Source organism: Enhydra lutris, unplaced genomic scaffold, assembly GCF_002288905.1.
Source record: "Enhydra lutris kenyoni isolate GAN:26980312 unplaced genomic scaffold, ASM228890v2 scaffoldscaffold9, whole genome shotgun sequence".
Classification (NCBI taxonomy): domain Eukaryota; kingdom Metazoa; phylum Chordata; class Mammalia; order Carnivora; family Mustelidae; genus Enhydra; species Enhydra lutris.
Window position 1 is genome coordinate 11,206,437 of NW_019154093.1, and position 283,921 is coordinate 11,490,357.

The window sequence follows — 283,921 nt, forward strand, 5'->3', positions numbered from 1 at the left end:
CATGCCCGTCCCCTTTCCCGATGTAGTCATTTAATGAAAAGAGCACAGAACCAGGTGCCTGGTTTCTGGATCTGGATTGTCCAAGGCTGTATGGCTCTGGGCAACTGTCTGCCCCTATCTGGACATATAGTTTCTTCTTCCTTAAAATGGAGCTAAACCCCTGGCCTGTGAATTTCTAATGGGACAGAGTGAGACAGGTGTGGGAACATATAAAGCAACCACCAGAGGGAAGTTCTAAACTCTCCTCCACTGCCACTCCAGGGCCTTCCTCCCCCGGCCTCCTCCACCCCTGTACCCAGGCCTGGGGGTGAGCTCAGCTGTTGCCCAATGAGTCAAAACCAAAAGCCGGAGGGCTAACCGACTGTGCCACCTGGGCGCCCCTGGGACCGTTTTTAGGAGCTCTGGATTGGTTTCTGTCCAAACCGTGTACCTCACGGACTGTTGGGTGGTTTTGAACAACCCTCTGGGCCCTTGTCTCTTCATTTATAAGATGGAGAAAGCTGTACTCGAGGCTCTCAGAAGTATCCTCTGAGTCAAAATGTTGTAGAACCTTGGACTCTCTCTTAATGGAATCTGAGTCATAATGGAATCAAGCACAGAGAGAATGCAGAACAGGGAACCCATCACACAGACCTTCATTTCTCAACTGAGCCATGCAGAAGCGGCTGCCTGGCCTCGCTCCCCCTCAACGTCCTCTTCACCACATTTCTCCAGCCCCAGCTGGGCTTTCGGCCCCCTCCCTGCCTCCCGTCCTGCCTCTGGTCCCCATGACTTCCCCATCTCTCCGCCCTGGGCCTGCCTCGGTTACCAGTTACTCAAACCTACCTGGTGTTCTTCCCACCTCATGCCCACACCACCTGCCTCCTCTTACTGGTTTCAACTCTTCCCACCTCCCTGCCTGGGGCCCCTCCACCCTTGCCTGCCCCCCGCTCCTCCCACCACCTGCCTTCCTCATCTCCCTCTCCCTCATATCCGCCACCCCTTCTGACTTGCCCTGCTCTTCTCCCACACCTCTCCCTTTACTATCCCAGCCCATCCTCCTCATCCTGCTTCTTCTCCCACCTGCACCGGCCTTGGGGCCAGATAGCCCCCCGCCGCTCCTGCTAGAACATCTACCCCAACCAGCCCTCACTGGGCCTGAAAATTCCCACACGCCATTGTGGAGGCCTCGTGCCCCTCCCAGTGGGGCCCCTGGCGTAGCCTAGAACTCCTGGGAAAGCGGTACCCAACATCCTGGTGACCCAGTAGACATGGGGGACTCTGGGTGGTGACCAGCAAGCCTACAACCAGGACGGCCACCTCCCTCGGGTAAGGGTCTCTTTTCCAAGATGGGGGGGCTCAGCTACCCCCATGTCCTGGTTATCTTGCTGCCTGAGAATAGCACATGCCACCATTTCCACTCCCTACATCATAGATAAATGGGGATCTAATTATTGTACATAATAACACTCCACAGGGAGTAAAGCTTGGGGCAGATTCCTGAATCCTAATGATCCTTGTCCATCTCAACATGTAAGTCAGGGACACCGACACACACACACGGACACACGCTGTGTACACCGGCAAGCCCAGGGCACCATAACCCTGCGCAGAGATCAGGAGGGAGTACAAGGTGGCTTTGGCCTGATGTAGTATCAATGGAACATTCTGAGACATTCTGCTTTCCAGCCCTTATAAAAGCCTTCTGAAAAACTTGGTCCTGACCTCTCAGTTCGTTTCTGTATCACGTTGATCAGCTGAGGTCTACGGGGTCATAGAACGCATCTCCCCTGGAATGAGGAGCCTTTTTTTTTTTTTTTAACATCAGGATCAGAGGACTGAGTTAATCATGCTTTTATCATTGGCCTGAGCGAGGTCTCTCTTTTGTTCTATTTATCCACTTTCATTTTTCACTTCTCCTCTCCTGAGGAAAACACTACTCAAAATATTTTGACATGTATGTGTATGCATTCTCACAAAATCTGTGGTGTTATTTTGTGAGCCGTATTTTTAATTTTCCTACGTGCTTATGTGCTAGACTCCATTCTGTGGACTTTCACCCAGCTCTCTCTTTTCAAGATGTGCCTCCGTGTGTGTCACCTCTAACTGCCACACTGTGTCCTTCCGAGCGTTTCTTCCATTTCCCCAGGGACATCCGCACACCTAGGAGCTCTGACTCGCCACCACAAGGGACACTTCCAAACCAAACATCTGGCTCCCTCCCACATGTGACACTATGGGAGAGTTCTTGGGGACAGGTGCCCAGCACTGGGGGCACTGAGTTAAAGTGTCTAATCTTCCATCATTCACACGCAAGTGTTCTTGTTGGGAAGAGAAATTGTTCATTAAATATGTCCTTAAGGTGAGTTCAGCAGCTCCCTCTAGGCCATTCTATGCCCAAGACCTAGGAAGTAAAATAGTTTTATCAAACCTGCAAGATAGAGGTGCCTGAGTGGCTCAGATGGTTAAGCATCTGCTTTTGGCTCAGGTCATGATCTCCAAGTCCTGGGATCGAGCCCTACATCAGGATCCCTGCTCAGCGGGGAGTCTGCCTCTCCCTCTCCCCCTGCTTGTGCTCTCTCTGCCTCTCTCTGTCTCTCTCTCTCTCTCGCAAATGAATTTTTTTAAAAACCTACAAGATAATTTTGGCCTTTTATAACCAGCCTATATTTTACAAATTTTCCTGGATCTCAGTGGTGGTTCTTTATCGGTTTCTGGAGTTTTGAGGCGAGTATACATACCTGTTACCCAAGGCTGTAGACTCTCTTCTTGATCACCAGCACCAGCCAACACTAGCGAAGGGGTCAGCATCTACTGCCAGGCTTTATTTATAAAGGGGCTGCACATTGAACATCTTCTGCAACCTCTTTATAATCTGTTCTTCTAATTATTAGTATTACCAATTTCAGTAGTTACTGTTCTAGACCATAAGGCTCACACTTTCAGAAGCTACTGGGATCTTTAGAAAGTTCCTTTTTCCTTGGGCAGGTTGCTTTTCCTGTGTCCCTTATCCCTGTCTCATTGGTTGGCCAGTCTTGAAGGGCAACCCCCCCTTTGTAATTATCCTCTTATGCTACCTGAATCTATGGCCAAACTGTGAAGATGCGGGACTGGTGATGGCCGAGCTGGAGAAGAATATGAGCGCCTACCCTCAGAGAGACCATGGCTGGAGTTTCCTCGGTAACTTCCTTCCAGGTGCACCTTCTCATCTGTATCCCAGCAACACCTATAATAATCCTCTCTGACCACAAAGGCCTTCCCACCCTGAGAATGCACCTCTTGCCAGAGGAGGAAAGCTGTGGTCTTCTCAGATAACTCTTACCCTGGAATATGCCGAGGTAGCCACGACCACATCCAGATGTGGTCTCTCTGATCTTTTGCAGTCAATACCACCCACCCCAAATCCTCAGGAAACACTGATTGCCTTTTTGTCCTTATAGGCTATTCTCGTGTGGGCTAGAATTTCATATAACAGCATTTACCCTTCCATGTCTGGTTTCTTCCTTTCAGGATGTTTCCGCCACCCGTCCATGTTGTTTTGTATCAGTAGTTCGTTCTATTTAGTGCTGAGTGGGATCCCATTATATTTAAATACCAAATTGTTTTTCCATTGCATTCGTTGCTAGGTATGACTGTTTTCAGTCTGCTGCCTCACAACTCCAAACCAGCCCATCATTACCTGCTCTGGAATAGCGGGCTAGCCCCTTAAAGCAATTCTCCTTGGCAGCGAGAGCGATACCGAACTGTGTCAGTAGATGGCGCTAGAGGGACACCGCAGGAGGAAGACGCCTTCCCTGGCCCCCGTCGCTTCTGTTCGCTTCTCCTCTGAGACTGCTGCAGAGAGGAATGCATGGGGACATCCACTGCACTGCCCCAGCTCTGCATCCAGAACACACAATGCCTGTAAACCCACAGCCTCCGGTCTAGCCCAGTGCTCACCTTGCTACACCCTCCCATCATTGACCCTGCAATCCTCCAGCCTCACACGCCCTGCTGACGAGCAGGACACTGAGTCCCGTGTGTTGCTGGTGGTTCTTCAGACACGGGTTCATGCACCCCAGGCCTTCACCCTCTGTCTGCCAGTAGGTTCCCAACTCGGACTCCCCCAGGGTACAGTCGCTGCTAGTTTCTGCCGCCAGTGCCCCAGAGAGATGTTTGCTACTGACCTGGAGACCAAGGGCCACGCATGACACATTTTTCAACAAGGTTGGAATACCAGCTTGAGGGAGAGGGCCCCTTTCAATTTGTTTCCTCTTGGATACTCTCCTTCTGCCTTAGAATATACTCTGTAGAGCTCTCTAGGGTTACTCCAACTGCTAATTTTTAAAATTTAATTTTCCTTGTTCACTTGACTGTACGGTTTCCATATTTGGATGGGCCCCTGAGAGATATGTTAGACATTTGTATTGTTTCAAAGTTTTGGGTATTATGAATAAAGCTGTCATGAACATTTTTGTCTTTCGATGGCCATATGTTGTCATTTTTCCTGATAAACACCTAGAAGTGTAATTGCTGGATCACATGGTGAACATATAAGAAATTTAGAAGAAATTGCCAAACCATTTTCCAGACTGGTTGTACCATTTTGCATTTCCAGCCAAGATGCTGCTCCCAACCCTGCCGGCACTTGACACTGTCAGTTTTTAATCTGAGCTGTTCTACTGGGTGTTCAGCTCCCTGATGAATTATGGTGATGAGTGAATGTCTTTTCATACGCCAGTTGGCAATCTGTGTATCTTCTTTTGTGATGCATCTGTTCCAACCTTTTGCTCATTTTTCCTCTGGTTCTCTTACCAAGTTGTCATCTTATTAGGAGTCTTAATGGTATCTTTTTTTAATTTTATTTATTTATTTGACAGAGAGAGAGATCACTAGTAGGCAGAGAGGCAGATGGGAGGTGGGGGGGGGGGAGCAGGCTCCCTGCAGAGAGCCTGAAGCGGGGCTCCATCCCAGGACCCTGAGATCATGACCTGAGCCGAAGGCAGAGGCCCAACCCACTAAGCCACCCACTGGCCCCTTAATGGTATTTTTCCAAGAGGTTTCAGTTTAGATGAGGTCCAATTTATCTTTTTATTTCAAGGTTAGTGCTTTTTATGTTCTAAGAAACCACTGCTTACCATAAAGTTGTGAAGACTTTTTTCCTACATTTTCTTCTAGGAGTTTTATAATTTTAACTTTTATATTTAGGTCTATGACCCACTTTGGGTTAGTTTTGTGTATAATGTGTATAATGAGAAGTAAGGGTCAAGGTTTGTATTTTTCCATTCAAATATCCAGTTGTCGAAGCACCATTTGTTGAAAAGATTTTTTTTAAAGATTTTATTTATTTATTTGACAGACTGAGATCACAAGTAGGCAGAGAGGCAGGCGGAGAGAGAGGAGGAAGCAGGCTCCCCGCCGAGCAGAGAGGCCGATGTGGGGCTCGATCCCGGGACCCTGAGATCATGAACTGAGCCGAAGGCAGAGGCTTTAACCCACTGAGCTACCCAGGTGCCCCGAAAAGATTTTTTAATCACTTGGGCACCTTTGTCAAAAGTCAGTTGGCCGTGCATAAGTCTGTTTTTGTACACTGTTCTGTTCCACTGGTCTGTGGGTCCGTCCTTATGCCAATACCGTTGTTACTTCATAGTAAGTCTTACAGTCAGGTAACATAACTCTTCCAACTTGGCTCTTCTTTTTTAGAATTGCTTTAGCTATGCAAGGTCTTTCGCATTTCCAATAAATTTTAGCATCAGCATGTCAATTTCTCCAGAAAGCCTGCTGGGATTTTTACCGAATGTGCAATGAGTCTAGCGATAAATGTGGGGAGAATTGACATCTTCACAATATTGTGTCTTTCAGTCCATGAGGGTATGATTTACCCTCCATATATTTAGTCTTTAACTTCTCTCACTCTGCATCTCTCTGGCCATTCTTCTGCAATAATATCTCGCTTTGACAAGAGCCAAGAAAACTTTTCCACTTTTAAAGACCCAAGTGATTCGACTGGCCCCACCCAGATAATCCAGAGAGCAGAAGTGGAAAAGTAAAAGACAGAAACCTGAGCTCACAGAGCGAGCCTGGTATCATAAGCCTCTCTCAAAAGAGAGGTAGCCCCTGACACTGAAAGGCCAAGAGCTAGAGCCCAAGCACTGGGAGACCCTTGGGGAAGAGGATGCCAGCCTTCCCCTGGCAAGCATGTGACATTGGGACACTTCCTTTATCTTCTGTCCCTGCAGACCCAGACCTAGGATAAGGGCACTGCCCAGAAGTGATTAAATGTTAACACACCTCTCTGTCCCTCCCTGAGACAGGGAGAGGAAGGGGTGCCCCAGGGGTCCAGGACTGCTGGAGTTCACAGCACCGGAGGTCAACTGCATGTTTACTGCTTGTGTCAGGTGTGGCTGATGTAAACAAGACTGTCCAAGAGCTCCTGGACCTGAGCTCTCGGGAAGAAACGCATGAGGGATCAAAAGCGGTGGCCTTAGCTCCATCTTACCTTCCCTTCTGTTTGACACTGGGCATCCCTTGTGGAGTCTGTGGGAATAGAAGGCTTTGAGGGCCTGTAAGCAGGAACTGTGGGACAGCTGGGAAGCCACCTGGCCCCATCAGATTCCACGGCCCATGCACATCAGTGTGGCAACAGAGTCCCCACGCAGGACCCGGAGGCCCTGGTCAGACCTTTCTGAGGCCTTTTCCTGAGATGTCCTGCCCTTTCCTGCCTTTGTGCCTTGGTGTCCTCCTCCTCCTGGTTTTAGTCACCCGGAACCCTGTTTTCTCTCTCTTTAGAATTAAGAACCATCTTCAGAAAGCAACACAAGAAACCATTTTCAAACTGACTTTAATTTTTTTTTTTTTTTTTGCTGCCCAAATATTGTACATGCAGAAGCCATGTGAAGAATTTTCTCCTCGAGGGAACTGGCAAGAATGTTGTCGGAAACAGCCGGCAGTCCTCCCCAGCCGTCCACCTGCCACCTAGGAGCCACAGCAAGTTTGGAAAGATGCTGCACATAGAAAATGTGGAGAGCGCAGATATAAAAGGCTAATTGCTTCTTATCTAAACAGTGTGCTTGTCAGTCCCTATCAGCTATCTCTTTCTTTGCAGGATGCATTTGGAAATTCTAAAAAAGGGGTTCCTGCCTCCTGTGAGTTTACATACTAAAGGAGTAGATAGAATAATCAGGCCAACTTTTCCTAAGGAGGCAGCCACTCTGCCTGAGGTGAGGTCTGCTGAGAGATTCTGGAGAGAGGAGTGGTTTCAAGAAGCAAAATACTTTGATGGGGAAAGAGTGCCCTCTCTCCTCCCATCAGAAAGCATTGCCTTCAACATTCTCAGGTGTTCCACTCTCCCACGGATGTCATTCTAGAAGCAGAGAGGAGGATGGACCCAGTCTCATCTGCTGGTGGGGGTACTGACCTACGCAGGCTGTGGCTGAGGTGGTCACATCACACCAGCCCCTTGAAAAGTGTCCGTTGTAGACAACCCTTAAGTATTTCCAGTCGTTACACAAGAAGAAAGGAGGGAGAGCAAACCACGAAAAGGTGGAAGCAGAGTCTGTTAGGATTCCGAGTTCCTGTCAGAGGCAGCATCTGGGCATGGACGGATAAGGACCTACATCCGGTCGGGGTACCAGGGGCTGGAGGAAACCAGCCCTTGGACCCAGGCGTATCAGGCTGGAAACCCTCCTCGGCTCCAGATCAGACTTTAAAGCCTGGAGGGAACCATGCAACCACTAGCAAATGCGGACTTTGCAGATGAGGAAGCTGAGGCCCAGACAAGTGAGGAGTCTTGTACAAGGTCATGATTTGGGACAAAACTATATAGAACAGCCTTTGTTTGATGCCCTGTAACCAGCTGTCCAGGCCATCGATCGGGGGGGGGGGGGGGGGGGGGACAGATGCTCTGTGGCCCCTGGATTCCCAGGGCCCGTTTCTTTAGCCAAACTCTCTGGAACCCAGTCCCAGAGACCCTTCCTGACATCGGTGTGAACTCTGGCCCCTGGGCCTTACTGGCTAAGTTTCCAACTAGAGCCCTGGAAGGTTCCTCCAGAGCAGTAACGCACTTTTCTCAACAAGCCCTTGCCCCAAGCTAGTCTAGGCCCCTGACAGATTTCAGTTTCTCTTATTGGTGTGGTTTTCCTCACAGGCACAGCCAGGCTGGGCCCACAAAAAGCCCGAGCTCAGGGGTTGGGGGTGGGGGAGAAGAAGTTGCTTTGCTACATGGAAAGATTAAGCCCTTTGTCAGAGAACAAGGTCCCGCCATCAGGCATGCCAACACCCGAGGCCGCATCTGTGCGACCTCACCAGCAGAGCTGGCGCCCGGGAAGACCAAGTTGCTCTCTTTGGCATCACCGACATTGCTCTGAGATGCTCAGGCACTCTCAAAGTCAGCTGTTCCCAGCTAGACCAGGCCCCCCCGCCAGGCGCCACCAGGCCTCCCCTGACTGGGCGGGGCTCCCCTGCCTTCTGTCAGGAGTGTTTGGTTTTGCCCCATCCTCTTCTGACCTGAGTGAAAAGCAGACTGGAGGAAGGAGGCAGGGGAGACACGCCCGTCTCCTCCCTCTTCGTGCGATGAAAGAGAATCCAGGACGGGAAGCAACGTGTTCGCGAGCCTCTTTCCGTGTCAGGATCGGGGAGAAGAAAACTGCCCGGGAGGAAAGAAGCATGAAGGGAGGAGCCGGCAAGGGAGGCAGGCCTCTTCTTTTCCATCTCCTCGAAGACGCCCGCCGGCCCGGCAGAAGTGCCGCGGGCCCACCCGGGCCTGGACGGGGCGCCTCTCCCTCCAGCCAGGCAGGGGCGCCTCGTCGACTTCATCAAGCAAAGGCAGCCATTTCTTGCACAGAGTTTGCACAGTGCAGGAAGCAATCAGAGAAACAGAAGAGCGGCCTTCGTGAAGCTCTGCTGCTTTCTGGGCCGAAGAGGAAAGGGAATCAGAGGCATCGGGGAGCCTCCGGGGCAGCAGGATGTGGCTCGAGAACCCTGGTGGTACGTCAGGGTTCCTGGTCCCACAGTCGAAGATTGTGCTACATTTCGTTTCCAGAGACGTACCCTTGGGGGTCTCTATTGTCTCTAAGGGGGGGAGGGGGCCGCTCTCCTCCAGGCTGGCAGTAAAGAGCTCAGGCATGCTTGCCCCAGTGGGGGTCATGCCCCTGGGAGAACCAGTGATCTCACGAGCGAGGAGCTCCCCGGGTACCCCTCTTTCTGGAGCCCCTGGGCTCTGCCTCACCTCGTCCCCCTGGAATGCTGGCATGCGGGGGAGAGCCTCCCAGGGAGGCTCGGCTCCTTTTGGGGGGAGAACTGGGAGGTGGAAGAGATGGGATAGGGAGGAGTTTCGGAGCTGGTTTTTCCCTGAAGGATCAAATCCCTCTTGTCCAACCTAGACTTGGCCCCATTTACCGGAGGCTGATTCATAGCAAAGGCCCTCAGACATCCCCGTAGGGAAGGAGTCTGTGAGGGAAGTGGGACGCGCTGAACAGCAGAAACGTGAAGACAGATGCTCTGAATCATCCCTCACGGTTCCTGCCCACAAGCCCAACACTGCTGCAGGGCCGCCCCCATCTTCACCGCATCCTCCACGAACCTGCCCGGGCAGAGGACAGGGCATGGCAAAGAGCCTCGTCCTGTCCTCAGCTCTGGGTCTCACCTGGGGGAAGCGGGCCTGCAGAGCCAGGACGCCGTACCTGGCCAAGCAGGGTTCCCAGGAGAGGGAGCACTCTGGCGGCGACTCTGGCGGTGTTCCCTCCTTCCCCCACCCTCCCCTCTTCGAAGGTGCTCCCCGCCCCAGGGAAGGCCAGGTGGCACACTGTGCCCCGGCCTCTCCCGGGACAGGCTAGCTCCCAAACGGCTTCTCAGACAAGCCCCTGTATCGAGGAGGATGAGGAACAGACCCTGAAACCCAGCCATTCACGGTCACACGCGCGCGTCAGCCTCACGTGACCTCACCATCATGGGGGGGGATCCAGGTGGCGATTCGTAACTGATTGGTGCAGAGGGTTAAAGAGGGTAATTCCCTAAGGTCAACCGGGGGGGAATTACTTCCCATAGGAGAGGTGGGATAGGAGTGGCCCAGCTCCTGGGCAGGGCCGGCAGCTGGGGACCTCAGCCAGGTCAGCACAAGTTACCAACGGGTCAGGCCTCAGCTCCGGCTGGGCCTTCTGCGTGCTAACCTGCCCCCCAAGGCGAGGGGACCGTGGCCTACGGCCACCCAGAGGCGGCTCTTCGCTGGAAGCCGTCCACCTTCTCTGTCTTCCTGGACCCCTCAAGGAAGGAGGGTGATCTCCTTCCCTGAGAGCCCCCATTCCCTGCTGGGAGCAGCGGGCGGCTGCCCCGTCTCGGTAGCGCCACGTGGGGCTGCATCAGCAGGTGTCTACGTGATCCTAGGAGTCTTTACTAATCCCACCATTCCAGAAGTGTAGACTATGCTCACGCCATCCTGAGGGTGACTGTTCAGGAGAGGTGAATACCTCACAGACAGGACATAAAATACCCTTTTGTGAGCGAGTTTCCTCCCTCTCCCCACCCTAGGGTCAAAGAGTACAGAGCCCTTTGCCTTATTTTTAGAAACAAGAGATATGCGCACATTACCCAATCCCGACAACCAGAGAGAATTTCTGCCTAAAGAGAAAAGCCGACCCAGCTGCCTCCTCCCTCTCCCTACGCCCACAACAGTCCTCATCTGTGGTAAGACAAGAATGGAGGCTCTGGCAGAAGCCAGGAGCCCATTTGGTTCATTTCTTACTGCCCTTAACCACTTTCCATCTGTGGGCAGGACCAATGGGGTTTTCCTGGGAGGGAGGTTACCAGGCTCTGGCTTCGACCTGATGTGGGTCCCTACCAGGAAAGGAGGCCCTTTGGGTGGAGATGCCTTTCTATCCTGAGAACCTCCTCCCTCTCCGCTCAGAATCCGCCTCTAGGCCCATCTGTCCGGCTTTGGTTATGAATGGAGTCCAAGCACTCAGGTCCCCAGACCGCCCCACTACTCAGCTGGGTCGCTCCCCTCCACCTTGTGCTTGTGGGTCAGAGTCATACAGCGCTTGGGGCTGACGTCTGGGGAAGAGGCAGAGGGGAGGTCTTCTCCATACCCTGATGCCCTCCTGCCACCTCTTTCCTCCCCACCAGACACAGACCCAAGGGCTGCCGTGTGTACCCCCTGGGCAACCTCTTGCCTTTTGCCCCAGACCTGAGGAGGGAGAGGACAGATCTGGGCATTCCCAGCAGACATCTCATGGGTCCAGGCCCTGGTAACCTCCCCAACACAGGGCCCAGCTGTCCTATGAAGTCAGGGTTTGAGGGACTTTGGGAGGCTCCAACCAGACAAGGGCAGAAAGAAAGCAAAGGCAGGTGAGGTGCGGAGAGCAGGCCGGGCCACTCTCCAGAGGGCAGCTGTGGGGCGCAGGGAGGCGGGGAGGCCAAGAGGGGAAAGTATTGCTTGTACAGAGCTGGTGACTGTGGCAGGCTAGCTGAGTCCAGAGCCAGGCTGTCCGTGAGGCTGCGAAGCTGGAGCCCAGGTGAGTCTGAGCTCCCAGACAGGGACCCTGGTCTGGAAATGAGCAAACAAAGAGAGACCCAAATGGTCAGCCTCATGCAGCTAATCCCCAAAGGTCAGACAGGAGTCTCAACAGTGGCACAGACAAGGGGAGCCCCAGCCCTCCTCATTCCAGAAACAGCCCCACCCCCAGCGCTTCCTCCACAAGCCAGGCCCCACCAGGATGCACTCCGAGGAGGACAAGGCCACCCCCAGGGCCTGGAGAACACACAGGAACCTCCAGGAACCATCTACTTTGGCAGAGTACCTTCCCCCTGAGGCCAGCCTCCCGGGCGTCAAGACCCTCCAAGTCCACACCTCCTGGGATCCACTGGGAGAGCTCCTTTGGCATGTTGGAAGCAAGGAGGTTCAGAGGAAGGCAGGAGGTGGAGAACGATGCTAAAGGGAGGTGCCTGCACTTCCCTCTAAGGGGCCTGGCCAGCCGCCCTGGGAACTAAGTCTTCCTAGCGGTGTGCTGCGGAAGCGAGGAGGCGATCTCCAAGCCTGCAGCTTCCCAGGCCCGGTCTGCTCACCCGGCCCCCAGCCAAGGCCCTAGGTAAGCATGCTCCAGGCTGCAGGTCCATTCGGTGGGAAGAGCTGCCAGAGCGCTGGGCAGGGAGGAGGGTCCCCGAGGGGCCTCAGTGTGGCCAGCTGCAGTGGGTACTACATTCCTCAAAAAAGAGCTGCGGTGCTGAGAGAAGCACAGGTGGGACACAGGACAAGGCAGAGAACAAGCAGGGACGACCAAGAGGCAGCCCCGACAGGGACACGTGGACTCTGCCCTGGGCACAGGACCAGGCAGGGGGGATCAGCGGCCACATCCCCCACTTCTGCCCCTGGACTCAGGGATCCACACCCACACAACACTCCTTTGGGTTTCTTTTCAACGAGACACAGAGAGATGTGGATTTTAGCTCATGTAGTCACCAGGACTGACTGTACCCAAACAGGTGAACGGATAAAACATGGTCGCACACAGACACAGACACACACACAAACACACGCACACACACACATACTACGGTCTCCACTGCCAGCTGGGATGGGCCCAGTAGCCAAAAGGCATGCAGCAGGGCAAGGGTCCAGAAAGACACACAGACTATGTACAGGGGAGGGGAGTGCCATGAGGCACCCCTTCCCACACTATATCCTGGCCTCTTCGGAGGTCCTTAGGAGCAGGAGGGGCTGGTGGCACTCTCCAGGGAGGACTGGGACAGGCGCCTGGTGAGGGATCCAAGCGTAGAGTCTGCCACTGAAGACGTGGGGAAGAGTTTGTACCAGCCGGTGACCGCGGCGGTCAGGTCCAGCTCATCCAGCATGATCTGGGCCATGCCCATGAAGCATTTGTGGTCCATGCGGCCGTAGTCTCCCCAGACGATCACCTGCCAGGGAGGGAGGGGCAGGAGACGGGGGGCGCTGAGCCAACTCCCTGACTCCGGGACTCAGTAGTGGGCCCAGGAACCTACAAGTTTCACCAGAGCACAGATAAGGCAGAGAGAGCTGGAACTAAGACTGATTTGGGGGCAAGAGCTTACTGAGCACTTAAGGCGTGCCAGGCTCCAACAGACGGACTTCTCTCCATTATCTCAACTGTTACAGCCATCTAGGTAAAGGTGCTGTGTATCATCATTGCAACAAAGAGGAAATGACCACTCAAAGAGGTTAATTAACTAACCCAGAGATACACAGTAATTGGTGGCAGAGCTGGGATTGGAACCTGGGTCTGACTGCCACAGCCTCCCAGCATCTCAGATGACAGCATTCCCCATTTAGGAGCAGACTGAGAGTCTGGGACCTGAGTCACAACTCCTAGTCTGCTACTGGTTCACAGCGGAGCTGGGGGAGACCCCTGGCCCTCACTGAACCTCAGTTTCCCATCCAGAAAACTGGAAGAGGGGAAGAGATTAGCCCAGTGATTTTCAAACTTGTATTTTTGTCAGTGGATCCTTTTCTCAAAATGGAATCACAATATACATATACAGGAAAACAGACACCCAGGATCCTCCCTGCCCCCACAGAACCCTAGGGTTCTGCAGTCCTGGCCATTTGGGACCCCAAGGGCCCTTGCCACACAAGGACCCCAGCCCAGAGGAACAGCCCTGGATGAGCAGTCACACAGCCCAGACAGCCCCAGCTCAGGCCTCTCCTCTGTCCCCCATGTGTCCTCAGGTGAGGCCACCAGCCACGACCACCGGCTAAAACCCAGAGAGCCACTGTCTGCGGGCCAGGCACTCGGTGAGGCCCTCCACGTGCGTCTCTCATTTACACTTCATAGTGTACCATCCACAGACCGCAATGGAGCCGGACCTTGAACCCAGGACTGAACCCAGACACCAGCCCCCACTTAGCCTCTGGCTAAGCCCCTCAGCTGCTTCATCTGTGAATGGGCGTGATGATCCCTCCCTCCCCGGACAATCACGAAGGCCACCGCCCTCTCTCAGAGTTGGGGGTGGCATCACCTCGGCCAGGGTCTCCTTGGCTTTGCACGTCGCTCGGTGAAACATCAAGCGAGTCACTTCTCCTGAGACTGCAAGATGGGGAGAATCATACCCACGTCGCAGCACCACGCAGAGGACGAAAGGAGGTCAGGATTAAAAAGCCCTTTGCCCAGAGCCTGGCACGGAGCTGATGCATAATAAGCACCAGGCAGAAAGAGAAGGCGGTGGCCAAACGCTGCTTCTACCTACCCACTGAGTACCCTGGGGTGGGGCGGGGCGGGGGAGCAGCGGGCTTGTCCCCCTGAACTCTGGTTTCCCTGCGAATCAACCAGGGGCAAAGACCCCTCACTGGGCTGTGAAAACAAACAGGTCATGCGTATTGAGGCACCTGGTACGATGCCTGACCCAGGACACGTCCTACACAAAAGAGATTTTAAATTATAACTTGCAGTCCTGGGGAGTCGCCCTGTCCCAGGGCCCCCCCCCCGTAGAACTCACCTGCAGCACCTTGCCCTGGGGCCCCTCATCGAAGAGCAGAGCCTGCTGGTACAGGGGATCACAGGTCTTCTTGGCCACCTTTGTCTTCTTCTTGGCCAAGCAGGCCCCGTTTTCAAGCAGGTAAACCTTGATATAGGTGGCTGAGGGATGGGAGAAAGCATGCTGGGGAGGGGTCCAGGAGAGACTACTATGGTCTGCTCCATCCCCTGACATCCAGCTGCTCCTGGAGGTGAGCGAGCTGTGTGGGATGAGCTGAATGGACAGCAGTAGAAAAGACAGACTCAAAACACTGACTCATCCAACCTCCCTGCTGCCCGCCCCCCCACCCCCGCAACTCTGTCTGCTGGCCTTCCAGGTAAGCCATGACTCCAGGGTCAAGAATACTGATCTAGGCCAAGGGGCAGCCGAGGACGTGCTAGACCCAGAGCTCAGTTGCATACCCCTGCCTGGCAGGACCCCCATATCCGAAACCCCTCTCCCTGCTGCTCAGCCTCACCTGGGAGGGATTTGGAGCCTGGTTTGGGGGTCAGGCCCCGAGCCTCAATCACTTCCACCTCCAGCTGGCCACTCCGGTCCATGATGGCAATGTGCACGTCCCCTGCAAGGGAGAAGAGGGACAGTCCAGGCAGAGGCAGAGCCAGAGGCGGGCCGGCCAGCTGCTGTGCCGAGAGCAGTCTGCAGAGGGCGCTATGCTGCTGGAAAGGGCACAACGTGTGAACATCGCATGCGCCAGAATTGCTCTCCGGAGGCCACTTGAAAGCAGCTGAGAAATCCTTTGAGGGGTCCCGGGGGGAAGGGGGGGGGGGGGGCATGACCCTCAGGGGCCTGCTTGGATAGCAGTGGATGGCTGCCAAACTCCCAGGTTTAAGTCTGGTTAACTGGAGGGCTCCTCTCTTACTCAGCAGAATAGTGGCCCTTGGCCACTCCCCAAATATTTACAGACAATCAGTTCGAAGAGATGCTGAGATAGGAGGCTGTGCGGGACAGGAGGCACTGCCTGGGAATGCGGGCCTGTTCACACCCTGGCCAAAGGATGCAGGGAAGCCCAGATTTCCTGGGAACAGAGAACTGGGAAGTCCTCACTGTGCTCCCACAAACGATTACCTCGCTGAGGCAAGTTCTGTATGAAGTCATGTCAAGTTATTTCTAGAACTCTCAGCTTTGTTCAACATCAGTTAGCGGAATTCAAAATTATGCATTAGTCACTTGGAGCATCCTTCAAAGGAATGCAGAATCATAAGCCTGATGCAGAGAAATTAGAATTGGCCAGACTTTGGGTTCAACCACCCATTTTAGATACTCTGAGCTATCATGCAATTGTTTATATTTGCATACTTGGGAGGATGGGGATTTTATTACTTTCAGGAAACATCCTGGATGTCATCACCCTCCCTTCTAGCTATTTTTGACCTCCCCGTGTTTGAGGGAAGGGGGAGGTCTCACTGTAACATTCCTAACGAGAGGAGACAAGCAAAGGCAAGCCTGTCCTTCCCACTTCTAGACACCAGGAGGCATCACACGCAAGTGTTCCAGGCTGGGAAGGCACAAAAGCCTCGTGGAGGTGGGTGGCTACTCTCACTGCCTCCCAGACCCTGGCTGGGCCTAGGGCTGGGAAAAGTAGACGCCCCAGGCCCTTAAGAGCCTGTGAGCAAGAGCTGGGAATTAGCTAGGCTCTTACCCTAGAGCCAGAGGAGAGCTGGTGCTCACCCTCTGAGGGTCCCTGTGGACAAAGGCTCCTGTGAAAGCACATCTGAGGACAAGGGAGCAGTGCAGTGGGATGAGAACTGGCCTGGGACAGAAACCCAGCTCCACTGCATGGCTCACAGCAAGCCACTGCCCGAGCCCGGCTTCCTAGGGTGCTGTGAGGTCAAAGGTCGAACACTGTTCCAATGAGGACTGAATCCAGACGCTTAGGCAGACTGCTCAGGTCAGACTGATGGGAAATGGGGAGAGGCAAGGGGGCATCTCTGGCGAAACGATCTCCTGGGAGGAGCCCCCTAAAGCCAAAAGGGCCAGTATCTAAGACAGAGGGGGAGAGGGAGGCAAGAAGGAGAGAGGGAGGGAGGAGGGAAGGGGCCAGAAGTGCAGCTAAGGGGACCAAGTAGAGACTCTGGGAAACAGGTCCCAGTGGCAGGGGAGGGGGCTGAGAAAATTATTTAAAAGGCTTTTAGGTGCCAGGCAGTTAGAAGCAACAAGTCCAAAAAGACACAGTTCTCAGGAGTAAATGAAACACTTCATTCAAAGCATCGAATAGGAACTCGATGAATTGTTAGGTTGCGGAACTAGGACAGGGATTCTTAGTCCCATTTTACAGATAGGAAGCCGAGGTTCAAAGAAGGGGTGTGACTTGCCCAAGGTCACATAGAGCGTCAGGGGTAGCACAGACTCGGGGAACATCAATGCTGTGACACCTCTAGTTCACCACCTTACATCGAGCAGGCCGGCCATAGGGCTGGCCATGGGAGACTCTGTGGGTGTGTGCGCGCGCGCATGCGTGCACGCGTAGCAAGGGCTAGAACATGCTATAAACCGCTGCAGGGCAGCCAGCGGAGCTGAGCTGGAACCCCTATCTTCTCGGTAGAAGGAGGGACCGTGGAGGGCCTGGCCGACTCTTTTTCAATGGTGCAAAATCCAGAGTGAGGGCTCCTCTCTGCAGCTAGCACTATGTCACACGGGGGCCCCCACGGAGCCCACCCCTTCTGTGCCATGGCCGCCATCACCCCACTCAATTGGCCCTCAGGAGGACTCACCCATCGGTGGAGTCGCCAATGTCTGTCGCCCCACAATCTGGGCTGGTCCCAGCCCATCCAGGAAATCACTGAACTGGCTTTCAGCCCCAAGCCGGGTGGTGGGGAAAATGAACCTGGAGGAAAATGCAGAGAGGTACATGAGGTGGCCTGGATGGTGAGATGCAGTGGCCACGCCCCTCTGTGCCTCAGTTTCCCCTCTCCATAGCACGAGTTCCCTGCTTTAGCTAGGGACAAACAGAACTCTTCATATCTGCCCATTAAAGAAAAATGCTCTGATGTCCCTTGTGAAATAATAAACATAACATAATAATGTTATCTAATCCTCAAGCACCAGGGTTTTCTAAGGTGACCCTTAGAAGGTAGGGCTTGCTGGACGCCTCTGTCCTCCCCAGGGGATATGAATGCCAAGGACCGGAAACACAGGCCAGAAATTTCAACGCTTGGGGCAAGTTCCAAGAACCGAGGTTTAGTTGACCATATGTTTGAAATCCAAATCAATAACGTGAGGTGGTGCCCAAAACAGCAACTGAGACCAAAATAACACAATTATAGGGTTGAGAGAAAAGGCGAGCGGTGGTGGGTGGTCCCTGGTTGTGGGGGCCTGGAAATAGTAGCGAGCAACACTGACGGTGATTCAAAGCTGGCCGGGAGCCCAGGGCCCACTAAACGCTCGGCATGGGTCATGTTCGTTCCCACCATTCTGTGCGACAGGAGCTATGCCTGTTTGACAGATGAGAACACAGAGGCTCTGAGAAGTAGGAGACTTGCTTTGACTGCAAAACAGAGACGAAGCCCACCTCGCAGAGCTATGGCAGGGACTGGGGCAGCTGGTGAGGGAAAGGTTCCAGACAAGCAGGAAACAGTAAAATGGCCGTTATGATGTTGTTGCTGGGAACATCGAGGGAAGGGGCCCCTCCTCATGCATTCAAGACCACATGTTCTGGGGGTGGCCAGTAGAGAAAGGACTGATGGGGGAGAACAGGCCCAGGTGTGCTCAGCGGCTACAATGAACCAGTTCTGAGACCTCCTAGGATGGCTGGGGTGTCTGGTCTGAGAGATCAGACTGTCCCAGAATGACTCCCTAGTTGGAAAGTTTGGTCTTGAGTCCTCCTTGGCCAGCAACAGACAGGGAGAAAAGTTGCATACTCTTGTCGAAGAGGGCCTGAGTTTCTCCAGCTAGGCCAGCCTCCACTCCGTGGGAAGGAGCTCTGAGGCCCACCCACTGTTACTGGCCATCAGCAATGGCCCCAGACCGCACTCTGAGGAAAACAGGATCTGAGGAGGTTAAATAAGGTCATGGACTCTCAAGGTCACAGAATTTTAGGAGCTTGGTCTAGAGAACGTAAAGGTTGTGAACAAAGGTTGAAGAGTCAAGTGGCCTTAATTCAAATCCTGACTCCACCACCACTGAACAGCTGTGACCTTGGATAGGATACCTCACCCTCCTCCCATGCCTCAGTCTCTCCACACAGAACATGGAGATCAGTGCGATATCCCTCATTGTTAAATGAGATACCAGTTTTGTCTGATGGTGGCCAGTAGATCCCAGAGTAAGAAGCAGCCATCTGAAGTGCCCAGTGACAGCCTGCATACGGTGGGACACAGTAAATGCCACTTGCATTCCTGGGAGTGGGCACAATCATGAGACGCGAGATCACAGAATCCTAAATAATAGAGCCTCAGGGCCCTACAATCCATGGGCCTTGATGAGGCCGAACCAGAAAATCTTATTCGTATAACCAGCTTCATCACAGATTTGGGAGGGACTGAGGGAATAGCTAACCCAGTGACTTCTGAATTTTTGACTGCAACCCCCATGCAATGGAAAAAGTCCATTTAACATCATAAGCCTCTGTGCATCCCTATATTAAAAAACCAAAACAAGGGGCGCCTGGGTGGCTCAGTGGTTAAAGCCTCTGCCTTCGGCTCAGGTCATGATCCCAGGGTCTTGGGATCGAGCCCCGCATCGGGCTCTCTGCTCAGTGGGGAGCCTGCTTCCCTCCTCTCTCTTTCCCTGCCTCTCTGCCTACTTGTGATCTCTGTCAAATAAATAAATAAAATCTTTAAAAACAAAACAAAACAAAACAAAAGTTCACAAGGTAATTCATCCTCACACCACAGGATATGTTTGAAATTCCTATTCCTTTCCCTAATGCCAGTTTTGACCCACTAAACTGATTTTACTTCCGCCTGAGTCACCAACCACGGTCTGAAAAACACTGATCCACTCCAACCTCCTTCTCTAAGCTCCATGCAAGACCACTCGTGAGAACTCCATTCATATCTGAGCTGTAACAGTGGTTTCAGATCGAAAAGGATTTGGGGTTCACACTTTCCTCTGGAGCAGGGCAGTGTAGGTGCTGGGGGGTGGGCAGCATGAAACACACAGACGGGATTCACCACCCCAGGGGCGCTGGGGTATTTGGATGGGGAAATGCAGCCCGGAGCAAGAGGAAGACCGGGGCGCAGGCAGCGGATGTCCATGGAAGGCGGGAACGCAGAGGAACCCACACATCCGGACCCGAAAACCAGCCAGATTTCCCCACCCCACCCTGCCTCCGGTTCTGAGACTAGAGGACCATGCGGGAAGGAGGGGGGCCACAGTGGGCATGGGCTGCACGCACGTGCCCTCGGAGCTGTTGCTGTTGGTGCTCCCATCCGTGGACTCCCGGCTGCCCTGGCGTGTGACCCGACTCCGCATCTCCACAGCGATGCCCGTCTCCGTGCTCCGTCGGATGGTGCTGCGTAGCTTCTTGGTAGCCCCTTCTGGGACCCCCAAAAACATAGAAAGGGAACAAGGTCAGATCATGGGTGAGGGTTCTGTGGGAATGCTGCCAAGGTCACTTCTTGGGCTCTGGCTGGAGGCAGGGGCGCTGCTGAGCTAGTCTGCACAGTGACAGTCACAAAGACCAGAATGATGACTGAAGGCAGAGTCAGGATGATGGGGCTGTGGGGCGGGGAGTCGCCAGGTGGAGCCAACCCCTGCAGCGCTCACCCACATCCCTGCCAGGCTCCCTGAAGGCCATCTTCCCAACTCAATTCCAGCCCTTGCCCCACATGGGTAAGTGTTCCTTTCTCTTCTGGAAAGGTTGCTTTCTCTGGCATTCCCAGATTTGCTTTCCCTCTTCCGGTTACCCTCATGAACCCTATCACACCCGGACCTCACCCTCCACCTCTGTGATACCTTCATAGACCCAATTAAAAAAAAAAACAAAAAAAACACACAGGAAGCCTGGCCACACTCAAACCAACCCACATTCTCAAGGTGGGTCTGAATGTGGAGGCGTATGTGTGTGGAAGGGTGCAGAGGCCATCAGGGAAACAAGACTGAGAGGGACCACTAGGTTGACCTGAACTGACCTTGGCTTTGAGAAAGAGGTCTGCAGAAGAACCCTAGAAGCCATGTGGTGAGAGCTCACTCCATGTCTCTACCTCTTGTCTGGAGGGCCCTCTACCCTCACCCCAGCCCCCACCTTGAGCCTTGCAGGGAACATGGGGCACTTTGCCTCTCCCAGCAGCACACCATCCTGCCTGGGTTTCCATGGCAACCTCTTCAGCATTGCAGCAAGGTCCCCCTAGACACCCTCTCCTCCTGGGGTTGGGGGGGGGAGCATTAGACCGATTGAACTAAAGGTTTGTAGGGCCTGCCCCTGCTGAAGCTTCATTGCCTGAAGAGCTTGATAGGGAGGAAAGTGGCATCACATAAGGATTGTGCCAAAGGAGCCACTGGTTAGACACCTGGGCAAATTAAGAGTGGAATTGCCAACAGGGCTGGGGAGGCCAGGAGTGGGGCCCCGCAACACAGCCTCCAAAAGCTGTGGGGAGGGGGGAGCTGATTATGCTGGCCAGCCCCTCTCTGAGCCACACCCAATGGTGAGTTAGGGAGGGGTTGTTCAAAATGCCAGCCTGAGAAAAGGAAGACTTTTGTTTTCCTCCTTCATCCTACTTATATTTCAGGAAGTCCCACTGCGGGGTGGGGGGAGGTTAAGAGGGCCAGAATCCCCCGTGAATGGGATGGGGGGACTGGGAGTGAGGCTGGGCCAGTGGTGAGGAGGAATGTCTTCTTGGAAACCAGCCCAGCCGCCGCGATATTGGAATAGCTACTGTCCACAAGTCAATGAGACCACTGCTATGTCCGTCAGTCTGTCTTTCTCCCCGTCTCTCTCTCTGTCTCTCTGTCTCTCTCTCTCTCACACACACGGTCACTTGAGCCAACACGTATTTCTTTCACGCGGGCATAAGCAGATACACATGAGTGCTAACAATCACATGTATGAGTACAGCATCTCCCACACCAGGTCACATACACTCATATGATGGGCACACAATCACTAACAGTCCTACATGGTCTTAGTCATACTCTGCCACACACATGTGACCCTCACACCATAACACCTGATTGAACACCTCCAGTCAGTCACACACAGAGAGATACAAACTCACAAATGTTGTGTAACCCAACACACAGAGGACTGGGCAATGATGGCGGGTATAGGGGGGTTGCTCTGTCCATGGTTCCTAACTGCCATATTCCCCTCTAACCAATTAGGAGACAGATGGATCTGTGGAAGCTGCACTTTACCCTCCTCCATATCCCCCCAAAAACACACACCCTGAACTGAAGCCAGAGCCCCTCCACCCCAGGGCCCCAACCCTCCTCTTCTAGACCCACTTGGGAGAAAATTTACCTCAACCCACTGTGAGCCCCTGGGTAGGGGTGTCACAGAATCCTGAAGTATTAGAGACACCTTGCTAGCCCCCGACTGCCATTTCACAGATGGGGAGCCTGAGGGCCACATGCTCACAGGGCTGGGGCCAGAAGCCAGGTCCACACTCCCCTGGTCTACTGACAGCCTCCTTTTCACTCCTCTCCATCAAGTCCATATAAGTTTGAGACGTGATTCAGCAGAGGTTAAATTCCACATCTCCTGGGTGGGGAGAAAGTTCTTGCAGCCTCAGAGAAAATTCATCTACTGGTTTCATGCTTGTCTGGTCTGAACTCTGTCGATCTGGGAGTAACTTTATGTGGGCTCTCTCTCTCTCTAGAAAATTGGGCCAAGTTGCTTACAATAATTCTGTGGTTCCTGGAGACTGAAAGCCTCCAGGAACCATACCATCTGTCCCACCACATACAAGGGAGAGGCAGAGCCTTCAGCAGCTCTCTCCATGACATCTCTGGACCAGTCCTGAGCCCTCTCCCCTCCAGAGCTCAAAGCCCAGGTGGGAAGGGCTGCTGTCCCTGGTACTGAAAAGAAGAGCTCCTTTTGATCAAAGGCTAGAATGGTCCAGCCTAAGGCCCGGCCAGAACCCACCAATGTTCTGGGACACCAGAGCTCTGACCCTACTCTCATCATTGCTCCCACAACTCTGAGAATGTTAGATCTAGAAAGAAACTGGGAGACGGTCTTTATGGTTCCATTTTAACAGAAGAGGAAATTGAGACCCAGTGGGAATATGAATTTCTCAAGGTCCCAAGGGTAGTTACAGAGCCAGGACTAAACTCTAAAGTTTCAGGGTGATTTTCTGAGTTAAATGTGAGGAATAAACTGGAAGGGGCAGGCGTGAGGCAGGGGAACTATCTGAGGTAATAGTCCAGGCTAAGTATCACAGGGCCTGAACTAGGACTGAGGCTTTGAAACAAAGAGGAGGAGATGGGTGGGGCCATAGCCCAGACAATATAGACAGACCAGGAGGAGGGAAGCCCCTAGAGGGGCAGACCTAGAGCTCAGAAGATTGTGTCCCGACTTCACACAGCCCGGCCCTGCAGGGATCCTAGCAAGGAACGGAGCCATCCCATCTGTGGATAGCAGGAACACCCCTCTAGGATCTTTTTCCAGAACAGAATTTCCCAGCCCAGTGCCCATGGTGAGTCAGCCCATACATCCCCATGGGGCCAGACTCTCCTACTCAGGATGGGGCTCCAAGCTGAGACACTGGCAACCTCAAGGCTGGGGAGAGAAGCATGCTACAAGCAAGGGGCAGAGCTGTGGGGGCTACAGAAGTCACTTCTTACTTGGTCCTACTGTGTGATCATGGCCAATAAGAACACTGACAATTTACCAAGTATCTACTATGTGCCAGGCATGAGGCTGAGTACCTTTGCTTATCCCATCTCATCCAATTTCCTGGACAACTCTGCAAGGCAAGTGTCATTGTCCTTATTCTACAGTCAAGGAAGCAGACTCAGAGAAGTGAAATAACACGCCTGAGTCACCCAGCTAGCAAATGACAGGGTGTGGCTCAAAAGGCCAACTTGAAGTTGTTCTCTAGGAAAGTGCCCCTCTCCAGGCTCACATGCCTCATCGATAAAATGAGCATGTTGGACTAGATGATCCCGAGGGGCCCTCCCTACTCTCACAACCAGAGACTGGGTGATCCAAAGAGACTCAGTTGAAAGTGCATCTGGGCCATTCATCTGGCTCCAGTCCCAGGCCTTCAGGTGTGCCCTTGCATACTATGGACACAAGTGATCCTGAAGCCCTGTCATCATTCATCTCCCTTTGAGACTTGAGGTCTTCTTGGTGTCTACTCCAATCCCTGCCTGCTGACTGTGGAGTCTGGGTAGGTGGACAGCCCCAGGCCGACCACTGGAATATCTCCCAGTTACTCAGGCCCCAGCCCTGGCTTTGGAAGACTGTCTGTCCAGATCACCTGGGCATGAAGAAGCCTTTGGTTCTGAAGCTGAATCAAGTGGATTCAGCTGGAGATCAGTAGGGCTAGGTCTCCTGAAGCTGCATTCCTGGGGCCCAATACCTCCTCAAATTCATCTTAATCCCTTAAACTTAATCCCACTCCTTGGTCCTTTACCAACCCAACTCCTGAATCCCTATCTCCTGGACTCCCTGGTGCTGGGCCTAAATTGCATACTTACAGAGGCTATGCCCATCCTGGGGTACTGATAACCTCCAGCCCCCTCCCCATCCAGCATTTCCCTGCGCCAGAAACCGCATCGCAGCTCGATTGCTGGAAAAGACCATCCCACGTGCTCCTGCAAAGGGCTTTGTAAAAATCTATTTTAAGGCCTGGAAAAGTCTCCCACCCTCAGCCCCAACCAGAAGTCTTGACGAGCATTCTCTCTGGATCCTCCGGGGCCCCCGCCCCCTCACCGCCCCCATCCAGCTGCCCTATTTGAAGGTTTCCTGGGGAAGTTGTTACTCTGAACAAAACAAGCAGGAAGAGATTTTAAAACAAAACCAGCTGGTGTCTGGGCTGATGCTTCAAAGTGAGGAGGTCTTCGGCGGGGGAGCGGGCTGGCTCCTCTGTGACGTGGGGTTCAGCATGACTGTGTGTGTTACAAAGTGGGTTGCCCACCGGTCTGAGCAGAACTGGCATTCCAAAACTAAGTGTTTGAGAAAATACATTTTCCCAGATGCAGCTGGTAAGGGGTGTGTGACTCTGGACTCACGAGATATGTGCATGTAGGAGGGCAACGTGCCTCTGTGGCCACGGGCCATTGCGTGTGCGCGCACGTGTCACTATGCTTCTGGCATCCGGGTCTCTGCGTTAGTACTTGGAGGGCTCTGCCTGGGGGATTCGCACGACTGGCTTTATCGTGACCACAAACAGTATGAATGGCTGTGATACGCTCTCCCAGCGGTAGGGGTGGCTCACCCCATGTGACCACGCATGGTGTGTGTGTCTCTCCGGGGACTTGGAATGCAGAGGCACAACTAACTACACTCGCACGCCTGTTGGCACTTGGGAGACTCCGAGAACACAGGGGAGACCGAATCCTGCAGATGTGCGTCCATGAAGGTGCGTCCCTTGGCACAGGGCCAGGAATACAAGGGCTGGTTCATAAAGAATGGATGAGGAGTATGTCAGTCTGTGCATGGGGGGCGGCGGGTGTAGAGTTTAGGAGCACAAACCCAGAACCCCAGCTGCTGGGCTCTGAATTCACTAGCTATGTAGTTTGGGGCATCTTCCTGCCCCTTCTCTGTGCTTCGTGGAGTGGGCGGGGATTCTGCGAGGCAGTACAGGGACCGGACCCAGAACAGCACGTTGTATAGGGTACGTGCTATAGAAGTACTTGTGGGTGTGAGGACCCTCCCTGGGTGCCCCATCATTGCAAGGTGCCCCCAACCCAGCCCCCCGTGTCTTGCACCCGCTCACCAGACTGGGGCAGCTGCAGCGTGCTCTTGCTCCACTGGGTCAGGCCCACGATAGCCACCATCTTGGCCCCGAGGCTGCTGCGCCGCTTCTTGGCTGTGGTGGTCCCAGCCCCACCCCCAGCCTGCTGGGAGCCGCAGATCTCACCACTGATGCTGGAGCTCCGAACCACGTTCCTGGAGGCCGCGGCCGAGGCCGGACCTGGCTCCCCGTTAAACATGGTCCGAGGGGTGGCGAGGCCTCAGGCAACCCTGTGAGGGAGGGCAGGAGAAAAAGGGGTCCCACATCAGGCCCCCAAGCCACTCTGCTGTAGCCCACTGCTTCCTAGCTATGTGACTTTGGGTCAGTCACTTGGCCTCTCTGAGCTCGTGAGGATTAAATGAATAAATAAAGGCGGAGTATACCCAGGGTCCAGCTCATTAAATGGTACCATTCTTAGGAGCACATGGCGGTCCCGGCAAGTGACCTGGTTTGGCAGTAAAGGCAGAGGCTGCGGAGTCATTAGGCCCACTCTTGAATTCCTAAGGCCTCTACACACTGGTTTTGTGATCTTGTGACCAAGCACCTTGGGGTTTCAGTGAACACCTCAGCAAAACAGGAAATACAAGCACTTACCTCACAGGGTTGTTGTAAGGATTAAATTAGAGCGTGTGAAGGCGCCTAGAACAGTGTCAGGCGTGGAGTAAATATTTAGGAGGTGTGATTACTTTCACAGCCAATAATAAGAACAGGGACAGCAACAGTGGCCCCAGGCTGGGGAGACAATGGAAGGGGACCTCCTGCTAAAGGGGACAGCACAGAGAAGTATAAAGGAGCAAGCACGAGTCACCCTTAAGCACACTGCAGAGCGGCAGCCACTGGAGGTGTTTTAACCTGAATCCCAGGGTCTTTCTTATGCATTTTAAAAATAAACTGAACTCATACTGCACATACAATTTTACATCCTGGTATTTTTTATTTTTCATTTAACCTCTGATCATGAGCATCTCCCAATGTCATTAGCATGTTGTAATATACGGCACACGTGTTTTAATACCACCATAATAGTCCATTGTGTGGTGGTAGCATAATTGACTTAACTATTTCAATACAGTGACCTCTGAGGTCAGGCCTGACTTCTTCCCCTCTCCTCTGCCTTTTAAACAACACTGCAACAAATCTCTTTCTACACTGCTTTGATCTGCTTCTTTCCTGAGGATTGATTCCCAGAAACAGAGTGACTGGGCTGGGTGTAGAGACTGCTGGGAGCCTCCCCAGTGCCCACTCTCCCTTCCTGCTTCCTGGCAGAAACGCTGCTTTTGTTAGGTCCCATTTTGGAGGCAGATCCTGATTAGTTCAAGTCACTCAGTAAATGGCGCTCGCCTGGGTAACTAGTACTGGTCCTGAGGGCAGGCCTGTGATTCAGCTGGCCCGATCTGACTTAAGGGGAAGATTTGGATTCCATGCTTATGGGAAAGGTGGGGTCTCCCTCCCCGCTTCTTCCCTCAAGACCCTTCCCCCTAGAGAGGGCCCAGTCCCAGGAGGAAGCCAGTGTCGCTGAGGACGCAGAGCAAAGGAAAGGACCTCGGGCCACCCTGGAGCCAGCCTTTCCCTGGTCTAGCCAGTTATGGGAGATAATGTGCTTATGCCAGTTTGAATCAGTGTTCTCCGTCCCACCCAAAAGCATCCCACCTGACACCGAGGACATAAACATTTCTTTGATTCTTAGAAAATATTGCCAAATTCCTTTCCAAAGCTGCCTTCAACAAATATTTAAGCCCCTAAAACTCCAAGGTCTAGGCCGAGTGCCAAGGATATGACAGTGAGCCAGGCCGACATGGTCCTGCCCTCCCAGAGCCACCAGTCCAGGAGAAGAGACAGACAGTAAGTCACTGATTAGGTAATTAAATATTAAATCTGAGGGAAGACAGAGGGCACTGGGAGCCATTCTGGGGGAGCGAGGGAGTGGGGCAGCAGGCGTCTATGGCTCAGTTTTGTACAGAGATGGGATCTCTAGCTGTCTGGCCTCTACAGCTTGGCCAAAAGTCCAATGCAGCAGGGAGCGTGCTCCGCTCAGAGTACCCGAAAAGCGGCTGCTCCGGCAGGCTCTGCCTCCAGCTCTTCCCAGCTCTGTCCCGGGCTACAGAGCTCTTCCCAGCTCTTCCCAGGGCAGCTCCCCATCCCGGGCCTAAGGTCACTCTGCTTGACCCTCTGCCCTCAGGCCTGTCACCCTGAGGGAATCTGACTTTTCAAAAGGACAGAGCTGAAGGGGGTGTGTGAGAATGAAGGAGAAGGGAAGGGGCCACTCTAGAGGATTCTGTCCTCAGATAGCTGCAAATGGTGGCCTCTTGCCTCCTGGTCAGCGTGGCTCCTGCCAACCAGGCAAATTGGGGCTGACAGTGGGGATGAGTCAAAGCTATGTTCTCCCTCCTTTGTGGTTGTCTGGGCCGTTTTTGCTTACCCTGTGATACAGGCAGAGTCCCAGATTATATTTCTCCAGCCATCCCCCATTAACCTTGCAGCTAATGGAAAGTCCCCCTGGACTTGGGCCTATGATGATCTCTTCTCTTTAGTTTCCAATTCTAGTGCCAGTTTGTGTGTTTCTCTGGGTATCTACATGGTCTCTTGGTGGATAGTGGGAGAAGCCTAATTTACTCTTTAAAGAATTTCTGTTAGGTGTGTGGTAGTCTCCATGTCACAGGTGAGAAAATGGAGTCTCTGAGAAGTCAAGGCCTTGCCCATCCTACTCACCTAAGAAATGGCAACACCTGAACTCGAACCCAAGTCTCCCTTTCCCACAAAGGTGCAGACACAGGGGCGCCTGTGTGGCTCAGTCGGTTAAGCATCCTACTCTGGGTTTTGCCTCAGGTCATGATCTCAGGGTGGTGGGATGGAGCCCCCTGTCCTCGGGCTCCACAGCAGGGAGTCTGCTTGAGAGTCTCTCTCTGCCTCTGCCCCTCTCCCACCTCGTGCTCTCTCTCAAAATAAATAAATAAAATCTTCAAAAAAAAAAAAAAGAAAAAGATGCAGGCACGCTCAGCAGCTCCTGCTCCTCCCAGCCAGAGCTCACCCAAAGGTGTGGGCCCATCCCTCCCCTTCAGCCTTTACCCTGGGTCTCTGACTCTTTGAAAACACTAAAAAAAAAAAATCTCTGATGAGGAAAAACCTCTGTGGCCCAGGTTTTCACAGCCGGCATGAGCAGTAATGTGAGGGCCAGGAGAAACCCCACCCAGAACACAGCTGTAAGGGCACCAACAGCACAGAGCAAGAGCTCCCCAGGCACAGCCTACAGGAAGCTCGAGTACCACTCCCCGGGGCTGAGAAGGGAGGAAGGTATGGGACAAAATTCCTGACCCCGCCAACCCAGGGGCTCATGTTGCCTCATGAATAATGAATGACATTGACAAGCAGATGGTTTGACATCCAGGACTGGGCCCCATCCGGAGTCTTCTCATCTTTAACCACCCAGGGATCACCCAGGGGGCCTGGAGAGCTTCAGAGCCCCGCCACACGGGCCACCCTCCAAGGGACAGGAGGAGCCAAACCCGAAGCACAGGACCCAAGGTCTTGGGACCTGACCCCTGGGTTGGGCGGCCTTCGAGAAATAAGAATAAGGAAGTGGGATTAGAATGAATACAGACTTCTGTCACTTTCTCCGGGCCTTGGTGTCCTCATCTGTGTGTAAAATGAAGCGATTGCCTTAGGTGATCTCTAGAAGCCCTTTTAACTAGAGAGCAGAGCCTGTGGACACACTGCATTGGCAGGCTCAGAACTGGGGCTCCAGGTGCTTCTCTGACAGCTGGTCTAGCTCAAGAGGAGTGAGACAAAGTGACAGAGCCGGCCACCCGGCCCCTATGAGGAGGAGGGGGGCCTCCTCCCAGGGACACTACAGGGCATCCTGGTAGTTCTTTTTTTTTTTTTTTTCAAGATGTTATTTATTTGGCAGACAGGGATCACAAGTAGGCAGAGAGGCAGGCAGAGAGAGAGAGAGGAGGAAGCAGGCTCCCTGCTGAGCAGAGAGCCCGTTGCGGGGCTTGATCCCAGGACCCTGAGGTCATGACCTGAGCCGAAGGCAGAGGCTTTAACCCACTGAGCCACCCAGGTGAACTGTATCCTGGTAATTCTGACAGATTGCTAAATGAACTCCATCCTTCAACAATCTTCAACAAGTCTTCAACAATCCCTGCCTCTGAGCATGACTGTCCCTTTCCCAGCCAAGTTCATGGCTCCCCAATGAAGGGAGGTCACCAGGTCACTCCAGCTCTCTCTGCTGCCTCCCACCTACTGTCACAGCAGCATCTACTACTGTGGCTCGGATTTCCCATCCAGGGACAAGGACTACTCTTCCCACACCTGAGGGAGCTCCTTGCCAGCTGAGACCTTCCAAGATCCTCAAGGAAGGCATCTAGTGTTTTCTTTCCAGCTGTGGGTATGTGGCCTTCACCCTGGAGTCTCAGTACCCCAAGGGCGCTCCAAACCATCTCTTAAATCCTGACAATAGGGGTCTCATGGCTCTGCCCCTTGGTCCCTTTGACCACGTGTCTAACCAGCTCATGAGCCTTTCCCAAGAGTCAATGAGGCCATCCGAAAGCCCAAGACAAACCCAGCTACCCACCCTTTCAACAGGAGGGAGCAAGGAGTCTGTCACAAAGGGACGGATGGGTAGGTCCACCCACAACAATCACTAATCCAGATCTTTCCCATCCAGGCCAGATTTAACCTCAGGATCTCTCTCAACCAACTGGTGAGAACTGGCTCATGATTTGAAATAGAATCGCCATCCCTATTCCAGCCTGAGTCTTTCATCTTGTAGAGTGGGACCTCAAGGCCCAGGATGGGAAAGAGACACACCCACGGTTACACAGAATGCTGGTGATAAAACCAGAGCTCCAACTCGAGTCTCCTAACTCCCAGGTCCCACATCACCGGGGAGGTGCTTCCTCTCCACTTGGAAGAAAAGCCAAACTCACCGAACTGATGAGTCTGAGCGCAGGGCTCCACATCACAGGGGGCTGTGCCCCGCCCAGTAGCTCAGCCCTAGGGCATTTACACGAGGCTGCAGTTAACTTCCGCCCAGACACCAGTTTTCAGGAAGGTGGTGAAGGCAGTCACAGTAGCTCCCACGAGGAGGTGATGTGGGTAAGAGTCTGGAAGAAAAGAGGGAAGTTTGGAGGAAGGGCTAGCAAAACAGCTATCCGTAAGAGCTTCCAGTAGTTGGTGGCATAAAAAGACAGACTTCGGAGATAGCTCTGTGATGTTGAGCTAATCATTTAAACTCTGATTCTGTTTCCTACTCTGTAAAACCATCCCAACTCCTGGGTCCCCTAACCTGCCTTTCGGCACTTTCATGTCACAGTACTGTTGCTGAAGCCCCACCCACAACTTTAAAACTTAACAGATGAGAGACACTTGGAGGTCCAAATGCTGAGGAGCTCAACACCCTACTCCTCCTTCCTCAGTCCTCCCGCTGACCGAAGGGTTTGCGTCTTTCCCCAGACTCTGACATGCGCAGTGGGGTGGGGGGGAGGGGCCTCCTGGCTCCACCCCCAGCCATGTCACCCTGAGCAAGTCATTCAGCTTCTCTGAACTTCCATCTCTCCTTCTTCTTCTTCTTCTTTTTAAAATTTTTTCTTCTTCTTCTTTTTTTAAAGATAGAGAGGGGGAGAGAGAGAGAGAGAGAATACGCATGCAAGGGAGCACGAGCAGGGAGAGAGGCAGAGGGGGAAGCAGGCTCCACGCAAAGCAGGGATGTGGAACTCGATCCCAGGACCCTGGGATCATGACCTGAGCTGAAGGCAGACAAAAGCTTAACTGCCTTGCTACCCAGGCGTCCCCCATCTCCTCTTCTATGTGATGAGTCTACTTGCCACCTGGACCCAGGCCCACTTTCCAGGCTGGACTGGGTGTCAGATGGGTATAATGAGGAGCAAGAAAACACTGATTAAAAACACAGGCTTTAGGGGTGCCTGGGTGGCTCAGGTCATGATCTCAGGGTCCTAAGATCGAGCCCTGTGTTGGACTCTCTGCTCAGCAGGGGATCTGCTTCTCCCTCTCTCTTGCTCTGGCTCTCACTCTGGTTCAAGTAAATCAATAAAATCTTTAAACACACACACACACACACACACACACACACACAGGCTTTGGAGACAGACAGACTTGGTTCAAAACCTAAATATGTCACTTACAAGCTGTAGGATGCAGGGCAATTCCTTAACAAGCCCCCCAACCCCAGCCTACTGCTCCTCATCTCTTGGCTGTGAGATAAGAATGCTTGCTTTAGTATTATTAGATGAAATGTTGCAAAATAAGGACTGGTAAAAGAGCTAAATGCTCAGCTGGGCAACTATACTGTTACTACTCCTAATGGTGCCTTTGTAAACAGGGAAGGTACACAGATGTCAACGCTTATTGGTCTGGATAGCACACCAGACGCAACCACTTCATGGGAAGGCTCAGAGACCAACGGGATCACCCCTCCATCCAGCCCAGGCTGCTTCTACCCAGATCCCAGGACAGCATGGGTTCTGGGTCCCTGCGCCTCTCAGCTGAGGTGGGAGCTGGCATGTGACGCTGTGCTCTTCTCTGCCAGCATCTCAGCTCCCGGGGCCCCCACTGGATGCTGGGTCTGGCATTGGAGACCCCTGACTCAACTTGGACCCAGCACCAGGGCTGCCCACCATATCTCCCATCCCAATCTATGCCCATGTCAGAGGCCAGTGTCTGCCTCCACAGAAGGGTGGAGGGGTTCTCTTTTTTCCTAGCTTCTCCTTCCCCACGCTCAGGAAAAGATGGGCAGGTGACAGGGCAGGCACATGATGGGAGAGATAGATTGGGCTGAGAGAGCACACCCAGCTTGCACAGGGAGCACCATACCAGCTCTCCTCCTGATTATGTGACCTTTGTCTCCCCCCAGCCGGACTCCCACACACAACACTATACACACACACAGGGAGAGACAGAAGGCACTCTATTTCAAATGTGTAATCACACACCCTACAGACCCAGACAGATGATATACACTTAAAGACATAATCACATGGGTCCACAGAGAAGCACACGCACCCCCGAGACAAAGGCACACAGAAGCCGCCACACTGACGCCACAGGCATTTGCGGACTCACATATGTGTAGACACCCATGCACACTCACACACACAGCCCTCCTTGGCCCCCGCCCAGCCCAGAGAGGTGGGAAGAGCCCAACCTTCAGTGGGCAGGGAAGTGGGAAGAGTCTTACCTGGGTCTTGGGTTCCTGTGGCTGAGGCACGCACACCGGCTCTGGGCAGGCGCTTGTGTGAGCTTGAATACACACACACTCATCCCCGCTCCAGCCCCCAGTACCACTCTCCTGGCCCCCATCCCTGCAGGTCGGACAAAAGAGCTCCTCGGTGAGGTTTGTGGTGAGGAGATGAGAAGGCTGGCAGGGAGCAGCTGCTGTCACCATGGCTACAGGGCTGACCCACTTCTCCTCCACCCAGCCTGGCCCACCCAGCCCAGGCAAGGGAGCAAGCAGCTTTGGACAGGGGGGTCCTCCCCATTACACATGGTAAAGAGGTGGCCCTCCGAGGGTGTGGTAAGGGATGGGGTGAGCACCAGACTAGTTCCTGCATAGAAAGGCAATAGCCAGACATTCTTTGAGGGGAGCAAGGTACTCAGAAGATGACCCCCGCTAAACCTAGCATGTGGCCTCCCACGGCATCTGCACCTCTGGCCTCAGGGACCCTCCACAGGCCACGTGCTTGCCCTGGACACATTCTCAGACACAGGCCTCATGGCAGGGCAGAGGTGGGGTGGGCAGGCCCAAATCTGTGTCCCCAACTCCAAGGACTCAGGACACTGAAGGGCAAGAGAGACCCAGAGCTGGTTGAACCCTGTGTCCTGCTCAGACCAAGGTTGCGGAGGGCAGGGCTTGTCCTCCCTGCTTGGACTAGGTGCTGCTGGAGGCAGGGCCATGCCTTCGTTCCTCAGCCTGGGCTGCCATGGGTCTTCTCTCAGCCACGGTGCTCCTGAGGACATGGCCATGTGTCTTTCCCTCAGAACTGGAGATAGAGAGGAACCACACAGCCTTTGGACAGCTCAGTTTTGTGAGATCAGTCACAAAGCAGAATGAATTGCTCCTGCACGACAGCTTCCTGTAGCTCCCCATTTCCTTCAGGATAAAGTAAAAACCCCTCACGCCGAGGCCCGTAAGCCCAGTGGCCCAACTCATCCCCTGCTCTTGCCCCTCATCTGTGTTTCAGCTGCACTTGCCTCGTTCCTATTCTTCAAAAGTGCTCTGTGTCTCCCGTCTGCCTGGAATGCTCTTCTCTAGCCTTCCTACCCTGCATTTGTCTGCCGTACCCCCTTTGCCTGGCTGATCCCTTCTCTTTGCTCAGTCCCAGATGTAATGTCATTTTCTAGGAATCTTCCCAGCCAAAGTGAGTCCCCCTGTCATGCTCTCCCAAACTCTGCACTGGCCCTGCCTATTATGTGAACTGTGTCCCCCTCCCGCCCCCCAAAAAAGATATGTTGAGGTTGAACCTACAGTACCATAGAATATGACCTTGTCTGGAAGAAGGTCATTGCAGATGTGATCAGTGAAGTTGAAGTCATGCTGGCGTAGGTTGGGCCCTAATCCAAGATGACTGGTGTCTTTAAAAGAATACAGCTATGTGAAGACAGAGACACACAGGAAGAATGCCATGGGACAATGGAGGCAGAGTCTGGAGTGAGGAGCAACAGATTAAAGAATGCCGGGGATTAGCAGCTGTCACCAGAATCGAGGTGAGAGCCATGGAAGAGCATCTCCCTCAGAAGGAACCAATCCTGCCAACACCTTGACCTTGGACCTTTAGCCTCCAGAACTATGAGAGAATTAAGTTTCTGTTGTTTTAGGCAAGCCAGTTTGTGGTACTTTGTTACAGCTGCCCTAGGAAACTCATATGTTGCTATTCCTAATTTGTTCAGTGCCTGTCTCCCACACCCCAGCCCCTGGCTGTGAGCTGCCTAAAAATAGACACCATGTCTTCTTCACCAGGAACCTCTAGGGCCTGGCATAGGTCTGGCCCACAGTAGGGCTCTGTAAAAATGTGTTGAATGAATGAATCATGATCTCGAACAAATATTAAATTGACAGTATTTGCAGTTGGATAGTAGAATTGTGAGTCATTTTATTTTCTTCATATGACATACTGTGTTTTTCTAAGTTCCCACTTGAGAGACTATATTGATCTTATCATAAAGAAAAACTAAAATACTTATTTTTCTTTTCAAAACATACGTTAAAACAACAGTCATTTCCATCACTATGTGTTTTACGAAGAGGAAGAAGTTCTGCTATCTGCTTGATAACTACTTTTTCATGGACTAAGTGATTCCTCCTTGTCTTGCTAGAGCGTTTTCTGGAGTCAGATCCCCAGAGCTTGAGCTCTGGGGGTCTTGGGAGGAATAGATTCCCGGTGGGAGGGGTCCAGGCAAAGTACGCACGCTTCTCAACGCTCCACCCCTTCTCACAGCTCATGGGATCCAACCAGATGTGGCACCTGTCACCTGGTGGGGGCTGCCAGACTTGGTACTTGTGAACACACCAGCCCTGGCTAAGGCCATTCCCAAACAGAAGCAAAATCCTACCCTTCGTGAATGTACCCTCAAACTTGAATATTCACACAAATCACTTGGGCATCTTGTTGAAATGCGGACCTCAATCCCATACATCCCAGGGGGAACTTGAAAGTCTGCATTTCTAACAAGGTCTAAGGTGATAACCCATGTTGCTGGTCTATGGGCCACCCAAGGCACTGAAAGTTAAAGATTAAATATTCTGGTTATTCTGCAAGAGTGAAAGCTCTGGGATGGGGAGACCAGAAATGGCACACTGGGAAGTGCACTGCAGAGTATCTCAAAAGACAGGTGGGATTTGGAGAGGTAGAGCTGGCAGGAAGGAGATGGGAACTACCTGGGAAGGTCCAGAGAGAAAGTGCTATGTTTGGAGGACGGTGAATAGAGAGCAGTGAATAGAGAGCAGTGCAGCTGGAACAGGACATAAATACAATTGTGGGAGGGAGGGCTAGAAAGGTAGGCTGGGAACAGCCAATGAAGGGCTCTGAATGCAGGGCTTCCTAAGAAGATTGGCTTTAATCCCGTAGGGATTGAAATCTGACATGACTTAGATGTCTGTTTTACAGAGATCAATCTGACACTGAGTGCAGACTCAGAAGAAGGTCTGACAGAAGGAAGAAGAGTCAAAAGGCAGATAAGAAGGCTGCACTGCTTCAGATAATGCAGACGGGAAAAGGAAAGGGGTGCCCAGGAGTCATGCGAAGGCTTGGGGGTTGCCTAGATGGGATACTGTTGGGATGAGGGAAAAAAAACAGAATCCAAAGTGATTTACAGGAAGGGTGGAGACTGAGAAGCACCATCAGCAAAGCTTGAGGTCCCAGAGGAAAACGTTGGCTTAAGGGGAAGATGAGTCCCATCTTAGATGTGATGAGTCTGACATAATGTTGCAACTCCTACATAGAGGCACTGGGCAGGTAAGCAGATTCAGTGGAGCCCAGGAGAGCAATGTGAGTGGGCAGGATTTGGATGTGTACCCTGAAGGGAAAAGTGAGGTACAGAAAAGAAAGAGAATGCCTAGAGGGGAGTACAGAGTGAGCAAAGGGTGAGAGGTAAAATCCAGAGCTAAGGGCAGGAGGAAAATAGAATCCACTAAAGAAGGGAGAATCAGCAGGAAGGTCAGAGAAGATACCGTGAGTATACAGACGGCCAACCTGGAGGCCCTACCGTATTGTGACATCAAAACCAAGGAAAGGCCTGTCCAGCCAAGGCTGTAGGATGGCAAGGGAAGCCCAGGCTTGAAAAAGAGCACTGCTTGCATGGAAAGCAGGATTTGAATTGGTGGCAAAGAGGGCTGGATTCCCAGGAGTAGGTCTGGGCTTCAGCAAGATCCCAACGAGCTTGGTTCCCAAGCACTTATTCCAGATCAACCCTAGCACAGGAAGGCTGATTGCTTAGCCTGCAAACACACATACCTGACATGTGCACACCCCAGAACCTACCAAACCCCCAGGGCAGAGCAGAGAAGCGGGGAGAAGAGGTCTTTGGAGCAACACCTTATGACCGGGAAGCACATAATTTATCATCCAACTACGACTCTTGAGAGTGAGCAGAGAGGCTACCAACAATCACACCACAGGTGTGCATTAAAACGGTCCCAGGCAAACCCAGCCCTGCCGTTACCCTCGTCCTGGGGGATACTGATCTCCTCCAAAATGTCCATTTGCTCCCGTTTCCCCTTTCTGGATGGGGTGGCGGAATTGAGCCACAGGCGGTAGGAACAGGCAACCTCATACTCCGAGGCAGCCCCCGACCCTCCCCACAAACACCCCCCACCCAGGATGTTGGTGGATAGGGAGATCGGCTCCCCCCCTCTCAGCAGCACCATGGACAGCGACCGACCCAGCCTGCTCCGCATCCGCTGGCCCCTGCCTCAATAGCGGTGAGGCTCGATCAATATTTCATGGGGGAAGGGGCTCGGATTACCAGCCCCGCGCCTAGCCAGAAGGCGCCGCCCGCTCCCACCCCTTCCCCCCCCCACCCCATCCTGGGGACCCTCCCCAGGAACCCAGCACACCCACCGCCCTGAGGCGCACTCCGCATTCCCGGCACACCGCTCTGCCCCCGGACCTTTCCGGGGGCACAAAGACCCGCGCGCACGCCACACAGCTTCCCGTGGCCACTCAGACGCACCACGCAGCCAGACGCGCGCTGTACAAAGACGGCGACTACACAAAACAACAGGCACACACCACACCCAGCAGCAAGCCACCTAGACACACAGCACACACACAATATGTCTCGCAGACACACACCGCGTGGAGAGGAGTGCACCGCAGACCCCCTTGCACCTCACACAGACATCCTGGCGCACATACACAAACTCACCTGCTGCACAAAAACTCCCTCACAGAGAAGCTCAGACACACATATCACACACTGTGTGTGCGCATACACGCAGCATGCCTTCACAGAGTCCTTCAGACATATCGCCCAGAGCTACTTCATCACACACACACACAAACTTTCTCTCTCTCTCTCTCTCACACACACACACACACACACACAGTATGCCTTCACAGAGACCCTCAGACATTCACTAGGGATACAGAAGCACATGCCTCACACTACCCAGGACCCACACCCTCCTGGAGCCCAGGTCTGCCCTCCTGCTGTGGACATGGGATTGAGGAAGAGACAGGCAGGACTTCCATCCCTCCTGCCTGGCCCTGGTGTTGATTCCCGAGGATACATTCTTTGTGTACTCTGAGGCCTCTTGGGGCAGGGTGGGAGTTGTGGCCCAATACCCCAGGGCAGACAGACAGCAGCTCAAAGAGGTGAGAGGGAGGAAGCAGGGAAAGGGGGACCTTTGAGACCTTAAAGCCTCCCCAGCTTTGCTGTCCCCAGGCCCCAAGCTCTGGGGCTTGCAGCCCCTGGGATGGCCTTGCCCTCACCTGCAGCTCCCACAGCTTCTGTGCTCCGTGGGACTCTCACCTTCTGGGAGGCCTGAGGTTTGTGTTGTGCATGGGAACCAAGAGAACTGAGGAGTCTACAGCTCCTGCTTCCCCCAGGAGTGCCCAAGTGCCGCCTCAAAGATGAAAGGACATGCTATCCCCATCTAGACACCCCAGCTCCAAAAGCCTCCCTCTCCAGCAGGGGAGGGACAGGCAGCACAAATTCTCCTGTCTGCAGAATAATCATGGCAGGATTTTCTGAAAGAAACCCAAGACAGGGCCTGAGGTGAGGAGAGGGAAGCAGGCTGGCAGAGCGGGAAGAGACCCCAGATTTTCCAGGCAGGTGGAAGGGAGCTTCAAGATTACTTAGGCCAATAGGCCATGTCTCTGACATCCCCATACCACTTCCCAATTTTGCATTATGCACATGACACTGTGTGCCCCCTCAACAATTTCTGCCAAATCTCCATACTCTTTTACAGTTCCTTAACTATGATCTTAAAATTGATACTTTTAACTTACATGCATTTACTGTAAATAGAAACTTTGTGTTACTATTATAAATGCAAAGGCTATTATTGCTTTCAATAAATAGAAAATGATGGTAAAATAAATACAGTAAAAGCAAACTGTATTATTAAATTTTAGCTACACGGAGTTGCCAATCAAGACCTCTTTGTTAAAAAGGGAAGGGTAGCAGTGTTGGAAAGTTGTTAAAGACACACTGGCACTTTCTCCCTGGGACAACCTTGGACTTGACAGAGTTGAAAGGGAACCGACTTTCTCACTACGTGAGCCAGTGCTATATAATGACAGGTCCACGACCCACTGAAAGTCACCTCAGGTCCTGCTGAAAGTGCTACTTCTCACTGTGGGAAGCTCTAAACTTGCCCGCCTCCTGTAGGAGCTTGGACACAGTGGCTAGCTCAAGCCTCGGTACCACAGCCTCGGTACCATGATCCATTCTGATAATAACAATCCTTAGAAATTGCTCGATTCTCTCCTACTTACAAATTGTCCCTATAGCCACTCTAGTATGAGCTGCACAGCAGGAATTATCATCCCCATTTCTGAATGAGAAAACAGAGGCTCTGAAAGATTAAGAGATTTGTTCTGAGTCACATAGCCACACAAGGTAGATCCTCAACTCCCACCCCCCTTTTCTACTCTCCCTGCCTCCATCTGTCCCATCATTGGGAGCCCTTATTCTAGGCTGACCCCTTCCTGGGCAGGGGGTAGTAGAGGGAGAATGGTAACCTTGCATCTGCCTATGAGGCTCTCACAATCCCAAAGGCAAACAGGCAAGTGAGTAAGTAGAGTTTTATTCTGGAGTCACACTGCTGTGGGTCCCTAGCCGAATAATGGCACCTCTCTGAACTTCAGTTTCCTTGTCTGTAAAATGGGGATAATAATAGTACCTATCTTACAGGGTGTCAGGATTCAATGAAATAATGCTTATGCATAGAGTCTGGCACAAAGTGAGGACTGAAAAATGTTTATTACTAGGGAAGTAAAACGAATAGAATTAATTCAGGTTAAAAAAAAAAAGGCTGCAGGGGGTGGGCAGGCATGACAGTGTTCTTCACTGAAGAGAGGAAATGAGTTCCGTCTTAGCGAATGAATATGATTTTGGTAGGGAGAACTATCCTGTCTGCTCATGCCCTCCTCTTCCTTCTCTGCCCACTCCAAAGAGAAGTGAGAAAATTTAGGGTCTCATCTTCCTACCTTTCTGCTCTGGGCTTTGAGTGACAACTGGTAGGCTCTTCAGAGTCTGCCCTGGGCCTTGCTGGCCCAGGAAAAGACTCCCCTTTAAGTCACAACGCCTGGGCTGTTTTCTCCAGGTGCTATCCAGATGGAAGGTTGGGGGCCGGGTCCACCCCAGCACTCTCAGAATTCTAGCAGATGTCTTCTAACGTACTTGCTCAGACAACAAAGATGCTCCCCACCACCACCTTTCTCCAACCCGGTCAAGAGCAACGTCTGGCTGTCTGACTTGGAGAGCCTTCCCAGCAGGCTGGAGTTGATTGAACCTGGGTGGGCACCTGACCCACTCAGAGCCAATCAGAGCCTCTCATACAAGTTTGGACTTGGATCGGCCAAACCCCGGGTTCTCTGAATATGGCCCAGAAGGAAGGACACCATTCAGCAACTGTAGGGTGCCCAGGGTCTGGTAAAGCAGAGAAAACCCAGCCTGTGGAGAAAGAAAGATAAAGGCAGCTAGCAAGGTGCAGAGAATGGCCACTTCCATTTCTCCTGACCTACAGGTCCTGCCTCCCAGAAGCTACCGATTTTTCTGCCCCTCCGTTCTCAGGAATCTCTTGTGTCCTGGTAATAAACCTTCTTTTTTTTTTTTTTTTAAGATTTTATTTATTTATTTGACAGAGATCACAAGTAGGCAGAGAGGCAGGCAGAGAAAGAGAGAAGGAAGCAGGCACCCCGCTAAGCAGAGAGCCTGATGTGGGGTTCGATCCCAGGACCCTGGGATCATGACCTGAGCTGAAGGCAGAGGCTCTAACCCACTGAGCCACCCAGACGCCCTTGAACTCTTCTTTATTACTGAAGCTGGCTGGAGTGGGTTTATATATACAAGCAAAGACCTAATTAAGAAAGGGGAGAAGCTGGGAACTAGAGGCATAAAGAGGAACAATCTCGGGAGGAAAAAAAAAAATCAGTGTGTCTGCACTGGATGAGCTCTGCGAACAGAAGATAAGGAAGTGGAGATGTAGACTCCGTACAGATGTGGCCAAAGAAGGGCAAATTAACACTGTCCAGGAAGGGCCAGAAGGGTCCTCAGAGGCCTCACAGCAAAGGTGATAGCTGAGCCAGTTTGGAAAAGTGAAGGACATTTTCCAGGGAGACGAAGCAGGGGTGGGGGAGGCCTTACAGGCGGCGGGAACAGCAAGTGCAGAGGCACAGAGGCACCAAACAGCCTGATGTGTTAGAGGAACTGCCAGAAGTTCAATATGGGGGGGGGGGGGGGGGGGGGGGGGGCGGGGAGAGCAGGGAAGATGAAGCTGGAGAGGCGTCCATCCGGTGAAGATCACAAAGGCTTTGAATTCCATGCTAAGAAGCTGAGGCCTTTCTTGTCAGCAATAGGGAGCTATTGAAGTATTTTAAGTAGTGGGGGGTGACAGGGTCAGTTCTGTGCTTTAGAAAGATGGTTCTGGGGCCATACAAAGAAAGGACTGGAGAAGGCAGGCCTGAAGGCAGGGAGGCTGGTTAAGAGGCTGCAGCAATGAGTCATCTGTTCCTTTCATCCACTGACCAGCTCACTGTGTACCTACTGTGTGCTGGGGCTAGGCAAAACAGGATTTCTGACCCCACGGGGTTCACAGGCCAGCAAGAAAGAGAAACAAGGAAGAAGCAATTCAAGTACGATGAGTGCCATGAAGACTAACGAGGTCCTATGGAGCTGGGGGCAGGGGCGGCAGTGTTTAGTTTCTGGTTTTTAGGCTTCACCAGGGAAATGATGCTGGAGCCGGTATCTCTCTGAAAGCTAAGTAGGAGTTAACAAGGCACAGGAGGAGGAGTGCATTCCGGGATGGAGGGACATGTGTGAAAGTCCTGCTGCTGAGGGAGAGGGAGAATGGTACCAGATGAGAGAAAAAGGTAGGCAAGGACCAGATCACACAGGGCCTCGGAGACTGCGTCAGAGTCTGGCTTTGGTTCCAAGAAGACTTGGAAGGGTCTTACACAGGGAGATGATACAATCAAACGTTTATCTTTCGAAGATCGCGCTGGCTGCGGTGTGAAAAATGAAATAATGCAGGGCAAGAACAGAAACAGGAGGAGCCGACTCCAGGAGGCTGTCCCTGCGGTCCAGGCTGGGAGCTGACGGTGGCCTGGAAAGGGGCGGAGGGCAGGGAGAGAGATACAGAGAGCTAACACGACTTGCTGAGGACGGCTGTGGGATGTGGGGGTGAGGGAGAGGGAGGTGTCCAGGAGAACTTCCAGCTTTCCAGCTTGAGCAAGTGGGTGGATGGTGGCAGCAGAGACGAGCTGGAGATGCTGGAGGCAGAGCAGGTGCCGGCAGGCGGAGCTGGGGACCTGGGGACCTGGGTTTGGACCCCAGATTGTGAGACATCTGAATGTGGCCCAGGAAACAGTTAGACCTGCAGGGCCTGAGCCCAGGAGAGACAGAGACTACTGGGGTCCAGAGAATAATGAGATTACCCGGCAGTGGAGGAAGAGTGGGCAGTTTAAAGAGAGGACGGGGGAGGGGACCAACTGGGAGGGGGGAATCCTGGTGGCAGCAGGGCCTGGAGGCAGAGTGACCAGAAGCTCTGAACTTGAGCAATTAGAACCATGAAATCTAAAGGTTCATTCCCTCAGCCCCAGGAGGCCTCAGGCTTTGGCTCTACCTCCTGGCCAAGCCTCCAGCCTCAGCACAGACACTTTCCCTCCCTCTCCCCCAGCACCTCTTCCTACTCTGAAGATACAGCTCAGGGAGCCCCTCCTCCTAGGGGAGACTTCCCCAAGTCCCAGCATGCACTCTGCTGTCCAACAACCTAAGTCTGAATCCCAGTTCTGCTACTTGAGGGCTGTGTGACTTGGGCCAAGAAATTTAACCTCACTTCTGTCATCTATATAACGGAAATAATAATTGTACCTACCTCCTAGGATCTGTTGGACGGTGAGTATGTAAAGTACTTCGCGGAGAACCTAGCACACAGTAAGCACTAAATAAATGTTACTATTATTAACATCCCGCCCACCTTGGGACAGTTAGTCATGCCCTCCACCTTGTACCTCCTCCACTTGGGAACTATTTGCAGGTCTGTGTCTCTCCCTGCCTCTTCCTACCCCTACCCAATTTGTGGGGCTACATAATATGCAGGGCCCAGTGCTAAATGAAAATGTGGGACCCTTGTTCAAAATGAGGAATTTCAAGTGGTGACAGCAGAAGGAATTTCAATGGTGACAGCAGAACACTAAACAGAGCGTGAGGTCCTGCTAACACAGGGCTCCTGCAGCCACAGACTGGTGACACCAGCCCTGTCCCCGCCCCCACCCAGCCCTCGGGCCTGGCCTGGAGGAGGTGTCAGCCCCAGGCGACAGAGCAGAAATGCCAACAGACATCAAGATAGGGTTTTGTAATTTCCATCTGGAATTTCATTTTGTCCTTCCCATAGAAATAAGACCAACTCTGTTTTACAGTTGACAACCCAGTCTACAGATGGGGTGGGCCTTGCCAGAAGTCACCCGCCTGGAGAACTACAGAGCTGGGATGTGAACATAGGCCAGACTGGTGCCAGACCGCTGCCTCTTGCCCTCTGGCTCCCTGGGGAGGTAGGGAGAATCTGGACCCAAGGGGTGAACTTTGTCAACAAGGCCCAGATAGAGGGAGCTGGAGGGACCGGCCCCGCCCTCCTGGGGCGAGCCACATAAACAACCAGCTCCCTAGGCACCAGGGCTGCTACCCAGGGAAGGGGGCGCGAAAGGGCAAAAGGTCACTCCCAAGAAGGCTCTGCCATGGCCATAGACCCGAGCCCCTGCTCTCTGGAAATGAAACCCTGCCTTCTTGTCTTAAAGCCCTTTAGGGGCTGCCTTTGGCCTCAGGAGAACTCCTAAGCCTTTATTTAGTACCCTACTGACCAGGAAGGTCTGGCCTCTGCCACTGCACACTCTCTACCCTCTCTCCTCCACTGCTGCCCTCCCCCTCCAGCCCCTCCCACCATCACCCAGGCCTGAGCGCACACTGCTCCCTCTCCTAATCCCTGCTTCTTTGCCTCCTCAACTCTAGGCTCCCTGAATCCTTCCTTTCAGCACAGCGACACGGGTGTCATTAGCTGTCCTGGGCCATCCCAGGCTAGAATGGGGCTGGAATGCAGGCTCCATGGGGCCGGGGCCATGTGGCTCACAGAGCTTGGTGCATCCGGATGTCTGAAGGCATCCCCCTTACAACAGAGGCAGGAGGGTCCCGCACTCCTTCTCCCCTTCTCTCCATTCCCCCCCTCTTCCTCTTTTTCTTGTTCAGGTACCTTGAGCCCAAGGTGGGAGAAGCCCAAACTTGCAAAGGGAAGAGATGGGGGAGGGAGCAGTGTACATCCAGTCACTGCATCTGATCCCCCAGTACCTTCCTGATGGGGGTGGAGCAGTAGGAGTGTAAATTATGCCTGTTTTCCAGAGGAGTCTGAGACCAGTTGCCTGAAGTGGCACCAGAGCCTGGAACTGGAGAATTCAGGATTTGAATCCAGGTCTGCCTGATGCTCACATACCTGGTGTCCTCTCTGCCCCTGAACTTCTGGCCAGGGAGCAATCGTTTCTCACCTGTGCCTTCAGTTCACACACACCCAGAGCAGCTCAGCTCCTCTGTCAGGTCAGCAAAACCCTAGTGCAGAAGGCAGCCCCGTGGTCAGTGAGAGGCCCGTGTAGAAAGCATCCCACCCCTGCGTCAACAAAATGCCAGCGTAGGAGAAATACAGCCCCCCCCCCCCCAAGCACTGGTCAGCCGAACACTAAGGGGAGACACCCCCATTGTCAGCAAAGTGCTGCACCCCGAGTCAGCAAAAAGCCAGTGCAAGAGACACTTCCCCACCCCTCTCTGCCCAGGGTCCAAGATGTGGGCTGGGGTACATGGAGTCCTCCAAGGTAGAGCTCTTGGGGTGCGGTAGGGGGAAGCAATGGGGCTAGGGCTGCAGCTGCCTGGGGGAGGAGGCTGCAGCTGGGGAGCCAGCAGACTCGGGTGAGAGTTCTCACATGGCACTAATGAAATCAACCACCAGCCTGCCCCCCCCTCCCCAGGGACCCTCCAGGCTCCAGCTGATGCAATGCCCAGGCCAGATAATTGTTTTCTTCCCTCCTTAAAGGGCCAGCTGCTGTGGCAGCTGTGGATGTCACCCAGACCCCTGAGAGACCCCACAGAGCTTAGCACCTGGTTAGGGATACGGGGAGCCCAGAAAGTAGCAGCTTGGCCCCAAGCTCTGCAGAGGAAAATCCAATTAATGTCCAAGACCAGAAATGTCTGAGCAAGGAGGGAGGGAGACAGGAGAGTTAAGGCAGAGACTGTGCCTGGCCCACAACCATATGCCCCCGGGGAAGGGAACCTGGTCACTGGCTGTGTCCTCAGCACCTGGCTTCTGCCTGCCTGTCCCATCAAGTCCTTGGCAGGGGGGCTGCTGGTGAGTTCAGCAGTGCCAGGCGCTGTGCAAAGCAGCTCAGATCCACCATTTCAATCACTCCTCCCCGCAGAACTGGAAGGTGGGTCTATTTTACTGAAGGAGGCTCCTAGAGGGGAAGTGATTCCCTCAATAGAACACACCCAGAAAGTGGCAGAGCCTGGGTTTGAAGTCAAGTTTGCCTGACTCTGGGCTTCATTCCCTGCAGAGCGTTGAGTAGGTGTTGAACCCCAGGGCTGGAGGTCCCTAAGCCTGGCAGCCCCAGTGCTGAGGGCAGGAGGGGGTTCTGTGGGCCCTAAACAGGTTCAGAAGGGCACAGTGCTTGGTTTAAGCACAGATTTCATGGTCCCCTTCCCCAATTCCAGCCCCCACACCCCCAACCAGAGAATGTCCCATTAGGCTACCCACATGCCCCCAGGGACAGTTGGCAGCTGCCTGATTACAGACTAATTGGTGGCTGGCAGCAACTGTGGGGGGGGGGGCAGGGGCTGGCTAGTTAACCCCTTGATAACCAGGTCTAGCCCAGAAGGGCCCTCTCCCTGCCACTTCAGGCCCCAAACCCAAGGACCCTAGACTTAAAAAGGCATCATAGGCAGAGGACAGGACCAAAGGGGCATCAGTCTTCCTCTCCACACCCAGACAAGACCCTTGGGGCTAGGGGTGGACACCGACATTCACCCAGGCTCCCCAGACCCAAAGAGGCAGTGCCAGCCAGCACCCCTTGTTCTCTGGCCTTGGATATGGCATTGCCTACTCCATTTAAGACCACAGGAGCTATGGGCTTTCCCTGGGTTTACAGGCCCAGGATACTGGGAAGAAACCCACTTCTCTGGGCTTTGTTGTCCAGAGAAGGTGATGTGGGTATGGGCGCAGGCAGCATGGAGGTCAGCCAGTAAAGCTACACTCCCCCTGAATGAAAGGGTGTCCAGGTTCCCCAGTAAGAGTCCTGCCAAGCCTCCATGAACCCTGGACTCCCCACCGTGGATTGACCAGTTGCCTTTCCCAGCTTCCTGAAAGCCCCCTCTGCCTACCCTAGGACTAGAGTGAGTACTTTTATTTCATGGCTCCCCTTTTATTTCATGGGCTTGGCAGGGGGGTGTCCTCTGGGCATCACAATGGTGTTTCATTGGGAGGAAAGAGTGCCTGCTTCTCAACCAGGGCACAGGCAGGAGGGAGAAAGCAGGCTGCCTTCCAGCTCCCTTTCCAGGAGAGATTTTAAGCACTTTCCAAAAATGCCATGCGAGGCAATGCTGTTGAAGACCAGGGCCCCAGGTGCTCTGAGAATCAGCAAAGAACTCAAGACTCTGGGGTCCCCTACCCCATTTTCCAGGCTTCCGCAAACACCCCACGTTCCCCTCTCATACCTTAGCCCCCAACCCTGAGCCATCACATACGCTCTGCTCATCCTCTGAGACCCCACCCCCCCAACCCTGCAAGCTCACATCCCTACGTGGCGCCTCACGGCCGGAACCCCCTCCCCCCCGGTGGTCCCCCAGACCTCCGCAGCCCCCTCCCCACGTCCACTCCCAGGCGAGCAAGGCCTACTGACTTACCCGGAGGTGGGGCCAGGGTCCAGACAGGGAGGGGTCTCCGCTGGGCGAGGCGGCTCCACAAGGCGGGGCAGGTGCTGCCCCGGGACCCCGCCCCGCGGACCCGGCGGTGGGCGCGGCCCGGTCCTAGGCGGGCGGCGGACTCCGAGGGGGTAGGGGCGCGGGGCGGGGAGGGGCGGCGAAAGAGGCTCACGGGGGCATCGCCCGCCACCGGGCCGGGCAGCTCCGCTCCGCCCGGCTGCGCTGCTGGCTCCGCAGCCGCCACGGTTCTCAGCCGCCGCCGGGTGCAAAGCCCAAGCCCCAGCAGGCGGGAGGCGAAGAGGGAGGCGGGGCCTGGTGGGGGCGGGGCCTAGGCCAGGCGGGTGGGGCCACTGGAGGGGCGGGGCCACTGGGGGTAGGGCCTCTGGTGGTGGGCGGACCTAGGAGAATGGGGAGAGTCTGGGTTTGCCTGGTTGTAGGGGACCCAGGCTAACAAGACCCCGAAGGGTTGGGGTCTAGAGAACGCCTCAAGCCTCTCCACATCCCTAGGACACTCTTGCCTCATGGCTGCTTCCCCCTCCGCTACCATTTTTATCTGTACTTTTTCATCCTTCCTCCTCTTAGGGGCACCTCGCAGGACATCACTGACACCAGGTACTCCATCCTGGACCAGATCCAAGAAAATCAAATGGTGGGAGATAGGGGAAATGACTTACAAACTCAAATTCAATTTACAGGTGGGAAAATTGATGCTGAGAGAGAAGAAAACACTTGCCCAAGTTCCTGCTTTGAAGAAAAAGACTTTATCAGACCCTAGAATGTGGAGACCCTGAGGCTGGGTCCCACAGCTGGCCAGAGGGGAAGCCAGGACTCCATTTTATTCAACTGTTAATTAAACGTTTGTTATCATCTAATCTACATCAGGCCTAGAACTAGGCCTGTGTCATAGGATGATTGTTCTGGAGCTGCAAGGGGGATTCAATTAGAAGGACAAGATAGGGGGCAGGGAAATCGCTGGAAGGATGGAGGTGAAGGATGGGGAGAGCAGAGCCTGTGAGGATGTGGGAGAGGAGGGAGGAATCAAGATTCCCTTGTGCTCTTCCCATGCACCCTATCACAGAGACATGGACACCAGAGGCTCCCTTTAGAATCATGGTCCCTTTGCAGATTTGGTGAAAACTTGGGCCTTCCTTCCGGACAAATGTGCAAATGTACACTTTGCATATAATTTCAGGGACTCCAGGGACAAAGGATTGGATGGACGGTTGATTCTTTTTTTTTTTTTTAAGATTTTATTTATTTATTTGAGAGAGAGACAGTGAGAGAGAGCATGAGCAAGGAGAAGGTCAGAGGGAGAAGCAGACTCCCCATGGAGCTAGGAGCCCGATGCGGGACTCGATCCCGGAACTCCGGGATCATGACCTGAGCCGAAGGCAGTCGTCCAACCAACTGAGCCACCCAGGCGTCCCAGGACGGTTGATTCTTAAGTGTATATAGAAGAATAAACGTGCAGGAATAAAAAAAAAAATCTAGAGAAAAAGGAATGGAAAGAGATTCTGCCTTACCTGATATGAAAACATAAAGCCAATGTATTTAAAGCAGCATGGTATTGAAGCAGAACTACACGAATCAGTGGAACAAATTGGAAAAGAGAGCTGGATCCAACCACACAAAGGAATTCGGTGTATGATGAAGATGGCACTTTCAGGTAAATGGGTGAAATAACTGGCAAGACATCTGAGGAAATGAGAGAAAACTGTGTCCTTACCCCAAAATAAATTCCAGGTAACAAGCATATTTATATACTTTACGTACCAGAAGAAAGCATGAGGGAATGTTTTAATGGTCCTGGAGATGGAAAGGCTTACCTAGGCATGATGAAACCAAGAAGCCAAAGGAAAAACATCGATAAATTTGACTGCAAAAACTTATATAGAGAAGAAATGATCGTACTCAAGTTTGAAAGACATATGACAAGCTGGAAACGATGAATCCCAGCTGTCCTCTTCTCCTGCCCCTTCTAGCTCACCGGCCCCTCAAGCGGTGAAAGGGGCGAGCAGGAGGGACTGGCAGTGGCTGTGAGAGGGCAGAGCATACCGTGGAGGCTCCTCCCACAGCGCCCCTGCCAGCGCCCACCTGTTCAGGGGCCGGGAAGCCCCGGAAATCCCAGCCCAGCCATCTGGATCCCCAGCAGGTGCCTCAGCACAGCAGAGCCAGAGTCCGCCCTGAGGCTGCTCACCACTTCCCTCGTATGGCCATCCCGGGAACTGTAATCCTCGGTTCCAGGTCCTGCAGCTCTCCAATCTTAAAACGGGATTTTTTTTTTTTTTTTTTAAGATTTTATTTTTAAGTAATCTCTGCACCCAGCGTGGGGCTGGAAACCACAACCCCAAGATCAAGAATCGCCCGCTCCACGGACTGAGCCAGCCAGGCGCCTCATGTGAATTTTTTTCTTAAAATAAATAGCAGCTAAATTTTTGAAGGAGCTAACAATGTTCCAGGCATTGTCTAAACATTTAAACATACAACATTTCATTTACTGCTCAAGGTCACTCTTCTGGATAGGTCTACTTCATTATCAGCTCCATTTGGCATTAGAGGAAACAGGGTTAGAGAGAAGTAACTTGGCCAAGTTCTAAGTGGCAGGATCGGGATTCAAAGTCTGACTCCTGGCCCCCCACTCTTGATATAAGAAAGCCAAGGTCTAGGAAGAATTCAATAAAACAAAGTTTTTTGAAGTTAACTTTCATCCAGGCTTTGTCCCAGATGTTGGGGATTCAGAATTGAGAAAAACAGTCATTGGGGCAGACAGGAGAGAAACATTTCTGACACAGTGAATCCTGGGAACAGCCAAGGATCTGTTAACCACAAGAAGGAGTGTAGGGAGAGAGGAGGGGTGCAGAAGGAGAAGTCTTTGAAATGAGTCTTGTGGAGTTTAAGGGAAGGGTGAAGGCGTGGGGTAACACTTACAAGTCTGGGTAAGGAGGAACAGAGCGTGGGGGAGGAGCAGTGGTCTGCCTGTCCTGAGTATGGGGTTTGTTAGAGGTGATGCTGGACAACTAACCTAGGGTCAAGGTAGAGTTTGGGCACAGAGGAGTTTGGGCACAAAGATTTTGAGAACTTTTCCATGGTTCAGTTGACTTGGGTCTAGCAGCCACTTACTCTGCCAAACCAACCTGCTTCTTTCCTCCCAGATGGTCCTTACCTGTGTTCAACCTATCAGTTGCTGAAGCCAGAGACCTCAGAATCACCTTTGACTCCTCCCTTGTCCTCACCTCCATCTAGTTAATTATCAGGGCCTGCCCAATCTACCTCTTAAATATTCCCCAGGTTCATTTACTGGTATCACATCCCCATGGCCACCGCCCTCGTCCATACTGCCTTCCTCTCACTCCTGAATCCAGCTGGGGACAGTGACTTGGTTTAGAGGGCTGGACATCTCCAAACTTTCACTCCAGAGAAATCCTTCTAAAACGAATCTTCCTTCATCTACTCTCCCACTGAAAACCCGTCTCACTGATCCATTTAACAAATATTGAGCAAGTGTTTGTTATGTGTAAAAATACTGAGGACACAACAATGAGCAAAACAGAATTTAAAGTCTATTGGGGGGGGTGCCTGGGTGGCTCAGTCAGTTAAGCATTTGACCCTTGATTTTCAGCTCGGGTCATATCAGGGTTATGAGATTGAGCTCCATGTTGGGCTCAGCACTGGGTGGGAGCATGCTTAAGATTCCCTCTCTCTCTCTCTCCCTCTCCTCCTCCCCCCACTCCCTCTCTAAATAAATAAATAGAGTCTACTGGGACGGCAGACATCAATCAAATGACCACCACACCAAAATAATACATAATTATAAACTAGAAAATGTGCCATAGGAGGGCCTGCTAGAATGTTCCTCAAGTCACCTCATCTGAAGTTTGAATAGCCATCAACCAGCTCAGAGCAAGGATAAGGTAAAAGCTTATGCAAAAAAGCCCCAAAGGTGCTTCTGAGTCTCAGTTTTCTCATCTGTATCATGGGGATATTTATAGTTGTGAGGATTAAATGAGTTAATGTATATGAAGTCCTTAGAATGGGACATAATAAATTTTCCATAAGTGTTAGCTTTAATAACAATAATTATTATTTAATTTTCTTTAAAGTAGAGAGCCAGGGGCACCTGGGTGGCTCAGTGGGTTAAGCCTCTGCCTTCGGCTCAGGTCATGATCTCAGGGTCCTGGGATGGAGCCCCACATTGGGCTCTCCGCTCAGCGGGGAGCCTGCTTCCCCCCTCTCTCTGCCTGCCTCTCTGCCTACTTGTGATCTCTCTCTCTGTGTGTCAAATAAATAAATAAAATCTTAAAAAAAAAATAAAGTAGAGAGCCATTGGAGGTGTTTCTGTAAAGTTGTTAAATCATAAAGAAGCTTTTTTTTTTTTTTTTTTTTTAAGTAAGCTCCACACCCAGTGTGGAGCCCAAGGCAGGGCTTGAACTCACAGCTCTGAGGTTAAGATCCTGAGATCAAGACCTGAGCTGAGGTCGAGAGTTGGATGCTCAACTGACTGAGCCACCCACATACCCCACAAAGAAATATTTTTTAAACATCACTCTTGCTGCAGTGAGGAGCGTGGTTTGGAACAAGGAACGAGCAGATCCAGGGAATTAATGACTTCATTCATTAATGAATGAATGAATGAATTAATGGGTTCCCTTTGCAGGGGCTCATTGAGAACTGTGGGTTATTTAAACCAAGCAGGCAGGAGAGCATTTGGAGACATTTTGTGATTTTGGTGGGTGAAACGACTGGCCTTGGTGTTTGTTTGGCGGTGGGAGGCTGTGGGAGGTGGCGGGGTCGGGGGAGCTCCCAACATCTTGGCCCCAGCATTGATGTTCTTCACCAGGTTGGGGAAGCCTGGAAGAGGACCGGGCCCGGCAGCGGTGCTCAGGCCAGCTGTGGACCTGTTCAGGCACAGGCACTATGCGGAGTCCTAGATATGGGGATGCAGAAGAGCTGCTTGGGTCTGGAGTTCAGGGGAAAATTGTGGCCGAGGACATAAAATGGAGATTGTTGGCAAATACCTGATAATTGGGCCTCAATCATCCCATCTGTAAAATGGTAGGAGGAAGGAGATAGCTAGATGATTTTTAAAGTTTCTCCTACATGTGTAACATACCAATTGTTGAGGTTGATATGCCCAACGAGTCAGGGGAAAAAACATCCATGTGGCCTGAAAGATTTGGCAGAGGCTCCTTGGAGGCTGTTACTCTTTAGTCTATCTTTTACTGAGCAGCTACTAAGAGCCAAAAGCTCTACCACAGATGGAAAGGTGAATAAGACCCAGGCCTTGCCCTCAGGGAATTCAGTCTGGGGCAGAGACTCACAAAGCAAAGGGCAATTACAAAAAAGTAACCTAAGAGCCTAAAAGCAAGCTTGGGGGAGGACCAAGAATGCTTCTGAGGGAACTGACATCCAAGACAAGACCTGAAAGTCAGGCAGAAGAAAAAACTGTATGGGGAATCTGGGCTGGAGAAGATTGGGTTTTTTAGGGTTTTTTGTTTGTTTGTTTTCAATGGAGGGGGAGCGGCAGAGGGATAGAGGGAGGGAGAGAGAAAAATCCCAAGTAGGCTCCATGCCCAGTGCAGAACCTGCCGCAGGGCTTGATCTCACAACCCTGAGATCATGACCTGAGCAAAAATCAAGAGTCAGACGCTCAACTGACTGAGCCATCCAGGCGCCCCTGGAGAAAATTGTTTATGTAGTTATTTTTTAAAGATTTTTCATCCTTGAATTTTTTTGCTCAGGATTCTATCCATGTGCCCTGAGAGTCTATTTCAGGTCCAAAGGCCCAGATACTGGTAGTTGCATTCCATAGACTGTCTTGAATTTGTCTTCTCCTCAATGCTCCATGTGGCCTCAACTCCATATGCTTTGCCAGGGCTTGGATGAAGGCAGGGCAAGAGACGCACCCAGGGCACACATTTAGGGAGGCACTCAGTCTCAGGGATCTGCAACATGCTCCCGGCCCTGCTCCCTGCTCACACACCCCCACTCCAGCCCTTCTGGTGCTCACCTCTTGATGTCAATACACAGGCTCTGTTTACAAAGACCTTCCCTCACCCGCATTGGCCTGGTGAAAGCTCACTCTTACTCCAAGGCTCAGCTCCTCCTGGAAGTCGACTGTTCTCACCACCCATCCCTGCCTCCTCCCATGGTCAGGGTGGTCTTCTGTACTCTAACAGCATGGTAAAGGCTGCATAGCGCAGACCAGACTTCGGCATCAGAGCCCTGCTGTGCTATTTATCATCTGTGAACTGCTCTCTGAGACAGTTTCCATTTGTGTAAAATGTGGTGCCGACTTCACAGGGGAGTTGTAAAATTTAAATGAGAAAATGTATGTAAAGTGATCAGCAGTGATTGGTACCGGGTATTCAGTAAGTGGTAGGTATTATTAGTTTGTTTATACTTCTTCTAAAGCACTCATGTATTCTAATTATTCTCCTGCCTTTATCTTCACTATACCATAAGTTCCTCGAATAGGGAGGAGGAGGAGGAGGAAGAGGGAGAGCTTTACGAATGGGCACTAAGATATGTCTGCTGCATAAATAAAGGAAAGAAATGACAAGTTTTATGGAAAAAGTTCTGGGCCGGAAATCTGGAGCCTTGGGCTCTAGTCACATGGTCCCAGTAATGGCACAGTGCCTACCCAACTTATATTCACTTGGAAGAAGAGTTGCCCAGACCACAAACCCTATTGAGCTCCTACTTTAGACCACTTGGCCCCTTCAGCTTCTAGACTTGAACAAATGGGGCCAGCACCAGAGCCAAGGGTTACTGTTTTATATACCTTTAACTAATGGCCTACCACAACAGTCTGAGACAGGCCGATTAGAGAGGCTCTCTTGAACCAAGGAACAGCAAGAAACAGTCAGAGAGGGAGTTAGAGTAGGGAGGTCAGAGACAAGGAAGCCTTGGCCAGTAGAGGTATGTACAAGCCAAGATAGGAGGGAGCAGAGACCAAGAAGCAGCAGAAACCAGTTAGTGGGTAAAAGTGAAAGGAGCAGCCCTGTGCAGAGTTGGGGGAGGGTGTCAGGAGTGAGAGAATGAATAGAGCAGTGAGTCCTGGAGCTGCCTTGTTCCTGCTGGCATTTCAGTTCCAGTCCTTACAAGAAAATCCTTTATATCTGAGCTAGTTTGGGTTGATTTCTCTACCTTATAGCCCCATGAGCCTGATTCTACTTGTTGTCTTGGTCAGTCTCTGCCCCTCTCTGCACCTCAGTTTGAACAGACCATCTCTATGATCTTCTCCAGAACAACGTTTGCTTTGAACACCGTGTAGAGAGAATGGGTTTTAGGTTGCTGGTAGCTGAGTTCAGTATTACAGAATGCCATTACATCCGGGCTCCCAAAATAGCTTGGTACCTGGTTAATGAGCCTATGGAAGGATCCAACACACATCTGACTTTGAACCTGAGTCCAGCTGACACAGTCTGCCTCCACACTGTTCTCCCCCCCAAGTCCATCGCATCCTTTGTTGGATCATAAAGGAACTGAGAAACCAGGGCTGGTGTTTCTCCAGTGTCTTTGGCCGCTAAATGCCCTACCTACCCTCTTAACACTTTCCTGGACCCACTTTAGCATTTCCGAGGAGTCCAGTGCCAGGTCTGCTCCAAAGAAAGTGCCACTCCAGGAAGATTTTGAACAAAGAAAGTTTCCTTCTTTGGTGTTAAGATTTCCTGCCTTCCAGCTGTTTGGCTCTCAGCCTTGGCCCTGCCCCCATCTTTTTAAGCTAACAGCGATGTTGATAATAATGCTTCCTTGCCTTTGTAGGGTGCTTTGTATTTTTCAGAGCATTTTTATGCTTGTCTTATGTGATACTCACAGAAACCCAGGGAGGATGAGCAAGAAGGGGAGTGTAGAGGATAATATTTATCTCCCATCCCATCTACCCCCTTAAAACTATTTATTTTAAAAGAACTTATAATAGATGAAAATATTGAGACCAAGCTTGATTAACTGACTTGCCCAAGATCACAGAGCAGGTAGATGGCTGAGTTAGATCTAGAAAGTTCGCGATCGCAAATCATGCTTAAGCAGGACTTGCCTACCTAACACTGCCTTGCAAAACCCTGCTGGCCATAAGAAGGGACCCCTGAGAGAAGTGGTGGTCTTGGCACTGCTACCCTTTTGGGTCCTCCAGGAATCATTCACAGATCTTACCCCTCCTGTCTCTACAGAGACTTGGCTACCCCACTGTGGCTTGGGCAGCACCAGGAATCCACAGAAGGTTAGATGTAAGCATTGAGTAGCAGTGCCTTATGTATTGGCAAAAGTGAATGCTAGTGAGAGTCAGTTTTCTTGGTTTGATTACAGAACTCTTCATGGAGGGTAAGACAGGAAAGATTGAGAACCATAGGTCCACCCTTCTGCCAGCACCTCTGGGAAAGAGGAAGCAGAGATAATTATTCCGGCCCTTCCCCCCTTCCCAAACTCTACTCTGCAGCAAGGAGACCCTGTCCTTACTCTGTTTTGGTCCCCCTGTTTTGGGCCACTTGCCAAAACATTCATTGCTGCACTCCTACCTGATCAAGATGAGCCCATTCCTTCTAATCACAACATGGACTCAAGTTGTCCTGGGACACAGTAGTAAGTTCTAATATTTAGGGGTAGGAGAGGAAGAAATGGGAGTAGAAATCTTCACCTGGGCTTTCTAAAGAATCTGCCCTTACTCCTTCTCCAGTGCCCCCTGGAGAGCATAGTGTGATTTTCTTGTGGCAATCACCCAGCCCAGCAACTCCAAACAGCCCAACTGGGAAATTAGCCAAGGAAGCTGGCCTATCCAATGGCCTGAACAACAATATGTCAGCTGAGGTGAAGACAAGAAACCAGAAAATGTGCTTGGAATTTGAAACAGAGGGAATTTATTCCAGAGAACTGGTTAGAAACCTGTTGGCTTGAAGGAGCAGAAGGGTAAGGTGAGGCAGACTTGAGATTAATACCTGCAGGAAGCTTTTACCACTCTTAGGCTTGGAAGATCAAATGGACGAGTGTGTACTTGCTGCTGACAGTATGGGCGCTTAGGTTTGTTTTTGTTTTTTCTTTAAAGATTTATTAATTTATTTGGGAGAAGAGAGAGAATGAACCAAGCAAGGAGGAGAAGCAGAGGGAGAAGAAGAAGCAGACTCTCCACTAAGCAGGGAACCCGATGCAGGGCTTGATCTCAGGACCCTGAGATCATGACCTGAGCCGGAGGCAGACACTTAACTCACTGAGCCACCCAGGCCCCCCCAGGAGCTTAGTTTTTGAAATGATGCTGCTAACAGAACTGCCAGAGGTCGCTGGAGCCTGCAGGTACCCACTGCTGTCCCTTCAGTACCACCAACCCCTGCAGGAGCCTGTGGCAGTGACCCACCGCTGCTGGAAATGCTGAGCATCTCTGGGCCCGTCACCACCAGCTGCTGCCAAAGTCTCCAGTGGATGCAGAGAGAAAATGATTTTGCCTGTCCTGTTACTATGCCATCTCCAGCTTGCAATTTCTCACCTGTACTTCCCATTCACCAAATCTGACAGGAAGCCTGCTGCCAGAGGGAGTCTGGGAAATGTAGTTTTCAGGGCCCAGCACTCTCCAGTACAAAACAGAGCCTGGAAAGGCTAGAGCAACAGGCAAATGACCAGCATAAATGGTACTGAAATGTACAGCTTATTTTGGCACGTTAGGGTTCATAGTATTGGACATTAGTTGATTACCTCATTACTTTCCAGGAACCATGTGTTTCTAGGAAGTCGACTCCATGGGAATAGAGTGGGGCTGAGCCAGTCAATGGCGAGAATGATTGGTTCAGGATGGTCATAAGAATTAGCCAGTCCAATCAGAGGGACTCTCGGGATTTTTTTTTTAATTTTTAATTTTTTATTGACTTATAATGTCTTATTAGCCCCAGGGGTACAGGTCTGTGAATCACCAGGTTTACACACTTCACAGCACTCACCATAGCACATACCTTCCCCAATGTCCATAACCCAACCACCCTCTCCATAACCCCCTCTCCCAGCAACCCTCAGTTTGTTTTGTGAGATTAAGAGTCTCTTATGGTTTGTCTCCCTCCTGATCCCATCTTGTTTCGTTTATTCCTTTCCTACCCCTCAAACCCCCCACATTGCCTCTCAACTTCCTCATATCAGGGAATCTCAGGATTTTTGCTGAGAAGGCTGATACACAGACCATCTCTTCCTTGCTAACCACGAATGAGGAAGCAGGCAGGCGTTGGGAGATGTTGGCAGTCATCTTGGGGCAATATGAGAGCAGCAGAAAGAGTAGCCCTGATGACTAGCAGATTAATTTGGGGGCACATATGTAACCCACATGCTGTGTTCACTACTTAGGAAGCTGTGGCATAGTTGATCTGTCTCACGCCCTTTATGGGGACTATTATCAGTCACAAAGCAAGACCAATTTATGAGTATCATGGAAAAATCTGGAAGAGAAAGTTCTAGGAATCAGCCACTTTTCCCATGGCCACTTCTTGGACCAGTGGCTTTTAAACATTTTTTATTGTGCCCTCAATAAGAAATCAGTTGTACAGTGTGACTAGTACACATGTGGCTGTACAAATAACTGAAATAAAGTTTCACAACAGTTTCCATAGTATTTACCCTGCAAAAGTGTAATTAATTCAGATGTTCAATTCTATTCTATTCTACTTTTTAAAAGATTTTATTGGGCAACACTGTTGAGACCCCTCTCACTCTTGGGAGCTTTTTCTATGCCTTCACTTAGTAAACTTGTATTGCTTTACTCAAAAACAAAACAAAAAAATAATGATTTTATTTACTTATTTGAGAGAGAGGAGCAGAAGAGAGGCCACAAGCAGGTGGAGGGGCAGAGGGACGGAGAAACAGACCCTGAGATCATGACCTGAGCCGAAGGCAGATGCTTGACCAATTGAGTCATCCAGTGCCCCTCTATTCTATTTCTATTTTTATTTTTATTTTTTTAAAGATTCTATTTATTTATTTGACAGAGATATCACAAGCAGGCAGAGAGGCAGGCAGAGAGAGAGAGGGAAACAGGCTCCCCGCCGAACAGAGAGTCCGACGCGGCACTTGATCCCAGGAACCCGAGATCAAGACCCGAGCCGAAGGCAGAGGCCTTAACCTACTGAGCCACCCAGATGCCCTCTATTCTATTTTTAAATAAAGCTGGTCATAAACTTTTAAATGATTTCATGACCTAATAATGGGTTATGACCTCCAATTTGAAAAACATTGCCCTATACTATGTCATCATCAATTATTGTAAAACTTAACTCTTGATTAAAAAAAAAAAACTAACTTTTGCTAACTTTCCTGCTTTTGTATGCATATTCCCTGCCTTCCTTTGCTATGAAGGAAAGTCACAGTGTCCCAGGTCTCAGAGGCCAGACTCTCCCCAACCTAACGAAAGGATACCAAGAACTTAACTCTGTAGATATTCTCTTTTGCATTGCTGATTTTTGCCTGTCTACTGGAAAATTTAGTTCATAAAATTGCTCGAGTCTTTCTTCTTTTTTAAAATTATTTTTTAAAAAATTATTTATTCCTGAGAGACAGAGAGAGGCAGAGGCAAAGGCAGTTTCCCCTGCAGAGCAGGGATTCTGATGAGGGACTCCATCCCAGAACCCTGGGATCATGACCTGAGCCCAAGGCAGACACCCAACTGACTGAGCCACCCAGGTGCCCTCGAGACTCTCTTCTTAAAATCAAAACCAAATCAATAAATAAAAAAGCTCCCTTTGACCTCATTTCAACGGCCACTACTTTAAGTCAACCCAGAGTAGATATGGTTGAACGGGATAGGAATTAGAAGGGTGGCTAAGAGGTAAACTCAGTAGAAGGGATGAGGACCCTGTCAAGAAGGCAAGTAGTGGATGTGGAAGGGAGAAAAATGCATCGCAACTTATGTGAACAGAGAGAAATCAGAAGTGAATTTTGACCAAGAACTGCCTTCCTTAATCTCCTTTTTTGAGACTCCTGCTCCCTGGCTCCCTTGTGGTAGAGCCTGGAGTCTGGAGTCACATAAGCTCAGGTTCACTACCAGCTCTGCCATTTCTGAGCTGGCTAATTTTGGATAAATTACATCTCTAAGTTTCTCATCTGTAAAATTAGTCTAATAAAACCTACCTTATCAAGATGGCTTAAGGATTAAATGAGATCAATACATTTTAGCTCTTATTAAGGCCTTCTCCATCCTTATACAAAGCCTTACCTTCCCCCACCCACTAATAATAATTACCACAGGGACACTTTTTGAGAAATTCCTCTGTGCCAGGCAATATTCTAAGGACCTTACCAGTAGTTTCCAAGCCGAGAAGGATTCCCTAGCACCTTCTTAGTGTAGTTTTCTCTAATAATGTAATTAATATTTATAGAGTGTCCACTATGCATCAGGGAGGGGAGTGAACTGACTTGCTTGCATTCATTCATTCGATAGATGTTAGTTAAGCACTAACTATGGTGCCAGGAACTTACTAGGTAATGGAGATACCAAGAAGAACAAGGCCCTGAACCTTGAAGGACTCACAATTTAATCACACAGTAAGTGTTATGTAATGAGGGGATGTATATGAGATGTTCATTCCCTGTGGCTTCCTTGGTGTAGGCAACACCATCTTTGGCTCCAGACCTAATGACTGATAGTGTTTGATTCTGTTTTTCTGGCTTGACTTTGGAGCCCTACTTTCAGGACATGCCTTTCAGTTCTCAGCTCCCCATAAACCACCAGGATTAAGAGAAAAGGTTTGTGTTCCTTATCTCTCCTGGCCTGGGATCCCCCTCCAGAGGAAAGAAAAATAACAGATGTGCAAAAGACAGGTACATTGCTGGTGTGGTTTCATCCCATCACACTTTAAACACTTCTCTGTCTTAAACCACTCTGTCTCCTGATTGCCAAATTCAACTGACTCTTTGTGCCTTTGCAGATCTTTTGTCTCTTTCTCTTTTTCTGGTACACATATCATTTACTGTTCTTTGTATCTTTCTCCTCTACAGCTCAGAGGGGTTAAGTAACCTATTCAATTTATACCACCAAAAAGTAGAGTTGGGTTTTGAACCCAGAGTAGGCTGACTCCAAAGCACATGCTTTAGCCAACATTCCATACTGCCTTCCCAAGCAGACCAGTAGTCTGTGCTGTTCAATATGTAGTCATTAAATGTATACAGTTGCTTAAATTGAAATTAAAATAAAGTGAAATAAAAATTCAGTTTCTTAGTTGCACTACCCATCTTCAAGTGTTGAACAGCTACATGTGACTGGTGCCTATTATACTGAACAGCATAAATATAAAACATTTCCAGGTTGCCTGGGTGGCTCAGTCAGTTAAGTGTCCAACTCGTGATTTCAGCTCAGGTCACGATCTTGGGGTTGTGAGACTGAGCCCCACATTTGGCTCTGCACTCAGCAGGGAGTCTGCTTGAGATTCTCTCTCTCCCTCTGCCCCTCCCCCCACTCACATGTGCTCTAAAATAAATAAATTTTTTTAAAAATTTCCATCAGGAGCGCCTGGGTGGCTCAGTGGGTTAAAGCCTCTGCCTTCAGCTCAGGTCATGATCTCAGGGTCCTGGGATCGAGCCCCGCATCGGGCTCTTTGCTCGGCGGGGAGCCTGCTTCCTCCTCTCTCTCTCTGCCTGCCTCTCTGCCTACCTGTGATCTCTATCTGTCAAATAAATAAATAAAATCTTTAAAAAAAATAAAAAATTTCCATCATTGCAGAAAGTCCTCTGGAATAGTGTTTAGAAAAAGTGTAGGATAGCATTGGGTTGGATTGCATTCTGCCCTCTGACTTCTTCTCTTTACCCTCTGTCTCATTTATTCATTCTCAGGGAGTGGGCAGCCTTTCTTTCATCAGCCCAACTCTCTCCTCCCACTTTTCTGGGAAGTATTATTCTATCCTACACCTTGCAATCACACCATTATCCACAGGGTCACATGAATACACCATGTTTATATGTGACCCTGCACTGCTCTCCCCAATGTTGATTGCTTCAGGGGTGGACATCTGGCCAAAGCTAGCCCAAGCAGTAGTTCTTCTCCAAAAAATTCAAAGTGGAACCTAAAAGTCTAGTTGCCTGGCTGATCTCTTGAATGGAGGTGACTTGGGATCCACTGGTGACCATGTTTTGATCTGGATTGGGAAAACTGGTCTTCAGAGAGATCAAGAAATGACAAAACAGTTACACATATTGGGGACAGTTGGATCTAGGAGCTCAAAGGATGTTAGGGTTCTTCTCTCTCTCTGAGCTCTGTCTTCCTCTGTGACGCCTTCATGCGCGGGCAGGCTCTCTTCATGAAGCAGAAACGATGGCCACCCCCAGATCCATATGGCTCAAGACCTCCACAAGAAAAGTCCTACCTTTCCTGGATCTATATTTCACATCTTCCCAAGGGCTTTGCTTAGCTGAGGTTGGGTCATGTGTTCATCTGTACAGAAACTGTGACCCGTCTTAGTAAGGGTTCCTAGAAAACGAAGTCTGAAGAAGGGATTAAGTGCTAAAGGTTTTTGTGGGATGCACATTTCTAGGGCAGTGAGAATGAAGGGATAAGGGAAGCAGGAAAAGATGGAAAGCAACGCATGCAAGGAAATGTTTGCTACTTCTTCACGATGAGCTGTGAAGAGACACACTAGTCTCTTGCCAGGTCCACCCACTTGGCCATGTGGAATGTCTCTAGATATGTTGTACAGAGAAATTGTATCTTAAAACAGTCCATCAGAGGAAGGAAAAGAGACTGGATTGTTCTATCCTGCTGCTTCCTGTCTCCTGTCTCCCATTGATTACTTTGGCATATGGGTGGTTAAATTTCCCATACTTCTAGGTTGCTTCATTGGCCCCTTCAGCAGCGGCTCAGGAAGCCAGAGCTCATGTTCTGTGATGTGTGTCATCAAGGTCTGGAAGTTGCAGAAGCCTTAGAATCCACATTTGCAATTAGTTGGCCTCAGGCAGAACTGTAAGGCCTCACTCAGAGTTGGCCAGCCATACCTGTGGGTGAGGTGGACCAAATAACTAATGGCCTAAGAGTGAAATGACACCAAGAGATTGTGATGAGGTATTGGGCCATGATGTGGGGATCTTTATGATCAGTCAGACTGGGTCATATGCCTACCGCTACAGCTGATGGGCTATGGAAGGTATGCTGTGGAAGGAAATATCCCATCCTCCTTCCCCTCATGCCAGTTCAGATCCTCAGAAAATCAGATACCAAGACAGGATTAAATGCAAGGAACTTATTATGAGAAACACCTGTGAGAGAAAATGGGCCAGGAGCTAAGAGACTGAGGACCATCAGACAATGATGCAGATCTGACCCTAAGGGAAGGAGAAAGAAGGAAGGAGTTCTAGGTGGAAGGGTCTTAGACAGCAGTATAGATCTAAGGAAAGTTTAGTAAGGCCATTGAGGGTCCTTGAGCCAAAGCGGCCCATCAGAAGAGTATCATTTATCCCGGCAAAAAGCCTGTCCTAAAATTCCTGCAGGGCTGTCAGTGGCCAGGACTAGAGGGGAGGCCTGGGTAAGGGGTAATGGACCTCAGAGCTCAGCACCTGTGCTGATGAATTACGCTTCTCGCAGTTGGAGATCTGAAAAGTTCATTCTCATGGCCACATACCTTCTCAGCCCAGTACTACATGCAGATGAAGAAGGATGGTTCTACAATTTAAAAGAAGAAGAGGGGCGCCTGGGTGGCTCAGTGGGTTAAAGCCTCTGCCTTCAGCTCAGGTCATGATCCCGGAGTCCTGGGATCGAGCCCCACATCGGGCTATCTGCTCAGCAGGGAGCCTGCTTCCCTTCCTCTCTCTCTGCCTGCCTCTCTGCCTGCTTGTGATCTCTCTCTCCGTCAAATTAAAAAAAAAAAAAATCTTAAAAGAAGAAGAAAAAAATAGAGTGCCACTACCAGTTGAAGGGACAAAGGTGTTGAGCAGGCAAGACAACAACAATGTCCACCTCACAGCTTACAATTTTTCATTTGTAATTAAAACTCTACATGTTCCAACCTGAACTCATGACTTCTCCGTGCTCTGGAAAAGTTCTGAAGTCTTCATCCGGAGACTACCATCCTCCCTACTGTGAAAACCGAAAGTCATGTTAAATACCGCTTGATCCTTTCTCTCCCTGCCCTCGAAATAGCCAACCAATAGTCAAGTCCCTCCAATCCTACCTTGGCAATATCACCTCTGCATTGGTACGTCTTTCCTCCACTCTCATTGCTGATGTGTTCAGGAGCTCATTGTACCTTGCCTGAACTACTGTGGAAGTCTCCAGTGGTCCTTTTGCAGTCCCATTCCATCTTATCATCTCTGTCATATTGTCTCTAACCACAGTTTTCACCATGTCAATCCCTTCGTAAAATCTTCTATCACTGGGAATATAAAATGGTATAGCCATGGTGGGAAACAATATGGCGATTCCTCAAAAAATTAAACATAGAATTCCCGTATGATCCAGCAATTTCACTTCTGGGTATATACCCCAAAGAACTGAAAGCAGGGACTCAGATATTTGTACACTAATATTCATAGCCAGCATTATTCACAGTACTCAAAGGATGGAAAAAACCCAAGTGTCCATTGATGGATAAATGGATAAACAAAATGTGTTATATACACAAAATGAAATACTAATATTCAGCCATAAACATAAATGAAATTTTGGTATGAACGTGGATGAACCTTGACTATATTATGCTAAGTGAAATGAGCCAGATACAAAAGGACAAATATTAAATGATTCCACTTATATGAGATACCTAGAATAGTCAAATTTCAAAGAGACAGAAAACAGAACAGTTGTTACCAGGAGCTGGGGGAGGGGAGGACAGAGAATTATTGTTTAATGAGTAGAGAGTTTCAGCAGAGGCAGATGAAACAATTCTGGAGATGGAGCGTGCTTATATTTACTCAACAATGTGAATGTACTTAATGCTAACAAACCATGTATTTAAAAATGGCTAAAATGGTAAAACAAACAAAGCCCAAAAAAACTTCCATACTGACTCTCCTTAGCATAAAATAAAACCCAAGAGCCTTAATCTCACCGTATGTAACTTTCCAGGTGATTCTTCTTCCTTTTCCTGTTACTCTGTATTTCCTCAATTGATCTCCTGCTTCCTATATCTGTTCCACTGGCTACCTACACAAAGCAGGCTCCTTCCCTAGTTCTACTCATTTTTTTTCAAGACCCAAAGGTCACATCCTTAACAATCTTTCTCCTCCCATTATTCCATACTAAGTGGAAGTAATTGCTCTCCTTCTTGAACTCCCACAGCTTGTGAATTATGTCTGTCTTTAACACTTACTGTTTTTCTTTTAGATCAAAGAAGGTACAAAATGAGATAGAGAGATGTGGCTGAGGGTAGTCTAGTCGGCCCTCTACTAGAGTGTTATAACATTAAGGAATTTACCAACATCCCAGAACTGGTGTTTATAGCCTTGCAAGTTCAGAAGCCTGATTGTAATAGTAAGCAGAGTGGAACCATCTCCCAGGGGGCAGTCTTGTATCCATTAAGTTCACAGAAACTGATGGTTATATAAGCCAGAATCCAATAGGTTGATTTACAATGAAAAATGTAGTTATCAAAAGAACTGGGAATCTCTAGGTGGCAGATCACTAAATTCTGTCCCCATAGGTAAGTCATTTGCTGGGTGAGTATAGAATCACACCAGGTAAGCACGTTGCTCTTAAGAAGCATTTCTTAGCTGAGGCAGCCTGAGATATTCTCACCCACTGTAGCGATGACATGGACAAGGAAATACTAATGCTCAGGTCAATTTGACTGGAGAAGGACTTAGAAAGGCAATGTTAATGCTCGTCTCTGTGACTGCCCTGTTTGGGCTGTCATGGCTGATTAAACTCTTTGGTTCACAATCTCTCTCCGAATAAGACACAGAATGACTGGTTGATAAGACTGATCAGGCATCCATTTATTAAATTACGATCACTCTGCTTTCTTGAGATTTCTCTTGTATGCCTGGATCAGAGTTTGGTTTGTTTTTTGATCATGTTTGTAGATAAACTCTAGGCTTACCACCATGGAGAGCTAATTTTAAGGTTGTATTAGCTTAGGCTAGCTAGGTTATAGCGCAGTAACAACCAACCAATTTCAGTGGCTTACAATAAAAAATGTTTATTTCTGATTCACCTTATATCACATGTTATGTGTATCAGCTGTGGCTCTGCATATCTTCATTCTGGGACCAACACTGGAGAAGTGTTTCTATTTGGGACATGCTGCTCTCATGGCAGATGAAAAATATGAACAGCCCATACATTTCTGCTCAGAAGTGGCTCATGCCATTTCTACTCACATTTCATTGACTAAAACAATGCCAAGCTTCATGACACTAGAGTGAGAATTATAATCTCCTAGGGACAGACTAGACAGGCAGGGTTTTAGAAAGGCAGGGGCAGAGAATATTGATAATAGTCTATAAGGACTAATATCCAGTCTGTGTATACTAGTATGGCTGGCACATTGTAATATTAACTATTAAAATACTGAAAATAGTTTCATACTAGCTGATAAACACCTGCTATCCCAAGCCTCCTGACAACTCCCCTCCCCCGGGAGCCCTTAGGACCTACTCTTCACACATTAGCAACTAAAGGGTTAATACCTAGCACAGAAAGGTATCCCCACAACTTTATGGACTTCAAATGTGCTAGATAAATGCTTGACCACTACTTGTTAAATATGCTTGTGATCACCTTTGGCTGATTTTATCTTCGTAAATTCCTATTAGTTTAATTCTAAGGGCAACCTGATTTCCAGGCTCTTAGAGAGAAACTGACTGCAGCCCCTATGTGCCGTTGACAATTATAACAGTAAAATCTAATAATACTAATTCATGCTGATTCCTACACATTTTTACATCTTTTGTAACAAAATATATGCAATAATTAACTCAGTATTTTAGAGACTCACTTAGCTTTTCCCATTAGCTAGCTCATCTTTCTACTATCTTAACACACTATTTATTTTGAGTCTGTTTTGACTTTTTTATGCCATTTCTCATGTTTGAAAATGTCATCATTAACACTAACTTCCTTGACACTTCTGTAATTTCCAAAGCACTCTCCTTTACACTATTTCATTCAATCTCCCCAACACTCCCAGGAGGTAGGAATTAGATCATTTTACAGATGAAGAAATCGAGACTCAGCGAAGTCAGGTGTCTTATAGCTAGTCAGGTTTTGTTCATTCATTCATCAAATATTTATTGAGTGCCTCAAGTGAGATTTATTCAGGTTGGATTTGGAAACAGTTTTCCTGAATTCATGTCGAGGGCTATTCCAGTATTCTTAACACCTTTATCATCACAGTCATACACTCAAAGGAAAGAAATAATAATAGTGTTTATTATATTGTTGAAGACTCCTGCAACCCAAGTCTCAAAAAGTCTCCAAGGTCATTTAAAAAATTAAAGGTAACCAGCAACAAGAGCAGTTTCATTTCTCTCAGTGCTTACACCTAACCTATTGGCTCAAAGTAGATAATTCATCCACAGGTTTTGGAACTACTCATATTGAGTTTTGACACTTACGGGAGTTTGACCAAGTTATTTAATCCTTTTGAGCATCAGCTTTATCTGCAAAACAGAAATACTACTGGTTGTAGAGATTAAAGAGATAAGGTAATACTCATGGGGTTTTCAATTGTCTTGGAAGTTTTAAACTGCATTCAAAGGAGAAAAGCAGTGTCTATGTCGACATAAGGTTACACGCTATTAATTCATAGGAGGTGCTGTTTTTTACGCTGGAGTATATCATTTTACAGTTTTGGTGTTAAATCCCCTTGTATGGTACTGGTAGCTATTTTCTTTAGCGGCGCCCATAATCTGGCATCCCCATGTCGTCCTTCGTCCGACTGCTCTCTTTCGTCCCAAATTAAAAAAAAAAACAAAAACAAAAGCCAAAACCCAAAAGACGTATTTAACATTCAAGTGTGCGCACCACATCAAAGGCCCACAAGCGTAGAACGCCCGGGGGAGGTCACCAGGCAACGCCTCCGGATCCCCTAGAAAGGGGTGGGGTCAGAAGGCTCTCTGATCTCATTCCACCTCCCCAGGTCGTCACCCTTCCTAATTCTCGCGAGACTTCAAACAACTCAGCTTCTGCGCATTACAACATACAGGGAGTCAAGGCGCCAAGGGAGGGGGAGGGGAAGGGGGGGAGACGGTGCAAACGGCGTGGCCGCCATCTTGTTTGTGCCCCCGCTTTGCGCGCGCTCCGTTCTCCGTGACGCACGCTTCCCCCTCCCCTCCGCCGTGCCCAGGCCTCTGCACTGCCCGACTCCGCAGGAGCGTAGGGGCGGCTCCTGCTCTTCCCTGGACTCCTGAGCAGAGGCGTGTGAGTGTGCGGGAGCGTCTGTGGGAGGGAGGGTGAGAGGCGAGCGGCAGCGGCGGGGGGAGGGGCAGCGCTTCCCGCCTTCGGCGGAGACCTCACTTCCCTCTTCGCGGCCGCTGCTGTAGTTCGGTCCGGCCTGCCCGCCGCCATGTTGTGTTCTCGCCGGGCCCGCCGCTGTCGCCGCCGTCGCGCTCCTGGGGTCCGTGCGCCTCGTCGGCCCGGCCCGCGGGCTTTCTCCCATTGGCGGAAGGCGACTGCGGGGGGGCTCGCTCGTGATTGGTCGGTGGCGGGGAGGCCGCGGACCTGGCACCTTATTGGTCGCGCTGGCTCCGGCCTTGGGGGTGATGAAGGAATCCGAGGCTGCAGGGATGCGCGCGTCTCGGGCTTGGGCAGCAGGGTGGTGACCCCCTTCGGTGCAGGCATAGGGTAGAGGCTGGGGGCGAGCTTAGAGACCTTAAGGAGGAAAACAGGTCTATGGTCTGGCAGGTACTTCGAGGATAGTCTGCGCACGGCCCGGAGTGGGTGGCATTCCCAATCCAGAGGTACCCTCGTGGCCTAGTATAAGGGCGTATAAGCTCCAAGGCTGCCAGGCTTGGAAACCCTGAAACCCGAGTTAGGGGCTGAGAGGGTCTTTGAGAGCCAAGAGAGCTAGGCTTGGAGGGCCGTTTTGTTTTGTTGCCTTTTATCCGGCATAGTTAACATACATACGGTGTTAGTTTCAGGTGTATAATGTAGTGACTGTATTCCTTAATCCCCATCACGTATTTCAGCCATCCCCTGACCTGTCTCCTGATAACCATCAGTTTGTTTTCTATAGTTAAGGTAGACTGGAGTTTAATACAGTTTGTCAGTGACCTCGATGTCTACGGATGCCAGGTCTGAGGGGCATGGTATAGGAGGAAGGGGCATCAGGACGTTAGGGACTTATCTAAGCTATAGGATCAGATCGGAATTTTGCTGGAGAATGCCAGCATTGAAACCGAGGTTTCAGTTACCAGGTCTGATATGTGATATGAGGAGAAAACAGAACCAGCCTGGGAGAGGGGCCCTTATTGGATCAGTGTGTTGGGTGTTAAAAACTGAGTACCAAGCTTAAAAGGCACAGCATTAAGTAGTGACAGATCTGTAGGAATGAGGAAGTGTGAAACATTTCCCCATCTGAAATGGGGAACACTTTCAGACTTGGGAATTATAGTAAGGGAGCAATTATAGATTATTGGGTCGCAGGACTGTGCAGCTAGTTTTGAGACATTGTATATGAAGTTTTTCTGCATTAGAAAGGATACATGTGAGGGCTGGGTTTCTAAAGGCTACATTTTCTAGCAGATATTAGATACTTGGCATTTATTTGTTGAAGAGATATTGTTAGGTTCCTCTTTTTTTTTTATAATTTTTTTAAACATTTTATTTATTTATTTGAGAGAAGAGAGAGACAGTGAGAGAGAGCATGAGCGAGGAGAAGGTCAGAGGGAGAAGCAGACTCCCCGTGGAGCTGGGAGCCTGATGCGGGACCCGATCCCGGAACTCCAGGATCATGACCTGAGCTGAAGGCAGTCGCTTAACCAACTGAGCCATCCAGGTGCCCTGTTAGGTTCCTCTTTAGTCAAAGACAGAGCTTAACAGATCCTGGACCTGGCTTACTTGTTTTCTTTTATATATGCCTAAAAAGTACACCCACCCTCATGTGCACTTAAAAAAAAACAATTTTTTTTTTTTAAATAAGCAGCTTGGAAGGAGAATAAACTAGTGCATAGTTTCTTGCATCTTGTCATGAGTTACAGAACTTATCAGCACTTTCTGGTTTGTATTTCAAAACTCGTTTTAGTCAAGAGTTGTTAGAGTCAGCTTGGGGGTATTTTATCACTTTCCATTTTATTGTAATGAATTGTTCTACATTTGCTCTTCCCAAGGTTTGGGGTTCATGGAAACATATTTGTGTTAAACCTCTGTGCTTCCTAATTTGTTTTTCCTTGTATATGTTAGGTGGTCCTTTCTAGCTTTAGATAGGTGTTATACATCTGTATTCATACCAATTTCAAGAAACTTCTCTGGGGGGCGCCTGGGTGGCTCAGTGGGTTAAAGCCTCTGCCTTCAGCTCAGGTCATGATCCCAGGATCCTGGGATGGAACCCCACATCAGGCTCTCTGCTTGGCCAGGAGCCTGCTCCCCCCTCTCTCTCTACCTGCCTCTCTGCCTACTTGTGATCTTTGCCTGTCAAACAAATAAAAATCTTAAAACAAAAAAAACTTCTCTGGTTTTCAAATTTGGTCCGTTGTATGTGAATGCAACAAAATTTTCAAGAGAGAAAGGAAAAGTAGTAAAGGAAGGGAGTTGACATTTTGGGGTACACTTACCCCATTTTTGTTAGGTAGGCTTTGTCATTCCCATGTTGGAGATGAGAAAATTGAGGATCACAGAGGTTATGTAGCTTGTCCAGTGTTGAACTGGGGTTCGAATCAAAGTTGTCTGATGCCGAAACCTGTAGTTTTAACTGCTATGTCATGCTATCGGTATAAACGTGACTAGTCAAACTTCCAGACAGTGTTAATATTTCGAAGTGGGTCATCTTTCTTTGGTTGCTGGGTGTTAGGAGTATATTGAGTGGGGAAAATATAATTAACAAGAATTTGTTGTACTGTTTTAAAGATTCAGACCACAGAATAGGAACTGTATAAAATACAGGTTCTTCAGCTAGGTATTTAAATCGTATCTGTTGATTTCTATTGTATAGAGAAAGATTTACAAAGTAAACTATTGGTTTTTTTCTGAAGCCAGGTAGATAATAGGGAAAAATATGTACAGAAAGTTTAAGAATCTTCAAACTTAAGAAAATTGATGACATAGTCTCTCTGTATATGGAAATGATTAATGCCAAGGAGTGAGGAACTACCAAGTGTATAAAGAACTCAATTGGGAGCTTTTTCAGATATCACTACTTCTTTAAGATGTTTGTCTCCACACTGGGACCTGTCTGGAAGCCTGGTGCCTTCTTCAGAACGTGGGATAGTTAATCTAGTAGATGCTTATCCTAAATCACATGTAAAATTAAAACTGGATGCAAAACATTATTTGCAGTTCTAGTATTTGCATGGAAATCTTTAAATAACTTAGGTTGCAAGAGGAGACTAGTGAATTGGGGTCGGAGTTGCTTTGTGATTTGATACAATTAGGTGAGGGTCTCCTCCCTTTTATTTGCAATTACATTGTAGTGGGAAGATAAGAGTGAAAAGAACAAGGGGAAATAGGGCTTGCCATGCGTTTTGTACCTGGGTCATCTAACTTTGTTTGACTCAATCATTAAGTTAGTCGAATATGAAGAATATTATGACATCCATAACTTAGTTTCTTTTTTTTTTAAATTTTTTAAAAGATTTTATTTATTTATTTGACAGAGATCACAAGTAGGCAGAGAGGCAGGCAGAGAGAGAGAAGGGGAAGCAGGCTCCCCGTTGAGCGGAGAGCCCGATGTGGGGCTTGATCCCAGTACCCTGGGATCATGACCTGAGCCGAGGGCAGAGGCTTTAACCCACTGAGCCACCCAGGCACCCCAACTTAGTTTCTTTTTTAGTAAATCTAGACAAGTTTGCAAAAACAAGCATGCACATAATTGTTTTTTATTCAGCAAACATTTAACAACTATCTGTTCTTCAACACCACGAGATCATCTTCATTCCCATTAGCTCCTTATATCCATGGACAGTTCTGGGCCTTTTATCACCAGGAATTAACCACCCTAGAAATCTCGAACTCCTAGGAGGTCTGAGTAGGTCTGAGTTTATGTTTAACATCGTAACTTGAGAACATCAACTTTGCCTTCTAAGTGGACTCATTCTAATGTTTAATACTTAACAGACTGTGTCCATGTTTTGTTATCTAAATCCTTATAACAATTCTGTTATCTCATTTACATGTATATATTTTCCATTTGGTCAAAATTGATTCATTGTGTTAGAAAAGATGCAGGGTTTCTTATCCCCGCTTACAGAGAAGTGGAGGCAAAGTGAAGTGAGGAGCCGGTGCTAGTTGCTTTTTGAGGCAATTTTGAAATTCACATCTCTTAGTTCAGAGGTAATGAAACACTAAAAATCTATGAATCAAACTCAGGAATGTTATTATAGTTATTACTTTTTATTGAGTGATTACATTGTACCAGCTAGGGTATAAATGTATTATGTGTATTATTCACACGTGCTATGTGGTAGATCCTATTACCACCTGCATTTTTAGGTGTGAAGAAACTGAGAAGTTAAGTAATTTGCTCAAGGTCACATAAGGTGACAGAGCCCAGATTCAAGCATCAGTCTATAACTCCATTACAGTCTGAATTCTTAAAAATTTGTGGAATCCTTAATCTTAAATACTGAGTTTGTTCGTTCTTTCGTTCGTTTGTTCTTTTTTGAGAGCGAGTACAAATGCGTGAAGGGGGAGGGGAGAGGGAGAGAATTTTTTTTTTTTTAAGATTTTATTTATTTAGAGAGAGAGCTTGAAAGCGGGGGTGGTGGGGCAGAGGGAAAAGGAGAGTGAGACTCTCAAGCAGACTCCAGGCTGAGTGTGGAGCTGACATGAGGCTCAGCCATTACCCTGAGACCACAATCTGAGCCAACATCTAGAGTCAGACACTCAGAGATGAATCTTAGATAGGCGCCCCATGCTGAGCACGGAGCCCAATATGGGGCTTGATCTGACCAACTTGAGGTCATGACCTGAGCTTAAATCAAGAGTTGGATACTTAACTGACTGAGCCACCCAGGTGCCCCAAACACTGTGTTCTCTGGACACCATAAAACATTAGGAGAGGGACGCCTGGGTGGCTCAGTAGTTAAGCATCTGCCCTCGGCTCAGGTCATGATCCCAGGGTCCTGGGATTGAGCTCTTCAAAGGGCTCCCTGCTCCATGGGAAGCCTATTCTCCCTCTCCCACACCCTCTGCTTGTGTTCCTCTCCCTCTGTGTCTCTCTCTTTAAAAAAAAAAAAAAAAAAAAAGGAGAAAAGAAAAATACTTGCATCTTGGATCAGGAAGTAGCTTTTTTTATTTCTTTCAGGCAAGTGCTTTGTACAGAGGCCCTGAAGAGTGTGATGACCTTGACAAGGTCACTTGGCTATGCAAGGGGAGAGTCAAGTCTAACCCAGATTACTGGTTTCCTCATTCCACTGGGCAGCATTGTCCCTTCTATGGAAACATTGACTTGATGATGGTGATGACTCTAGGGCACTTTGTTTTAACAAGTTTGCCTCATTCATAGGAGGGAGAATGGCAGAGGACATTATTAAGGTCACAGATGACCTTCTTGAGGTTCATTGCAGCCTCAGGCATACAACCTAGGAGGAACATTCCTTAGCCAGCAACTTGTTCTTTTCCATTCAGTTTCTTGTGCTCAAAGCAGACTGTGAGTTATCTGATGTATTCCAGGCTCTCTTTTCATTTTGTTTATTCAGTTTTTCATGCATGTGCTGTGATTAGTTAGGAAGACTACAAGGTCATTTCAGTATTTTCCCAGAGACCGAAAGCACCTGACATAATTTAAGTAGATTAATTGTTGGAGGAAATGGATTTAAAATACTTTGGCCGAAAAGTGCTGATGGGAGGGGTAGTGTAGTTGCTGACACTGGAGTCAGACCTGGGAAAGAATTCTTCTGCAATGCGGTTACCCTCTGTTTGAGCTGGGGGTCAGTTTCTTAACCGGTCTGAGCCTTAGTTTCTTCCTGTGTAAAGTAGTGGTAGTGACACCTATCTTACAGAGTAGTTATGAAAAATGAATACAGTAGCATATGGTAGGTGCCTGTCACCAAGCAGACCTTAGTAAGTGAGAGGACACATCATCTTCTCTTTAAAACAGCATAAAATCTGTCCTTTCAGACTCTTAGAGCTTCCCTAATGAGGAGCCTTTTGTAATTACCAACTCTTTTATGTATGATAAGATTTCTGCATGAGGGAGCAACCACTTGGCATGAAAGAAATAACCTAATTTAGTTATGTTGTTGTGGCTTAGGAGCTGATTTACAGAGGATCTATATCATTACTAGTCTATGTTTATGAATGTATGAAGTAGTAGGATCATTTATTTCAGGGTTAGGTTGTTTCCTGATTGCTCTGTTAATCCTCAGGTGCTGAGTGGTAGTGATTTTGATGAGATGAGAACTTTTCTGTATTTGCCAAATAGCAATAATTTATTGAAATCGGAACAACCAGTTTTATCCTTCAATCCAGAAAGAGATTTGCATTATAGTCATTTAAAAATTTTTCTAATTGTAGAAATTGTCAGTTGAAGTAAGACTGTCAGTTTGGTTTCTAGTCACCTGGGTAACATTTTCTTTGAAGTAAGCAGAACACAACGTTGTGGGATGGTTCAGGAAAAAAATTTCTTTGCCTGCAGAAATTTTTGCCAGGTTGCAAAATTTGCTGTATCCTTCCCACACTTCTCCATGTTTAGCAGTGATGTACCTGATAACAGTGAGGCAACATCTGTGCTCATTTTCAGCATGGAAGTTGTATTTTCTGTTTTGGTTCAAGTCCTTATTTGTTTGGGGTTGCCAAACTGGCTTAGTGGGTGAAGTGTGTGACTCTTGATCTCAGGGTTGTGGGTTTGAGCCCCACATTGAGTGTGGAGATTGCTTTAAAAGAAAATCTTTAAAAAAGTCTTACTTGTCTGCAAACAGATTACTTCTAAATTCAGTGTACTTTTATATAATGAGACCTTTCTAATGGATAAACTTCAGGTGCAGTTCAGAGAGAGGGACTAGGCTAACCTTTGTATTTGAATGTTTCCATTAGAATAGGTTTAACTCAAAGGTTCAAATCTTCATGTCCAAGATATATAAAGTGTCTTACTTAGATGAATACTCTCCATTTAAAATCAACAGTATATTGTTAGGTCAGATTCAAGAATTAATCTTAGGGGCACCTGGGTGGCTCAGTCATTAAGCATCTGCCTTCGGCTCGGGTCATGATCCCAGGGTCCTGGGATGGAGCCCCGCATCGGGCTCCCTGCTCAGCGGGAAGCCTGCTTCTCCCTCTCTCACTCCCCCTGCTTGTGTTCCCTCTCTGTGCCTCTCTCTGTCAAATAACTAAAATCTTTGAAAAAAATAAAAAGAATTAATCTTAAATACATTCATGGGAATGAGCTATAAGCAGTGATCTTGAGCAATCTTTCAATAAATGCTTCAGTGACTCCTAGGAAATGATACTGGAGTATAGAATAGTTTGTGTGATGTCATTGGCTTAAATCTATTAGAGTTATAGCAGTTCCACCCATTCTCCGCAGTTTCATAGTTTCGCTTTCCGTGGTGTCAGTTACTGCGGTCATCTGTGGTCCAGAAGCAGATGATCCTTCTGATTATTGTCAGAAGATCAGTAGTAGCCTAATGCCACATCACAATGCCGGTCATTCCCCTCACTTCATCTGATCACACCGGCCTTTTATCATCTCACATCATCACAAGAAGGGTGAGTGCAGAACAGTAAGAGATTTTGAGAGAGACCACATTCACATAACAGTATATTACTATAATTTTTCTATTTTATTACTAGTTATTGATCTCTTTACTGTGCCTAATTTATAAATTAAACTTCCATCACGGATATGTAGTACAGGAAGAAACATAGTGTATATAGGGTTCTGTACTACCTGCCGTTTCAGGCATCCACTGTGTGGTGGGGGTCATGGACTGTATCGCCTCTAGATAAGGGGAGACTACTGTACTGAAGGTTTTCACAATTTCTGTTATTGTTACCCCTGCCCTCAGAAGCTGCACATTGTCTAGGGATCTATATGAAGTAAGATTCTTTGCCCATTGTTAAGAAAACATACCCCTCACTAGTGGCATGATCGTTCATAGAAAAGAGGAAAGTGAACTACATGCAATCTGAGCAGTTGAACATCTTTGTCATTCTTAACTGTCTTAAAAATTATTACTGTACCCCGAAGGGTAAGTAGCTTAGAATTTGCTCGTTATCATCAGACAAAGTTGTGGCCTTTTAAAAAAGCAAAGCACACTTGGTTGGTGATAATTTGGGAGCCAGAGGATTGCTATTTATGGTGATGTTTAATGTCATTTTCAGTAGGACTAAATTAAAAGGGAAATGCCATAATGTGTGTAAAACTCCAGCCATTTTGGAAGGTGGTCAGAATAGAGTTGTCTATAATCTTTTCATTCCACTAAAGTCTGTAAGGCACTTTAGAGCAGTATTTCCTAAGCTGTTTCATTGAACATGAGTTCTTTTTTTTTTTTTTTTAAAGATTTTATTTATTTATTTGACAGAGATTACAAGTAGGCAGAGCAGCAGTCAGAGAGAGAGGAAGGGAAGCAGGCTCCCTGCTGAGCAGAGAGCCTGATGGGGGGCTTGATCCCAGGACCCTGAGATCATGACCTGAGCCGAAGGCAGAGGCTTAACCCACCTGCCACCCAGGTGCCCCTGAACATGAGTTCTTATACAATGTAATAAATGTTCTTTGGAGTTGGAAAAAGGATCCTTGACGGTAAAGTGAAATGTATTTCTATACTGCAGAATTAGTATTGAGAGCCTGCTTGTTGATGTGCCTTATGACCCTTCAAGAGAGAGGATGCATAATGTGGTGTTTCTTGAACTTACTTGGCCACGAAACCCTGTTTGTGAGAACATCTAATAAGCATTTCATATTATGACTAGTACGTAGTGGGGCCCAGTTGAACAGTTCTGGTGTAGAGAGTTTATGAGTAAAAAACGCATCTTTTTGTATAAGACAACTTGGCCAATAGTGGGAAAGGATTTGTCTGGGAATGTACAGCATACGTCTCCAAAGTCACATAGACTCTTCGGGATGAAAGTGATTACAAAAAGGTTGTCTAACCCAGTTGCTAATATCAATGATGATACTAGCAGCTACCATTTTTCAAGAGCACTTGCTGTTTATCAGTCACAGTGTTGTTATTCTACAGGGATTATTAACCACTGGTCTTAATGATTTTTCATCTTCTTAATATTTCCTATTTATCTGTTCAACATCTGCACTACCACATTTTCCAGTAACTAGATGACACAGGGTCTTTGTTTCCCCTGCTGTCTGTGTGGAGTTGTCATGCTCCTACCCTGTTTCTCCGTACTGTACCCGAAATGATCTTTTAAAAGGGTAATTCTGATTGTGCCAGTCCCATGCATAAAGCTCTTCAGTGGCTCGCTGTTGTCCTCAGAATAAAGTTCTAGTATCTTAGTCTTGTCCAGCCCTGTTCACTTTTCTAGGTTAACTTCTAACCTCTTGTCTCTGGGCTGCTGCCGTATCAAACTATAGCCATTCCAGGAATGTAATGCTTTCTGTCAGCTCCAGGACTTTGCACATGCAGTTTGCTTGTCTGACTCAGTAGGTTCCTATTCTTCTTACAATTTTAAATCTCCCAAGAAGCCGTCTCTGACCAGCCTGAAATTTAGTTAGGCCCTGGGTTAGGGGTTCTGCTTAGGTCTTATACTATGCCTGTGGGAACTCTTAACACACAGCACTGTGATCGCCTATTTTAATATTCTTCTCTGTTATAATAGACTTTAGTATCCTCGAGGACAGGCCTATGTATTGTTTAGGATCCCCAGATCTTAGCACAATACTTACACGTAAGTATTTACTGAGTGAATGAAAATATCCCTGAGCTTACAGCCTTGCAAGATGGTTTATAGTTTAGGAGATTGGCCTCAGTGGGGTTAAGTAACTAGTTTGAGGTTACTCAGCTAAAATGAGGTGATGAGGGATTAGAATTAGAATCTAAATCTGTCTAGCTGCAGAGACTGGGCTTTTTTCCCTCTGCTTCTCCACATGGCTGCTCTTTTTCATCTTGTCTTTACATATTCCTGTCAAGTGTTCAAACAGCCTGTGCCAACAACCCAATCCATAGCTTCCGAGGCAGCTTGTGCCATCTTTGGACAGCTCTGAGAGAAGAGTTTTCTAGAATAGCTTTCCATCCATTGGTTTTAATTTATGCTTTGGAGAATACAATTTATTTTTTAAAAACAAATAATTCAGAATTTATGATCCACTTACCATCTCATTTATTGGTTTACTTCATTAACTTATTGAGCAGCCATTTACTGGGTACCAGCAAACACTGTGTTCCTTTTTCTAATGATACTGTCATTGCTCAAAACAAAACAAACAGAATGTTTCTGGGACTTCTTTGGATATTATCTTTAGAACTTCTGTCAGATTCTTTTGAAAATTTGTTGACACAAAGTTTTAAACTTTGAAGGTGGATTTGGTTTGGGAAATAACTAATAGTTGTTCACGACCAAGTGAGGTGAAAGATATCAGTCAGAAGCAACAATCTGGCAGTCCTTAATTTTCTGCTTATAATTAAAAAAAAAAATTCAAACCAAAATTGAAAATGGAAAGATTTAACATTAGAAAAATCTGGCTTTCATGGTTTTTTTTTTGTTTTGTTTTGTTTTGTTGTTCTTGTTCTTTTTTTTTTTTTTTTTTTTTAACTAACCTATAATCTATTATTTGCTTAGGGGTACAGGTCTGTGAATCATCAGTCTTACACAAATCACAGCACTTACCATAGTATGTACCCTCCTCAGTGTCCATAACCTAACTACCCTGTCCCTCCCCACCGACCCTGGTTGTTTTTTTTAAACCAGACAAAACTGATAATATTTATGAAGCCATTGCAGTGGTTCTGGAAAGGATAATGAGGGTACAAGGAATGGGCATAATGGATGTTCTCTATGATACTATTTACAGTATTTTATTTATTTATTTATTAAAAGATTTTATTTATTTGGCAGACAGAGGTCACAAGTAGGCAGAGAGGCAGGCAGAGAGAGAGAGGGGGAAGCAGGCTCCTTGCTGAGCAGAGAGCCCAGTGTGGGGCTCGATCCCAGGGCCCTGAGATCATGACCTGAGCCGAAGACAGAGGCTTTAACCCACTGAGCCACCCAGGTGCCCCTATTTACAGTATTTTAAAATTGAAGACACTGAAGGATTAATATCTAAAATATATGAAGACCTTATACATTTCAGCAGCCCCACCAAAAAATCCAGTGAGAAAATAGGCAGAGGACCCGAAAAGACCTGAAAATATATTTTTCCAGAGAAGACATCCAGATGGCCAACAGACCCATGAAAAGGTGCTCAATATCAGTAATCATCAGGAAAATGCAAATCAGGACCACAGTGATACATCACCTTACACCTATCAGAAAGGCTACAATTAAAAAGACAAATAAGTGTTGCCAAGGATGTGGAGAAAAAGGAATCTTTTTTTGCTGTTGGTGGGAATGTAAATTGGTACAGCCACTGTGGAAGACAGTATGGAGATTCCTCAAAAAATCAAAAATAGAAATATCATACGATCCAGTAATTCCATTACTGGATATCTACCCAAAGAAAATGAAAACACTGATTCAGAAAGATATGTGTACCGCTCTGTTCATTGTAGCCTTGGCATTATTTACAATAGCCAAGATGTGAAAGCAACCTAACGTCCATCAATAGATGAGTGGTTAGGAAGATGTGGTACACACACACACACACACACACACGCACAGTGGATTTTTACATAGTCATATGAAAGAATGAGATTATGCCATTCGTGACAACATGGATAGACCTAGAGGATATTATGCTAAATGAAGTAAGTCAGACTGAGAAAGACAGATACTATATGATTTTACTCATGTGTGGACTCTAAAAAACAAAACAGATGAACAACAGAAAAGCATAATCAGATCTATAAATACAGAGAACGTACTGATGGTTGCCAGGGAAGGCATGGAATGGCTGAAATGGAGGGGGAGATACAGGCTTCCAGTTATGGAATGAATAAACCACAGGAATGAAAGGCACAGCATCGGGAGTATAGTCAATGACACTGTAATAGTGTTGTATGGTGACAGATGGCAGCTACACTTGTGAGCAAAACATAACATAGAGAAGGTGAATCACTGTGTTATAAACCTGAAACTGGTGTAACATTGTATCAGCTATATTAAAAAAAATTCAAAAAGAAAAAAAATAAATTGAAAACATTGAAGTTATTAATATAAAACTCATTGAAAATTGTGGTACATCCATTTGATGGAATATAACCCAACTATAAATGATAGATATTTGATATAGAAGGTTGACATTTTTTAAGTGAAAAAGATTACAAAACAGTTTGTATAGTAGTATCTAATATTGGGAGATTAACACCCTTGTTTCTCATTTATATAAGCAAAATACAGTGTTTGATTCTGAGTAGTTGCATTGAAGGTATTCTTAAAAAAAAACACCCCATTCCCTTAGCCTATCACATCAGTACAAAACTGCTATATACATCTCTCATCAGCTTAGTATATAAGAAGTCACACAATGTATTTAATATTCAAATGAAAATGGCTTTGTGTTCATATCACAACAGGTGAAAAATTCATTTTTCTTTAGAGGGTCTCTGATATTTCTTGATGCTTTCAGGTTCACTTACTTCTCTGAGTCCAAACGAATCAGTTAGGGGTACCATCAGTGAAGTGTTTGTTCAGGGCACTGAAGAGTCCAGTATCTTTGCTGCTAGTTACGCTTCTGATGTGATACAGTATAACCTGCAAGATTAGGTTATCTGGGGGACTGAATAAGGCTCTGTCCTTGGCAAGAATTGTCACGGTGGTTACAGCCAACTTCTGCCATAACTCTGGTCCTTCAGTCATTCCTCAGGATGCTGAGCAAAGAGCTGTTTTGGCATCAACTTTTTGTGTTTGGGATCTAGCTTTTGCTTCTTTTATTGATTCTGAAACTCTTGCTGCAGTGGACTAATCTTCCTCCATGGCCTTTGTCAATTGGAGCTGAACAGTGGCTGCCCCTTTAGGTGGGACATGCACTCTCCAGTTTCCCTCAGTCCCCACTACTCCTTGTTACTTTGTTGACACCATGGCTAAGGTTGCGTTTGATGTATACCTCTGTACTGAGCAATGGTGCTATATGTGGATATAAATAAAACACAGACATCTTCAGGAAGCCCTCCTCTGGTAATAGAGACATGGTTGAAAGTAATTATAATGTGTGCTAAGTGCTATAGTCAAGTATGTATTTAGATATTAATTGAGTACCTACCCCATGCTAGGTATTAATGCTGAATACTTTACCCTGTCATTTAAGCCTCAACATTCCCATGGGTTGGTGTTATTTTTTTCTGTTTTATACATGAAGAAGTGAGCTCAGAGTTGGTTAAGTAACTTGGCCAGGGTCATAGAATTTTCTGACCAAAAGCATCAGGTCCCACCATAACTACTTTGAGAGCATTTAAGCTTGAACCACTTAATCAGAGGCCTTCGTTTTGCCTCATAGTGATCTGGGTGTTTTTTAGGGCAAGACGATGCAGTTGTCTGGTTTGGAGGGCTACTGAGATCCAGGACCAGGGAAGAATGTGAGTTGGAATCCCAGAGATCCCATGAGGCTCTTATTCCACAGTCACAACAGGCTAGAGAGGAGAAAGCAATAGTAAGTTGAATGGGTCAGGCTGCCAGATGGAAATTCTAGGATAATTTCAGTTCTCTTCCCACTAGCTTGAATTATAGTAAGGTGGCTGTTGATGAGAAATGGGGGTTGAGGGGTGCCTGGGTGGCACAGTTGGTTAAGTGTCTGGTTTTTAGTTTCAGCTTAGGTTGTGACCTCAGGGTTGTGAGATGAAGTCCCAAGTAGGGCTCCGCACTCAGTGCAGAGTCTGCTTAAGTTTCTTTCTCCCTCTTACCCTTCCCTATGCTCTCTCTCTCTCAAATAAATAAATCTTTAAAAAAAGAAAAAGAAATAGGGGTTGAAGTGTTTTTCTTGCAAACTTTCCAAGAACTAATAAAAAGTACGCCAGAGACCTTCACAGAGTATTAAGAGACATGTTTGGTGTAATTCGGTACATCAAACACAGAGTAGGGCTGGGCATTTGGGACAAGAACCAAATTTCAGCCTAGACTGGTGGTGAAAGGCATGGGAAGATTTTTTGTAGCAGCTGGTAGTCCTCCCACACTGCCCTTTATGGCTCAGGAGTTGCTTTCTGCAGGGTTGCAGGGTATGCTAGAGACAGTCCCTTCTAGTAGCTTTGGGGCCTTAAGGAGAGGGTGCTGTTTTATCACATTCTTAGCTAGGTCTCTAATCAAAAGATCAAGCTCAACGTCAGTCAGATTTCTGATTTTTAAATTAATGAAGTTGGATGTAATAGTTTATGCCACCTCTACATATATGTGACACCTAAGAATTTCCTTGGCTGTGCCCTGAGGTGCCTCATGTCTCAGTGTCAGCATTGTGGTACAATAGGAAGAATAGCACCCTAGGTGCCACCTGAGTTTGCCTCCTCAATGTATGGTTAGGGGCCAGTTGTCAAACTTCTCTTTCACTCTTCTCACATTTAAAGGGGATAGTGAGGATTAGAGGAGAAAAGTCTGTAACGTACCTAACATAAAACCTGGCACTAATTGGTGGTGTTTAGAAATTAATTCATTCCAATGTGAGAAATGAGTAGAATGTGTGTGGAGAAAATATGGCAAAGTGATTGGAAGGACCCCTTGCTTCTGTTTCAGGGCGCTGCCAAATCTGTACGTATGCCCATGATGACTTCGCATGTAAGGTCAGCCAAGGTATTTCTAGAGAAGGTCTCCTTTACCTGGCAAAACAGTTGTGTTGTTCAGTCCTAGGATACTTAGCTTTCCAGGGAGGAAGCAGATCTAAGGAGATTGTTAAAGACCTTTGGTAATAATGCAGTGTTTCTATTGAATATTTTGTAAAAAAGAAAAGAAAAAAGACATGTTAATTCATTTTCACCATATTAGGAAGCTCCTTTTCAACAGTTGGGCCCAAATCCTTAAGCAAATCTTGACCACTGCAGTAAACTTCAGCATCCCAGAATGTCTTCAGTAACTGCAGTACTTACACTCTCTCTCCTGAGATCATCCCTGCTACTTATTCTTGAAAATGTGGTAGAAGAGTTTGCTCTCTGTGATATCAAAACTGTAATATTCAAAGCTAATCAACATTTTTTATGACCATCCTGAATAAGTTAATCCATCAAACTGTAGTGAACTTTAAACAGTAGGCACTAGTGTTTTCTGTCTGCCAGTCCCCTCCCTCCCATTCCCCTTTATCATTGTTATTTCTCTCTCTGGTTCCTGGTAGATGTTTTAGAAATGCCACCGTCTCTGCCACTACCTTCTTATATTACTCCAGAATTTTCCTATTTAGATTAGTTTGTGTTTCAAAATAAGGTGATTTAACCTAGTACTAATACGTGCTTTTAAAATTACCAGGGACATAATGACAGATGCCTTTTTAGAAATCCTACAAACTGTTGTATGGCCATTGATACCACTCTTTGTTACTGAGGTCACATTTTCTTTGGAGCTGTTGGATGAGCCCACCCCATTTTCTTTTTTTTCTTCTGTTAATGCTCAAGAGAAAACTGAAGATAGTTAAGTCACAACTTTCCGATCTTGTGCACATTGCTTCTCTGGTTTACTGCCATAGGATACTGTAGCAATATCTTACAGACATCTTTGATGGCCAATCAGAAGCAGTTAAATTACCTTAAATTTTTTAAATGGAACTCTGACAGCCAATAAGAAATCCTTTGGGTGGGAACTGTAACAGCCCTTTCGTGTGATTTTAAGAACATTGTAAATTTGCATTTTCTTCTTGTTGGAAACACAAGAGGCCCTAGGGCATCTGCTGTGTGCATTTGCCAGGCATTTCCAAGCCTTAAGTTCCTGGTAGTTTGAAGTCTGAATCTGACCCCTGTTCTGCTTCTCAAGGTAACTTTAAAACAGGAAGTGTACAAAGGAGGTAACTGATGACGTGAACAGCCAATCATGGCTTTGTGTTCTTAGCTGATAAAGCAGCTCAGCCAATGGGACCACTCTGGAGGCAAGGTTTGGTGTCAAATAGCATGCTAGATTGAATGCCTTTGACTGTTAAAGTGGAAGGAGGCTGCAGGGCTTCATTGGAGCCTCGGAGTTTTTCACTGAGGCAGGGGTCAGCTGAAAGACAAAGAAAAATGGCGAATAGTTTGCTGGGGGGTGGGGGGACAGCTGTTCGGGTTTTCACTGGAGTGGACATTCCAGACTCAGGTTTCTGCATCTCCTGCTGCCTTTTGTTTCCTCCGTCCTTTTGGGGGGGAGGGCTAGGAGTGACTTAAATTCTCCCTGTCCGAGGAGATATAAATAACTACATGTAAAATTAATGCAGTTCTCGGTAAGTTTAATTCTTTGTTTTGTGTTAAAATGGTAGAAACTGTTTAGCTTCAGAGAGTGTAGACAAGTTGCACTGTTTCAGAAAATGGCCACTTTACATTCCATGCATACCTTTTGGTGCACCTAGAATACCTTGGCTCTGCTTAGATTTTGCATGCCCTTCACCTAGGATTTCTTTTCCTAGTTGAGTATTGACAAGATCAGGTACATGAAGAAAGGCTAATAATTTTCCAGGGGCACACAGAAGCAAAGCACTTTCTCTTTGCATTGGGTAAACTTAACTGTTTTACAAATAATTTTCCTTTGTTCAAGTGCACTGAAGCTTTCCTACAGAATAAGCTGAGTTGTTGTAAGACTTTCTCTGTTTCCATGCACTTTGTTGACATCTGTGTTTTCAGAGGTGGAAGCAACACTATTGCTGTTCTAAATTTGTGTGAAAATATGGTTTGCATGGATGCAGGTTCTAATGGTGAAGGAAGGCCCACATGCCAGTGTGAAATTCTCCCGTAACTTTCTTGATTTACCTGTCTGCTTCTATTCTAATATGGACCAGTAATTAAGTAACAATCTCTGTTTTAAAATACACATTCTAGCTTAGAATGTTGGAAAGAAACATACTTTTCCACTATATTGGCAGTGACAAGAGCAAATCTTTTTCTACCAATTTCACACATTTTGTCAGGCATTGGTTTGGTTCTTTAAAAATGATGTGAGCAAAGTGCTTTTCTTTTTCTGTATGAAATATTTTGAATCCTAATTTACCTGCAGATTGTGAATAGGAAAGTTAAGAGTACCCCTATCTTTTGCCCTTGATATTTTTTCCCCTCTTAGGGATCCGAAGCTAATGCTGGTTGCTAATCAGTAACTAGCCAGTTTTTGTGAATAGTGAACTCTTCTGTCCCATGTACTAACATCTATAATACACTTGATTTTAAAAAGCGTTTCTTTGTTTTCTTCTTATTTGCAAATATGGAATGAAGGTCATTGGAACATTTCTGCAGCAGACTCAGCGTGGAGCAGTGAGCCAGCAGTACTCAGTCTCTGGGTAGGGAAAAAGGAGCAGGCCCTAGTAGAGGAGAAGTTGGGAGGGTGTTGATTTGCCTTCCCCCGCTTCCCCTCCTATAAAGGATTTATCTGAGAGGATCGACAGGGGTTTGGATTTGGGGCTCTTGGAATTGGAGTGGTGTAGCAGTCAAAGTTGCTCGATGCAGGCCTCTGTCGTTGCTTGCAAAAGTGACCTTGAAAAACTGCCGAGGAGTTGAAAGATTGAAGGACAAAGTTTGTTTATACAGGTTTAGACTGAAAAGCTCTATTTAAGATGAAAAGAGACTGTACTTCTGATGTTCAAGTCGAGTGGTTAGTAGGAATATATTATAGATTCAGATTAGGAGTTTTCAAGCAGTAAGACAATAAATACGGCTGCGTTCATTCTGTCTCCCACTCTTCTCTATTCCTTCCCCCAGCAAAAAAATTCTAAATCCTTTTGGTATGATAGTTGAGTGAACTGCCTAACAGATTCAGAATTCCTTGCACGCTACCTTGTCTCCTGTGTAATCTAGAGGGTTCTTAGTGAAGAATGGCATTTCAGGAGTTCAAAGCAGTTATGTTTGTAAAACTTCTTTGAGGGAATTGGAATGCTTGTGGTAAGAAAACTGTCATTCTGGGAAGTTAAATCATAAGAGAAAGGAGTATGTGTTAAGGATTACATTTTAACAGATAATTTAAATTTATTTTTTATAAGACATTGATTTATATGTTACCAGTTGCTCCAGGTTTTACATATGCTTTAAAAACAGATGTAGATTACGGAATGACTCTCTTAGCCTGGGAGAAGGCCTGGAGCAGGGAAGGCAGAAGGTAAGTGGGGCACAGTATGAGGCCTTGATTAAAACTCTTTATTTTGAGAACTTTGTGGATTTTGCTTCTTGGAAAGATACCTAGCCATTGCCTCTAGCTTGGGTTCTTAACCTTTTCAGAGTCATGGACTCTGGAGAATCTGACCCACTATCTGGAAAAATGCACGTAGGCGTGCCTGTGCAGAACCCCTGGTGACTAAGGTGTCTTCTAGTATAGGCAGAATGGTGTTCATATGATCTCCTTATTTAACACTTTAGCCAGATAAATGGTTTCCAGAAAAATGAAGAAATCAGGAGAATAGGCCTTCCACAGCTAACTAGAACTTAGACTAGGGGTGGGTGTGTGTGGGTGAGGGCAACTTAGGGTCTTCGATTCGGGCATTTATTTATACTCTGACTACAGTATTTGCGGCAGCATGGTGCGGTAGCAGAAGCAGGCCAGTAAACGTCAGGAGGCCCGTGTTCAGGTTCCATTCAGCTGTCACCAGCTTCGTGAGCTTGGGCAAGTCAGCCATTTAGTGTCGGTTTCCTCACATGTAGAAATGGGACCTAAAAATAGCACCTTCCTATTTAGTGGTGAGTCTCAAATGAGATCATGTATGTCAGAGTGCTTCACGAGTTGTGAATTGCTACATAAATAGTAGCTGCTGTTAATCTGGACTGTTGGGGGGTGGGGGTTAAAAACTTAGGAAGATAGGTGGGGCATCAAAGAAAAGAAATGCCAGTGTTTTAATATGTTTACCAGGGAGTTTGCTTCAACACGACGCATCTCTTTTTAAACATGGTTCCACGTGCCTTCACATGCATATTCCCATTTGCGCTGACCCTGTGTAATTGACCCTGTATAATTCATTTGTTGAGACCCATCAAACTTCCCTTACCGGGATTCCTATGAAAGAATTTTAATCCCTTTGTCAAAAATTAAGAGTGTCTTAGAATAAGATGAAATGGGAATGCTGATTTTTTAAAAAGCCCTTACTAGATTTAGGAGCCTCTCAGAATAAAAACTGGGAACCTGTTCTGAGTGGATACTGAGATCTGTGTTATAATGCAGGTAAGTTCTAATAGTTGCAGATACTTTCTAGGCAGAGGTTACATTTTTAGTTTATGCAACAAATATAACTGATCTGGAGCCATTTTTTGGTTTGCTTTGTGGTCATATTTTTTTGGTCAGTTTTCAAACGGGGAGGTAGTTATATTTTGCAGAGTAAGTAACAAGCAAGTAAATGTTGGGGTAAAGACAAAAAAAAATTGGTGTCTCATCAAAATATAAACACTAGCATGAATTCCACATCGTTGATACATACTGTGAGATACGTTTCCAAGGTAAATGGTGGAAACCTATAGGGATTTCTTTCTCACCCATTTTACATGCCTCATGTCATCTATTTTTAGGACTCTTTTTCTTCCTTGGGGGGGTGTGTGGCTATTTTGTGATCTGTTTGATTTCCTGTCCTATTAAGTCACTTCCTATCAGGCGTGGTCAGGCAGCATTGATGTCTGCCTCCTTTCTATGCATTGAAAGAATCATTCACACAGAATAAGTTTTGGCAAATTTGGAATTGGCCTCTCCAAATAAAAGTCCACTTCCTGAGATGTGTATGTTTGAAAACAGCAGTCATGGTCACTGTGGGCGTTTTGTTCCTAAAACAAGATAAGGTCTTTTAGAGAAGCTATATACTTTCATGGAGGCTTCAGTAACCCCAAAAATATTCTTAAAGCTAATCATTTATACAAGATCTTCTTCACAAATGGAGTTATTTTTGCCTATTCTGGGCCCCAAAAATATATGCATACAGAGCTTTTATACTCTTTTAAGTTTGACTGACGGAAATCATCTAGGGATCTAGTCTACTTCCCTTGTAAAGTGGGGAGGTTGAGGCCCAGAGAGGTTAGGTGCCCCAGTCTTTCAGCTTTTTAATGGCTGGCCTCTGCAAATCAGAAATTCAACTCCTACTTAGTTCATTCCAGGTTTCTTTTATCCCCCTAAGTTGTTTTACTTTTTATTTTTCATATTTCTCTTCCTTTTGGTACACCCATACAAGTTTGCTATTTGAACACAGAAGGAACAGAGAAAATGGGCTGTGGAAGTGGTTTAAAAATCTCCGTGTGGAGTCTGTTGGTTAGAAAGTCTGCTGTGGCAGCAGACTTACAGTCCCTTTTGGGATCTGAAGATTTCTTGCCTCAGCCAACTGGCTTACTCAGAAAGCAGAGAATCAGCTAGGAAGCTAATGGTGCCCACCTGGCTGAGGTGTCCCAGAGAGCTGGGTTACTTTTATACATTATAAAGAAGTAAACTAAGGTATACAGACACAACACCTGCATGCCAGTTGCGCTTTTGTTTTGTTTTGTTTTGTTTTGTTTTGTGGTGGTGGTGGTTGTTAATACACCTCAGGAACAAGCTGACTCCCAAACAAGTCTGGGCCTGGTTCTTCGAGTGAGTCCTAAAGCCAACTGGTATTTCATAAACAAAGATCCCAGGATCATTTTGAGCATTTGACAAGACTGAAGTAGAAATGATTGTCTATATACTCCCCAAGTAATATTTTAACTATGTTGACTTTAATCTTTACCACCAACAAAGTAGAATTGTGAACATGTGTGTGTTTGGGTAGTTGTGGATTTGGTCTTGTTCTCATTTGCATATTCTCTGAGAGACCATAATCTACTTGAACCTTTTAAAGTTTTTTCTTTTGTACTTGGATTTCTTTTCACCACCATATATTTGAAATAAGGTTACAATTTACTGAAAGAGTGAGACCTTGAACAATGCACATCTTATGTGTAGGTGCTAAGGCATGCCGTGTCTGCAAAGTAGAGTAGACACAGCTGGATAGTATCTTCCTTGAGTCTCATCTCTCAGAAGCTTCGTTTTCTTTTTAGCCTCTTCTCTCTGCTGCCTCAGTATTGGGCCTGGACCTTTAAAACTTGGTCAGATTCTCTCTGTATTGTCACCCTTGTCTCGCTGTCTCTCCCCTCTGCATCCCAAAGCCACACCCCACTGTTCAAAAACGTGACCAAAAGTTTTCCTCTGTTTAGAGCGTTTACTATAAATTAAGTTACAGTGCTGCACTCTGTAGTGAAAAAGGGCAGTTGAAGGATAAGAAATGAAGGTAAATTCCAGTGTAAAGGCAGAACTAAAAAAAAAAAAAAAGCCATGTAGTAAATGTTTAACAAAGCTGGTGACCTTGTGTTCCTTAGTTCAAAGGAAGAAAGGAGACAAACCACAGCAAATAGCAGTGCTGATTCACTTGGTTACCTTTTTTTCTTGGAAGTATTATCATTTGGTCTGTCTTCATCATTTCATTTACATAGAAAACTAGAGCAAGACTGCTTGATTGGAAATACCCAGATAAAATGAATTTTTCCTTTATCTCTCTAAGCTGTGTAGTTCTTACCTAGGAGAAAATACAGAAGGTGGATGTTTTACATTTCCTTAAACTGATTCACCACACATGCATGTCTTATATATATTGAGACTTTAAAAATGTGTACAAATAAAATTTTACTCCAGGATCTAACAGGTAAGGGAGACAGGATGTATAGCAAGTATGTGAAACTGATATGGAAAGTACAACCAAATGACACAGAATTAAGAGGAAGGGAGACCTTTACATCTGACTTAGGAATGAAGGCAGGCAGTTTAACTGGTGTTGGACTCAGCGAGGTAGGGACAAGGGCACTCTAGGCACACAGAAAGGAGGAGCAAGGTCATGATTCAAAACGTACAGCATGTACTGAAGGAGAGCGGTAAGTAAATGGCCCAGACTGCTCAGAGCAAGCATATAAGGAGATGAGTTAGGGACAGGAGAGTGGAATAACAAAGTTTGGAGAAGTAAATTGGGGTCAGCTGTGACCACCAGGTTAAGAAATTTGAACTGTCTCTGTTGACATTGGTGAGCTAGTGAAGATTTTGGGTAATAGGTTGATGTGGCATTATAAGACTTAGTAAGCATCATTATGTAGAGATAAGCAGAATTTGAGAAGATTCCAGAAACAGTGAACAGTGCAGTGAGTTCACATACTAGGTTCACAACCCTTACTGGATTGTTAATGAGGGTGAAAAGGAAGAGCAAGAGCTTAGAACTGTACCTGGTACCCAGCATTAAACACGTATTAGCTGTCAACAGCAACAGCAGCATTTTTGTTATTATATGGAGATGAGGCCCTGAACAGAGATAGTGACTGTATGAAGAAAGATCAGGAGATGGACACTGTTGGGCACTGTTACTACAGATTCTGGAAGTTGATTAGAATTGAACAGTCTAGGATGACTCTGAGGTTTTAAGCCTAGGTGACTGGAGGATAGAAAATGAAAAGTTAGAAGGAGAAGATTTAGGGAAAGAAGATGATTTTGGACACATGGAGCTTGTTTGAGTTCCAGGTGGCTTTCCAGTTGGAGATGTCCAGTTTACAGGACTGGAGAAGTAGCAGAACTGGTAATGTATATTCGGAATTAAGGCTACAGAGATTATAGCTGAACCTGGGGAATAAATGGGAGGGAATCAAGGGAGAGAGAATGGACAGAAGGACCAGAAGAGTAAAACTTCATGTCAAAGTTGGAAACACAAAAAAGGTTGGGCCCTCAGGTTGAGACATGTAGAAATGAACATGGTAGAGTCCTCTAGGTCAGTGTTCTTTTTTTTTTTTTTTTCTCTTTAGAGATTTTATTTATTTATTTGACAGCACAAGCAGGGGGAGTAGCAGGCAGAGGCAGACGGAGAACCAGGCTTCCTTTTGAGTGGGGAGCCCACTGTGGGTCCTGATCCCAGGACCCTGGGATCATGACCTGAGCCGAAGGCAGACACTTAACTTGCTGAGCCACCCAGGTGCCCCTAGGTCAGTGTTCTGTAAACTTTTTTGATTGTGTACCTCTGTTTAAATGTGCAGCTCCCGTATAGAGTATTCTTTTTTTAAAAAATATTTTATTTGTTTATTTGTCAGAGAGAGAGAGAGAGAGAGCACAAGCAGGCAGAGTGGCAGGCAGAGGCAGAGAGAGAAGCAGACTCCCAGCTGAGCAAGGAGCCCGATGTGAGACTCTGTCTCAGGACCCTGGGATCATGACCTGAGCCGAAGGCAGTAGCTTAACCAACGGAGCCACCCAGGCGCCCCTAGAGTATTCTTTACTCTAAAATTACTCATTTTTTGAATGTTAGTTTAGTTAAAACTGCAGAATATCTATAACTTCCCTAATTCAGGCCTACATAACGAAGTAAGATATCACTGTTAGCCCACATTTTTCTCAGAATACTTAGAACACCATGTGTGATACATGATCTTGTGACAAGTTAAATGGAATGAGGGCATTGGTATTAGCCCATAGGTTAAGCATTCAGAAAACTAATACTAACATTTTCAGTGTGTGCCTTGATAGGTAGAAGATTAGAAATACTGCCCTAAAATCTGGTGGCCTTCATTTGTTATGAAAATATACAAATATTTCCTTGAAATGTTACCTAGTAGTTCTCCGAGATGAGTTAAATATGTATTTTTTGTGTATGTGTGTGTGTATTGTCTTAAGCTTTCTTATTTAAGTTTTAAGTGTATACACACACACCTCCATCCAGTGCAAAAGCTAGGGGTTTTTTTCTGAGTTGCGTTGGGCTTAATCTTTACTGGTGTTCGCTTTATAAAGTCTCAAATGGCAGCTCTGCATGAACCATGAATACATGTGTAGGAACTTTGCAGCATTTGCTTAGCAAGTAATAGATACCACATGATCATGATAACACGGATGAGCAGCGTACAATACAAATAACCAGAAATGGAACAGCCTCGTCTGTAGGATTTAGCAGAACTTTTAATATAAGGTATGTCTATTCAGTTTCTAGACTAGGTATGTTGTAATTATCCTCAATCTAAAATAAAGGTAATGATGGGGCACCTGGGTGGCTCAGTGGGTTAAAGCCTCTGCCTTCTGCTCAGGTCATGATCCCAGGGTCCTGGGATCGAGCCCCGTGTCGGGCTCTCTGCTCAGCCAGGAGCCAGCTTCCTCCTCTCTCTCTCTCTGCCTGCCTCTCTGCCTATTTGTAATCTCTCTCAAATAAATAAATAAAATCTTAAAAAGAAAATAAAATAAAGGTAATGAGAAACTTTTCACTAGAGAAAGAGTGGTGAATTTCCAGCCACTCTGCCTGATTATTTATTTATATCCTGAATTCCATGATTATTCTCTCCTGCTAATTAACTGGCCAAATACCTATGAAGCTACCCTTAAAGGTAGTTAAGCAATGTAAAAGTATGTAATGTTTATATAAAATGGTACTTTACAGTTAATGGAATGATTTTATATTTATTCTCTTACTTAGTATTTACCTAAGGTAGGACAGAAGATTATTATCCCCATTTTGTGGGTGAGGAAATCAGAGGCAGAGCCTAGTGACATAAGCCCCGTATTCTTTGCACTGTGCCTTGTTACTACTGCCTATGAAAAATGCAAGCTATACCTGTGTCTGTCTAATAGGAGTAATTCTTCCTTCTGCCTCCCCTTTGCCTGTGTGTGTTGCTCTTCCCCAAAAGGAAGACATACAGTTTTTTTTCTCCCAGAGTTCACACATAATCTTACATAAAGTGACTAAACAGGTTGATCATAAAAGGAGCAAATATATAGTCAGACTGAATTATATTTAAGTTTTTTGTCAGACACAGCCATCTTTCTTTTCAGAACAAAGCATAGTGGAAATAGGTACTAAATGAGTACCACCAGTGAGTGTGGTGGGAAATAATCTTTCCTGAATCCTAAATTCACTGAGGTCAGGTAAATAGGTGAAGAACTTTTCCCACATAGAGAGGAGGTTAGAGTTGTGTTAGGTGTCCTGTGGTGTTCCTTAGTTGTGCAGATGCACACGTTATGGTCTGTGGTGGGCACCTCCTAGATTTTGTGTTCCTATCTGGAACTGTAGAGATTGGTATTTTTAGATGAGTCATGATGCTCTTAAATAATCATTTGCTTTATATTTCCTAGCTGTGATTTATAATACTTCCTTTACCTCTAGTGAGATAGTTAGAACAATGGAATGCTGATATTTTGGAGCAATGATTGCATAATTAAAATAACATTGTCACCATGTTCACAGTGTGGCAATAGCTGTAGTTTTGAAACACTGCATAGTATTGAGCCAGATGATTCCTCCTGTGAGCATGCACCTTTGGAAACATCTCTGACAAGGGGGCTAGGCTAAGGCTATTCCTGTGAACCAAAAGGAAAAGATAGGGTGACTTCCCATCACCAGGCCCCCAAAGAGTGAACTTGATCTACCAAACCTTTTCATCCTCACTCTTGGTTGGTGACTAGATAACTCTGACTCCCAGTCTTTTGGTCAACTATAGCTTTAACAAGCTTGAAAACCTTAAACTTTCCACTTTGAAATGTATGAGAATCTGGCATCTTGGCCTTTTGGAGTAGTACTTTTTCCAGGAGAATGATGAGGAAAACTAAAGGTAAAAGGCTTGATGGACTTAATGTTGCAGGCTTCGAAGAGCCATATGTTCTTAAGTTTTGGGTCCTCTGTTGAGTTACTAATTCTTCATGCGGTGGAAAACTGCAGAACAGAGAATCAGGGCATGTGGGGTTTCATTCCAGCTCCCGCACATGCTTGTCCTGTGACCTCAAAGTCCCTCAGTCCGTGTGGATGAAGTCTCTTTGACAGATGGGAGTATTAGTACCTGTGCTGTGTGTGTAGTGAAAAACAAATGAGATGGTGGAAAGAGAGCTCTTGTACAAACTGTAAAGCATGTACAGGTGTAAAGGATTAGCATAACCATCTCAGTTGCTTTGCCCTCTTTGAAGTAGTCTTTACACTCTCAGCTCCTGACAGCTGTAGACATGGAGGTAGGAGGTGCAGTGCTCGTTTGGCTTGGAGGATTTGTTTCTTCTCGTTTCCTTCCTTCCTTTCAACATCTAAGGCAACCATAAAAGACACTACGCAGAGGGCAGAATTCAGTGTGTCTGTGAATCAGCAGAATCCATACAGCAAAGTCAATACAACCAAGCTCATATTGACATTCTTACAACACCTGCAGGTTTTTAATTGAGAATTCTTTGCCCCCCACCTGACAGTTTTTAGATGGATTAACTCACCAGTACAATCTCCCATTTTCCAGTGGAGTCTATGATTTGGATAATTACCAACATTCGTGGTGCATTTTCCGAAGAACAGGTTTCTCTGCTTCCCTACTCTTCTTTGACTCTTCTGTTGGATTAGTGCACAAAGGTTATTGCACAGCTGGGTACAGGGACTGCAGAAGGGATTTCCCTGTATGAACATTTCAAAGAAAACCCAGAGTGAGGCCATAGATACTTGGGGTCTTAAAATAGTTCTTGAGGAGCTTGTGTTTGCTCCGTAGATTTGTGTTGAATTCCCACTATGAGCAAGGAATGTTTCCCTTGAGGATGTTCCAGAAACAAAGACCATTACATAAGAACTGGGGAGAACATAGGAGCAGGGAAATTTTAGGCTTAAGAAACAATGTGCCAAATAATAGTATGTCACGCAAGTCCGAAGAAAGTGAATATGTTTGCTGTAGGAATAGATTTTATTGGGTGCTGAGAACGGTTTTTTGGGGAGAAGAAAAATTTCGTGGCCACTAATTGGTGAATGTGTATATTTAGTTTGTTGTAGTTGTACTGTAAAAAGCAGGCTTCTTGACAAAGCTATTCCAAAAAACCTTAACAAGGTTGGTTTTGTTCCATGAAGTAGTCTCAGCAGTGCCTGCTTTCAGAACATGTTCGCTGTCCTCCAGGATTTTGGATGGAGCCAGAGCTCAAAACAGAATCTTCTTCTTGGGTGGTGGGGCCAGGTAGGGTGGATGCTACCTAGACTCCAGGTCTCTTCTGCCCCATAATGTAACAAACAAGATTTTCTTTTGAAAGACAAAGCAGCCACACACACTCCTAGCTTGCAGAAGTGTGACATGACCAAGGAGACATAGTTTAAGAATATAAATGTTTTTGGATTAGTCTGGAAAACCTGCGTAGTTATTGTCGTTGACATTCCTGAGGATTAAAATTTGGAGCATTCCTAGTCATTTCCTTTTTAATTCTTTGCTTATTTGGAAGAGTACACTCATTCTAAATTTAGCAGTGTAAAGGGCTTTGCAGTTTATATCATGTTTATGAGAGATGGGAAAAGGTTTCTATGTATTTGTATGTTTCTATGTATTTGCATCTGAAGCTGGAATCCTGGAAATTGTGTTAACAACAAAGTAAGTCTAAATTAGAGGAAGAAATAAGTTGGGTTACTTTCTACACTACCTCAGGGAGATCAGTCTTTGGGCTAGGTGCTCTGCTTGAGACCATTCAGATCAGGAGTAGGTGTCAGTCTACTCTTAGCAGTGAAGATGTTATACCAGCTGGCACTTGTATGATGCTTGGTATTTTTCGAGGGTTTTTAGCATGTGTCTTCCCATTTGTGTGCTGCAGCCGCCCTGTGAGGTGCTCCTACAGATAAACAGAGGCCCCAAGAAGTTAAGTGACTTGCCCAGGATCATAAACATAATGAGTTAGCAGCCAGAGAGCCAGAACCTCCAGGTCCAGGCCATTTTCTTTATGTATTTCCCTGTACTTTACTGCCCCCCACTGTTCACATTTGAGTATTCGTAGGTGCTACTGACTGACCTGGAGACATGCAAAGGCGAAGGATAAAATAGGAAAGAAAAAAGTGGCAGAACTTGGAAAGAGACAACAGAAATAAGAAGAGGATGTTTATATGATAGTAGATAGGAGTGCCAATAGCATTTTCTATTATTGGCACAGAGATGATGGGACCAAGTGGATAAAACTGATCTTTTGGGTTATGGATTTGAGTCATTGGTCCCAGCAGGACTGCTTGTCTCTCTGAACAATTTGAATACACACAAACCTTAAAACAGTGCAAAAAGGAAGGAGGAACCAAGCTATAACAACGCAAGAACAGAATTGTAGAGGCTTTGTGTTTCCAGCTCTACCATTTGCTGTATTGTGTCCTTAAGCAAATAACCAATCCTTTGCTTTCTTATTTGTAAAATTGGGACACTGTTGTTATCTTTTATCATTTGGCTGAGTGAAGATCAATTGAGGGGAGCGTACCTGACAAGTAGTTTGTGAACTCTGCAGCTCTTAAGTTGGCATTGCAACATTCTTCAGAATCACATTTCTCACCTCTCCTGGGCACACACAAATACCGGATCCTGCCAGAAGCAGGAAGAGGTGGTTTTCAGGATTTCTAAATCTGAGAAGCGATCTGGTAGGCAAAATGCCTCTTTGTTTTAGGATACAATTTAATTCAGGCTCCTGGCACTATTTCTGTCTCCAGCTCCTGTCAGAATTCTCTTTCAGGCTCAGAGCCTGAAAAACCAGTAACTCACCATTCTTCCTGAAAGAATTTATTTACTCTGATTAGGTTGGAGAGTCAGAGAGATTAACACATATTCCTTTGGGGCAGAGGGGGCCCGCCGAGCTTGCTTCTGGTGGATACCAGGCCGGGGAGCTCTGTGCTCCTCGGGGAGGCTGACCAGGTGAGGGAGCTGTGTAACAGCTGTGCTGTAGGGCAAGCTTCTCAGCCCCCACCACTGAACTACACCGTCAGTCAGCGAGGGACACTACTTATGTCATGGAAGGATTCAGTGAAAGAAAACACTTAACAGTTTAGAACTGGCTTCTAAATGTTACCTGATCCTTTTTTTGTAAAGGGCCAGGTAATATTTTTAGCTTGCAAGTCATACATTTCATGTTGTAACTCTTCAACTCTACTGTTGAAGCGTGAGAGTAGCCTTCAGCAGTGTCAGTGAATGAGGGTGAAGTCTTCCAACAGAACTTAATTTAGGAGAACAGGCTGCAGGCCCGATTCCGGCCTGTTGGCTCTCCTTCCCAGACCCTTGCTTTAGAGTCCTCCACTGAAATATTTTATTTTTTCCTCTGTCATACAAAACAGTGTTTTATTGCTGTCATATGCGGGGATGGTTTAAGTTGAACATTAATGAACAAATGATGAAGAAAGTTATGTGAAGTAAGATGTTTACATATCATTTTCTCTTCCACAGAAACAGAACTTACAGTGTTATGTTCATGCCTTCCTATCAATTTCATTATGCTTATACCAGTTGCTATGCCTTCAGTTTTTTTCCAGTTATAACTACTATGCTCTGGCCCTTGTTTAAAAGATTGTGTTGTAGTAGATAGCAAACAGAAACATGTTTTTGTTTTTGAAGGAAAAGTGTTTCTGCTGCCAATTTAAAAATGTGTCCTTGTGAACAGATCTTTAGGGAGAATAATGTGCAGCTAGGTCCAACCCTTAGTCTTGGGAAACATGGTTCTTCCAGTAGGGAGTATGAAAAACAGCTTCATACTTAGCTTCTTGGAGCTAGAAACAGACATGCTCAAACATTGAATTTGACAGTGATCAGGGTTGGGGAAAGGGGTTCCAGTCAGGCTATATTATTCATTCTTATAGTGGTAGGTACTGTGTAATAACCTGCTAGTAAGTTTGACTAGCTGGTATCCAGTTACATAAGGGTTTAGAACTTAAGTAGTAAGGTTTCTGGTACTAAGCTTGTTGCTTTCTTGCGCGATTTAGTAGAAACCTTAGATGAGCTTAAAGACTGTTGACCCCTCTTTTCTCCCTAATCACCCTGCCTTCTTTTGTATTTACCCATTTATTGCATCCTCAAGTGGTCAGGTGAAGGTCTTCCATATCAGGCCACCTCTTTGGCATATATGTTGAGTATACGTTGCTCCTAGAGTGGCTTAGTGGAATGACTGGCCCAAGGCTACCAGTTAGTAGGCAGCAGGGCAGTTCACAAACACAGGTCTTTCAGTGTCCAGAGTAGTGCTGTTTTTCTCCTGAAATTGCTGATTCGAGATTGGTTTTATTGTAGAGAATGTAGGCCTTAAGGCTTGAAATGCTCTTTAGCATGATTGATAATGGTGTATGTCCTTAGGTTTGATAATGGTGTATGTCCTTAGGTCCATCTATACAAACATTAGAACTAAATTGTCTGTTGGTGGAATTGTTTTGTTTCAGAAGTCTTAGTTCTTAAATTTTATTTACACTTTTCTTTGTAGTGTGGAAGAATATCTAAAATAGCAAGTGCAAATAAACTTAAATCCTATACCCTTCTTATCCATCTAGTTACTCGTGTTAATATTCTTTCTCTGTATCTCTTCTTTCCATTTGAAATAGAACATCCCAGCAGTTTGGGCTAATTCAAATAAACCTGGAACTAACTTCAATAAATACTTGAACAGTACTGGAACATAATAAAATGGATGTGAAAGTGCTGCCAGTTGGGCAAAATAAAAAGCATGCCATCTAATGACAGAGGAGGACATGATCAAAATGCAGGTCACAAAGGGAGTGAAGATCAGTACTTTGAGTATAGGGAGATACACAGGAATGATTGGGATTGTCTGTGGCCTGAAGGCTGCAAGTTGGATTCTGTGGGGGTGGCCATTAAAGGGAAACATGGTACCAGTGTTTAGCTTTTTCAGTCGAAACTGGGCTAGGATATATTTGCTTGCATTTGACAACCACAGTGTTGTTTGTAGGTGAAACCTGACTGCCTGGAGTGGGTCATCTCTAGTACTTTAATAGGAAGCAGTGTTGGTCAAGGATTGGGTTTCATGTCAGGGGAGCTTTCTTTGATCTTTTTTCCTTGAACAGTTCTTATGTTAGGGTTTTAGGTATTCTCTCTCAACAATCATGTATTTGGTTTTAGTTATTTCAAAGACTGCATATTGGGGTTAGGCATATTATAAAGGACTTTTTTTTTTTAAAGATTTTATTTATTTATTTGTCAGAGAGAGAGAGAGAGAGAGCGAGAGTGAGCACAAGCAGATAGAGTGGCAGGCAGAGGCAGAGGGAGAAGCAGGCTCCCTGCCAAGCAAGGAGCCCGATGTGGGACTCGATCCCAGGACGCTGGGATCATGACCTGAGCTGAAGGCAGCCGCTTAACCAACTGAGCCACCCAGGCGTCCCTATAAAGGACTTTAATAGGAGAATGAGGTATATGCCAAGAAAAGAGAGCTAAAGTCTAAAGGTACAGGGTTTTAGAAACCAGGGAATATTGCAGTAAAACTTTATTTTTTTTTTGTATTTTATGAGGTTGATCACTTTGATAGATCCTCTTTCGTTCTGATTGTATCACTGAAGGAGGGTTTGGTGAGCCATGGTACCTGGTCAAGAGCAAGAGCTTGAAGATTTCCAAGATCTTAAAAAAAAGGAGTACTCTGCTTCTGAGATGTTTTGAAAACTGTTTAGGTCTTTTTCTTTCATCATCAGTGATAAAGAGTAGCTGGATATTAGAGTGACCGCTAGATTTTTCCATTCTTGAATGATTGAATTGAATCATCTTATCTCCTCAATGATTTTCTCCTCCTCTTCCTGCTAATGAATGGCCAAACAGAGGTGTTTGCCCTCCTTCTACTTACCTATAGTTATTAATTTTTCAAACTTTACTTATCTGTCCTGGTCACCTTTCTGAGAATATGCTATCTTTCAAAAGTTTTATACTCAGGAAACTTGAGGGCATGTGCATGCGCGCATGCGTGTGTGTGTGTGTGTGTGTGTGTGTATTGGGGTAGGTTGGGGGGTTAGTGGCATTGTGGCCTTCCTGTCCTGTCCTGTCCTTTTATCTTAAATTCACTTCAGTAGGTCAGTTTCAGGTGGATTTCTGTTTGTTGTCCTTCTTATTTTATTTCTTAAAAATTTATTTGACAAACAGAGATCACAAGTAGGCAGAGAGGCAGGCAGAGAAAGAGGGGGAAGCAGGTTCTCCACTGAGCAGAGAGCCCAATGTGGGGTTTGATCCCAGGACCCTGAGATCATGACCTGAGCCGAAGGCAGAGCTTAACCCACTGAGCCACCCAGGTGCCCCTGTCTTTCTTATTTTAAAGGCCCAGAGAGAACCTCATTTATTCTGAGCTTCCCAGAATAGCTTGTATAACCACTTCCTTTGGTTGTTCAGGCAATCCCATTAAGTTTGTCCCAACCTTTCCAAGAGACCTCTTTTTCTCAGAAGGGCCATACCCAGCAACTCTCTTGCCCGTTCATTCAGGAGTAATCAGTCACACTGTGTGCTAGATGCTGTGAGAAATCCAGAGATGAATCGTACTCAGGTCCTATTCACAAGGAGCTTATAAACTAGAAGGAGAAATATGATAAGATATGCACATAAATAATGATCATACAAGATAATGTGAGGGCAGAACAGATGAAGGGCTCTGAAGGTTCATAGGAAGGAGTGATCATGTTTGGATGGGGATGTTTAGAGAAGACTTCTAGACGGATGGCAGTTGAGTTGAGCATTGGAGAAACAGCCTTTTTGTGATGGACTTTGATTCTTCCCTTCTGGTTTTGGAAAGCAAACTGTTTTTAAAAGCAGATAAATTAATAAATATTGGGAGTTGAGATTATTCTGGCAATAATCATTTGATACTTCCTCTGATCCTTACATCGTTATTAAAGAGTTAAACAGACATCTTATTGAAGTATTATGAAATAATTAATGAACATGAATGATAAATCTAATATTAATAATGAAATGTGGGAAATTCTGTGCTGCGTGTTTCTTTTTTTTTTTTTTTTTCTTTTTTTAAAGATTTGCTTATTTAGAGAGAGAGCACAAGCGGGGATGGAGGGGAGAGCTAGAGGGAGGGAGAATCTCAAGCAAACTCTGCTGAGCATGGAGGCTGACACAGAGCTCTGTCGCACAACCCTGAGATCACGGCCTGAGCCGAAACCCAAGTGTCAGATGTTTAACCAACTGTGCCACTCAGGCGCCCCCAAAGTCACCTGTTTTTGTCGTCATTGTGTTTGTTTAAAGTAGGCTCCTTGCCCAGTGCGGGGCTTGAACTTAGAATCTTGAGATCAAGACCTGAGCTGAGATCAAGAGTAGGATGCTTAACTGACTAAGCCATCCAGGTGCTCCTCTGCTGCATGTTTCCTGAGTGATCTAAAGCAATGTCCTTGGTCTTAAGGCAGTTTTGTTGTCAACTGTATATAAATAGCTTTGTCCTGTGGTAGAGATAGCGATTTAACATGGAGTGAAAAGGATCCTGGAGGTGCCTGACTGGTTCATTTGGTTGAGCATTTGACTTTGGCTCAGGTCATGATCCTTAGGGTCCTGGGATCGAGCGCCAGCATTGAGCCCTGGGCTTGTCCTGGAGTCTGCTTTTCCCTCTCCCTCAGCCCCTCCCCCTACTCATGCTTGTGAACGTGCACTCCCCGCCTCCCACCGCCAAAAAAAGGGATCCAGAAATATTAGTCTTTCTTACTTTTAAATACATACCTTCTCGTTACCCTAGAAAATGGATCTGGCACATTTTCCACAGGCTGGAGATGTTATGAATAGGCTGTTTCTGTAGCAAAATCAACTTAGGTATAATTAATGTATTTAATTACTAAAGTAAGAAGTGATTAAGGTTGGTTTATATTTTTTTGCTTGTTGGGTTGTTTAGTGAGCAAAATTTGTTTGCTGATTAGGTTTTGTTATTTAAATCCTGTGCCCCAGAAAATACTGAGAACACCTATTGGTTTTTATAAAATCTTTTGCTTGAGATTTGGTCTAATTTTTTTTTTTTAAGATTTTATTTATTTATTTGACAGACAGAGATCACAAGTAGGCAGAGAAGCAGGCAGAGAGAGAGGAAGGGAAGCAGGCTCCCCGCTGAGCAGAGAGCCTGATGCGGGGCTCGATCCCAGGACCCTGGGATCACAACCTGAGCTGAAGGCAGAGGCTTTAACCCGCTGAGCCACCCAGGCGCCCCTAGATTTGGTCTAATTTTTAAAAGCTCCATGTAGTGACTGAATCCGCTTTGAGGAAAAAAATTTTTTTTAAAGATTTATTTATTTTAGAGAGAGAGAGCTGGGTGAGGGGCAGAGGGAGAAGGAGAGAGAGAATCCACAAGCAGACTCCCCACTAAGTGCAGAGCCCAAAGTGGGGCTCAGTCCCACAACCATGAGATCATGACAGGAGTCACCTAGGTGCCCCAAGGAAAACCTTTTGAATAAAAGTAGTCAACCTTTTCTAGGAATTTATAGTAACAATTTACATTCTTTCAAGAGGTATTAAAAGAATTACCCTACTAATATCTCTATGCAAAGATGCTAGAAATCCATGTTCCTTGTGAGAAGATCCTCTGTTTCTGATGAGGATACCTTTGTTTTTGAAGTCAGGAATTTATAAAAAGAGGTTTCTGTATGGAAAAATCATAAGGGCTGTAATTCTAAATCCAGAGCTCAAATGGAACTTAGCAAATATAACAATATAAAGAGGAACAGTCAGAGCTGTCCAAAGATGGAAAAGAGCACCTTACCAGTAAGCCAGTTTCCCAGAACCAGGGAGGGAGATGCTCATATTGAAGCTGAGTGACCACTTGGGATGGGATTGTGGGGGTTGGCAGAGGTTGGAATAGAGCTGTGAGCATGTTTTTAGAGGGGTGAGCCTCCGTGGCTTTTGATGTCTTTTTTTAAGTCCTAAACTTTAATGATGTAATAAAATACAAAGGACATTATTATTGACTTGTATATTTTGCTATTATGCATTTGTGATTTTCTAACGCAAATGGGCCTCTGAAGTTAGAAATTTAAACTTTAATACATTTCTCAGTTCCAGAAAGAAAGACTTGCTAACTTCTCTTTTGTACCTAACCCTCATTCCCAACAGTGTGTATCTCTGTACCAGCCAGATTGATTCATGATCTAATGACTGCACAGACGTTTGGGAACTGATCACACCAGCACAGCCTTAGTTGGGGTAGCTCAAAATTTAAAAGCAGACTGTCCATGGATAAAATTTAAAGGAGCTTCTTGAATTGTGTGCCTTCCTAACGTTTGTGGGAACAGATTAGAGGACAACCAAAGCTTGCTACCAGCTTTCTAAATCTCATTCAGACTGAACCTGTCCATCATTAGCAAGCATGCAAAGATCCCACACTGGCCGTGGTGAGGTGTGCATCTTCCTCCCTTGACCGTAGCAGCTCGTGTGGCAAATTTTGCTAAGATTAGGCCTATCCATGGATCCCTGCAATAAAAGGTTAAATTCTTTTTTTAAGTTTTTGATATTTATTTTTATTTCTAGAAAAAGTGTTTTATTTGCTCCATTTTAAAAGGTTAGAGTCTAGGGGAGCCTGGGTGGCTCAGTCGGTTAAGCATCTGCCTTCAACTTGGATCATGTATGATCCCTGAGTCCCGAGATCGAGCCCTGCATGGGCTCCCTGCTCAGTGGAAAGTCTACTTTTCCCTCTGCCTCTCACCCAGCTTATGTTCTTTCTCTCAAATAAATAGATAAAATATTAAAAAAAAATAAAAATAAAAGGTCAGAGTCTCTCTTTGTTGTCATCAGTACCTTGTAAGTATCTATTAAAAATACACTTCTTTAGATTACTTTGATTTTAGATTTCAAAGATTACTTTGTTCTCAGTGTGTCTAAGAGAATAGTGTATAGGCCCTGTGTATACGGTGATGAATGAAAATGTCATGGGAGCTGAGTTGAGAGGACCATACTTGGTTATTGAGGACTGAAAATTTTATCTAGTCATTTCAACTGTGCTTCAGCATTCTTCACTTTAATTCCCTCCAGAAACTCCAAGATCATATTGCTTCCTAGTACTTAAGAGTTTCTGTTGATGTATAGAGCTGCTTGTTGGCCTCCAGCACCAGAAATTGGCTCCAAATCTTTTCCCATTACATCATCACCCACTAATGTCATTACACCAGGGTGAAATCTGCTTTGAAGATTGTACTCTTGTTTTCCTTCCATCTCTTGAAACGCTCCTCATTTCCTTTAGAAGGAAAAAGAAAAAAAAAAATTAGAGCCTTCTTGGACAGTCCCAGGCAAACATTTAAGAGGGAATCAAGCATTTTCAGTCTAAACCTAGATTTATCAGTCTTCATTCCACTCTGCGGACGGAGAGTGATCTGCCCAGCATGGGGTCTGGAAAGGAACACATTTAGTCATGTGACACCTGCCTTTGGTGCTTTTCTCTCAGCCCTTCAGAATTGGTTCTTAATGATTTACATAGCTCTCTGCCAGCATCTTGTCACTGGCATGTTAAACCTTTTTATTTTTATTTATTTATTTTTTTAGTCACATTTTAATTTTTATTATTTATTTATTTATTTTAAAGATTTTATGTATTTATTTCTTCGACAGAAATCACAAGTAGGCAGAGAGGCAGGCAGAGAGGGGGGTGGGAGCAGGCTCCCTGCTGAGCAGAGAGCCCGATGTGGGGCTCGATCCCAGGACCCTGGAATCATGACCTGAGCAGAAGGCAGAGGCTTTAGCCCACTGAGCCACCCAGGCGCCCCTGTTACCTTTTTAAATAATTTCCCAGAATAGAAATTCTTAAGACCTCACTAAGTTTCTTATTCTTTGTGTTTAATTAAGCTGTTTTCTTCCATTTAAGTATTTGTTGGATAAGCATTTCAGCCATCTGGAGTTTTACTTTCCCCCTGTAAATCTTATAAAACTACAATATTATCTTCAGTTAAAACTGGTACAGGGATCCTCATTCATCTTCCTCAGTATTTTTCAACCACCTTTAAAGCTTCCCGTTGATGGTATGCTTGGGCTTTGTTCCTGATAGAAAAGTTCAGGTAAGGAAAGAATTGGGAAGTAGTTTCAGTTCAGAGACTTGGTGCTACCCACTCAGTTATTGGCCAAAGCTTCAGTGCTTCTGTGCCCTCTGAGGCAGATTAGCTTGAGATGGAAGAAATAATAATCCACAGTAGCCTCAAAGAAATGGGACCACAGTATCTAAAACAAAAGAATAAAATGGGCTCCTTTAAGACTTGGGTTTACATTTCTCTACAGTATTAGTCATTGGGACCCTTAAGTTACGGTGTGGAGTTTGAGAAACCATGGTGAACTTGAAAAAAACATTAGAGGGAACGGCACTGAAAATTGTGGACCAGACAGAGCACCAACCAAGTGCCCTTTTTGTCTCCTCCTAAGACAAGACATTAAAAGGTCTTGATTCACATTAAGATTTCAGTTTAAATTTCTAGTAATTTAGGTTTTCTAGTTAGAGCTCCTTGATAGTCTCTGTGGTAGTATAAGTTGGATAGAAGGGGAAACTTTTTCCATATGTTTTTGCTAACATTTAAGTCTGTGTTAAAAAACCTCTTCAGCAGGATTATATACCTTCTCAGATTGAAAAATTAAATGAATTAGTGAAAACAGCCATAAGGAAGGATATAAATAACCTGGACAGAAAGTCTGTCTTTATTACTTCTAATTTATCTCATGTGTGTGTGTGTTTTCAGTTGTCAGAATGTCCACAGAAGGAGGGTTTGGTGGTACTGGCAGCAGTGACGCCCAGCAAAGCCTACAGTCCTTCTGGCCTCGTGTCATGGAAGAAATCCGGAATTTAACAGTGGTAAGAAAGAATGAGAAACTTGCAGAGTGTAAAGAGCTGTGAAATGCATAACCCAGTACTTAGAGTAAAACGTTTTTAATCTCAAGCACATAAGCACAGTTCATTCCTGACCTCTGGGTGGGAACATGAAAATGTAATTTACCTTAGGTGAGGTGACTACAAGGATTTTTTTTTAATATCTTAGTGGCTTTCCTTAGGCATGTGGGTGGATAGTGGATGCTTTGACTCAGAGGTAGTAGCTTAATGTGAGGCATATCTTTTAGAGATGCAGAAAAGCAGAGCTCTCACCTTCCTTCACCAGCTATAGCTCATTTCTCAGTCCTAATTCAGTGGCTCTGCCAAATTTCTAGAATCTGGTAAACACTGTTGGCAGTTTATTCAACAACAAATCTATTGCAAGCAGGCACTCTTTCTGGGTGTTAAAGGATACACGTAGATGACGGTTTCTCAACAGCAGCTTTATTGGCCTTTTAGGCTGGATAATTCTTTGTTGTGATGGTCTGTGCTGTGCACTGTAGGAGGGTTAGCAGCATCTCTGTTCTTTACTCATTAGACACTAGTAGCAATCCTCCTCCAGTTGTGACAACCAAAAACACCTCCGAACATTGCAGATGTCTCCTGGGGGCTAAAATCATCTCATTGAGAGCCACTGACTTAGAAGAATCAAACATTACCCTGGCCCTTGCAGAGCTTGCCGTCTAGTAATTACAATCAGAGTCATTTATTCAGTGAATATTTATTAAATACTTACTGAGTCAGGCACAGTGATGAGTCTGAAGCAGTAAAAAGTCAAAGTGCTCTGGGATTACAGAGGACATAGTACTTAATTCTCCCTGGTTGAGTTAGGGAGGTTTTAAGTAAAGGGACATTTTTCTAGATCTTGAAATAGAGAAGCATTCACCAGATGGAAGGGTAGGCAAGTATATCTTAGGCAGAGAGGATGACATTCATTAAAGGCCTGGAGGCCCAGAGAGGAGGGTCTTACGTTTTGAGGACCAGCAAGAAGTTCAGAGTAGCTGGGGGTTACTATATGGGTAGAACAGTGAGGGTAGGAGTAGAGTGGTACGGCAGTGGTAGCAGGAGGTGATGCATTAAAATTAGAATATTTTCAAAGTGTAATGTTACTTCCTTAATGAAGAATGTTTCATTTGGTGTCATTTTAGGAAATACCAAAGGATCTGTCTGTTTTAGATGTGTCATTCCTGCCCTGAAGGCATTAGGCATCCTGGTAGAGCAGACACTGGACTCCTTAACGTAGCACTAACGTTGCACTTTCTTAAAGCTAGTGGCCTTTAAACCTCAGACATAGGAGGTCAGTTTGTTTACTCAACAAATACTTACTATCCACCTGCTGTGGCTGTGCTGGATACTGTGGATCTAGTAGCAAGCTGTACGGACAAGATCATTGCACTCGAAGAACATGCATTCCTGTGGGGGAGATAAACTAGAAACAAGTAATGAGTAAATAAAATAAAACAACTTCTCATTAAGGTAAATGCCCCCAGTGACTGCAGGGATTAAAAAAAAAAAAACAAAAAAGATTCATATTTTGATGTACTTGTGGGTCATGGTTGTTTATATGGGGTATTTTCAGCAACGGAACTTGGCTTGGCGTTTCTCACAGTGGCTTGTGTTCACAGATGAATTTCCACTGAGAAGTCATTGTTTCTGTAGTGTGAGGGTGGTGGTTCTCTATACTGCCTCAGACGTAAGAGAGAGGAGCAAAATAAATCATTAAGTAAAAAGTAGGGTATTTTGTTCATATTTTGAGTGGATGATATCAGAGTTAAGCTGCTGAGGTTTTAGTGCAGGAGTGGGACTGGCGTAAAGCTAGCACCCTCCTGGGCTGTGGTGGGGTTAGGCCCGTGCCGCAGGTCTGCACTCCAGCTTGAGCGTAGAAGCAAAAATCCAGGATCAGGCAACTGCCCAGATAAAGTCTTGGGGTTCCAGCTCAGCATTTAACTTTTCTGTATTTTAAGTTTTGATTGGTAAAAAACATATAACAAATGCACCATCTTAACAATTTTAATTAAAATGTACAGTTCAGTAGTGTCAGGTATATTTACATTCTTGTGAAACCAATCCTAGGACTTTTTCATCTTGCAGAACTGAAACACTATACCTCTGAAACAGCAAGTACCCTTTCTCCGTCTCCCCAGCCCTTGGTAACTACTTCTGTTTCTGAATTTGGCCGCTCTGAGTACCTCACATAAGTGGAATCACACAATATTTGTCTTTTGTGATGGGCTTAGTTTCACTTAGCATAATGTCTTCAGGGTTCATCCATGTTGTAGCATGTGGCAGGATTTCTGTCCCTTCTGAAACTGGCTAGTATTCCCTGTCTGGTGTGTGTGTGTGTACCACATTCGGTTTAGCCATTCATCTGTCAGTGGGCATGTGGGTTGCTTCCCCCTCTTGACTGTAGTGAATGATGCCATTATGCATGTGGGTGTTCAGATATCTCTTTGACACTCTGGGCTCTGATTTTTATTCGACTTGGTTTAATGTTCAGGTTTGATCACCAAAAAACCAGACTGTGGTGTTAACCAACTTTGATTATTTAGATGGCTAGCTAGTCCACCACACGTTCCAAGTGGGTTGTTTTGAGGGATTCAGTTTTAGTTCACATTTTATGAATCAAGAGAAAGGCCGGCAAGGAGGACAGTTGTCTTTAATGATTCTTCTGTTGATGACCATGGTTTTCTCCCTTTGATGAAGACTCCTAGACCACTACCATGGGGTCTCTTACGTCAGATGCTTAGAACAAAGGTTGGCATGTGCACGATAAATAGGTGCACGATAAATATTTGAATGAACCAGACTCCTCTATCTCAGCTTTAGTGTGAAACAACATCAGTGGCAAATTCGAGTGAGAATGCTGTCTAGGAAAGTTGGGGTGCTCTTTCCCTTTGTAACACTCTTGTTTTTCCCTCTGCCTGTGGCGTATAAAGGCCTCTGTTTCTCTGACTGCCCCTCGGCCTGTGTAACGTGGCCAGATATTTGCACGTTTAGTCTGTGCCTTTCCAGAACTCAGCAACACTTACAACCAGACTTTCTCAGATATATCAGAGCCTCTTAGGTTGACATCTCAAAATGTCTAACAGATTTTTAAAAAATTCATATGTTCAGAGTGTCCAAACATAAATAAAACTTCTGAGAATATCCATAAGGTGTCGTGGTCTCCCTAAGACTGGGACAAAGATTGTCCAAGAAACAAACTGAAGTCTGCAAATGCTCTATCTCTTGATGTGTTGGGAACTCTGGCCTCAATCATTTTGCAGTCAGTTTGCAAAAGCAATTTATCTTTCATCTCTGCTTGGCCATTACTAATGTTCTTCTCACTCTTAAAAGGCGTTGTAATTATCCGTAAATCCAGGTCATGTTCAGCTGGGATTGAAGTTGGTTAAAAATCATACCAACATGATTGTATGCTAGCATGATTGTGCAAAATACGTATTCCTGCTCAGCAGAGGTCTGGGAACAATAATTAACAGACTTCTTGGCATTGAGTTTAACTCCTCCAAAGACCTCTTTGAAAGCAGGGAAGAAAAAGCTAACTTTGTATTTTTGGGGGCAGGTGGGGAGGTGACAGTGCTGAGTCTTGAAAAATATCTCATCCACCCCATATTCCCTCCATCCCTTTCAGCCCTCACTTAGCTGTAATTTGATGCATAAGCCACTTTGTTTTAATTGCCAGGTACATCTTTTCATTCTTCGGTGCCTTCAGATTGGACAAGGACATCTCTAACATTGCAGTCAAGCCAGATAACTATGTAAACAAGATCTTGGAGGTGGAAGTTGGTGGACTTTGAGAAAAGAGGTCTTGTGCTGTTTGAGCCCTTCCTGTAGAGCCGTGCTGCTTAAAGTTTATTGTCTGCGCGAATCACACTGGGGATCTTGTTAGAGTACAGATTCTGATTTAGTACATTTGGAGTGGAACCTGAAATTCTGGATTTCTTTTTAGTTTCCAGGTGATGGCATTGGTGGTCTAAGGAAGGACCTCACTTTGAGGCTTTAACAACCCTCACTGTAGGTCATAGTCATCAGGAGAGTTTTCAAAACACATGATGCCTGGACTCCACTCTTTAGAATTTCTGTTTCAGTTACTCTGGGGTAGAGCCCAGTCCTCTTGCCTTTTAAAAGCTCCCCAGGTGTTTCTTTCTTTCTTTTTTTTTTTTTTAAAGATTTTATTTATTTATTTGACAGAGATCACAAGTAGGCAGAGAGGCAGGCAGAGAGAGAGGAGGAAGCAGGCTCCCCACTGAGCAGAGAGCCCGATGCGGGGCTTGATCCCAGGACACCGGGACCACGACCTGAGCCGAAGGCAGAGGCTCAACCCACTGAGCCACCCAGGCGCCCTCCCCAGGTGTTTCTAACAGACAGCCAAGGTTGAGAATCACTGCTTTGGAGAGGATCAGAATCTTGACTTCGCTGGAGTCCCTGACTGGGTAGGCCTGGAAAAGATTTCTCATCATTATTTGAAACTCTGGATATTCTTTAGAGCAGCCTGAGACCCATTGACTTTTCCTTGGCTCCAGATTCTCATTGAGTGAATTCAGACTTCTTGAAACTCGGCAGTTTCAGATGGCCGCATTTTTAATGTAGTTCTTTGGTTGCGGTCAGGAGCATGAGAATTTTCTGAGTGAAAATCTGTTCTTCCACCTTGCTGATACCACTCCCAAGGGTAGGGGAAAAAAATATGTGTCAGTTGTTCTTCCACTTGGATCAGCATCAGAAGTTAAATGGTATTCACATCATTTGCATGGTTGCCAATGACAAGGGTCACTGAATTGAAAGGCAATTAAGTGGACCTCAACCTATGGCTGGTGAGAGCACTGCCCTCTCCAGTCAGCTTGCTGTAAACCCTTACGCGTGACTGGAAAGCTCGGATGAGATTATAGAAGCCTGGGCTGTTGTCAGCAGTAATGAACCACACATACATATCTAAAGATCCACTTTTCTCACAGTGCCCTTGAGATCTCAGGATTTGGGGATCGTGAGAAAGTTTCCTGAAAGAAAAGGTTTTTGAGGGGGAGACTTAGAGCAAGGTTTTTTTTTTTTTTTTCTTTTTTGTCTTTTGTTTTTGGTAAATTTCTGTCTCATTTTATACCTCTGTGAGGTGGGACCTTTTATTGTTGCTTTTGATTGAAAAACAGTCTCATAGAAATTCTAAAAGTAATATTTTTCTCTTTCAGGTTGGGGAAGGAGGTCTTCTTATGACCTTTGGGCTTTGGTTAAGAAACTTTAGAGCTGGGGCGCCTGGGTGGCTCAGTCGGTTAAGTGTCTGCCTTTAGCTCAGGTCATGATCCCAGAGGCCCCGGGATCGAGCCCCAGATTAGGCTCCCCGCTCATCGGGAAGTCTGCTGCTCCTTCTGACCTGCTCCCCTCTTGTGTTCTCCCTCAAATCAATAAAAAAAAAGTCCCCCAAATCTTAAAATATATTATTAAGAAAGTTCTATGTATGAGTGAAATCGTGATAGTATTTGTCGTTCTGTGACTGACTTATTTAAAAAAAAAGCAAGGAAGGAATCTTAGAGCAGTCGTGTGGAAATACATAAATAAGCAAGCTGGGTGAGCGTGCGCGTGCAAGCGAGTTATTAGGCCTCGTGGCCATGATCTTGTGCTGTGCGCATCATCCTGGGAGGTCTTCCAGAGGAATTATCCCCAGCATTCTCTTGGCATTTCTGTTTAGCATCATCATTTTGTGTGATCGGCCACACAAGAAGGAAGACCAGTGATGGTTTTCGGTGGTTAAATGTTTTCTTAAATCCCTTTAGGGTCTGGCCCCAAGCCAGCATTCTCTTTCCCGCTGCTTCTGTCTGTACTAAGATCATACATCTGAAACTTAAATGGCCATGTTTTTTGTGTTGCTGTCCTTCTGCTTTTGTCTGAATGACATTCTACTTTTCCAACAAGCAAATTCTGTAACATCCCTTAGACACAGTTCAGATGTCAGCCCTTCTGCGGAGCATTTTCCAGTCCTCTCGTTCATTCCAGCCCCTCCCCTGCCTCCACCCCCAGCGGGTTATTTCCTTTCCTGTCCCTGTGGGATTTTACACCCTGACCCTACTATAGCATAGAGGGTTAAAATATTTTTCTGTGGCAGTCTCTAACAATTAAACTATAATCTGTTCAAAGGTAAGAGTAGATTTGCATCTTTTACGCAGTAGTGGGTACCATACACTCTCTCTTAGTTGAGTTGCGTGAATGAGAAATGAGAACAGTAAATACATCCTGTTGTCTTTTTAGGGCGAGATATTCATAATTTGGACTTGTAAAGCACCTCCAGTCCAGGGTTAGTTCTAGTAGAGGCCTTATGGAAAATGTTTTACCTAAGCTGGGAAGGGAAAAGATAAAAAATTGGTTTTGGAGGTTTATAGAGGTGAGTGGTCCCGAGCTGCTTACTGGGTCTATGAGGAGAAATCCAGTGTTTCAGTGTACATTCTATCATAATAAAGCTCTTCCTTCTGTAGTTATAAAAATGGATTCTGGGGAGGCTGGTGACCTTTTCCCAAAAGGCCCCAGTGCCTTCTTTGGCATATAGTTGAGGGTTTCTGTTGTTGGTCTTGGAAAAGAAAGTTCACTTTTACATGTTCAGTATACCAAATCTCAGCTAATAGCTGCTCCTTCTATAATGTGATGGTGCAGATTCCCCGGTGAGCACCTTGGGCTTGGTGAGTCACATTTCAGACCACTTAGAGAATCTGGCACTTGACACCTGGACCCAATAGAGGTTTTGCTGATTTTAGCCAATCTCTGCCTTTGCATCTTTCTCTTCACTGCAGCTTTGAAACCTAGAATTGATTTTTATTTCTAGAATTGCATCCATCACTGGGCATGTGTTTGAGTGCCAGTAGTATCAGAATAAAAAAGGGCTTAAATCACAAAGAATTGAAGTAGTGCTGGTCAAAAAGCCCTTTCCTAAAATCCTATCCACATTAAAGTCATGTGGTTTCCTCCCAGCCCAGTCTTGTTGGTTAAAGGAAAAAGTGCTAGGGCTCTTCCTAAAAGGCAGCTAATAAATTCACGTTTTTCCCCATACTCTTCCACTCCTACCCCCACCCCCAAGCAAACTTTGGAGACAAGGCCTTTGCTGCTGGGGTGGGAAAGGCCCTCCTCCCTGATTTCTGGTGTTAGCTTAGTGTAAAGGTCAGAAGTAGCCAGTGCCAGCCAGTACTGGCTGAAGACAGCTGTGGGTCACTGTGGTCTGGTGCTGCACCTTGCCCTTGTAGTCCCAGAATAGAAGAAAGACGTGGCAACTTAAAGGAATGCCCCTGAGGCAAAAATCGCATTTTAACCTGCCTATTGCGGACTGGTAAGCTTTGGGGGGAGGTACAGAGGAAACGCTCTTAATGCATCTCTATATTGTGCCAGCAAAGAATCTGGTATTGTTTGGGTCTACTTTTCATGAGGGTGCTGGTAGATGGCATCATAAATTTATCCTGAAACCCTTTAATTGTTTGAAGCTCTGCATGGGCTAAGAAGAATTTTGCTCTGGGACTTGGATTCTCTTCTTTTAATCTGTACCTCCTCTCCTACCGTTTTTCCAAAAAGGAGGAACTAGGCCAGTCACAGTGTTTCATGGTGCCTGTCGTGCCCTGCTGGTTGTCCCCACCATTTATGTGCCTTTTGTTACTCATTTCAGAAAGATTTCCGAGTACAGGAACTCCCACTGGCTCGTATTAAGAAGATTATGAAACTGGATGAAGATGTGAAGGTGAATTCATATTCATTTTTATTATTCATATTGAAGCTATGATGGTGGGTAGATTGTAGCTCCTTTTTGTAGTGCTCAAAGTTTAATTAAACAGAATGAAAATATCGTTATTGTCTCTTGCTTATTTGGTTCCTGTCTAAAATTGTTAAGTGAGCCGAAGTTGAATAGTTTTAATTATTATATAGTGCTTCTCTGGAAATTAGGGATATCCTGTTTTCCAGATGTTGATAATATGCTGAGAGTTTGCTCTTTGAGTCACCCATCTTTTCACTGCGCAGGGTGAACACAAATCGTCAAATCAGCAGGACAGTGCATCTTCTCAATTAGCATCTTACTGCTGTCTCTACTTGTCAGTGTGAGCTCTAAGAAATGTTTAGGAATGATACTGCTCCCGTTCTAACTTTTCTGTCTGTGAGTTGTTTTATGTAACTTAATGCCTGTGAAAAGGTTTCCTTGCAAGTGACTATTTTTGTATACCTAAGAGCCCACCTCCCATTTCAACTCCCGGAGAGAAAGTAACGCTCTCTCCTTATCACTCAAAACTAATAGTCCCCTGGGTTTGTATAGAAAGCTAAGCTAACAGTTCACAGTAATTTCCCCTTTTATTAGCTCTCATTCCTTCTCATGGTAACCCTGTGAGATTTGATAGGGTAAGAATTATATAGTGCCATCATAAAGATATGGAAATAGACACAAAGGGGTTAAAAGTGACTCACCCAGAGTAAAAGAACCAAGATCCCAGTTCTTACCTCCTGCTTCCTTAACTCCAGACCTCTTCCCATGGCTCTGTCCTGCACAGACCACCTCACCAAGGGTTCAAGGGTTCAAACAAGGAGTCTTGTTTGACCAAGAGCTTGAACTTTGAAGTCAGACATGACAAGGCAGCTTACATTACTTGAGCACTTACTAAATGCCAGGCCCTGTGCTGGGTGCTTTTACATGTATCACCTCATTTGATTCCCGCAGCAACACAGGAAGGTTGTAGGAAGGTTGTCTTCTTTTTCAGTATGTGAAAAATGAAGCCCAGAAGGATGGGAAGCCTGAAATTTTATCTGAATCCATTGGCTCTCAAACTTACTATCTTTCCCCACATTGTCTCTCCTTAGATTAGAACCTAAACCCTGCCACTTACTGGCTCTGTGGCCATGGGCAAGTCACTTCTCTCCTAAACCCTAGTTTCTTTGAAAGTCTGTTACAAAAATAAGAAAGTCATGGTAGGTCCTAGAAAAGTAAGTATTCTTCCCTCTTCCTTTCTTCTACCAGCTATCTGCTTTGTCCCCGCTTGTGGATTTATTTTACCTTAGAATTTCTTGAGTCTGTCACCTTCTCATTTTCCAGACCTTGCCTCATTGTCCATGGCAGGACATGAGGCAAGGGACAAAACTGGTTTGAATGACATACTGGTGATTGACACGGAGGGCCTACGTCTGTTGCAGATGATCAGTGCAGAAGCCCCTGTGCTCTTTGCCAAGGCAGCCCAGATTTTTATCACAGAGTTGACTCTTCGAGCCTGGATCCACACAGAGGATAACAAGCGCCGGACTCTACAGGTAACGTGGACATCCATGGGGGAACTGGGCAAGCAGCTGTCTTTGCCTTCACCTTCTTCTCTTGCATAGTTTTGAGCCAAAGATTGTTCTTCCTTAGATTTCTGGCAAACTGATGTGTGAAATTGGCATCTTCCTCCACTGTTGTGAGGCAGACGTACCCTGTACCATAATAGTATTTCCCCACCAAGGATCTTCATTGCCAGTTCTTGTGGTTTTCACAGCTCAGTGGCTGAACTCTTCAGTTGGTGAGGTCTCCCTATAAACAGGCTAACAGGATACTGATCTATTTCCAGATGTAAACAGCTTCTGGTTGGAAGCCCTGAGAGACTCCAGGAAAGAAAGTCCCAGGAAGAATCCATCTCACCGACTTTATTTGCCCTTTTTGTTCCTTGTCTACCTTCCTGGGAATCCTTTCCTTCTTTTTCATTTTCTTTTTATTTAAATACAAAAAAAAAAACACATTCATATTGTGTGAAGACCCTTGGTCATTGGCTCTAGAGGCCTTTCTTCTTCTTTTTTTTTTTTTTTTAAAGATTTTATTTATTTATTTGACAGAGATCACAAGCAGGCAGAGAGGCAGGCAGAGAGAGAGGAGGAAGCAGGCTCCCCGCTGAGCAGAGAGCCCGATGCGGGGCTCGATCCCAGGACCCTGAGATCATGACCTGAGCCGAAGGCAGCGGCTTAACCCACTGAGCCACCCAGGCGCCCCTCTAGAGGCCTTTCTGTTAACAGCCAGGCCCCAGTTCTTGGAGGAAAGGTTTCCCAGACATAGAGAAAGGGTGTGACAGAAGACACTGGCAGTCTTTCAGTAACAAAGCCAAGAAAGTAAATTGTTTTCTCCTTTGTTTCCCATTACTTCCAAATTGAAGATGCACGCATATTTATTCTACAAATATTTATTGAACACCCACAATGTGCCAAGAGCTGTTCTGGGCTCTGGGGATTAACACACAAAACAGACCCAAACCCCCACCCTTGGGAAACCTATATTCTAGTGCAGCTAAACATGGCAAACTTACGCAGTGCTGCTTTGAAGGAAGCCTGTGGCTCTAGAGAGATCCAGTTAAAGTTACCTTCAAGATCAGTTCAGATTAGGGGCACCTGGGTGGCTCAGTTGGTTACGCATCTGCCTTCGGCTCAGGTTATGATCCCTGGGTCCTGGGATTGAGCCCCACATTGGGCTCCCTGCTCAGCGGGGAGCCTGCTTCTCCCTCTCCCTTTGCCTACCACTCCCCCTGCTTGTGCTTTCTCTGCTAAATAAATAAATAAAATTAAAAAAAGATCAGTTCAGACTAAAAAGTAAAATAAGCAAAACAATTGGACAGTCCCTTCGAAAAAGAAGATATCCTGGGACCCTCAGTTAAGACGTCTGACTTCAGCTCAGGTCATGATCTCAGGGTCCTGGGCTCAAGCTCCACATCGGGCTCCCTGCTCAGTGGGGAGTCTCCCTGAGATTCTGTCTCCCTCTGCCTCTCCCGAGCCCTGCTCGCATGCGCGCTCTCTCTCTGTCTCTCAAATAAATACATAATCTTAAAAAAAAAAAGATATCCAAATGACCAATAAGCATATGAATAGGTGTGCAACATCATTGTCCCTTGGGAAATAGAAATTAAAAAGACAAGACATGGGTTTACACCCACTGGAATGGGGCTGACGGTACCACGTGTTGGTGAGGAAGTGGAGTGACTGAAACTCCTATTGCTGGGCTGAATGTGAAGTATATAATCACTCTGGGAAACTTTTTGGCACTTTATAATAAGCTTAAACATATCCCTGCTGTATGACACAGCCATCCCACTCCTGGATATACACCCCAAAGGGTGGACTTTGTTGTATAAGAATGTTCATAACAGGGGCGCCTGGGTGGCTCAGTGGGTTAAAGCTTCTGCCTTCGGCTCAGGTCATGATCCCAGGGTCCTGGGATCAAGCCCCTGCATCAGGCTCTCTGCTCAGCAGGGAGCCTGCTTCCTCCTCTCTCTCTGCCTGCCTCTCTGCCTATTGTGATCTCTGTCTATCAAATAAATAAATAAAAATCTTTAAAAAAAAAAATGTTCATAACAGCCTTGTTTATAATAGCCAAAGACTGGAAACAACTCAAGTATCCATCAAGATAGGGATATATAAACAAAAGGGATATGTTCATATAATGGGTTACTGCTCAACAGCAACAAAAACAATTGATCCATACAGCCTGGGTGAATCTGAAAAAATTACGTTAAGCAAAAGAAACCGGAGGAGAAAATCATATAGCACATGATACCATGTACTGTCACCATCTATGGTGATAGAAATCAGAGTAGCGGTTCCCTCAGATTCGGGGGGCAGGCCATTGGTTGGAAGGGTTAGAGGACCCTTTATAATCTTATCTAGGTGATAGCTACCTGGCTGCATGTATTTATTAAAATTCATCAAACCTGTGTCCTTAAGATTCCTGTGTTTTACTAAATATGAGTATTCAGGAAAATATCACTAGCATTAAGAGAAACAAAATGTTAAAAAGACCAACTTAAGTATATTTGTGTTTCCCAAATACTGTAGAACACTTCGGTGTATGTTTGGAGGTGCTCATTATTTTGTTCCCCACCCTTGCTGCTCCCCCAGTTCCATCCATAGATGAGCTGTTTAGATAGCTTTGAGTAGGTGACATCATCAGGAATGTGATACTATATCGTACTGATCTTAAATGAGACCTGGCAGCCTTAAGATGCTCCCTGCTTCAGTTGGAGGGTTTATTATCAAGCTGATGGTTGGCAAGAAGGGTGGATTGGAGTTTTGCATTTCAGTGGCTTGGGGCCATCACAGAGACAAGGGAAGGGTAAAACAGAAAATTTCCATCCCCTTTTCTTTTGTCTGGTGAGTTACCTCTTGAGATGTGATAGAGATTGCTAGGCATTTCTGCTATCATGTTGACTTTCTCCCCCAATATTTTATTATGGAAAACGTTCAGACATAAGCACAGTTAATAGTGAGTACCTGTATACTCACCGCCTAGATCCTACTGTTAACAGTTTGCTCGCTTCATCCTATCTGTCCCTCTATCCATCGAGTCACTTTTTTTCTTAAGTGGCTCCACGCTGGGCCCCAACACAGGACCCAAACTCATGACCCCAGGATACAGACTTGAGCTGAGATCAAGGTTGCTTAACTGACTGAGCCACCCAGGCACCCCCATCTATTTTTAAATGCATTTCAAAGTTTACTTTCCCTAAACACTTCAACACAGGTATCATTCACTAGAGTTCACTACTTTTTCCTGTTTGTTTTGCTTTAAAATGATCATACAGTGAAGTACTCCTATCTTAAGGATACATAGTATGTTTAAAAAAAATTTTTTTTTTTTCGTTTTTAATGAAAAAAAAAAAAAAAAAAAACCAAACAACTAGTTTTATTATTTAAAGAAAGGGAGTATCACTCTTCGAATTCCAATGGAACCAGGGCTTGGTTTCAGAATCTTTTAGTCAGTTCTAATAACTTCAGACTTCTGGTATTCATATCACATTAAACAAGATTTAAACCGTGGATTTAACATTGTGACTTTATTATTTATTTAAAAGGATTTTATTTTTTTTATTTGACAGAGGGAGACAGCAAGAGAGAGAACACAAGCAGGGGTAGTGGAAGAGGGAGAAGCAGGCTTCCCACTGAGTGAGGAGCCTGATGCGGGACTTGATCCCAGGACTTCGGGATCATGACCTGAGCTGAAGGCAGACGTTTAACGACTGAGCCACTCTGGCGCCCCCTAAGTTGTGACTTTAAATTCCAAAATACAAATCATAGACTTTTGGGAACTAACATTCTACAGACCGATGAGTAGAAAATATTGTAAGAAGTTATTTAATTAGGATTTCAGTAGCGATACCAAAAGGTTGTAAGACTGAATAATAGCCTAACCTTGCTAACCACACAAGAAACAGAAACCTGCCTGTTGAGATTGCTAGATTTGTACGAACTTAGCTGGAGTATGGCAGTTTAACAGCTGTGCAGAGGACTTGGGGTAGGATCCGGCAGAGGTGGTTGTCGTAATTGGAGGCTCAAATATCCAGTCTGTAGAGCATAAACTACGTGCATATCTTCTTTGTCAGTGTCTGCCCATCAAGTCTGACATGAGATTTATGAGTTTGGCTGTGCTTATTTCAGCTATAGCCTCGGCTGTGGTCATTGAGTTTGGCTTAGAAGTCATCATCTTCTCTTACTTGTGACGTGGAGGGTATAAAGCCAAGTGAACTAGTTTCTCCCCAGGCTAATTTTTAACCCTGCTTTTCTTTGTTACAGAGGAATGATATCGCCATGGCAATTACAAAATTTGATCAGTTTGACTTTCTCATCGATATTGTTCCAAGAGATGAACTGAAACCTCCAAAGCGTCAGGTGAGCTGGGACGGCCTTGCTCCTGCTTCTGGCTGAAGAGCACCTTGCACACTCGTGTCAGATACGCTCCTTTTCCTCTCTCAGCTCAAGTCATTTGCTCTTCCTTTTGCTTTTCTTTGTCTAGACCAGATCCATCCTTAACATCTCCCTCTGTTACTCATTTATGGATACTTTTAACTCAGTGCCTCTGAGGTGGTATTTCAGTGAAAGTAGACAAAATAAGAATTAAAGAAAAGTTACAGACAGTAAAGTGAAGCTCTTTTCAAGGTACCGTAGAGAGTCTCTCAGAGTTCTTAACACGGAATGGGAGAACATTCGTAGCAAGGTACAGATTTTAGATTCTCAAGATTTAAAGAAACAGCTTCTCTGCGTGCACAGTGGTGTTTGGAGTGAATGGACTTGGGTTTTCTCTTACTCTGGATTGCGGTTCTCTGTGTAGTGCTTGAGCTATACATTAGATCACCTGCTAGGGTTTCAGAAATACTGGCGTCCAGTCTTCACCCCACACCAGCTGAATCAGAATCTGTTGGGGGGAGGCCCAGGTCACAGTACTTTTTAAAACTTTTCAGATGTTTTTAATGTGCAGCCAAATTTGAGAACCACCACTTAAACCGTTTTCCAAGCAATCACGGGAAAGAATGTGACTATCTGTCTCCGCCTCTCTTTTGCCTGCCCCTCTCCAGAGGTCACACTGACTTTTTTTCAGCACCTTGGGTGCATCGAGCTCTTAACTGCAATTTTAATAGACCCCTTCCTGTATAGCTCATTGTTTGAGGCACGCGGATTACATGACTCAGTAGATGTGGTTAGAGACGCTTGGGGAATAGTGGCAGTGTCTGGCAGGAGCAGAGCTGTGCTTTTGTTCTGCTTGCTTTATCTTGTTAATAAAATTTTGAGTGTTTTTAATGAATTACTTCATAATATATTATCCGTAGAGTCATTCAGTGACAACCATTCTCCTATGCTGTCTTGCACTAATAACCAGTCAGGAAGTATAGAAGTGCGCATCTTAAAGGACATCTATAATCCTGACCCTGCCTGGGGGCCTTTGTTAGAGCAGGGCGCCTCACTGCGGCTCCATTCTTTCTGGGCAGTCTTTGCTACTGTAAACATCCTTGACTGGAAGCTGTAAGGTGTTCAGAGGAGCTTTCAGTCGGATGTTTACAGCGGCAGGCTGCCACGGTCGTCCCCAGCTGCGCAGCGCCTTTGAAACCATTGCAGGTTTGTGCCCACGGGCTCAGTTCCTCCTCTTGGGGTGTTTCCCTCCTCTCTGAGAAGTCCCTGCCACAGGAACTCAGACCACTTCTCTTCCTCCAAAACCAATGCTACCACGTCCCTGCTGTCCTTGTTGGAATTTGTTTCAGAAGCCCCCTTTAAAAAACAAGGCGGTGAGCCCTGTGACAAAATCAGGCCTTGTGCTAACACCTACTCATTCTCTTTGGGCTGTCTGCTGAACCAGGCGGCTGGAGGGAAGGGTCATGTCCGGTGCCTTCCTCAGGTCCTCAGTGCCTGGCGCTCTCGCAGGGTCAGATAGCTCCTAGTTCCATCCTAGCCTGACCGTAGTGCTGTGATCCATCCCCTTTTAAAGTGTGTCTAGCTGAAACAGCGCCTTGCTGCCTGGATTCAGGTCTTTGTAGGTGTTCAGGCCATTGATGGGAGTCCTACTGGGGCAGCTGCTGCCTGGCCTTTGAAGGTTGAGATTGCTGAACGCTGGCCTGAAATTCTAAGATAGCACTTTCAATCCTCTGTAGACATGAAGTTTTCCCCAGCTCCAAATTGGCTGGCACCTCCTTAAGTCCTTTAAAAGCGCCTACTCTCCAAAACTCACCCTTTCTGAAGGAGGCAGCAGTTCATTGTGGCTACTGAAGCAAAAGTACTTTTTTCAGTCTGGGGCTGGCTGCACAGCTCCGTAGTGATGGCCTGAGGATGGGGTGCTGCTCATTCTCTAACGTTTGTCAGTCTCCACTTCTGAAAAGATTCCGAGAGCAAGCCCTCTCTGGTCAGGGAAGCCAGTGCAAAAGCTGGGCAGATGCCCCATCCTGAATTGATCCAGTCACTTGGAGATTGTTCTAGCACAGGGGGTAATTCCCCACTGCCGGGGAAAGAAACTAGCCAGAAATACTGAGTTGTAGATCTAAGGTCCTTGACTTCTCAGAGATGCTTGGACGTTTCTCTTGTTCTTCGGGGAAGCAAGTAGACTATTCAGAAGCAGAGGGTAGTTGAAGCTGACTTCTACCCCACTAAAGCTATGAGTTGAAAGTTCCTGCCCATTGAAATGTCATTTTCTCTTCACCCATTTCTTTAAACCAAGCATAATCATTCCCTTGCTAGCTTGCCCTCCATTGGCCGGATGAGTCTTCGTGATGCAGAAGAACCTTAGATGTGCCTCCTTCCATCCCAGTGATTCGAGAGCGTCACCCTGATCCTCAAAACGCTGCCCTGAGTGCCTCTCCTTGGGACTTCCTGAGTGTCCTGGGCACTGCCTGGTTCCCGAACAAGAGGGTGTGGTAGGCAGGATAGGAGAAGCTCTTTACGTGCTGTCACCATTTTTGGCAGGAAGTATTTTGGCTTCCGAAAGGGGTGCTTCAAGGAACTGCTTTTTGTTTGGCAGAAAGACTATATTCACTTGCAGGTTAGTTGCAGTGAGAGCAACCTGGAGACAAAGCAGTCACAGGTCAGGGCTGGGAAATGCCAGTTTCTCCCTCCTCCCTGACTTCCTTCAGGTTGGTTCTGGGGAAGTCTCAATCCTCTCCACCCTCTCATTTACCCAAGAGCTTTTGTAAGTTAGGTCTAGAGTATAGTGATTGATGTTTTTTACAAGATGGGAAGGGCATTCTCAGTGGAAAATAAATGCATTGAACCTATTTCAAGACCTTTAAATAGGTTGGCAGTTGGTGTCTGTTTCTTGGTTAAGGGAGGGTGTCAGTATTTATCCCTTCTACCGCCAAGAGCTAGTTGAAGGGTGAATGAGACACCCGTCAGGATCCCCAAGAGCTAAGGGAAAACGTCTGTATATACACAATATTTATAATGGTAAAAAGTCGAGTTGAAATAGAGATGTTGTTGTCACAGTTACGTTGTTCTGGGGACTGAGACCTAGATGAGAAAAAAGGGGACCTCCTTTTTTTTCTGCCTCAGTGTGATTACATTCAGGGTTTGAACTGTTTGGGTCTGAAGCACAGAACACATTAATAACCTAGAAAATTCATTTATGTCTGAGGACTAGCTTAGAAACCCAGAAGGTTAAGAAAAGTGTCTGTTGAGGCTGAGTGGGTGGCCATTAGGGAATCTTGTGATGCCCAGTTCCTGAAAGGCTAGATGTCAGCAGTCCTAATCCTAGTATCTGGGGCCCCCCAGTCATGCCCTGTTCTGTAGGGGACATAAAAACTTCTCCCTACACCATGGCCGCAGAATCGTAGAGGTAGCAAAAGAGAGTTTAGGTACTTTTTTCTGTTGGTAACAGCTGTTGAGTTCAAGAGAATGTGTCAGACTACCAACTCAAGTTTTAAAAAAGCACTTTCTGGGGCACCTGGATGACTCAGTTGGAAGAGCATGCAACTCTTGATCTTGGGGTTGTGAGTTCAAGCCCCATGTTGGGAATAGAGCTTACTTTAAAAAAAAACAAAACAAAACCCCCAAAACTACTTTCCTACCTGCAGCTCTCTGCCTGACTCTATAAATAATCTGTCCATCATTCAGCAACCTCTTAGTGCATACCTTACAAGGAAATGAATGGCTGGGACATCAGAGAGCAAGAGAGAGTTGAGCCCTCAAAGTGCTCTCACCCAAGCAGGGAAGGCAGTGAATTTGACAAGCAGGTACACCAAAGTGTGAGGAAGGGACTGTGCAACATAGATTGGGACACCTAACCTAGTGAGGGTACGCAGTCAGTACCACCTGTGTCACTGTCACTTTGGGGAGCTTTGAGGCAGTCCACAGCATCTCTATACCTTGAAGAAGTGTCTTTTCCTCTTTTCTTGAACCTGGCAAACTTATCCCAGAACAAGGAAGTGAGTAAATTAAGCTAATTTTCTGCTCAGCCAGCCCGAGTGGTTGTCTGTTTCTGTTGTTTTTGTTGTCCCAGGCAGGGGCACCGTGTGTCACAGGGCCCTCCGGAGCAGACGCCGACCTCTGTGTCAGTGGTCAGGGGCCCGCCAACCCCGGACCCCAGGCTCTAACCATGTTGTAGTGTGTGTAAACATCCTACACTCTCAGCTGTGAGCTCAAGGTGGCTGGGAGAGGGTTGTTTACTCCTTCTGCCATGGAAAACGTCAGCTGAAGAAGGAACAGTCTCTTCACCCAGCAGATTGGACCGAATGCGACCTCCCTAGTCAGCTAAGGCTGCCCCCTCAGCGGAGAGCTGTCCCTCAGGCCCCCCTGGGTTGCTCTTCTGTGGCTAAGTACAACCAGAACCAGACATGACGCTGGATAGACGTGGCCCTCTGTGACCACAGTGCTCTTGATGTACTGTGAAAAGCCGGGCACTTGCCTACCGGTGCTCTCAATCCTGACATTCAATTCTTAAGTTCCAGCCCAGGAAAAGCCCTGTTTCGCTTTCTCCTGCTCTGTCCCTCCAGAGCTGCAGGCCCCAAATAAGGAGAGTGCTGCCTATTTGGGACATTGGGGGCCAGCCTGAGAGCTTGATGTTTGGGTAGCATCTTCCCAGTGCTCGCAATTAGCACCGTCTGCAGATCACAGGCCTTGACAGCGTTTACTGACAAGCACTGCTGGTGCGTGGTTTTTAGTTACGGTAATTATTTGCCCATTTGCAACTCATCACGCAATGGGTGATTACTCTGTACTTCAGAAAATTGGCTGTATGTTTTGTGAAGCCTATGGAATCTGTTATTTTTAGTTTGATTTAGCACAACTGGGCTCTTCGAATTCCACTTTCCCTTGGCTTCAAATGTGGAGAGCTCAGCATTCAGCAGGCAACTGCGCAGAGTCCGTCTGGGGGAAGAGTGGAAATTCACTGTAGCGGCTGCTGAGTCCGTTCTTTTCCTCTTACCTGCCTCTCCTTCTACCCCACAGGAGGAGGTGCGCCAGTCCGTGACTCCTGCCGAGCCTGTCCAGTACTACTTCACGCTGGCTCAGCAGCCGGCCGCCGTCCAGGTCCAGGGGCAGCAGCAGGGCCAGCAGACCAGCAGCTCCACAACCACCATCCAGCCTGGGCAGATCATCATCGCGCAGCCTCAGCAGGGCCAGGTCCGTGAGCTGTACGGGGTGCCCGCCAGCAGGACCGTGCTGCTTAGGTGCAGGATGGGGAAGGCCTGGCCTGGGCGGAGAGGCAGGCCAATCATTACAGGGCACTAGACTTGAAGTCTGGAAACTCGGGCTTCTCCCTAGATTGAGCCACCCAGGTGATGTGTCACCCTAACCTCGGGGTCCCAGTTTCCTCAGGGTCAAATGAGAGTGCAGTGAATGAGACCCCCTTCAGGATCCCCATGAGCTAAGGGAAAACGTCTGTATTGTGCCCCATGAAGAGTAGTGACATCCCCATAGAAGGTATTGTAAGTGGACCCCATGGCTGCTGTTAGGAGATTAGGCCTCGTTACCAGCTTGCATCCCTCTCTTCCCCTTCTCCCCATCATTTCTCTGTTGCACCATGGTTGTGTCAAGTGACCCCTTTTTACAGTAGCAATCAGAATATTCTCTCTCCCCAGCAGTATTGTGAAAGCAGTAACATCCTCGTTTGTTGGGGGTCATGAGAGGCTGTAGAGAGCTCTGTTCTCTGAGCTCTGAATCCAAATTCTCTGTCAAGCATTAATTTATTCACCAAACATTGAGTCCTATCCTATGTGCTAGGGATGAAACAGTCCCTATTTTTAAGAATTTTCACAATCTAGTAGGGTAGAAATACTTAAAGATTAAAATACCACCACATGGGAAGTGTAAGAAACTCTTAGAGGTGTGTAAAAGGTGTTATGGGATCACATCAAAAGGGATATCTAGGGGATGCCTGGGTGGCTTAATCGGTTAAACGTCTGCCGTCAGTGCAGGTCGTGATCCTGGAGTCTTGGGATCCAGTCCCACATCCGGCTTCTTGCTTCTCCCTCTGCCTGCCACTCCCCCTGGTTGCTCATTCTCTCTCTCTGACAAATAAATAAATGAAATAAAATCTTAAAATTATATATAAAATTAAAATATATATAATAAAAAATTATATATATAATATATATATAAAACAACGTGAGGGAAGTGATAGAAGCAAATGTCAGAGAAGGTTCCCTGAAGGGAATAAAACAAGTCTTAGAGGGAACAATGGTAACGAATCAGATAAAGAGGGGAAGGAGGGCTTTCCAGAAGAGAGCAAAGCACGGGCAAAGACAGGAAACTGCACAGGGAGTGTTGGGAAGGCATAGTCAGCATGGGGGACATTTAGGCAAGTCTGAGAATAGAGGCAGAGGACACTGATAGCCTTGTGTCTGTGGGTAAGAGCTGGGTTTGCCTAGAAGAAACAAATTGGGGCAGAGGTAGATTTAAATATTAATGAAGATTTTAGGATTTATTCCCTGTCTCACTTTTTAATCCATATAACAGAAGTTTTAGGGTGCTTTCTCTTCACCAGACACTGCTAGGCAGGAGAGGTTCAAAGATGATTGTAGCCCAGTCCCTGCTTCAAGGCGTTCACCATACCATGATGCCTAAGAGACCTTCTTTGGCTAATGCTGTGCCTCTGCGATGGTGAGAGCTTTCCCTGCCAAAGGCTTTATCCCTTTACAGAGCAAACTTCAAGGGAGTCCACCAGGCACAGGCTCTGATTGGCTGAACATCCTAAGAAGCTCATGGCTGTTGTGTTCTGACAGCAGGGCACGCCATACGTGATTTGACAGATGCCATGCTAACACAAGCCTTCATTTTCCTGAAGTGATTTAGAAATACCTTGGAAATCCTCTTGGGAAAATTGAGTTGATAGAGTACAGTGATGAGTTGGCAGTATGCATTTTTTTTTTAGTCAGCAAGAATTTCATCTCTCCTCTTCGCCACCTCAGACTGGCTCAGCTTGGAGCTGATGAGGCCTGCGGAGATGGTGAAGTTGGTCTCTGCCTGGGTCTCCCAGCCGTTCTCTCTCCTGCTGCTTCAGGGTGGCCTTGTGCTGTGTCACCCCTCCTTGGACCTGTAGTAATGGCTATTTCAAGTTGAGTTCAGGTAACCTTTGCGGGACAGAATACTTACTAAGTGAGAAGGAAAGCATATTTTGGTAAAGTGAATCCTGTGTGTTCTGTCATAAAATTGGAAACTTCTATTCCTGGAGGTCGGGGGAATAGGCTGAGTTGAGAATGCTGGTGTGAGAATGGGAGGTGTTTCCTGTTGTCCCAGCCCACCCACCACATGTGTTCTTACATAGATCCCTCTGTCCTCCTTCCTCCCGACCTCCAGGTCATAGTAATTTCTCCTTACCTAGTAATCCTGTGAATCTCAACTGTAGTTCCTAGAACACGTCCCCTTCCCCTGTAACTTCAGATGCACAGGAGACCCGTGCGGTCAGAAACTAAGAGCATCAGAATAGCAGCATCGATAGAAGCCCAGGAGCCACTGAGACTTGCAGCATCTTCTTACTGAAGTGATTCGGAATTCAGAGTGGGGAGTTGTCATACTGGAACCGGGGCATTGGGGGTGTAGGTGTGGTGTTTAAAAGATCCCACCCTCCCCCCGCCCCACAACCATCGCCATGGCCCGCTCCTCCCCACCCCCTCCCCCAGCAGATGAACAGTATGTACTGGTCTTCCCTGCTCTGGGTGGTCTGTAAGGGTCACATCTGGGACCCTTTTGAAATTTTGAAGTTTTGAAATTTGAGCAAGTGACTGCCCAACCCTTTTGACAGTTCAAGTCTACCGTCTCTCAAAGGAGTAAGTTTCCTGGAACTGCAGTCCATGAAGTGTGTATGAGAGACAGTCTGCCAAGTCATGGACGTTGGACAGAAATTTCTTAAAACTAAGGTTCCTGTTTCTAGAGAGTTCAACTCTTGCTTTATTAAATTCGGTTGCTCAGGGATAGCCTCAATGAGCATCCAGGTCTTTGTGGTGTTTGCCTGTCCCGTGGGGAGCCGTGCTTGATCTGGCCAGTGTAGGCTGCAGTCATTCTCGCGTGAGGCCGGCGTGCACTTTGTCTCGTCCCAGTGTCGCATGCTAGAAGGAAGTCCGAGGTCCTGAGCTTCGTAAGTTCATCCTGACCTCACTTTCCATTTAGTCGGCTGTCGACATTCACCTGCTCCACAGTTGACCTTGGCCATGCCTCCAGTGAGCTGTCATGGTTGCTTTGGATTCTTTTGTACCACATGTGCCTTCCTGTCACTGAAGGGGCTTTGGAAAGCTGCAGCATTTGAACCATAGAGGTGTTTGGGGTCTGGGCAGGTATTCTGTACTGTGAGCCTAAAAATCCATGTGGCATTCTCCCGTCTTTTATTTCGGAGAGTAACTTCAGCCGTGCTCTAGGCCCAGAGGACTCTGAGTATTGTTAATTAGTGTTAAGATGAGTTTAGGCAACCACGGAAGGGGTTTGTTCCTAATTAACTGCTCGTTAGCCCCTACGGGCTCTGAGCTGGGGTTGAAGCCATTTTCTCCTCACTTTTTTCAGACTACACCCGTGACCATGCAGGTGGGAGAAGGCCAGCAGGTGCAGATTGTTCAGGCTCAGCCCCAGGGTCAGGCCCAGCAGGCCCAGAGCAGCAGCGGGCAGACCATGCAGGTGATGCAGCAGATCATCACGAACACGGGAGAGATCCAGCAGATTCCGGTAAGCCCCGCTCGGCCTCACCCCCCCCCCCCAAGGTGCTGAGCTTACACGCGCACACAGAATATTGTGTCTATCTGTGTGTGTATGTGTACATACATTTCTCTAAATGATATCCCTGTTAACCCAGACCACGACTTGCTTCCCTGTACACTCACTGCTTTTCTTTAATCCAGCTCGGGTTCACCACTGTGGGGCAGCTCCTTTCGATTTCCCTGTGCTCCACCTACGCGGAGAGTGCTCGTAACCACTATTTCATGCCAAGACCCAAAGGCCCCGTGAGGCAGTCCTGTCTTTTGATTAGCAGAGAATAAGAGGGAGGTGTACAGGGAAGGCCGTAAATACACTTGTTGCATATTCATGAGTCAGTTCCCAGTGGAGCCTGCAGCAAAGTATATTTTTGGCTTTCATTTAACTTCTCCATCCCTTCAATGTGGACTGCTGCTTCCTGTGCGCCTTGAGGGATTTCATTTCTTGGATTTGTTGGCTTTTTTTTACTTGTTCTTGCTCTTTTGTAAAAAATGTCCCATCTTAACACTTGCTATCTATACGTTGGTCATTTTGCCACCCAGAGATGTAGAGAGTGAGTGACGTGGAGCAGTCCTTCCATTTCCTGCCCCTTGCCCTTCCTGTTGCAAATGACATGTAGGCAGATAGAGAAACTCCTTGGACTTGGTTAACCACTTCCTCTTTGAAAAAAGCTCCATTTTTGGGACTGTTCTTATTAACAGAGTAATAGACCAAGAGACAACTGAAGGAAAGCAGAGTGTGTGTACCTCTGTGTATCTTTCTGTCTCCCCTCTCTCCTTTCCTCCCTTTCTTGTGCTTTTGGTGCACTCTCTCTCTGCTAGAGCTTGCTCCCTCTCATTCTCCCCCCCTCCACACACACACATGCACACACACACAGATCCGTCAGTTCCAGGTGCCCTGCCTCACTGTCTCAGCCACTAACCCCAAGACCTCTCTTGAATGGTTCATTCCCCATTTCACATGTGAAGGTGCCAGAACAAGTTCACTTAAGCCAGAAAAGAGGCCCCCCTTGCAGTAACTTTAGCTCAATTCTTTCTGACTCCCAGTCACAGAGCGTTAGCCCAGGTTTGTTGCGGAATTCGCTAGTCTTAGATTCCTATTGCAGGAGTCTGCATTTCTGAATTCCTCGGAGTGCTCACCCCAATAGAGGGGACCTTCAGGAAGGAAACTTTGCTTCTCTTTTAAAAGCCCAGAGGGCAGGCATTTTTTTTCCTGGCGTTAACATCAAAAAGCTGTCAGGCTCCCTGGACCTGTCTTTGGGGTGGAGGACGGAGGGCAGAGTATCACCAGATGTCTCAACCTAAGTCTAAAAGAGGAGCTTCTTGCTCCTAAGAACTGCTTGGAACTATCTGGCTCACAACTTTTCAGTCCCATCTGAGTTTCTGCAAAGAGCTCTCCCCAGCTGGGACATGTAAAATCCCTGTGGCTCTCAGGACACCTTCCCTGCTCTTGGGACAAGGCTGTAGTCTTTCATCCTGTGTTCCTTGGCTGGAGCTCTGGTGACTCCTGGGACCAGCCACCATCAGTCCCAGCAGATGAGGCTTCCCAAGCCTCCACCCAGCTGCTTTCATCCCCAAAAGCTACTTAGTGCTGTTGCCTGGAGGCCACACTGTAGGACTTAGTGCAGGGCAGTCTGGGCCTGCATCACAACTTCCCAGCAGCTCTTGTTGGCATATTCTCAGAAAGAAATGACCACCCATCACCCTATCTTGGTCTGTCTCCTGTGAACCAGATTCTTAACGGGTTTACATTTTATGTCCCTCCATTTTGCCATAAGTGGACAATTCTGGAATCTGGTCTACCAAGAACTTCCAAGAACCACACAAACTATCAAGTGTTAGTTTTTTCTTGGTGACTCAGATCTTCTTTGAGGTTGAAGTTGCAGAGAAGCGGTGTGATTTAACACTGCATGCAGGAGTGCAGCTCCATTTATCAGCATTTTCCTCATGGAAGTAAAATAACCTGCAAGTAAAATAACCTGTAAGCTCATGGAGGTGAGGGGAAAACTTGCTCCAGGACAAAGACGCATAACTTGCCTGTTCGCTTCTAGAAGCTTACCATGGCAACAACAGCCTGCTGGGCTGCCAGGGGAGGGTGTTGTCTGGGCCCCCAGATAGAGAGAGACCAGTCTGTGCTCCTGGCACCTCTTTCATCCCCCAAATCCCGAGTGTGAATGTCTGCAGTGCTCTGCTGACTCTCCTGTGCTGAGCAACCAGCCGCCTTGGTCTCCGTGTTCCTGCTCAAGGCACTGAGACACTTCATGCTGCACTGGAGCGTTAGGAGTCTGAGTTAAGGCTTTTAGCGCACAATTAAATGCAGCGTGTGGTATTATTGTGTTATCTGAGACTTAATCTTAAGCTGAGGGACTCTAAGGGCATTTTTGTAGCTTTGGTTTCCCATGATGGGGTTTTCTGTGAAAGGTTTATTGATTCATCTTCCCCTTGGGAGGAGTTTGGCCAGAAGCTAGTGCTGAACACCAAGGATCCTAAAAGACCCACAGACCCCCATTGGTCCTGGCTGTTAGGTACTGAGATGGTGAAGCAGGCCAGCCTTTTCTTCAGACGTGTGCGGCATGGGGTTGGGCAGGACTAGGGCTAGGGTGCAGAGTGACGGCCATCTGTTTTGGGCTCCTGGCAGATGCTGGATCTCTTCTCAGTACCGCATCAGCCATCCCAGGACCTGGGGTGGTGGAGTTTGGAGATAGAGGGGAGAGTAGCCCAGACTTCAGGTACAAAGCATTCTGATCATGTCTGACAGTCTTTGGGATAAAATCCTGAGATAAACTGAGCCCAGTGAATGTTGAGGGTGTGGCCATGCTGTTTCTCACGTATGTGACCAGGTCCTCTGGGCACTTTCTCCAAAGTCTATTTAGGGAACGTACCCTCTTTTGTGTTTTGTGACTTGCCGGGTGGGGATGTTACAGTTTTCAAAGTAGGTTTCTTTGGAAGGGTCAGGAGGGTAGGGAGGACAGTTATCACCTCTGGTCATGGGAAGTCTGCCCATTGAGGTCGCACTCAGTCTCCTGTATCTGCTTGTCTGCCCTGCTCTAGGTGCAGCTGAATGCCGGCCAGCTGCAGTACATTCGCTTAGCCCAGCCTGTATCAGGCACCCAGGTCGTGCAGGGACAGATCCAGACACTTGCCACCAACGCTCAACAGGTACGTGCCCCAGCGACGCAGGCCCTGGGTTGGGTAGGCAGCTGGCCGGAGCTGGCCTCTGGCTGCAAAGGAGGGCTCAGCAGTAGCTCTCGCCACCTCACCCTTTGGCAAGAGCCGCCCCCACACCCTGCTCATGTCTTCACCCAAAGGACAGACGGCGTTTATTGGAGGATTAGATTCAAAGTGTGTCTCTTACTATCTTATTCTTGTGGGACAAAGGAATGTGAAGGAGGGGAGATCTCAAGGACACTTGAAGAAAGCCTGATGTGTGTGTGCATGTCTGACTAGAGGAGGTGCTCTGACAGCAGGCCTCATCGCCAGGCTGAGTTTCCATCTTTAAAACCAGATAGCTGTTGTGTCCTGGCACTCCCCTGTCCTTTGGAAAGCTTGCATGGCTTTTACTTCCTCGTGCACACCTAGCCAGAGACTGCCCCCTTCATCTCCTCTCATGCCTTAAAATATGGAAGACTGTGAGGCACAGGTGCTGAGGGGGCAGCCCCCCTGGGCTTGGGGGTTGGGGGTTGGGGGTCGTGGGCATCATTTGCAGGGGATGGGCAATGCTGGTCAAGGGGAGGCGTTGTTAATGGATTCTTCTGCCTCAGACCCAAAAAAAGCAGCAATCGTTTAAGAGCTGGACGCATCGGCCCAGTTGCATTTCTGGTGATGTATCTATTGACAGTGGTGACGGAGCTGAGTTTGTAGAGCAGCTCTCCAAAGGTCTCATTTGGGAAAATAGGAATGAGCCAAAAGCAAGGCTTCAGAGTTCCATACAGTCTTTGGGATCATTAAAGGGCCCGTTCCAGACCCACTTCTTGGCTTACATAAGGACTTGGGCTTTTCCCTAAATGCCTTAGGGCTGACTGGCATGGAGTCACATCTCCAGACTGGTCATACCCTCAGGTAGCCTTCTTTTTTTAAAAAAACAAAAATGAAAAACAAAACCTTGTTAAGATTCTAACCTGGGATCCAAAACCTTTTCATGGCATGGGTTTGGGGGGGAAAATGAAAAGGAAGAGTTTTTGGTTCCTCTGAGGTCAGTCTGGGGACCAGAAACTAAAGCCAGAAAGTGGGAAGAGTGAGGTTTTTGGACAGTAGTTGGGGAGAAGCCAGGAGGGGGCACCTGAGAGCGGTTGGAAGTCTGCGTTACAACAGATCTTAACTTGTGATAGCCTGGCACATAGTAGGCATTTGGTATGTGTTTGTTGACTGAATAATATGCATATGGAATTTAAAGGTAAATGAAACTTTCTTTTCAGCTCATGTGGAGGGCAGTCCTGCCAGCCACAGGGCACAGCTGATCTTCTCATCTATGAAGAGTATTTTCCACTTGTCCCAGGGTCATTCATTTATTCTGCAGACATTTCTTTAAATACTTACTTTGCACTGGGGGCTGTAAAGACAAAACATAGAGCTTCTGCTCTCCAGCTGCTTACAGGCCGGTGGGAGGGGAAGGACCCAAAACAGGGTACAACAGTGAGAAACCCTTCTGAAGCCCTTTCACACCAGTCCCCTTCTTACTCCTGACAGCCTCATGGGTAAGCCTGATGGGTTGTTTTTGGCTGTCGTGAGGACACTCGAGAGGACAGTCCTTATGTGGCAGGTTGGCTGTGATGGTTCCAGGAGATGGCACACAGAGTACTACTAGTCAGATGTTCCGTAGATACACATACGAACACGAGCTTCCGTCTTCTTCCTGGTCTGCCAGGCTGTGTCGAGCAGCTGGCAGGCACAGTGTGGTGCAGTTCCACAGGGCAGCACAGTTCTTTTCACATGTCCTTAAAATCCCCGTGTGAGATTGTAGGTACACGTGGTCGATGTTTTCCCTGCCCCACCCACCTCCACCCCCACCCCGTGCTTGGCCCAGAGGGCTGCACGTGGCCTGTCTCGGAAAAAGTACTTCGTAGGTGTGCCGCAAGGACTTCCAGGGCCAAAGCCACCTCCTCGCCAGGGTGTTTCGTATTCCAGTCAGATAATCTAGGTGATACGGGTTTGGTGTGGAGCCCACCTTCCAAGAACGAAAGGGACCACTCACCACTCTGCCCCACGTTTTGCTGTCTGCGTTCACTGGCTAAAAGACTCTCAGGTTTTCTGCCTAAGCCCTAAATGGGAGGCCTTGCCATGTTAGCTCCTAGGAGCTTGCAGTAAGGGGCAGGTGGGGGGGGTAGGTGGATGGCAAGGGAGGTGGTTGTGGAGGTTCTGTATATTTCCTGCTCCGGCGTCCTCTGTGGTCTTCTGTACAGTGCCAGCGCTGAGTAGCCATCCGCGGCAGGGGATGGGGGAAGGACCCTTGCTTTCCTGCCACTCTCTGAGCACCTGTTCTGTGCCAGGCCTCATTCTGGGCACTTTACATGCATTGTCTTGTGTGGTCCTCACCACCCTCTCCTGGCTGTGGGCTGCTGGAGGGCTGTACCGGGCCCTGCAGCTGACCTGCCTGCTGTGCCATCTTGATTCCCACAGATCACGCAGACAGAGGTGCAGCAAGGACAGCAGCAGTTCAGCCAGTTCACGGATGGGCAGGTAGGACACCCAGTCTGGGCAGGGGCCTAGGGTGAGGGGTTGTCAGGGGTAGCAGGTGAGATCTATGGGTTTGGATGGTTAGGGCCAGTGTCCCATTTTCTGTTAACGAGTGGGCAGAAATTGTTAAAGCAAGTGCAGTCTTTAATTCGGAGTGCCAGTCCTTTAGATGTAGACTTACGGGAGCTGAAAATCATCTTAGACATTATATAGCCCCAGTCCCCATTTTACGGATGAGTAAACTGAGTCCTAGAGATGAGAAGTGTCTTGTCTGTGCTCACTCAGCTCTTCATTGCAGAACTAGGACTGGAATGCACGTCTTCTGTTTCCCTTTCTAGGACTTGTTTTTTTTCCAGGCTAGGCTACTTTTTAATAGCTGGATTAGTTGAAATGCAGAGAACATGTGACCTCTTGAGCTCTCTTGGTTCCTGGAATTCAGTCATTCTAAACTCCTGTGAGAAGGGAATCTTTCCCTTTCCCTCTGCCTTCTCCCTCCCACTTACGGTCCCAGAGACCCCGGAGTCCATGAAAGGATGACACACCCAAGCCCATGTTCTCTGCTGACCAGAAGGGAGAGGAGCTGGCATCAGGACCCACCTCTGGCCTCTGCCCGCACCACGTGCCAGGCTCACATGCCAGGGCTCCTGTGATGGTGGGGAGGTGGGAGGTCTTTGCCTGTGGGTTTTTGGGGTGGACACCTGAAAAAGTCAAGTGTCCATTTGGCTCTGCCCTTCCATAGTGGCTATGTGAGCTGCTTCTCAGTGCCTCATGGGTCTTGGCTTAGTATGTGTTTAAACCCAGGCCCCCTCCTCAGCAGGGCCCGTGCAGGAAATGCAGGTTCAGTGTAGCCTCAGTCTGAGCCAGATACTCTGAGGAAAGGAGGAGGGGGGTAATCCTACTACCCCTGCTAGTGAGGATTACCGAGAGTTGGGGAAATGCGGACTTCCAAGCAGCTGGTAGAGTGGTTCAAATTGCTTGTGTTTGTCACAGAGAAACAGCGTGCAGCAAGCCCGAGGCTCTGAGCTAACGGGAGAGGCAGAGCCCAGAGAAGTGAAAGCCACAGGAAATGCAACTCCCTGCACCTCTTCCCCGCCCACCACACACACCCCCTCACATGGGGCCGGAGCCTCCTGTGTCTGCTGCTCCCAGCCCCAGCAGAGCTCCACATCCCCTCCTCCCTCTGACGCCTTACAGTGGGTGGTGGTTGAGGTATCTGGGGCCCCCGACCATCTTGAGGCCCATAGGGAGCTGCATGCCCCTCTCCCAGGGGTGACCTCACTCTCTCCTCTCCACCCCTCGCAGCAGCTCTACCAGATCCAGCAAGTCACCATGCCTGCCGGCCAGGACCTCGCCCAGCCCATGTTCATCCAGTCAGCCAACCAGCCCTCCGACGGGCAGGCTCCCCAGGTGACCGGCGACTGAGGGCCTGAGCTGGCAAGGCCAAGGACACCCAACACACTTTTTGCCATACAGCCCCGGGTGATGGGCACAGCCTCCCTCCCCAGAGGACACGGCCGACCTCCGCGCCTCCTGCAGGCTAGGACACTGGTGCACTACGCCCCACGCCTCGGGGCCGAGATTCTCCAACAGAAAGATGCAATATTTTTTATTTCCTTTTTTTCCATTTTTTCTCCAAGGAATCAATATTTCAATATGTTGAGCTGTGTGTCCAATGCTATGAAATGAAAATATTAAATAACATATTTATGGCATTTTCTTGAAGAGTGTGGTTGAAGAAATACTTCTTTTGTTCTCTCTCTCTTTTTTTTTATTCTTACTGCTACTTCTTTTCAGGAGCAAATCTCCTCAGGGGGTATGTTATCTCCTGACTTTCTGAACAGCTGCTGCCCCCAGGATTTGCCATCTCATTCTGCCCTCAGATTGAGTTAGGTGCCTGCGTAGCTTCCTCTTCACTAGTGGTCCTCTTGACCCTGCGCTTGTTCCAGAGCTCTGTGTGTCTGCACCCAGAGGCCATGGAAACATTCCTTGCATTTAAGAGATGAACTCATTCACCATGGAGAGTGGATGGTTTCATTTCCAAACCCTTCTCTCCCAGGGACCGAAGGAGACTAGAACTTCGTGCATTTGCCCACCCCCACCCCCATTTTTTATTTTTAAAATACATTAAAAATTGTGCTAGTCTCCTTTGCTGCATGGACTTCAAACTGCATGAAATGCAATAAATCTCATTTTAGATAATTTAGAGTCTGGGTATCTGTGTCTGGGGGCACTCACGGGGCCGCTTTGCTTGAGAAGGCTTAGAAATTGGAAAGGTTTGTTTGCCCTCAGGTTGGGTGTCTGTGAAAGAGGGGGACCCTTGTGAGGAGGGGACTTTCAAAGCTAAGGGAACTTATGCTACATATCTGATTCAAATGGAGGTCTTCAGCTGACTTTGAAGATGAGCTACATCGGAACCTGCCGCTCAGAGGTGCCTGCCTGCCTTACTGAGACTACCACAGGCGGGCCGGATTCTGCTGCATCCTGCTGGTTTGAGGGTCAAGAGAGCATCCCTCATGGAAGAAACTGCCTCTGTCCTTCAAACAAGTCCCGCTACTTCTGCGCAGCACAGGCTGGCATCCTGAGCTGCCTGCTGTGGCCACGTCCACTCCCAGGGGCATGGTCTCTGCGGCGGTGGGTGGCCCAAGCTCCTTGTCAGCCCGCTGCAGGCCAGAAGGCTTCTACAGCTAGGGCCTACTTCCTAGTCATTGAAGCAGGAAGAACGGAGCGTTCTGCTGCTTCAGAGGCTTTCATGGGCCATGGAAGCCAGCAATGAGCCACCTTCCTAACCTTCACCATGCCATCCTTACAACTGGAATGAGGCCTGTTGTCATGGGAAGAGCAGGGAACTGAGTGCCATTTAAAAGTATTAGCGGCGCCTGGGTGGCTCAGTGGATTAAGCTGCTACCCTCGGCTCAGGTCGTGATCTCAGGGTCCTGGGATTGAGCCCTGCATCGGGCTCTCTGCTCAGCAGGGAGCTTGCTTCCCCCTGACTCTCTGCTACTTGTGATCTCTCTCTGTCAAATAAGTAAATAAAATCTTTTAAAAAAAGGAAAAAAAATAAGGTATTAATTTCTTCTCTGATGGTAACATGCCACGAAACCTTGGACAGCTCCCTTCTCTTTGCTATCTTAAGGGGTGAGGTGGGCTTTGATAGGAAGGGGCTTTGATATTAGGCGACTGCAAGTCTGACCCTGTTATCCTGGTAATCCTCCCACTAAATGCTCCCCGCTGTCAGCCATGGTAAGTACTTGGACGTCTATCATCTATTCATTTTCGGTCCTTTACCTGAGCACACCTTACTTCATTCCACAAGAAAAATTAAGATGGCTTGCATTGAAAATGTACACAATGAAACAATAAAATAGAACAAATTAGAATTAAGAAAAATATAATTGAGTAGGAAATTAGGATCATAAAAAGCAAGAACACAAATACCGTGGCCATAAAGACCTACGCAGTAGTTAGAATTCAGTTTCACATTTGACCCTTGGGCTTACCGCCAAAGCAAAGGGAGAGATGACACCAAGTAAGACTCATACTATGAAGGGAAGAGAAATAACACTCTCCTGCAAAAGCAAAATTTTCTTTGTTTTGAGGTTTGGGATACATGGCGTCACTCCGGTGACAGCTTGGGAGATGAAGCAGGTGATAGTATCATAAGAAGTTAGTGAGCCTGTTCTTCCTGACTCCCTAGTGCCCACACCTCCCCCTGTATTGAGTTCTTTCTTGCTCGGGGCTTTTCTCCGAAGAGGGTCATCTGGCCTTTCCCATTGTCCTGTACCAATTCTCAGTGAGACATGCATATACTCCCGAAAGCCCAACCCCCCAGGGAGAGATGCAAGCTGGGGAGGACCCTGGCCTCAGGAGAGGCAGCAGCTCCGCTCTTTGACTTCCTGGCTGAGCCCCCATGTTGAGGCCATGGCATTGCCCCACCTCGCTGCTCTTCAATTCATTCCTAAAAGCCCAAGTAGTTGGGTTTTCACACCAGTCAGTGGGTCCCCGTTTCCCACAGATGTGTTTTGGAGATGTTTTGATCAGTTGTGATTGGAAAGCAACTATCTTACTGAGCACGTTCCCTTTAAATTTCCCCGTCAGCAGGGCCCAACTGGGTGTAAACAAACACTTTAGTGCAGCCCTAGAGAGCCCCTATCTAATCCCCAGCACGATCCCCTTACATCCGGAGCATGCTTTCAACATTCTTCCTAGCACTTGCAGCATCCGTCCTCCTGATGATCTTCAGGTGACCCTGCAGGGGAGACAGGAGAGGGATCATGATCCTGCGTTACAGAGGGAGACATGCAAGGCCCAGCATAGTGCAGCTACTTGCCCAAGGTTACTCCATGGATTGGGATGGAGCTGAAGCCTAAATACTAGCCTCCTGACCCCCTGTGCATACAGTGTCTTTCTGGCCGGTGGTGGTGGTGGTGGTCCACGTGGTGGCTGTAAGAGTAAGGCTTTACTAATTGTGAACTGTCTCCTGTTACTCTACCTCCCCCCGGCCACTGGCCCAGTCTTGAGTATATGTGGAATAAATAAAGCAGTTAGATCTGGTGTGTGGACAGATGATTTGCTGGGATAACTCTCGGAGGCTGATGCCAGAGACTGGAGGCCCCTGGGATTAGGAACAGACCACCTGGGCAGCCTCCTTGCTACTCAGTTCTGCTGAGGCCACAAGGGGGCGGCGCGCAGCGCTTCCCCAAGTCTCAGGTAGGTGCCCTGTCCAACCCTTACCCAACTTGAGACAATTCCGGGAACTACACGGGGTATCTCAATGGGTCCTAGGTTCTGAACCCCCTCACCCATAAAACCCTTAACTTTTTAAAAAGTTTTATTTATTTATTTGACAGATATCACAAATAGGCAGAGAGGCAGGCCGGGTGCTGGGGGGAAGCAGGCTCCCCGCTGAGCAGAGAGCCTGATGCAGGGCTCAATCCCAGGACACCGGGATCATGACCCAAGCCAAAGGCAGAGGCTTTAACCCACTGAGCCACCCAGGTGTCCCCAAACCCTTAACTTTTGAAGGCAGGGGCATTCCTGGGGCAACTGAGGGCTGGAAGCACTATCCAAGTATTACATCAGGGTAGTTTCTCAGGTTTGATTTTATTTTTTAAGTGATCTTTACACCTAACATGGAGCTCGAACTCGTGACCCCGAGATCAAGAGTCACAAGCTCCACTGACTGAGCCAGGCAGGCGCCCAGGTTCTCAGATTTTATAAGGGCTTTCTGGCAGTCCAAATTCATTCAAGGCCCTTCTTATCTCCCCAGCTTTGTGTCTTTCCACTCTCTTCTCTCCTGCACTCTTTGCACATTCAGTTACTAGTCCCTGGGTACACCTCCCCTTTCAGAATGTACTAGCCCCACTGCCTGGAATGTCATTTTATTTCTTTTTTTTTTTTTTTTTTTGAAAGATTTTATTTATTTATTTGACAGAGAGAGATCACAAGCAGGCAGAGAGGCAGGTAGAGAGAGAGGAGGAAGCAGGCTCCCTGCTGAGCAGAGAGCCCGATGCGGGGCTCGATCCCAGGACCCTGAGATCATGACCTGAGCCGAAGGCAGCGGCCCAACCCACTGAGCCACCCAGGCGCCCCTGTCATTTTATTTCTTTTCCACTTACTGATCTATACATCCATCAAGACCCAATTTAAATGGCCCTTGCTGAGAAACTTCTAAGTCCCGGGGCAGAGTCTGCAAAGACCTCTTCCATGCTCCCATGGCGATGTCTATAGCCTCTGTTGTTCATGCTTATAACCACAGTCATTCAGCAAATATTTCCTTGGCACTTCCTATGTGTCAGAAATTGTTTTTAAACGTTGTAAAGATGGCTGAAAATTAGCCCAGATGAGGTCTGGGCTATCGTGAAACTTATATGGGATTGAGGGCTGGGGGGAAGTGTACATGGGAATGGTGGGGGAGAGAGAGAGACAGTAAACACAAGGCAAGTTTGGCTCTGAAGAAACCCCCTATCACTTTGTTAGAATTTCTGGGTTTGGTTATCTTCCTCACAGATGGCCCTCTTCCAGTCCAGAGTCCTCTGTGCTCCTCCAGAGCCCAGCACAGGGCCAGGCACCAGGAGGATGGCAGTGACTGATGAAGAGTGAATGAACGTGAACCCTTCCCTGAAGACAGGGCCTCCAAACCTGTGCGCATTCCTAGCACTACTCCTTTGCCTTGGCTATTTTTTACTTGTTAACATTTTTTAAAAATTGAGCACTTACAACATGCTGGGCAGGGTTATCAGAGATTATCCTTTCAAGAAATTTTCTGTGTAGCAGGGGGGCCTGGGTGGCACAGTTGGTTAAGCATCTGGCTCTTGGTTTTGGCTCAGGTCATGATCTGGGGGTTGTGAGATGGAACCCCGCATTGGGCTCCACGCTCAGCACGGAGTCCGCTGAAAAGTCTCTCTTTCTCCCTCTGCCCTTCCCACTCATGCTCGCTCGCTCTCTCTAAAGTAAGTCTTTAAAAACAATTTCTGTGTAAGAAAGTATATTTAAGCTTGATACGTGATGGATGATCTCATTTCATCTTTACATCCTCATAAGGTAGGTATTCTTATTTTCTAAGTGAGAAACTGAGGCTCAAAGAGGTTAAGAAATTACCCAAGGGCACCATCTGGTTGAGTGGAGCCAGGAGCTTCAAGAAACCTCCTGTCCCAGCCAGCTCTGCCCCACTGGTCACCTCCCCTGGGCTCATGATTCTTTTCCTAGAGAGAATGAGAGCCCCTGCACGGCCCTTCCCAGGTAGGGACCTAGCTTTTTTGTCCCACTGCTCCAACCATCCACACAGGCCTCGGCAAGATGACATCTGACCTCCCGGAGGAGGAGACCCTAGAGTGGAGATCAAGTGCTTGGTGGCATGAACAACTTGGGTGTGGCCTCCCCAAGGCCCTTGAGCTGGGCTGGCAGTGTTACTCCCTGGCCTGGGTGCTGGCCCGGAAAGAGGGGATGGGGGGACAGCAAGGCTGGCACTCAGAATGGGAGAACCTAAGCTGGGTCCCAGCTGGGCCAGGTTGGGCTGGGTTCCTCTGGCTGGCTTGTGCTAAGGAGCCATCCCAAATAGCCTGGTCCCTCTCTACAGCCGGGAGCCCCATCACCTCTCCAGCTCCCCAAACCTCCCCAAGCCCCTGTGCCTCTCTTTCAAGTGAAGTTCTGAGACAGAAGCTTTCTAAGATCTTGTATATGTCAAAATGTCTCTATTTTGCCCTTTAAATGACAGTTTGGCAATGTATGGAATTCTAGGTTCAGAATTATTTGCCCTCAGCACTCGGAAGATTCTATTCCATTGTCTTTTGGCATCTGTTGTTGCTGATGAGATGCTTACTGTCAATTCAATTATTGGACCTTTGTAGATAAGCTACCTTTTCCTCTCTGGTGGCTTTTAGAATTTCCTTTTTATTCTTGATATTCTACTCTTTGGCTAAAAGGTGTCTAGATATAGTTTTGTTTTTGAAGATATCTTACTTGGCAGTCTGGACCTTTTTAATCTAGAAATTCAAATCCTATTTCTGGAAAGATCTTAGTCACTCTTCCCAGTATCTTTTTCTGGAACTAATATATGTTGGGGTTTCCTATTCAATCTTCGATGTCTCTTTTCTTTTGTATGTTTAATCTCTCTATTGTTCTGTGCTTTATTCTGGAGGATATCCTTAGTTCTAGTTTCTAATTCACTAATTCTCTCTTCAGCTGCATTTACTCCACTAACCCATCTATTGATTTCTTTTTTTTTTTAATAAGATCTTATTTATTTATTTGACAGAGAGATAGAGCCAGAGAGCACAAACCAGGGGAATGGCAGAGGAAGGAGAAACAGACTCCCCACTAAGGAGGGGAGCCTGAATTAGGGCTTGATCCCAGGACTTTGCAGTCATGACCCAAGCCAAAGGCAGACACTTAACTGACTGAGGTGCCCAGGTGCCCCTGTTGATTTCTTTTTTAATGTCAGTGACTTCAGTTTTCATTTCTTGAATTTCTAGATAGTTCTGTTCAAAGCTAGCTGCTACCTGGTTTGAAACATCTGTTCTTGTTTTATAGATGCTATTCCTTCCTTAATCTTTTTGAAGATTTTAACCATATTAAACTTCCTTTCAGATTGCTCTATTATCTCTAGATCTTTAGGTATGAATTCTCCCATGAGAGTGGGGCCTCTCAAGATATTGTACTTACTTTTACTTATATGTTGTGAAGTTTATCCTTGAGATAGTTATTTTGAGCACACTTTCCTACCTTGTGTGTAGAGGTCACCCTAAGGGATGATTTCTCAGTTGAATCTGCGCAAGCCATGTGGATGTTCACCAGCTGCAAACTAGTTCTTATATTAGCATCTTGGCTTGGGATATTTCTACCCAAAGCCAAGACCAGGAGACTAGCAGGCAGACATACTTTAGCACTTTCCCAGACCCAGCGTTAGGCAGGGAGCCTGCTGTAGCCCCTGCCACTGGTGGGGGCTCCCATCCTGCAAATGCCTCCTCAGAGTTACAGCTTCCACTCCTACTCACCACCAGAATTCCCTCTCATTTCTGGCCCTTAGAGATTTCTCATTCTCACTTTTGAGTTTGGATATGTATTTTTTAAAGTCATCCAATATTTCAGGGAAGTTATCTAATTCAAAGTTATTTAATAGTTCAGGGAAGGGGGACTTTAATATATGTTCACTTAAGTTCGACCTGGAAGTCCCACTCTCTGGGCCTCCCATCCCGGTCATTGAGCCCCCCAGTTTCCCTTGTGAGCCCCCATTCTCCTCCCTGGACCCCTGTCTCCCTTAGCAAGGCTTACCCCTTTTCTGAACCCCCTTCTCTGCCCCTCTATCTGCAGTCCCTCCCGCTAACATCATCTCCTTCTCTGAGCCCTTGTCCAAGCTTCCCCCACCAACAGAGCACGGATCGGGGAGGCTTCCTTCCACTGCACTCTCAGCAACTCAGAAGAATATCCTTCCTCCTCATTTTCCAACCAACTCAGCTGTCCCAGCTGCCCTCATTGAGAATGTGGAGCCTATCAGCATACCCACAGTAGTAGTGACGCCTTCTGCATGGTCTTCCAGGAGTTGGGGGTTAAGGAGGAAGAATCACGAGGATTCAGAGGAGGAGATGCAAGAGAAGGGATGGTTTTGACTTTCAATTCCACACCCCTTTCTCCCTCAGTGTCTCCTCTTTGTGGGCCCCCCTCCAGCCCTGAGGATCAATGGGGGTTCACTTTCGCTGAGCTCAGCGACACTGCTCCCTCCCCACCTCCTGTGGCTTTGAGCTCACTGGCCCAGAAGGCCTGTGTTGTCTGGGCTGGGGACAGCTCAGTGGCACCTCGAGATCTGGGGGGGAGAGAAACTCCTCTGGCCCCTCCAGGACTTCCCACCTGCCGGGTTGGCCTAGGTCCCTTGTCCTCTCTGGCCTTACTGGGGAACGGAAGCAGGCCTGATCCTTCCCTTATACCTCCCTTATACTTCCCTTATACCTCCCTTATACTTCCCTTATTCCTCCTCCTCACAGTGGAGTGGAACTCTAGAGGCAAATAATGCATGTGATGCCACCATCCCGGGAAACCCCTCTTCCTAGGAAGCCTTTCCAGACTGAAAAGAGCTGCCAGGTCTAGGGACTGCCCACGGCATCTCCTCTGTCCACCCACCCCGCCCACATACCTGAAGAGCAGTAAGATGAATGGTTCACATGTGTACCCCTCCCAGCATGATCAAGAATTTTTCGTGCACTCGGTCTTCCCGAGACTTGAGGAAGGTGGGGCAGGGGTGGAATGCCTTGCCCAAGGTTACCAGCTAGTCCAGAGGAAGAGTCAGGAAGCCTAGCCATGACTTGTAGTTCAGTGCTCTTTCTGCCCCTGGCACTGCCAGCCTCCCCAGGTGCTGAAGCCTCCAACTCCACCCCTCCTGAGCCCTCTCCTACAGAGCCCCAGCCTCTGCTGCATGCCCAGGCTAAGACTGTTGGCCAGTCTGCTGGTCAGGCCTGCTTGGCCAGACTGTTTCCTATCAGGCCAAACTGGACCTTCTGGCTTAGCATTCAAGGCCCCTGCTGTCCCCCTTGCCAAGCTTACCCTTCTTCTCCCTTGCTCTATAACTTTCTCTCCAACCCCACATCCCACCTACACACACACAGACATACACACTACAGCACAGGGGTAGAGAGCTAGATCAGGTGAGTCTCTTCGCTAACCCGCAGTCTTCTTATCTGTAAAATGGGGGTGTAAGCAGCAGTCCATCACAGGGTTGTTGGGGTGCTGAAATAAGACAATGCAAGTCAAGGTAAGCCTGCCCAAGGCTTAGCATTTAGCCCCAGCTTCAGCCCGGGTGCTGCAGACATAACTAACTGCACTTCTCTGCACCTCCCCGAGTCCTTCACACCCCTGTACCCTTCTTGGGACGTTGCCAGTGGAGACTTTTCCCTCATCTGACCTCTCACACCCCTGGGAGCTGTAAGAAAACCCGGGGAGGGGGTGGTCTGGGATGTGGAGAGGGAAGAGTAGGAGATCTGGTGGGTGGAAACTTGACGCCCCCCAAACCCATCAACCCCAATTCAAGCAGAACACCTCTGTTTTAATGCTTTGTACATGTTGGGATGCTACTTCATGATTCCATTGCTAATAAAGCCTGAAAACCACTGACTTAAAACCCCTTTCTCACTTCAAGAAAGGAAACTGCAACTTTGGTTGACCTGAGATCACACTGCTTGTGGGCTGTTATAGTCAATGACAGGCTTGAGCCAGGTCCCAGCCACTTCTAGACCTGAACACTTAGAGACCTGGGAGTCTCCACCGCTGGCAGGAGAGAGTCCTAGAGAACAGTTCTAGAGAACATCTCCAGTTCCCCTCAGCCCCCGGCACTGATCCCAGGACCCCAGGGCACAGTAGGTAGGTGCCAGCCAACTGGGAGGACAGGTCACAGATGGTTCTGGGGTTACCCACAGGCTGTGTATCCTTCAGAGATTCCTTGTACCTCTCTGAGCCTCAGCTTTCACACATGGAAATGGTTACTCTCTGTCCCAGATGGGGCAGGATCTGGCACCCAGTTGGTGCCCCGCAAATGGGAGCTCTCCATCCCCACCCTTCCTCTCAATCAATACTTGCTCCATTGATGGATGACGGTGACAGTGATGAATTACAGGAGATCCTGGAGCCCCGCCCCTTTCTTCTTGCACGGATGGGGAAACTGAAGCCCAGAGTGGGGAAGGGACCCGCGCAGGGACACAGCGAGTCTGCGCAGGGTGGCCATTCTGGCAGTCACCAGGGCGAGATTCAGGGGCTGGGGGGTGGGGGTGAGAACGAAGCTGCTGAGGGTGGGGCGCAGGGAACAGGTGGGAGAGAGGGAGTGAGAGAGGAGGGTGGGAAACCACCACCACCCCCGACACTCCTGAAGCAGGGAGGCAGACAGAGAGAGCCTGAGACAGCTGTTTGCTCAGAAAAGTGTCTTAGTCACTAAAGGCTGCAGTGGGGAAAGTCCATCCTCCCAGTCATGTCCTAGGAATCCGGATTGGGGGGGCGCAGGAAGGCTGCCGGGTGACCCTCAGAGGGGCCACCTGTCTTCTCTGAACCAGACTTTCTTCTCGGCTTCCTCCAGTGCCCCTGTGGGTACATGAACACACAAATCCCCCAAATAAGTTGCTTCTGACCTTCAAGGACCATCTTCTCCATTCCCCTCACCCCTTAAGAAGAGTTCGCTGACTTTCCACTTTAAAAAGGAGCCGGCGGGGGCGCCTGGGTGGCTCAGTAGGTTAAAGCCTCTGCCTTTGGCTCAGGTCATGATCCTGGGGTCCTGGGATAGAGATCAAGCCCCGCATCAGGCTCTCTGCTCAGCAGGGAGCCTGCTTCCTCCTCTCTCTCTCTGCCTGCCTCTCTGCCTACTTGTAATCTTTGCCTGTCAAATAAAATAAATAAAATCTAAAAAAATAAATAAATAAAAAAATAAAAAGGAGCGGGTGTGTCCCTCTGCTCATTATACATACCTGCAGGAGAAACAGTCCTCTGTGTCCTATGAAAGTCCTTCCTGAGGTCTAACTTTCATTCCTCTAGCAGCAACCATGGTGTCCTTCCTTTTCCTGCTACCTTTGAGGGGGATAATCTAGAGCTGGAGTTGGGAAAGGTAATGTGGGGCCCTCTCCTGGCAGTGAGAGCTCCTCACAAAGGAAGGGACTTCTTCAGTCCCCCAAGTGGGAAGAGAACTGTGGGGTTCAGAGGTGATGCTAAGCGTCAGGATCAAATTTCCAAGAACAGACCCAATTCCAGATATCCTGGGTGTTGGTAAGGGCAACCTGTGTTCAAGTGGGGTTTCTGCCACAGAAGAGTCTTTAGACCCCAAGAAAGACCTCCAAATCCCTTACAACTGTTTTTCTTTCCACCTACCATTCAGGTTCCCAGACCTTAGTCCCACCCTGCAGGACCCCTGATTGATGTAGTCTAGACAGTCCCATAGTGTCTGGGAGGGGGGTGCCAAGTCTAGGGGCTGCTGGCTTTAGCCCACAGGGAAAGGATGGGTTAACCCAGCGCAGGCATTGCATCTGTGGTTGGGCCCTGGGGTCCAGAAACCTTCCCCAGCTGCCAGCGAGGTCGGGGCATAACCTGCCCAGAGGCACCAGGCTCTGGCCCTGGGCACACCTGGAGCCAAAGAGCAGCAGGAAAGATTCAGGTCAAACCCCAGAAGGTACCCCGTGTTGTGCAGAGGGAGAAAGGTCACTGTCCGGGTCGGGGTGTGGGCCGGCTGCCAAGCTCAGCTTGGGGACCCCCCAGGTCCCTGCAACACCCTCCCCGACGCCTGCAGATCTGCCTCCCTCCCTCCCCCAGAGGCGCTCAGCAGATCAATGCTGCCTTTGCTGACAGCTGAGAATCGAGCTCGCCTTCCCGCCCCCTGCCCCGCCCCTCCCGCTCGGCTCCGTCCCCCGAGAGACTCCCGGAGGAACCGAGAAGAGTTTGCTGCGGAAGCCTTCACCCTGGGGCAGGGCCTGCGGAGGGAGCTGCTGGTGTGGCCGAAGCAGCCGTCAGAGGAAGAGGGAAGGAGGATCGGGAAACCCAAATGACCACTCCTCGCAGGGCCGAGAGGACTAAAGGGAACGAAAGGCCTGCCCCCTACCGCTAGAGAGAGGAGGTCAGGCACCCAGAACTTTCCAGCTGGAGAGGCAGTGCGTGGGAAAGAGTCTCCCGTTTGGGGGTGGGATTCTGCGGGCCTCTGGGGACGAAGTCGTCCAGCCCGCCGCGCTGGTTCAGAGCTCACCTCCCAACAGCCACGTGCCCTGACCCTGACCCTGGAGGCAAGGGAGCGGTTCAGACTGGCTTGGCGGGGCGCAGGCCCTCATTCGCAGGAGACTCTTCTTTGGGGCGGGGCGGCGGCTGGGGGCTCGTCCCCCAACCGGAAGAAAGCAAGCTTAGACGTGGGGGGGTGGGGATGGGAGGACGAGCGGACACACCCGGGGTCCGCTGTGCGACACGCTGTGACACAGCTCGGCAGCGCCTGGACAGCAGGCCTTTCCCGTGGGCGCTGCTCACCGAGCCACACGCAGCCCCGGCACACTTTACACACTCCTCCCGGCGCACTAAGGGCACGCCCCGATGGCGAGGGGCACACCTCCTCGCTTTCACCTCCACCACCTACCGGGGCCTGCACCGTGCACACTCATCTTCACACCTAGCCACACAATGCCCACGCCACGCACCTGCATGGACTCTATCCCGTCACCGCGCGCACCCACAGCCACCCGCGCGGCACACACGGGGCACGCACTTCTGGAGCCACTCACACCTGAACTCCACGGGACGCCGAGTCCCATCCACTGTCGCGGCCACGGCTGCCCAGCCCACGCCCCCACTTTCCGGAGCAACCCCCCACCCCCGCGAGGCGTCCAGCCCAGCCGGGCCTCGCGGTCTCGGCAGCCCCTCGCAGCAGGGCACGCCACTAGCACGCGGCCAGCCCCCGGGGGCCGCCGCCACGCGGTCAGGTCCCGGCACCGACTCGTCGGCCCGCATGGCCGGTGCGCCCAGCCCCGCCGGCTGCTCCGCGCGCCCCCCTCCGCCTCGTCGCGCCCGCCCGCTAGCTCCCTCCCGATTTGGGAAGGCGGCCGCGGGGCGGGCGGGGGCGGCGGGGGAGGGGCGGGGCGGGGGAGGATGACATGTGAGCGGCGCGCCTGAGGCAGGTGGAAAGGCGAGCGGCATGGAGCGCGTAATAAGAGAGTTGGAGTCGGAAAGAGCCGCCCCAGTCGCCGGGGAAGCGGGCGGTCAGTGCGGGCTCCGGCGGCCCCCAGGCTCCGCGCGCCCGCCCCCGGCCCCCGCGCCGCCCCGGCCCGGCCCCTAGCCCCCAGCCGCCCGCGCCCGCCCCGGGCCGCCCCCGCAGGGCCCGGGTCCGAGCCATGCGCCACTGAGCGCCCCGCGCGCGCCCGCCCGCCCCGGACCGCAGCCGGGCCCCGGCGCCCCCCCAAGCCCACGCCCGGCGCCGCCCATGGCCGAGGCCCCCCCGCGCCGCCTCGGCCTGGCCCCCCCGCCCGGGGACGCCCCCCGCGCCGAGCTGGTGGCGCTCACGGCGGTGCAGAGCGAGCGGGGCGAGGCGGGCGGGGGCGGCTCCCCGCGCCGCCTCGGCCTTCTGGGCAGCCCCCTACCGCCGGGCGCGCCCCTCCCTGGGCCGGGCTCAGGCTCGGGCTCCGCCTGCGGCCAGCGCTCCTCGGCCGCGCACAAGCGCTACCGCCGCCTGCAGAACTGGGTCTACAACGTGCTGGAGCGACCCCGCGGCTGGGCCTTCGTCTACCACGTCTTCATGTGAGTTTGCGACCCCGCGCCCCTTGCCGCGCCCCCGCGCTCCCGCCCCGCCCGGCTCCTGCCGGAGCCTGGGCTCCCCGGGGCCGACGCGGGCCGCCCTGGCTCCGCCCCCTGCCCCCCATTCCCGCGGCCGACCCTCCTCTCGCTCACCCCCAGGCCTGAGCCCGATTTCTGATCCTCCCCCAGCCTGACCTTAACCCTGATCCCCAGGTCCTGACCCCTGCTTGACCTCGCTTCTGACCTCCCTACCTCAACTATTTTCATTCTGATCTCCAACCCCTGCTCCTCCGTCCCATTCCCAGGTACTCCCCACATCCAGTGTCTTGTCCCCCATCCTCTCTGCATTCCAGAGCCACTACGGTGGGATCCTCTTTCCTCTTCCCTGTCTCTGCCTCCTTGTGCCCCAGACACAAAGGGGACCCAGTGGCCCCCACACAATTTGTTACTATCTCCCCAACTTTGTTGCCACAGTGGGCTCCCACCTGGGCGCCCCTTGGAGATGGCCCTCTACAGGGATGGCCTCCACCCCAGTCCCAGTTGGCCCCCCACTGTAGGGGCTCAGGGGTCCCTGTGAGCCACCTGAGCCCTGACACTCGTGTGTGCTGTGTGACGGTCTTCATCCAGCCTCCCCTCCACCTTGCACCCGCCGGTGGCCCCAGCAGCAGCAGCGGGCTGCCCTGGCTACCCCGGTGCCTGGGCCCGCTAGCCCGCCCCACTCACTGGCTGCTGTACCAGGCCTGGCTCTGGGCGCCCTGGGGAAAAAGAAAGAGGAGAGCGGTCGGTTTGGAAACACTGACGCTGCTGGCCCCCTCCTCCCCCTTGCCAGGCTCCTACAACTTTCAAAAACACTGACCCCTCTTGGATGTAAAGAGTGAATTTTGGCAGCCTAGAGCTCAGTCTTGGGGGACGGCCTGGCCCAGCCAGGAACATGAGAGGCCCCGCGGATATCAGTTGAAGGGCTGGGCCTGGCGGCTGGGACGCTTGGAGGTGCCCGAGAAAGACCTCGGGTCCCTGGAAAATGTACCGATATTAATCCCTTCTTGCTGCCTTCAGAGCGGGCCCTTTAGTCTATGGGGTCTCCTCGGTGGCCCCCTTGCCTGTCCACCTGACTGTCAGGCAGTTTTTCTGCCTTGTCTGGCTGTCTTTCTGCTGGAATTTCCACCTGTGTGCAAGTTAGCCTGTCTGTTCATCTCCCCCCCACCTCACTGTCCAGTGGTCCTTCTGCCTGTTTCCATCCCTCTGTGGGACAAGCATCCGTCTGTCCAGTTGTCCGTGTGCCTGTCCATCTGTCTTGGTCTTCTACCTGTCTTTTGGTCTGTTTTTCTGCCTGCCTCTGCCCCATCCTAACTGGGCGCGCAGAATTTCAGAGGTGAAGGGGAGCCCCCTGGCCGTAGGGAGGGCAGAGGAGGACTCTCTCAGCCAGTGTGCTCCTGGGGGTGGCAGCCTTGACTCAGGCAGAGACTCCAGCTGGGCTAGGCCAGGGGCAGAGGTGAGTTGGTCAGGACATGAGGTCAGACTTAGGGTCAGAGTCAGAGTCAACTGTTAAGGGTAGCCCAACCCCCAGTGCCCATTGGGAGCATCTGGGACGAATGTCTTTCGCTGCAGAGAGGATTGTGGGAGTGATGACAGTACAAGGGAGTCGTACAGAGTCAGGTGAAAGCCACAGAGGACTGCTAAGGAAAGGTGGTCGAGTTGCCCACATCAGCCTGGGGCGCCCAAGGAGGCTGAGACATTCCACGGAAAGGGGCTGTGCCTTCATGGGCTCCTCTTGGGAGATGACCCTTCCGAGGCAAGGCTGGGCCCAGGGAAACCAGTAGGCCTCTGAGGCGGGGGTCTTTTGTCCTGAGGCCTGGTCTCTCAGGCCCCCAGGGGTCACCAGAGGTGAAGGACCCGCCTCATGTCCTCCGGCCAGCCGCTGTCTTCGCCTCTTCTGGAAGGGCCTCTCCTTCCTCTCCAGGAGCTAAATCTGCTGGCAGCTTTGCCCCACATCCTGCCCTTTCCGGATGCCAGGAATGCCCTGGCCAGGGGCGTGCTTGTTCTGACCACTTGTGCCCGGGAGCCCAGGGACGAGGCATCTCAGGAGCTCTGGGGGAGGAAACGCGGCGTGAGAAGATCCACAGGGCTAGGGAATCTCAGGGAACTAGGCTTCTGTCTTAGAGATCAAACGGAGCGAGGGATTGGGAGCCCCACCTCTTGGGGGCTGTGTGATCTTGGATGGATCACTGTGCCTCTCTGAGCTTTTAGATGTCTTGGCCGTCAGAGTGGGTAGAAACCCCAACCTTGTGGGCCTCGCTCTCAGATGAGGTAATAGGTGGGAAAGAGCCTAGTGTGCGGCAAGGGCCTGAGTGTGAAAGATGGGGGTTATTCCTGGGGCTGGAGGAGGGGGCCAGACCGGAGGCTTCTGTTGCTCCTGAGGTGCTCCAGATGTGGGGTTTCTCAGTCACTCACTCTGGGGTCTTGGCTGTTCTTGCCAGGAAGTGCTTCCTGCTGTTGGACTCCTAGCCCTCCCGCTGCACTCTTGGCCAGATCCTTTCCCACCTCCACAATGGGCGCCCAGAGGTGGCTCAAGTGCAGGGGTCTCATTGTGCTCAGTTAGCTAGCCCCCCCTTCCCAGAGACTCAGGCCCTAGCAGGAGGGGCTTGGCAGAAAAGCCTGGAAAAGAAGGGCTCAGGAAGGAGGGCACTGGGGTGAGCTGGGTCCGTTCACCCCAGGGGGACGTCAGCCTCACACCTGCCAGTGAGGTCCCCACACAGCCCACATATTTTCTGGCACTGAAGACTGTCCAGAGGATGAGCTCGGATTCTGGCCCTTCTGCCCCTGCAGCTGTGGTCTCTGGGACGTGGGAACCGCGGACTCCCGTCTTCTCCTTATTGAGGTCCAGGATGAGGGGTTGCAAGCCCCTTCTCCCATCTCTCTCACCTCTCTGTAGGCCCCTGGTCCTGTCCCTAAACCCCAGCCCCTCCTCAGTGTTCCAGTCTCTGATTAAGGCCTCAACCCTTCACAGGCTCTGCTCTCTGGATTTGGAGAAACACCACAATCACTACCCGTCCTGCTTTTTGAGCCTTTGGTGGGTGGTTGGCGGGGTGGGGGAGGAGGCCCACCTCCTCTCTGCACCCTTTCAGAGCTCCCCTGCCCCGCCCCCCAGCCTCACTCTTGAAGTTGGAGGGCTGGAGGGGGCTGATACAAGGCAAAGTCATTACCCCCCGCTTTCCTCACGCCACTGTGAGACTCTGGCTGCTCCCAGCCCCCAGCTGCCCAGTGCTTTCTCTATGTGAAGGTTTTCACTCTGTAAACATCCTCCTCAGCCTTGTCCCTGGGGTCAGAAGCTGTGGGAATGGGGAGGGGAGGAGGTGGCGGCAGCTCCTGGGGCCCTCAGACTCCTAACCCCAGAGTCTTCCAAGCTCCCACCCTGCCCATCTGAGAACGATCACTGCCTGGGTTGGTAATCAGCCCAGTAAAGGGGGCCCAGAGGCCTCAGGCGTCCCCAAGAGGTGGGTCGACATTTTGATAGCCCATTTTGCTTATAAGAAAACTAAGGCTCTAAGGACCCACGTCACCCAGTGAATCAGAAGCAAATGTGGAACCAGACCCCAAGACTCCTGACTCCCTATCCAGGCCGTGCCCCCTGCTCCCTGCAGTTGCCTGGCAGGGTTGGGGGGGGCGGTGGTGGCTCCAGCAGTTGGAATGGAAATTTCTCATCACTCGTTGAGCGGCAGTGATCACCGGGCCATCTGTAGACCACCTCCACCAGGCAAGTGCTGCTACCCTCCTCATTTGACAGGTGGGGAGACGAGGCTCAGGAGCGGTCTCTGTGGAGCCTCCTGAGAGCGAGGGCTGACTCAGACCTCCTTGTCCCGCATCTAGGCTTCAGCCAGGGCCCCAGCCCCGGGCCCCGCAGGAGGGCCGCTCCTGTGCCATTTGTTTCTCTGCCCCAGCACGTAGCACCCAGCCCTCAGCACACAGCACCCAGCACCCAGCACCCAGGCACACACACACACATCCCCGCTGCACACTCAACTGTCTGTCTCGTGCACACACTCACTATAGCTTTGACACGTGTGGCCATGGACATCCCAAACGCATCTGTGGCACACATCCAAGGAAAGGAAATCTAACATAGAGCTGCCCCTACCTCTTCACTGACTTCACAGAGATGCTCCCGGGCCTGCCGCCCCAGCCCAGACCCCTAGCACAGAAGAGAGCCAACCCCCTCCCCTGAGTTTCTTGCCTCCACCTGTCCACACCAGCAGGGCTGCCCTTACAGGCCTCGGTTTATTTGTGCGTCCACCTGGGAGGGCAGCCCCAGGGCCACGTGGGAGCAGATTAGCTGGCCTCCTAGAGTTCGGCTGGCCTTTACTTTCCCTGAAGGCCGCCCCCGGGACCGTTCTGCCCAGGCCCGCAGTGTGCTGCTGAGTCCACTGAGGCACGGAAAGGAGTGTCACACCCGGCAGATCGGTAGTACAACTGTGCCAGGAACCCAGGCCTCTGCCTCCCAGATCAGGACTTTAGATCTGTTCCTCACCCCAGCTGATGGTGAAGGCTAACATCCCAAGAACTTGGCCTTGTGATGGGGAAAGTCTTGGAGTGTGACCCAGATTTTTGGTGCTGCTGTTTTTCAGTTCTCATTCTTTTGTTTGGTCCTTATGAGGAGGGGGTGAATGGAGAGACCATCCTGCCAGCTTTCTATCCCTTCTTCTGTTCCTCTCCCTGCCCCTTAGGCCCCTTGATGCCCTCCTGCCCAAGTTAGACTTCTCATTGCTACCCCACCCTGACTCCATAGTATGTTCATTCCTTCCATTGAGGAAGCCCTGCTGAAAGTCTGACTTTTGTCCCTACTGCTGCGGAAACCTCTGTTCTCCCAGTGTTGGAGCCAGGAGTGTTTCGAGAGGTGATTATTCTTGGGCTGATGGCAGCATTTTGAGTGGGTGATTAATTTAAGGTTCTCTGAGCCAGTCAAGGGAGCTGAAATCTCCCGGGGAGCAGGAGAAAGGAAAGCTCTGCAGAGCGGCCAAGGCCCTGCCCCTGACACTCCCGCCCCCCAAGGGGGCCACGCAGGGAGCTTCCCCAGACTCGGAGCAGCTCATCGCCCTTCCTCCCCAGCACTGCACCCATGAGGGTTATTGTGCAAGGCTGACCCCCAGCAGGGAATTCAGGGGGCCCCTCTCTAGCACCCCAAGTGTGGGAGTTGTGGGGCTGGGGTGGGGAAAGAGTGGGGCCCTGTCCTCTCTCCAGAGGCTGCCCCCTGAGTGGGTCAAGAGCATGAGCTCTGAGTCCGACAGATTTGGGTTCACTTCTTGTTCCACCCAAAACAGTTATGTGTCCTTGGGCAAGTTACCTGACCTCTCTGAGCTTCAATTTTGTCATCTAAAAGCCAGGAGAGTCGGGGCCAAGCGGGTTAAAGTGTGGGCGCCATGCCGGGCGCAGGTGGTGGCAGGCACCGGCTGACACCCAGTTGTTCTGTTGCGGTTCCTTTCACTGTTCTCCTGCCTGGGGAGGTGGAACGGTGTGCTGGTCTAGCACAGAGCCCAGGGTGACTGCACGGGGCTGGGGGGTGGGGGGTGCTCTCTGCGGGCTCCGGCCTTGCAGTCCCGCTTCTAACCCCCACAGGCATGACCGAAAGCAGACCCTTCGTGATCCTTGGTTCACATCAGGGGAAGATGGGGCTGGAGAGGGGACGCCACCCACTTGTGCGAGGCTGCACAGCTAGTGAGTGGTGGTGCCAGGACTCCGACCTGGGTCCCTAGATGGCTCTGTACCAGGCCTGGGGGGCTCAGGGCGACAGACCAGGCCTGCGCCCTGTCTGGGACTCCACTGTGTAGGCCTCATGGTCACACCTGCAGCCAGCCTGACCCCAGGGAGATGGAAGTAGAGCCATGGTGCTCAGGGGGACAGCAGGGGACCCCTGGGAGAAGGGGGCGATACCCCCCTCTCTCCTGAACATATCATCCTGGGGAATGGGGACAGGGAATCCCAAAGGAGATTTAGAGATCTTAATACTTGCTGGGAAAGTACGCACCCCCGCTCCACCCCAGTCCACGAGCCTGACTCCTCCCCCCGCCCCCGTAAGATGGGGCTAAACAGGAACGTGGACCGTTTACAGCTGCTGCGCACTGAGGGACTCAGGGGGACCAGGAGGAGCTGCTGTACAGACCTTAAGTTTTGCAGGAGTGGGGGGCCGTGAGGGTCTCCAGCACCTTTTCCTTGGGCCCTTCCAAGGACTGGGAGCACTTAGAAGGGCACTTGGGAGGCTGCCTGCCCCCAGAGGGGGCTAGGGAGAGGGTGATAGTCAGACATGGGGGGGTGCCCATAAAGTGCCCCCAGGACTCCAGGCTTTCTGGGTAACTGTCCCTAGGGCAGGATCTTTGTGCCCTGGGGGCTTGACACCTGGGGGGGAGGTGAGGAAGGAATGGGAGGGGCAGCCCCAGGCAGCAGACTGATTGGGTTGGGAATCCGTGGGCAGCGCCTGAGGGAGGGAGGCAAAGAGAGCAGGGAGCTCAGCAATTCCCTCCCTCTTCCTTCCTTCTTGGAGACTGGGGAACAGTGAGTGGAGTGGGGTCTCTGGCCTGGCGGCCCTCCTCAATCTCTTGAGGAGGGGGGGGCACTTTCTCCTGAGACTCCTCGGACATGTAGGCCAGGCAGGTGGGAAAGAGGGAAAGCTTGCTGGAGATAAATGGAGCGTGATTCCCACTGAAGCATGAAGGATGGAGGTCAGACAGCAGGAAGGACTGCCCACTAACCAGGAGGTAGAGTGCAATTCCCTGCGGTACCCTTCCCAAAACTTGCGGACCCACATCTAGCTGTGCAGGACAAGATTAACTCTGCTCATTATCCTGCCAAGCAAGGGGCACCCCTCCTTCACAGGGTGAGGATGCAGAGGAGACAGAAGCTGCTCCCTGGGAGCCGAGTTCTGGCGGGTGGGGGAGTGGGGGAGAGGGGTCAGGTACCCTTTGGCTTTGGGGGGGTGGTCACAGGCTGCCCCTAAGCCACTCCTTCCCTGCCACTCCTCCCTGGGAGCCTCAGGCCTCCCCAGGTCACCGTCTTTGGGTTTATTTTTTGCTGGGCTTGGCTGTCCCCTGGGAGGGGAGGGGGCAGGGAGCAAAGGAGGGGAGAAGGAACAGCTTTGTCAGCACAATCCCGGGCGTCTCTGCTCCTGCCCTCCTTGGCCCAGCTGCCACCCTCTTCCGGAGGGACCAGTCTCTGGGCATAATGGGGACCCAGACCGCTGTGGGACTTCCTCTCCTGGGGTAGAAATAGGCCTTTCTGCCCTCACCCTTTCTCATTTCATCCTGCTGCCAGACATCAGAGCCAGAAAGGCCTCAGAGCTCAAGCAGAGCCGTAGCTTCTTTGCACACATGGGGAAACTGAGGCCAGGAGAAAGGACCAGGTGGCCCAAGGACACAGTACACACAGGTCCCCTCAGTAGATGGGGGTTGTGCTGGAGTTGCCCAGGACTGAGCAATGCCTCCCTCAGCATTGCACCTCTGGGTTCACTCACTCGTCTGATTTTCCACCTTCTGGGGATTGCAGGCAGTCTGGTGGGGGAGACAGAGGAGGGGGAAAGTATGACCCAGGGCCCAGCAAGGGGAGGGAGATGCAGCCTGGGGGGTGCGCTGGAGGCCGCCCCAGGGTCTTGGACCTCTCCCTGCTGCCCTTTATTGTCCTTGCTGTGAAAAATACGCCAGCCCTGTTTTACAGAGGGGAATGAAGGCCCCAAGTCAGCATAACCAGCAAGCTGTAGAGGTGGGATTCAAAGCCGGGACAGGGTCCCCAGGATGCTGCCCCTGAAGGTCTAAGCCTGTCGGGTCCTCACTTGACTCTCCTCAGTCGGCCTCTCTGGCTCTTCTCTCTCTTTCTGCCCAATGAATGTTGGAGTTCCTTGTGGCTCTGTTGTGTGTCCTCCTCACTATACAGAGTTCTTGTGTGTGTGTGCGTGGCCTCAGGCACTCCTGTGACACTGTGGGTCCCCTCTGGGATGACAGCCTGCCCCTTGCAGTTTCATCCCTGAGCTTCCCAGGAACACCTTGCCCCCTTATCCTGTGGGCACCTCAAACTCAGCCTCTCGTTTCCCCAGTGCCCCCAACAGTGACTCTCCTACCACTCACTGCCCAAGTCAGGAACCCCCTCCCTCAGGCATCTTTTTTTTTTTTTTAAAGATTTTATTTATTTATTAGAGAGAGAGGGAGAGAGAGAGACAGAGGTAGCGAGCACAAGCGGGGAGGAGAGAAGTAGGCCCCCTACTGAGCAGGGGCCCCCCCCCCCCCAGCCCCATGCTGGACTCGATCCCAGGACCCTGGGATCATGACCTGAACCGAAGGCAGACGCTTAACTGACTGAGCCACCCAGGCACCTTCAAGCATTCTTTAGTCACCCAAGAACCAGCTTATAGTGTCCCTAAAGCGTGCTATTTAACGATCTCTGTGCTTTTCCTTTGGCCCGAAACTCCCTCCCCCACCCATCCATCAGCTAGTGAACACCTATCCATTTTTCACTTCTCAGCTGGAGCACCCCATCTTCTTGGAATCACTCCCCACCCACCTCCACTCCAGGCTCAACCGGGGGCGGCGGGGGCGGGGGGCCTTCCCCAGAGCCCGGCTCACCCAGCCCTATGCGTTCTTCGGCCCTGGGTGGTGAGGTCTGGGAGGTGGGGGTTGAGCACAGTGCTTGGCATGTGGTTGGTAACTTGTAAATGTTTTCTGAGCCAGGGAATGAAGGTGGCATTGAGGCCAGTTATAAGGAAGAGCACAGCTTTGCCAACTAGAGGGAAACTGGAGAAAGGACCCCAGGTTCTCTGTTGTGCAGGCGCTGAGCTGGGAGCGCTTGTGATTTTTATCCCGAGTGCCCTCCACTTGGAGGCAAGAGCAAGAGCTGGTGGAAGCAAGAGGTGGAACTCTCTTCCTCTATCTCCCCTGTTCTGGATCATCAAGCTCTGGAGGTGGGCTTTGCCCTCCGGGCAATGGGGAGCCATAGGCAGTGACGGGAGAGGGAGGCACCCCTGGCTGGGAGCCACGGCTTGCCTGATTTCTTCCCAGGAGCTAGCATTTTGCAAACACTATTATGTGCCTATTTTGCAGATAGGAAAGTGAGGCTCAGGGAGGAAATTATGTGCACCTGATTACACTGCTTGTCCATGGTGGAGGCAGCGTTCGAACCCATGTCTGTGTGACTCCCAAGCCCAAGTTCCAAGTGGCTCTCAGATATGTCAGCAGACGCATGCGGTTCTCAGTGGCCTAAGGCAAAATCGAGGGAAATAAGGACAACGTGGTGACTTTTTCATAAAGCTAAATTTATTCCATTTAAAGGACTTTTAGTCTGAGATTATGTCCTTTCTTTTATGAAATGATGGGGCTGGGAATTTTTTTTTCAAATGTCCTTACTTGGCAAAATAAAAAGTTGCCAACCAGTCCCCGAGTGTTTTTTGGAAATTTTACCCGTGTGTGAAATCCTTGAGTCTGGGCGCCTTCCTGCCTCCTCCCTCCTGAGCTGGAGGGCCAGAAGGGCCTGGGTGGGGATGGAAGGATTGGGGGTGGGGGCGGAATGGAGGAGCGCTCAGTCTCATTATCTACGCCTCCTGGGCCTGGGGCGGTCCTGGCGTTCCCCCCCACCTCCGCATCAGCTGAGGACCAGCCCAGGGCTCTAGCCAAGAATGGCCCCTGGCGGTGGGTGGGGACAGGGTCAGCCGGTATCAGGGCTCAAACGTCAGTTAAAGGAGCACAGGAGCAGGAGTCAGCTGCTGGGGTTCAGCTCCCCCCTCTGCTTCCTAAAGGCTGGATGACCCCAGCCAGGTGGCTCAGTGTCTCTGAGGCACCAGCTTCCTTCCCCACAGAACAACACTTCCTGCTCAAGGGCTTCACAAACCACAATCACCATGAGGAATGGAGGGCTTTTTGTGCTTTCCAGGGTCTTCTTTCCCTCTCTCTCTCTCTTTTTTTTTTTTTTTTTAAGATTTTTTTTTAATTTATTCATTTGACAGACAGAGATCACAAGTAGGCAGAGAGACAGGCAGAGAGAGAGGAGGAAGCAGGCTCCCCGCTGAGCAGAGAGCCCGATGCGGGGCTCGATCCCACGACCCTGGGATCATGACCTGAGCCGAAGGCAGAGGTCTTAACCCACTGAGCCACCCAGGCGCCCCTTCTTTCCCTCTCTTCTGGGGTCCTGGGCCCCTCAGTGCACTCCTGTCTGTACTGGTTCGCACCCTGAGGGGGTACCCTGCAGAGCAAGGGGTTGGTGTCCAGGCCGCGGAAGAGCACACGGACTAGAGGGCGGTTCCCCAGGAGCCTGGGACCGAGTGCTAACCGAGTTTGTCATATGCTAGTAACATCCATAGCGTGATCTCTATCTGGGATTGTGCCAGATGTTTTCCATATACTACTTCATTTAATCCTCCCGATAGCCCCGGGAGGGAGTACCGTTATTACCCTGCCGCCCAGAAGAGGACGCTGACGTGGGAAGGTTAAGCGTGTGCCTTTGTCGCACAGCCAGTAGGTGCTGAGTGCCCAGGAGGGCGGCGTGTAAGACTGAGTGTGCAAGCACTCTGGTGTGAGCAGGTCTTCAGGGCTATCGTCAGTGTGGGGGATGCTGGAGGGGAACATTCCTGTGTGGGGGCCGGGGGGTGGGGACACTTTTTATGTGGGGATGTGGGTTGGGTTGGGAAAGCCATCTTCCTCCTGTGTGGCCTCCTGCAGTCCCTGCCTCACCCCCCACTGTGCCTCAGTCTCCCTCTCCTGCTGGAACTCTCAGTAATAAGAGGGATGCTAATGGCAAATGTCTAATGAGCGCAGACCTGGGGCCAGCCGCTGCTCTGAGAACTCACTGTGGCTCCTTACACTTTTTCCTCTCAACACCTTCATGAGCTGGGGACTACAGTTATGCCCATTTCCCTGCTAAGGATGCTGAGGCACAGAGAAGTTGAGAAACTTGCCTGGGTGTAGGTAGAAGGGTCAGGACTCAAAGCCCTGATGTCCAGTTCTGGGGCTATGTCCTTGCCTACCATATTATGCCTAACTGGCCCTCATGGGCCTGCGGCCGATATGAAGACCAGTTGGGCCTTAAAATTCATGGTTCTGTCCTCCACCCCAGTTTAGCACTGGGAACTCGCTCTCTCATTTGGGAAGCCCTCACTGGCAGTCCCTTGGGGCTAGCCACTATCCCAGGTGTTGGGGACAGAGCAGTGAATCAGACCTTCCCTCGGGCGCTAGGGAGATGGGCCAGGGGCTGGCTGCTGTCTGGACAGGTGCAGAGTCCAGTAGGAGCCCAGTACAGAGGGGCTAAACCCAGCCCCAAACTAGGCGTCATGAGGAAGTCTTCCCAGAGGAAGAGGTTTAAGTTGAGACCTGCAACAAAAGTAGGAGGAGGAGTCAATCAGGCAGGAAGGAGCAAGGAACAGCATTCAAGACAGAGGGACTAGCATGGGCAAAGTCCAGAGGTGAGGCTGAACATAGCATGTTGCAAAGGCCTCCAAGAAGTCAGGAGCATGGGAGCCTGGAAGGGCAGGGGGTGTGCAGAGAAGAGGATGGGATGTGAGCCGAGGATGCCAGCTGAGGAGCAGTGACTTCTTGGAGGAGACTAAGTCCAGGAAGGAACTGAAGACAGGAATACCCTGGACAGACCAGCATTTTAGAGACACCTTTCTGGATCTTACACGGAGGGTTGTAAGGGGGAAACTCTGGCAGGGAGCCACAAGGATGCCATTGGCTTGGCTTCCTTTCCCCCCTGCCTTCCCCCTTATGGTGCAGTCCCCAGAGAGGCTCCTTTGGAGCGGCCCACTAACCCTGCCCAGGCCTGGCTGGACCTGGCCTGAAGCCCTAGGACTTTGCCTGTAGGGAAAGTTGAGCTGCTTATGCAAAGCCTGGCCTGGAGGAAGGTGTGTGTGGCTGAGCTGAGGGGGCCCTTGGAAGCAGAGGGGATGGGTGCAGTCCCCGAGGCTGTGGGCAAGGAGGTCTGGGGATGTGGGCTTAAGCTCTGTGGGGGTCCCCAGAACAGTGGCCTTGGAATAGGCTCGTGAGAGCACCGATGGTTGGCCTAGCTAGTGGTGCAGTGCCCTGGAGAAAGGGGCTGAGCCCATGTGGGGCTGGACCTGCCCTACCTCCTTGCCCGCTCCCTCAACTCAATAGACTGGAAATCACTGGGCTCGCCCTCTCCCCTCATGCTACTGATGGGGAAACTGAGGCCCAGAACAGGGCATGGACTAAACTTAGGTCAGTGGCAGAGCCCAGATTGGAGCTCAGCTTAGCTCAAGAGTTTCAGTTGTCCCCAAGACCAATAAATCACTGAAAACCTTTCCTCAGAGCTGACCTGGGCTCACGTCCCCTCTGGGTGGTCTTGGGCAGGTCCCATCACATCCCTGAGTCTGAGCCTCTGGATCCAAAATGCTACCTTGTCCTGGGGAGGATGCCGGCTCTCCCACTGGATGGTCCCACAAAGCCCTTAGAGCCGTGCCGGCCCACTGTGGGGCTTAATTAATGTTTGCTCACTGCGTCCCACTGAGTTCTCAACAACCTTGGAGGAAGATATCGTTATGCTATTTTACACTGAGGCTCGGAAGGGAGAAGTGACTTGCCCAAGGTTATTCAGCTGGGAAGTGGCTGACATGGGCCTAGAGCTCAGGTGTCCAGGTACCTGTCTAAGACCGCTTGATAGAGCCCTGATTTGGAGCCTCTGCTCTCAGTGAACATCCCCTTAGTGTCTCAAGCAAGACCCATGAGTCAGTTGGGCAGAGAGTGTGTGTGTGCGTGTGTGTGTGTGGCAGGGGGAGGTAGGCTGGGCTGGCCCACAGGGGGAACTCAGCTCATATCAACCCTTTTGTCCCCATACTTGAGCAGACTGTGACTGCTGCCCCCCATGGAGAAGGGGACCCCCTTGCCCTCCTGCACTGAAGGTTTTTTCCTGGGGAAGAGAGCTGGCTGCGGCATGACCAACAGGGCACCTGCCCACCCCGCCCACGCTGGGGTCTGGCCATCTAACACCCTGCACATGACAGGCATGGGATGGGCACTGGGCTGGGAAGAGGCATTTGCACTCTCCTAATCCGGGGGCTGCAGCCCCCCTCTGTCTTGGCCAGGGCCGTGGGAGAGGTTTGTCCCTGCACCCCCCTGCCCAGCAGCCCCAGCTCAGATCCCTGGCATATACCCAGCTCTTCTGCTTGGGGCCTTCCTCTGCCATACTCAAGCTCCTCACCCTCCCACGATCTGAGCAGAGTTGAGACTTATGGGGGCAAATGCTGGGAACTTTGGGGCTGATGGAGTCACTGTGTTGTGTGGCATTTGGGGATGAAGAATGGGGACAATGTCAGGGGGCGTTAGGGCCCATGTTGGCAAAGTTAGGGGGAGGACCTCAAGGAGGTGCAGAGCTGGAGTGTTTGGGGCTAATCCTGGGCCACCCCTTCCTGGAGAAATTTGGCTACAAGTCAGGGAGGCAAATGTGTGGGCTCTGCCCCCCCCTCGCTGGTCAGTAAACAAAGCCGTAGCCCAGGAGACGGGCCCAAACATCCCGGCCCCCCACAGTTATTTATACCAGGACTCCCTCTCCTTCTCAGGCCTGGTTCGGCCTCTCAGTCCATGCCTGAGCTGGGCAGCCTGAGCAGAGGGTCCAGACTGTGGTCCAGGCAGAGGGCTTCAGCAGCCTGCCCGCTCCAGCCCCACTGGGGACTGGGTATTCTTCCCCTTCGCAACAGCCTGTCCTTTGCAGGCACTGGGTCTAGCAGATCGGAAAAGAGCTCATGGAGGCCAAGGCCTGGGCAGGAGGCAAGAGCCTTGGGTTTGCTCTAACCTGCTACATGACTGTGGTCACTGGCTCCCCATAGCCTTAGCTACCTCTGTGTTCAGTAGGAGGCAAGGGGCTGGATTAGTGTTTTGCAAACTATTTGATATAGTAGGTCTGGTTCCTTAGATGAAATGTGACGCAGGAGCACGATTTATAAAACATATCAAAGTGACGTCGCTCTGGGTAGATTCAAGGGAAGAGGAGGGGCCCAGAACTCTGCCCGCTCAGCCTCTATGGCTCTGCATACTACCAGCTCAGAACCTTACACAGCCCTGCTCATTCTAGAACACATTCCGGGTAACCCTGCAGTTCCCGGCTCCCAGACCCCTATGCCTGCCTCCAGGGTTTGTATAGGCCTCTTTCCTGGCTCATCATCCCAAGGGCCAAGGTATATGAGCTCTTCTAGAGCCAAGGACAGCTGTTTGCAGCCCATGGAGATGGAGCCTGAAAGAGCAGGCGAGGAAAGCCACAGGCGTGTACCCCACACCCCTCCTGGTGCGGCATGAGCCCAGTGCGGGAAGAGAAGAGGGCACACCGTGCGCTGGGGACCAGAGGCTTGAACCCCTCTTTGCCAGATTTCCTGCATGGAACTCCAAAGAGTCCAAGATCTTAAATCCAAACCTGGCCTTCCAGATTGTTATGAAGGTGCATGTGTCAGGAAGGGTGGAACATATTTTATCCAACAGATTGTTAGCTTGAGTTACGCTTTTCAATATTTAGACTAACAGTTTGTGGGTCCCCATTTGGACCCTTTCCCCAGCCCTGCCAGTGTTTGGGGTTGGCTTGCATTGGTCCTACTGCACCTACCCACCTCTGCAGCCACCCCAAGATGCCCTTATCCAGAGCCCTCGGCTTCACAGGACAGTGGGAAGGTCCTGACTCAATGATGCTCAAGGCCCCGGTGATCTGGGTCTTCTTGCTCCCTCCCAGATACTGTCTGAGCCTTTAATCGGCCATCCTGGGGGATGTGGGGGAGTCATGGCTGGCCTTGCCCTTGGTACATGGATCCAAATGAGGTGGGGGGTGCTGGCAGGAACAGAGGTAGGAAGAGTCTCAGCACAAGGGCGTCCAGGGGTACCCAGAAGTTCCAGGAATCCCAAGGGGCTGGGGGAGCATGGCTTCCCAAAGCAGAGCAGGGATTTTTGGGGAGGGAGGGTGTCCATCCCGAGGAGGGGAGAGAGACAGAAATCACCAGGGTAGAAATGTACAGGGTATGGAGGTGTAGAGAGTGGCTGATGCTTGTGTGTTTATGACCTCAAGCTCTGGGTTGAAGAGCTTGGATTTTAGATGGCACACAGTAAGGAACCATTGTAGGATTGTAAATGGGGAGGGAACTCTCAGACAGCCAGAGGTAAGTGGACTAGGGTTGGGGTGGGGATGGAGCTTGAATCATGGCAGTCAGTGAAGTGGCTGGAGGGAGGGGGAAAGGGGTTAGTCCCTGGACAGACAGGAGTGGGAAGGGGGAGGTTAGGAAGACACAGCTGATCTCCACTCTGCTTTCTGGAAAACTCTTCTTCTATCTTCTCCTCCTGCTTTCTGTCTCCTCCCCCCATGCTATGGCCCTGTGTCTCCACATTGGGGAGAAGGGCACCTCACCCCAAACCCATCTCCCTAAGGAAGACCACCTCACACTGGTGGCAAGTGGGAGGCCACAGCTGTGTAAGAGGGGACCTGCTCATTCATTCATTCACTTATTCACTCAACAAGTATTTATTGATGACCTACAATGCACCAAGCCCCGTTCTAGGCGTGGGAGAGATAGTGGTAAACAGGATAGATAAAGTCACAGCATCATGGCGCTGACATTACCCGGGGCCTGGGGGGACCAGAAACTGTAGTTTTCCCTGGTATCCACCCTCTGGCCCACTGGTCCATGCTCCTGCATGCCTGGGAGAGGGGACTTTCTCTATTACCCACTCATTTGTTCCAGCTGCCTTAGGATCAGCACCCGGGTCTTTGGACACTGATGAGGGGGTGTCCAATGCCCAAGGCTCTGACCCCAAGGAACATTCATCTCTGTAAGACCAATCCAGGCCTGAGGGTCAGGTCTGAGCTCAGGTCCTGGTTCTTTTCACTCACAAATGACTTGAAGCCCCTTATGAGGACCTTCCTGGCCTCAATTTCTTTATCTGTTAAGGGGAGCTTTGGGGGAGGCCCTGAGGAAATGAGGGGAGGAAAAGACCAGTCAATTCCAGTATTCCCCACTGGTGCACAAGGAGGTGAAAGGATGCCAAGGACTCAGTATCATCACCATTATCTATTGTGTTCGCTGTGGGCCAACCGCACACATCTTCTCATTTCATTTCATTTCAGCTCTGCATCGTCCCTCCCCATTTTCTAGATGAGGAAACTGAGTCTCTGTAAGGTGAAATGACTTACTTGAGGCCACAGGCAGACCTAGCTGACTCTGGGAGTCCTTAAGGACGGTGCTGTGCTGCCCGGCACCTGCCCTCCTGGGCACTCAGCCTCAAGAGCAGTAACCCAGCCCTGGTGCCCCGCCCCCTCCGCCAGCGCCCTCGGGGGCTAGCACCACCCGGAGCCTGGGCACTGGGTCCTGAGATACTGGACCAGAACAGTAGGAGGGGCTGGATCGGGCCAAGACCCGACTTCGGGGCCTTGGCACGTCTGTGTCCCGGGGCGCTCAGTGCCCACACCCCGCTTCGGTGGGTGGGCGAGCCCCGGGCAGTCGGGGTGTTTCGCCCCCCTCTCCGCCCCCCGTCCTCGGGGACGCGGCGGCACCTTCACACTTTCCGCTTGGCCCGCTGCTCGCCTTTCAGGCCGCCGCGTTTTCAATTGTTAATTTGGAAACGGAAAAAGAAGCCGGCGGGGCGGGGGAGGCCGCAAGGAGGTAACCCGAGCCGCAGCGCCGCCCCCGCCCCTCCTGCGCCGGGTGCAGTGTGTCGGCGAAGCTCCGCCCCTCCCGGGGACGACCAAGAGCCCCGACCACCTCGGGGTCCGCCCCCAGCCTGCCCCGCCCCTTCCAGTAAGCCCCACCCCGCGTCCAGGGGGCGGGGCCCGCCCTGCGGACCCCGGAACGCCGAACGGCTGTGCGTCGGCAGCAGAGGAACTGGCTCCTGTAGGGGAAGCGGGTAGAGGGCCGTACGGAGGGAGGAGTCCCCCCTGGAGCCCTCCTCCCAAGAGCCCTCCTCCCAGGAGCCCCTCCCTTTCCCGAGGAGTCCCGCCTGGAGGCAACCTCTTCTGTGTCCCTAAGTGAACCCAAGGCTTTCTGCAACCCCTCAGCGCGGGGTTCATCTGGGCCAGACCCCTGCCTCCAGATTGCTGCAAAAGGGATCCCTGGCCCCATTAGACAGACGAAGAAACTGAGTTCCAGAGTGGGACAGCTCACTTGCCCAAAGTCCCACAAGACAAGGCCGAATTCTTGAGTCTGGCAGAGGTCAGGGTCAGAGCTGAATTCATGGTCTGTTCTTTGGCTCTGATACTTGCAGGGTTCCGTCTTCCTCGGCTAGACGAGGAGGGGGCGTCAGGAGTGCAATATGTCCCCTTCCCTGACCTCCAGCGCCCTTTCTGTGGTTAATGAGCTATTGGAAGTTTTGCTTTGGTCTACCCCATTCCTCCTTGCTATTATTATTCAATTATAGTGGAGTTTTGGAGATTGACTTTCCATGCAAATGAGCACCATGCAAATGAAATGTAAAAGAGCCTCTCCTCAGACTCTAGAAGCTCCTCAGGACTGACAGTTTCAGGAGCGACTAGGACCTCACTTCCCACTGGGGAAGGTGGAATCACCAGTCCTAGATGGATGAGTGAAAAGTAGGGTCCTCAGAGACCCTCCCTCACTCCCTTCCTCAGGAGTAAAGTCGGATTCAGTGACAGCTTCCCACCTCCACAGCTGAGTGGTGGCAGAGTCGGATGGAGAGCCCACTGACCTCGGTTCCTAGCTCTGCCCAGGCCCCTGTGCCTCGCCTTCTACAGCCTCCAACCCTGACAAAGGGCGGAGAGCCCCCAAGCAGGCTCCTGGCTCTTAGAGCACTCTAAATCAGCGGGAACTAGGGGCTGGGCAGCCTGTCCCATTACAGGCAGAACAGAAAAAATGTCTGCATCCTATCACTGGCTTCCAGCCTAAGCAAGACCCTCCTAACCACCCTTTCACATTGGCTGTGGAATAGGCTCAGAGAAGTTGTGCTCCTGGCCCAAGGTCACCCAGCAAACCTTTTCCAACTGTCAGGGCCCACTGGAGTCAGTCTTGCAGGATTCAGTCTGGCTGGACCTGGATTTTGGGTTCCCATGGGGAGCAAGGCTCTCAGGCAGCTGCGACCAACTGCCCCAGGTGTGGCCCATGAATTTGCATACTGCTTTGCTTACTGGTAGCAAAGGTATTTAAACACCTCACCCCACTATGCCCCCTAAAGCTCCCACTGGGTGGGATTCTCAGTGGCTGAGTCTGTAGCACTCCTAGGCTGGGCTCAACCTTGGGGCCTGTGTTCCCCAGGGGGCCCGGCCTTCCTTGAATCTCCTGTTCCACCTTGTCAGCTCTTGATGCTCTCTCTGTTCCCGGAGTGCTGACAACCAAGCAAGTCTTGGGGACTAAGCTCTTTCCCCTGGTTTGGATTCTTCCCTCCCTCCCTCCCCTCTCCCCCTTTGGGAAGGTTCTGCTGATTCAGAGGACAGAAGGCTCCTTAGGGGTGACCCTGACCCCTGCCAGGCTCAAGTAGCTGGAGGCCTGGGAAATCCTTGAACCCAGTGCTACCCTGTCACACACAGCAGGATGGACAGGGGCAAGGCCCCAACCCAGTGCATAGAGGAAGGAGTTTCTGAGGTGGGGGTGAGGGGCAGGTGCCTGAGTCCTCCCATAGGAAGAGGAGAAATCAAAAGAATATTACTTTAGGAAATCAGGAAATCTCAGTGCTAGACCCAGCTCCACCTCTGACCTAGGGTATGATCACAGGTGGTTCATGCCCCGCTCTGGGACTCAGTTTCCCCTGTAAAAATGAGAGGATTGATTCTATGGGATCTTTCTACGTGAAAATAGAGTTAGTTTCTGCTCACCTGCCATGTCCATCCCCCTAGCACAAGTCACCAGCATCTTTTTCTTGGATCATATAGCCATGTATGATGGCAAATGCCATCGACCCCCTCCCCATCCCCACTCTGCACCGCTGACTGTTCTCTACTCAACAGTCCTTGCTGTTGCAAACGCAAGTCAGATCGCATTACTCCCTGCTCAGAACTCCCCATCTCACTTGGAGCAAAAGCCAAAATCCTCACAGGAGCCAGGAGAAGATCTGCTTCCCACCTCCGCTACCTCTCTGCCCTTGCCGCCCACCACTCTCCCCCTTCCTGGGGACACTCCTTTCGTGATCCTCTGGAATGTACCAGGCACCCTCTGGCTCAGGTTTTTGCACTTGTTTTTCCTCTCTGCTCAGAACCCTATTTTCTCAGATACCCACATGGCTCACTCGCTCATTTCCTTGAGATCTCTGCGGAAAAGTCACCTTCTCAATGCTGCTCTCCCCACCCCCCCTCTATAAAATAGTCCTGAACTCCCGTACCCGTGTTCTTTCTCTCCTTTCCCTCGCTTAATTTTTTTTCCATCATCATCTCACATTTTTTTTTAATTTAAGTAAGCTCTACACCCAACATGGGGCTCAGACTCAGGACCCCACGGTCAAGAGTCACACCCTCCACCGACTGAGCCAGCCAGACACCCTAAGTAAACTTTGTGCCCATTGTGGGGCACAAATTCACATTTTGAACCTCTCCTTGTGTATTCCCCATCTCCCCCACGAGGGTGCCTACCCCACGAATCAGCTAGTGGGTGAGTGAATGTTGTGGCACTGGCCTGGGGCTTGTCCTGATTCACTTACACCCCACCTGCTGCAGGGTGGGTGGAGAGGCCCAGCCGGAGCCGCAGGCAGCTGCAGCGGGGGATGGGGTGGTGGGGTAGGGAGGGTTGGGGTGGGGGCGGGGAAGCCTGTGGTCCTTCTCAGGGAGCTTTAGCCCAGCACCCATTCTCAGCTGGGCACAGGGCATTCAAGGTGAAAAGGACAAGACCTCACCCCACTCTTGGTCTGTGGGAGGAGACCTTTCCTCCAACAGCTTTTCCTCAGTTGAAGGAAAGGCCATGATGATGGAGGGGGGCCTGGAGAGGAGGATGGGGAATGAAGGGAGCCAGGGGTGGGCTCACCCCCTGACTCAGCCAGGTTGCAGGAGGGGCAGACAGGACATGGACAAAGATGGGGAAAAGCAGCTGACTTTGTGGGGGACTAGAGCTGTGACAACGGAGTATCCAGTGCCGGGTTGGGCTCTGCGCGGTGGGGAGTGAGGTGTTGGTGCGGAAAGGGCCTTCCTTGCAACCGCGCTTAGGAGCTTGGGCCTGAGCCTGCAAGTCGGTGGATTTCACACTTTTTAAAAAAGCAGCAAGGCTCTTCGTTCAAATGGAATCTTATGCCAAGCCCAGAATGTAGAACTGAGTCACCCAAATCCACATGGAGCGGCTCAGGTGGAACCGGGGGAAGGTTCCCATTGGCTCTCTTGGTTAAGCGTTCAGAATCCAGGCTGCCTGTGTTCCACTCCTTACTTCGCTTTCATTGCGCCGGCCTCCTGCTTGGGGAGCCCACGCTCCCTGTTTATTTGAGGAGTCAGCGCTGCCTGGCCAGCCGCACACAGATGGATGGCCCCTGCTCCCTCCTGGTTCCCACCCTTGACATGTTGCTCAGCCCACCTCCCTGGTGCACAGGTAGTCTGGCTGGCGTGGCAGGGGAAGCAGCGAGAAGGAGTAGGAGGGTCTGGAGCTGGTCCAGGTAGGAGAGGACCAGCCTATGACTCATGAAACACCTGGTCCAGAAGACACTGCCTTCCTCGTCCTAGCGAGACCGAGACCATTCACAGCAGCTCAAGACCAACGGGCCCTCGGAGGCATAGGACCTCCTCCTGCCAGGAGAGAGAAGACTTTCATGGCCTCGCAGCGGGAGGCACGTCTGGGCTTCACAGAACAGAGGAGGGGAGATGAGATCCTGGGACAGCAGCCTCATGTCTATTTCTCTTTGCACCCTTGCCAACTTTCCTCTGCGGTCCTTTGTTCCGTGCTTGAGAAAGACAACCTGACTGGCTGGGCCCGACCTAGAGGGGAACCTTTCTTGGGTCAGTGTCCAGCTTCCGATGCGTCAGTGGTGGCCAGGAGAGCGGCACAGAGCCATGCCGTACCATGTAGAGCTGGCCCTTCCGGGCTGCGATGGCTGTCAGAGCTGTCCCCAGGGCTGCCCACGCCCTTGCACACCCTGTGCACTGCCAGGAGGCCTGGCCGAGGAGACACCGGTGGCACTGAAATCCAGCCCGTGCTTAGGCCTCAGTCAGCCCAGAACAAGGGATGCCTGCTTCTGATGGGTCCGTCCACAGGGGCCAATTTATAATTTTTCAGGCTAAAGGGAATGCCTTTTTCTAATTGGTTCTCCAAGCGGGGGCATTTTTTTCATATTTTCTACTGTGTGCTGGCCACTGCTGTCCCTCCAGGGACATCCTCAAAGAATCTGGAACTGAGCTGAGGTCTCAGCCCTCTCTCCTCCACCCTACTCTGGGGAGCAGTAAGACTGGAGGGACTTTAGCCTTCCCTGAGTGTGCCCCACCTTCATGTTGTGGACGGGGAAACTGAGGCTCCACTGAGACCTCATCCCTCACCCTGAGCCCCCAGCACAGGCCTCTGGCCCAGAGGAGCAGCGGCCGCAGCAGCAGCCCTGGTGTGGGGCCCTGGGTCACGTGCTTTTGCTCCCTTTGCCATATTTAGAATCGCTGGATCAGGGGAAACTTCTTGTCCCAGCCCCTGAGGATTCTTGGAAAGAGCCTCACTCTGAGGCCTGGCCGACTGCCCCTCTCCTCTATCCCCCTGCAAGAGAAAGTAAGAGCCCGCTCTCCCCAGAGCAGCCTGGGGCCCTCCAGACCACACGGCACCCCCCAGTTGGGGGAGCCCCTCAGATCTAGCTAGGTCTCTTTTTCAGTATCAGTTCTGGTTTGGGGCTTAAGAAACACCTTTTCTGCTGGAAGGTGGTGGGGTTATGGGCTCTGTCCTGCAGGAACCTTGGCTGAATGGGGACAGACTGGCCCTTGCTATCCCCAGGGGGTGAGACAGAAACTTGCCTTTGGGATCCTGGTCTGGGTGGGGTCACCTACTCCCAGGGCCAGTTGTAGAAATGAAGGAGCCAGTTGGTGACCAAGCAGGTGACAGACACTGGCAGGGCTGTCTGGGAGGAGGGACGCTGGTGAGAAGGAAGGAGGCCCCCCACACACACACCAGGAAGTCAGAGGCATGGCCTGGTTCTGCATTTACTTTGGCCTGGTTGGGGGCGGGATTATCCCCTCATCTTACATGGTTGCTTTCCTCCCTCAGGACCATCAAGCCTTAAAAACAAAACCAAAAAAAAAAAGGAGGGGGGCACCTGGGTGGCTCAGTCCTTAAGCCTCTGCCTTCAGCTCTGGTCATGGTCCCAGAGTCCTGGGCTCAAGGCTTGCCATTGTGGGGCTCCCTTGCTCAGCAGGAAGCCTGCTTCTCCCTCTCCCACTCCCCCTGCTTGTGTTCCCTCTCTTGCTGTCTCTCTCTCTGTCAAATAAATGAATATAATCTTAAAAAAATAAAAATAAAAAAATAAAACAAAACCCAAAATGTCCCATACCAAACCAAATAAAAAATGCATGGGCACGGGATGCCTGGGTGGCTCAGTTGGTTAAGCAGCTGCCTTCGGCTCAGGTCATGATCCCAGCGTCCTGGGATCGAGTCCCACATCGGACTCCTTGCTCATCGGGGAGCCTGCTTCTCCCTCTGCCTCTGCCTGCCATTCTGTCTGCCTGTGCTCACTCTCTTTCCCTCTCTCTCTGACAAATAAATAAAAAAAAAAATTAAAAAAAAATGCATGGGCAGAGCACCTGTGATGTTCTGGATCTTTCCTCCCATCCTTACGGTAGGGAATAAAGGTCCTCTGTTCCCCCAAGGACCTCTCCCTAGGGCCTGGTCCATTCCCTCCACACTGGCTGTTCAAACCTCCCCCACCTCTGCTCCCTGCCTCCTCCTCTGAGAAGGAGGCCTGACTTCTGCCTGACTTCAGCTACAGAGGATGTCGCAGCCCCCAGGAAGTGCTCTGGCTTCCCGGTTGGTCCCCCAACCTCCTGCCCTACCTAGCCCCTCCTCCTGGCCACCTGTCCCAAGCTGGCAGGGTCCTTTCTGCTCAGCACTGGCCCCGCCTCGCTCTGGATCCCCGCCTCCCCGCTGCCCTGGGGACTTCATTCCATTGCTCACTCGCTCCCTCTCTCTCCCCCATCTTCCACTGCTCCCTCTCTCCTGGCTTCTTCCACTCTGGTTCTCGCCTCTTAAAATAAAAAAACCAAAGCCCAGTCCCTGTGCTCCGCATCCTTCTCCAGCCACTGTCTGCCTCTCCTCCCGCAGACTTTAGCTCTCTGCATGCCTGCTGTTCCCTCTTTCTCATGCCCCTCCTCCTCTCCAACCCCCATGGGCCTGTGCCGCACCCCTCCTGCTCCCCGCCTCCCCCGCCGCCAGCTGCCCTTGCCAGGGTGCCCAGTGACCAATTTGTCACCAAATCCAGTGGACATTTTTCAGGCCTTATCTTGTTTGACTTTTTGGCTGCACTTGATACTGTCATTCTCGCCCTCCTTGAAACCCTCTTGCCTGGCATCTCTGCTACCTCTTTAGTCCTGATTTCCCTCCCACCTTGCTGGCAGCTCCTTCCTCACCTAGGTGGAGCATGTTTCCTCCCTCTGCTCCTCTGGGGTCCCACTGGGTCCTCCTTGAAACGTGCCTCATGCTCTCGGAACCCTCTCAGCCACTACCGAGGTCTCTACAACCCATGTGCCCCAAGTCCGCATTTCCGGCTCTGGTCTCTCTCTTCACGCCCTTGAGTGTGTGTGCTGAGGCCCGAGGCCCGAATGGAGCTCCTCACCCCACTTGTCCCCCTAGCAGGGTCTCCCGTCTCTGCTCGCTCACCGCACCTTCATCCGCCTGGTGCCCACAGCAGAACTAGGAGGGTCATTCTCCTTCCTTGTCCCCATATCCAGATCATCACCAAATCCTACTTTCTGAAACCTCCATCCATCCACTTCTCTTTGGGGCTGTCACCCTCGTCTCTCATCTGTGTTCTTGTGGAACCTTCTATCTGCTTCCCCCGATCAGTCTCACCCCCTCCAATCCCTGCTCCACACTACCCGAGTGGTAATTCTGAAACACTTATCACACCATGTCATTCCTCTTGTGACACTCTTCAACGGCTGAGTGTAGATGGTAAATAGCATTTCTTAAGGGAACGTAGCTGAGAGGTCGGGAGGTAAACCCTTTTCTGCTGTGCGAACTCCGACTCACAGCCTCACCTCTTCAGCCTCCAAGCATCTCTCTCTCTCTGGGGTCATCCCCAGAGAATCTGGAACCAAGCTCCTGGCAGACCCTCTCCCTTCCACCCCTTTGCTGTGGCCATAAGTCTGAGGTCCCTCACCTTGTGTGCTAATGTCCCCCACCTCCTGTTGCAAACTGAGGCCCAGAGGGTAGTATGGCTTCGGGGGTCCAGGTGGACTTGGGTTTAGGTCCCTGCCTTATGACTTTGGACAATCTAGTATACTCTTCTTTTTGTTTTTGTTTTTGTTTTCCTTTTAAATAACAGCTTTATTGAGCTCTAATCCACATACCATAAAGTACCCCCTTACCACTTCAGTGTTTTTTAGTATATTCCCAGAGTGGTGCGGTCATCACAGCCTGCCTTTCTGAGCCTGTGTTTTCTCAGTGATAAGCCCTTGGGTGATTATGGTACTGCTCTCACAGGGTGGTTGTGAGAAGTAATTTTAAAAAAAAAGCATGGAGAGGGCTCGGCACAGTGTCTGGCCAATAGGAAGCCCTCAGCCAGCAGGAGCAGTTTGGGGGTCACACAGTGAACTGGGGGGGAAGCTGATGTTGGCGTGAGACCCACAGTCCCTAGCAGCGCCATCCTTGCTCCCCCTGTGCTGGGGCTGTCCCTGGAGTGATTTCAGGAAGGTATGGGGGTGGGGTGAGGCCTGGAAGACAATGATGGCAGTTGTTTAAAAAGCCAAGAGCTGGCTAATCCCTGAATCAGCCCCAAGCACAGCTAGCTGAGCCAGTGATTCTCGAAGTGTGGTTCCCGGAGGAGCAGTGTCAGTAGCACCAGGGAACTCTGTAGACATCCGGATTCTCAGGTCCCTCCTCATACTTACATTCTAGGAACGAGGCCCAGAAGTCAGTATCTTGATAAGTGCTCTGGGGGATTCTCACACCAGCTGTAGTTTGAGAACCATGGATCTAAGCAGATTGTCTACCCGTTCAGTCCCTCATCCCCTTGTGGCCTTTCCGGGGGTGGTCACGGCGTGGGGGTGGAGGTGCAGAAGGGTCGTAAGGAGTCTTGAGCTAGAGCTAAGCCCAGCCGCGGAGAGTCAGGCAGGCAGCACCCGTGTATCCCAGCTCTGCCTCCTGGGTCGGGCAAGGGACAGCCCGGGCCCCGAACTGCAGCCAGATGTGATGGGCAGAGATGCTCCAGAAAGTGCATGTCAGTCTGACCTCTCTGTTGGGGCAATGACAGAGAGCTCAGGCCAGCCAGCTCCTGTGTCCTATCTGTACTGGCAGAGACAGAGACATTGGGTCCCCAGAGGGGGCTGGAGACAATCCTTCGTCCTTGTTTGTTGCATGAATAACGCCATATGCTGATTCTGACAGAGAGAACACACAGATTCACTGTGTGATTTGGAGCAAGTCTGTCTCTCCCTGGGCCCCCTTTCTTCATCTGGAAGATGGGGATAATGATTCAGGTGCCTGGGACACGAGATGTTCTCTATCACGTTCAGTGTATCTGTTCCACTGCATTGAGTAAGCCTCTGGGGTGGAGAAACTCCCATCCAGTATAGGAGCGCAGGGGACGTGAAGCTCAGGGAATTTTGAAACAGTGTCTATCGCATGGAGCTGATCAAGGTCAGAGACCTGCCTTCTCTTCCCTTCTCAGAGAGATGCCGGGGTGTCCAATAGGTCAGGAAAGGATGAGCTCAGAGCTTTGGGAACCTCCTCAGTGGACACAAACTGGGGGCTTTGCTGACACGGTGTTTTAATGTTTGTTTCATGTGAAATTTCTGCTATTCGTTTACATAGTCTATAAAAAAAAAAAGTAAAGCAGAGCAAGGAAAGAGAGTGGGGATGGGGCCACTGTTTTGGAGGGGGGGGGTTGGGGAAAGCCTCTCCAAGGTAGTGATGTTTGAACAGAGACCTGGTTGAGTAAGAGAGCAGTAAACAGGCAGAGGAAGCAGCAAAGTCAGTGCAAAGCCTGGAGGTGGACATGAATCTGGTGTCCCAGGAAGGCTATGGAGCTCAGGATGGTTGGAGCGCAGTGATGGAGGGGAGGGTCGCAGGTCTGTGAGGAGGCGTGGGGACCAGAGCTTACAGGGCCTTCTTGCACACGCGGAGTGTAAGTTTTGCTCTCCAAATAGGATGGGAAGTCAGGAGAGAGTTTTGAGGAGAGTGATGATTTCCAGCTTTGCATTGTAGGAAGATCACCCCAGCTGCTATGAAGAGAGTGGTTCGCGGTTGGGCCAGAGAGGATGTGAGAGGCCAGGCGGAGGCGAGATGGTGGTGGCTTAGTCAGGGTGGTGAGCTGTGGTCTGTCCAGGGATTTATCCCGAAGGTAGAGCCAACAGAAATTGCTAAAGGACAAGAGCAGAGAGTGAGCAAAAGGAAGAATCCAAGGCACTCTTAGATATCCGGCCTGAGCCCCTGGTGGGCAGGTGGAGTCATTCGTGGAGATGGGGAGATGGGAGGGGAGCGAGATTCGAGGGCAGGTCGAGTTTGGTTTTGAACATGTTCGGTTTGAGAGGCCACCAGACAGCCGAGAAAGAGACGCTGAGTGGACAGTTGGACGTGTGAGCTGGACTCCCCAGGGGAGAGGCTGCCACACTCGGACACCTACGAAACGGCAAAGGCTATTGTGGTTAAGAGGCGGGACAGGATTAAAGGTGGCTCTGTCTCTGTATGTTTAAGGAAATGCATTTTAAAATTCCTGTTAGTTTGCTATCACTCCTGTTTATTTATTTTTAAAGATTTTATTTCTGTGTTTGAGGAAGAGTGCGTGCGGGAGGAGAGGGGCAGAGGGAGAGGGAGAGAATCTCAAGCAGACTCCACGCCCAGCTCGGAGCTCCCGTGGGGCTCCATCCCAGGACCCTGAGCGCGTGACCTGAGGAACTCAACCGACTGAGCCACTCAGGCGCCCCTACCGCAGTTTATCTTAAAAAAAAAAAACAAAAAACAAAAAACAAAAAACGAGGAAGTGCAGATAAGCAAAAAACAACAACAAAAAAACCCAAAAAACCAAAACCAAAACCAAATCGCTCTTAATTTTGCCACCAAAGACAAGTCCGCTGACCTTGGTATGAATATAAAAAAATATCTATATTTAAGGGGCTCAGTTAGTTAAGTGTCTGCCTTTGGCTGAGATCATGATCCCAGGATCCTGGGATGGAGTCTCACATTGGGCTCGCTGCTCAGCGGGGAGTCTGAGTCTGCTTCTCTGTCTCCCTCTGTGCTCACTCTCTCTCTCTCAAATAAATAAAATCTTTAAAGAAATCTGTATTTTAAAAATTAGGATCCCATTGTCCTTCAGATTTGAAAATCTGCTTTTTTCATTTAACCCATTGTGATGTGTCCATCTTAAATTTCTGGAAGCCCCAGCAGAAAGCCCTTAGTGTGGCCCACTAACCTGAGGACGTGAGGTCAGCTGAGCAGTGGAACGGAAGGATTTCTGTTCAGGGCTGGGGTGAGGGCCCATCAAGATTTGGCAGCCCTTCCCAGGGAAGGGGGCTGGATGAAGACGACCTCAGCGGGGGGCCCTCAGTCCCGAGACCCAGGGTCAGGGGCAGTCCCCCTACCTGGGACCTGATGTGGCTTCTGCATTTTTCTGTGATTAATTATTGAACGTGAGGAGCTGGAGCTCTCCCCCCGCTCTCCCTGTGCCTTCTGTCTTTGCTGACTCAGCTCTTGCCTGGAACTGGCCAAGGAGGCCTCCTCCTCGTTCATTCATTCAAAACCCTTTACCGGCATCAGCATCGGCTACCTACCTCCTCTTCCCAGGGGCATGTGCTGGCTTGCAGCGCTAAGCCTGCCCTCTGAGAAGCCTGGGAGCCGCTGCGCAAGAAGGGGTGGAAGCCCTTCCCATGTCTGTCCTCCCATCGGCTCCCACTGGACAGATGTGCAGGCGGGCTCAGAGGAGGTAGGTGACTGTACAGGCTGGGCCAGGGTTGGAACCCAAGCCTCTCTGACCCTGAGCCTGTGCCCCTGCCACTGTGAAATGGGAGCACAAAGAAAGCCACGTGGACAGGGACTTGGGCCACATACACGCAGTCAACCCCCGGGAAGGGGCGTTCTGCAAGGGAACGGGGTGCGGAGGGCCTGCCCACAGGCTCCCCACAGCAGAGGGTGAGCAGAGTCTCCGTGGGCCCCAAAGCAGGTGTTTCGGGCAGAATGCCGTGTCAGCAGTCCCAGGTGGGGCAACTATGGGAACATCTGGGGAAGGCTGTGGGTCAGTTCACAAGGGATATGTTTCCAGAGCAACTCATTCCCTCCGGAGTCTCTTCCAAAGGGCACGTGCGGTCGGGCACTTCCCTCTCTCACAGAGGAGCGCTTCCGCGAGTACAACTCCGTTTCTTTCTCTGCATCTGCAGCCGGTGCCCCTCAGCCTGGCCTGCCTTGCGCATTCATACTCTGTCCGAGGCTGCCAGCCTCTCTCCTCATGCCCTTTCCCCCTCTTCCCAGCCCCCCCGGGCTGTGGGGAACCCGTGCTCTAACCTTACCTCTGTCCTGGACATACTGAGAGACCTTGGGTGAGTCCCTTTCCCTGTCTGGGCCTCAGTTTCCTTATGTGTGCAGCTGGGCTTGAAGGAAGTATTGGATGAGCTGGGTTATGAAGTTCTCCCCATTTCTAAACATCTCCTTCTGGACTTCCCTCTGCCCTCAGGGGAGTCGCAGGCCATGAGGCCTGATTCCCCTCATCATACCCCATCCCCCTCTGCATCCTTCCCCTCTTCCCTGTCCTCCCGAGTCCCCTTTCCTTTCAGAGTTGTCTCCTTCTTTAATTCCTTAAGAGCCCACGAAGGCAGAAGCAGTTGTCCCCTTTCTGAAAATGAAGCGATGTTCCAGCCACCTTGGCGTTCATGGGAAGCAGGGACCCCTCCCTTGCCCGCTGACCTTCCCTGGCCCCTCAGCTGACCTCTGGGCTACTTTTCTTCAGACGGTCTTCAAACTGAGCCAGGGCATGGGGCCACCCCTTGTGAGTGGCTGAGCCCACGGGCGCCTCCTGACCATGGGACCCTGAGCCGGTCTCTTTCCACCACCAGCCCAGACAGACTGGCCACCCACCGCTGAGCGGCCCCTTCTCTGAGCGGCAGCCAGCAGCGAGGGCAACTGAGAGAGTGGTCGGTGTCTGTGAGCTCCGTAGCCCAGAGCCTGGGGGCTTCTCCTGCTGGCATCTGGCACAGAACCACAACTCCAGGGAGCTCTGATTCTGATTCTGCTTTCCAGCTAATTCTTCCCAAATCATACTTTTCACCTCCCGTGACTCCGCAGCCCCTTCCCCCACCCTTGCCTGTCTTGTCCGTGCAGCAGTCTAACCCTCTCCCTGCTGCCGTTGCAGATTTTTGCTGGTCTTCAGCTGCCTGGTGCTGTCCGTGCTGTCCACTATTCAGGAGCACCAGGAACTTGCCAACGAATGTCTCCTCATCTTGGTGAGTGCCAGAGGCCAGGTTAGAGCGAGGCTGTGTAAGGAAGCCCCTTGGGGCTCAGGGTAGGGGGAGAGAGAGGCTTCTCATACTGTGTGGCTCAGAGAGTGGCTTGCCTGTGGCGCTGTGCTGTCTTCCCTGAGCTGGTGGCTGCCCCTTTCTGGACTTCATGTCCTGCTTTCCAGCCAATGTTGAGGGACCTACTGCTGCTAAGCCAGGGCTGCTACTGGGCCCTGAGCAGAGGTGAATAAGCCCCACTCCTTCTCAGGACCCAAACTGCTAACTCAACCCTTGGTGTGATCCCCCCCCCCCCAAACAGAAGCACCTTGGAAGTGGACAGCTGACACAGATTCACCCCTTATGTCACCCAGTCAGGGTTACTGAGTTACAGAGTCTGGGATAGCTGGGAGGGGGAGGGCGGTGCGAAGAGCAGAAAACCCCACACAGCTGGTGCACAGGAAGTGCAAGACAGGCTTGGGCTGAAAGCCTGAGGAAGGGGCCACGTTCTTTCTGGAGTTCTCCTCAGGTCCAGCCAGGTTTAGGAATGTCCAGGAGGGGTGGTCTGAGGAAATCCTGGCCCCCCTCACCCAAGGGCTCTGGGCTGGGCCAGTACTGTGGGACCTGGGCCCTTGCTCCTAGGGAGAGGGGACCGGAACTCAGGTCCCTGGTCCCATAGGAATTCGTGATGATCGTGGTGTTTGGCCTGGAGTACATCATCCGCGTCTGGTCCGCAGGATGCTGCTGCCGCTACCGAGGATGGCAGGGCCGCTTCCGCTTTGCCAGAAAACCCTTCTGTGTCATCGGTGACAAGACCTGCTCCCCCACCCCCACGTGCCTGACCTCTGACCCCAAACCCTAGGGTTGACAACCTGACCCAGACCCTGGCTGCTGGCAGATTCCACAGACCCTCCCGATCACGGCCAACACCCCCCACCCCGGCCCCAGAGCCCCCCTTCCCCACATGGGAGCCTGACCCCGGGGTGGCTTGGCTCCCCGGCAGGGCTGTGACCTCCCCCTCTCCCGCCCCTGCAGACTTCATCGTGTTCGTGGCCTCGGTGGCTGTCATCGCTGCGGGCACGCAGGGCAACATCTTCGCCACGTCCGCGCTGCGGAGCATGCGCTTCCTGCAGATCCTGCGCATGGTCCGCATGGACCGCCGCGGCGGCACCTGGAAGCTGCTGGGCTCCGTGGTCTACGCGCACAGCAAGGTGTGCAGCGGGGGAGGGGCAGGGCAGGGGAGGCTGGGGACCTGGCAGGGGTCCCTGTCACAGGGTGCATCTCTGAGGCCACGCCTGGGCTGGGTCCGGGGTCAGGGCTTGAGGTACCCACTTGGAAGATTCTGGGTTCGTGGCCTCGGCGCAGAACAGAGTGGGGAGCTAGGGCGGGGTGTGTGTGTGGGGGGTTGGAGCGCTGGGGGGGCGGTGGGTCTGGGGACTGAGGTCCGAATGTGGAATCTGGAAGGTCAAGGGGGTGTACCCTGAGTTTTGGGGAGGGCTTCGCCCCCTTCGGGAAGGGGGGAAGGCTGGGGAGGGTCACGTAGAAGGGAGGAGCTGGGAAAGGAAAGCGGGCAGAGCCACTGTCCGAGAGGTGGGGAACCTTTGTCCCCCATTCCAGAACACCTCTCTCAGGTCATTGTGGGAACCTCCCACCTGCCCACCTCTGCCAGGTGGCCACAGCGTGACTCACTTTCCCAAGCCCCTCCCCCTCAGCCCTCCTAATGTTGCCACCCTTGCTGCCCTCGCAGGAGCTGATCACCGCCTGGTACATCGGGTTCCTGGTGCTCATCTTCGCCTCCTTCCTGGTCTATCTGGCCGAGAAGGACGCCAACTCCGACTTCTCCTCCTATGCCGACTCACTCTGGTGGGGGACGGTGCGTGTGGGTCTGTACAGGGGCTGCCCTTCTTCCTGAGACCCTCCCCTGTGTGACCACTGTCACTGACTGAGGGTTGAGCGAGCCTCTCAGCTAGGGCTGGGGCCCCCTGTGACCAGCCCCTGTGTTAGCCTCCAACCTGCCCCAGTAGATCTGCTTGTGGTCCATCTAGTTCCCTATACCAAGCCCCTGCAACCTTAACCCTGACCATCACAGGACAGGGAAGTGAACTAGATGGACCACAAGCAGAGAAGGGAACAGTTCATCTATGCCCCTAACCAGCCCCTGTGGATGACCATAAGGCACCTCCTCATGATCAGGCTTCCCCCTGCCTGTGCCCCAACAAACTCTTGTGGGTGGCTCCCGAGACCAGCTCTGAGGAGTCTGTAAACTCTTCGTGTCCCCAGATCACACTGACGACCATTGGCTATGGTGACAAGACACCGCACACATGGCTGGGCAGGGTCCTGGCTGCCGGCTTCGCCTTACTAGGCATCTCCTTCTTTGCCTTGCCTGCTGTGAGTCCCCCTGCACTTAGGATCTCCCAGCCTGGGGGAGAGGGACCTGGGGGCAGAGCCTGCTGCATGGATGGGGAGGGGAGAGCTCAGAGGGGCGGGGATGAGACTTTCTCTTTGTGTTGTCCCCCTCTGGCCCCTTCTCCCAATCATGCCTCTTCCCCTAGGGCATCCTGGGCTCTGGCTTTGCCCTGAAGGTGCAGGAGCAGCACCGTCAGAAGCACTTTGAGAAGAGGAGGATGCCTGCAGCCAACCTCATCCAGGTACGAGAAGCCCGGGAAGCCCCTGGAATGAACTGGTGTGTCATCTCCTCTCTGCTGACCCAGGTGTCCCAGTTTCGCAATTGTGACTCCACTTTGAAGCTACGAGAGCAGATGTGACTTCTCTGGGGTCACATGCCAAGTCAAGGCTAGAGCTGAGATGCTAAATGGGACTGTCAGAAGCTTCCCTTGTGCACATGCTGAGTTCAGGCCTCATCAGAACTGCTCCCACTCTCCTGCTCCAGCCCCAGCTCTATGTGGCTGGCAGTGGACTGGGGCCTGGGGCCTCTTGTCCTGCCGGTCAAAGGCTGTGCAGTCATCAGTGCGCCTGCACTGCTCCCAACACCAGTGCATTCCCCAAGCACTCACACAAATGAAGGTGGTAACTATAAACTGAGACAAACACCTTGAAAGAAAGAACAGTTCCCTGAAGAGCATTTAATGGGGTCCTGGTCTGATCTGACCTTGCGAGGGAACTCTGGGATGATGACCCTGAGAAACTGATGCTTCAGTTGAGAGCTGGAAGACTGGTAGGAGTCAACTAGGTGAAGAGGTGAAGGTGGGTGGGGGAGCATTCAAAGTAAGGGAATGGTATGTGCAAAGGCCCTGTGGTAGAAGGGAGCTTGGTGTGTTTGGGGAACTGGAAGGCAGCTAGTGAGACTGGAACAGAAAGCTCAAAGAGTATACAGTGGAAAGGGTTGGGTAAGTGGGCAAGGCCCAGACCCGAGAGCCGCACAGAGGAGTTTAACACTTTCCTAAGAGCAATGAGGAACCACTGACAGGTATGAAGTAGGTGGAATGGATGACATGATCAGATTTGTGTTTTGAAAAGAGCTGAATAGAGTGGAGAGTGCTCCCAATGTGTGTGGGAGATGTTATGAGGCTCTGGAAACTGTCTGGGCAAGGTGGGGTGCTGGACTGGCATCGGCAACAGTTGAGATGGGAAGAAGTGGGCAGATTCTGTATTTTTAGGAGGTGAAATCCGTGGCATCAGGAGTGAGGGAGACGGTGAGGGAGGTGCATGGCGGGTGACTTCCCAGGTTTCTGGCTTGCCCAACTGGATGATTGATGGCCCTCCCCACTGGAGGGAGACCAGATTTGGGGCATGAGAATGTGAGTTCAGCGGGAGCACAGAGAGCGTGCTTGGCCTCAGCCCCCGAGCGGCAGTGGTGAGGAGGCAGCTGCACATACGGGTCTGCAGCTAAGAGGAGGGGACTGTGTGGGAGCCATTGCACCTGGACAGCCATGAAGCCCAGGGCACGGATGAGTTCGTCCAGTATGGAGAGCAAAGACGGAGGAGGGAAGATGGTCCAGGACTGAGCTTTTAGGAACCTCAGCATTCAATGACTGGGCACGCAGAGCTGAGCCAGTCAAGGAGACAGGGGAGCGAATAGAAGGGTGGGAAGAAAACCAGAAAACCAGGCATGTGTGGTCTCAGTTTCCCCCACGGCGCTGAGACCTTTTGATAGGGCATTGGGTGGGAGGGAGGCAAGGGCTCCAATTTGGGGGGCCTCTGTGACTCAGCCCTGGCTTCTCTCTAGTCACAGTGTGTGTGAGAGCAGCCCCTAGGGGAAGTAGTTCAGGGAACACTGGCATATCCCACCTTGGCCTGTTCCCAGCATGCCACCCTCTCACTCCCTGATCCACGTCTGACTCAGCCCCCCTCCCCTTATCTCTCCTCCCCAGGCTAGAATTTCCTCCCCATCCCTGCTATCTCCAGCCACTAGCCCAGCCTTTCCTTCTCAGCGTCCCTTGGGGCACAATGGCCGTCGTCCCCTGGGAGCTGGCCTTCCAAGGGGGCATTGTAGGGCCAGGAGGCTGGCACTGTCCATGCCAAGAGACAGCTGGTATTGTGGTGCCCATAATTAATGAGACAGCTCTGGCAGCTGCTCCCCAGCTCAAGCCAGGGGACTAGGCAAGCAGGAAGTAAAAATATTCCTGTCCTAGGAGGGTGCCTGGCCAGTGAGGTCAGCAGTGGGTTGTCCTTAAGGACAAGAGGAACCCAAAGAAGGGGGGCCTCCAGGGCTCAGTTAGGCTTTGTCCGTGCCTCCCTGCCCTCCCTAATCACCACACTCAGAGTCCCTCCTTGGTTCATCTTCTTACCTGGAGGGAGAGGGACAGTCCTTCCTCTGGTCCACCCCTCATCTCTCCTGCTGCAGAGGAAATCCTGCAAGATGCCGGATTTCCCTGGATGCTGAGGGGTTGGCGGCTGATGCTCTTCCCTGCCCTCTTCAACCCTGTGGGCAGTGACAGGCAGCTGGGAAAGATGAGGTGGGTTTATTCATAGTGGGAAGAATTCACTCAGTGAAGTATTTATTCCCCATACCTTTGCAGAGCTCCTACCACGCACCAAAGGGCACAGTGGTGACCAAGACACAGCTTAGAGTCTAGGGGCAGAGAAGGACATGGCTCAAACACAGGTTGAGTAGCTACTTCCTAGCTGTGGCACTGCAGATGACAGGAGTGTTGAACAGGGGAGCCCAGTATATGGCACTTTCTGTGGGCCAGGCACTGTGCTTGGCACTTAACAGACCATTTGCCCTTTGCACCATCACATCAGGCTGGTAGGTAAGTAGCACTGTACCCAGTTCACAGATGAGGCCAGAGGGACTCTGCAGCTTTATTGCATGTGCCCCCACTAATAAAGGACAAAGCTGGGACCGGAAGCCAAGCCTGCCTGATGACAGCGCCCGGCTCTGGCCTTAGACCCCTGGCTCTGACGCCGACCCGCTTGCTACCTTGGGGAAGTCCTTTCTCTCAAGGCCTCTGTTTCTGTCTGGCCCTGCCCGCGGTGATGGAATTGGAGCTGGCCTCTGGCTCCGGGTCTCCTTCCGCTGACCCAAGGACTGGTTCCTCTGAGGGCAGAGAGCCTTCGCTGATGCCTTGTCCCCCTCTTCCCTCATGCGACAGGCTGCGTGGCGTTTGTACTCCACCGACACGAGCCGGGCCTACCTGACGGCCACCTGGTACTACTATGACAGTATCCTCCCATCCTTCAGGTAGGCCCTGATGCAGGGGGACATGGGTGGGGGGCAGTCCCCTGGAGGACAAGTGGCTGGGACTTGGCCCTGGAGGGTGGGAGAGGGGGGACAGCTCTGTAAATCCCGTGTAATGCACAGCCCAGAGCGTCTTCTCCCCCTATCCGCTCTGCCCCGGGAAGGTGGTGGATGCTGGACACAGGGTGCGGGGTGGAGCCCTGCCCGCCCCCCCAACCAGCTGTACCCCGGGCTCTGGAGCACTGGCGGTCTGCATGCTAGCCCGCGGTGCCACCCTATAGGATGGCTGCCAGCTCGTCTCCCTTCTTTCTGAGCCGAGGGTCGCGTTAGCCCCTGCCGGCCTGGCATACCGTGGCTCAGGAGAGAACACACAGTACGGGCAAGACTGTGCACGCCAGAGTTGGGGGCAGGGGCCCAGCCCAGCACCCTGGCATGTGAATAGGCCCCTACTTTTCTGGGCCCTAGGGCCCAGAAGCGGGTTCATCCCTCTGGCCCATGTCTGGGTGAGGGTATTCCTTGGGGTGGCTGCATGCGGAAGTTAACTAATAACCATCACCAAGGTCTGTGTGGCCAGGTGCCTGGCCAGGCCCTTGGGTAGGAATGAAGACCACAGAGCATGGCTCGGAACCACGGGCAGGCAGGGAATCAAGCCCAAGGCTGGGCGAGGCTGGGCCGGGATGCTGTGCTCAGAGCTTCCGTGGGGGCCTTTTCCTTCGTTAGATCTCCAAGAGCCTTTGCGTGATCCCGCTCTCCCTTCCACCTGGCTCCCCTCCCTGCTCCCTCCCAAAAGCCCCCACCTCAGAGATAGGCGTGGTGGTTGGTTTGGAAGGAGCCTCCCTTTTGGGTGGGGTGGGGGTAGCTCTAAGGACTCAAGGCCAGGCATTGGGGACTGGGGCAGGGGCTGGTGTATGTGAGGGGGAGGGAAGATTGGGGGTCATATTGGGTCCTCTGGTAAGAGGGACAGAGCTTGGTTTAGAGATTCTAGGCCCATGGGCCTTCAGCTCCTTGGAGCTCAGCTTCCTTGTGCATATAGTGGGAGGCAGAGGAGAGATAGAGTCCTTTGGTTACAGAAACAGGAAGTGGCCTGGAGAGTAAGAAGCTGAGCCCCAAGTCTAGTCTCCCAAGAACCCAGTGGCAGGAGTGGGTGCTAGAAGAGTGGGAAGCTGGCCTAGCTACCCTATCAAATCTCTCTCCTGTGCCTTGGTTTCCTCCTAAAATCCAGTCAGGTCTGGAGGGGGAGGATTTCAGGGTGGCTGCTGGCCTCCAGGGAGGGACAGCTCCATGTCTAGGCACTCCGCTTGATGAGCAGAGAGTAGGTTAAATTCAAGCTCCCACTTGCCGCCTTCTGAGGATGCCCTCAACTTGTGCCCAACCTGCACAACTGCACTCGGCAGCCCTGAGGATTTCCCAGGAACTGAGTGCAGAAAGAGAGGGAGGAAGGTTTGTCTCCCCCACCCCCCACCCTGCTGGTTCTGGCTTCGGGTGTCTGCTGAGCACCTCTAGAGGCAGACTGGCAGGATCTGAGCACCAGAGCTCCATGCCCACCAGGTGAGCAGGCGGTGCCAGGGCCCTGCCTGCCGCTGATGGCGCCCTCTCCTGCAGAGAGCTGGCCCTCTTGTTTGAGCACGTGCAACGGGCCCGCAATGGGGGCCTACGGCCCCTGGAGGTGCGGCGGGCGCCGGTACCTGATGGAGCGCCCTCCCGTTACCCGCCCGTTGCCACCTGCCACCGGCCGGGCAGCGCCTCCTTCTGCCCTGGGGAAAGGTAGGGGCCCCCTGGGGCCACCACCTCCTCTTGCTTCTCCTTCTCCTCTTCCATTCTTTGTCTCACCCTCTCTCAGACTTGCGTGCAGCCACCATGTGGGTGTCTGGGCCTGTTCTGGGGACTCCCAGGCCTTGTCACGAGGCCTGGGCAGTTGTCGTTGGACGGCCTGACAGGTAGAGACTGAGAGCCTTCCTGGAGAGGCCAGGCTGGACTCACCTGCTTGCCACCTGGGGCGCTAAGAGTCTGAGTGGGGGAGATATCCGCACCGTCCCTTCCTGGCACCTCTTCCATTCATTCCATTTGTCCTCTTTCTTTCTCTGTTTCCACATCCCCTCACTCTTCCATCCCTGCACCCCCATCCCTCCCGGGCAGCTGGAGAGAGGAGGAGGCCGCTGGCCACAGGTGCTTACGGCTCAGGTAATCGTGGGCACCATTCTGGGGCGCGAGGGCCGGGAACCCCCTCCCCCAGCATGTTCCTCTAGAAGGGGCTCGCCACTGAACTTGCCTCCTGGGAACGAGACGCCAGCTGGAGAGAGAGCTCTGTGACTAAGAACCGCTGTAGGACCTACATAAACTCAGCCAATGACTAATGCTCTTGTCTTGTGTAACCCTTGTCCACAGCTTGGCTAATCCCAGAGGGTCCTCTTGGGATTCTCTCACAATGCCTTTATTCCTTACTGAGGGACATTTTGCTGCTCCTAACAGTCTTTTCCCCCTTGACCTGTCTCTCCTGGAGCTCTTGCATCTTGAAAGAAGAAGAAAGAACAATGCTTACCCCCACATAAATGTTCAAAGTAGTGGAATTTGAGGCATTTTTGGAGAAGGGAAGCTCACTGACTCACAGTATGGGAAGAGGGCTTTTTCTATAAAGGTATAGCTTTGAGGTCAAGGATTCAGTTCCCCATGATTCCTCCCTTGCCCCCTCTCCATCTCTTTGTTTTTGTCTCATCTTCACACATCATCCCTGAGCAGCCAGGTAGACATCTGGGCCTTAAGCCTCAGGTGCGATTCCGAGCCCTGGGCCCAGAACAGAGGAGGGGAGAAGAGGCCAGCCACGCTGCAGTGGGAAGGAGGCAGTGTGGTGAGAGCTGGCCTCTGACACCTGAGGCTGTGTGTCCTTGAGAAAGTTACTGAGTCCCTCTGGGCCTCTGGGTCCTAGGCAGAACATCAGCAGCAGTATTTAGGCTGATCAGGGGCTCTGGGTTCTCCAGGCTGCAAAGGCCTGGGGAATGGGGTGGAGGGGGGTGCGGTGGTGAGGGGTTGGTGCAGAGGATGCTGGGAACAGCATTTCTTCCCTGTGATTGGTGAGGGCATCTCCAGCCAGGAGCTGAACAGAAGCAGGGAGACGGGGGGTACCTCCAGATGAGGGGCTGGAGGAGGGGAAGCATGACTGGCCAGGCCAGGCTGGGAACTTCCTGGAAGAGAGTCCATGGTATGGCCCCAGGGTTGGATTCTCTGTCCCTGCCTGCAGGCCCTTCAGTGTTACGTCCCCCCTCCCTCCCAGTCGCCCCCGCCCCCCCGCCCCAGCCACAGCTTTTATTTGAGCAACCTTGCCCAGGGCCTGGGCCCATGCTCTCTGGAGATTCCGGTCTGCTCTGGTCTCACCTGGCCTGGATAGGAAGGTACTGAAAAACGAGACAAATCTGGAGCCCAGCCCGTTTCCTACCCATAACTGCTCCGGGGCAGTGGGTCCCCAAAGCCTAGGACCAGATGACTGCCAAGTGCTTGGCATTCACTAACCCCCACCCTTGTGTCCATCTGCCCTGCATTGTCTGTGTGGCCGGGGCTCATGGTGATGGTGGTGGAGTGTCCCTTCTTCCCAGGCACCCCAGGAGTTGGAGCTGTGACTTCTAGGACACTAGTTACCAGGCTCAGGCCAAATGGCCATATCCTTACTCTCGGCTGTCTGGGTCCTATGGGGTGGGGGCTCCGAACAGGACTTCCCCCGCAAACTCACACCCACGAACACATACACACTTCCCCTGGTTGGCCACACCATTAGTGGTGCGTGCGGATGGACCTAGGCTGAGCGCGTGCCCGGGACTACGAGCAGCAGGACTTCCTGGGGGATGGCATTGCCAAGGCCAGCACTGCCCCTCTTTGGGGTTATTCCATGAGGCGCTAAGATGATGTTTCTCAAGGCTTGGTCCACTGACTTCGTGCATCAGCATCTGCGGGGTGTTCGTTCCAAAATGCAGATACCTGGACCTCTCCCCAAGCCCACAGAATGAGACTCTCTGGAGGAGAGGCACAGAACTCTGCATCTTTAACGTGCTGCCTTGAAGATCCTAATGCAAATCTTGAGAAGGTCTGCCTCCTGGGGATGTGGGCTGGAGGGTGATTTGGGTAGGGGTTCTTCTCTCCCAGCAGCCGCAGGAAGCCAGCCCCATCCCGGCAGCTCCCCACGCTCTGTCTGCCTGCCCCCTTCCCACTAACCTCTGTTTGTGTCTTGTTCTCAACTTCCAGCCAGATGTTTAGTAATAAACGGAGTTTCTTTCGGATCCACGCCAGCTGGAGACCGAGGTACCCCCTCGCCTGCTCCTCCTGTCCCCACTCCTCCTTGCCCCACCCAGTTCGGGGGCTGGAGAGGGGGACAGGATAGGCCAAGGACAAGGTGCATGTGCCTGCCGCCTGCCGTCTGCCTTGGGGCCCTGATGAGCCTCGTACCTTCCTGGGGATGCCCCTGCCAGGTTGGGGGGCATGGGCCTGGTGCCCACTCTGCCAGGAGGGACATCTGTAGGACACTTGGGATGAGTTCTGGCTCTTCCGCTGACCTGCTGTGTAATCTGGGTCATGATGCTTCCCTTCTCTGGACCTCATTTTCCGATCTGTGGAATGGGCAGATTGAACTAGAGGCTCTCTGAGGGTCCTTCCCACTCTGACTTTTGCCCAGCCTTGGGCTTAGCTTCCTGGCTTCCCACTGCCCCCTCCTCCTCCAACCAGGGACCTAGCCGATGCCTGAAGGAGCGGGGATTGGCCCTCTTTCGCCAACTCTAGAGCCCAGCTCGGATAGCTGCATCGCCACCACGTTCCAGGCCCAGTGCTAGGGACACTGGGATGAATAAAAAAGATGGTGCCTGGAGACTTGCCAAGAGCGAGTGCTGTTCAGTGTGATGAATGCAGTGAAGGGAGGAGGCAGAGGGGGTACAGAGCCAGGGTCAGGCCCTTCACCTAGAAGAGGCCCGAAAAGGAGTGGACGTGAGGGAGGGCATCCCAGGCCAAGGAAGCAGCGTGCATCACGGTGCATCACGGTGAGGAGGCAAGAGAGGGCACAGCCACGGGAAAGGAACAGGCAGCCCAGCACGGCCAGATCAGAGAGTGCGGGGTCAGGAGTGAAGTTGGGGGCAGAGCTGGGTCCTGAAGAACCCCAAAACCCCATATGAGTGCCATCCTCTAGGCCCTGCCTGGCAGTCTGGGCTCTCTGAGTCTTGGGTTGCCCAAAAATGCTTTCAGAGCCTTGTGGGTTGAGGGGCCCGTAAGTACATCGGTGACAGAGCTCTTGGAGGCTCACCCAAGAGGCAGTGCTTCTTAGGAGCTAGTATTCTGGAACCAAACCTGGCCACTGTTAGCTAGCCACCCTAAGCGCCGGGGGCCTCAGTTTCCTCAGATGTAACACATGGAAGGTAATGGCGTCTGCTTGGCTCAGAATGTGCCTGGTTCATAGGGGGTGCTGTGTAAATGGTCAGACTTGTTCAGTGCGGTATGCTGAACTGTCAAGGTCTTATTTTTTAAAAATAGCTTGGAAACCTCGGCTGAAGGAAATGGGGACACACCTGAAGGGTTAAGCCAAGGAGTCTCTGGGTCAGACCCGCCCCTTTACAAGATGACTTGAGCTGTGTGGGCTTGATGGGCAGGAAGGGCAAGGCAGGGGCAGAGGGGCCAGTGATGAGGCTGCATCTACAGCCCTGAAGAGAGGGGCTGTACACAGCATCGGAAGGGGTAGGCTGCCTCGTCTCCCCATGCACTTGGCCTTTGGTAGCAGATGGAATCCTTAAAGTCATTTCTTGTGGACGTGAGCACAGGGGTTGACCGAGTAGGGCAGTTAGAAGGCAGCTTGTGTCCAGAGCTTACCCTCTGCTACTCTGTGGCCTAGCCCATCTGTGTCCCAGGCACGAACAGACCCCTTAGACCCGTTTCTTAATCTCAGCCCCAAGGAAGTCCGGTTTTGGAGAACTCTTCATTGATTGGGATTGGTGGGGGGGGGGGCTGTCACATGCATTATTTAGCATCGTTTAGCAGCTTCCCTGGCCTTGGCCCACCCTCCAATGTGACAACCAAAAATGTTTCCAGACATAGCCACAAGTTCCCTAATGAGCAAAATTGCCGTCCATGGAGACCCACTGTCCTAGACGCTGACCGCTAGTTCTGGAGAAAGAACAGTGTCTAAAGTCAGAAAAAGCCGGGTGCTGATCCTTGCTGGATCCAGAGTGGCTCTGGGACTTTGGGCAGATCACTTTCCCTCCTTCCCAGTCTGCAAACTAGGGATGGTAAATGTGGAACCCACCCCACAAAGCGGCCAAGAGAGAGTCAGACAGGACTGTGCGCGCGCTGCGGAGCTCTTGTGACGTCCACTGCGTGCCAGGTCTCTTTCCATTTTGTTTGAGCTTTTAGGCTCCAGAGAGGCTGACGTGAGCCATTTCCTGGGCCTTGCCCAAGGAGCTGGAATCCAGGGCCACCCCTGGGAAAACAGTGCCTTCTTACATTGAAGAGGAGCCCAGGGCCTCTGGCTGGCTGGAAAGTTACAGAACCCCACAAACCAGGCTGGAAGCTCCTTCAACCATCGCAGAATCAGAGCTGGAAAGGGACCTTTCAAGGCCTCTAGTGCAAGCCTCCAGACCCTTTCTTCCCGAAGTCCTGCTGAGAGCAAGCTCAGTCTTGCTTGTACACTTCTCATGACAGGAAGGTCACCCCCTTCCCCCAGAATGTCTTTGGAGTGATGTGCTGGGCGCAGAGATCCGGAGGTCCAGGCCCTTGTCTATGTGTCAGGGCCTTCTCCACCCCCTCTTTCTCTCCCCTTTGGAGGAGTGGAGGACAGAGAGAGGGGTTGCACGGGCCGGGTGGGTGGGGGTTGCTTGCCAGCATGAGGAGAGCCCGAAGGAATGGCTCTGCAGAGGAAAGTTTGGGAGAGCCAACCTCAAACTTTGGTTGGAATCTCTGGGATGTGTTGAGGGGATCCTGGGCCAGCAAACAGCATGCTGGATTGTGGGGCTGCCTAGTCCTTCCCTTCTGATAGCCTCAGGGCCCCAATCCATGACCTATAACCTCTCCCTTCTAGAAGGGCAGAGGCCCCTACTTCTAAGGATGGCCCTACATCCTGGCTGCCTTCCCGAAGGTGCCCCTGGTTTCGAGATCTTCCTCAGCACCTTGGCTCTGTACCCTCTACCCCATGCCCAGGGCATGGGGAACCTTAGCTCCCACCCGGTCCTGAAACCAGAATCTGTCCTCTGGTCAACTCTTGATCTGAAAGTTCCTGACAGTAGGTGACACAGTCTCCTCCCCCAATCTGTGCCTCACCTCAGGCCTCCTCTAAGACTGGCTGGTGCTCTCCTGAGCCAGGACCCTTGGACATTTAGGGTGGAATGGTCCCAACCTGTCTGTAAGCCACAGCAGGGGGGCAGTGGTGACACCCCAGGGCACGGGATGGGGGACATCTGCATAGGTCCTACTCAGTGAGAAGATGGTCCTTGAAACCCTTGGACACAGAGTTACTCTACCAGGTATTGGCTAACTAGGGCCTGTCCTGGGGAACCCGGGGCCTCCCCAAGGTTTGGAGACATGGTGGGGAGTTGGGGTGTGGGAAAGGAAGTCTTAGCACACCCACAGACACACACATGTGTGTTCCTGCGCACACAGACATGTGTAGGTGATGCCGAAATGGGGGTTCGTTAGACAGTGGGGGTTGAGGAGCTGGGACGGTCAGCATCTGTCCAGGTAGGTCGAACTCAGGCAGGGGAGACCACAGAAGAACGGGTTAAGACCTTCACTGGGAGGGCAGGCACCAGACATGTCTGGGGCATATATGTGGGCCCAGCAGCTAGACCCACAAGGCCAAGGCCCTCTGCAGCCGGCACGTTGCATCCCCGGCGGCCCTGTTTATGCTGCAAAACTGGACCAGGTCCTAAAGACTGGGCCTGACTGACCAGTGTGGGATCAAAGAGCTCCAGCAGGAAAGGAGGAAAATATACACTGAAACATATAGACACATTGGGACCTGGGTACTCACACTGTCACATGTGTGGGCACGCACACACACGCACGCACACACACACACACACACACACACACACACACACCATCAACTCCGCACAGCCTGCCTCTGCGTACAGCGAGCACCTGGAGGCCATTCTCAGTGTGGATGGCCAGGAGAGCCTCTCTCCATCCCTCGGCAGCCTGTCTGTGCCCAAAGGGGTGGCCACTTCCACCCACCCACCTGAGCCAGGCCCAGCTCTCCCATCCTCCTGTCTGTCTCTGACTCCCTTCTTGGGTCTCTCTCGCTCCTTCCGCTCTGACATCTGTCTCTTGTGTACCCCTTATCTGTCTGTGCGATGTGGGGTGGGAGATGGGGGTAGGGAGGGGATCTGCTCAGACTGACCTGGCATCAGCTTCCCGTAGGGGTCAGGGTCCCCCTCGCCACACCCTTGTTCCATTCCAGGAAGTCTCCACTTGGTGGAGAATCAAAACCCAGTAGCCTCCCCCAAGTCCTAAGCCAGCTATGTCCCCACGCACACCTGTCCCCAGCTCCGGCTGACTTGGCTCTCTCCCCCACCCGACGTGCCCTGCCAGCAGCCGGATGGGCATCAAGGACCGCATCCGCATGGGCAGCTCCCAGCGACGGACAGGCCCCTCCAAGCAGCACCTGGCCCCTCCGCCGATGCCCACCTCCCCAAGCAGCGAGCAGGTGGGCGAGGCCGCCAGCCCCACCAAGGTACAGAAGAGCTGGAGCTTCAATGATCGCACCCGCTTCCGGGCCTCCCTGAGACTCAAACCCCGTACCTCTGCTGAGGGTGAGCCCCTGTGGGCCTGGGGCCCAGGACCTACCTGCTGTGAAGTGGGGGGTGTGGGGCAGGGACAGTGTCTGGGCTAGCGGTAGAAAGATGGGTCTAGTCCCAGCTCTATACCTGATGGACCACCTTGGGGACTCATCTCCTGGTCTGTGAATTGGGCATCACAACACCTGCTTTGCTGGGCTCCAGACTGTTCAAGAATCAAATGAGAACGCAGAGGGTGGCACTCGGTAGCGGGTAAGAGTGCAGACTTTGGAGCCAGGCTGCTGGGGTTGAATCCTGGCTTTGCCATTTATTGGAAAGTTACAGAATCCCATAGACCAGTCTTTGCGAGCTGTTGGCCTATGGGAGTCTGGGCATGGCTGGTGCCCAGGGCCTCCTCTTCCCTACCCCAGAAGCTGCCTGGTCTTCCACTCTCTCCTTCCTCAAGGACAGCATCCCCTCTCCGTGCAGTGCGCCAGCCTGGGAGAAGTGTTTCTCTCCCCTGGAGACAGAAGGATGTGCTCCCAGGGCCTTTCCCTGCAGCAGAGCTGGGCATGGGAGCCAGCCCCTGGATCTCCCTTCCCTCTTGGCTGGAGGACAAGACTGTGTGTGTGATTATGTGCAGAGGCCTCAGGTCCCTTTCTCGGAGGCTCACTGTCCTGGTGGGACCTGTGGGGCTTCCTCCAGGGCTGTGTAATTTGTGTAATTTGCCGCAGGCCAAATCAGATGCGCCCCAAAACCACTCCCACTTACCTGGCCACCAGGCAGATTCTTAGCCTGACTGGCCAGAGGGCAGATGGGTGTGCGGGAAACCACGATTTTCCACCCTGGGTAAGGCAGCCAGGGAGGCAGGAGCCTGGTCTGCCTTCTGCCCCCAGGAAGGTTCTGGACCCTTTCTGAGCATCTGTCTCCGGATCGGCATCTCTAAGGGTGGTTCAGCAGGTGGTGGTGGGGGTTGTGAGTGGCTCGGTCTGCTGCCACTACCTGGGCCCCCTGACTTTCCAGAGGGCCCCTCGGAGGAAGTGGCAGAAGAGAAAAGCTACCAGTGTGAGCTCACAGTGGATGACGTCATGCCCGCTGTAAAGATGGTCATCCGCTCTGTCAGGTGAGTCTGAGGCCTGAGGTGCCCCCCCAACAGTTCGTCTGCCACCCATTGCTGCTCCCCATCTGGGGCTGCCCTGCTGGCTAGGCCTGGCCTAGCTCCCAGGCAGGCCAGCTGCTGCCCGCCTGGCACCCTTGGCTGAGCTGGCTGGCGGGGACCCTGGAGTGTGGGTGGGGTGGGAGGTGGCATATGGCTCCCAGCAGGGTTTGCTCATCCTCTTCACGTCTGGAGGGCTGCCCACCACAGTCCATCTCCTCCACCCGCAATGTCCTCTCTACGTCTCTCCCCTCCTCCCCCCTAGACAGGCACCTGCCTCTCCCTGCGTCTGTCCTATGTGCTCTTTCCCTCCAACTCTGTGTCTCGGTTTCATCCTCCTTTTGCTTCTCTGTCTCCGAGTTTCTCTCTCCTTGGGTGTCTTGACCTCAGCTTGTCTCTTTCCCTCAGGACTTCCTCTAGAGCGGTGCTTTTCAAACCACAGGTCACAACAGTTTGAAATCAACTTAGTGAAATCAGTGTAGTGGGCCACGGTCAGTATTTAACAACAACAAGAAGGAACAGAATAGAAAATAGCAGAGCGCATTCCCTCATAGGAAGGGCAAATAATGTTGATGAAACCTACATGTCAGTTATGTGTGTGTGTGTGTGTGTGTGTGTGTGTGTGTGTGTACTGGTCTCTGATGTGAAATGTATTTTTTTTTTAAGATTTGTTTATTTGAGAGAGAGAGAGAGAGAGAAAGAGAGCGAGCACACGCAGGGGGAGGGGCAGAGGGAGAGGGAGAGAGAGAATCCCAAGCAGACACTGAGTGTGTGGAGTCCAAAGACTGCGGGGCTGGATCCCACGACCCTGAGATCATGACCTGAGCCAAAATCAAAAGTCGGATGCTTAACGGATTGAGCCACCCAGGTGCCCGGTAAAATGTATTTCTTGTGGTGGGTCTTGGTCAAACGAGTTTGCAAGCCCCATCCTGCTGGCTCTACTGGCTGTCTCCCTGCCTTGACAAGAGTGGGCCAGAGTCTCCTGAGCCCTTTGGCCATGGCTCTGGCCCCCAAGCTTATTGGTGTGGATTCTTGGCCTAGACTCTGTCTCTGGCCTGTAGCTCTAGCTCCAGAAACCTCGGGGTAACCCGAGGCCTTCCAGGCTCGCCTCCTCTCCTTTCTGTCTGATGCATCTACCCACAAGCCTCTTTGTTTTGTGTTCCTTGTAAGATCAGAGTCAGCTGGGCCCCTCTCTGCTCCCCAGAGAGTTTGAGTCCTCTCCCCACCCCCTTTTTACACATGTTGTCTCTCTCCTCCAAGCGACCAGCTTCTGGAACACATCGCCTGAGCCGCCACATGGCCCAGGTCAGGTCTCCTTGGCCACCCCACGGACCCTTCACCCCCAGCATGCCCCAGACCTGCTCTTCCTCCCCTGTTCCCACTTCAGCCTGTGGCACTACCACCCACCCCATTGCCTAAGCCGTGGGAATTATTCTGGACCCAGACTCAGAACCCTGGAAGTTCCTTTTAGTCCTGAATTGCTCCCAGCTGCCCACTCCCAGATCAGGCCCCGCCCCTGGGCCTGGTTTTCCTGCCCAAGACTCTGGCCTCTGAGCATTGCCCACGCAGGTAGGCAGAGCCATCCTGCTAATGCAGAGGAAACCCTTCCCCACCACCCCTGCTGCCCACTAACCAATCTCGGTCAGAGATTCTGGGCTCTTCCGAGTGCCTCCTCCGTCTGCCCACCAGTGGCCTTTTCAAGGTCAATCTCTTTCTCTTCTTATATGCCGCCGCACCGCCCCCTGTGGCTCAATCCCTCGGCTGCACGTTCTGGCCTGGCAACTTGGAACGGAATCTCACTCTCATGCCTCCATGTCTGTCTGTGTCCAGAAAGCCTCTTTTCATCCCCGCCCCCCTTGCCTTTGGGACTGGAATGTACCACTCTCCAGACTTGCCCTCTGACCTCCCCAGCTGAGAGCCCCTTTCTCATCATCCCAGACCACTGTCTCCATTCCTTGACATGGCCCTCGTCACCCCATAATTGTGTGTCCTGTCTCCCACTGAGACAGGAACAGGGCTCCTGAGATTAGGGATTGGGTCTCGTGCCTCTTTGGGTGCCCAGGTCTAGCACAGTGGCGCTAACAAGCATTTATGCAGTGAATGCAAAAATGCCTTCCCCCAGGCCGTCTTGATCACCAGGGTTCACAGAGGCCTGCCCTGTGTCCCAGCTAGCAGGGAGAAACCAGGCCCAGCCCCAGGCCTCCCAGGCTAATGCTACTGCAGATACAACCACATTTTAAAAACAAAAACAACAACAAAACAAAAACAAAGAGACATCAAGGGGTTGGGAGTGGAACATGGTGGGAACATGGTGGGAGGCTGGGAGACCCAGCAGAGGCTGTTTGCAGTGACCCAAGCAGAAGGTGCCCTCATGCTGAGCTAAAGGTTAGCAAAGGGATGGAAAGCGGGCTGGAAAAGAAACCCTTCCCGCTGAGACCCCCTCTCCTGACAGGATCCTGAAATTCCTGGTGGCCAAAAGGAAATTCAAGGAGACTCTGAGACCATACGACGTGAAGGACGTCATCGAGCAGTACTCAGCGGGGCACCTGGATATGCTGGGCCGGATCAAGAGCCTGCAGGCTCGGTGGGTGCGCTCGCAGTGAGACCGTGGCCCGGGCCGCAAAGCTAGGACTGCGAGCTGAGCGGCCCCCCACCCTCCTCCGGCCCGCGCCCGAACAGAGCCACGGGCGCCCCCTAGAGGCCTCAGCGGGAGCTGGAGTTTCTGGCCTGGGCAAGGCTTCTGGCTTCCTGCAAGCCACTGAGGACTCACCCCGCGCCTGTCTTGAGCCAGAAGAAGGACCCAGCCTCACGTCCTCTGTGCGATCCCTACCAACCTGCACTCCTCGGGGGGATGTCTTTAGATGGCTGTTTCCTGGTCCTGAAATAATAGGAGGACTAAAATAACTAGTGATCTCCCATCTCCCAAGGGGATAGGCAAATTGTCCTCAATGCTGCCCCCCTCTTGCCTGTGGAACCCTCCGGCACCTCCTCTCTCCACCCAGCACATAAGAAGAATTCTTGCACCAAGACCGTAATTACCTACACCTTGCGCTTCTCCTGTAGCCGGCATTCTCACTGCCATTCATTCACCTGTTCTCTTAAGAAATAGTCATGGGGCTTTTGTTACTTGCCAGACAGTGGGGCTCTGGTGGAAAGCAAGAGTCCTGGTCCTCATGCCGCTTTTATTCTAGTGGAAGAGAACAGATGATAAATAAATGAAACTAGACCGTGTCAGATGGTGATCAAGCCTAAGGAGAAACATAAGGTTTAAAGTGTTGGGGTTTGTGATTTTAAATAGGTAAAAAGGTGACATTTGAGGAAAAAAATGAAAGGTGGGGCAACAGCCCTGTGACTGTTTAAGTAAAGAGTTTTCAGAGACAACAGCAAGAGCAAAGGCTTGGGCAGGTGTCCTAGGGTGTTGTTTAAGGAGCACCAAGGAGCCCAGTGTGTCTGTTGTGGCCTAAGAGCAGTAGGCAAGGTCAGAAGATGAATGGCTCTTGGGCTGTATAAGGCCCCGTGGGCCACAGCACACACGCTGGCATTCACCTAGGGGGAGCTGCAAGCCTTGGAGAGGTTGGAGCAAAGGACGGACAAGATCTGAGTGTATTTTTAAAGGAGCACTGAAGGTGTTGTGCTGAGGATGACCTATACGGAAGCGAGGGTGGAAGCAGGGCGACGAGACAGGAGACTGCGTCAGACGTGCAGGCAAGAGATGATGGGGACTTGGACCAAGGGGGCAGCAGTGGAGGGGGTGGGAGAAGTATGCAGACTCCAGATAGATTTTAAAGGTAGAGCTGGTAGGGTTTTCTGATGGGGTATAAGAGAAGAAAAGAGAGTTAAGGCTGAAGCCAAGGGTTATGGCTCGAGCAACAGGAAACAACAGGAAAAAGTTGCCATTTGTTGACACAGAGAAGCCAACAAGGGCAGCAGGTTTGGCTCAGGTGAGCTGGGAGGTGTTGGGTTATGAAGCCAAATGGACATCCGCGGGAGTGTTGCTGGGGCAGTTAGACTGCGCAGTGTGGACTTCAGAGGAGAGCTGTCAGCTGGAAATACAGATTTGTGTCAACAGGGCACAGAAGAATTGCAAATCTGGAACTGAAGACATCACCTTGTGAGAGTGCAGAGAGAAAAGAGGTCCTAGGAGTGAGCCTTGGGTCCTGCAGTGTTTCGTGGAGGTAAAGGAGGAGAACCAGCAAAGGAGAGGGAGAAGGAGAGGGAGAAGGAAAGGTCCGTGAGGTAGGAGGAGAACTGGGAGAAGGTGGTGTTTGCGACCCCACATGAAGGATATGTGGGAAGAAGGGTGACCAGATGTGCCGAGAGCTGGAGTGCTGCTAAAAGGTCAAGTATAGGGGCGCCTGGGTGGCTCAGTGGGTTAAGTCATGATCTCAGAGTCCTGGGATCGAGCCCCGCATCGGGCTCTCTGCTCAGCAGGGAGCCTGCTTCCTCCTCTCTCTCTGCCTGCCTCTCTGCCTGCTTGTGATCTCTCTGTCAAATAAATAAATAAAATCTTAAAAAAAAATAGAAAAAATAAAAGGTCAAGTATAATGAGGCCTGAGAGTTGACCATGGAATTTAGTAACACGGAGGTCATTTGGGATCTTGACAACAGTAGTTCTGGTGAGATGGTGGGAATAAAAGCCTGACTGGTGTAGGTTTAAGAGAGAAAGGGAGGAGAGAAATTGGACAGCGGGCCGAGATAATGCTTTCAAGAATCACGCTGTAAGGGAGAGCAGAAAAATAAGGTCGGACCAGCTCCAGCCTTGTCCACCTTATAACTTACATTCCCGTTTGGGTCTCTTTTTTCCCAGTCCACCGTTTCACATCTGTCTTCCTACCACTGCAGGCTGCATCTACCCTTTTAGGAGGCAACCTAGAGTTCTTGAGGGAGGGACGGTTGGCGTGTGTCTGAGCCATTTGACGGTTACTTTCTTCCACAGGGTGGACCAGATTGTGGGGCGGGGGCCCGGGGACCGGAAGGCCCGAGAGAAGGGAGACAAGGGGCCCTCGGACACGGAGGCGGTGGATGAGATCAGTATGATGGGACGCGTGGTCAAGGTGGAGAAGCAGGTGAGTATGGGATGGAGTTTCGTTCGTATGGCGGAGCTGGTCGTCGACCAAGAAGCTCCCGGGAGGCCGCGGGGACCAGCACAAGGGGAGGGTGCACTTCTCGGAGCCGCAGCCCAGACCACCAGCCTGGGAGGCCTGAGCAGGGTTCACGCATCCTAGGCCCCACGGGTCCCCGTCCCACAGATAGCCCCGCCTCCCAGGAAGCCCGCCCATTCCTGCTAGACGACCCCGATAAACCCACCCTCTCCTGCCAAGCCCCGTCTCCAGGTGGCTGTGGTCTCAGATAAGCCCGTCTAAATTTCTTGTACTGCCATGTAACCCCGCCTCAGTTGTCTGTCTCTAGCTCCCGGACTATTCCAATCAATCACAACTAGATTTCCCTACGGGAATGAACCCCCAGCTTCCCACCTTCGTCCCGCCCTCCGGCCAACTCCGCCTTTTCTGTCGCCCCTCCCGTGGGAGGAGCCGCGTCTCCCAGAAGCGTCCCTCCCCGGCCAAGCCCCGCCTCCTGACTGCACCCCTCCCCAAGCTCCGCCCCAGCCCCAAGCCCCGCCCCCAGCCGCACCCCGTCCCCAGGTGCAGTCCATCGAACACAAGCTGGACCTGCTATTGGGCTTCTACTCGCGCTGCCTGCGCTCGGGCACCTCGGCCAGCCTGGGCACCGTGCAAGTGCCGCTCTTCGACCCCGACATCACCTCCGACTACCATAGTCCTGTGGACCACGAGGACATCTCCGTCTCCGCACAGACGCTCAGCATCTCCCGCTCGGTCAGCACCAACATGGACTGAGGGGCTTCTCAGAGGCGGGGCGGCACACGGCCAGCCCCTGGGCCTGGCGGTCGGACCCGCCCTCTGAGGCCTCCGGACTCCTCTCTTACTTGAACTTGCTCCCTTGCGGGGAGAGAGGCCACACGCAGTATTGAGCTGCCTGGGTGGGCGAGATATTCGCCATGGGGGTGCCAGCGACCCGCCCCATCTCAGGAGCGTGAGATGCCAGGCCGCACGGAGGGCGGCAGCAGCGGCTGCCCCGCGGCTTCTGGGCCCCCCAGTGCCCTGCCCGTTCCATCAAGGCCCGACATGGCCCACCTGGCAGGGGCACTGACCCGGGAGTGGGAGTGGGGCGCTGGGGTCCTGGGCCCTGACCCAGCTTCCAGCTATGCAAGGTGAGGTCTCTGGCCCGCCCTTCGGACAGAGCAGGGAAACCCTCCCGCCAAGGCCCCGCCCCACTTGGGGGTGGGCCCAAGGTGCCCCTAGGTACCCACAAGCATAGGACCCTGCCACAAGGCAGCTGGACACCATATATGCAAACTATGTTAAATATGCAATTTGGGGGACCCCTATGGGGTCCCTCTGCCCCTCCCTCATTGGGAGATGGGCCCCCAGCAATAGCTGGTCTCAGGCTGCTTGGCCATGACCCCCATCCCTGTTCTTTGGCTTATCACCTGCTCCTCACCCAGCATGGGGTCTGTTTCTCCCTTGCCTCCCCTACCCATTGGCAGGTATCCCCTCCCAGGGGCTCCTTCTTCCTGCTGGATGTCCACTCCCCTCCTTGGCCTACCAGACACCTTACAGCACAAGTTTCTGTATTTGCCTCCAAATCTCCCACGGACAGTGCTCCCATGGTCACACAAAGTTTCCCCCAAAATGCAGAAAGCCTCTCACGCGCACAGACACACACAGTCTCACACACACCTGGAGATGTGCGCACACAGCCGTCAGCCTTCCTTGGGGTTCTGCAGCTGATGCTAATGGACTGGCCCTGCAGGGTGACGTCCACTTAAGAGGAAGCCTGCCACTCGATCTGAGTAGGACAGGGAGCTCCGAAGTGGCCCCAGGCCTCTCTAGGCCTTACCTCTGAGTTTCACCTGCTCCCCTTTCTCAAGAACCTCTACTTCTCACTGGTCCAGGAGCCTGAACTGCTGCTTCTGCTACCCCACAAGGACCCTCCCTGGCATCCCTACAGCACAACTCAGGCCTAAGCCCCTGGGGCTTGGACAGCACTGGAAAAACCCCAGGCCCTTCCCCAGGATGGTTACCAGGCCTGCTTCCACTAGACCTACCCCTTTCCTAGTACTCTCACTCCTGGAGAGAATAATAATGCATCTAGCTGCTCCAATCTGTTGGGCCCCAGCTGTGCACCTGGCACCCACAGGCACTGTGTCCCCTCCTTCTGCACTCATTCTTCATTTCAGTTGGCAGCCCCCCATTCTGGCATAAGTCCCCCCGCCCACTGCCAGGCCCCCAGCACCTCTTTGGTATCCCGACCCTTCTATCCCTCTATTGCGAAGCCAATGCAGGGAGCAGGAGGGGGATGGGTAGCAGACTGATGGTGACCCTCCGTGGGGCGCCAGGGAACGAGGAGGGGCTCAGACCCAGCAGCCTGCATCTCATGACTGGGGACCCACATGCACCAGCGCCAGGGCTGGGGCTGGATCTCGTGCAGCCCCATGGTGCCCAGCCTCTGCCCCAATGTCTCCTCTGCATGTGACCGTCATGCCCTGGATGGAGCCTGTCCTGGCTCTCCTCACCTGCACTGCACTGTCCCCAGAGAGCCACCCTCTAACCCCTCAGAGATAGAGCTGTGGAGAGGGTCAGGAGAATGGGATTACCCTATGACCAAAGGAGATTTGGGATGAAGCCCTCCCTCCTTCCACAATCAAGGTCCCCCCACCAACCCAGTCCTCGGATATGCAAGTACCTCACTTTGTTAACTTATTAACTTATTGGTTTCATTAAAGTTTTCAGTAGGAGGTGGTTGCTTTTGGCTGTTCAGTGGAGGCGGGGTGGGGTACGTGGTCTGGGGGTGGGGATGAAGAAATTTGGATTAGTCAGCACTCTTTGGTCTTGAACAACAAAAACCTAACCAATTATAGCTTAAGGAAAGAAAAAGAAGGAAGGAAGGAAAAGAAAAAAGAAGAGAAGAGGAGAGAAGAAGAGAAAAGAGAAGGGAGGGGAGGAGAGGAGAAGAGAAGAGAAGAAAAAAAGAAAAGAAAAGAAAAGAAAATGGAACTTATTAGCCCGGATAACTAAACTGTCGGGAGGGTAGAATGGTTTTCGGCACAGCTAGAGCTAGGTACATAACATGTCAGGGATCTGCCTTCTGTCTCAGCCTCCCTCTCACGCAGGCTGAACTCTCATGATGACCCCTGGCGCTTACACATCTACTTTCTCTTGGCTTAGGGCCCCAGTGAAAAGTGAGTACCGGTTTGCTAATAGTTAGTGTCAGGGTCCATTTAGGAAAACAGAAACTAGGCAAGGTTTTCAACAAAGAGAATTTACAAAAGGGGCTGGATTGCACTGCTGTAGGGGGGGGTGCTCAAAGAGCAAAAGGGGGCACCTGGCTGCTCAGTAGGTTAAACCTCTGCCTTCGGCTTAGGTCATGATCTCAGGGTCCTGGGATCAAGCCCCGAATCTGGCTCTCTGCTTAGCAGGGAGCCTGCTGCCCCCTCTCTCTCTGCCTGCCTCTCTGCCTGCTTGTGATCGCTCCCTTTCTGTCAAATAAATAAATAAAATATTTAAAAAAATAGAGCAAAAGGAACACTAGGATAAATGAGAGGAGATCCTTGCAGGAAACAGCTGCTCCTAGGGCTGCAGGAATAAAGGGGAGAACCTGGGGTTCGCAGAACCCACAGGAGTCCTGTCGTGCTGGGGCTCAGGAATCTGAAGAGGGATTCTGTTTGGCTGGTGCTCGTACCTCTTACGGGGTACAGTGAAGCTTGTTTGGGAGTGCAGGAAAACAGCTGGAGGCTGGCATCGGCCGTTGGCATTAGGCTGCACTGATAAGCTTACAAGCAAAGGAAGGAGGAAGTCTCCACTCCTCCTGCCTCCCAACCTTTCCCTAGTGCCCCTTATTGTCAAGGTCAGCTGACCAAGGTCATGTGGTTTGCAGAGTCCCAGCCCCAGGACCACAGAGCAGAGTATAGAGGCTGTGTTTGGAACGCTAAGACAGTAGCTTCGTAACTGGCGCAGTCCACCCCTCTGGGCCCTCAGTATCCATACACATCATTCCACACACAGTTGAACCTCCATATGACAACAGTAGCTTCCACCCAATCAGATGAAACTACCCTGCATACAAATGAAGACACGAACCCTCTCCCCCCAAACAGGAAAAGCACAGAGTCCCACCGTCCAACAGATGTATCCATCTCCAGGAGTTCACCACTGAATCCATATGTGGATGATGTTAATTACTTTCATTCAGTCACAAGCCCACCGACAACTAAACAGTAAACTGTAAAGTTTGCAATCACTTACAATCTTTATATAAAATAATAGGGGAGGAGGAGGAGAGAGGAGGAAACGAATTGCTTAATATACAACACACACGCGCACACACACACACCAAGCAAGGAAGAAAATATGCGTAAGTACAGGACTCCTCCTTCTGGTAACTGGTCCCAGTGCCATCGTTGATAGATAGGTATTTGTTAGTTGAGTAAGTGTATATATACAAAAAATAAATATTTTGCTAATTGGGTAAATGTGTGTGTGTGTCTTTGTAATTCTCTTACCTATAACTGCCGTTAGCCAGGACATCAGCCAGTTGGGGTTCTTGACATGGTGGGGTGACCCAAATAATCTATCCTGGAGGGTCTGAGTCTTTCATGATCCTTTGGGGTGCCAAAGCTTTTCGCTAACTTCTACTATTGTCTAGGAATTACTAAGAGGGGCCCTGAAGGATCCCTGGGTCCTAGATATAGTCCTCCCCATCCTTACTGTGCCGCAGCACCCCAAGTCCCCTTTGGTGGAGAGGACCAGTCAGACAGCCGGTAGAGTAACTCTTTCTACGCCTACTGGTTTAGTGGCGTGAGATATCCAAAATGGCCAGTTAGAAGTTTCCACTTCCAATTTAATGAAAACTGTTTTCTTCCCTTCCTTTGCAAATGAAGACCTCCAAAGCTAGAGGAGCCCAGCAGCAAAAGTTTGTGAGTGGGCACAGGAGGCTGAAAAATGTCCACCCAAGGATATCAGAGCCTAATCTCTGGAACCTTTAAGTGTTCCCTTATAAGGAAAAAGGATCTTTGTAGATGTGATTAAGTTAATAATCTTGACATAGGGAGATAATCCCGGATTATCCAGCGGCCCCTAAATCCAATTGTCAATGTCCTTTTGAGAGAGAGAGAGCCAGAGGCAAATCTCCAGCACAGAGACGAGGAGGAGGCCCTATGAAGACAGAAACAGAGACTGGAGGAGTGTAGCCCCAGCAGAGGCCCACAGCCACTGGACAAGCCAAGGAATGATTTTCTGTTCTGCTAGCGTTCTGGAGGGAACACCGCCCTGCAGATGCCTTGATTTAGGTCGCGTGAAGCTGATGATGAATTTCTGGCCTCCAGGACTAGGAGACAATAAATTCTGTTGTTTTAAGTCACCCAGTTTATAGTAATTTGTCATGGCAAATACAAGAAACTAATCCTGTGGGTTATTTGGTGTAGTAGTGAGAGAAGCTATTGATTGCTGGAACTGTAGATTTTGGCTGTGTTAATGAGACTAAATCACTGTGCCCTCTAGGATGGGAAGGATCCAGGGAAACCACCTGGCACCAGGCAGCCAGAAGAATCCCTACAGAAGAAACATATATTGGGTATTCAGTATTTGTCCCTGCCGGGATGGTAGATCGGACATACTGTGGTGGCATCAACCAGGTCAGCTTTGGTGGGGCGAGTCCACACTGTTGAACCTGTAAGCGCTCCCCATGCTTGCCGCCACGACCACACTGTGCAGATGTGGGTTGGGCAAGCAAAGGAAGAGTTGCAGAAGGAGGCCAGCTGGCGTCCGTGGGCTATGCCATCTTAGCCATCCGATTGTCAAGAGCCTCCCTGTAGTGGGACAGAAATACCTTTACGCTCTGTGGCCATTTCTGGAAGTTCACCTAAATCCTTCAATTCTGTGCTTTCTAAGTCGCTTCACCATGCAGCCAAACCATTAGCCACGGCCAAGAGAGCTGTGTGGATCCAGTACCAAATATACTGAAGGGTGAGTAGGATTAAGCCAGGCTTGGGAACCGGGTAGTGGTGAATGTTTCAGCTAGAGAATACGGCATGGGTAAGGGTCCAGAGGCACCAGGTACCGCTGGTACAGTCCCACAGAAGTCCCTGTGGGGATTCCAGAGAGCAAAGGAGAAACTGATGCAAGGCGAGGCTTTGGAATTAGACAGAGGTCAAGGTCTACAGATTTATGATTCCATAAATCATTCCAAAGAGATAGGACTTAACTGTGAGGGCATTTGGGAGTCAACGGAAGATGTTGAGCCGGGGTTAAACCAGGAAAGATTTCCATTTTAGAAAGTTTTCTTCCTCGGATAGAAGAGGGGTTTGAGGGAGCAGGCCTGGGTGCTCCCCGTTGGAGACTGCTGCGGTAATCTGAGCAGGAGATGTTGTTAAGCTAGACAAGTCCCACAGCATTTCACTAATTGAGTAAATGTCTGTGGAGCACCTGCTGTACGTCAGGTCCTGGCTCAGCACAATACACAGGACGAACAGACGCAGGAGGCCCTGTTCTGGCCCCGAGGTCATCCGGCCCCTGGGGGAAACAGATGCGCGATTATCCAATGCACAAGCTGCTCTTCATCTTCTAAGTTTGCCTGGTTCAGCAAGGAGGGTTTGCAGGTGGCCTTGGGAGTCTCCAAACAGTCATCAAATACGGCCTTGAGAGCAGATACGATTTTAGCTTGGTGTGTCATTTATCTACTGCTATGCAACAACTCCCCTTACATCTTAATAGCTTCAAACAACAAACCATTTTATTTGCTCTTGATTCGGTGGGTTAGCAATTTAAGCTGGACTCAGCCAAGCTGGTCTCACCTGGGATCCTGACGTGGTCGCAGCTTGACTGGGACTGGATGGTCTGAGATGACCTCGCTCGCGGGCTATCAGCGCCCTGGTTGGTCCATGGACAGGATGGCTTCTGTTCGCTCCACGTGGCTTATCAGCCTCCAGTAGATTCCACTGGGCTTCTTCATGGGACAAGAAAGCAGAAACAGAAGCAGAGGGCCTCTTAAAGGCTCTGCTTCAGAAGCTGTACCAAGCAGCCTGGGACTGCTCAGCTCATCTGGGCTGCTCTGAGTCTGTTGCAATTTTTATACTCTTGCAGATCAAAAGACCCCATGCTACAGATTTCCCAATTTGGATAGCTTATTTGATGTCCTTTGAAAAGTTCCAGTCACCGAAACTTTGCTTTCCCTCTGAGAAGTTGAGGGGTCCATTAACCCCCTTCCACCCACCTCGCGTGTGCAACAGGATTGTGAAAGCTGTTCTCCTGGCGTATGCGATTTCTGGGGCCGCAGTAACCAATGTTACAGACTGGGTGACCTTTTTTTTTTTTTTTTTTTTTTTAAAGCCCCAGAAGCTTTGCTACAACTTAACCTATTTGGAACTCCAGTATGAGAGATAAAAATCAGTGCATACACACTGAGCGTGTGACCAGCATTTGGCTGCAAACAAAATAAGTCAGATCTGTCTCCCTGATGCGTTCTTTAACAACTGTAGTAGACTGTATCATTTGTCTGAAAGTCCTTCTTCCTTCCTCGTTGCCATGGCTACTTTGGGCGGAGTATACTTCCCTACCTGCCTTACAGTGGGTTTCCTACAAACAGATGCTGAGACCGAGTGGTGCACAGCAGCCCACTGGGGAGTGCTCTGGGGAGATGCCTCTGTGGGAACGTCAGGAAGGCACGACGGGGCAGAGGGAGAAATTGATCTGTGATGCAATTTCAGCGGAGGCATCTGCTGACATTCAGGAGCTCTGGAGCTCATGGAGCTCTTCAGGGTTGTGCCAAGTTCACGGAAGGAGGCAGGCCTTCGTTTCCGTGCTTCGGGCGATCACTGGCCATGAGCTGCCCCTGGGAGGGCGTGACTTTGAGGGAGGTGGTTCTCTATGGCCAAGGGCCATTCTCAGTGAGTGATCCAGCAGCTGGAGAATGGGTACACGGGTCATGAAGGGATCTGAGCATCTCGGCATCCACTGTACCACCTCAGTGACTTTGCCCTTGGCCATGGGATTGACTTTGGCCCATGGAATGTCAGGGGAAAAGGACAGTGTGCATGTTCCAAGGTAAGGCCCGAAGAGGCATGGCAAGTTCCTCTTGGAGCTTCCTCCCTCCGCCACGAGAAGACTCAGATAGCTATTGTTCCTTCATCCGGAGTCCAGAATATAGGCAGGCGGGACAGACCTGAGCCAGGCTCAAAGTCAGGAGTCGAGCTTGACCCAGCCCATATCAGCTGAACTGCCATTGACCTACAGACTCAGGAGTGTGAGATGATACTTGATTTTGTATCAAAATCAAAGTCACTGAGATTTTGGACTTGTTTGTTTCATAGCATTATCACAGCAAGACCCGACTAAAGCAGCTAGTAAGGTGGATTGTACGGAAGCAGTGAGTCCCGAGGTTTACAACGCATATCACAAAGCAGAACATTCTTCAAACTCCCCTTACATACCTTTACTTTTGCCCCAGTGGCTTCTGTGGAAAGACTCTTCTTCGTCTTCCTTTTCCTTCTCCTTCTTCCTCTTCCTCTCCTTCTCTTTCTCCCCCTCCTTCCCTTTGCCTTCCTCCTCCTCTTCCTCTTTTTCTTTTTCTCTCCCTCCTCTCTCCCCCTCCTCCTCCTTCTTCCTCTTCCTCTCCTTCTCCTCCTTCTCCTCCTCCCCCTCCCTCCTGTCTTTCTCCTCTTCCCTCCTCCCCCTCCCTCCTCCTCTTCCTCCTCCTTCTTCTTCCTCTTCCTCTTCTCCTTCTTCTCCTTTTCCTCCCCCTCCTCCCTCCTCTTCCTTCTTTTTCCTCTTCCTCTTCCCCACCTTCTCCTCTTCCTCCTCCCCAACTCCTCCTCCTCCTCCCCCTCCTCTTCTCCCTCCTCCCTCTCCTTGTCCTCCTCCTTCTTTTCCTTCTCCTCCTCCTCCTCCTCCTTCCCTGTCCTTTTCAGTTTTCCTCCTCCTCCCCCTCCTTCTTTTCCTCTTCCTCCTCCTCCTTCTTGCCCACACAGTGGGTGAGAGACATGGAGGACTTCCTGGAAGAAAGGAGGAAGATTGCTGGAAAACAGACACCCTGGGAGGAGGATCTTGAGGCCTAAGCCCAGGCTGCCCTGCTTGCTCAGAACCCGGGTGGGTTGTGCCCTTACCTCTTGCCCTTCCTCCCTCTAGACTCTCCCCTAGCTCCTCTCCTGGACCTTATGACCCATTCCCTATTACCCCTGCCCGAGGTGTCCCTTCAGCTCCTGGTGGGCAAGAAGCACATCTGCTTCTTGTCTGCAGTCATCACCATCCACCACCCCACCAACCCCAGCCTAGGAGCATAGGTGATGGATCAGTGCTGGTTTGGAGGCAGGGAGGGAGCAGGGCCACTTACTTGGATTGACCATCGCCCACCCAGGAATCCTCCCAGTCCCTGTTATATGTCTCCCTGGCCACAAGGCGTCAGTAAAGACCTTGGCTTGGTGTTGTAGCCCCAGCCTGGAGTCCGGAAGGAGGCTGGACTTTGAGGATAGGACACCCCACCATGAAGGCCCATTTGTTAGGACCAGCATGCCCAGAAGAGAGAGAGGTGTGGCAGGGCTGAGCAGTTCACGGGGTTGTGAAATGGAGACTCCAGGACTCGCCTCAGAGAGTAAGGGGCTGTGTTCTCTGCCCTTCATTCATTTATTCCACAATTGTTTGTTCATCTCAGCTACGGGCCAAGCACTCTTTTAGGTGCCAAGGTCACTGTGGCTCTCCCAAACTCACCAAGTCCCTGCTCACATGGACTAGACAGCAGATTACTGTCTAGACAGAAAATAAATGAAACAAAAGCCAAACAAGATAATTTCAGAGAGTGGTAAGTGTTCTGAAGACAAGAAAACGGAAATAGGAAAGTGGCAGCATTGAGGGGAGGCAATTTTAGGAGGAGTGGTCAGGGAAGCTCATGGAGAAGCAAAAGCCTTCATAAAAAGTCAGAGCTGCCGAGGATCCCAGGGCTGGCTGGTCCAACAGTCGCATTTCTCAGATGGGGAAACTGAGGCCCGGTAATCTATAGAGTGGAGCCTAGGGCTGAGCCCAAGTTTCTTGACCGCCGGGTTTGTCCTTGGGTCCTCTTCCTCCTCTCAGGTCCTGAACGTGCCCTGTGTCATCCCTGGGAGGAAAGATTAGACGCAGGGCCTCTCCCAGAATGTGCGGGTTAAACAGGGGCCAGAGGAGAGGGACACCTTCGGAAGTCGTAAGTGTAGAAAACACAAACCCTGCAGTAGCAAGGAAGTCCCGCCGAGTTGTGGTTTTCCCATGATATAATTTCAATGCTTTAAAAATATCTTAAAAATAAAATTCTTTTCCAAATGTTGGTTTTGATGCCTTTGCCCGTTTGAGGAGTGTGAGTGTGGAAAAGTCATTCCTCCTCTCTGCGAGCCTCAGTTCCCTCCTCTGCAGAGTCCGAGCCCAGCTTTCCTGACGTCCAAACCACTGCTCCGTCCAGTCCTTGTGTGACCACAGGCGTCCCCCTGGCCACATCTGGTCGGGGTCCCCTCCCTCTGCTTCTGAGCCTGTGCCCACGGCCCACCCCTGCCTCGAATCTGTCTGCAAGGCCACCAGATGCTACCACACTCACCTGGAGATGCCCAGTGACCGTGATGCGGGTGTGACTTGTTATCCTCCCCAGTTTGTGAAGCAGGAAGCAGGATTTACTCAAGGTCACATAGCCAGTAAGTGACATTCAGGATTGGAACACAAAGTTCCATTCAGTTTTGTCTGCTCAAGGCTCTCCTCCAAGATGGCGAAAACCCCCAAAGCTTTGCTGTTTCGGGAACTAAGCATTTCCCCGAAAATACATTTCTGTGCAGTTTGGGTCCTGGCGCTGTCACTCAGTGTGGTGCTGCCACCTCCCGAGCAAAGTGGGGTATAGCAGCTCATGTCCAGTTGGCACTATCTGGGGTCAAGACCTGGGGATAAGCCAGCCTAGAAGCCGCAGGCGTGGGTCACTTGACCCATGAAAACACTGAGGTCCAAAAGATGACCTAACCAAGCCACCTACCTTTGCTGGCCCTTCCTCTTTTCTCACCTCCCCGCCGACCCGCTAACTAACGCCCCTCTACTCCCCCGAAACTGCTTTGGTAAAGTCAGTTTTCTCTTCTTGGTTGCCAAACTCAGTGGCCTCTTTTCAGCTCTCATTTTGTCTGGTTTTTCCACAGCATCAGACACTATTGGCCACACCTTCTTCCATGGCTTTCATGACACCTTCTCTGCCAGTTCTCCTCCTCCCTCCCCGGCTGCTTCTCAGTCTGTCCCTCCCTTCTCTCGCATTCCCCAAGCTTCTGTCTTTGGCCACTTTCTTTTATTACTCTGCATGGCCATTCTGATGGCGATTGCTGATATGCTAACAACTCCAACGCACAATTATTCTTGGTGCCGACCTCACTGCTGAGCACTCGGCCCATTTGTCCAGCCTGCCTCCAGCTGGCCATCAACTCCAGATGTCAACATGTACCCATGCTGGTCTCCTCCTAGTCTCCCAACCTGCTTGTCCTCCTGCTCCCATCTCGGGAAAAAGCCACCTTGTCCTGTAAGTCACCCTCCTGGGAATCATTTTGGCTCCTCTCTCCTCTGTAGCCTCCACTTTCGTAGCCCATTTTTGAGACTGCCTTTTGCCCCTAATATCCATCCCCACTTTCTCCGTAGTAGTAGTAGAACCCCCAAATTCTAATTAGACAAATGGCCACTCAATAAAGACAACAGTTCTGAGCCTCTTTTGTGGTTAGGTGGTTAGGTACGGGCAACTTCCAGGAAGTGTCTTCCTCCTTCTTTCCTTCTTCTCTCTGGCTGGAATGTTGATATAATGACCAGAGCGGCCTTTTGGGACCATGAGGTCTAAGCCACGAGTGATGAAGCAATAAGGTAGAGGAGCCTAGATGTTGACACTGTGGTAGCCACACCAGCCCTGGACCACCTACCTGGGCTATTTTATGCAAGCCATTGTTATTTTGTCCCTTGAAGTCACTCACCTAATTCTAAATAATCCGAAATCTATAATTCATTCAGCAAGAGTGTCTACTTATGCCAATGTTAAGGGTTGTGGGCCATGCTTTTTCAAACCAAATCTCCCTTAAGGCTCATTCCTTCTGTCTTCACCATCTCTCCCATGTACACCACCCTTGCCACTGCTTGTCCTGGGGCCCTCCTGTCTCCCTGAATCGTTGTAACATGTTTCTCAGTGGCCTCCATTTCTCCAGGGTGCCCCTCCTGAATTTGTTCTACTCACAGCAGAGGGATCGTTCCAAAATACAAACCTATCTCTTTTTCTTGTTGCACAAGGACTCCACGCTCCTCCCCCATTACCCACAGGATCAAGTTCAAGCTCCTCAGCCTGCCATTCAAGGGCCCTCCCTCTTTGGCTCTTGCCTCCTTTAAGTATGTCACTTGCTTGGCTGACCACCCACCAACCTGCCAACACACCAGTGTACTGCCCTTCCTAATCAAGCCTTATTCGTTCACGCCACTTGGCCATTGGACACACTGTCACCTCCTCTGGGATTTTCTTCTTTCATGTGCTTATGTCCAATTCTACTCCATCCATTCCACCATGTGAGCACCTAGTATGTGTCATAAACTTCCAGAAAGTGCCTTCACAGCCGCAACCCATGGTAAGTACCGTCATCAACCCCATTTCACAGATAAGGAAACTGAGAGTCAAGGAAAGGAAGTGAATTACCCGCACATTCACAGTGGTGATTAACACTAACTCTTCCCAGTCCCAACAGTTCTCTTCATACTCATCTTCTGACGTCTTTCCCGCCCCCACCAAGCATCCTGGGGCGTGGGAACTGAGCTCTAATCTCAGTTGGGCCACTCATTCCTACCACGTGCTGCTGGTTGTCCATCAACACCCATTCTTCCTGTCTTCCATACCAATAGAAAAAGCATATTCCTCAGTCTTCCCCTGCAGCTAGACATGGTCCTGTGAATAAACTGTCAAGATATTCTGGGTAGAAGTAACATGTGCATCTGGGCAACATTGTACTTATTTCCTTACTATATTCTTCCTGAGAGCTGGGCATGGAAACGTCTGTGACTCAGGTTCCACATCACAAAGACAACCCTCCACCGCCGCAAAAAAAAAAAAAAAAAAATCCACAAAATTACCCAACCCCCAAAAACCCAACCCCAAGAAACAAAAGAGCCAGTATGGACTTTGAGCAGTCATCCTGGCTCATGAGATTGGGGTCACGAACAGCAGAGCATCAAGAAGGAAGCAATCCGGCTCTGAATGAGTAAAACTAGAAAGAAATATTTTCTGCTCTTTAAGCCACTTAAAAATGGTTCTGATTCCCTTCGTACAGCAGCTGGCTTAACACTTACAGAGCTCTTATTATATGTGCTATCGTAAGTACATTAAATTCAATAAATTACTAGCTGCGTGGCAGTAGGCAAGTCCCTTCACCTCCATGAGCCTCAGTTTCCCTGCCTCTGTGTAGCCTGGAATAGTAATGTACTAAGTCAGATCACTGGGAGAATTAGGTGACACATTAGGAGTCAATGCTCAGTGACCTCACAAGCAGACAGCTCACGTCGTTAGGGCGTGTGTTTAGCTGGAAATCTGAAAGACTTTGATGTGAAGAAAAGGAGGAGGAGAAAAGGAAGAGATAAAACAGCTATTTCAAAATAGTTGGAAATAGGAAAACTGAAGAACTTTTTGGGATTTCTACAACCATTTTACAGTAAAATTACCTGTAGAGAAAGAGGCAAACTTACCCAAACTAAGGATTCTGGAAGGCATAAACAGCAAATGTTCACTCCTGCCTCTGGGTCTCCCTCTGCTCGTGGAAGAGCCCCATCCTTCCAGCATTTACATGGGACATGATTTGAAGTCACTGTCCCCACACCACCCTTCTGTTCTGGACACTGTTTTCAGCTCTTGTTTCCTCAGGACCCATTGTACTCACACTGGCCCCAGCAATCACATACATGGAACTTGCCTCGGGCCAGGCACTGTGCTGAGCACACAGAGGTCCGCCTCTAGCTCATGTACTCTGACCGGTCGGGTATCTATTTATACATGTTTTAGATTAGAGAGGAAAACAAACACAGAAGTTCACAGTGGTAAAGTGGCTTGGCTTTGCCAGATGTCATGTATGTAGTCTGAAGCCAGAATTTTGATTCAGGTCTGAATGACCCTGGCACCTGGGCTCATCCCTCAGCCCCTGTGGCCAGATGGTTGACCTTGCTCTCTGCCTGCAGGGCCCCGGCAGAACTAAAACTCCGCCTGTGTTCTCCAACTATCTCTGAGGAGGACCAGAGCACTCCTGCCCTTAATTTAAATCCAGAAACTCGGGTGCCTGGGTGGCTCAGTAGTTAGGCTTCTGCCTTTGGCTCAGGTCATGATCCCAGGATCCTGGGATTGAACCCCACATCGGGCTCCCGGCTCCATGGGAAGCTTGCTTCTCCCTCTCCCACTCTTCTTGCTTGTGTTCCCTTTCTTGCTGTCTCTCTTTCTCTTGTCAAATAAATAAAATCTTTAAAAAAATATCCAGAAGCTCTTGAGGGAGAAAAAAAATGGAGAGATGTAATGATCTAAAAATTAACAACTCCAAAAGGCAACAGATAACTTAAAGTCAAATGGCCAGCAACTGATCGGGAGAGAATGCCTGCAACATTTACAAAAGACAGAAGTTTGCTATTCATGATATATCATGAACTCTTCTAACTCAGTAACAAAAAGACAAACAGCCCAGCAGAAACACGGGTGAGAGCATGAACAAGTGATTTTTAGGAGAAGAAATACAAATAGACAATATCTTTATTGATAATCAAAGAAATACAAATGAAATCACATTTTTTTTCTTTTAATTCAGGGAGGTAACAATGAAAGACATTGCTTATGTCCAGTGTGGTGGTCAAGGGGCTGAGCTAAGTCACGGTGCTGGTGGGAAGGTGAGTGGGAGCAGCCGCTTTGATAACTCTTGGGCTTTCACAGTTTTATTTGCTCGTATCTTCTGATCCAGTAACACTCCTTCTAGAAATCCATTCTACAGAGATATTCCCACAAGGGTTCAAGGGTAAACACACAAGGATGCTCCCCATAGCATTATTTAATAACAGCGAAATTCAGCAAAGGACCTCAATTTCCATGGACAGGAAACCCATTTAAGTAGATTATGCACAAGGAAGTCATTAAAAAGAATAAGGTAGGAGCCACATTTACTGACAAGGGAAGATTTCTAAAATACATTAATTGAAAAAATCCAATTCTATAAAATTGTATGACCCTACCTAGGTGAAAAAGGGATATGCATGTGTATAATATACATAAATGTACACATTGTGTGTATGCGTGTGCAAGAACATGGAAGGCCTTTGAATTTTCACTTTATACCTCCTAAATGGTTTGAAATTTTTTTGCCTCTCGTGCATATTACTTTTGACTGAAAACAGAGTTTTTGTTTTAAAAACAAGCAATACTTGACTTATATTCTCTGCCAGACCAGGGTAGGCTGGGTGCCAAGGGGGTCCTGTTGCCTGGGTGTGCCAATCTGATGGCATGGCCCATACCTGGGGTTGTTCACTAGGAAGGGGCAGAGGAGCAAGTTCATCTGGAGACCACCCTCTCACCAGCTGCGTAGGACTCCCGGTCCTGTCCCTGCCTCACCCCAGCTCTGTGGGGCATAACTGGACTTCATGCTTATTGAGGTCCAACAGCCCTCATCCTACAAATGAGAACAACCTATTCCCAAGAGTCCTGTGTATTGGTGAGTAGATGGCTTGATCCCTTGGAGCCTCAGCTGTGGAGAAGGAAGCCAATGGACTAGAATGAGACCAGTGACTACAGCCGCCTTCCGGAGCTGCTGTGAGGCCCAAGGAAGAAGACACACACTGTGCTGGTCTACCATGTGCCAGGGAAGCATTGCATCTTCCTGCCCTCCTCCCTCGGTCCAGCCTCACTGCCTCCCCAAGTCGGCAAGGTGGGAGGGGTGGGGAATGTGGTCCTCCAGCTACTGCAGTTAGAGCACTCAAATAATGTGCCTCAGGTCACAAGTTCATCGTTGAGTCAGCGCTAGTCCTCCCATCTCCATCTTGTCTCTGGCCCGGACCCTCTTTCCCAAGCCAGGAGCCAGGAAGCAGTCACTCTAGGGCATCCTAATACCTGCTCGGAGCCCCACGTGGAGTGGAGAGGGCCAGCGATGAATCGGGTTCTGTCTTCAGAACCTCACAGTCTGGGAGAAACAGTCCTCCTTAACCCTGACATGTGCTGAAATAGGCCCTTTGCTGGCGGAAAAGGCCCTGGAGGGAGACTTTCAGGCCAAGGAAAGCGCACAGGCCAAGTACTGAGGCTTACGGAGCCTGCGGTGGCTGGAATGGAGGGTGGGAAGGTGCCTGGAAGCAGGCTGGGTCAAGGCTCTCTCCTTCTTGTCCCTGTCGTCATGCTTCCTGACATCAGAGCAGCTCCCAGGGGCTGGGACTGGACGTCACCTTCATTCATCCTTGAAAGAAGTCTGTGGTGTCTCCATTTGGTTGATGAGAACACTGAGTTCCGAGTAGCTTTATTTCCTCTATCTGCCCCAGCACACTCTGGGCCTTGGCTTTTACCTGGATGCTGCCCCCCACGCCCCCGACCCTGCCCCAGGTGGACCCACCCCTACCCTTCCATCAGCACCAGCTATCAGCACTTCCCAGGCCCTGAGCTGCTTAGCAGCCCCTGCCTGGAAACCCTGGCATGTGACTATACGTCGTGCCCTCCGGGCTGTCCCACAGCTCAAGTCCCAGGGTGTGCAGGCGGGTCTCTCTCCAGAGCAGCTGCCTTGGATGGAATGTGTGGCTCTACAACCCCAGCTCACCCCAAGCAAGCAGCCCTGCCCTGTTTTGCAATGTGCTCGCAGATACCCGCTCCCATTGGAATCCCTGAACACACTCTGAGGGGATTATCCTCCCCACGGTACAGAAACTGAGGCTCAAACAAGCTCAGGGACTTCTGTATCCCATGGCCACAAAGTGGCAGAAGCAGGTCTGGGGGAATACCAGAGTTGACGCGCTTACTGCGGTGTGACCCGGAGGAGCAATTCACTGCCTGAACCCCAATTCCCTGACCTCTGAAATGAGGGTGAAAGTACCTGGGAGTGCTACTTATGGGGTTGGGTGGCAGTTAAAGGAGAGACTGGAAAAGAAAGAGCACCTACTGGGTTGAGTAGGTGCTTCAGCACACAGTAGGCACTCAACAAGCTGGGACTCAGGGACCCGGCACGGCCAACAGCAGGTCGGCAGAAAGAGTTGGGCAAGGAGGGGTGAAGGAACTCAAGAGGATTATTTTGTAATCAGCTGAACGCCTAAGCTGCCTGGGAAAAACTAGGATCAGACAGTTCACTTAATTTATTCAACAGATGACTGTGGAACACTTAGATGAGCTGGCCTGGAGACGATGGTGACAACGACTCTCATTTATTTCTACCATGTACCAGGTAATCGCGCAGAGTCTCATCACACCAACCCTGTAAGCTGGTGTGTAAGATATTCCCTACAAAGATTTTTTTTTCCTCCCTCTATAAGGGAAGGTACTAATCAAGCCTGGGACAAAGGAGAAACATGTGGAATACAACTTTAAGGAGGCTCTCGCTGTTAGGACTCTTATGCTGCTGGCCTCCCCTTGTCCCCACCTGTGCCTGTGATGGGCACTGTGCCGCCCAGACCCCCTTCCGTGACTTGTCCTAGCCAGTGTGGGTGCTGCCAGCGGACAGCCGTCCCCTGGCAGTGCCCTGAGGCCGCAGCCACCCCCGCAGCCCCCCATGAGGCTGGCCAAGGCTCTTCTGTCTGGTCTGCTCCAGCCCTTCCCGTCCACAGCTGCTGATCCTTAGGGCCGTCCCTGATAAACTCCTTGAGCGCTGAACAGCAACAGACTCTGCTTCCTGGGGGGTGGGGGGCACCTGCAACAGGGTGCCTGTTGGAGTAACCCCATGCTACCTGGTTACAACTAGTCTTTCTGAAGACTTGAATATAAAGGTGTCCCTGAAAAGCCCAGGCTCAGGGAGGAAAAGCTAGAAACTACACTATTCTAAACCACTTATATGAGTTGACTTATTTCATCTCCACAGCAGCTCTGTGGGGAGGTGCTATTAGCATTTCCGTTTTGTACATGATTCAAGAGAAGTCTTGGGGGGGGGAACTACCTTGTGATGAAATCCAGTCACCATTGAAAAGAGCATTCAAAATGATGGACTTCGGCCTGGGGAAACTTTCATCTGAAAAGAAAGAAAAAAAGGTGGAAAAATATCTTCTCTGTGCCACAACTCAGCTCCTAACCTTGAGGGAGCCTGACTTTTAACTCCAAAGACCCAGGCTGCGTATGGGAGTGAAATCCACAAGCCTGAGGTGGCTTTAGGAAGTAGCCCTGGGGAAGAGGTGAAAGATACACACGGATCCGCTGGAAGGTGGTGGGTCCCCCGTCCAAGAACCAAGACTCAGAAGGTAAAGTGACTTGCTTGAGGTCAGGCAGCTAGTAAGAGCTGCTCCTGGAACTGGATCCCGAGGCTGTCAGAATACAGATTTCTTCATGCTGCCAGGAAGGACATTTCATCCTCCAAAGAATCCTCCATAGGGTATCAAGGATTTGGGGATCCGGGTGATGGACTGCCCAAGCCTTACCTTCTATTCGGTCCACCTGTCTGCTGTCCAACTTGTCAGGAGCCCGGCTGGGAAGGATTGGGGTCTCGAAATAACTCAGCAGCTGGATTCCTTCTATACACCCCCTTCCACCCTGCCTTGACGCTACAAAGTAGCAGGTGTTGAGTTTTCATTGTAATCCCTTCCATATGGAGAGCACTTCGAGTTAACCAGCTGCTTGTTAACCCATCCCTGAATTTGTTTTTCACTTACTGTGTGAGGCTTACTGCCTTAGCAGGGCAGGGATATTAACCCCATTTTACTAGTGGGAAAACTGAGGTTCACAGAGAAGGGAATCAGGACAGTGTCCAGACAAGGGCCAGACCCTCCTATCCCAATCTAGTTCCCTGGTTTTTATCTCTGGGTTTTGGACAAAGCTGGGGCAAACATTTGCCATTCTGAGCCCAGAGCTCAGGGCAGTTCCTTTCCAGAAGCCTATCTGTCCTTCCTCCCCATTCTGTCCCAGAAAGCCTCATTTTCTTAAGGGAAACCTTTATTCATTTGCCAAACACCTCCTGTCATCCACTCCATGCCTATTCTGGGAGCTCCAGAGCCAACGCCGACAGTGTACCCTGAATGATCTCACAGGCTGGACAGAAGAGTCCTGTTAACGAACAAGCTTGGCACTAGAGTGAAGCCCAGCCAGTGTTCCTCTCCAGAGTCTCTGGAATTCATTTTCCTCTCCACGCCACTGCCCTGTCCCAGCTGGTCCTCAGCATCTCTGACCTGGTCTCCTCTCTGCCTTCAGAACTTCTCTCCTGGACTCCCATCCCCCTGAAACGATCCCTGAAACACCTAGGGATCTTTCCAGAGAGTCAATAGCAGAGGGTGGGCCGGGAGCTCACCCTGGTGAACAGGACAAGGACAAATCCTGCCAGGCCTCTCCTCTGCAGAATGGGGACTGTGCCTACTTCACAAAGTTGCTGCAAAGCCATTAGACCTTTCTGGAGAGGACTTATGCACACCCTGTAGTCGTATGATTCCTGCCTTTGAACGGGTTCTTCACTTATATGCCATCTTCTCCAAATCCTAAACGTGGACTCATCCTTCAAGGCTCTGTTCACATCAAATGTCGCTGCCTCCAGGAAGCCTGAATGGACACACCTCCAAGCAGCTGAAACCACTCCTTCCTCTCGGTTTGTGTACCTGGCCATCCAGTTTTCTAGTCCTTGGCACTCTTTCTTGTACCAAGGTGAGCTGACTTCCAGGTCCTCTTCTTCCACCTGGAGTGTGACTCCAGCAGGGCGCTGACCAGGTCGGCACAAGGCCTAGAATAAAGCCAGCGCCAGTCTGTGGCTAAGCATCCTTACCGTTCACTGAGGCTGCCTAGGTGTCTGGCCCTAGGTTGCTAAAAGCCTCACATGGCATTTGGTCCTCGTAACACCTGAGATGGGGACCACAGCTCTTGAGGAAATAGCCTCAGAAGCCTGAATGGACGGTGTATTGGCCAGGGAGGAGAGCCAGGATTCGAAGCCAGAAGTGTCTGAATCCTCAGGTACCACCCAGCTTCCCTCTGGCCTCCAGGCTGCCCAGAGCAAACAGGTGAGGGCAGCACCGCCAAGCTCTCCCACCCCTCCCAGGAGCTGAGAAGTCAACCTAGGTGCCTTTGGGTTTCACTGCACTGCCAGGCAGCCTGTGCCTTCCAGATTATGATGTAACAGTTGCACAACTCATGATATCTTTTGAAAGAAACTGCCAGTTTCCTCTCCTGGGCACTGCCAGGGGCTGTGGCTTCCATCCCACCCAGGGTCCCCCAACGGCCTGGGGATTCGAGAAGCCAAATACAGAGCAAGGTTGTTGGAGTGGTAAAGAAATGAGAAGGCAAGACTGTAAAGTGACCCAGTTTTATTTTGGTTTTTGGAGGCCAGTGGGGCCTTGCTCCACTGTACAGGGATTAGGGCTGTACAAGCTTCCCCTCCCAAGGCGGGGGGCCCAGCGATCTGGGGGCCCAGGCGGCGGGGTGGAGGCCTCGTGGATGGGCGGCTCCAGGGGCCCAGTGACCGCAGCGGGTTGCACAAGGAGAGAAGGGGGATCAGGCAGCAGCCTGCAATGGCTCAGATTGGGGGCGGGGTAGGGGAGAATCCGAGAGGACAGAGTCCAAGAACCGGGAGTTCGAAAGGGGGTCCAGTACCCTTCACTTTACCGCTGAGGCTCCGGGTCAGAGAGGTGGAGCTGAACTGTCATCCTGCAGGAGGCTGAGCCTGGACAGAGGCCAGGCGTCCCAGGCCGGCGTCGGGCTCGGAGCGCCAACCTGCTGCCTCCACCCTCACGGAGGGTGCGCGCGGGGCCCGGGCGCTTGGGGCAGACTCCGGCGGGCTGTCAGACCCCCTTCTCCTCTCGGGCACGCCAGGCAGGCGCCCGGCCGCACTCAGCAGCTCACCGAGCCGGCGGGTGGCGCCGACCCCAAGTCCGAGAAGCAGTCGAACTCGCTCTGGCCCAGGAAGAGCTCGGGCAGCTCGCGCACGCGGTGCAGCCCGAGCTCGAGCTCCAGCGACGTCAGCGCCTCCTCGTCGATGAGTTCGGCGTCCATGCAGCCCAGGGCGTGCGCAGGCGGCGGTGGGGCCGGGGCGCCGGGCGCCGGCTGCAGGCACGGGGGCCCTCCCGGGACGCCGGGGGGCGCGGCCGCGCGGCCCGGGTACAGCGTCGCCACCGGCTGCAAGTGCGCGCCGCCGCCGGCCGGCGGTGGCACGGCCGGAAAGGGCTGGAAGGCGGGCGGCGGCCCGAAGGCCCCGTACGTCAGGGCCCCGGGTGGGGGCGGCGGCGGCGGCGGCCCCATCGGAATCCCTCTCGGCCGCAAGCCGCTGTCCAGGCCGGGGCCCGCGTACGGCTGCAGCGTCCGGAGCGCTTGGGGGCCGTGGGAGGGCGCGGCGGGCGGCGGCCTTTGCACCAGGCGGTAGCCCTCGGCGAGCATCAGGTGGTCGGCCATGACGACGGGCCGGATGCCTGCGGGGGAGGCGGCCGGATGGTCAGCTCGGGCGTCCCCGGGTCCGGGCCAGCTCCTTCCCGCGGCGAGGGATCCGCGTCCCGTGCCCTCCCCACAGCTCAGTCAGGCAAAGGAAAACGGAGCCCGACTCGTGGTACTGCTCAACCCAGGGCGCCCCGAACTCAGAGCTCCCGCGCGCCCCGGGGTTGCAGCTCCGGGCAGCTAGGACACCGCACACCACCGCTCGGTACTCCGACCTCCGCGCCGCGCCCCCGGCTTCAGCACCTTCTTATAGCAGAGGCGGGGCTTCCCCGCCACCGGGCGCTCATTGGCTGGATGGGACACTCCTGGGCGGGCCATGCCGCTCCTCCAGGTTTCGGCCCCGCCCCTCCCGGAGCTCCGCCCTTTGGACCCCAGGCGGTGCCGCGGGCTAAGAGAGCTGCTTGGGTATGTTTGGCACTTTTCAAGGGATTTGGGCTGACTGTCCCAGACTCAGCCCTGGGACTGGCTGGGACCAAGCTCGAACAGACCGGAAGGTGGTTTAGGAGGGGCCAGAGGTTTAGGTCCCCAGAGCTGCAGGATCGCAAGGCCAACCTCTTAATTTTCCAGATGGAACCCGAAGCTTGGTGGTGGAAGGGGTTTCCTGGAAATACACACCAAAGCTTTAAGAGAAGCGAGACTGGAATATAGGCTTTGTGACTGTCACCTCTACACAGGGCACAGGCACCCATGTGTAGAGGCGCAGGCACCCACCTCACAAGGTCCCACGGAAAGCCAGCTGCTTGTCCCCATAACCCCAGGGGAACCAGGAGCTCCTCCAGTGGCTTCCACTTACTCGTCGGTGGAAGCAATGTACTGAGTTGTTATTAAAGTAATTTATGGGCATGTCTCCTGAAGGACTCGTTCATCTTCATGTCCTCAGCACTTGGCTCAGAGGCTGGCCCAGAATAGGCTTTTAGTAAAGGTCTGGTGAATGAAGAAATGATCAAACGAGCTGGAACTCACCTGAGCTTCAGTTTCTTTATCTGTAAAATGGGGGCAAAAGCCGCACTGATCCTCTTGGGTTCTTGTGAAGGTTAAATGAAGACACGTCCAGCTGATGTGGGAAACAAAGGCAGAAGGAAATGTAGATAAAATGAAATCTCCTTCTAACCTGCTGCCCATTGACAAACACTTGAGATAAGGTAGATTATAATATTCCTCCAGGATCCTGTGCATCTTCTTTAGCATAGGAAAGCCCTTTGGAACTTCCCTTAGTTTTAGTTCTCCCAGCCCCAAGGTGTACAGTCACTGGCCCTCACAATCTGGGAGCAGCGGAAAGCAGCAGGCAGGAGCGGCAGCAGCCCTTTCTGCCCACAGGTCCTGTCCCCAGGCTTTAATAAAATGACCATTTTGCACCCTAAATGTCTCAATAATTCTTTCTTGGCCGTCAGCTCCGGACCGCACCAACCTTACCAACACACCAACATTCAGCGAACCAAATCATGGTGCCCGGCACATAGTAGGTGCTCAAAAATATACCTCAAGTGAATGAAAAGCTGGACTTAGTTTTGTCCTTCAAGATCTGAGTTGGGATGTTGCACCTTCCCTTGATAACAGTAGCGACTTGGATGTTTAGAGTGCCTCACACGCCACAAACGTCATAAGGGGGGGCAGGGCATGGGTTAGCAGCCCCATTCTGCAGATAAGGAGACCAAGGCACACAAAGGAAAAGTGGCCTTCTGGAGGCCCTGCACAACCAGAACTAACGTGGGGATGCGTGTGTCCTTAAAGCAGCTGGAGTCTCTCCACGTGGCTAGGAGACAGCCACCCGAACCTTGCTCTCCACTTGTTTGCCACTGCCCCTCCCTCCTCTGGCTTCTCTCCCCTGGTAGTGTCCTTGGGACTTCCTGGAACTTGGGTTTATCCAGTTGGTACAGAGGGAAGAACCTCAGAAGCCCGAGTTCTAATCGTGTCCCCACCACTGGCAGGGACTGTGACCCCTGGGTGTTGTCCCTTGATTCTCCAGGGTCTCAGTTTCCTGCTCAGCGAAAGGGAGATTGTAAGCCCCGCCTGGTCACCCTGCGAGCTTGTGGCAAGGTCACAAGTGACCATGGAGAGGATCATATTTTATGCAAAGTGTAAAAGCTGCATGGTAGAATTGATTCTCCTGAAACTCTCCCCGATTAAGGCTTCACATGGAAATTCCTAAGCCTGGCTGCATCTGAGACTCATCTAGAGGTGTGTGTCCAAGGGGGGGAAGGTGGGCGGGCCTTTGAAAAATACTAAATCCCTGGCCCCACACAAATCTCCTGACTCAGGCTCCGTGAGGGTATTTTTGAACCATGAGAATTTGTGTTTTTTAAAAAACGATCCTGTCATTCTGACAGAGTTGGTCTAAGGACACCAACCTTTGGGAGCCATTGTGCCGTGAAACAGTTTTCCTTAAAAAGGAAGAAAAAAGTATACGAATGAGAATAATGTTTAGAAAGTTCTTTCCTTTAGTCAACAAATATTTATTGGGCGTCTACTCCATGCCAAACATTGATCTACTCGTGGTTTTGAAGCTTTGGGGATCAAGCAATTCCTCAAGAACCTAACAAAAGCTGCAGGCATCATGGTCACAAATTATAGCACATGAATGCAGCAGGCTAGCCGATCTCTGGGGGACACTTGGGATCCTCAGGGGTTCATGGGGTTTGGGTTAAGAATCCCTGTTCTTCCTTGGGGACGTATAGTAAAGAATAAGCTAAGTAAAATAATTATCTGCATGTTGGAAAGTGGGGGAAAAAAGAAAAATAGGGTTGGGAAGAGATTGGGGGTACGGATGGGGGGCAGCTTCTAGGATTGCACAGGACGGCCAGGGTTGGCTGTACTGAGACTGAGATCTGGGCAAAGACTTGAAGGAGGCGAGGGCTGTAGCCATGTGGGATCTGGGGCAAGAGCCATCCCACCAGAGGAGACAAATGGAGTGTGCTTCTAAAATCCTGGCTCAAGGGACCAGGGCGGTACTGCCACCAAGGACCTGCCCCAGCCCCGGAATCAGTTTCTGAATGAGAAACTGCAGGTGGTTCTGGGCCCCTAAGTTAGAGTAAAGCCTTGGGCTAGGAAGGTATGTGGCTGCAGCAGAGGGAGCTCTGGGCTGGAGGAGGTCAGAGAGGGAGGAGGGAGGAGGGAGGAAGATCACGTGGGGCTTGTAAGGGCCTTGTTGGGCCTCCTAAGGACTTTGGCAGATGAGTCGCCTGATGCAACTTAGGCCGCAGAAGCACGGCTCTGGGCAGACCTCGTTTGCTCCCAGCATGCCCATGAACTACTTTCTTGCTCTACCTTGGACTGCCCTGGCACATTCATTCCTCAGGGCTCTTGCTGTTCCTTCTCCCTGGCATGCTTTTCCCTGAGTCAGTCCTTCCCTGTGTTCAGATCTCCATCTCAAAGTCAGCCCCTCGCAGACACCTTCCCTGGTCACTCCCTGTCCCTCTCTATCCCCTCAGTTCTGCTTTGCTTCTTAGCGGTTACCATGACTTGGCTTCCTTGGAAAGAAGGTCTCTGCACTAGCAGGTTGGCTCCCTGAGACCAGAACCCTTGATTCTCTTGGTCTACACAGTATTTCTGAGGCATCAGAACGGTGCTTGGCCCATAGAGAGAACTGAAACAGTTGTCAAGGGAATAAATTAGGCAGAGTAGAAGTTATTGCCCTTTTTGATCAAGAAGGAAACTGAGGCCCAGAAATAACTCAGGAGGTTGGCTGAGGTCACAAGGTGTGTGTCATGGAGCCAGAGTTGGATGTAAGAAAGCTAGTTCATTGTTGTGGTTTTCCCAAACGTCCCCAATTTTTTGATACACCTCCTTAAATTTCCCTCTCCTTGAATGTGGGCTGGACACAATGACTCACTTCTGACAAAGAGAATATAGCAGAGTTGACGGTGTCATTTCCAAGATTCGATCCCCAAAGATACTGCAGGTTTCTTCTTGCTCTCTCTCTTGAATCACTTGCTCTGGGTGAAGTTAGTTGACATGCCCCCTGGACATCAAGCAGCCCTAGGGAGAGACCCACATGGCTGGAAACTGAGGCTTCCTGCCAGCAACCTGTGAGGAGGTGAGACCTTATGCCAACAGCGGTATGTGCGAGCTCCCTCCAAAGCCGACCCTCCAGTGACAGCCAAGGTTTTAGATGTCGGCTGCCCCAGCGGACATCTTGTTTGCAACCTCACCAGACACCTGGAGCCAGAAGGACCTAGCTACGCCATTACTGGCTTCCTGAACAAGAGAAACTGAGATGATAAATGTTTGTTGTTTAAAGCTACTCGGTTTGGGGGACAATTTTGTTACACAGCAGTAGATAATACATGAATATAGCAACCTGTCCCTGGTTCATCCCCAAACGGGCCTTACTTTGCTCTACTTTTTATTTTTTCTAAGCATTCATCATCTTTTTTTTTTTTTTAAAGATTTTATGTATTTATTTATCAGAGGGAGAGAGTGGCAGCAGAGGGAGAAGTAGGCTTCCTGCTGAGCAAGGAGCCCGATGAGGGATTCGATCCCAAGAGTATGGGATCATGACCTGAGCCGGAGGCAGACGCCTAACCTGTTGAGACACCCAGGCGTCCCGCATTCATCATCTTTTAACACATTCAATAATTCATTTACTTATCATGTTTAATTGTCTCCCTACCACTAGAGTGTCAGCGCTACACGGCAGGGAACATTGTTTTATTTATTGATTTATCCCTACCACCTAGAGCAGTGCCTGACACATATTATACTTCATTAAAAATGAGATATTATCGGGGCACCTGGGTGGCTCAGTGGGTTAAAGCCTCTGCTTTCGGCTCAGGTCATGATCCCAGGGTCCTGGGATCAAGCCCCACATCGGGCTCTCTGCTTGGCGGGGAGCCTGCTTCCTCCTCTCTCTCTCTCTCTGCCTGCCTCTCTGCCTCCTTGTGATCTCTGTCTGTCAAATAAATAAAAAAACAAACATTTATTTAAAAAATGAGATATTATCAATATAAGACAATTCTTATTTTGGAAAAAATTGGGAAAAGAATTCATGGGTGTGAGAATCAAGAAAATGTGTCGGCAAGTGCTCAGTAAGTATCAGAAAGTAGAATGGCAGCAGGCTGGCTTTGGTGAAGGGAGCAATAAGCCCCGCCCCAATACAGACGCATTCCTAGCCAATGAGATGTGAGCAGAAGGGATTGGGTGGGGCTTCCTGGAAAGCTCTTTCAAACAGATAGAATTGTGCGGAAGAGGTCAATCTACAAACACAAGACCAAGGTTAGGGGTTGCCAGGGCCTGGGAAGAAGGGAGAATAGGAGCAACTGCTTAATGATTCCTTTGGGGGTGATAAAAATGTTTCACAATTAGATAGTGATTACACAACACGGTGACTATGCTAAATGCCACTGAATTGTTCACATTAAAATAGTTCATTTTAGGGACGCCTGGGTGGCTCCGGCGGTTAAGTGTCTGCTTTGGCTCAGGTCATGATCCCGGAGTCCTAGGATCAAGTTCTATGTTGTGCTCCTTGCTAGGCGAGGAGTTTGTCCCTCCCTCTGCCCCTCCCCCATCTCTCTCTCTCTCTCTCTCTCTCTCTCTCTCTCTAAAATAAATAAAATCTTTTTAAAAATTTAAAAAATAATAAAAAATAAAGTAGTTAATTTTAGCACCACCTGGGTGGCTCAGTAGGTTGAGCGTCAGACTCTTATTTTGGTTCAGGTCATGATCTCAGAGTCAGGACAGAAGATCAAGCCCTGACTTGGGTTCTGTGTTCAGCACAGAGTCTGCTTGTCCCTCTCCCTTTGCTCCTCTCCCTGTTGCACACACACTCCCTCTCTCATTCTCAAAAATTTTTTTAAAAAAATTAAAAATAAATAAAATGTTTCATTTTATGTTATATGAATTTCACCTCAATTAAAGAAAAATGGATTCAGCCATCACTCACTTTATGTTCTATGCCTTCTTCCCTTCCTTCCAGGGATGAGGATGTGATGTCTAGAGAGACAGTAGACATTTTTTTTTCAGCATGAGGACAGAGGAGGAGGAGGAGGAGGGAGTGGAGGAGGATGAGTTAATAGCTAATACAGAGTGCTTAATATGTGTTAGATATTGGGCTAAGCTCTTTATATATATTAGTTCACTTAATAATTACAACAACCGTATAAGGAATATATTATTCCCATTTTATTGGTGAAAAAACTGGTACAGAGAAGAAAAATGATGGGACATGCTTAAGATGGTAGAGAGGAATCTCCAGGTACCATGGAATCTCTGTAGCCAGTTCTGGGAGACCTACTTTGGCCTTCTTACTATTTGGAAAAAAAAAATCAGTTAAGCCATTGTAGTTAGGTTTCTGTCCCATGCAACCTAAGGTTCAAAGCCAGGTGTATCTGACTTTAGTGCAAGATTGTGCAAGATACAACTAAACAACGTTGTGCCCTCCTGGTCTGCAAATCAGTTATCAAGGGCTTTTTGGTACCTCAGATGCCACTGGATGGTGGTCATGTTTAGGGTAGAGATGGGGTCTCTTTCCTCTCCAAAGCCCCATTGCCTGGCACAGGGCCTAGTTTGTACCAGAGTGTGGTGTGCGGTTGGGATTAGCCATCTGGATCCAGGAAAGGAACTTGGACTGCAGGGAGGGAGACATTCCCAGCACAACGCAGAGGTCAGAGATGAAGTGTGTCCTGGGGATGTGTGGGTGGAGGGCGGGTGGCGGAGATGTCATGAAGGAGTGAGCCTTCCCAGATGGGCAGGATCTAGATAGATGAAGATGGCAGGGAAATGAGGCTTCTGGAGAAAGACCCTTCTGGAGAAAGAGCACAGATTTGGAATGAAAGCATGAAGGCATGCATGTGCAGCATGAAGTTCAGGAGTACCAGGTAGCTGGGTGGGGCCAGAATCATGGTCATTTGTGTCTGGAGAGGGCAATCAGGCTTGGACACTGAAGGTCCTTGAGAGCCAGTGTTCCTAACAATGAAAATCATTCGTGAAGAGTGTTCTACATCTTCTCTCAGCAACCCAAGGAGGAGAAAAGGCAGGAGATATTTCACCCATTTTGCAGAAAGTAATTGAGAAAGAGAGAGGTGAATCAATTTGGGTAATGTTGGATAGCTAGCAAGGGCAAGGGCAGGACCTGAACCTGGGTCTCCCCCCCCCCCCGCCCTGGGTCTTTTAATTCATACACTGTACTTGTTTACTCAAGCAAGGGATGGTCAGCAACTCTGGGTAGGGAGGGGCCATGGAAGGGTTCTGAGCAAGAAGGTGCTGATCCTCCTATTAGAACTTTATCTCCTGCCAGTGGGAAGGACAGAATGAATTTGAGGCAAACTGCGGGGCCTTAGCAACAGACTCATTGGTTCGTTCATTCATGCATTCATTCATTCAACAAATACTTACTGAGCCTCTACTGTGTGCCAGGTCTTTCTGACACCATGGAGCTTACAATTTAGTGACAAGAGAGACAAGAACCAAGGGAAAAAACAAACAATTACAAACTGTCAAGGGCTAGGAAGGAAAGAAGCAGGCAGAGTGATTTGAACTTACTTTAGAAAGAGGGCTCAGGGCTGGCGTCTTGGACAGGTGACATTAAATTGAACTTGATAGAGAAGAGGAGTCAACCCTGCAAAGAACAGAGGGAAGACATTCTGGGCAAAGAAGCAACACGTGCAAAGGCTCAAAAGGAGAAAAAAGGTGGCGGGTTTGAGGAACTGAACAAAAGCCCTCAAGCGGGAGGGTGGTGAGCTGAAGGTCAATGATGAGATGGGTAGGCAAGGGTGAGGTCGTGAAGGTGCTGTGGAGCTGAGTCAAGGGGTTGGATGTGTTTCAAGTGGGATAGGAAGCCGATAGAGTCAGGAGGCTCCCGTTGGTACCCCCATTAGGACCAGAACCCCATGATCCCGTGAGAGAGGGAGCCTAGGGAGTGACGGAGTAGGTGTTCAACCACTTCTAGTGGAGTCAGATAAGGGCGCGGCCTTAAGTTTTAAAATCAGCATAAGACAAAAGTCACACGTAGTCCTTAAAAATCCCCCATAGAATTTATTACACTTACATTTTTGCATGTTCAGTCTATATAGTAATAGGTCTGTTTGTATGCATCAGATATAGTAATATATAGTATAGGAAAAACCATATATTATATAAAAAGCACAAAAATAAGGATATTATTTCATATTACTCTTAACACATAAAAGAGAGATAAAGGCAGGAGTCAACTAATGCCCGTGTGTTTGGGAGAGGCTCCCCATAGTGGATGCTGTTGGGGCCCCGCCTGGAGCCCCTTTCCCGACTGGTGCCCCGCCTCCCAGCTGCCCAGATGTTTCCATTCACAGCCGCCTCCTTCTCTTGCAGATTGCCCTCAACCAAATGGAAGCCTCCTCTTTGCCCATCCCAGCCCCTGCCAGTCCTGGGGACAGACTGGTGAGGGGCACAAAAGACTCATCCCCTTGCTCAATTTGAGACTGACTCTGTGGGGTGACTGGCGCTCCAGAGCTCCCTGAGGGCTAGGCGGGGACTGAATCCTTTCCCGGCTTTCTCGTTTGCCTCTCTCTCCCCAGACCTGTGTTTCTAGAGAACCTGACCCAAGACCCTCCCTTGAAGTGCATGCCCATTAGTTGCCAAGACTGACGTTCATTGTCTTATTTAATCCTCATAATAACTCAGGGGGGCTCTGCCCAGCTCATGGTGACACTCCTTCTCTGAGACGTGCCCGTTCCTCACTTACCTGTGGTCATCCCCACTAATGCTCCATGACGCACGTTTCCTGGATGTTGCTCCCTGTGTCACAGACCACAGCAGACCTTAGCCCAAGCTGGGCTGGATTCTTCCTCCCAGGAGTTTGGAATTAGGACTGAAAGATGGAAGCCCGACTGGGCGATGCTCGGACTGTTGTGCCTGAACCTGCGTGTGAGCTCTGCGAGCAGCAAGCTTTTGTCACAGGCACCAGGTCAGTGGAGAGAGCCCATCTGCAGAAGGAGAAGAATGAAGCCAACATGGAGGGAGAAGAGACGAGGGAGGAGAGGGAGTCCTGCCTGAATTCCAGATGGCTTTGTGGGCATAGCGCCAGGCTCCTGTGACCCTCTGCCCTGGAGTTCCAGGACTGCCCTGGTGTCCTCCTGACACAGACCTGATGCTGCATCAGCTAGCTAGCAAGACAAGGAAGTCTTGGCAAAGATGCAGAATTTAATCCCCATTTTACAGGTGATGAGAAGAGTGTCAGGAAGGTTGCATCACCAGCTGATGGGACCAGAGCCAGACACCGACGGGGCTAAGATTCACAGCAGGGTCTGGCTCAGTCCCAGGTCAGGCTCATTCTCCTGCTCACCCTGCCTCTTCATGGCTCATGCCTGCCCGCTGGGGTCAGGGCTCTCTCTGGGTCTGTGTATGCTGCGTCTCTGAGGAGCCCAGCTCTGGACTGGCAGAAATCGCTCTCTTGGCTCAGGAATTCCTGAGCTGCCTGACAACATGATGAGGGTGTCATATCACCTTGGAAGCTGCTACTTTTGACTTGGCAGCTACAGGTATCCCATGAACAAGAAGCCTGTGCCTAGCTCTAGAGCCAGGTGCAAAGGATGGCCTGAGAGACCTTGACCCTCCTGCTTCCTCTTGAGGACGACCTTGACTTCTGATGGTTGTGTAACTGGGACTCCAAGACCCTGCACATCTGTGGGAGGGGGAGGTTTGCCAGAACTGCATTTTCTCGCCAGCATCACCCATCCCTTAAAAGTCAGGCTTATGAACCAGTCAATGCTAAGGCCAAACCAGGCATGATTAATCATTTCCTCCTCCACGCTGCTGCTCCTGCATCCTGGGGGTGAGTCATTTCCGTATCCCCATACCTCACGTGATGCCCAGCACGAAATGGGTATGGGGGCACATTCGCTGGATGAATGGTGTTGAATCTCGCACTATGGGATGTTGTGTCCCTCAGTCCCCTTGGCAACACTTAAAGCAGCATTAGGGTAGTACCAAGTTTTATTCTTGGGTGAGGGACCGGCCAGAGAGTGCAGCGCAAAAGTGTGGGCTCCGCAGACACTCAGGCTCAGGAGTCCCTGCCTTGAATTCTTTCCAGCTCTGCCTCTCTGGATCTTGAAATCCTATGCAAAGTTATTCCTTCTCTCTGAGCCTCAGTTTCCCCATCTGTAAAATGAGAGTGATAATGCCTTTCTGACCATGTAATCTGGAGGATTAAATGAGATAATATACCTAAAGTTTACATCAGTGGCTTGACACAAAGTAGGAGTTCAGTAACATTAAGTTTCTCCACTCTGGTATTTCCCACAGTGCCAGGGATAGAGCAGACATTCCATCAGGTGAGGTCCTCTTCAGGCCATCCTGGGACCATCCTGCCAACGTGTGGCAAACGCATGAACGGGCCCAAGAGTTACCAGTCACAGAAGTAGGTATCAGCTGAGCTCAGCCAAAGTGTAGAAATGGAACCAGGAGCTGATAAACGATTGTCGCCTTAAGCCCTGTGTCTTGAGGTAGTTGTTACACAGCAAGAGCTGACTGAGACAAACGTGAAGTTCCAGGAAGCGTAGGGACAGAACAGATCTTTAAGAGCCACCGGAACCAGAATCTCCTTTCTGTGTCTCTTTTCTTTGTTTTTTTCCGAGCATTATCTTTTTTCCTCTTTCATAGCACACTGATTTTCTTCATGGTGTAGAAAACGTGGCTGAGTTTTATACCTTGCCCTTTTAGCTAATAGAGAAAAACTGACTCCCTTCTGGGCATCTCGGGTCTAAAAATTCCTGGGAAAAGACTCATCAGACAAGCTTGGGTCAAGCGCCCCCTGGGACCAGTCACCTGGTGATGGGGCATTGGGGAGAGGGCAGGATTGTAAAACACACCGTTGCTGACCAATATTGAGTGGAAGACGTGCCATGCGCTGTTCTGAGGCTTAACCCATGTTTATTGACTTTATATCCTCATCACCCAACAATCCCACTGGAACTGTGATGATTTCTGCTCTGAAGTAAGGAGACTGGACAACTGAGGCACAGATTGCTGAAGTAACTTGTCCAAGGTCACACAGCCAGAAAGAAGTGTGGCCAGCTGTACCGCTCTGTCTCTTGTATTGAGCTCCTCGGGGGTCCCGTGTGTAGAAGGGTGAGCAGGGCGGAGGCCCTCCATGGAAGGAACTGGAGTGCTTAGCTCAGAGAAAGGAAGCAACTAGGGTCCCTACATCACATGACCTTCACATCACTGAATGGCTGTCAAGAGGCAGCCAGAGTAGAAGGTTCTGAGGACCTCTGAGAATGAATCTAGGACCAGTGAGTAGACATTACTAGCAAATAGGTTTCAGTTCAATGGAAGGAGTTTCTTCAGAGTCATGGTGTCTGGGGATGTAGCCCCTAGAAATATGAGAACCTTGTTGCCAGAAGTTGGGGGCCCTCCTTGCCAGGGTATGAGGTTTTGAGGCTCCCTATAGTCCATCGCTGAAGGTACGGCTCAGGCTGGGCGCGTGGAAGATGCCCAGAGCGTAGGTGGCTGGACTGGATCCGTGGAGCCCAGGTCTTTGGGTCAGTAAACCATACTTTTCCGAATTTTAGGAATTGGTATAAGGTGACCAGTTTTGTTTTTTTGTTTTTTGTGGTTTTTTTTTCCCCACCAACTTAGGACATATAGGATAGCATAATGAGCCTGCCAAACAGACCAAAAGCAATTCCCAGCAGTTTTATTCTGCATGAGAGGAAGGCCATTTCAATACCAAAATATCCAAATGACAATTATCTTAGAATAAGCCATTGTTTCCCCTTAAGGAAGAGCAGCTGACAAAGGTATGTAAACATGGCAAAGAAAAGGATATATATATATATATATTTTTTTTTAAAGATTTTATTTATTTGTCAGAGAGAGAGGGAGAGAGAGCGAGTGCAGGCAGACAGAATGGTAGGCAGAGGCAGAGGGAGAAGCAGGCTCCCTGCTGAGCAAGGAGCCCGATGTGGGACTCGATCCCAGGACGCTGGGATCATGACCTGAGCCGAAGGCAGCTGCTTAACCAACTGAGCCACCCAGGCGTCCCAAGAAAAGGATATATTAAAAACCAATTTGAAGACAGAAAAATTAGGGCACAACCCTTTGTCTGACATGATGACCATTTTCTTGATACAAGTTTATCTACTGGAGGATCGGGAATTTCTGGGACTTTAAAAAAATGCCACTTATTGTTAAAAACCCAGTTCTCAGTAGGAATATTCAAGGAAATGGAAGCAATACTCTTCTAGTCCTTTTATTTTACAGACAAACTGGGGGATTGAGAAAAAAAAAACAAAAACAACAGTTTCTGGGTTCTCCAGCCACTTTTCCTCGAAATTCACACCGGCCCTTCTGACCCTGCTGTCTGGTGTGTGTGGGAGGGGAGCACAAGAAGGGTCCTCCTCACCCCATGCTGCCTCTACCTGTCCCCTTCTCCACCCTTCCATGCTCTTCAAGGACCTGACCAGCCAACCCCCACCAGAGGTGACCAGCGCAGACTGTCACGGAGAACTAGACCAGACATCCTGCAAAACCCCTTTCTGGTCCCATTACAGTCCAATGATTGGTTCTCAGAGCCCCAGAGCAGTCCCTGTGACGGCCTTGGCTTGGCTGATTTTAGTCACAAAAAGAAGTATGTAGGGATGCCTGGGTGGCTCAGTCAGTTAAGCCTCTGCCTTTGGCTCAGGTCATGATCCCAGCTTCTCCCCCTCCCTCCGCCACTCCCCCTGCTTGTGCTCTCTCTCTCCACTCCCTTCTCCTTCTCTCAAGTAAATAAATAAAATCTAAAAAAAAAAAAAGTATGCGAATGAAGGCGGATTCTGTTCTTATTAATAGTAGTAATAGCAGGGGCGCCTGGGTGGCTCAGTGGGTTAAGCCGCTGCCTTCGGCTCAGGTCATGATCTCAGGGTCCTGGGATCGAGCCCCGCATCGGGCTCTCTGCTCAGCGGGGAGCCTGCTTCCCTCTCTCTCTCTCTCTCTCTCTGCCTGCCTCTCTGCCTACGTGTGATCTCTGTCAAATAAATAAATAAAATCTTTAAAAAAAATAGTAGTAATAGCAGCAACCTTTGGTGAGCCCTCCCTCTGTCAGGGAATGTGCTTCCATCACCTCACTGAATTCTTATAATAACCTTCAGTCCCCTTGGCAACATTTAAAACAGCATGAGGGTAGTACCAAGTGCCATCCTCCTGCAGAGGTGGGGACCGAGGACACAGGGAAGTGAATGCTTGAGGTCACACAGCACACAGCCGGCCAAACTGGGGTTTAAACTTCTGTCTGAAGGTGTGCTATGGTTTCACTATCGACTACTGTCCATAACGTCCTAGTCTTTATTTCCTTCTCAAATGGCGAGGAAGAGTGCTGGGGTTGGGGTGTGGAGAAACCAGGCCCGCGTCTGCCCAAATCTCGCTTAACCTCCGCTGTTTCCTAGCCCACGGGGACTGCTGGGCGATCATCTCCACTTACTGTGGGTGTGACCTGCCTCCTGGACTCTGGTGCATAAATTCCCTGGGGGGCGGGGGCGGGGGCAGCCCTGTGCTCCTTCTGTGGCTAAACCTGGTGCTGTTCTGACTGGAGGCTATGGGAGGAGGGGGTGCCCCTAGCCTGACTCAGACTCCGGGGGCAGGGTTGGGTCAAGGAGTAGCTAGGGGTTTCCTCTGGGTGGGCCAGCCTGGCTCCTGCTGGGTTGGAAGGCAGCCTGGAAAGGAATTTCCCAGCCATGTCTTTATTGCAGAGGGAGCACCACATTGGGGGATGGGCTCTGCTCTCTAATTCCTCAGAAACCAGCTGCTCAAGGGGAAAGAGGAGACTTGGCGTGGGGTGCCTTCATGCTGGGGGAGGAAGCAATGCTTTCTCATAAGGTTATCATTCAGGGTCTGGTTTTTCCCTCCTGGAAAGAGACCTCGCCACACCCAGAGCTGACTGGTGCTGGAGAGAGAAATCTTGGCTTAGCTGGGTGACCACCAGCTCTTCAGCCAGGGGTGTGTAATAGAAACAGAATGTGAGTCACATGAGATTGTAAATGGTCCCATAGTCACTTAAAAAAAAAAAAAGTAAAAAGAAACAAGTGAAATTTTTTTTAAATGATTTTATTTATTTGACAGAGAGAGGCATGGCGAGAGAGGGAACACAAGCAGGGGAAGTGGGAGAGGGAGAGGCAGGCTTCCCACCAAGCAGGGAGCCCAATGCAGGGCTTGAACCCAGGACTCCGGGACCATGACCAGAGCCGAAGTCAGATGCGCAATGACTGAACCACCCAGACACCCCAAGTGAAATTAATTTTAATAACAAATTTTATTTAACCCAATAGATCTGAAATTATATCATTGCATTATATAATCAATATAAAAATTAATGAGCTATATCCCGTTTTCATATTAAATCTGAAATCGGATGTGTATTTTATATTTACAGCATAATTTGGAGTAGCCACAGATCAAATGCTCCCTAGCTACCATACTGGACAGCAGCTTTATGCCACAGATTCTAGGAAGATCAGAAAGTCTCAGAATTTCTGCATTCTAAGACTGCCTTTGGAAGGACTTCAAGGTCGTCTGGTCCAGTCCGTCACACAGAAGGAAGAGACTTTCCTCAAGGAGACCCACTGCCCGGCTACGCTTAGCAAAGCTGAGGGTGAGTCTGTGTCCCAGTCTCCGATAACCACTCTGTCCCAGCAGGCCCCTGCCAGCGGAGCTGGGTTGCTGATGGCCACCATTAAGGTGTCACCCAGTACAGAGGGTGAGGCATGGAGACACTGGAAGGAGAAAGGATGTGCCCTCCCCCAGTAGGCATCCTCTTCTCGGCCACCTTCTCCCTTTCTGGAGGGAATGTCACAGTCTGGGCATAGAGTGAGCAGGCGTTCCTTTGATGAATCCTTAAACCTCAGGCCCAACCCCCTCCCTTCTGATCCTCCTCTCTTCTTTCCGTATTTATTGCCTTTATTGCCGTCTAGGATGAGCTAGACCCTGTGCTTGGTTGTAGATAAAAGACTGGCCAGACTTCCTGGGGGAAGGAGCAATTAACTCTGCCTGAGGCAACCAGGACGGGCTTCCCTGCCGGACCCAACGGAGTGGAACTGGGTGGGGGGTGTATGTGTTGGGTGGGGGTGAGGCGGCAGTGGAACTGGGTGTGTGTTGGGTGTTGTGGGGGATGGTAGAGGGTAGGGAATGAAGGAAGAGGACCACCCGGCAGAAAGGGACAGAGAGAGAGGGGAGGTGTAAAGGAGTAGGGATCCTATTTTCCCATGGGTGATGGCTTTCTTCTCCTCAACTCCGAGGTTTCAGTAGCCTGCATGGCTTCCCATAAAGGAAGAAAGATGCCATTTTTTTCTATGTCTGCCCCACGTGAGGCCCCAAGGAGACCAGCACATGATAGGTAATCAGTGAATGGAGGGGAAAGAAGGAAGCCGATGAAGAGGACATTTGGGTGAGGTCAAGCCAGCTGGGCAGTGGGACATGGGGACCGGTAGAGGGGCAGAAAGGTGTGTCCAAACACACACCTTGTCCCCTCATCTCCGAAGCTCACTCACAACCCCAGTAGTTGGAGGTGGTATTGCCCCCATTCTACAGGTGAGGAAAATGAGTCTCAGAGAGGTCCAATAAGGCGTGAAGGCCTATTCTGTTTGATTTCAAGGGCCAATCTTTCTAGGTTCTTCCTGGCATGGCCTCAACTGGCTACTGCCAAGAACCCAGCAGTGACCAAGTTCTTGGCAGGCACCCCCACCTTTGGAAAGAACTGCTTCACTGGGAATTCCTGGTGAAATGGGGGGTTCCTGGAAAGGCCTCCAGGAACAGTCACTACCCTCACTGGATCTGGGGATCATCCACTACCCTCCCTTCCACCACCCCCAGGTAAGGATGGAAGGTAAGGTGGCTTGCTCAAGGTCATATAGTGAGGGGGTGGGACGGGTGGGATTGACCACCCCTGCCCCTGGGCACTGACTCATGGCAGCTGCTGTGGGAAAGCCACTGTGAGACTTTCTGCCTTAGTTTTCCCACTCAGGCAATGGGTAGGATTGCTCTGGCGTATCTGCCTGGGCCTGGAGCCAGGTGACTGGGAAAGAGCTGAGCACAGCGCTTCACAGCGACGCCTCGCCCTGTTCTAGTGCCAACAGTTCACATGGGGCATCCCTGCCCCTGGGCAGCGGACTCTCCAGTTCTCAGAGGGACCGGCCAGGCTCTGAGGTGGCTCAAATCCCCAGCACCTGCACAGGCAGGGTGAAAAACTGCTCCATTTGCCCAGGACTGTCTCCATCTTAGTAGTTCACATCCCGTATCCTGGGAACCCCTTGGTCCTGGGCAAACGGGGACAGTCAGTCACCCTAGCCCTGACACCAAGTTCAAGTTCATAGCACTCAAAAATGTTTTGAGTGAGGGGCGCCTGGATGGCTCAGTGTGTTAAAGCCTCTGCCTTTGGCCCAGGTCATGGTCCCAGGGTCCTGGGATGGAGCCCCGCATAGGGCTCTCTGCTCAGCAGGGAGCCTGCTTCCTCCTCTCTCTCTGCCGGCCTCTCTGCCTACTTGTGATCTCTGTCTGTCAAATAAATAAAATCTTAAAAAAAAATGTTCTGAGTGAACACAATCAATGAAGTAAAGAGCCATTGAGCAACAGTGCTGGGAAGGTGGGGGGTGGGTTGGAGGCAGAATGGTGACTGCCGTCCTCATTTTATAGATGAGAAACTGAGGCCCAGAGAGTTTGAACTTTTGGGTTTGCTCATCTTTCATATCTTTTCACTGGCACCAAATTTCCCTTAAGCTGTCCCTTGAGTATTTTGAGAGGGTCACGGGGGTGGGAGGCAGCTGGGCAAAGAAAAGGTATTCAGTGAATTTGGCCCCTCCTCAGCTTGAGGCTGGAAAGGACGCTTAGAGAGGGGCACCCAGGGAGAAGGACCCAGCATGACAGAGCCTCTGTGTCCCTGCTGGGCCTGGCGGCTTCAAACCTCACTGCTGCTACCTCAGCACCAAGGTCTTGGACTTCAGTTTCCTCATCTGCAAAGTGGGAATGCAACACCGAAGTGCGGCTCCTGAGGTGGTTCTTGCAAGGATTAAACGAGATAATGCAGAGAAAGCGGGAGGTCTGGGGGGCTCAGTCGGTTATGTGGTTATGTGTCTGCCTTTGGCTCAGGTCAGGATCCCAGAGTCCTGGAATCTAGTCCCACATCCGGCTCTTTGTTCAGTGGGGAGCCTGCTTCTCCCTCTGCCTGCTGCTCCCCCACTTGTGCTCACGCTCTCTCTCTCTGACAAAAACACACAAATAAAAACCAAAAAACCCCAATAATAATAATAATGATGATAATAATAGTAAAAAGAAAGCGAGAAAGCACTTCACACAGTGCCTGATGGCGAGCAAGCGCTCCAGACACGTCAGCTGTGAACTGTTCTCATCCCGCGCCACAGGCACCAATGGCGTGGTCCCTGGTGGTGGGGCGGCCACAGTGGCTGTGGAGGACAAAAGTCTGACCGAGGCTTCTGTTCCTGTGTGGCCTCCACAAATCCCTTCGCTTCTCTGTGCCCCAGTCTCCGCGTCTGTACAATGGGGTTTTAGCGAGCTAGTGAGTATCTGGGATGGGGCTAGCACAGGTTGGGCACTTGGTGACGCGCCATCCCTCTCCTCCCGCACGACCAACCTTAACCCTGAGAAGGGCCCTGTGGGGCACTGACTGTCATTACTGCCATTTTGTGGAGGAGGCAGTGGTAGAAGGTGCTCAGCAAACGTCGGTTTCGTGCACGAACCAACGGATGCTTGCGGAGAGAGGGTGCGTGGACGACCCATCCAGGGTGGGCGCGTGAGTCCTGCCCCGGGAGCTTGCCTCCCCCGCCCCGGTTTCCTGCAGCCCAGGCGGCTGCGCCCCCCGCACTCTTCCCGCCCGCGCGCGGGGTGTGGGGCCGAGGGGCGCGGGGCGCCGGCAGGTGGCAGATGAAAGGGGCCGCGAGCGCCACCCAGAAATCAGCCGCCGGGCGAGAGCGGCGGGGCTGGCTTATCGGCCACTCTGGCCTGCCGGGCGGGCGGGCTCCCACCGCCGCCGCCGCCGCCGCCCCCGCCCTGGGCGGAGGGCCCGGCCGTTCCCACGCTCGGCCTGGACCGGGGGCGTTCTCGGGCCGGCGTGGCCGCGCGGGCCTCCGCCGCGGAGGCCGGGCTGTAATTAGGGTAATTGCGCGGCTCCCCGCAGGCGGCAGCTCGGGACCCCGCCGTGCAGCTCGGGACCCCTCCTAACCCGCGGCGGGGCCGCTGGGGCGCGCCCAGACGAGAAGGGGCCCCGGCGGGGGGGCTTGGTGGGGGAGACGCGGGACAGGGAGACAGCTGTCCTCCATGGAGCATTTCTGCGTGCCGGCTGCTCCCCGTTCCTGCTGCACCGAGCGCATGGGATCTTCTGGTGCTGGCCCAGACAAGGGGCCCCACACACCGCACCTCGCCATGGTCTGCCCAGCAGTTTAGCAGGTGGGCATTCGGAGACGACTGTGCCCAAGATGACACAACCAGTGCGTCCATACTTCAGAGAGGAAGAAAATGAAGACTCCGTGCGCCGCAAAGGCTGGTTTCGCTTCCTCGAGTATTTCTATTTTACTGCACCTTGCCTTCCAACCCTACAGCCCATCCCTGATGCTTTGGTTTTTGGCAGCCCTGCTCATAACCACAGATCCTTGCCACTGACAGACGGAATCCTTCTGGGAAAGGCAGGTTAAAAAGAAATAATCGGATTTCGAGCTCTAATCTCTAATCCTAAACCCAATCCAAACCTTAATTTAGCTCCACACCTAACTCCCAAATTAATCTTGACCTTGGCCCCCTGCCCAAGTCACCAAACTTCTCTCCTCATGATCCCCTGCCACAGTTTCCATTCCCCGCTCCCCACCTCCAGGTACCCTCCTTCTGGAAGGTCTGCTGAGGTCTCTTGAGGCTTGTTTCAAAGCCTCTGGATCTTTGTACATGCTGTGGCATCCCTCTGGGACATCCTTTTCCTGGGGCCAGTTAGTCATCTCTCACCTTTCCCAAAGTCAATGGTAAGCCCTTTGGGTTTTTTACTCCCCACTTGTGCCACTTTGTCCCCTGGCCAGGCTCTCCATAGACTCTGAACTCTAAGAGGATAGCATTCAAATCTACTGGAAGTGAAAACTGGGAGTAAAAACAATTGTGATGGAGGAAGTGAAAGAATGAGAATGAGGAAGTAAATGAATGAGTGAATGAATTATTGAATAAACAAGTGAAGAACTATTCTGAACCTAAATCCTTAACTCTCTCCCTAGCCCTGGATCCCTTTCTGAGTAGGGAACGACTGAAAGACCAAGGGAGTCCCTCTCATCCCCCAAGTGCCGTGAGATTGTTAATTCTGTGTATGTGTGCACACGTGTACATATGCACTTGAGCCCAGGACTTTGAATCAGATAAGCCTGGGGTCCACTTCTGGCCATGGTGTTTACCAGCTGAGTGACTTGGACAAGTGACTTCACGTCTCGGAGCCTCCATTCGCTGATCTAAAATATAGTAACAATAATAAAACCCTTCATGGAGAGTTGTCCCTACCTCCTCCCCTCCCCCCAGCCCTTTGCCTGTGGCAGGGTCAGTGTTTGGTGCTACAAGAACACAGTCCTTTTTGAGGGCAAGGAACACCAGCTAGGGTAGAAGGCAGGGCTGCAAGGAAGGGAGACATCCCCCTGGGTGTCTTCCCAGGGGGTGTGATAGGAAGGAGGCTTCACAGGGGATGTGAGAATCAGTTTGCTGGGCAAGTCCTGGCAGAGGCAGCAGCTTGTTCAAAGACACCAAGCTGGGAACAAAGGTTGCTCTATTATTGCTGGAGGACAAAGTGGGAGGTGGGGGGTGGTGGCAGAAATTGGGGCTAGTGAGGGTGGTGGTGTCTGGATCAGGAAAAGCCTTGAGGAGCCTTTGGCTGTTGAACTATACCCTGTAGGCAATAAGGAGCCATTGCAGATGTGAGCAGGGAGGGATGGTCAGATCTGGGTTTTAGCAAGATCACCCTGACCAGCAACAGGGAGGACAGCATGGAGGTGACCGTGGTGGGAAGCAGGGAGGTACTGAGTGCCTACTACATGCCAGGCACTCCTAAATGCTCATCTGTTTTAACTCATTTGATCCCCCCAATACCCATACACAGTAGGTGATCTCAGAATCTTCTGGAAATACCACCTGGAGACAAAAGTCTCCCACGTTTCCATCTCCACCCTACACCTCCCCACTTTTGGACCTACATGCCTAACAGCTCACAGGTTTCTCTGCGGGACCTCTAACTGAAATCCTCACCTTCCCAGGTCTGAAAACAGTCTTCCCAAAGCTGCTCCTCTCCGCCTTCCCCTTCTCAGTAAATGGCAATTTCGTCCTTGAAGTTGCTGAGGCTAAAAGCTTGGGAGTCATTCTTGTCTATCCTCTTCCCACCTTTCCCTCAGTCCTTATATCCAATCCATCTGCAGATCTTGTCCATTCTGACTTTAGCCCCATGTCCTCAGTCTGACCCCTTTGCTGCTGTGGCCAGCTGGGCTGAACCCTGTTTCATGCCTGGATTCTTGTAGTGGCCCCATTTCTGACTGGTCTCCCTGCCTCAGCCCTTGCCCTGGCCCCTTCTGTTGATTCTTCACATAGCAGCTCCTGTGACCTTCAAATATAAAGTCCGATCAGGTTCCTGCTCTGTTCTGATCTGCCCTCATCTCCTTAGTGTCAAAGTCAAGGTCATGACATGTTATCATGTAGATCCCTCCATGATCTAGTTCCTCTCTCCCCAGCTTATCAGACTTCTTCCATACTCTATCCCCTGTCACTCTATTCCAGCCACACTGACTTCTTTGCCAGTTCTCCAACACTCCAAGTTCCTGTTAGCCTCCGAATTCTACACTTTGCTCTTCCCTTGAGATGGAATGCCATTTCCCCCATCATCCATGTAGTTTGCTCCTTCAGATTTCTGCTCGAATGTGACCTTCTTAGTGGGATCTGTTAGTGGGATATTAGCCAACCTATTTAAAGTAGCAACTGTCTTCCCCCTCACCCCTAAGCACTTGCTATCCCCTTCCCTATGTGTTCCTAGCACATATCGCCATCTGAAACATTTTGTATTTTATTTTTTTGTTTATTGTCTTCCTCTCCCTCTGCTCCCCACCACCCTAGGATATAAGCTCCTTGAGGACAGGGAATTGTGTTTATTTGCTTCACTGCCATATTCCAGTGCCTAGAATACTATAGGTGCCCAAAGAAATTGTTTTGAACATCGAATTTGGAATCTCCACTTGACAGATGAGGAAACCGAGGCACAACGGGGTTAAGTAGTCTGTCTGAGATCACACACTAGTAAGTAGTTGGGCTGGGAGGATGAGCCCAGAATCTGGGCAGTGACAGCAGCAAGAGGGGACAGGAGGGGTGGATGACAATGGGGACTCTCCAGCTGGGCTCAGGTGACTGGGCCCCGAGCCTGTGAACTGACCTGCTGCACCAGCAGGGAACCTGATATTGTGGGACCTCTCAGGGTAGACATGAAGGTTAAGTTAGTCTGCAACTGAAAACACATTGTATATGTAGCAAAAAAAGATTTTTTTGCAAAGCTATCCCATGAATTTTTAATTCCTGGCAATTTTCCTGTCCTTCTTCACCCTTGACACTGAGGCATCTACTACTTCTAGGGGAGGCAGATTCAGCAGCCGAAAGAACCTCATCCTCACCCTTGACTTTCTAAGTGGATATTTTGAAAGAGCAGAACAGACATACAGCTTCGGGATCCAGAATATCAGAATTTAAAGACCTACTACACCCTGGGGAGGGATATAAAGAATTTTTCTGAATGTCCCCCCCCCCCCCAACTTCCTTTTACATGTTAAGACCTGGAGTCTGGCCACACGGAGCACAGACTTTTCACTCCGAGCTCCGGAAGAAGGGAAGGTATGAGGTATGGCCGTGATTCTCAAATTTGAATTCTCAAATTCATCAAAGTCACCTGGTGGGCTTAGTCCAATGTGGACAGATGGTCCCAACCCCAGAGTTTCTGATTCAGTAACTCTCACATTGGTCAGGCCTGAGAATCTGCATTTTGAACAAGTTCCCAGGTGATGTCGACCACATTTTTAATTAAGATTTTATGTACTTATTTATTTGAGAGAGAGAAAGAGAACAAGCAGGGGGGAAGGCCAGGGGAAGAGGGAGAAGCAGACTCCCCGCTGAGCAGGGATCTCAGTGTGGGACTCCAACCCAGAACCCCGGGATCATGACCCGAACCGAAGGTAGATGCTTAACCGACTGAGCCACCCAGGCGCCCCGACCACACTGGGAACAGCCCTGATGTCAGGACTGCTCTTTGTCACCACACACAGCAGCCTTGTGGAGCCCATCCCTTCCAGGGTAGAGGTATGGAGAAGGGAAGGCAACCTAGGATCTCCAGGACCCCGGGGGATAGGGCTGTAGAAATGCTCAGGAGGACTGTGGGCCAGCGAGAGCTGGGGTCAGAGGGGAGGGTGTAGGAGCTGTGGCCAGGAGCAGTCAGGGGGCAGTGGGTGGGTGGGAACCTCCCCAGAGGACAGGTTAGGTGTCTGTAGAGGAGGGTCACCCAAGGGAAGAGAGGAGCCTGGAGGCAACACTGGGACCACGAATGCCCTTCCCTACCCTGAGGTTACCCAGGTCCTCCTCTCCATCTCCCCTTTCTGATGTTACTCAAGGGAAGAAGAAAGGGGAGTAAAAAATCCTGAAAGTTGGAGCATTTTACCCTAAAGAACCCAAGTGAACCCCAGAATAGCACAGTTTAGAATTTCTTGCCAAAACTCTAATTGATTAATCCTTCTGCTCCTATGAGAGCATGGGGCTGTGACCCCACAGGGGCAATGGGGTGGTTAAGAACACAGGCTGTGGACTCGTTTACTGGCGACTCAACCCTGGGCGGGAGACCCTCTCCAAATGCAGATTGAAGAGGAAACTATCCCCCCTTCATGGGATTGAAAGGTTTCAGAGAAATCATGCATGCGGTTAGAACTACAGAGCCAGTGCCAGGCACCAGGGAAACATGCAATAAATAGTACTTATTATGGGTTCAATTTCCCTCCAATTTTTTCTTCTCTCTTCCTCCTTCCTCAAACACTTACTGGCACCTAGTTGCTCTGGGCTAGATATTGCCCTATGAGGAAGAATCGGACAGCTTGGGCAGTCACAGACCATGGGCTGGGGCTGTGTGGGGTACGCCCAGGGGACATGGGGGGCGGGGGATCAGAGAAGGCATTCTGGAAGGACAGATAGGATGAATTGCTTATTTAGCTGGCTTTGTAGAAGCTGGTGACAAATCAAAAGAAGGTGTTTGAAAGAGTAATAATACTTGGGAAGGAAGAATAATAAAAATGACAAAATTCCTCCCTTCATCAGGGTTCAGAACTATCATTCTAATGTACAAGACTTTAGAATGGGAGACAGGAGAACACAGTCACCTCTGGAATCAGACAGAAATGTCTTGGAATCCAGAATCGGAGGTTTAACAAAATGTATGACCTTGGGCTGGTTCCTTAACCTCTCTGATCCTCAGTTTTCCTTATCTGTAAAATGAGACTAAAGATACCTACCTGATGTATGGGTTTGCCCATACAGGGAAGCGGCCTAGGCAAGACACCTGCGATGATGTATGTATTTGCTCATTAACTCCAAGTTCTGGCCAGGAAGGGGAAGGGAATCAGGTCTGCCTCTTCTTTGCCCTGCGACCAAAGCAAGGCTGTCGCGTAACATTCTGGATCTCGAAGAACGGATGATCGTCAGTCTTCCCTATCAGCCTGGCTGCTGCTGGGGGACAGGGTCTGATTCAGGCTGTTGGTATACCCACTTTGGAAACCAGTTTGGCACCCAAAGAGAGCTGAAGACCACCTGCATTATGACACAGGTGTTCCCTTCTTTGATATTTAGAGAAACCCTCGTAGTGGGAGGTATGTACGGAAATGTTCATAGCGGCGTGTTCTCATAGCAAAAAGCTGGAGATTCTCAAATATCCACCGGGCGCAGAATGTATAAGCGAGCCTGGTTTGTTCTCCAGTGGAGTGGTACACAGCCGCGAACGCGCATGCCTGGCAGCTCCTCACGTCCAGGAACCGCAGGGTGATAACGCTGAACACACAAAGCCAGTCATGGCAGAATACATGCCCTGTGATTCCTGCACACGGTTCTCAAATATGCAAAATTAAGTGGTATTTTTCTTTTTTTTAGTGATAGAAACACATATAGGAAAATAATTTTGGAATAAGGAGGGTCGGCACACAATTCAAAAGAACGGTTTCCTCTGTCCTGAAGGAGAGGAGGCCCCAGGGCAGGAAGGATGGTGGGTGGCACAAAGGTGGCTGGGCGGGTGGAGGGGCGTAGGAGTTCCCTCCGCTCCCTCACCTTTACAACCTACCTGTGTATTATGGAAAATGTTTCTGTGCTTACCCAGTGTTTAATATAACAGGGAAAAATCTCAACTAAGAAGCAATACACCAGATTTCAGATTTGATATGAAAACGGGAAATAGTTCGCTAATTTTTATATCAATTATATGATGCCGTTGGGGAAGGGGGGATACGGGTGGCTCAGAAGAGAAGGAGCCCCTGGGGTTCCAGGGCTGTGGGTCTATAGCACCTGTCTCATGAGGAAGAAGGGGGCATATCTCCTTCGAGATGAACCTTCCCATCACTGTGATCCCGTGATCCATTACCATCCCAGGACTCTCAGATTCCCTTCCCTGGTCTTCCTCCCTCGGTCCAGGAAATGAAGGACCCCAGGTTAGGGAGAGAGGAAAACAGGTGTTCACTCCGAGGAAGTGGCTTTTGAGTTTTACAGAAGGTTCCAGTGGATTTTCCTGCTTTCTGGGTGTCACAGGACCACTGGGAAGAGTTAGCGAGAGGAGGTGTGGCAAGCCCCAGACGGAGCTCTGGTGCATAGTGAACGCTCAGTAAATTTCAGTTCAGAAGAAGGAAAAGTGCCTTAGCCTAATTCCCTGCTCCTAGCAGCAGGACCTCAGGGATGGTGTCAGGAGAAGCCCTGTGGCTTCTGCCTCCCCTCTTGGAATGCTGGCTCCTCTGGATGTGATACCTAAGTTCAAGTCACCGGGTTTTATTTACAAAGCTTTTCAAGAGCTCCGTAGCTTGGCAAACTTAATATAGGGGTGAATTCTGTAGGGGAGTCCCCTTGTGGTTGGGGAACTTCTCTGGCAGGAGGTTTCCAGTGGCACCCAGCCTTGGGATTCCCACGACAGCTCCCCTCGGGGGGACCGGCAGCCAGGATCCTGGTTCCGGATTCTGGAGGGGGTGTGGTGGGAGGGCGGAATCAGGGAGCAGCTGTCACAGAGGAAAGTCCGACTCTTCCCAGCCATTGGACCCAGGCAGGTCTCCCTATTCCATGAACCTCAGATTCCTCAGTGGTATAATGGGAGAGCCGTCCCTGCCTCTCAGAGGCAGCTGTGAGACATGAGAACGTCCACGAAATGCTGAGGACAGTGGCCCCTGATCCCTGGGCCAGAAGGGAGGGAGGCCGGAGGTTTCTTGATCAGAGCCAATGGGGGGAGGGGGCTCAAATACTGGCCCTTGGACCTCCCTCTCTCCCCCTCCTGCATTATCTGTCCTCCCCAGTCCCACCCTGCCCCCTTTTTCCCAGCCCTCAGCTTCTGTTTCTCCTTCCCTAGTTCTACTACCTATCTCTCTCTGCCTCTCACCTTTTCCAGTTTGGTGGCCTTCCGGGACATACTTTGTCCTCCCAGGGGCCCCACCCTGCCAACAGGAGGTTTTGGGACTGAATGTTCCAGGGTGGGTGCAGTGAGATGAGCTTCTCCGCCACTGGCTTGATGCCCACGCCCTGCCCATGCCACTCCTGGTCAAGGTTACCTTCATACCACCTAACAGTGGCCCAGCCAAGGCCTGTACCTGGGCTGACTTTGAAGCATATTGGCTAGAGCTATTTCTAGAGGGTGCCAGCCAACTCTCCTCTACAAATTTCTTTTGCTGCAGTCCATCCCATGCCTCCCTGTGCCAGTCCATTCCATTTCCTCGTCCCTAAGAAAATATCAGGATATAGGCGCTCCTGCATCGAGTTATGTGAGGCCCAAACGAACGAATGCACGTGAAGGGCTTAGAACCCAACAGGTGCTTGGTACGTGACGGCTGTTAAGCAGATTCTGCCATATTCTATTTACTAATATGCATGTAATTCTGAGTCAGCTTAATAGGAATCAAAGCTCCTCATTCAATTTTGGGAATTAAATCCATCATAGACTGAGAATTCCCTGGATTCTAGGGAGGCCAGAGGCCAAGATTGGACCCCACAAGCACATCACAAACACCTACTACGTGTCTTTTCCCTGCAAGGAAACTGTGACAATTTACCAGGGTGAATGTACTCGGGGGTGAGGGGGAAATCCAGATCTTTGGGATATCTGAACCCTGAGTTTATTATTTAAAAAAATTTTTTTAAAATTATTTATTTATTTGACAGAGAGAGAAACAGCGAGAGAAGGAACACAAGCAGGGGAGTGAGAGAGGGAGAAGCAGCCTCCCTGCTCCTGATGTGGGGCTCAATCCCAGGACCCTGGGATTATGACCTGAGCCGAAGGCAGACATTTAACGACTGAGCCATCCAGACACCCCTGAACCCTGAGTATAATATTGTCACTGGAGACACAGTGCCACCAAGGCCCACGAGTCAATGTGAGGGAGCCTGGTCTCCTCACCACCCCACCACGCTATGCTGGTCTGCTACCTTGATGGCATCATGTTGATGAGACTTGGGGAGCAGGAAGTAGCAGACACCCTGAGAACCTGGGCAAAATACCTGCCTGCCTAGGTAGGAGATCCAGACCACAAACATTCAAGGACTGGTACCTTGTGATGTCTCAGGAGGTCTAGAGGTCTGGAAATGACATGTTTGCTCCTCCAAAGTGAGGGGCAAGTTGCTGCATTGCCTTTGGTGAGCCTACAGAATGTGGGAGCGTGGTGTTCCATATTTGGGTGAACAATTCCTACTCATTTGCCAAGTTAGCCACAAGGCTTCCTTTGGAATGGAGCCCAGAGGAAGAGAAGTTTCTAGGTGGTATAGGCTGCGGTGTAGACAGCTGAGGCAGATGGACCAACTGACTGAGCACACACAATGGTGCTCAATGAGGAAGGGCGTACTGGGATGTTGTGTGGACCTGTGACAAGCCCTGGATGGAAGAACCCCAGGGAAGGCCCTTGTTTGTTGTGTTGTTGTTTTGAACAGCGTTATTGAGGTACTGTACCCACACTGACTAAAGTGTGTGTATTTAATGTGCGGAATTATGTAAGTTTTGATCCATGAAACCATCACCATAATCAAGGTAATGAACAAATTCATTTCCCCTCAAAGATGCCTCGTGCCCTTCTGTAACCCCTCCCTCCCTCCAGCCTCTTCCCCTGTGTCCCCAGGCAACCACCAATCTGTTTTCCAACTCTGAAACTTTCATAAGCATGGGATCACGCAGTAAGTACTCTGTCTTTATGTCTGGCTTTATTCACTCAGTGTAATTATGTGTAGATTTCTCCATCTTGTTGCACCTGTCACTAGTTCATTTTTTTTTTAACGGCTGCATAGTATCCTTTGTATGGATATACCACAGTTTGTTTATCCAATTATCTGTTGATGGACAGCTGGGTTTCCAGCTTTTGGCTATTGCATATAAGGCTGCTTGTGAACATTCATGTAGCCGTCTCGTATGCAGACATATTTCTTAGAACTGTAATGACCAGGTCATAAGGTAGGGATATAGTGACATCTTTAAGAAACTGCCGAACTGTTTTGCAAAGTGCCATTTCATAGCCCCACCGGCGGCGTAGGAAGGTTCCAGTCCCTCCTCATTCTTACCAACGCTGGCTATAGGTCAGTCTCTTTAGCTTTACCTACTCTGATTGACATGTCCTGGCATCTCATTATGGCTTTAATTTACATTTCCCTCATGACTAATAATGTCGGGTATCTTTTATGTGCTTGTTTGTGATCCATATGTCTAATTTGTGAAGTGTCTGCTCAAATAATTTGCCCCCCCCTTTTTAAAGTAGGTGCTATGCCCAGTGTGAAGCCCAATGCATGGCTTGAACTCACGACCCTGAGATCAACACCTGACTGAGATCAGGATTCGGACGCTTAACCGACTGAGCCACCCAGGCTTCCCCAGCTTGCCTATTTTTAAGTAGAGTTACGTGCTTTCTAGTTATTAAGTTTTGAATCCCTTATATATTTTGAATGCAAGTTTCGTATTGACTGTATCATTTGCAAATATTTTTTCCCAGGCTGTAGACTGTCTTTTTCATTCCCCTAACAGTGTATTTCAAAGAACAGATACTTTTGTTATTTATGAAGTCCAATTTATTGATTTTTTTTCTTTCATGGATTGTGCTTTTGGTGTCGTATCTATGAAATCTTTGTCCAAGCCAGGACCATAAACATTTCCTCCTATGTTTCTTCTCTATGTTTTATGTACATTTATACATTTATATACTCATATCCATTTGTATACATTTAGGTGTATGAACCTACTCGGAGTTACTTTTTTTTTTAAAGATTTTATTTATTTATTTGACAGACGGAGATCACAAGTAGGCAGAGCGACAGGCAGAGAGAGAGGAGGGGGGAAGCAGGCTCCCCACTGAGCAGAGAGCCCGATGTGGGGTTTGGTCCCAGGACCCTGGGATCATGACCTGAGCTGAAGGCAGAGGCTTTAGCCCACTGAGCCACCCAGGCGCCCCCTACTCTGAGTTACTTTTTTTTTTTTTTTTTAAGATTTTATTTATTTATTTGACAGAGAGAGATCACAAGCAGGCAGAGAGGCAGGCAGAGAGAGAGGAGGAAGCAGGCTCCCTGCTGAGCAGAGAGCCCGATGCGGGGCTTGATCCCAAGACTCTGAGATCATGACCTGAGCCGAAGGCAGCGGCTTAACCCACTGAGCCACCCAGGCGCCCTCTGAGTTACTTTTTAATGTAGAATGCAAATAGTAGGTTGGAGGGTGTGTGTGTGTGTGTGAGTGTGTGTGTGTGTGCATGTGGGTGTGTGTGTTTTAACATATGGACAAGTGCTTGTTCTAACACTATTTGTGGAAATGACTGTCTTTTCCCCATGGATGTGCTTGTGTACCTTTCTCAAAAATCAGTTGTATTTATATGTGTATTTTTGGACTCTAAGTTCTGCTCTAATAGTGTATTTGTCTGGCTTTATACCAATACCACACTATCTTGATTACTGTGGCCTACTCCAAAACAAAGACATAACACATGAAGGGGAAAAAGGGGAAATTTGTGTGTGTGCATGTGTGTATATACATATACATATGTGTACATACACACATGTGTGTATATATATGTATGTATAATTCTTTTTTTTCAAATAGGAACACTTGCCAAGAAAGAACTTTTAGTTTCCTTACATGATGCTTTCCCAGGCCCCAACCCCTTCCCATCTCTAGGTGCTGTCTGATCAGGGCAAGGGAGATAGAACTAACATCTCCCATCTTCTAGAGACAGTTTTTAAAAGAGGACTCAAGATCACATTAAGCTTTGTAGTGAGATTACTGTTCATTCACGTAAAGCTTGCTATCAACTAAGACTTCTTTTTCTGTTAAAAGTGATCCTGCCAAGTTAGGTCAAGTCAAACCTTCTGTACTCAGCAATGTGCACTTTATAATACATGACTTTTGATTAATAATTATGTGTCAAGCCTTATGCTAGGTATTTTACATAATAAATTATTATGGCTACCACAAAATGAACATTTTTAGCCAGATATCGTGCCAAACATTTGTTTTTAATGTTATGGGAATTTATTGGCTATTGTAACGCAAAGGTCTAGCAATCGAAAGGCTTCATGCACAGTTTGATCAGGCTTCATGTGCTAAATATTTGCATATTTCATTCAAGCTTTACAGTAACCAATTTATTAGTTTCACTTTTTTGTTGAAGACACTGAGGCTTTTAGAAATGACATCACTGGAGCGCCTGGGTGGCTTAGTCAGTTGAGTGTTCAACTCTTCATTTCAGCTCACGATCCTAGGGTCGTGAGGTTGAGCCCCACGTTAGGCTTTGCACTCAGTGTGGAGTCCGCTTATCCCTCTGCCTCTGTTACTCCCCACCACTCTGTTTCTCTCTGTCTTCTCTCTCTCTCTCCCAAATAAATAAATAAAATCTTAAAAAAAAAAAAAAAAGGAAATGACATCACTTTCCCAAGGTTATCAGCCAATAGACAGCAGAACCAGGAGGAGGTGACTCCAGGGTCCACACTGTTCTGCTTTCCAGTTTGTAGAAATGAGGAAGTGAGACTCAGAGAGGTTCAATAGTTCATATAGGTAGTAAGTGGACAGATTAAGTGAGGACCGGGACCTAGGTCTGTTTGGCTCCAAAGCTAGGCTATTCCGAACCCTGTGCTCTTGGAACAAAAGTCTTGCGCACGAGTGGTCTGGGGCCAGTCCTCCCAGACTGGAAGGGATGAACCCCGTGTTAAGGACTTTTAAAGTTACAATGCACCAATCACATGGTAGGGCGGGGGTCATTATGATCATGATCGCTAGTGCCTGGCTTGCCAAGTCTAATTTGGGAGGCTGAAAGACTGGCTTCACTGTATCCGTGATTGATTTGGTTACATGAGACAGAAGCCCTCCAGCTCGCCGAAGCACACAGTGTAATTCAATACGAGGAGTCAAGGCTATGTCAAGGATCTCCAGGGCAGGCGGATCACACAAGGACCTCACTGCTGGACAGGCAAGCCACCAGGACGGAAGGCTCTCTGGGAGTGCCCAGCTTCCCACCCCACCCACCCACCCCGACCCTGTGCTTCTCTCAGAACACTGGTTTCCTTCTTTTCTCTCAGATGCGTGTTCTAAGCAGATCTCTGCGAGTATACACTACCTTACCCGACCTGTACCGGCACCTGTCTGGGCTCTCCTTGTCCTCATTCTAAAATCTGGGAATCTGATTGGCCCACGCTGGCCTCTGCAGTGGTTCCCTCTGAGGCAGGTGCCCATCTCTGGCCAGTCAGCTGGATGAGGAGGGCCTGGATGCGTAGAACAAACACGGGCCTCATTCTCCTTCCCTGCCCACACCGGAGTTAAACAGACACTTAGGGACTAAGCAGGTACCCAAGAAGACATCTACTTCCCATTGGCCTGTCCTGGGGAGTAGGAGAAAGCCAGCTGGGTCGTTTTTCTGCCTAGTCATTTCTCAGTGCCAAGCATCTTCAAGGGTAAGATTTCTCTATCAGGGATCCCAGCGCCTCCAGAAACTCCAGAAGATTCTGGGAGAGTCTAGTGAAGAGTGTGTAGCTTGTATTTTGGGGCTGTTTAAGGCTCCTGGGGACTTGCCTACTTGTTTTTCTTAGTCCCTGAAGGGTGGTTCACAGACCAGTCCTGAGGGATTTCCTGCCTTGCCTCCTGAGTCACTGCTCAAAAACATGACAGATAAACCTGTGACTTTTGACTAGTTAATTCTCCCACTGATTCCATCCAGTCTCTGTGTTTTTCTTTACTGGGTGTGACTCTTTGAACCATAGACTTCTAAAAGGTCAAAACTGGAAGATCATTGCTTCCAAATGCAGCACCCCCCCCTCAAATGGGGAAACTGAGACCAGAGAGGAGGATGGGTGGATGCAGAGGCACCCAGGATAGTGTGGGAGGGATTTCGGGTAGCATGTGGACAAACAGGACGTTGTACTGACAGTGATGCTTAAATAAACTATACCATTGTCCAGACTACGGCTAAATTCACTCAAGTAAAATAATCAAAGACAAACATGAAATAAATAAGTTCATAATTTATATTGGAGAAGGCAGAGTGATGACAGTAATACGGCATGGGTGAAGTTTAGGAGACATGACATTGACAAATAAGTGAGTGAATGAACAGAGGAATGAATGAATGAATGAATGAATGAATGACTAGATAATGGGCAACAGTGGAATCTCTGGGTTTCATTTCGTTCCAGACTCAGAATTACTTCCTGGTTCTTGCCTTTCAAGTCAGAAAATCACCATGGCCCCCAAGAGCCAGCCGAGCCTCATAGGCACTGAGTCTCTTACGTACAAAAAAAGTCTTCTCTTTTTTCAGATCAGCAAATTCCAGCTTCAGGGGCAATGGAGTCTACCTTCCAAGGTGGGTGTCTTAGGGTCTGGTGCCCAGCTCCCTTTGGGGACTTGTCTCTAATCTTACAGCAGGGAGGGTCTTGAGGAACCAGATGGGGGTCTTTGGTTTCCCCTGGGGATCCCTAAATGCCAGCTTTCTTTCTTGGCAAAACCCTGTGCCTGAGCAAGGACTGAGTAATAGAGGGGAAACCACCCTGGATAGAAGCAGGACAGGCCTAAGTGACCTTGGGCAGGTCCCTGCCCTCCTGCACTGGCCTCAGATGCTTCCTCTGATAAACAGAGAGTTAAACTCCACCTCTGCACCCAGTAAACATCTACTGAACTCCTGCTTCATTCCTGGTATTTGCTTGGCACATGGGCAGACAAATAGGGGCGTTAGACTCAGCGCTTGGAATAACCCAGCCAGGTGGGTGGGCGAGAAGGCACGGCTGACGTGTGATTCCAGATACTTTCGGCCAGAGCTAGCTGACGTGGACAGTGCCCACCAGATCTGGGATCCCCAGAGTGTGTCAGCCCAGGGAAAGGAATACATGATTGACTTGGCAAGATTACAGGGCTGCGCCCAGAAAGGTGTCTCAGCTCTGGGAGGTTATGGGCAGCCCTGGCCCAGCTCCAGATAGCAAACCTGGAGAACTTGGGCTTTGGAATCAAGCAGATCCAGGTTTCAATCCCGAGCAGAGTCAGGGGTTTCATTCTCTAGGCCTCAGTCTCGCCCCCAAGCTCCTTAGGGCTCAGGAAGTTCCATAAGATGATAGAAGTATCATGTCAAGAGTGTGGCTCAAAGGCTGGTGCGTTGTGTGTCATTCTACCATCTAGGCAGGTGGTGGAGGAGCTGGACCCCTGCCCCTTCTCTGGGACAGAACACGTCTACCCTTTGCCTCCCTTGGCTGGACTCCCCAGAAGCAGACTTTCTCGGTAAAGGCCTCCTGCCCCAAGAAGACTTGTGCCAGCTCTCTCTGGATCCCTATATGCTAAGGTGGGCTTTCCTCCTCCCAGGCTAGAGTTCTTTCCTCCATGCTTCTCTGCTTTCCTGATCTGACGGTGAACTTGGTCTGTGCCTGAGCCAGGGAGGAGACCGGCAGGGCTGGAACCAATGGGCGGGACTCCTCTGGGGAAAGCCTGGCAGGCTGCGGATTCCTTCCTCTCTCCTCAGCAGCATGGGCAGCGTTGGAAATGCCTCCTCTTGCCCAACAACTTGCCGAGGACAGGGTGACATCCTTCCTCCCTTCTTGGAGGCAGGACTGGCTGGCTTCCTAGAAGCCAGCTCCAGGACAGGCCTCGAGTCAGACGCACCCAGGGCAGGCAGGAGGAGCCTGCTGGTTGGGGGAGCATGGGGCGTCCTCGAGCTCTAGGGCAGGAGTGGAAGGACAGGTTTGTCCACATTCTTGGCAGGCCCCAGGATTGCAAAGCACTTTCTGTTTTTGTCACCATCTGCCAGTCTCTTACTTGGCCAAGGCCACAGCACACCAGGCTTTTCAGAGCCTAAGCCCTCCCAACTACAATTTTTGTTTTTCACAGCATGAGAGATGGGTGTCATGGCTCTGTTTTACAGATGGGGATATCGAGATCCCCAGAGGAAGAATCACATGTCCAAACTCAGATGGGCTGATGGAAAGGAATTAATGTTTCATCCAGAACTCGCTATAAGCCAGGCCCGTTCCATACAAGAACCAGGCCCCCTTTCCACAGCCCAGCAAGAAGCCTTGTTCATGTTTTCCCCACTTTACAGAGGAGCAGACCAAAATCCAAACCGGAGAAGGCACATGCCTGGGGTCCCAGAACTAGTAAGCCCTGAGCCAAGATGTGAGCGTGGATCTGCCGGGTTCCAGGTCGTGCTGTGCTCCTCTCCCCTCTGTGGTAAAGCCAAGGAAGTGGAGACTCTTAAAGGTTCAAGCTGGGCCAGGGTCATGCCTCTAACAAGTGGTGAAGCTTGCTTTCCACCCGGGTCTAACTCCAGAACTCTTGCCTTTCCCATGAAACGACATTGTCTCAAGAACTTTCTTCGTGAGTAACTGGCTGATAACAAATGACCACAAATATGACTCAAAGACATACAGACCCAAGACAGAAAAGGACATGAACTTGATGACTGTCATCGTTGACGTTCTTCTTCATCACGAACATGGCACGGTCAGCGTTGACATCGTATGGCTCAGACATGCAGAAATAAGACTTGATTCCTTCTACAACTGAGCCCGACTTGATCACAGCTCCCTTCCCCCCAATTTTATTTCTGGGTTAAAGTTTATTCTCTGCAAAACAATACCACATATGATCCTGCATTTTCTCTTGTTATAAAGGACATTTGGGGGCAATCAGTAAAATCCGAAGGAAGTCTATGGCTTAGATAAAAGTACCCTATAACGGTGATTCCCCGGTTTTAATAATTGTTCCATGGATATGTAGGAGGCTGTCCTTGTTTTTAAGAAATACATGTTGAAATAAATAAATAAAGTCTTTAAAATAAAAAAAAAAAAGGACACCTGGGTGGCTCAGTGGGTTAAGCCTCTGCCTTTGGCTTAGGTCATGGTCTCAGGGTTCTGGGATGGAGGCCCGCATCGGGCTCTCTGCTCAGTGGGGAGCCTGCTTCCTCCTCTCTCTCTTTGCCTGCTTCTCTGCCTACTTGTGATCGACCTCTTTCTCTCTGTCAAATAAATAAAATCTTAAAAAAAAAAAGAAATACATGTTGGAGTAATTAGGGGTAAAGAGGTTTCATGTCTGTAACTTTTAAATGTTTCAGAAAAAACTATGCATGCACTGCAAAAAAAACACACGAGTAGGGTAAAGCAAAGGCGGTAAAATGTTAACATTTGGGGAATTGGGATGAAGAAGGGTATCTTGGAATTCTTTGCACTACTCTTGTAACCTTTCTATAAACCTGAAATGATGTCAAAAGCAAAAAATTTAAATTAAAAAGTGTATGCTAGTTCGGTGGGAAAAAAAAGTTGAATTAGGATCCAAACTCTATTAGAATTGCTCCATTTCTTGGTGGTGCCCACTCCCCCCACCTCAGGATGACATCTGGTAGCAGAGCCTCCTGTGACATTGGGGACCTTGGGCCTAGGCTTCTGGGTTTGCTGCCTTGCCCTGTTGGGTCTCTGGTGTCGGTTTCACTCTCCATCACTTCTCTGCTGACCTAGCTGGTCCAGCCTGGCTCTGGGCCCGGAGCGTGACTTTGCGGTCATGGCCTCTTGGTGTCAAGGCTGTGCCCTCTGAGCCCTTCTCATCCTGACACCAAGCCCCTCACAATCAATATCTTATCAGTGCTTGGATACGCCCCACTGGAAACTTCTGATGCTTACCATGACCCACAAAGGCCTTGGGGGAGTCAAGCCCTCTGTGAGTCAGTCCCATCAGGAAAACGGAAATCACATGGCTGTTTTCAGAGAGAAATCTTAATATAAGGAATTGGCTAAACAGTATTGGACAAGTGGAAAAGCAAACAGTGAGATATCAGAGGTATAACTGCAGGAAACAGACACAGCCTCTCGGGATGAGAGGCCAGAGGGAGAAGCTGAGATCATTATAACCTGGGAACGGGAGTCCGGACCCTTGGTGAGGGCATGCCCGCGGCCGGTGCTCATGCCTCCAATGGTTCCCAGTGAGTATGGGTAAACCATGTGTTACTGGAACCAGCTGCCACTGCCAGGGTGAAGGGCTGCTGGGAGGTGACACTGCACCAAGGAAGAGCCAGCAGAAAGCCTCAAGTCCTCTGCCCCGCAGCCAGTCTCGCGCTCTCTAGTGCCCCCTGTGGACACAGCCTGCCATGGAAACAAATGTCTCAAGACAAGAGAGGTGGGTTTGGGGTTAAAAGCTCACAGCTTAATAGTGGGCACTGACTGGGAAGGGACAGGTCGTGGGGGCGGAGCTAGGCAGAGTGAACATGAGGTCCTCTCCCTCAGTAAGCCTCGCTGCCATTGCACGAGCCTGACTTCCCTGTGGGCCGGGGGACCCCTGAGAGGCCTTGTCCTCTCCAGCACCAGGCGAAGCCTCTTGGCTCTGGGCCCTTCTGTCTGCTTCCGCTGGGTGTCCCCCCACCCCCCAACCCGGGGGCAGAAGATTCGAGAGGCAGGCTCCAGGCTCGAATCCCATGCTCTTGCTCTCCTTCCTCTCCGTTTCTCAACCCAGACAGGAAGAGCTCTCTGTCTGACTCAGGAAACGGCCTGCTCTCCGACGTCAGCAAAACTTATTCTCCGAGTCATCCGAGTTTTATTGAAAGTTTTCTGTGAACATTTATTTAAAGAGAAGATTCTAGAATTCTGGAAAATTTTCCCCCCTCTGCTGTATATGTTGACTCTCGCAGTTTAATGCCTGGCTCTTCAAAGCAATTTTGCTTCGGACTCTTTCAAGAGTCCAATCTGATGTTTAGTGAGGAACAATGACTTCTTTCTCCAAGGCTGTTCTCCGCCGCCTCCTCAGACAATGAGTGAAGGGCCGTTAAACAGCAAGAAACATTCGGGGCGAAGAAAAAAAAACCACCTCAGAAGAAAAAACCACCTCGGCGCGCCTGGGTGGCTCAGTGGGTTAAAGCCTCTGCCTTCGGCTCAGGTCATGATCCCAGGGTCCTGGGATCGCGCCGCATCAGGCTCTCTGCTCAGGAGGAAGCCTGCTTCCTCCTCTCTCTCTGCCTGCCTCTCTGCCTATTGTGATCTCTGTCTGTCAAATAAATAAATAAAATCTTTAAAAAAAAAACACCTCAATTTAAAAATTCCCAATATTATCCTGCTTCAATAACACAGACTGAGTACTAACTATGGGCTTGGCTCCACATCCTGCTTGTCGTCTCAACAGCCCTGGGAGCAAAGGACAAAGGTCTCTGTGACTTCAGAGCCTGGGCTTTTCCCCCTCACTGTGCCACACCGCCCTTTGGGTCTGGTTCTATCCTCTTACCTCATGGAAGATGGAGACTCGGAGTGGGGCTGAGCAGACCAGGAATGAACACAAGTTCTGGAACAGTCTAACCTCGAGCAGGTCATGGAACCTCTTTTATATAAAATGGGGATAATGCCTGAGAAATTTTGGGCACAAGGCTTACAAAACAACAGGTATTTGATGAATGGTATTACCATTAGGGCTGCTGTAATAAAAACAATAATAAACAGTGTTTACTGACATAGGGTTGAGTTTTTTACATGCGTTAATTATTTCAATGCCCACGATCTCCATCCATTCATTCTGGGAGACTCTCCCTCCTCCCACTCAGCCCCATTGGGAAACCCCACCGTTTCTGCGCTGTTCCTGCTGGACTCCACCCTGAGGTCACAGCTCGGAGCTGGGAATGGGGACAGGCACAGGAGGACAACAGCCATGGTGCTGGACAGTGCATCCACTGGGACGGTTGGAAACATCGAAGCAGCCCACGGTGTTTCACTAGTGGTTTTTTCTTTCATTCAGCTCTCTGTAAACCACAGTTCCCAATTTTCGTGAGGATGAACACTTCTGTTGTGTAATCGAGAAATTGGAAGGCTTTGTGATTTTTCTTATTCTTTATACTATTATTTTAGATCTACCCAAGAGTTATAAAAATGGTATAGAGAGTTCACCCGCTTCCCTTAATGTGACATCATGTTTCATAACCACGGCACATTCATCAAAAGTAAGAAATTGACATTGGACAACACTATTAGCTACAGCTTTTAATCAAATTTCAACAGTTTTTCCACTAATGTCCCTTCTTGGTTCCAGGATCCCACTGAAGTTCCCACACTGCTTTCGGTCATCATGTCTCCTTAGGCTTTTTTCAGTCTCTGACTTCTCAGTCTTTCCTTGTTTGTTTCTTATGACATTGGCTTTCGAAGAACACTGGTCAGGTGTACTGTGGGATGGCCCTGAGGCTTTGTTCCAGGTTTCTCATGATTAGATCAGGGTTGTGGATGGGAGGGGGATTGGCGGAGGGAGGAGAAGAACATCATGGAGGTGAGGTGGGCTTCTCCTTGCATGCTTTCTGGGGCTGTATGATAGCAACGTGTCTTGTTACTGGTGACATTAACCTTAATTCCTTGGCTAGTGTAACATGTCCCAGGTTTCTCCCCAGTAAAGTTGTTCTTTTTTTCTTTTCCATACTTCAGAAGTGAGTCACTAAATCCGGTCCAGGGAGGGGGGGCAGAATTCAGCTCCGCTTCCCAGAGGGAGAAGTTTCAAAGCATCTGTGGACATCTTTTAAAGCTACCATGGTAATTAATATTATGAAGGAGATACTTTGAGGCTAAGCAGATATTCTATTTCTCCTTAAAATTTCCCCTACTGTTTCACAGGCATCAGTGCCTGCAGCAGTTAGTAACGTGCTAGAGAAGAATACTTTTAACATTAAAAAAAAAAATACCGTGGTATCCATTGTTTGTGAAAATTTATAATGTCAATAAGCTCTTGTGAAATCAGTTTTTATATTGTATAAACCACAAGAAAATCTACAGGGTCTAGCTGGATTTAAAACATATTGTATTCAGGGCTGAGTCAGAGCTGGGACCCACCACTGAGGGCACGTTGGCTTGGGATTATTGAAATACTTCTGCCCTCACTGGTGAATAGTGACTGCCTCCACCCTATTCCAAGTCCCACCCTCCCCAAGTTTTTGGAAATTTCTCCTCATGTCTCCACCATTAAAAAAAAAAAAAAAAAGGCAAACTCCTCAGACATTTCAGTTATGAGTACATACCAAAGTTTGTTATAATCTCACTGCAAGTGGAAATATCTCCAGCAGGCCGATTCACAGATTCACCCTTGGGAGAAACATTTTATGAGAAAAGAGAAGGACTAGAATAATTTTTGTTAGATTAGCAAGAAAAAGAGAACGTTGCCTGATTCTCAGTAAGGCAGGAGCCTGGGCTTTGGAAATGGGGTTTGGGGAGGATTTTGCAAATCCGACACCATTCAGCAACTAAAGCATTTGTTTTTGCTACAGGAGTGGAGCCCTCCTCATCCTTCAACCCTAGCTCGGGACTCGGGACCTTCCTCTCCGTGCTGGGTTGGCTATGAAACCCTTTGAAGAGAATGGAAGTTTTGGGTATACACCCAAGACACGTGAAATCATCAGCCTGCAGTTTGCTTCAGGTACGGTTTGATCTGACTCAGAGGAAGCAGAGCCTTTTGAGCCAAAGAGAGCTAGTTTTGGAAACCAATATAAAAATAAAAGTCCCGGAAAGGTCTAGCATCGGGCAACTTTCTGAACCTCACTTTTTATAAATGAAGGGTGTTTTGAGGATTTGAGATAATGGAGAGGAAGTTTTTAGCGCCGTGCCTCGAAAGTAATTAAATAAATGGGAAAGGCTATTCCTAACCACGATAAACATGTCTTTGCCAGTTACTATGTCAGGCACACAGCTCAACACTTTCCACATATTATTTATTTTAATCCCCATAATAACTCTATGAGTTAGGTGCTTTTTGTATCTCCCCCACTTCACAGATGATGAAATCCTGTCTCAGAAAATTCAAGTAACACAACGTTCTGTGTGAACGTTGATGGAGCTGATTCCAGCCCAGGCAGCCTGATATCAACGCCCCTATGACAAACACGCATGAGTGCTCACCAAACCCTGGCAAGAACTCGAAAGCCTTCCAGAATTCTGTAGCCCTCAGGTTGGGAGCTCCTGCTATAGGCTACACAGAGACCTTTGGCTTCTTACGAAATATTTCTGACATCAGAGGGCTTTGGTACTTATTTTTATAACTTTATAGCAAGAGGAGGACAGACTAAAAAGACACAGACTCACGCAGTTACCCAGAAACAAACATGAAATAAGATACTTGGCTGGCAGAGTGTAACCGTCCAGAAACAGCCATTGGGTAATACTTCCCCCGCCCCTGCCCCCGACCAAAGCTCGGTCTGGGGGTGTCTATTGGAGAATGACTGTCCAGACATCCATTTCTTAGATCTTACAAAAACTTCCTAAAATTCTGAAGATAACAAACCATGTGCAAACTGAACCCCTCCCCCAAAAAAACCACCACCACCACCAACAACAACAACAATAACAATCACAAACACAGGGCTTCTCTTTAATAAAAGTGGGAGTGATTCTGCTTCAGCATAAAAGATGCCCCCAATTCCTTCTAGTCTCTCCTCCAAGGGGGAGGAGGGATGGAAGGGGTTTCCTCTACAGGTGAACTATTTTGCGTTTCTAAGTTCGGTCCCCACTCTGGGGCAATTTAAAATCTCTTTTAAAACAAGTTCCCCAAATGTTTGGGGCCTGGGACTGAGAACAAAGTGAGGACTCTGACAGAGGGTGACCTGGGACACTAACAGGTGAGCCCAATAGGTGATAGGGCTCTGCCTGGTGCAGGGGGAGTGGTGCCCACAGACTCTCACTGGAGCCTGTGGAGGAGGGGCAGGAGAGCTCTCTCAGGGAGGGAGCTCAGCTGTAGTGCAACATCCCCCCCACCCCTGGCCAGGGACAGGGCCATCACGAGACTGCGAGACTGCGTCTGGACTTCAAGACTCTTGTTGCCATCTTGGGCGTGAAAGTTAAGTAGGTTCATTTCGTTTGGATTTTAGAAGCCTTGGCTATTCTCGAATGACCCAGAGTGGTCAGAGTGACGGGGAGGGAAGGCATTGCCCACAAAAGGTGATCCTAGACTCTCTGTTAATCCCGTGGCAGGTGCTCAAGACCATTTAAATTCAATTCGAATAGAAAATGGTAACACCCTGCGAGTTTTTTCCCAGTTATAGAAGAATGATAATGACCTCCTGCCACATCCCCCCTCCAGGGGAGTATGACTGCTGGAAGGGGGACTTGGCAAGACTCAGAATTCCTGGTCACCAAATTTGTCTTGTCCCCATCACTCATCCGTGCTTAATTCACGGGAACCCACAAAGCCCCTTTGTGTGTGGCCAGCCGGAGCCTGGGCAGTTGCAAGGGCCTGGGCTGGCGTTGTCCTCAGAGTTAGCAGAGAGAAGTGCCCCGACTGATGAGGCTGAAGCCAGGAAAAACAGGTCTAGGAGGAAAAATAACCTGCCACCAAAAACCCTCCAGTCTCATGGAAGAGCAGTATCACATTTGACGATCGCTCATGCAACACAACGGGACTTTCATTATTCATTGTGTTTCAAGACAAAAGATCTTTCTGTTCTGCTTCGTACCGAACCATTTTTAAATCACCTGGAGATGGAAAGCAGTTTTGAGAGCCCTAGGAACAAGTTCTCTTGGCAGTTTGCAGCCACCGTAATGAGGGCCAAGCTCTTTGGCCAAGACCCCCAAAGCGAATCCAAGTACCCCATGAAGGCAGAGCGAGTGAGGCTGATTTTACTGAAGATTGCATCAGAAGATGGAAGACGGGATGATGTTGTTTTCCCCAGAGCACAACTGACGCAAATGCTGGCCAGACTCCTCCATTCTCTCTTCCCACCTCAGAAATTTCCTTCTTGGCCACTGGCTTCCCTTCTCTTGTTGCCCCCTCGTCCCTCCCTGGTCCTTGTCCTCCCCCACGCCCCCCTCTCCAGGGCAGAGCCATGTGGAGTTGGCCTGGGCCCTCCCACTGTGCCAACATGACCCCTCCCAGCAAACAGAAGCCCCTCTTTCCGACCTTAAGCATCTATTCTCCTTGGTGTTGGTTGTGGGGGATGGAAAGATATAATTTTCCCCTCTCCTGGAGATTTTTTTCTATTTCCTTTGACATCAGTAAACACAAATGCTATTTTTCCTTCCCCTAAATCCTTGAACATGAACTCAGTCTCCAGAATGCCAAGGCAGAAGACAAGGGTGAGAGAGGTCAGGCTGGAGAATTAAGTGACTACCTGTTTCTGCGGGGTGGGCTCTGGCTTTGGTCTGGTGGCCTGGCTTCAGCCTCGGGCCAGGCCTCCTTCAGCCGTGTCCCAGGACTGGCACCTGTCAACCAATGTCTGACAGACAAATGCTCTCCGGCAGGCCACCTCACTTCTGGGCCTCAGTTTCGTCATTTGTGAAAGGAGGGCACTAACCCCCTTCCTGTCTACCTCTCAAGGCTGTGGTGAGGAGCAGACAGGAACTACTATGGGGCATGTCAGCATGGGCCAATCCAGCCTCAGGTCCTTCTGTCCCCTGTTTGGCTCCCTCAGGAGGGCCCCACCCTCTGGAGAGGCAGAATTGGAGACCCCCTGGGCAGGTGCAGGGGGTCTGGTAAAGGTCACCTTGGGCCACCTTCAGCTCACTCTCCCAGTGCCTTCCGTGGGCCCTGCTGGCCTGGGCCACAGACCTCTCCCCCTTTTCCTGTCGTCTCATCCATCCCGTGTCACACCCCAGGTCCAAGCCAAGTCTACTCTCCAGGGGTGGACTTGGTGTCCCAACAGTGAAACAGGCTGCTGGAGGGAGGAAGCTGTCCCTCGCCTTCCCCAGAAGTGGGCACTTTTGAGTGGGGGAGGAGCTGCGTTCGTTGGCCTTGGAGTCTGAAGATGTGTGTTTTGTTCCAGGTTTGCACACTCTCTAGCTGGACGTCAGCCAAGTTCATTTACAACTCTGAGCCTCAGTTCCTTTCTCTGTAAAATGAGGACGGCGGCTGGATCTAGCTCATGAGGCTGCACGGGGATTCTGTGAGCTCTGGCTCCTTAACACTTGTGGTAGGAAGCTCTCCATGGCGGCAGCTGTTGCCTTTCTTTCCAATCCTGTGAAATTTCAGTTTGAAATAAACATCTGGTGTAAAAGAGAAAGGATACTTAGGAGATAGGGGATGCGTGCTAGTGGCACAAGGAGAGTAGACAGGGCCAGACAAGTAGGTTGCCTGCTGCTGCCTTTCCCCGAAGCAGTGAGCGCTCAGCAGGGCATGTCCATGTGGACCCCTGGGTCTGCGACCCCTACTGAGGCTCACGTTCTCTCTGCTGAGTCCTCCACTGGCGACCCCACTCCCAGCGTCCTCAGGCAGGCAGACACCATGCAGTTTTCAAAGCACTTTGAACACACTGTCTCTTTGGATCCACCCAGTAATTCCTACCTGGGATGAGGGTATCATTAGTTCCATCTTTCAGATAAGGAAACTGAGGCTGGGAGAGATCACAGAGCTGGGGCTTAGGCTTCATGAAGCCCAGTGGCTGCTGCTCTGGGGGAAACGAGGCCCTTAGGCAAACTGGACCCAGGACCGTGGGAAAGTCACACTCTCTGATCCCAAGGGCTCCCCCTGCAGGTTAAGATGGGCGCTGGTGTTCTCTGGAGGCACCCTCCCCCACTTCCCCACACCGGGGTGGTTTTTTTTTTGAAGCTGCTGGAAGACAAGGGTGTGGCTACTCAGGGGCCAGAACAATGCTCCAGGCGCAGCCCAGAACTCCGTGTTCCCACCCTGCTGTCCAGGTCCCCTAGCCAGCATGCCTGGCTACTCCCCAGGCAGCAGGGCAAACAAGCCTCCATTGATTCTGGGTCGTGGCTAGAAGAATGCCCCTTTGTTGAGCACTTCCCCCTCCTCCTCCTTGTCCTTGCCCACAGGAGAGGCATTCAGGTAGGAAGCCGCCCCGCCACAGCTCCTCCTGGGGGGGACCCCAAAGGGAAGTAAGGGAAGAACACCACCCTAGCTCCCAGAGGAGGCCTCCATGTCCCGCCATCTCTTCTCTCTCCTCTCTGTCATTTCCCTGGCTCTCTCCACCCTTCCTTGTCACCCTGTGGTGGCTGGGTGCTGCTGGGGGTGGGGGTGGGGTGGGCGGGGTCCCGTCCCAGATCTCCCAGTGCTCACATCCTCCCTCCCTCTCAAGGTCCTGGCTCAGATGCCTGCTAGAATGGGAAGCTTGCTGAGAGGAGAAAGCATGGCTTGTTCCTATCCGAAGCTCTGCGTCCAACCCAGAGCTGGGCCCAGCAGAAACCCATCAGAGTCTCGAGGAACGGGTGAACTGAGTTCTGTCGGTGGCACTGCCAGCCTCCCAGTCACCCAGGCCGGAAACCTGACCGGCCCAATACCCAGTTTGGCACAAGCTCTGCTGATTCTCCTCGAAGTCACCCTGACCACTTAGCCTGGGCTTCACAGCGCTCCCCAGGTTGGCATCAACCTACCCGCCTGCGTCCTGGGGGCCCCCTTCTTCTGCTGGCCTGGACTCTCCACTGCTTATTCATCCCCCCCCCCCGGGGCCCCCCCCCCCCCCGCGCCCCGCCCCCCCCCCCTTTTTTCCCCCCCCCCCCCCCCGCCCCAACCTCAGTGCTGTTTCCTGAGCCTGTCCAGAGCTGGGGATGCTCCAGGGAACAGGTAGACTGAGTCCTCTCCCTCAAACTCCCACAGCCTCTTTGGGGAGGACAGACAGTAAATCCATGCGCCAATAATACTGCAGGGGACAGTGGGGTCCGTGCTCTGAGGAAGAGCAGGCCACCCCGGGTAAGAGGTTGGGGAGCGGAGACAGAGTGTGTGAAGCCAGGAGGCAGCTGCTGAGGTGGGGTGGGGAGGGGACCCAGGAATGGTGGCTGCAGGGAAGAGTTTAAATCTTCCCCCCTCCGAGGGCTGTTGGGGGCTGCTGTCCTGCCACTGGGTCCTGTGCCTGCCTGCCTCCGGGCTTTGTCCCACTGGTCTTCTGTCCGACCTGCTCTCCCCAGGCCCCTCCATCTGCCTCTGTCCTGCTTGGATTCCAGGACCCGGTGCCAGTCTCACCATCTTTCCGAAGCCTTCCTTGTTTCCTCCAGAATGCAATCATGTCAACTTCCGAAATCCTCGGATGATACCTCTCCGGTCTCCGGGCTTAATTATCTAAACTTGTCAAGTTCAGATTCTGGAACATGTGGGTGACTCATCCTATCCTTGCCACCTCCCCATCCCCGTGAGGTTCATACGATGCCCAGTTTTTACAGATGGGGAAAATGAGGCTCAGAGAGGTTCAGCAACTTAACTGTGGCCTCACATTTAAGGAGGGGAACAGGATTTGAAGGACAGCCTCTGACCCCACAGTCCAGCTCTCTTCCTATAGCCACTTCTCCCCTGAGGTAACGTGGTTAGGTAATCCGGGCTCTTCAGGCCCGGCCTGATCTCCTTCCCCAGCTTCTCTGCACAGGGACCCTGAGCTCCGGCGGAGCACTGGGGCACGCACCCTGCCCTTCTCTGCGTGCCTTGCCGGGCAGCCCACTCGCAGAGTAGTGAGCGCATGCACAGGCCTGGAATGGGGGCATCCAAGCAGGGGCCCCGCCACCACTTCCCTGTCCCGTCCTTCGGTGGGTTTCTGCCATGAGAGTCAGGGAGAGACCTCACTCTAACGAACACCCTCACCCCAGGGCCACTCAGTCATCCCAGGAGCCAGGGCCCAAGGCTTTGGAAAAGTCCTATCCTAGGGTCATATTATTGGAAATAACAGCTGTTTCTCCCAGGCACGTGGCATGATGGCGTGGGAAAAGCCATCAAGTCCTTCAACATAGTAACTCTTCACTGGCACTAGTCAATCTTGAACTTTTCCTTGTTTGGTTAAATTCAAGATGTCAAGGGTAGGAGAAAGAAACAAGAATAGCTACTTTATCAAGGCCATGCAGAAGCAAGGAGCCTGCTGGGCCTTTCACATAGATTATCTCACTGAACCCTTGTAACAGCCCCAGCATGAAGACGTGAGGATGGTTCCCATCTCACAGACTGAGAAGCTGAGTCTCAGAGAGGTAAAGAAACTTGCCTGAGGTCACAGAGCCGCTGAAAGCTGACACGCGGCCTCCGGCTCCACCCCTGGTCTGGTGGACCTCAGTCTCTAGTCTCAACCACTGCTGCCCATTCTGCCACAGGTGTTGGGGACACCCGTCCCAGGGGGGCAGCGGGGGTGGGGGCAGGTGTAGTTCCCGGGGTTCCTCAGAGAGGAGACTGCAGCCAGGGATGGTCAGGACGTTGCAAGAACACTGGGCCGGGTGTCAGGCAGATCTTGGCTCTGTCTCCTCCCAGCTGTGTGTCCCCGCCCACGTTGTTACCTTCTCTGTGCCTTCATTTCCTCTCCTGCAGTAAGGAGATGATGGTAAGTCCCCCTCTCTGTCGGCTATGGGAAGGAAATATGCTGATGTTTGTGAACGTGTTTAGAGGTCACGAAGCACCATCGTGCCCAGTGTATTATTATGTGCTCCCCAGACTTCCAGGATGAGCGAACAGGGGGTCAGGCTGGAGCCGCCCTAGGGAAGGGGGAGAGGAGAGTGCTGGATTAGGCCTTCTCTGTGTCGAGAGAGGCAGGTAATGTCTTGCTCAGCCAGCCTCACAGGACAAGAGGAACCTGCTAACTAGGTCGCCTTGCAGTAGGAAAGCGCTATTCCGGGAGCTGCCTGCCTCCTCCCAGAGCGGGAGCTGCAGAGCTGGGCTATTTCAGGGCCCCAGGCTCGGAAAGCTCACCCAACAGCTCTGTCTTGGATCCCGTCCCTGCCTTTGGCGCCTTGGGCCTTGAGAGGCCAGGGGAGGGAGGGTGGGCGGCTGGTGGGCACTGTGCCTTTGGCTGGTCTGGGGTGGACAGTGGCCACACAGGGCCATCGTCCCTTCCCCATCCCACGGAAACCACCACCCCAGGCAAGGCTGGTGGGTGAGGGCAGCAAGATGCCAGGCTCGCATTTCCCTGCCTGGCTGCGACGCTCAGCTCCTGAATGCAATAGCTCTGGGACACCGGGCAATTTGCTTGGCAAGCCTGGGCTTGGGCTTCCCCACCTATAAAGTAGGGGTGGTGATGCCCATGTCCTGGGACTGTTTTGAGGATTAAATGAGATAATGGCATAAGGCGCCAAGCACGGGGACTGGCCAGAGGAAGTGCTTGGTAAACTGTGATAGCTCCTACCTGAGCTTCTGGGGCATTCCGGGCTTCAATGGCGACTGTGAAAAGGACAGTGGATGGCCCGGCAGGTCTGAAAGGCAGGCTGAGTATTGTGGGACGGGGTGGGGGGCAGATGGAGGGAGAGACTGTGCTGCAGAAACCGGGCTTCGGGCTCTTGCTCTGGCTCTGTGAGCACAGGAAAGAGAAGGATCCTTTCGGAAGGAACTCGGGGCTTCGAGACCAACAACTGACCGTGTTAGAGTCGCTCAGCTCCGTGCCGTGTGTCTGTGCTTGGAGCTTCAGATGGCTCATCTGCAAAATGGGCGTGGGGACACGTACGTCCTATGCTCTGACGTGGAACGGGTGAGGTCATCACCAAAACGCCTTTAGCACCGCGTTTGGCACCTCGGAGCACTCAAGCAATGACGGCTCTTACTGGTCTCCTGTTCGGTGAGTGGAGCAACCCCTGCAGAAAGGGTCGCTATCCCCATTTTATAGATGAGGAGATGGAGGCACAGAGAGGTTGAGTGGTTTCCCCGAGGTCTCACAGGAAACATTGTTGCTGAGATTTGAATCCAGTCTAACTCTGGGGTTTGTGCTTTTTGCTACCTTGCCTGGCAGGTGGTAAGTACGAGATGAAGTCTATGCAGACAGGTGGATACAGACACAGGACCATCGACCAGCGTGGCGCAGTTATGTAATCAGGGGCTCAGCTGTGCACCTGTTGTTATTACAATTACTAGCCTCATGGTGACCCCCCGTTCAGAAGCGAACTGGAAATTAAAAAGCTGGAGAGTGGCTGGTGAAGGTCGAGGGTGTCCTAAGATATCAGAAAAGGCAAAAAGAAATCTGACAAAAATAAGAGGTAAAAATGAGAGTCATAAGAAACTTCTTTGCAGCATGATCAGTCATTACGAAAAAGAAAGGAAAAATGTATGTTTCAAGCAATAAGGAAGTGATTTAGTAAATTATGGTTGATCTCTTTAAAACGATGATAATCTGACTTAACATGGACAATATTTATGATGCAGTTACTGTTGAGGGGAGAAAGCTGGGTATAAAATTCTGTATCTTCTCTGAGTATACTTCTATTAAAACTATCACCTGAGTGTAGAGAAGGGTTGAGAGGGAACATGCAAAAAGCTGATGTGTTAAATGCTAGAATCAAGGATTTCTTTACTTTTGCAATGGATTTAATGATTCTACCGTAATTTATTGAGTACTTGCTAAATGTTAGCCACCACGTTAAGCATCACTATGTGAATGATATTAGGATTATGTTAGCAGGAAGGCTTACAGAGAAAAGAGGTTTTATTGCCTTTCAGAATATTCTGGGGGCCAAGGAGTTGAAAGCTGATATGGCCCCTGATCTCTCTGTGTGATGACGCTGCCATTTCTAGGAAGTTGGTTCCAGGTGGTCCCATAGGACACACCACCCCATTCACCTGTCAGCCAGCAGGATGTGGATGGGGTAGGGGAGGGCAGGAAAGGTAGGACTGGCGATTGCTCATACCACCTCCATCCTTATGTATTGGCCAAAACCTTGTCATGTGGTCACCCCAAGCTGCAGAGCAGACTGGGACATGGCATGACTTTGGGAGGCCATGAGCCTAGCTAAAAATTCAAGCTCATGGAGAAGCAGGGAGGATGGCAAGGGTGGGGGGGACCTCTGCTGCAGCGTGCCAAGCTAACTAAGTTGAGCCACATCTTTGAAGAGCCCACCATCCAGTGAAAGGGAGACACATGTTGAGAAATGATGGAAAGACAGAGAAGTGCTGGGATTGAGTTATGGGATTATTGGGGACAGGAGCCCAATTCTACCCGGCAGGACATCTGCAGCTCCATCCCGAATGAAGATTTTGTCTTCACAGGGAGCTGCCCAGTTCATACCATGTAGGGCTGTGCTCCGTCCCCAAGATCTGAGGTCCGAGCAGGGCCAAGTGCATTCCTGACCCAGGCTGGGAGCATACAGTGCCTTCTAGGATTGTGAATGGGGGTGGAGAGACACAGGATCTGGTCACTATAGCCCTGTTCCCGGAAGGCAGCAGGCTTCTGGACCCGCCTTTCAGCTTGATTGTCTATTCAACTCCTCTTCCTTTGATCTGTGATTGTCTCTATAGCTTCCCAGGAAATCCATCGAACAACCTCCCACCTCCACTTTTTTTTTTTTTTTTTTTTGGACGTAAGGTAGCTACTTGAGACCAAAATAGCTGAAATAATTCAGGGGTCAGGATAAGTTAACAAGCAGTTTTGCTGAGAGTCAATTCCAAGCGGGCATTTCCCCCAGGTGCAATGAGAAGCCAGGAGGGTTTTAAGGAGGCCAAAGGGGAAGGTTTTCCATGCAGGGACTCAGCAGTGTATAAATCTGGAAGCCTTTTACTTCGTTAGTGGTTTATTGATTATGGAGCAAAACGACCACCAGAGAAGAGCGAATACTTAAGAAAGGCACTAGAGGGACCAGGAGCTGGCAGCCGATGGCGGAGCTCTGGAGGAAGAGGTTGGAGGGCTGCCATCCAGAAAGACCTGCTTTCTGTGTGATCCTAAGGACACCAGGCGATCTCTGCTGACCTGCTTCTTCAATTCTAAGAGAAAAGTCCTTACTTACTTAGGTAAATAAAAACCCTACAGCAATATTAGGAAAACTTTACGCCACCGCTCTCTCTTAGACCCTAACCTTGCGGTGGAACCATCCGCTTTTAGACCCCGACCTCCCTCTGCAGCCAGTCTGTTGGCAGACCCGATAGCCCAGGACAGGTGTCTGAGGCCGTCCACTTCTGCCCACCAGCCTGGCCACCCGCTTGTCTGTCTGAGCCCCGACAAATGCTTCGCCTCCTGACCAGCCGGCTGCGGGCTGTTATGTTCTCCCCCCTCCAATCTGTTCTCTACAAACCAGCCAACATGATCTTCTAAAAAGTCTGATCAAGGGGCACCTGGGTAGCTCGGTCAGCTAATGTCTGGCTCTTGATTTCGGCTCAGATCGAGATCTCAGGGTTGTAAGATCGAGCCCCAAGTGGGGTTCTGCACCGGGCATGGAGCCTGCTTAAGAGTCTCTCTTTCTCTCTGCTCTTCCCCACCCCCACCTGGGTGTACACGCGCTTTCTCTCTCTCTCTCTCAAAAAAAATTTTAAAAGTCAGATCAAGCGAGGGAAACCAGTCTAAAGAGACTGTATACTGTATGCTTCCAGCTACATGATGTTCTGGAAAAGGTGGAACTCTGGAGACAGTAAGAAGATCAGCGGTTTCCAGGGATTACACGAGGAGGGAAGGAGGAACACATAGAGCCTAGGTGGTTTTTCGGGCAGAGAAATTATTTTGTAGGGTACTGTAATGGTGGATACGTGTCATTCATCCCCTATTTGTGCCACACAGAGCGAGCCTTAATGTAAACTGTGAACCTACAGATGAATACTGGCTCATTAACGGCATCAAATGTATCACACTAATGCATGAGGTTCATAATAGGGGAAATTTGTGTGCGTGTGTGTGCGTGTGTTGGAGTGAGAGGGTATATGGGAATTCTCTGTACTTTCCCCCTTTCCCCTTAATTTTTCTAAAACGACTCTTAACCTAAAACCTAGAACTACTTTAAAATATAAAGCTTATTGGGGCACTGGGTGGCTCAGTCGGTTAAGCATCTGCCTTGGGCTCAGGTCGTGATCCCAGGGCCCTGGGATTGAGTCCTGCATTGGGGTTCCTTGCTCAGCGGGGAGCCTGCTTCTTCTCCCTCTACCTGCCCCTCCCCCTCCTTGTGCTTGTGCTCTCTCTCTCTGTGTGACATAAGTAAATAAATAAAATCTTAAAAAAAATAAAGCCTATTAATTAAAAAAAAGTCAAATCATGTCATTTCCCTGTTTAAAACTCTCACAACTGCTTCTATTGCATTTTGAAAAAAATAATAAATTATAAAAAATAATAAAACCCCCTCCTCCAGCCAATGAAGCTTCCATGATGGGGTCCTGCTTCACTGTCTCCCTTCACAGACTCCAGCTGCTTTGGGCTCTCCTCTGTGTTCCCTGAATACTGCCAGTTTGTTCCCACCTCAGGGCCTTTGCACTTGTTGTTCCCTCTGTCTGTTCCCTCTTCTGCTGATGTTCAGATGGATAGTTTGCTCTTATGATTCTGATCTTAGTTCATAGGTCAACTCCTTACAGAGGCCTTGCCTGACCACCCAACAAAGCAGTCACCTGGTCACTAGGTACCATATAACCCGAGTCACTGGCTGACATTCTTCTTCTTCTTCTTTTTTAAAGATTTAATTTATTTATTTGAGAGAGAGACAGTGAGAGAGAGCATGAGGGGGAGAAGGTCAGTGGGAGAAGCAGACTCCCCGTGGAGCTGGGATCCCAATGTGGGACTCGATCCCAGGACTCCGGGATCATGACCTGAGCCAAAGGCAGTTGTTTAACCAACTGAGCCACCCGGGTGTCCCGCTGGCTGACATTCTTCTTGCATGTGCCTCTGTTTCTTTGTTTAGTACCTGGATCCCCACTAGGATGTCATTGCCATGGGAACAGGGGGATTTTTCTATCTTCTTCTTTGCTTTATCCTCAGCTCCTAGAACAGCACCTGGCCTATCAAAGGTGCTCAATACATACTCGTTGAATGAATGAGTGACTATGTGAATGAATGAATGAATTTACTGAAACTCACACAGGGCTGGGCCCTAGCTAGCTCCTGGCTCCTGCCAAAGCCAGGTCCATGACCCCTGGAGGCCCACAGTCTAATCCACGAAGATTTATACTGAACAAAAGACAGAGTGCTTAGCGGGGCCATGGAGTCAGATAGTCTGGGTTCAAGTCCTGGCTCTGGTCCATAATAGCTGTGGTCTAGAAACCACTGAGAGAGGTTCCTAGAGCCTATGATATACTTAACAAATCCTAGTCGTTGCCAATATCACGCAGGCCATACAGACACACGAAACAGCACATTTCTAACACCAGAGTTCAGGGACTGTAGGAAATCAGTCCATTCCTTGTTTCTGGATTGGGAGTGAGCATGAGAAGGGGTAGGTTTTTGGGGGGAAGGTTCATGCTCCCAGCAGCTCCACGAGGTGAGAGCTGTTAGGGCTGTCTCACAGGTGACAGGGCTGAGAGTCAGGGTGGTGTAACACTGCCAGCAGGTGGCAGAACCAGGAATGCCACCCGCTTTCAAGGGAGGTCATGGTACCCATCCATCCCGCCATCACTGTCCCAGCTCTGGAGGCCCCGGCCCCAGCCCCCAAGCCCGTGGGCTTACATGGGCAGCCACTAAACCAGAGTGGACAGGCCCTGGGCTGTCAGGGGTAGAGATGGACCTTTACATCCTACCTGGGGCAGGACCTGGGGCAACAACGGGGCCATAGTGGATTCTGCCTTGCAGAGAACATGTGGCAGCTCTAAGGACAGCCCTTCGCAAAGGAGGGAAGGTGCATGGTAAGAGTGTGGAGTTGAGAGGCTGGTCCCATGGGTACATGGTAGCCGGTCCCCAGACTCCCCCCAGACAGAGGGCCAGAGCCGGGGTCCTGCAAGCCGGCACCCTGGGAGGGCGTACAGGCTGAGGGGAAGGGCAGCAATCCTCGTGTGGACTCCTGAGGTAAGCAAGGCCCAGAGACGGGGTGTGAGCTGGCCTGGTCACCCGCAGGTTGGTGGCACATAGCTCTGGTGTGGGTCCTGGGAGGCTCAGGCTCCCCGCCATGCTCCCGGGCTCCCTAGGTGTGGGCTGAGGGTTCAATGACCTCTCTGAGACTCAGTTTCCTCAATTTCAAAACAGGACAAACAGCACGTAGCTTCGCAGAGTTGGAAAGATTAGATGCATGTGTATGATGCAAGTGTGAGCACGATGGCTGGGACATGGTGAGCGGACAAGAAACGTTTGTTTCCCTCTTTCCGCAGCTCCATTCCCCACGCAAGCGTCATAGGCAGCCTCCTACTCCTCAGCCACGGTTGGGGGACAGCCCTGATCCCCCATCTTCCACCCTTCCCAGGGCCTCCCACTTAGGGTCAAAACTCCCCAGCCTAGGGAGCCTGGGACATCTGGGACACCCCAGGCTAGTCTACCTGCCCCCTTTTCTGCCATCTCTTTATTTTTTTTTAAAATTTATTTTATTTAAGTTCAATTAATTAACATACAGTGTATTATTCCTTTTAAAGATAGAGGTCAGGGATTCATCAGTTTTGCATATAACACCCAGAGCTCATTTCATCATGTGCCCTCCTTAATGCCCACTCCCCCACCCCCCATTTCCCCATCCCCCCACCCACCTCTGCCATCTTTTTTAACTAAGGTGGTGTCAAGTTAACAAGCCAGTCCGTGGCCATTTTTGGAGCTGGTGGTGCACGAGCCTCCCTGTCCTGTGGACCCTATTCACTTTAATACATTAAGCGTTCTGAGAAAGCCCCTTCAGGAAAGAAATCTGTTTCACCTTGTTCAATCCAGAATTTTCCAAGTTAGTTTGACTGTGAAACCCTATTAATATCCCACAGAACATGCTCGTGTTTTCTGAACACCCTTTGCGATTTCCTGCCGGCATGCTCTGCGTAGGTGGGTCTCGCTTCCCATGAAGGCTTCCTCCCCAGCACACAGTTACTAATCCCTGGAGGCCCAGATTGGAGACTCCCCTTGGTCTGGGAGTGTAAGCCCCTCCTTGGGGTACCCTCAGCTCTATGCATAGGCCCCTTCCTTTGCCCTCCCCCCGACCCGCATGAGGGTGCCCCGCCAGGCTGCCGGGTCCCACCCCCAGCTCCCCAGCATTTGCCTCCCTGCTCCCCCTTTCCCCTGCCCCCCCAGCCCACTGAGTACTATTACCTGTCCTCTGTTCTCCAAGGAACATCAAAAACATCTCCTCTGAGAAGCTCTTCTATATGCTTCTGTCGAGAAAAATCTCTCTTTTCCTCATGTTTTTAGAGCAAGAGCTCAGTGAGGATAGGATCCGTAGTTTTTAAAAAAGATTTTATTTATTTATTTGATAGACGGAGATCATAAGCAGGCAGAGAGGCAGGCAGAGAGGAGGAAGCAGGCTCCCTGCTGAGCAGGGAGCCCGATGTGGGGCTCGATCCCAGGACCCTGGGATCATGACCTGAGCTAAAGGCAGACGCTTAACTGATTGAGCCACCCAGGCACCCAGGATCCATATTTTTAATTTCTCCACAGTGCTTTGCACTTAGTAGGTGCTTGGCGAAAGCATGTTTATTCATACATTTGGCCAGTATTTACAAAACTTCTATTATGTGGCCCATGCTGAGTGCTGGGGGATACAATGGGAAATAAAACAGACATGGAAGGCAGCAAGGAAGTGGGGAAAAGCAGACAGCTTGGGTTCAAATCCCGATTCCACCATTTACTAACAGTGCCTTTCTGGGCAGGTTTCATTCCTAAAACAGGGAAAGGAGTTACTGTGAGGATTAAATGAGATGATAAAAGCAAAGTACTTGGAATTTTACCCAGCAGAGAGTAAGGCCCGTGTATATGTTGGCTATTATTATTGCAATACATGTTTTTTGCCTCACAGACCTTGCTGACTATAGGGAAGACAGACACTGAAAAACTAATTATACAAATAACTGTTTATGAGATGTATCAAGAAAGAAAAGAACAGTGCCCAATGCGGGTATAAAACAGATGGCCCGGACTTGTCCAGAGGGTCAAGGAAGTCTTCTCAGAAGACGTGACATTTAAGTCAAGACCGAGGATGAGCAGGAGATGCCAGGCCAAGTGGGAAGTGGTGGGCATTCCATGCAGAGGGAACAGCATGTGAAGAGACACAGAGTCAGGAGGGAGCTTGGCATCTTGGAGGGACTCCGGGAAGACCAGGGTAATGGAAGTACAGAGAACAGGGGGCAGAGGTACAGATGAGTGTGCAGAGTGGGGCGGGTCACGCCCGGCCCTGGGGCTTCATCCCAGGAGCTTTGGGAAGCTTTCAGAGGTTTTGACTAGGGCAGTGATGGTACCTGCATCTCAACAGACCATTCCAGAAGGTGGTGGAGGACATCAGCGGGAGACTGGTCTCCGGCACTTAGACTGGGGTGTGGGCTGTGGCCAAGGAGAGGTGTGTGGGACAGGGAGAGGCTCGGGGATCAAAGAGTGGACAGGAAGGGGCACCTGAGTGGGAGCAGGGGGAAGAGATGAGGGGCAGAGATGCCTGGAGATTCTCAATCTGAGCGACGGGGGAACGGACGACCAAGCCGCTCACACGTGGAGGGACGTGCTGCGCCCAGACTGAGTTTGAGGATGGAAAGGTGTTAACAGTTTCAGGGGAGTAAAATTAATACATGATGCCAAATCATGCCACTTGAAGAATATAAAGGCAGACGAAGTAATTATTGCTTGAACAGATGCTTTGGGGTGAGGGACCTGTTGCGCTTTTTTTTTTTTTTTTTTTTAATGGAGAAGAGGCTGCAGATGGAGATGTTTTAAACAGAGATGTGCACGGAGAGCGGTTTGGACCCCAGCAGGCTCCCAGCAGGCGGGGGCTTTGACCAGCCCTGAAACCGGGTGAAGTACTTAGACAGGAGCCACAGTGCAGACACTCTTTGGTGTTACTTAGGAGAGTCACTCGCTCACTTATTCATTCAACAAACATTTACTTGTTTATTTATCTATCAACTTTCTAGAGATTAGGGGTATAACGAATCTAAAAATCCCTTAGCTTCTGCGAGGGGACACAGACAACAAGCTTTAGCGTGTAACTCATTTCAGGTCAACTGCTGTAAAGGCAAAGAAGGAAGGACTGCAGATTGGAAGGGGACAAGGGAAGCTCTCGGAGTCGAGTGGAGATGCATTCAAGTCTGTCTGAAGGAGAGGCATTTGGGTTTTAATAAAACCATTGAGAAATCACAGATTTCTGATTTGGAAACATATGGAAGGTTACCTTCATATTTTTCTTTGTCATCTTTAAATGTATATTATTAAGTAACTGACATAACTATTTAGAACTTTAAAATAAAAGCCATAAAAATGAACCATGAAATCAATGAAGAAGATTGTAACAAAAAAAATGTTCTTGGGTGTGGGGTGGATCAGTCGGTCAAGTGTCTGCCCCGGGCTCAGGTCATGGTCCTGGGGTCCTGAGATGGAGCCCTGCTCCGTGGGGAGTCTGCGCCTCCCTCTTTCTCTCTCTGCTCCTCTCCCTTCTCTCAAATGAATGAATAAAATCTTTAAAAGAGTTAAAAAAAATTTTTCCAGTCATTCCAAAAGCAGTACCTCCCTAAGAGGGATGGGTAAGTGTGGAAAGAGGGTACGCAGAGGCTCCTGGGGTCTTTCAGGGTCCGCTTTATACAGAGAGTGGATCCCAGGGACGCCTCGGAAAAAAACGCTGTCAGGTTCTGTGGACTCCACACGAATTTTACTGCACTGACTAGGAGACCGTAAAAGGTATAACGCGCCCCGACGAATGGACGTCGGTGGCTAACTGAGTGAGGAGTTTCATCCATTCCCCGAGGACTTAGCATTAGTCATCGCACGAGAAGACATAAGGCATTCCGACAGAAACCTGACAGAGGTCTTCCCAAGTTTGAGAACAATCCTGAAAATGTACACGACGTAACCAGTAGCAAGTTGTGACATGGGAAGAAAGTTTTCTGAATTATCCGTACGATCTTTTTCCATGCTGGAAAAGAAACCAGGCTAGAGGAAAAGCTCCATTGTCCCTTTCTTCTCTGTCTAGAAGCATAGACTTACAAAATCATTGTCCTGAGTGTGAAGAGGCAACCAAAGAAAATGCAGCCCCAAAGGTAGGAAACCAGAAAGGCACATCAGATGGGCAATTAAAAAAAAAGTGCTATAGGGGCACCTGGGTGGCTCAGTGGGTTAAGCCTCTGCCTTCGGCTCAGGTCATGATCCCAGGGTCCTGGGATCGAGCCCTGCATCGGGCTCTCTGCTCAGAAGGGAGCCTGCTTCCCTTCCTCTCTCTCTGCCTGCCTCTCTGCCTACTTGTGATATCTCTCTGTCAAATAAATAAATAAAAATCTTTATAAAAAAAAGTGCTATATGCTTTTGTGGATTCTGTTACTGTTGAGCCATTCGTCGGCTGCTAAACTTTTATAATCTGCTGTGGTTTATTCTCTCATTGCAAATAAATCTTCCTACCCCTAAAGTCATTAGCTATGTCTGTGATGCTGTTATAGTACCCCCAAATTCAGTGGCTTACAAGCATAATTATTTGTTTGCATAGGTCTGCAGATCCTCTGGGGACCCCCCAGCTTTAGGCTAGAGCAGAGGGAGTGAGATGACCTGGGACAGGCTCAGGGGGATGGCTCTGCTCCAAGGGTCTCCTCTTCCACCTGGGACCACCTTTTAAAAAGATTTTATTTATTTATTTGAGAGAGAGGGAGAGAGAGAGCATGAGCTGGGAGAGGGGCAGAGGGAGAAGCAGACTCTCTGCTGAGTGGGGAACCCGGCCCCAGGATCCTGGGATCATGACCTGAGCTGACGGCAGACACTTAACCGACTGAGCCACCCACGCGCCCCAGGGAATGTCCTTCTTGTGGCGGTGACAAGCAAGGCAGCAAGACCCAGCCTCAGAAATGGTATACTGTCATTTCCACTCCATCCCATTGGTTAAAACAAGTCACGTGGCCACACCCAGGGTCAGGCACGCTGGAAATACACTCTGGTCTTTAGTAGCCTACCTGAAAGTTCTCAGGGCAGAAATGTATACACAAGGAGGGGTAAAGAATTGGGCCCAATTATGCAATCTTCTGTTCAGACCTAATTTTACACCTCGAATGTCATAATCTTTACCTTAAAGAGCTCCTCTCCCCAAATTGGGTTGATCCCTTGGGTGGCTGAGCTCTTTGGCCGGGGCTGAGGACGGTTGCTCCAACAGTGAACATTCTGCAGCTGAGAGGCTCATGAGTAGTTTGAAATACTTGGTACCATGAAGCCCTGTTGAATTCAACACCCATTTATTTCAAGCCATTTCGTTCATCAATGACAGAAAAGGAAGGGCTGTCAGATTCTTTAAATAAAATTTCAGTTGTGGTTGCAAAAAGGTGGTGATAGTCATTTGTCGAGGTAATTATTTGAAAGTTTTGAGCAGGGATTTTGGGGAACTGTTGCAGATAAAAAATCTAACCTAAACATTTACGTTCACAGAAGCGAGCTCAAATCTCTAAGTAAAAACTCTGAAAAATATTGTGTTGGAATGTGTTTACAAATTCAACGTTTAGTTTCTTTGCTAACTGTTTTTCCAGGGGATCCTAAGTACACAGAAATAAATGGTCATAATTCTTGGTTTATGGTACACTCTTTATTTAATTTTTCATGTATGTATGTATGTATTTATTTTTAAGGATTTTATTTATTATTTGAGAAAGAGAGAGAGAGAGAGGGGACAAGCGGGGGGGTAGGTAGGTGGGGAAGTAGAATCCCCATTAAGCAGGGGCCCTGATGCGGGGCTCGATCTGAGGACTCTGGGATCATGACCTGAGCTGAAGGCAGACGCTTAACCCACTGAGCCACCCAGGGGCCTCTATGGTACATGCTTAATATTGGCCCAGGTACATTACACTTGGTTTAGTTATTTATAATAACATAACACGTTACCCAAAACCAAAGCTAGCACTTTGGCTGTCATCTACAAGTAACTTAAATTCCCCCACCCCATCTCTTGTCTGACCCAGTATCATATTTTGACTTGCCTGGATCTGGATGTTTCTGCCTTTGCGGGCCTCTTCCTACACACACACACACACACACACACACACACACACACACACACGTAGGTTTATCATATGACTGCATTGATATAAAGAATATATTAATATTATACTTTAAAACATTTCCTTTGGGATGCCTGGGTGGCTCAGTCATTAAGCCCCTGCCTTCGGCTCAGTCATAATCCCAGGGTCTTGGCATCAAGCCGCGCATCGGGCTCTCTGCTGAGCTTTTCTCTCTCCCACTCCCCCTGCTTGTGTTCCCTCTCTCACTGTGTCTCTCTCTATCAAATGAATAAGTAAAATATAAAAAAAAGTTTCCTTTGACCTCTGCTTCTGATTAAAGGGAAATGAAACAGTCTGATGGGCCCTACAAATATTATGGACCTAAGGCACTGAGTCTGCCATGCCCAATGGACAAGCTGGCCCGATTCCCCACAGTGAGGTACCAATCGCCCCAGATCCTACCCTTATCAATCCTTTTTCTTTTTTTTATATAATTGATTGCACCTGTATGTGTTCCTTTAAAGAATCCTTTTAATGTTAGTCATTTTTAACTTCACGAAAGGCTATCACATTCCATGTATTCCTTGGAGATTTACTTTTCCTGCTTAGTGTTAGATTGGGAAAATTAATTTATATGTGAGGCATGTCCCTGGAGCGGGCTCATTTTCACTGCTGCCTATTGTATGTCGTGTGTGAGCCTATCACAGTCTATTCATCACTTTCCCATTGACGGGCATTTGAAATGGACATTTTTCATCATTTCCTGCAGGAACAAACAACTCCAATATTTCAATGGCTTCCAATGGCTTCCAGCCCCGAGTTATTTCTAGTCCTCATTCTGCGAGTCTGAGGGCTGGCCGCAGCTCTGCTGGGGAAGAGTCTCTGCCAACGGGGAGACTTGGCAAAGGGTGAAAAGGAATGAACAATTACGAATAAGGAACGCAGTCGATCCCAGCTGGTTTCTGGCTTTTATTACATGGGCAGCTCTGCTATGACACGGGTAACAGCCCAGCTGCTGGGGCAGAAGCTACGTGGATGCTCGAGGTCAGGAGATAATGCGAGACTTTCCGCCCGAGTGGTTTTACCCGCATACATGCCTGCCAACCATGTGCCAGAGACCCTAGGGGTCCACGCCCTTTCTAATACTTGGTATTATCTGACTCTTTTTCTTTTTTTTAAAGGATTTTATTTATTTATTTGACAGAGACACAGTGAGAGAGGGAACACAAGCAGGGGGAATGGGAGAGGGAGAAGCAGGCTTCCTGCTGAGCAGGGACCCAGACTCGGGGCTCCATCCCAGGACCCTGGGACCATGACCTGAGCCGAAGGCAGATGCTTAACCGACAGTACCACCCAGGCGCCCCAGGTATTATTGGATTCTTAACTATCACAAATCAAATGGATGTAGAATGGTGTTTCGCGGAGGCTTTGATTAGCATTTTCGTGATCACTAACAACATTTGTCTCTTCGCACTGAGTGGCTCTGTGTTTCTTCCTCTCTGATACCGTGCTCAGTGTCTCTCCATTTTTCTGTTTTGTTCTTGTTGGTTTTGTTGTTGTTGTTGTTGTTCTTACTGACTTGTACGTAGTTCTTTATATATTCTTCATATCTTTCCCTTGTTACCTCTGTGTGTTGAGATTTTCTCCTCCCACCTCATCACTTGTCTTTCCACTTCCTGTAAGGTGGCTTTTGTTGAACATAAATTCTTCTTTTTTTTTTTTTAAGATTTTATTTATTTATTTATTTGTCAGAGAGAGAGAGAGAGAGAGAGCACGCAAGCAGGCAGAGCGGCAGGCAGAGCGGCAGGCAGAGGCAGAGAGAGAAGCAGGCTCCCCACTGAGCAAAGAGCCCGATGTGGGACTCGATCCCAGGACCCTGGGATCATGACCTGAGCCGAAGGCAGCGGCTTAACCAACTGAGCCACCCAGGAGTCCCTGAACATAAATTCTTAGTTTTAATACAGTCAGGTTTATCACTCTTTTATTTTGTGGTAAATGCGTTTGGGGCCTTACTTAAGAAATCTTTCTCTACCCCAAACTCTGAAAGATACTTACTTCTATTTCCTACAAGGAGTTTTAAAGTCTTCTTTGTGAAATGCAAGCCCTTAATCCATGGAGAGCTGACCTCTTTCTACGCTGTGAAGTCATTTTTTTGTAGCCCCGTTATTGTGCCCTCTTCCTTTTTTGTTCACCATGGAACAGACAGAAGTCCAGAGACCAAAGTCCTGTGCAGGTCTGATTCTGGGTCTCTCCATTCCTTCTTACCAGCCCATCTGTCCCGATGTAGCATCCGGCTTTCAGATCCCAGCTGCCTTGTAAGTCCTGACTTCCGGTGGGGCCAGTCCCTCCTGCCCTCCTTAGAAGTGCCCCTAGCACAGCAGGGCACCCTGAGATGGGGTGGGAGAGGAGTTGGACAATCTAAAGGATGGGGGCTTCAGAATCAAATCCCCTGACATCCTAACTCTGCTCCTTCTAAAGGAGTGGTTTCAGGCACCTCAGTTTCCCTTTTGAGCCTTGAATTTCTGTGCATAGACGGAGTGTAAGGATGCTACCCAACGAAGATGTCCGAGCATCAGATAAAACCATCTGAGCAAAGATCTCAGGCCAGCACTTGTCTGTTGACCTTGAATGTTTGTGAGATGGGGCCCAGAGATGCTAAAAGATATGCTTAAGGTCACGTGACTCATGCTGACTTCTCACTGCTGGGATTCAAAGATAATTTCCAACTCAGTCAGTCTTTTCGGTTTCTTTCTTCTGTTTCCCAACAACACCCCCGCCCCCCAGCCAAATCCATCTCTGAAAGCTCATGGCCCACCACAGTTCCCCACAACTCCAGCTGCTTTGGCCTTTTCTTATCTGACAGGAACAGAGTGAGCTAGATAACGGTCGCTAACAATGTTGGAGAGGGAGCCAGGTTTATTTAAAATCCAACTTGTTATGGCCCTGTTACCATAGGCCTTGGCAGAGCCATGGGTCAAGGGCATCCAACAGCAGCCAGGTCTGGGCCTGGCTTCTGGGACGATCCCTGGGCTGACTGGGAAGCGCCCCCTGGAATTCAGGAATCAGGAATCATCGAAGTCACAGTGGCCTTGAGGGTTAATGGCTCAAATCAGTCCCTGAGGTAGGGCCACATCTGTGTTCTTCCCTCTGTCTCCCTTGATCCCACCCCTGTCCCTGGCATGCCAATGCTCATGAATGAATTAATTAACATAGAGAGATGCAGAGTCACCTGGAAGGGACAGCGTGACCTAATTCTAAAGACACTAATGCAGCCAGGGAAAAGGTGTGCCGCTTACCAGCCCATTTAGTAAAGTCTTAAAGAGAGAAGGGGCTCAGAAAAGAGTATGAGTGTACCAAAAGTTGCAAGAATTAAAAAAGAATTAAAAAAAAGAATTAAAAGGGGCTCAGAAACTGATGGAGAGATAAATGGAGGGAATAGAAGCCACAGCCAGCTGCAAACATATAAAGAAATTTGGTGTACGATGAAAGAAGGTGGCATTTCACATAGGTGACAGTATATTGCGTTTAAGGGCAATTGATGGGTCATTTTGAAAAACATCTAGCTGTGCCCCTAACTCATTTCATACACTAAAATAAATTCCAGATGAATCCAAAGTGTAAAAATGAAAACCCAAACCATAAAAATAATAGAAGAAACTATCAGAGAATGTTTGCTCTTGTAATCATGGAGTAGAGAATATCTTTCTAGAACATGACACAAATCCCAGGAGTTATGAAGAAAAAGATGGGCAGCTCTGACTACATAAATGTTTTTTAAACTTCTATGGGGGAGGAACATACACACAAAGCAAATGACACACTAAACTGAGGAAAATATTGATTTCCTTTCCACATGACAGAGGTGGACTGAGAAACTGATTTGCAAAGAACTCTCACCACCCAACATTTTTTAAAAAGGACAAAGGAAGAAAAGTAAGAAAGGAAAAGATGAGTAAGAAAAATAGGCAAATAACGTGGGAAAATACATTTTATAGAAAATGACATTCAAAGGGCCAAAATGCACACGAAGAGATGCTCGACTCTGCAAAGAACAGATCCAAATGAAAACAACAAGGGGATGATATTTTTCATACATCAGGTTGGTGAAAGTTAAAAGGTACCCAGTGTTGGGACAGAGTATCTGTGGGCCCCTCTCATGACCGCTGGGCAAGTGCAAATTAGTGCATTATTTTTGGAGGGAAATTCATCCATTTCTCTCAAGACTTTAGATTGTGACTTTGATCTAGTTAACTCTGACTTTGAGAATTTATTTTCCATAAACTCTAGTGGGGGGACCAAAGAGGAATATACAGGAAGTTCTTTGCCGCATTGTTTGTAATAACAGAAGACTGGAAATGTCTGTGTATCAGCAGATGATTGAGGAATTTATGGTATGTCCATATTATACAGCTGTTGAAGAATGAGAGCGATCTATCTATATGTGCCAGTGTGGAAACGTACCCACAACTTAGTATTCTATTTAGAAAGAAAACCAAGTTGAAGGGCGCCTGGCTGGTTTGGCCAGTGAAGTGTGTGACTCTTGATCTTGGGGTTGTGGATACGAGCTCCATGTTGGGTGTAGAGATCACTTAAAAATAAAATCTTAAAAACCAAGCTGAATAGCTTATATAGTATCTGTATATGTAATATTATTATATCACTAATATATATTATAACATATACATCCAAATGCTATTAATTTTTTATTTATATTTTTAAAATGACCTCTCACTCTCTCCATATATATTTGTATAAAACACACACATACACACACATATATAATTATATGTGATTTTATATATCTGAAAATTTACACATCAAAGTGTTAACAGTGATTTAGATGGAAGGAAAAGGTTGAAATTCACATTTTCTGTATCCCTTAAAATCAAAAATTCTGTATCCTTTAAAATTTTTTCAGTGAGCACATAATACTTTTATAACAATATTGGAAAACCATTTTATTAAAACTATTTTAACTGACATTTTTGGCTTAATATATCAGTGTTTGTGAGTTGGCAGCTAAAAGTCTGCCTCTGAGGACAGACTTCCATCCTGCGAACAGGTAGGGCTTTCTGCTAGATCACATTTCCCTCCCCTGGCTTTAGAAACTTCCCGCCAAGAACCCTGACTCCCTTTTGGAGCTAGACTTTGCAAGGGCTGTCCTTTTTCCTGAGAGAGCCAAAGAAGCCACTTGTGTTTGTCCAGGACTTGCTGGGGTATAATAAATGTGGCCCAAGTGCATACCTTTGGCATTAAGGCAAAACCTGAAAAAGTTAAGTGACTTTGTTGGGTTGGCCTTTCACGGCACGGTGATACCATCCACCCCAAACTGTGACAGGACAGACCCCACATCCCACTGTTGTCTGTATTTCTAGAGGCCAGCCTAGAAAAGGCATTTGGACTTAATTTATCAACACAAACACAGACAAAGAGGACCTGCCCACCAGGCAGGTAGTGATGGCTGGCTATCAAATGGACCTAAAGAAGTGAGAAAAGACATTAGCCATGAGCCATCAATGGCAGGAGGGCCAGAGGGAGAAAAGGCAGATACCGTAAGTCAGTTTATCAAAGGGAAAAAGGGAGGAGGCAGCCAGCACCACCCAAACATCTCAGGCAGGACTCTTGGGGCATGGAGCTTGCCCATTGTAGGAAGAGAAGGCAGAAAGGTGACGTGGGGATGGAGTGGGAGGTGGGACAGGCTGTACTGTATTCTTATCTCTACGGCAGGTGTCGGGAGGGAGCAAGAACGTTGGACTAGCTCAGTGATTCTGGCCTGGAGTCCCAGAACCCTAGGGAGCTCTCAAGATAGAAATGGGTACCATGAGCTATTTTAGAACTTCTAAATGCATAACAGGAATTGTGCATTGGCTCGGGAGGAGACTGTATGTGCTGACAGGCCAGGTATCTTTCTTTGGGGCTGGAACTCCATTCCTCCCAAGGAACAGGAAAGCATTTGGATCCAGCCCACTCTGCAGGAGGGCTCACCCAGCTTAGATCATATCCTGTTGGGCCTTTGGCCAAGCCAGCCTCTCTCAAGTGTTAGTTTCCTCTTTGGTGGAATGGGGGTGATAAGAGTCCCCCACTCAGAGGATGATGGTGGCCGTGGAACGAGTTAGCACAGGTAAAGCACTTGGCACGGAGCCTGGCCCAGAGTGAGCCCTCAGCAAATGGCAGTTACTATCATTATTAATTCAGGGTAGGAAGTCTGGACATCTCATGCTAATCAGAAACTCTGATTGGAGCTATATATATTGATTAATAAATAGTAGGAAATGAATGAATGATTAATTATTTAGAGCAGCTTTTTGGAGGAGAACATCTTTCAAAACATGAGACCCCTAGAGAGAAATCAGGATCGTACATGGAGGGACAAAGATTGAACCCCTTAGTGTAAATTCTCTGTCCGCCAGAGTCTAATAAGAGACTGGGCCTTTCCTTGTAGGAGCCTTGGTACAATTGTTCTCTCTGCTTGGAAAGCCTTTCTCTCCCGCTCTCTGCCTGCCTGACTTCTCCCAGGACACCTCCTCCAGGAAGTCTCCCGTGGCCCTTCCCCAGCATACCAGGCTCACTCCTCTGAGGTCACCCACTACAGTGTGCGGTGCTTTCTTAGACCAGTGATTCTCAACCTTGACCATGCATCAGAACCAAACGAAGGGCTTGTTAAAACGGAGATCCAAGGATCTCACCTGTTTATACCATGGCACCTGCAGCAACTTCTCCGTGTCAAATAACAAGATGTAATACGGAAGATTTCCCAAGATTTTGTGTGCTGACAGCCATACGGCAGTGGTGACCGGCTTGGAAGTGTCACGGGCCTGAAGGCTCAAGGTGAGGAGCCCTCCAAGCGGTCAGGGAACTCAAGAGGCCTGTGTCCTAGGTCATAGCGCCCTCTGGTGGCAACAGCTCAGCTCTGCGTCTCGAGCGGGGAGGAGCTGGGTGACGGAAGAGATGGGGTTTCCCTCTCCGCCTGGTGAGGCAAGTTGCTGAAACCTGGCTCCGACTATTCTCCCTTTTGTTCTTCCTTCAGGTTAAACCTTACCGCTGTCTACTGCCTTCTGGACAAAGCTAAACATTCAAGGTCCTTTGCTGCCTGGACCCTCTTCTCCTGCCTCGGGCCCCTCAGTACACTGTGGCTCTCCCCAGAACCCT

General features: G+C 50.0%; 4 protein-coding genes across 12 annotated transcripts; 2 read left to right on the forward strand and 2 right to left on the reverse strand.

The window, feature by feature from the left end:
• Positions 1–7,929: 7,929 nt before the first annotated feature.
• On the reverse strand, positions 7,930–46,507 carry LOC111143065 (regulating synaptic membrane exocytosis 3). 3 transcript variants are annotated; one of them, XM_022496513.1, is made up of 8 exons: positions 46,416–46,507; positions 30,227–30,403; positions 25,281–25,528; positions 19,793–19,934; positions 17,169–17,281; positions 14,915–15,016; positions 14,419–14,558; positions 7,930–12,864 (listed from the first exon to the last, which is right to left on the reverse strand). In XM_022496513.1, the coding sequence occupies exons 3-8, from the start codon at positions 25,495–25,497 to the stop codon at positions 12,652–12,654; spliced, it is 927 nt and encodes a 308-aa protein (XP_022352221.1). In that variant the 5' UTR covers positions 25,498–25,528; positions 30,227–30,403; positions 46,416–46,507; the 3' UTR covers positions 7,930–12,651. The 3 variants fall into 3 exon arrangements, with proteins under 3 accessions (XP_022352221.1, XP_022352223.1, XP_022352220.1); XM_022496515.1 differs by lacking the exon at positions 46,416–46,507 and adding an exon at positions 42,358–42,396; XM_022496512.1 differs by lacking the exon at positions 46,416–46,507 and having other exon boundaries at positions 30,227–30,535.
• Positions 46,508–66,544: 20,037 nt separating this feature from the next.
• LOC111143019 (nuclear transcription factor Y subunit gamma) lies at positions 66,545–134,381 on the forward strand. Of its 6 annotated transcripts, none has more exons than XM_022496431.1 (10): positions 66,545–66,738; positions 104,000–104,112; positions 111,758–111,829; positions 113,266–113,379; positions 117,652–117,747; positions 122,779–122,952; positions 126,325–126,483; positions 129,561–129,668; positions 132,126–132,185; positions 133,485–134,381. In XM_022496431.1, exons 2-10 carry the CDS (start codon positions 104,008–104,010, stop codon positions 133,602–133,604), a joined length of 1,008 nt encoding a protein of 335 aa, XP_022352139.1. In that variant the 5' UTR covers positions 66,545–66,738; positions 104,000–104,007; the 3' UTR covers positions 133,605–134,381. The 6 variants fall into 6 exon arrangements, with proteins under 6 accessions (XP_022352139.1, XP_022352136.1, XP_022352141.1 ...); XM_022496428.1 differs by having other exon boundaries at positions 66,572–66,738; positions 133,173–134,381; XM_022496433.1 differs by having other exon boundaries at positions 66,572–66,738; positions 133,488–134,381.
• Positions 134,382–146,598: 12,217 nt separating this feature from the next.
• Positions 146,599–197,949, forward strand: LOC111143291 (potassium voltage-gated channel subfamily Q member 4). 2 transcript variants are annotated; one of them, XM_022496932.1, is made up of 14 exons: positions 146,599–146,912; positions 176,297–176,387; positions 177,058–177,184; positions 177,414–177,589; positions 178,126–178,251; positions 178,659–178,769; positions 178,934–179,029; positions 181,937–182,025; positions 183,625–183,786; positions 190,570–190,790; positions 191,778–191,877; positions 194,363–194,494; positions 196,847–196,976; positions 197,553–197,949. In XM_022496932.1, the coding sequence occupies exons 1-14, from the start codon at positions 146,599–146,601 to the stop codon at positions 197,763–197,765; spliced, it is 2,088 nt and encodes a 695-aa protein (XP_022352640.1). In that variant the 3' UTR covers positions 197,766–197,949. The 2 variants fall into 2 exon arrangements, with proteins under 2 accessions (XP_022352640.1, XP_022352641.1); XM_022496933.1 differs by lacking the exon at positions 183,625–183,786.
• A 19,717-nt stretch (positions 197,950–217,666) lies between these two features.
• LOC111143696 (Cbp/p300 interacting transactivator with Glu/Asp rich carboxy-terminal domain 4) lies at positions 217,667–218,499 on the reverse strand. The gene has a single exon (XM_022497520.1). The coding sequence runs from the start codon at positions 218,497–218,499 to the stop codon at positions 217,942–217,944; it is 558 nt and encodes a 185-aa protein (XP_022353228.1). The 3' UTR covers positions 217,667–217,941.
• Between the last annotated feature and the right edge of the window lie 65,422 nt (positions 218,500–283,921).

What these genes read in the sequence shown, in the direction of transcription:
- LOC111143065 (XM_022496513.1), bottom strand. Translation starts at nt 25,497, where the DNA reads ATGTTTAACGGGGAGCCAGGTCCGGCCTCGGCCGCGGCCTCCAGGAAC. An exon ending in AGCAACAGCTCCGAGGGCAC is followed by an intron (nt 17,282 to 19,792) that starts GTGCGTGCAGCC and finishes ATTTTCCTCCAG; the next exon opens with GTTCATTTTCCCCACCACCC. An exon ending in AGGCTCCAAATCCCTCCCAG is followed by an intron (nt 14,559 to 14,914) that starts GTGAGGCTGAGC and finishes CCCATCCCTCAG; the next exon opens with CCACCTATATCAAGGTTTAC.
- LOC111143019 (XM_022496428.1), top strand. Translation starts at nt 104,008, where the DNA reads ATGTCCACAGAAGGAGGGTTTGGTGGTACTGGCAGCAGTGACGCCCAG. An exon ending in TGAAACCTCCAAAGCGTCAG is followed by an intron (nt 117,748 to 122,778) that starts GTGAGCTGGGAC and finishes TCTACCCCACAG; the next exon opens with GAGGAGGTGCGCCAGTCCGT. An exon ending in GCCAGTTCACGGATGGGCAG is followed by an intron (nt 132,186 to 133,172) that starts GTAGGACACCCA and finishes TGTTTGTCACAG; the next exon opens with AGAAACAGCGTGCAGCAAGC.
- LOC111143291 (XM_022496932.1), top strand. Translation starts at nt 146,599, where the DNA reads ATGGCCGAGGCCCCCCCGCGCCGCCTCGGCCTGGCCCCCCCGCCCGGG. An exon ending in ACCCCGTACCTCTGCTGAGG is followed by an intron (nt 190,791 to 191,777) that starts GTGAGCCCCTGT and finishes CTGACTTTCCAG; the next exon opens with AGGGCCCCTCGGAGGAAGTG. An exon ending in ATCAAGAGCCTGCAGGCTCG is followed by an intron (nt 194,495 to 196,846) that starts GTGGGTGCGCTC and finishes TTTCTTCCACAG; the next exon opens with GGTGGACCAGATTGTGGGGC.
- LOC111143696 (XM_022497520.1), bottom strand. Translation starts at nt 218,499, where the DNA reads ATGGCCGACCACCTGATGCTCGCCGAGGGCTACCGCCTGGTGCAAAGG.